Source organism: Salmo trutta, chromosome 8, assembly GCF_901001165.1.
Source record: "Salmo trutta chromosome 8, fSalTru1.1, whole genome shotgun sequence".
NCBI classification, from domain to species: domain Eukaryota; kingdom Metazoa; phylum Chordata; class Actinopteri; order Salmoniformes; family Salmonidae; genus Salmo; species Salmo trutta.
In genome coordinates, this window is record NC_042964.1 from 19537629 (window position 1) to 19823220 (window position 285592).

The following is a 285592-nucleotide window of genomic DNA, read 5'->3' on the forward strand; positions in this document are numbered from 1 at the left end:
TGTTAGTTTGAGAAACATGAACTAGATATTTGTTTTATGTTTGTGAGACCTTGAAATGTACACAATGAGAAGTGATTTAGTAACAACAAATTTTAACCTGTAATTGTATCAAATATTGTATGTTTCAAACATTGTATGTTTGAATTAGCGCTCATTACTGTTTTCATCACTGCCTTGTAAACACATTCTTGTAAGTTGGAGCTATCCTACGTGATTATACGGGGCTGTTGTGCAGATTTGAGCATTTCTGGGTATGTCTCATAATAATAATAATAAAGATTGTGATAATAATAATATTGTTATATTACTTTTTTTAATAATACAAATCTGTCAATCAACCAAATGTATTTCTTAAAACCCCTTTTTGCATCAGCAGTTGTCACAAAGTGTTTTACAGATACCCAGTTTAAAAAATGTAAGACCCATCAATGCATATGCCGAAGCACAGCATCTAGGAAACACTCCCTAGGAGTCATAAACCTAGGATTAAAACTAGAGAGGAACCATGCTCCGAGGGCTGTGCTGAGTGGACATTTAAGAGTACCTGTGCACCTTATTGTTATTCAAGATGTTCCAACGTTCGTAGATGACCATCAGGGTCAGATAATCACCAGGGTGGCTATAGAGTGGGCAAAAGTTCAACACCCAGGAGTCAATGTCATGTCTTTTGTCTTTTTCATTGCCTGAGAGCGAGAGAGAGAGAGAGAGAGAGAGAGAGAGAAGATTTATTACATAAAGTTATCACAGATGCACACTATGTTATATTATATTAACATTATATTAATGATTTCCTAAAAATTGTCTTTCATAACTGTTGCAAAACATTGAAACGTTGCTAAATATTTGTTACGCTAGTATACATTGAGAGAGGTGGTAGAGAGAGAGAGAGAAATATTACCCGATTAAATAATAGATCATCACTCACACACACAGACATGGCTTCATAGTTGTTCATAGTTTGTAATCATAGTTTCTAGTCTGAGAGATTTTGATATAATAAGAGGATCAAATAGAACCTAAGAGAGCAGAAGCTATTGCTTACAAACAGTATGAATAAATACAATGGCTACTGCTCAATGGATACATAGACTTCACTTTAAAAAAAACATACATGTCAATTAAAACAATTAATACATATCATTCTTAAATAATGGATATATATCTATATACAAACATCACATTGAATATTCAACTCACCTTCAAAAAGCTCCATGAAGGAAGGAGCACTGGAGCCCCCCAGGGGTGCGTGCTCAGTCCCCTCCTGTACTCCCTGTTCACCCATGACTGCATGGCCAGCCACGACTCCAACACCATCATTAAGTTTGCAGACGACACAACAGTGGTAGGCCTGATCACCGATTCTGTTTGAATCATCCACCCCAGTTCTAAAAACTTTAGAAACCCTTTAATGGATTCCCTTTCATGCCTAGCCTATGAATATGTTAACTGATGACATTCCATCAAAACCATGTTGTTCTCAAAACAGTGACTTGTATAGAGAAATTACAGTATCCACGATGACAGTTAGACAGGTTCTCATGTTTTTTCATGTTTCATACTTCTAGTCAATTCAAGAATCTTAGTAATAAGAAGTCATCTGCTCAGACTAGCCTAACTTGATATATAATCAAATTGAACTCTGGGTGAGGATTGATCTTCTGGACTTATCACAGAGAAACCGAGATCTGACATCATATTTCATTCATTCGCAATCTATTTCCTTGCTTCAAGGAAATAGGCTCCCGAGTGGCGCAGCGGTCTAAGGCAAGCGGTCTAAGGCAAGCGGTCTCAGTGCAAGAGGTGTCACTACAGTCCCTGGTTTGAATCCAGGCTGTATCTCATCTGGCTGTGATCAAGAGTCCCATAGGGCAGCGCACAATTGGCCCAATGTTGTCCGGGTTTGGCTGGGGTAGGACGTCATTGTAAATAAGAATTTGTTCTTAACTGACCTGCCTAGTTAAATAAATCAAATAAAAATGAAGGAACAAATTTGCATACAGTATTGAAATAAATGAGTTCCCTAATCCCTAGAAACAAATAATATATTTGGTGAAATAGTACATTGTCAAATGCACAGTCTACCTGTGCTCCATGTGTTGGATATTTTCAACAATTACTGAACATGTATCAAATAATTTCCAACAATAAATGTGAGAAACCAATAATGGGTTCCCAGTTTCCATCAGCAGTCCTTCGAATCACATTGGGGAAAGTGCAACTGCAGGTCACTGCGGGCTTGTGTTAGATTGTGTGACTTCTTGCAAACACTAGGTAACTGATTAGATAATTATTTAATGCTGCATTCATAACAATTCTGAAAACTCAGAACCTCCAAGTTAAAATGAATGTGTAAGTTATTTGCGTATAGCTTCCTATTGGTTGATTCTGATACTTTCCAAGTGGGCAACTCAGGCATTATTGCCACATTCAAGACAACTTGGAAACTCGGAACCTCTGAGTTCAAATTTGCCTAAGTTGTTTGCGTAGAGCTTCTAATTGGTTGACTTTGATATTTACTAAGTGGGAAACTTGGATCTCATATTCCTACAACGAGTTTCCAAGTCCGAAATGTTAGAGTATTCGAGTTCCGAGTTGTCTTGAATGCGACACATCTTCCTACAACTAGTTTTCAAGACAGAAATGTTTGAGTTTCCTAATTCCGACACGTCATGAATGCAGCATAACACCAGTGCAACGTTTTAAGGTCTTATCCTCCAGGGTAAAAATATAATAAATATCAAGAGAAGGATATTAATAAGGTTGAATATTACAAAAGGCACGTCAGATCATAATGGCAGAGAAAGTGAAATCTCATGAAAAACAAATCAAGGGAATGATCATAGAAAACCTGAGCTTTGCTAAGCTTTGCTAATTGCTCAGTTCAACTTAATGAATAGTTGATTTCCTGCTGTATTAAATCATCAAAGACTGTGCTATTATGGTCACCTAGTTACCATCAGTATTATTTTGAATCACATAGGGTTGAGTGCAACTGCAGAAACCCGGGGGCCTCAGGAACAGCATGCACCCTGACTCTGGATGAGTGGTACCTCATTGGCCCAGGTTTTTAAATCCAGATCAAAATTACCCTGTGTTGTGTTAAATGTGGTCCCTCATTTTTGGATGTAGTTTTAAGACAAAATGGAAGCAAATCTCTAACATATCACCTCATGTGCTATTTCCTCTCAAATTCTATTTTAGTGGTCAACAATGTGGTTTTTAAAATCTGTATTTTGTATTGTCAATTATTGTATCATTGCAGAGTGACACTTAAATATTGTATACCTTTCTAATGCTATGCTACAAAGTTCATGTTATACAGTATGATCCCCTGACATTTGGTCGGAATATTTTCTGTCTTAGATTGAGGAACAAATGTGAATGGAGAAACATGACTGAGACAACAAGGGATCATTTTGATCTGGATAAAAATGTTGCCCTGTAGGCTACCATCAGGGCAGCCAGGAGACACACAGCAGCAGTGACCCCGAGGACAGCAGTCACAGTCGGTCTGTACTGAGGAGAGAAAGTGGCTCTGAAGTTGAATTTCCCCCTCTGTTAAATCATGTGATTTCTTTGAAACAGTAGATACCTGAATCACAAGCATTTACATCAGTATAAAGGTTTGACACACTCCACAGGGATAAACATGAAGAGCAGACCATAGTAAAGACCAAGTGAAGGATATATAAAATATTACTAAAGACAGGGGAAGGCAGGTGTGCGTAAATGATGGCTCGAGAGGTTTGAGTGAGTGCTTGCAGGGCAGCCTGTGTTGGCTGCTGCATTCTGTAAGGAATGACGCTGGAGAATAGAAGCAGGTACAGGGAGTTGACATTTAATTAGGAACGGACATGCAACAGGACAGGAACAGCGTCAGAACTGGGAAACACAAAGACAGACGACAAACAATGCAGCAGCGGGGGACAGAGCTGGGGAACTGACAAATATAGGGGAGGAAATAAACAGGAGATTGAGTGAGTCCAGGTGAGTCCAATATCGCTGATGCGCGTGACGAGGGAAGGCAGGTGTGCGTAAATGATGGTGGCAGGAGTGCGTAATGCAGGGCAGCCTGGCGCCCTCGAGCGCCAGGGGGGAAGAGCCGGCGCAGGCGTGACATATGTATTGATTTGAATATCTGTTTGACTCATGAAATTACAGGAGTTAATTGTGATATCTGTTTCCATTCTAAATAAATGTGCAAACATTTCTAAAAACATGTTTTCCCTTTGTCATTACGGGTTATTGTGTGTAGTTGTCACAAACGCAGCAGGAATGTGGATGCTCATCTTTATAATTTATTAAATAAAGAGAACCTCAAAAACAACAAAACAAAGACAGACGACAGTTTCACAGGCTAAGAACACTAGCAATGCAAAAGACAACTACCCACAAAATCCCCAGGTGAAAACAAGCATCTAATATATGACTCCCAATCAGGAACAACGACGTACAGCTGTTCCTGATCGGGAGCCACACAAACCACACAGAAATAGACAGACTAGAAAACCATAGAAAACCAACACTAGAACATATACTCAAACCCCAGACTACATAAACCAAACACCCCTTAAATAACACACACAACCCCAAACATACAAAACAAATACCCTTCTGCCACATCCTGACCAAATTATAATACAATACTCCCTCTGCTGGTCAGGACGTGACAGTAGTTGGGTGAGAGATTATATATATTTTTTATACATTTTGAATTTAGGCTGTAACACAACAAACTATGGAATAAGTCAAGCCACTGTAAGTATAAAGCAGACCTTATTAACAACAGGGCCTATTTTCAACAGTCTCTTTGACAGGTGACCTAAATCAAATACATTCTTACCCTGACCATATACACCAGAGTGAGGCAGGGTTGTGCAGTGTTTCTCAACTTGATTTTTCTTCCTTGTGAGACGGCCTACATTAAACTAGCACTGTAGAACTGACTAAATGAGTGTCCATTAACCATCTCAGGGACCAGCTAGCAACATCCTACGAACCAGAGTTTGAGAACCAAAAAATTGGTGTTAAAAACAACACAATTTGGGGTATTTGGTAACCCAGCGCTGGGTAAAAATTAAGGACAAATCACACCCAGTTGAGTTGCGTGGCTAATCCAACAAATTGGGTGTCTTGGATTACCCAAACAAGGGTTAATTTAACCATCAGTTGGGTATTTTTAACTCTCATGCTGGGTTGACAAAGCAACTGTGTCATTTTGAATGTAAGGTTATTTTCAAAAGGTGTTGCTTTTTAGGGGTGTGACATTCAGCTAGATCTTATTGGCCACACTGTGAGAGTGAATGTCATCCCATTTCATCATAATAAGCTTACATACCACAAATTCAAATTGTCCTTTATTTTATTTGCATTTTACGCATTGGATGAATTATTACATATTATAATAAGGTTTACCACCTTATTGTATCCCAACAATGGGACTTACATATGGTTTAAGGGAACTCATACACCAATACACCCATCATCAATAATCCAGCACCCAGCATCAATAATCCAGCACCCAGCATCAATAATCCAGCACCCAGCATCAATAATCCAGCACCCAGCATCAATAATCCAGCACCCAGCATCAATAACCCAGCAGTTTTTTAAAGAAAACAACCCAACCCAACGCCTGCAACCCAGGATCAACCAAACAACCCAGCATTTCTTTGAGTGTAGTGGGATGATGTGACTGGTGAAGACACTCTATTTTCTATATTTATCAAGCACTAGATGAATGAGAGACTTGTCCTGGATTCCATAACAGGAGAGCAAGCGTGAGTCTTCCAGAGTCTTGTATGTGTATTTCATCGTCAGGGTATCTGCATAAAGAGGTGAGAGTTCAGCGTACGGTTGTCGTTAATAAGGTGGTACACACATTACTATAAATGTTATTATGAACTGTTTATCACAGTGTTGGGAGTTCCCTTGTTTCCCTAGTGATAAACCATCAAATTCCATAAATATCATTATGTACATTGCCTAGTATGTTTGTTCTAATTCTGTATTGTAGAGTTCAACCTGCCTACCTATGTCCCAGCCTGGTAGTCTCTGGGAAATTTTCTGTTTCAGCTGCAGCACTGTGGTGTTGTTCATCTCCTCCTCTGAATGGCCCACGTCGATTTCCATTATCTCCCCTCTCAGTCCGTTCACTCTAACGTGGAACGTTGCTGAATGTGATCAAAACAAACGTTATTAATTCACGAATCAAGGTTTAGACTAAATTACATTCAAGGGCATTTATGTATAATTTGCAAGTCAAGGTCACAAACATATTGAATTCGTGTAAAAAAAATTCTTTGAGACTTATCATCAGCAGTCTCTGAGGCCCTGCCTGACTACAATAGTGAAGCATTCCAGATTTGACAACGCCTGGATAGGTTTTTAACATATCAGCTAACCACATCCTCTGATATATCCATCTGATGCCCGACTACACAGTCGATGATGTGGTATGCAACCATTAGTTGATGCAATACAACGTCTGCAATGTAGTCGGACAGGAACTCTGTGTTTGCTTTGACAGAGATTCATTGCTTGAAAGGGGCAATCTTGTTAGACACAGAAAATCAATGACAAAAGACAGAAGTAGTGCTGAGATGTTTTTATGAACATAACATTAGGTCAGGATCGAAATATTTTCTGTTATACCACAACGCTGAGTAGCTAACCCGCCATGTTAAGTCTATGGGAATGCTAACAGGCTTATGTTGACTTTGTAATGTTTATACTACTTGAAAATGCACGTTATTTGTCGCCTTTCATTTTTTCATACATTGATATCTTGATATTGCCCAGTGTATTGTACTCTGCATTCTACAGTTCCACCTGCCTACCTGAACTCCTCAGGTATTTCGCTGTTGTTTTTATATTGCTAAGCAATTCTACGTTTCATTTCTAATTGTAGCTTTAATATAGTCTATCATCATTGATTTCTTGACATTGCCTAGTAAGTATGTGTGTTCAATTCTGCGTATAGTTCTACCTGCTTACCTGACTTCCTTGATGGTCTCTCTGGTACTCGCTCGACAACATTCTGTTTCAGCTGCAGCACTCCGGTATTGTTCGTCTCCTCTGTATGGCCCATGCTGATTGCCATTCGCTCCTGTCTTGGTCCTTCCACTATAAAAATATAAAAATATAAATGCAGGAGCAGACTTAGCAACTTGGGTGCTCGTTTTAAAATGCTGTTTACGTGCCCCCCCTGGCCGCTACCCCCCAAAAGAAACATTTTCTTACAGACATTACCTGCTACGATTATTATTATTATCCCACAATTAAATGTCTTTCATTAAAAAAATATATATTTCAGGAAATAATTATATATATACTGTATATATATGCATGCATACATACAGGCAGGCCATACAAAGCTGTTTCTACACACTTACAATTCTACTGACAATTATAATTTGACACTCACCTACTTCTCATTTATTCATTTGAAATATTTGTAATGAACTGTGACTCTAACTTAGCCCTGGATGCATCTTCTGGTTGAACTTTGCCATTTTAATTTCTGTTTTACGTGTGTAACAGAGAAGTTAGACTCAGAAGGAATATCTCTCACCAAGGATTGTGTTTCCTGATGCACTCCTCCCAGCACAAGTTTTTCCCAGCGGCAATATCCTCATTCTATCTGTTTTAATAGACAAAACACACCATATTTGAGAAAGTAATGCACTTCAAATAACTGCCTTACTCATACAGTGACTACTCCATGTTGTCTGAGACCAAACAGTTTAATACATTGTAATAGTGATGTTTTTCCCGGTGATTCAATGTTTACAGTATATGTGCAGTTCTATTTTTATAGATCTTGATACAGTACATTAGGTTCTGTTCCCTCTATCCAGGGCCGGGCCTAGCCTTTTGGGGGCCCTACGTGAGGCAAAACATTTTTGGCAGGGGAGATAAATGTGCAGTTTTAAAAAAATGTCCTGCAATTCTACACATTTTGCCATGGGGTGGGGAGAAAAATGTGCAGTTTTAAAGCTATTTTCGTGCAATTCCACATGACTTGCGCCGTGGTCATATGAAATCATCTGACTGTGAGTGACTAACAATATCATTGGGTGCCCCGGAAATCAGGGCCCCTAGGTGCATGCCCGGTGTGCCCAGTCGGTATTTCAGCCATGATTACTACAAAGTTTAGACTACCTGAACACTAAATGATTTTACAATTTTAACATCAGAGTACCTGTCACATTTGACGAGTCAGTCAAGCCATATTGTATTGACCTGGTTATCAATATGAGTCATAGGCTACACCTGGCGACACATACCTCGTTAGAGTGATTCAATCATCGGGCTGAATTGTCAGGTTTGCACATGTTGCATTGTTGTGTTAAGTGAAATGCTTCAATACTAAATAGGAATACGAAAAGTATAAATATATCTATATTTTCATATCAGTGCGCATGATTCATGCCAATTCATTTCATGCAATTCTATTCATTTTGCCATGGGGCAGAGAGAAACATTTTCAGTTTTACAGCTAATTTCCTGCAATTCTACACATTTTGCCATAGGGTGGAGGCAAATGTTTGCAGTTTTTAATATGATAACAGATGATCAATGGGCTCCACCTCAGTCAGTAATTCAACCATGCTTATACAAGTTTAGATAGTCTAGCGGCCAGCTAACTTACCAATCTAAAAACAATGTTGCTTATATATATATAAGTTTGGACACACCTACTCATTCAAGTGTTTTTCTTTATTTTTAATAGTGAAGATATCAAAACTATGAAATAACACATATGGAATCATGTAGTAACCAAAAAAGTGTTCAACAAATCAAAATATATTTTATGTTTGAGATTCTTCAAAGTAGCCACCCTTTGCCTTGATGACAGCTGTGAACACTCTTGGCATTCTCTCAGTCAGCTTCATGAGGTAGTCACCTGGAATGCATTTCAATTAATAGGTGTGCCTTGGTAAAAGTTAATTTGTGGAATTTCTTTCCTTCTTAATGTGTTTGAGCCAATCAGTTGTGTTGTGACAAGGTAGGGGTGGTATACAGAAGATAGCCCTATTTGGTTAACGACCAAGTCCATATTATGGCAAGAACAGCTAAAATAAGCAAAGATAAATGACAGTCCATCATTACTTTAAGACATAAAGGTCAGTCAATCCGGAAAATGTCAAGAACTTTGAAAGTTTCATCAAGTGCAGTCGCAAAAACCATCAAGCGCTATGATGAAACTGGTTCTCATGAGGACCGCCACAGGAATGACAAGAGTGTGCAAAGCTGTCATCAAGGCAAATATAAAATATATTTTGATTTGATTAACACTTTTTTGGTTACTACATGATTCTATGTGTGTTATTTCATAGATTTGATGTCTTCACTATTATTCTACAATGTAAAAAAATTGTAAAATAAAGATAAACCCTGAAATGAGTAGGTGTGTCCAAACTTTTGACTGGTCCAGTGTGTGTGTGTGTATATATATATATTTGTCAAATTGGTCCACGGTCCCATGGGCTACCAGTTGCCCATCCCTGATCTACATGGATCATAAAGGAGCTATTGTGTAACGGAGACATAGACGGAAGAGGAAGCGAGACATCCCACTCGTTATTTTATATAAAGTGAATGAACTAAGCAGACCAGACCCAGCTGCTAATGCATTGGTGTCAATGGGAGAGCCAGCCCCATTCTTCACTGGAGTGGGACATATTCATTTATCCACCATCTTTGACGGAGATAACAATGTGCAGTAAACTCACTCCACAGCTAGCTTAAAATGTCATCAATGGTGCTATCGAATTGGCTCCTTTTGTATAGCTCAACTGGTTCGTACATTGTCAAGCAGACCTGAGATAACTATAGTTTTAAATATGCTTTGTGGAAAGTAACTATTTGGGGAAAGTAACAAATAATTACTTTGGAGGTGACCCAGAAATTACTAATTTTAAAACTATTTGAATACAGATCTTAGAAAGTGACTACCTTTTCAAGTATTTGAATTCCAATCCATCTGGCAGTGGATCATATTAGATCTACACAATACATGTATGTTTGAACATTCTGTACATTTCCATTCTCCTAAACAGGACCCAGGTTTCTAAAGTCCTATGCAACAACAACGTTGCTATTGTAGTAATCACAAAGTAATGTTTTAAAGATTAATATCTTAAAGCCCTCCAAACCATGTGCTAATGATCATATATTTAGACTAATTCAACTAATTGTTGTAGTTTTTTGTTCTTCATCAAATACAGCATTTGGCAGCCACCAAATAAATTACTTTTGTTTTCAAATCACTTAAATACCTTAATATTATTTGTTTTTTTCTGAGAGGTATTCAATATACTTTCAAATATTATTTGATTTTCTGAGACCTGTATTTGATTATCAAAGGAAATAATTGCCTTTAGTTGATTCTCTATATTCGACAACTTTGAGTATTTGAAAGGTTGGTATTTTCAAATAAACTACAAAATGCAACTGTTTTCTAACCAGGTCTGGTGTGCATACTGTATGCAGAGAGATAACGGTACCTTATGGCTTAGTGGTAGCTGACAGAGCCGATACAGCTTGTGATACTTACGGATTTCCTGAGCGACCCAAGAATAGTCCTTCACCAGGATGCTGTAGAGTGCCTCCTTCTGGGGTTGAGTGGACATGGCTTCGTATAGCGCCCTCATTTTGTCCTGGCTGGTTCTGGCAGCCAGGATGTTAGAATTAACCTCTGGATGGATCAGTCCCTGTGAGAGCATGACATCTGCAATGGGCTCTACCGGACTGACCCTCTGAATAAGATCTGCCCTGTGATCATCTATAAACTGGGCTCCTGGTAAATATCAGAGGTTGTGTCAATATTGAAGAATGCTAATAAAAAAACGTAATATGTACTTATGTGTGTGTATATATACACACATATCTACAGAAGTGGTTCAAATTGGCATTTGGAATAAAATTCTAATTTGTATCCTATTTTTCCCAACACTTTTAGCACATCTTACAACATACAGGTAGGTAACTTCCAAAATAAACGAAGCACTTGAGTAAATGAGGAATACAAAGTATATTGAAAGCAGGTGCTTCCACAAAGGTGTAGTTCCTGAGTTTTAAGCAATTAACATCCCATCATGTTTAGGGTCATGTATAAAAATGCCCAGTTGCCCATTATTTTGATTACCATGACTTTGAAAGAGAGATCTCAAAGGAGCATACAATAGGTGGTTTAAATTGTGTGTGTGTGTGTGTGTGTGTGTGTGTGTGTGTGTGTGTGTGTGTGTGTGTGTGTGTGTGTTCAGTCACCAGATCTCAACCTAATTGAACACTTATGGGAGATTTTGGATTGGCCCCTGAGACAGTGTTTTCCACCACCATCAACACAACACCAAATTATGGAATTTCTCGTGGAAACATGGTGTTGCATCCAATGTTCCCTATTATTGTTTAGGGCACTGAGCAAATTTTAGGTCTTGTGAGCGGAAATGTCAAAGTTTCCGGCGCGTTTACAGTGAACACTGAGGCTGTACCCTTAATGTTTTAGCCAATAAGCTATTGTGGCTATTTGAGCGTAATGTAGGCCTACCAACAAAACCAATGTGGCAAATCCCATAACATTGGAAATAGCTTTGAATTACTTTGATATTAGCCTACAGTAGCCTATATGGGGTGTTCAATGTAGGCCTACATCGCATGAGACTTTTAAAAAATGAGCTTGACATTAACTAATGATATTTTACTTGGTCTGTAACACCATCGGCCAAATAGGCAGTGGCGACCCGTCATTCAGGGCAGGTGGGGCAGAACGCAACCTGTTTTGTTATTTTGCATGTTATTTTGGCATTAATATGTGTTCACATATCAGTTTGCAAACAATATAAAAATATATATATATCATTGAGTTAATAAAGACGCATACAAACAAGGCAGAGTTCCTCTATCCATTGTCTGTGTTCTTTTTCCCATCTTAATTTTTTATTTTTATTGACCAGTCTGAGATATGGCTTTTTCTTTGCAACTCTGCCTAGAACGCCAGCATCCCGGAGTCGCCTCTTCACTGTTGACGTTGAGACTGGTGTTTTGCGGGTACTATTTAATGAAGCTGCCAGTTGAGGACTTGTGAGGCATCTGTTTCTCAAACTAGACACTCTAATGTACTTGTCCTCTTGCTCAGTTGTGCACCGGGGCCTCCCACTCCTCTTTCTATTCTGGTTAGAACCAATTTGCGCTGTTCTGTGAAGAGAGTAGTACACAGCGTTGTACGAGATCTTCAGTTTCTTGGCAATGGCCATCATTTCTCAGAACAAGAAGAGACTGACGAGTTTCAGAAGAAAGGTCTTTGTTTCTGGCCATTTTGAGCCTGTAATCGAACCCACAAATGCTGATGATCCAGATACTCAACTAGTCAAAAGAAGGCCAGTTTTATTGCTTCTTTAATCAAAACAACAGTTTTCAGCTGTGTTAACATAATTGCAGAAGGGTTTTCTAATGATCAATTAGCCTTTTAAAATGATAAACTTGTATTAGCTAACACAACGTGCCATTGGAGTGATGGTTGCTGATAATGGGCCTCTGTACGCCTATGTAGATATTCAATTAAAAACCAACCGTTTCCATCTACAATAGTCATTTACAACATTAACAATGTCTACACTGTATTTCTGATCAATTTGATGTTATTTTAATGGACAAAAAATGTGCTTTTCTTACAAAAATAAGGACATTTCTAAGTGACCCCAAACTTTTGAACGGTAGTGTATGTTGTGTAGTAAGACGTCAGTAGCCCATGTACCTCCCCCTAATAATTTGGTCTATTTAACCTGTTTGGGATAGGGGGCAGTATTTTCCCGGCCGGATAAAAAACGTACCCGATTTAATCTGGTTACTACTCCTGCCCAGAAACTAGAATATGCATATAATTAGTAGATTTGGATAGAAACACTCTAAAGTTTCTAAAACTGTTTGAATGGTGTCTGTGAGTATAACAGAACTCATATGGCAGGCCAAAACCTGAGAAGATTCCATACAGGAAGTGCCCTGTCTGACAATTTATTGTCTTTCTGTAGCATCTCTATCAAAAATACAGCATCTGTGCTGTAACGTGACATTTTCTAAGGCTTCCATTGGCTCTCAGAAGGCGCCAGAAAGTGGAATGACATGTCTCCTGTCTCTGGGCTAAGAACAGCAGGAGTATTTGTTAGTGGTCAGGCTGGGAACAGTGACACTGGAGATGCGCGTCCACGAGACTTCTCAATTTTTTTCTTTCAGCCTTTGAATGAATACGTCACCCGGTTGGAATATTAGCACTATTTTACGAGAAAAATTGCATAAAAATTGATTTTAAACAGCGTTTGACATGCTTCGAAGTACGGTAATGGAATATTTGGAGAAAAAAATTGTCACGAAATGCGCATCACCCTTCGGATAGTGACCTCAACACACGAACAAAACGGAGCTATTTCAATATAACTATGGATTATTTGGAACCAAAACAACATTTGTTGTTGAAGTAGAAGTCCTGGGAGTGCATTCTGACGAAGAACAGCAAAGGTAATCCAATTTTTCTTATAGTAAATCTGAGTTTGGTGAGGGCCAAACTTGGTGGGTGTCAAATTAGCTAGCCGTGATGGCCGGGCTATGTACTCAGAATATTGCAAAATGTGCTTTCGCCGAAAAGCTATTTTAAAATCTGACACCGCGATTGCATAAAGGAGTTCTGTATCTATAATTCTTAAAACAATTGTTATGTTTTTTGGGAACGTTAATCATGAGTAATTTAGTAAATTCACCGGAAGTTTGCGGTGGGTATGCTAGTTCTGAACATCACATGCTAATGTAAAAAGCTGTTTTTTGATATAAATATGAACTTGATTGAACAAAACATGCATGTATTGTATAACATAATGTCCTAGGAGTGTCATCTGATGAAGATCATCAAAGGTTAGTGCTGCATTTAGCTGTGTTTTTGGTTTTTGTGACATATATGCTTGCTTTGAAAATGGCTGTGTGATTATTTTTGGCAGGGTACTCTCCTGACATAATCTAATGTTTTGCTTTCGCTGTAAAGCCTTTTTGAAATTGGACAATGTGGTTAGATTAACGAGAGTCTTGTCTTTAAAATGGTGTAAAATAGTTGATTGTTTGAGAAAATTGAATTGTGGTATTTTAGTTGGTTTTGTATTTCGCGCCGTGCGATGCCATTGGCTGTTGGCTAGTTTTAGAGAAATGTAATCATTGAATATTGTAAGAGCTTTCATTTTCTGCTTATATGCCTCCTTTATTTATCCTACGGTTCTGACTTGGTGTACAGGGAGAACACTGTAAGAATGGTCCATGTTCTGAATTATGTCGCTGTACATTTCAAAAGTGCTGAATAAATAGTTATATTGACTACGTCCATCCTAGCTCGCTCATTAATGTCTTAATCAAAATTACGGATTGTCTCTTATCCGCTTGTCGTCCCCTTATGCCATAGTTTGTACATCTCAATTGTCATTAGAAACCACATTTGTTTAAGCAAGTCAGCCATATCAGCTGTGTCTTTTCAAAGGCAGTAAATGAAGCTGAATGAACTGTTTCGCTGCCAGACAAGGCTCTGCTGATAACCACGTGTAGCAGTGGTAAGATGTTTGGCCTGCTTTGGGACAACTTTATGTAGGCCCTAACAGTCTGTGGGTACCGTTTGCCACCGTTATAGTGCAATTAATTACCAATTTCATGGTATCCATTTGATAGTTACAGTCTTGTTTTATCGCTGCAACTCCTGTACGGACTCGGGAAAGGCGAACGTCGAGAGCCGTGTGTCCTCCGAAACACAACCCAAACAAGCCGCACTGCTTCTTGACACAATGCCTGCTTAACCTGGAAGGCAGCCGCACCAATGTGTCAGAGGAAACACTGTACACCTGGTGACTGTATCAGCGTGCATGCGCCCGGCCCACTACAGGAGTCGCTAGAGCGGGATGGAACAAGGACATCCCTGCCAGCCAAACCCTCCTCTAACCTGGATAACGCTTGGCCAATTGTGCCCTGCCCCTTGGGTCTCCCGGTCGTGGCTGGCTGCGACAGAGCCTGGACTCAAACCAGGATCTCTAGTGGCACAGCTAGCAAATGCGATGCAGTGACTTAGACCACTCCGCCACTCAGGAGGCCTCAATTCATGTATTGTTTAGTGTTGTGTTGTGTTGTGGCTTTGCTGACATGCATCCCACTTTTTCTTTTTTTGCCCCACCAAGATTTACATGCTAAAATCGCCCCTCCAAATAGGTGACTATAAATAGCATTGTATTGTGTTTTATGATGAAGAAACCACTTTTCAAAATACAATTAATTATTATTACCATACAGAGAATTAGACAATGTAGGCTACCCCTCTGCCTATTGGCTTATTTGCATATTCAAGCCTGTCTCAAAATACAACACTGCCCCTTCAATTAAGATATACGCTTTTGACCTGCCTGGCTTTTCAAAAACAGCTTGAAATGTAGCCTACGTGTTTTGTGCTCTTGTAGGAAGCAATAACTCCTCCTTGCTGACCTATATTTATCAACACTTTATCAACTGATCTGAAAAGTGCATTCATTCGCGGGTGATTGAACGACCGCTCGTGGACTACCCCCGCCAATAGAATTCTACTCCGTTGCGCTCTGGCTTTGCCTACAACAAAATCAAAGACTCAATCTTGCAAAGTTAGATTTCTTTTGGTTTGTTGCATTGAAAAGGGGCTGATATAATGTTGATTCGATCACAGGAAAAAACGTTGATCTAAATAGAGCAAACTAATGGGGCGAACTCAGTGAAGTTCAATCTCTTGCGTCTCTGCGCGGCATGACATTTCTTCTGCGCCGGCAGTCCTGGGGTGAGCTGCACGGCCGCGCACGTGCGCAGTTTATAGGGAACATAGGTCGCATCCCTCCAATTGAGTTCGACACTTGCATAATCTATGCCAAGGCGTATTAAAGCTGTTCTTGCCGCTCCTGGTGGCCCAACGCCCTATTAAAACACTTTGTTCAAGTTTCCATTATTTTGGCAGTTACCTGTATATTTAATTTACTGTATATTCAAGCTACAATCAAATCAATACTGGCAAATCTGCATACAAAATTCCATTACCTATTAAGCAATTCCTATTTTACTTGAAATCATAAACTAAGGTTGAGCAAGAGAGGCTTAGATACATTTGACTAATATCATCGTGTCTAGTGACGAACTTGAGCGTGGTGTCTTTGGGGTCATAGCGCTTCTCACCCTCCTGCTGCTGGGTTGTCATCGTGCTGCTCTCTGTCTCCACTGTTTCTCAGTCGTTGCCTCATACACACAGGGCGGACTGTGAGAAATGAATAAGAGAAGCCGATTTGACCCTCAACTATCCCTTGTAAGTGTTTTTCCAACATAACTAGATTTCACTTTCTTTTTCACCTGCCATTTACAAGAAGTCACATGGTATGAAGAAAATGCATGCTGTTGATGCCCAAGTATTTTACTCCTAGCTAGTGTTTGAAAAGTGTATTGTTATACTTTGTGCTGCTGAACTGATTCCTAGAAGCTAGCACCTTTCCATGTTGTCAAATTTCATGACTGTCCAACATTTGTATTATCTTGATCTCTGAGCATAACCGATCACAGTCACTGCAGATTAACTTCTATCAACTGACATTCTCTGACTCAGGGCCCGTTTTAGCCTTTTGGGGGCCCTAAGCAAGCAAAACATTTTAGTGCGCCAAAACATTTTAGTGACCCCCCTCTTTATGGCAGAGATTAAATGTATGTTTTAAAGTGAATTTCCTGCAACTCTACACACTTTGTCATGGGGCAGATAATTGTCTGTACAATTCTATTACAAATTTCATGAAATTATTTTAAAAAATTGCCATGGGCAAGACACTGTTTTTTCTCAGCTTTACAGCTAATTCCCTGCAATTCTACCCATTTTGTCATGGGGAGAGACATTTTTTTCAGTTTTAAAGCAAATTTCCTGCAATTCTACACATGTGCCATGACTTATGCCATGTTAATGATATCTGACGGAGAGTGACTAACAAAGTCAATGGGGGCCCCTGGGCTTTTGCCCTGCGTGCCTGGTCAGTATTTGTCCATTATTACAAGTTTAGATAGGTGGCTAGACTAACTTACCAATCAAAAATTGCTAGCTGGTTAATTGAGTGAGAAATTTGCTGAAGCACAACCAAATTTTGAACTTTTACATTGTGTATTCTAACTGTCAACAGTTAGTTGAGACCCGGATTGAGTACCCCACCCACGTTGCCTGAAAATAAATATATACACTACCGTTCTTGTCCTTGTTTTTGAAAGAAAAGCACTTTTTTGTCCATTAAAATAACATAAAATTGATCAGAAATACAGTGTAGACATTGTTAATGTTGTAAATGACTATTGTAGCTGGAAACGGCTGATTTCTTTAATGGAATAGCTACATGGGCGCACAGAGGCCCATTATCAGCAACCATCACTTGTGTTCCAATGGCACGTTGTGTTAGCTAATCTAAGTTTGTCATTTTAAAAGGATAATTCATTGTTATTACAAGTTAACATAGTGTTAAATCTAAATCCATGTTGAACAACAAATCCAGGGGACAATTAGAATACCTCAGCATCGCATTGCATTGCTTTAGTGTACTTTTTTCATTTGTACAGTTCAACACTTAATGAATAGTCGATTTCCCCCTCTGATAAATAATGTACAAACACCACCTACTTGATTAAGTAACCATTTATACCAGTGAACAAGACTGTGCCATAATGGACACCCAGTTTCCATCAGCAGTTATTTGACTCACTTTGGGTCGAGTGCAACTGCAGAACACTGGGGGCCTCAGGGGCAGCATGAACCCTGACTCTGGAGGAGCGGTACCTCCAGTAGGCCACCATCAGGGCAGCCAGGAGACAGACAGAAGCACTGACCCCCAGGACTGGAGCCAACGTGGAGTCTGTACTGACCCCTGGTTCTGCACAAGTAGGGGCAGGGTCAAAGGTCAGGCTCGGGTCAGGGATTGTGTTCTGATGTAACAGGGGATCGCTGAGGGAGAGAAGACAAGAAAATAAACACTTTATTTATACTGATAAATAAATGACATATTGCTCTCTGAGAAAGTGAAAGACCACTTAAAACTTGATAAAATAACAAAATGACCCGTTCATATTGTGCCATACCAAAGATACTGAAATACTTCCTACTCAGCCATACTCACTTCTCAGTAGTCACTGTGCCTTTAGTAGAGGCAGCTGGAGAGTGGGGGTCCTGGTTGTCAATGGAGAGACCAATGTCAGGGTAATAACACAACCTCTTGTCAGGACATGCAACTAACCCCTTGTATCCTGTCACCTGGATGAATGAATGAATGAATGTGAAATAATGTCATATCATGGTAGAATCTAATGGCCAAAATGGCAAAATCGGTGAATGCTCAAAAGTTACCTCAATGGTGCTTCCTACTGGGCAGTCCAACCAGTCAGAGCCCGACACCTGTATCTGATACCGGTTCAGCCCAGTACACCTGTGTCTATAACAACGCCCCACCGCGGAGTCACTGACAGACAGGGAGACGTTCTGACAGAAAGAGGAGATGGAGAGAAAATAAAATAAAATGGGTAGGTGTCACTTTCATCCACTTTTTCACAAATATATGTGGTGTGAGTCCACATAAAATACACACACACTGACCTCTCTGCTCAGGTTAGAGAAGAAGCATCGGCTGTCCATGCGGTACAACTCTCCACTCCACTCTGTTTCAGTCTCTCTCTCGTTCTCCTCTTTCCAGCACTCACTCTTAAGAAAACACAGAGAGAGAGAGGAGTAAAGGAAGAGGAGGGAGAGGTTTAAACAGAGCGAGAAGGTGAAGCTTGAGGAAGAGTGTTTGAAACACTGTTTTGTCATGGAGAACAGAGTTCAGGGAAACGGTCAAACTGAAGTGAATAAGAGCAGAAGACCCACCATTAGAGGTTTGTAAATGCGGCACCCGTCCAGGTGAGGGTCAGTCTGGCACTCCCCCTTGTGGCGGTGAAGATAATGACACCCTAAACCACTAATGGTAGAACACAAGTCAAACAGAGAATGAGGTAGAGGAATTGGACAGCTTTAGACAACGTTGGAGAATGGGATTTATTTTTCATTGTATGGTTAAGTTTGGGATATTCAAATAAAATAATAACACTACCTGCCCGTGCAGAAAAATGAGGAGGAGTTGTCATGGCAGGTGGACAGTAATCCAAACATTGCTCCCTCACCTACGAAAGATATACAAACAATAAATCACTATGGCCATTAATCAGGTACACACAGAATCACTCATACCACACGATATCCCTCTCTTACACTCTTTATCAATGACAGATATTCTTTCTAACCCCCTTATCTGTTTGGTTCAGTTATATCCGTCTCAATGGACAGGCCGTCCCTCACCCTTTCCCCACACCAGGCTCTGTGCTCGGCTGTGGTTGACAGAGTACCAGCCCGTGTCCTGTAGGGCGGCCAGGGTGACCGGGTCGACACGCACCACAGCTGGATCCCCCAGGGCTGCAGCCATGATGGATCCCTGTAGCACCCTGGACTCCCAGTGAGAGGACAGACCACTAGAACCTACATCCTGGGAGATGGGGAGAGGAGTGGAGAAAGAGAGAGAGAGAGAGAGAGGGAGGGGCAGAGTGTGTGTTAAAGAGCAGGGGAGAGAAAGAGAGAGATTGAGAGAGATAAGTGTGAGAAAGGAGTTATGGGTAACGAGGTAGAGAGAGAAAGGTAAAGCACAATATAAGACCACACAAACATATTGGGAACGGCTCTGATATGAATAAAGTGTGAGAGTCCGGTATTCCATGAGTGTTACTACAGCGCCTATATTTCTGCACTACTATATAACGTGTGTTAATGGCTCATGGCCCGGTCCGTACCAGGTTCTCCAGTGGTCCTCCCAGCTCAGGGTCAGTGGATAACAGGTGGTCCTGCAGGGCTCTGATCACTGATTGGGTGTAGATCCTGACCTGACCCGTCTCATCTGTGTTAGTCACCTGACCCCGGGGGGAGCAGCCCATCCCAGCTACACAACACAATAAGACAACACAGAATCACATAACCACACAACACAACCGAGTATAACTCAACCACACAACAACCACACAACACAACCGAGTATAACTCAACCACACAACAACCACACAACAACCACACAACACAACCGAGTATAACTCAACCACACAACAACCACACAACACAACCGAGTATAACTCAACCACACAACAACCACACAACAACCACACAACACAACCGAGTATAACTCAACCACACAACAACCACACAACACAACCGAGTGTAACTCAACCACACAACACAACCGAATATAACTCAACCACACAACAGCAAACCCACAGCTAAACAAAACAGATATCTTTACAACAGAGAGAGAAAAATCGAACAGGTTTAGCCATGACCAAAAGATTGGACAAAACACACCATAAAGTAGCACAATAAAATATAGCCTTATAATACAAATGATAACAGAAGCAAGGCTACTGACGTTGTGAGTAGGAGCAGTCTCTCCAGGTGCTGAAGAGTTCTTTGGAGAAACCCAATGCATGGAACAACTCATGGATCACTGTCTGGAGAGAAGAAGGAAAAGAGATGCTAATAATTTCACTCACACTCACACACACACACACACACACACACACACACACACACACACACTATTATTTTACCTGCACAGTGCCTTGGTGGCTGTACCCCTCCCCGGTCAGTCTGTCCCTACAGATGACCACCACTCCAGCCAGAGGTCGACCCTGGGAGTCAGTCTGGCAGTGCACTGCATAGGCCAACACACTGGGCTGGGATACATGAATAGTGAAGAGGAAAGAGTGATACATTGACAGTCAACATATTTTATGACCTGAGTTCATTACTGATCGCATTGCTTTTCATTGGTGAGGGTATGCTGGTGAGGATATCTGCTGATCTTAGATCTGTACCTAAGGACAACCAGAGCTATATTGACAGTCACAAACTAAGTTGATTTACAGTGAACATAACATTGTCTCCGCTGTGACCCCTCACCTCCGCTCGACACTTGTCGGTGCTCTGTGCGTGGAGGTAAAGTAGGAAGTCAGTGTCAGGAAGTCCCGTCCCCTCAGGCCTTATCACAGTCGTGGTTGGTGCATCAGGCTCTGAGTACACGGAACAACCACTCAGGTGATCATCTGGGATCTGCCAATCAATGGTGGTGCATCCTCACTGGCAGGTCATGATTTCCATCAAAGGACTAATAACAATACAGCATCTCCCTGTCTGTGTGATATGAGAGAGGGTTCAGATGCTGCTACTCACAATGACATCCAGACAGGTCTCCGTCCTGTAGTTCTCATTGGCTCGGCCACACCTGCGGAAATGGAAATCTTTGATTGGTTGAAATGATTCACCGACCAATAACAGTAGAAAATCCGAATATACTGTATCAGAAAGTCTCAGACAAGAGAAACATACTGTATAAACAGAGATAGTATTTTACTATGTAAAGAAATGGACAAATACACACATATAGCTAGGTATACAGTTGTAGCACACAGACTTGTTATAGTTGGCAGCGCTGGCGTTCCGCCATATGAACTTGCAGTACTTGTTGATGTCTCTGTTGAGCAGCAGATGACCAGGGACTCTGTTTACTGTCGGGACAGCAGGTATTAAATGATCAGTGAAACACTTAGCTATCCCCACATGATTACAACATTACATTGTTATTACACACAAACGTGACACCAAAGTCACAAACATGCAGTCAAAAACACACACAATAATGTTCCTTCTGACAAACATCCACACACAATAATGTTCCTACTGAGAAACATCCACACACAGTAGATACACTGAACAAAAATATAAACGCAACGTGTAAAGTGTTGGTCCCATGTTTCATGAGCTGAAATAAAATATCCCATATTTCCGTACAGACAAAAAGCTTATTTCTCTCAAATTTTGTGCACAACTTTGTTTACATCCTTGTTAGTGAGCATTTCTCCTTTGCCAAGATAATCCATCCACCTGACAGGTGTGGCGTATCAAGAAGCTGATTAAACAGCATGATCATTACGCAGGTGCAACTTGTACTGGGGACAATAAAAGGCCACTCTAAAATGTGCTGTTTTGTCACACAACCCAATGCCATAGATGTCTCAATGTCTCAAGTTTTGAGGGAGCATGCAATTGTCATGCTGACTGCAAGAATGTCCACCAGAGCTGTTGAATGTTCATTGCTCTACCATAAGCCACCTCCATTGTCGTTTTAGAGAATATGGCAGTACGTCCAACCGGCCTCACAATCGCAGACCACGTATATGGCATCGTGTGGGCAAGTGGTTTGCTGATGTCAACGTTGTGAACAGAATGCCCCATGGTGGCAGTTGGGTTATGGGGCAGGCATGAGCTAAGGACAATGAACACAATTGCATTTTCTCTATGGTAATTTCAATGCACAGAGATACCGTGAAGAAATCCTGAGGCCCATTGTCATTCAATTCATCCCCCTATCATTACCTCATGTTTCAGCATGATAATGCACGCCCCATGTCGCAAGGATCTGTACACAATTCCTGGAAACTTACAATGTCCCAGTTCTTCCATGGCCTGCATACTGACCAGACGTCACCCATTGAGCATATTTGGGATCAACGTGTTCCAGTTCCCGCCAATATCCAGCAACTTCGCAAAGCCATTGAAGACGAGTCGGACAACAATCCACAGGCCACAATCAACAGCCTGATCAATCAATCAAATGTATTTACAAAGCCCTTCTTACATCAGCCGATGTCACAAAGTGCTATACAGAAACCCAGCCTAAAACCCCAAACAGCAAGCAATGCAGATGTAGAAGCACAGTGGCTAGGAAAAACCCCCTAGAAAGGCCAGAACCTAGGAAGAAACCTAGAGAGGATCCAGGCTCTGAGGGGTGGCCAGTCCTTTTCTGGCTGTGCCGGGTGGAGATTATAACAGTACATGGCCAAGATGTTCAAACGTTCATAGATGACCAGCAGGGTCAGATAATAATAATCACAGTGGTTGTAGAGGGTGCAACAGGTCAGCACCTCAGGAGTAAATGTCAGTTGGCTTTTCATAGCCGATCATTTAGAGTTAGAGACAGCAGGTACGGTAGAGAGAGAGTCCAAAACAGCAGGTCTGGGACAGGTAGCACGTCCGGTGAACAGGTCAGGGTTCCATAGTCGCAGACAGAACAGTTGAAACTGGAGCAGCAGCATGACCAGGTGGACTGGGGACAGCAAGGAGTCATCAGGCCAGGTAGTCCTGAGGCATGGTCCTAAGGCTCAGGTCCTCCAAGAGAAAAGAGAGAGAGAGAGAGAGAGAGAGAGAGAGAGAGAGAGAGAGAGAGAGAGAGAGAGAGAGAGAGAGAGAGAGAGGAGAGAGAGAGAGAGAGAGAGAGAGAGAAAGAAAGAAAGAAAGAAAGAAAGAAAGAAAGAAAGAAAGAAAGAAAGAAAGAAAGAATGAAAGAGAATTAGAGGGAGCATACTCAAATTTACACAGGACACCAGATGAGACAGGAGAAATACTCCAGATATAACAGACTGGCCCAAGCCCCCGACACATAAACTATTGCAGCATAAATACTGGAGGCTGAGACAGGAGCGGTCAGGAGGCACTGTGGCCCTGTCCGACGATACCCCCGGACAGGGCCAGACAGGCCCTGTCAACTCTATGTGAAAGAGATGTGTCACGCTGCATGGGGCAAATGGTGGTAACACCAGATACTGAATGGTTTTCTGATCCACGCCCCTACCTTTTTGTTGCTGTTGGTATCTGTGACCAACAGATGCATATCTGTATTCCCAGTCATGTGAAATCCATAGATTAGGGCCTAATTTAATTATTTCAATTGACTGATTTCCTTCTATGATCTATAAATCTTTGAAATTGTTCCATGTTGCGTTTATATTTTTGTTCAGTACAGATCCACTCAAACACACAGAGACAGACTCTCTCCTCTCCTACCTGACAGCAAGTTGGACACGATGCCCACAGCCTCCCTGACTGCTGGCTCCAGTCTCTCGCTTTCCACCTGAAACAGGGCGGGGCTATCCCTCGGAACCCAGGTGTGGATCCTGATTGGCTGTGGATGGTTTGTGGGTGGAGCCAGCTCTCTCACGCGCTTCCTGTGGTGTCTCTGGGATGAAGAAAGTTGAAGCGCAAATGAAGGAATTTGAAAAGAATTAGCTGTGTCCTCTGAAGCAGCAAGCGGAGTCTGTTGCCCAACGTTGCTACTGGCCGTCGTCTTAGGGTGAGGTCCGTCTGGATCAGTGGGTGTGGTGACCACTGTGACCGACTGTTGAACCTCGTCAAAGATACACTTCTCCAGAGCACCAGGGAGCCATATGACCACCACCACCATCCAAACCCACGGCCCGCTGAGGGAGGGGGGTGAAGGCATAATCATAGCCTTTCCACAGGAGCCGCCCCTCCACAGAAGCCTCATCTCGGGGAAGAGATCACAGGGATGGATCTGTTGGACTGACATGACATCAGCAGTAGATCTAACAGCTACTAGCTTCATCCCGCAACTAGCCATTTAAATGACCATTTACAGTGGGGGAAAAAAGTATTTGATCCCCTGCTGATTTTGTACGTTTGCCCACTTACAAAGAAATGATCAGTCTGTAATTTTAATAGTAGGTTTATTTGAACAGTGAGAGACAGAATAACAACAACAAAAATCCAGAAAAACGCATGTCAAAAATGTTATAAAATGATTTGCATTTTAATGAGGGAAATAAGTATTTGACCCCTCTGCAAAACATGACTTAGTACTTGGTGGCAAAACATTTGTTGGCAATCACAGAGGTCAGACGTTTCTTGTAGTTGGCCACCAGGTTTGCACACATCTCAGGAGGAATTTTGTCCCACTCCTCTTTGCAGATCTTCTCCAAGTCATTAAGGTTTCGAGGCTGACATTTGGCAACTCGAACCTTCAGCTCCCTCCACAGATTTTCTATGGGATTAAGGTCTGGAGACTGGCTAGGCCACTCCAGGACCTTAATGTGCTTCTTCTTGAGCCACTCCTTTGTTGCCTTGACCGTGTGTTTTGGGTCATTGTCATGCTGGAATACCCATCCACGACCCATTTTCAATGCCCTGGCTGAGGGAAGGAGGTTCTCACCCAAGATTTGACGGTACATGGCCCCGTCCATCGTCCCTTTGATGCAGTGAAGTTGTCCTGTCCCCTTAGCAGAAAAACACCCCCAAAGCATAATGTTTCCACCTCCATGTTTGACGGTGGAGATGGTGTTCTTGGGGTCATAGGCAGCATTCCTCCTCCTCCAAACACGGTGAGTTGAGTTGATGTCAAAGAGCTCCATTTTGGTCTCATCTTACCACAACACTTTCACCAGTTGTCCTCTGAGTCATTCAGATGTTCATTGGCAAACTTCAGACGGGCATGTATATGTATTCTTGAGCAGGGGGACCTTGCGGGCGCTGCAGGATTTCAGTCCTTCACGGCGTAGTGTGTTACCAATTGTTTTCTAGGTGACTATGGTCCCAGCTGCCTTGAGATCATTGACAAGATCCTCCCGTGTAGTTCTGGGCTGATTCCTCACCGTTCTCATGATCATTGCAACTCCACGAGGTGAGATCTTGCATGGAGCCCCAGGCCGAGGGAGATTGACAGTTCTTTTGTGTTTCTTCCATTTGCGAATAATTGCACCAGGTGTTGTCACCTTCTCACCAAGCTGCTTGGCGATGGTCTTGTAGTCCATTCCAGCCTTGTGTAGGTCTACAATCTTGTCCCTGACATCCTTGGATAGCTCTTTGGTCTTGGCCATGGTGGAGAGTTTGGAATCTGATTGATTGATTGCTTCTGTGGACAGGTGTCTTTTTTACAGATAACAAGCTGCGGTTAGGAGCACTCCCTTTAAGAGTGTGCTACTAATCTCAGCTCGTTACCTGTATAAAAGATACCTGGGAGCCAGAAATCTTTCTGATTGAGAGGGGGTCAAATACTTATTTCCCTCATTAAAATGCAAATCAATTTATAACATTTCTGACATGCGTTTTTCTGGATATTTTTGCTGTTATTCTGTCTCTCACTGTTCAAATAACCCTACCATTAAAATTTTAGACTGATCCTTTCTTTGTCAGTGGGCAAACGTACAAAATCAGCAGGGGGTCGAATACTTTTTTCCCCCCACTGTATATGAAAAAAATTTACTTTGAATGTTACAGATTTCTATTTGTAACAAAAGTACAAGTCTAAATTGTTAATATAAATGGTAATTTAAATGGCTAGTTGCAGGACAAAGCTAACATGCTACCAGATAATCCTAAATTAATTGTTAAAAAGTGTGGGATTAGAGGTGATTTTAGAGGGAAATCCAAATATATCTTAGGAAAACTACTGCATTTCAGCAGTCCACTTGGACACTATTGCGCAATAATGCTGTAGTTGCGTTAGTAACATTTACTGTATTCACTCAAACATGTATAAATGGTGAGCCAATATACAACTGAAGTATCGACTGATGTAGATAATGACACTCGAATTAATCAAGAGTCTGACCTGTTTTTCACTCGAGGAGCCCGTTTCAGACTGCGTAATTAGTCTCCATAACTTTTCTACACAACTTCATGAAAAAGGGTAAGACTAAATCATAGTTTTTCAATTTCCCCTTTGCTATTAGTCAAAAAGTGCTGTATAGTGGACCACTTTAGCCTCTGCTCTAGTCGTCACTATTTTTTAAATCAACATCTAGCCAATTTGAATTCCCCACTGAATCGGTTGTTTCATGAATCGGTTATAATTACCTGGGAACGCAATGTCCAGCCTCACGCCGACGCCATCAAAAATCGAGTGCAGAATTTTCTAAATTAAATGGAATTCCTCAACATACTCGTCAGTATTCTTCTGTAAATTGAAAGGCTTTTCCTCCCGACTCACCTTCACTCTTCTCCTAACGGTGCAAGTTGCAAGCGACCAAACAGCTCTGCACCATTGACACCCAGGTATTTAAATGTACTTTGTCGTCATGGCGCCCTGGAGAGACTGATGTGACATGTCTTTGATACATTCCCAGAAGACAGAGGACAATGGCTTATAGACCACCTCCTTATCTAAAAACTTAGCACTTCTTTACTTTTCCTAACATTGCACTTTCACTTCTTCCACCCACACACCCACACAAAAGAGTTAAGAGTCCAAATAAAAGTGCAAATTGTTTAATCTCTGTGGATTCGTTCATATCTTTGCCTATGTACAGTGAAATAGACCCTATTAATTTTTTTTTTTTTAATCACTCTACAATCTTATTATTAGATTGCAATCATCCAGCCACTCCATGTGTAACTGAATACATTCAGTACAACCAGGTAAACAGAACAATAAGAAAATAAAATTGAAAGTACATTTCTGGAGGACAAAAGCGAAAAAACAAAATAATATGATATACAAAATGGCACACTGAAAAGTCGCTTCATTCGCTATTTGTTCATCGTGTCAAAGTGTGGTAGAGTGGGTTCGATTCACAAAGGGGTGAGACTTCAAGTCAAGGTTGTTGTGCCTGTTGCCCCTGGGGGCCTCGTCGTTCTGCGTGCACTGCACAAGTCTATCCCAACCTCAGGCACTGAGAGAGATTGTCTTGTGAGTCTAGACACAATGTGTACTAGAGAATTACATTATAAACATTCATACATCACATTTAAGTGCATACATTACACACACAAGTTATGCCATATATACACTAACAAGGAGGGTCCCCAAAATTATTGCCAGTTTGCAGAACTGCATGGAATTTATCAATTATAAAAGCAATATAAAACAGTCTGTCTGTGAGAAGGTAGGTGTGCCTTTTTGTGTGTATACACACACACACTACATGACCAAAAGTATGTGGACACCTGATCGTTGAACATCTCATTCCAGAATTATGGACATTAACATGGAGTTGGTCCCCCCCTTTGCTGCTACAACAGCCTCCACTCTTCTGGGACGGCTTTCCACTAGATGTTGCTTCCATTCAGCCACCAGAGCATTAATGAGGTCAGGCACTGATGTTGGACGATTAGGCCTGGCTCTCAGTCTGCGTTCCAATTCATCCCAAAGGTGTACGATGGGGTTGAGGTCAGGACTGTGCAGGCCAGTCAAGTTCTTCCACACCGATCTCAAACAATTTCAGTACGGACCTCCCTTTGTGCACGGAGGCATTGTCATGCTGAAACTGGAAAGGGCCTTCCCCAAACTGTTGCCACAAAGTTGGGAGAACAAAATTGTCTACAATGTCATTGTATGCTGTAGCATTAAGATTTACCTTCACTGGAACTAAGGAGCCAAGCCCGAACCATGAAAAGCTGCCCCAGGCCATTATTCCTCCACCAAACTTTACAGTTCACACTATGCATTGGGGCAGGTAGTGTTCTCCTGGCATCTGCCGTCGGACTACCTGATGGTGAAGCGTGATTCATCACTCCAGAAAACGCGTTTCCACTGCTCCAGAGTCCAATGGTGGCGAGCTTTACATCAGTCCAGCAAACTCGTCTGCTCTGCCATGGAAACCCATTTCATGAAGAACAGTTATTGTGCTGACTGACGTTGCTTCCAGAGGCAGTTTGGAACTCGGTAGTGAGTGTTGCAACCGATTATCAAGCGCTACGCGCTTCAGCACTCGGTATGGCCTACCACTTCGCAGCTGATGCTCCTAAACGTTTCCACTTCACAATAACAGCACTTACAGTTGACCGGGGCAGCTCTAGCAGGGCAGAAATTTGACAAATTGACTTGTTGGAAAGGTGGCATCCTATGACAGTGCCACGTTGAAAGTCACTGAGCTCTTCAGTAAGGCCTTCTACTGGAGACTGCATGGCTGTGTGCTCGATTTTATACACCGGTAAGCAATGGGTGTGGCTGAGTCCACTAATTTGAAGGGGTGTCCACATACTTTTGTATATATACAGCCTATTTGTGACAATATGCATGCAGTAAGTGTGTGTAATCATTCAAATTCATCATATTCAAGAAGCTTCTAAACAAGGCACTTAATATTAGAACATCTTCCATAGCCTTACACTGCCGCCTTATACTCACCCTCATAAATACTAAAACACACATGACGTAGTCACACATACAAGTCACAAAGACAAGCTCTTTCATTTGTTAAAAACAAAATCACTCATTTGACAGTAGCTGATATAATAGAGCATGAGGATTCGGAAGGAAGATTCTCTGTGCAAAGTTCACCACTTTCAGACTACACACATTCATGACTACACGCACGCGGAGGCAGGCACACGTACACACTTTCTCAAGGAGGTCCCACGCTCAATAACATAAAAGCATTGAATACTAGATTTCTACAGTCAGTCAAAACCAACCCAATGTAATTCAAAAGGCACTACATCAGCACAGAGAGGGGGAGAGCCTTGAGGTGCTCCTGTGCGCGAGCACTGTGCACATAATTTAGGGAGGGGGTGGCGGTGGCGGTGGGGTTTGGATAAGGTCAGGGGTCAAGGGTTAGCAGGGGGACGTCATCCTCCGAGGTCATGTCCTCCGAGAGGGGGATAAGCAGCACCTCATCCTCCGAAGAGGAGGAGAAAGAGGGGGATGTGGAGAGGGGCAGGGAGTTGGAGGGGGAGGAGGAGAACGGGGAGGCGCGGAAGCGAGAGATACCGCGCCCCAGAGAGTGGAAGAGCGAGGCTAGGGAGGGGCTACTGGGGGTGGGAGGGGCAGCCACAGGGAAGCTCTGGGGGGTGGCTGGGATAGAGACGAGGGGTGGAGGAAGGGAGGCGGGAGGCGGTGGTGGTGGTGGGTGCTGCACCGTCTGAGGGAGCAAGCCTAGTTTCTGTGGCAATGGCAGATTGACGGCTTCCACAGCCAATGAGGAAGTTGCGGGAGTTGATTGACTGGGCTCTACACCAGTAGAGGTGGGATCTGTCTGCTGGGGGGCGGAACTGGAAGGCTGGGAGGGCCTGGAGGTGGGTCTAGGGATTAAGCCCCACCTCCGCATGCGACGGACAGCCCGGCGGACGAATCGGGGCCGGCGACGGCGACGTGGAGAGTTGGCGGTGTCCTGTCTGAGGAGCTGGAGGATACCTCTCAGAGTAAGAGAGGAAGACTGATGGGGGGTGAGAGAGAGAAACACAGAGACAGAGAGACAGACACAGAACAAGAAAAATATTAAAACCTTGAGATTTAATTTGTTGAATTTGAAAATGTGCTATACAAATACGCTTATTTCTTAACCTCTCTAGAGTATGTGGGACGAAATCGTCCCACCTATTCAACAGCCAGTGGAATCGAGTGGCGCGATATTCAAATACCTTAGAAATGCTATTACTTCAATTTCTCAAACATATGACTATTTTACACCATTTTAAAAGACAAGACTCTCGTTAATCTAACCACATTGTCCGATTTCAAAAAGGCTTTACAACGAAAGCAAAACATTAGATTATGTCAGGAGAGTACCCAGCCAGAAATAATCACACAGCCATTTTTCAAGCTAGCATATAATGTCACAAAAACCAAAACCACAGCTAAATGCAGCACTAACCTTTGATGATCTTCATCAGATGACACTCCTAGGACATTATGTTATACAATACATGCATGTTTTGTTCAATCAAGTTCATATTTATATCAAAAAACAGCTTTTTACATTAGCATGTGACGTTCAGAACTAGCAAACATACCGCAAACTTCCGGTGAATTTACTAAATTACTCACGATAAACGTTCACAAAAAACACAACAATTATTTTAAGAATTATAGATACAGAACTCCTTTATGCAATCGCGGTGTCAGATTTTAAAATAGCTTTTCGGCAAAAGCACATTTTGATATATTCTGAGTAGATAGCTCGCCATCACGGGCTAGCTAATTTGACACCCACCAAGTTTGGCGTTCACTAAACTCAGAATTACTATAAGAAAAATTGGATTACCTTTGCTGTTCTTCGTCAGAATGCACTCCCAGGACTTCTACTTCATCCACAAATGTTGTTTTGGTTCAAAATAATCCATAGTTATGTTCAAATATCCTCTGTTTTCTTCTTGCGTTCAAGACACTATCCGAACGGTGACGCGCGGACGTGTATCGTGACAAAAAAATTCAAAATATTCCATTACCGTACTTCGAAGCATGTCAAACGCTGTTTAAAATCAATTTTTATGCGATTTTTCTCGTAAAAATGCGATAATATTCCGACCGGGAGACGTCTTTTTCGTTCAAAGACTGAAAATGTAAAATGGCCTCTTCACGTGCACGCCCGTCTCATTGTTCTCAGATCGACCACTATCCAAATGCGCTACTGTTTTTCAGCCAGGGACTGCAAAGTCATCATTCAACGTTCTGGCGCCTTCTGAGAGCCTAAGAAAGTGTCACTTTACAGCAGAGATCCTCTGTTTTCAATAAAGAGAGGATAGAAGGCCAAGAAATGGTCAGAGAGGGCACTTCCTGTACAGAATCTTCTCAGGTTTTGGCCTGCCATATGAGTTCTGTTATACTCACAGACACCATTCAAACAGTTTTAGAAACTTTAGGGTGTTTTCTATCCAAATCAAACAATTATATGCATATTCTAGTTTCTGGGCAGTAGTAATAAGCAGATTAAATCGGGTACGTTTTTTATCCGGATGTGAAAATACTGCCCCCTACCCTAGAGAGGTTAACCTGTTTGGGATAGGGGGCAGTATTTTCACGGCCGGATAAAAAACGTACCCGATTTAATCTGGTTACTACTCCTGCCCAGAAACTAGAGTTTTTGTGAGTGGTCAGGCAGGGAACAATGACAGTGGAGTGCGCGTGCACGAGACGACTCCATGTTTTTCTTTCAGTCTATGAATGAATATAACGTCGCCCGGTTGGAATATTATCGCTATTTTACGAGAAATCGCATAAAAATTGATTTTAAACAGCGTTTGACATGCTTCGAAGTATGGTAATGGAATATTTTGACATTTTTTTGTCACGAAATGCGCCCGTGCGTCACCTTTCGGATACTGACATGAACGCACGAACAAAACGGAGCTATTTGGATATAACTATAGATTATTTCGAACCAAAACAACATTTGTTGTTGAAGTAGAAGTCCTGGGAGTGCATTCTGACGAAGAACAGCAAAGGTAATCCAATTTTTCTTATAGTAAATCTGAGTCCCAACTTGGTGGGTGTCAAATTAGCTAGCCTGTGATGGCCGAGCTATCTACTCAGAATATTGCAATGTGCTTTCGCCGAAAAGCTATTTTAAAATCTGACACCGCGATTGCATAAAGGAGTTCTGTATCTATAATTCTTAAAATAATTGTTATGTTTTTTGTAAACGTTTATCGTGAGTAATTTAGTAAATTCACCGGAAGTTTGCGGTGGGTATGCTAGTTCTGAACATCACATGCTAATGTAAAAAGCTGTTTTTTGAACTTGATTGAACAAAACATGCATGTATTGTATAACATAATGTCCGAGGAGTGTCATCTGATGAAGATCATCAAAGGTTAGTGCTGCATTTAGCTGTGGTTTTGGTTTTTGTGACATATATGCTTGCTTTGAAAATGGCTGTGTGATGTATTTTTGGCAGGGTACTCTCCTGACATAATCTAATGTTTTGCTTACGCTGTAAAGCCTTTTTGAACTCGGACAATGTGGTTAGATTAACGAGAGTCTTGTCTTTAAAATGGTGTAAAATAGTCATATGTTTGAGAAATTGAAGTTATAGCATTTTTAAGGTATTTGTATTTCGCGCCACGCTCTACCATTGGATATTGGTGAGGCCCCTAACAGGTTTAACATTATCATTTAAGTTTATGATTTGCGTAAGATCCCCATTAAATTAAGCTACAACACAGTGAAACACAGAGAGCACATTGTTTTAGTTAGTGCTCTTTAGTTAGTGCTCTGTTAACTGATCCTAGACCTGTTACTAGGCTCTCACCTCATTGGGGTTCTCTGTGGGGAAGTCCTCCACTGGAGGGATGATGCCCTGGGCAATCAGCTGACCGTAGGAGGGAGGAGCCTGCTGCTGGATCAGCGCCGCCTCTTGGCGGCTGATTGGAGCAAACATACTGCAGGAGGAAGACAGACAGAAACATATGGGGGTCTGGTCCAATAAGACAATTTGGACACAGATCAAGGGAGGCGTTTGTGGGTGATGAAGTATCAACATGTAGTAAACCTGACGTGTGAGGTGCATGAGGGATACCTGTATTCTCGAGTGCGCAGTGAGTAGAGCTTGCAGGTGCAACCCATAGCGATGACCAGCAACAGCCCGCAGACCAGGCTGCCAACGGTTGCCGCGGTGATGACCTTCCGAGGCAGGGTCACGGTGCAGTTCAGCTCGTCTGTCCCGTCCTTACAGTCCACCTGGCCGTCACAGCGCCAGCTCTCAAACACACACCTGGGGAAGAGACAAAACGGTCAAGATGGCGTATACACTTACACACATCAAAAACACACCACGCACGCTCACACACACTCCTCTACCTGTCACTGTCGCAGTGGAAGGTCCCAGGTTGACATATAGAACAGTCTCTCTCATCGCTCCCATCAGAACAGTACAGCTGGTAATTACACCTCTCCTTGGCAGGGAAACACACCGGACGCCCTAGGAAGCTATGCCCCGCCAGCAGCGCCCTCTGCCCAGCCGCTCCACAGGCAAACTGGTCCCGGGGACATCCCCTGCACCCTGCTTCGTCACGTCCCGTCTCGGGACAGTCCCAGTGCCCGTCACACTTCTGTTCCTGGGTGTAGCAGCCTCCCGCGGCACCCCCACATTTACCTTCCCAGGGGGGGCAGTAGCCCCCGACACGGTAGGTGGCGTTGAAGCCCAGCCCCTCAGAGCCGGGGAGCGTACGATAGGTCAGGGAGAGGAGGCCGGTCCGGGACTCGACCTGGATGGCCTTGTAATTGGACGCATTAGTGATCTGTCACAGAGGGAAAGGGAGGGAGAGGGTAAATTAACTTTCCCAGTGATTTCCGAGGTAGAAAAGTTGGCTTTAACCACAGATCTAGGATCAGACCGCTCTACTCTCTGAAAGAAATTATAAATATCTGACTTCGTTTCAGTTTATTAGGGGCAACGTCTACAAAACTCCATTACACACCCCCCTCCCCCCCACACTCACAGTTTTGATAAGTTCCCCGGTGCCCTGCTGTCTGTCAGTGATGGTGACCGTGTCTCCAGGCCCCAGCTCCAGCAGCCGCAGGTCCAGCTTCAGAGGCCTAGAGTCCTGGGGGTCCAGGGTCCACACACAGAACAGAGGGGGGCCCCTGATGGATGGAGGGGCGAACGTCCCATAGAAGGTCTGGAGGAGGCCCCCGCAGGTGATGACCTTGGGAGGCAGGGTCACAGTGCAGTTCAGCTCGTCTGTCCCGTCCTTACAGTCCAGCTGGCCGTCACAGCGCCAGCTCTCAAAAACACACCTGGGGCAGAGACAAACAGTTCAGGTGACGTATACACACACACACACACACACACACACACCGAAACACACCACACGCATGTCACATCGGAACTACACTAACACACATATCAAAGCTTACTAACAAACATTAAACGCATGCACACACACTAAGTTTTTTTCTGGATCAAAAGGGGGCTTACGTGGTGGGCGTAACAATGGGCGCGGTTACCCCTGTGAATTTGAGATCATTTTTTTGAGACCCCCCCATCTTGGCAGTGTAGACATTTTTAAGCCAACGTCCTGCAATTCTACACATTTATCCATGGAGTTAAGAGAAATTTGCCATGGCCAACACAGTGTTATTTTGCTCAAACCAAAAAATCAATACTGCTAAATTCTTGCTTTTAGAATTTTCAATTCTCTTTCACTGTCCATATTTTATTTTGATGATTGTTAGTTCTCAAAGATAGTATTTTTTGTGTATATATATATATATATATATATATAGAATCATGTAGTAACCAAAAAAAGTGTTTAACAAATCAAAATCTATTTTATATTTGAGATTCTTCAAAGTAGCCACCCTTTCTCCTTGATGACAGCTTTGCACACTCTTGGCATTCTCTCAACCAGCTTCACCTGGAATGCTTTTCCAACAGTCTTGAAGGAGTTCCCACATATGCTGAGCACTTGTTGGCTGCTTTTCCTTCACTCTGCGGTCCAACTCATCCCAAACCATCTCAACTTGGGTGAGGTCAGGTGATTGTGGAGGCCAGGTCATCTGATGCTTTGAAGAATCTCAAATATAAGGATTTCATTGGCAGAAAAATGACCCCCCCCCCCCAAAAAAACACACACACTCCTCTACCTGTCACTGTCGCAGTGGAAGGTCCCAGGTTGACATATAGAACAGTCTCTCTCATCGCTCCCATCAGAACAGTACAGCTGGTAATTACACCTCTCCTTGGCAGGGAAACACACCGGACGCCCTAGGAAGCTATGCCCCGCCAGCAGCGCCCTCTGCCCAGCCACTCCACAGGCAAACTGGTCCCGGGGACATCCCCTGCACCCTGCTTCGTCACGTCCCGTCTCGGGACAGTCCCAGTGCCCGTCACACTTCTGTTCCTGGGTGTAGCAGCCTCCCGCGGCACCCCCACATTTACCTTCCCAGGGGGGGCAGTAGCCCCCGACACGGTAGGTGGCGTTGAAGCCCAGCCCCTCAGAGCCGGGGAGCGTACGATAGGTCAGGGAGAGGAGGCCAGTCAGGGACTCGACCCGGATGGCCTTGTAATTGGACGCGCTGGTGATCTGTCACAAAGGGAAAGGGAAGACGGTGAAATGATTAGAATGAGTAAATTAACTTGGGTGATTGAACTGAACAGTCTTGTGACAAACTCTAGAGGTAGAAGTTGGCTTTCACCACAGATCAACAATAAGACTAGCCTACTTCCAATCCGAGAGTAATTCAATAATATCTGACCCCGTATCAGTTTATAAGGGGCCACTTTACCTAACTCTAAGACACAAACACACCCCAGGCACACTCACAGCTTTGAGGAGTTCCCCGGTGCCCTGCTGTCTGTCAGTGATGGTGACCGTGTCTCCAGGCCCCAGCTCCAGCAGCCGCAGGTCCAGCTTCAGAGGCCTAGAGCCCTGGGGGTCCAGGGTCCACACACAGAACAGAGGGGGGCCCCTGATGGAAGGAGGGGCGAACGTCCCATAGAAGGTCTGGAGCAGGCCCCCGCAGGGCCACTCAATGGGAGCCCGGGTCACACTGGGGTGGGCTCTGTGAGGCTGGTGGCTGGGGAGTCCACGATGCTGGAACTGCCAGAAGTCAAATATAGGATTGGCTGGCTCCTTTTCCTTGGTGTGGTCCCCATCCTCGTCTACTTGCTTCTCTGTCTCCTCCTCCTCTTTCTCCAGCTCACCCGGTGCCTTCCCTACTGTTTCCCAATCCCTCCCTCTGCTGTTACTCCCCCTGTTCTTCTCTCTTCCTGTCTCCCGCGCCCTGTAGGACTCTGGCGTGGCGGTGGCCACCACTGTTTTGCCATGCTCAGGATCCAGGATCTTCATCGCTCCATCACAGTCTTGCTCGTCTATGCCCAGGCCCACCCCTTCACCCAGGCACTCCACCCGGCCGTTACAACGCCACGACAGGGGCAGGCAGCGCCCGCCCAAACACTCAAAGTCCACACCCGTACAGTCACCAGAGTCTAGAGAGAGAGGAGTGGCAGGGAAAGGGGGAGAGAGGGAGAAGAGCTGATATTTCTATTAGCTATATTGAGTTTCCTGGTACTCAAAGAGAGTTATAACGAGTCTACTAGGTCATGATTAACAAGTGATATAGCCTAACATCACAGCACCATACCTCTGACATAGCCCAGGCGGAACGCAGACACAGGCAATAAGTGTGGCAGGAAGTGGTGCGTCACTGTAATGTTTCCCCCCATCAACTCCATGGGTTTTGGCAGGTCGGAACCACAGAGGGTAATGGGCTTGCCAGCCGATGATGTCACCGAGACCCATTCCTTCTTACACCGTGTGGAAAACTGGGAGAAACTGAAAGAGCGACGGGAAAAAGAGATATAACAAAGAAGTAAGCAAACAATCAAAAACGACATTATTTGGCTACGAAGCCATTTTCCTTTACACGATGTGACATTTCTAAAGTCTAGTCCGGACACAACCCCTACACCGTAACCCCCGGGCATTTCATGTAGATCTGGAAGTATTGGATAAGTATATTTAAAGAACATGGCAGTAGCTCTACCTTGTCCACTGACAGGCTGGACAGACTCTTCCTCTATTTGCTTACACCTACATAAATCCTTCAGATGTGCACTAGTGCCAAGAGGGTTAAAGACTAGAAGTTGTTTGGGGACAAACGTTGATGCACCCTGACCCACCAAATAAGGCCCTAAGAGAGCGGTAAAGACAGCGAGTGGGGAGACATTACCTGAGAATAACAGGCTCTCCTACACGTGCCTTGATAATCCAACGACAGTAGAAGGGCCGAGGGCGGTAGGACGAGCTGTGGTGCACAAAGCTTCTGATCTCTCCTCTCGCAGCCTCCAGGACTTGGGGAGATCGTCCACAATGAGCTGGGAGAGAGAAGAAACCTACAGTATATTAGACTGGGAGGGGCGACCTAAGAACACATATATTCGTTTTCCTGTTGCAAAACATTTTGCTACGGTATTCCTGGTCTGATTAAATCAGACCATTGGAACATTGGAGTGCAAAATCATGTAAAAGAACTGGAGGTGCCACCGCTGATTGTCAATTACAGCTGAGACTCCCACGCCTACCCATGTTGATCACAGAACTATGAGTATTGTGTAAAACTGGTGAGGCGCAGATGGGTCCCTTTGATAACATGAATAGAGACATTAGCAAGAGAGAGGGAGGGGGGAGGGGTAGCGCTCTTACCAGTACTGGAGACCAGCTCCAGGCTGCTGTAGGCTGTGAATCAACAGGCAAAACAGAGTTAGAGGCCTGAATCGGGAATTACTAAAGATCTGACTAGTATTTGCACACGGTACATTTGACACTAGATACTGCTTACAAAATACAATGTTTACAATACTTGTTGGCCTAAAGCAGGGCTCGCCACCCCTGTTCCTGGAGAGCTACCCTCCTGTAGGTTTTTGTTTCAACCCCAGATGTAACTAACCTGATTCAGCTTATCAACCAGCAAACTATTACAATCAGGGGTGCTAGATCAGGGTTGGAGCGAAAACTTACAGGACGGTAGCTCTCCAGGAACAGGGTTGGAGAGCCCTGGCCTTAAGTATTGTTCTTTACCACCTGACATATCGACCGACAGACAAACAGGCAGATAGATAGGTCACATTCAAAGTAAAAACCCACCAGTTACAAACAAAATGTTGATGACACAAAGGTTGAAAGAGACAGTCATTCTGATGATGGTGCTCCTCTGAAATGATGGTGCTCCTCTGAAATGCGGGTGCTCCTCTGAAATGCGGGTGCTCCTCTGAAATGCGGGTGCTCCTCTGAAATGCGGGTGCTCATGAAAGAGCAAAAATGGTGAAAAGAAAGGAAACTAGAACGGGAAAAACATCTAGGCAGATCCCCCTCAGTCCGCCTTGCTGAGTGGCCCCATCATCGCTAATGTCTCGTTCAGGAAGACTTCACCTGAGAAAATAAAAAGACCAAACCTAGTCAGCAAAAATTGCTATTTTGACTAGCCTGGTCGCAGATCTGTTTGTGCTGTCTTGCCAAGTCCTATGGCCATTGATACACCAAAAACAATGGCAAGACAGCACAAAAATATCTGGGACCAGGGTATATTTTTAGAGGAACAGGAGGGAATGACAGAAACATTGCTACAGAACTTGCTTAAGCCTTTACTTATGACAGCCAGACATCTGAAGTTGAATGCTTAATCAATTATTTGGTGACATATGAATATATTTAGTATCATTTTATCTAAAGTTTAATGTTTTTATTTTTCTGAAATTCTTTGAGGATGGTCCTGCCCTTGCTCCTCTGAGGAGCCTCCACTGATGTAAACATTGGGTTCTTGATAAAAATAGAAAACCATAACATTGAACATTATTTAAAACACCCTGTTTTGCAATGAAGGTCTACACTAGACTCAGCAGCACTCTGAAGGGTAGCGTCATGGTATTGCTGGAGGACAGCTAGCATCTGTCCTCTGGGTACATGGACTTCAATACAAAACCTAGGAGGCTCATGGTTCTTACCCCCTTCCATAGACTTACACAGTAATTATGACCAACTTATGGAGGACATCCTCCAACCTATCAGAGCTCTTGCAGCAAGAACTAACAGGTTGTCCACCCAAAGGATCAGAGAATGACTATTACTGAAAGCATTAGCTACAACTAGCTAGCACTGCAGTGCATAAAATGTGGTGAGTAGGTGACTCAAAGAGAGAAGACAATACTTGAACAGTTATGAACAAATTATTTTTTTTCAAAATGAAGGAGAAGCAAGAGAGAGGGAGCTAGCTGGAAGTTGGAAGTTTACATAGACTAAGTTGACTGTGCCTTTAAACAGCTTGGAAAATTCCAGAAAATGATGTCATGGCTTTAGAAGCTTCTGATTGACTCAAATGATGTCAATTAGTCTATTGGAGGTGTACCTGTATTTCAAGGCCTACCTTCAAACTCAGTGCCTCTTTGCTTGACATCATGAGAAAATCTAAAGAAATCAGCCAAGACCTCAGAAAAAAATGTGTAGACCTCCACAAGTCTGGTTCATCCTTGGGAGCAATTTCCAAACGCCTGAAGGTACCATGTTCATCTGTACAAACAATAGTACGGAAGTATAAACACCATGGGACCACGCAGCCGTCATACCGCTCAGGAAGGAGACACGTTCTGTCTCCTAGAGATGAACCTACTTTGGTGTGAAAAGTGCAAATCAATCCCAGAACAGCAGCAAAGGACCTTGTGAAGATGCTTGAGGAAACAAATACAAAAGTATCCATTTCCACAGTAAAACGAGTCCTATAGTGACATAACCTGAAAGGCTGCTCAGCAAGGAAGAAGCCACTGCTCCAAAACCGCCATAAAAAAGCCAGACTATGGTTTGCAACTGCACATGGGGACAAAGAAAGTACTATTTGGAGAAATGAAACAAAAATATAACCATTTGGCCATAATGACCATCGTTATGTTTGGAGGAAAAAGGGGGAGGCTTGCAAGCTGAAGAACACCATGCAACCATGAAGCACGGGGGTGGCAGCATCATGTTGTGGGGGTGCTTTGCTGCAGGAGGGACTGGTGCACTTCACAAAATAGATGGCATCATGAGGTAGGAAAATGATGTGCATATACTGAAGCAACATCTCAAGATATCAGTCAGAAAGTTAAAGCTTGGTTGCAAATGGGTCTTCTAAATGGACAATGACCCAAGCATACTTCCAAAGTTGTGGCAAAATGGCTTAAGGACAACAAAGTCAAGGTATTGGAGTGGCCATCATAAAGCCCTGACCTCAATCCTATAGAAAATCTGTGGGCAGAACTGAAAAAGCGTGTGCGAACAAGGAGGCCTACAAACCTGACTCAGTTACACCAGCTCTGTCAGGAGGAATGGGACAAAATTCACCCAACTTATTGTGAGAAGCTTGTGGAAGGCAACCCAAAACGTTTGACCCAAGTTAAACAATTTAAAAGCAATGCTACCAAATACTAATTGAGTGTACGTAAACTTCCGACCCACTGGGAATTTGATGAAAGAAATAAAAGCTGAAATAAATCATTCTCTCTACTATTATTCTGACATTTCACATTCTTAAAATAAAAAGTGGTGATCCTAACTGACCTAAGAGTGGGAATTTTTACTAGGATTAAATGTCAGGAACTGTGAAAAACTGAGTTTAAATGTATTTGGCTAAGGTGTATGTAAACTTCCGACTTCAACTGTACATTTCGTAGTATACATTTTTTTTCACTTTGTTAGCGTTGAATGCAGCTAGCTAGTTTAGCCTACTCAAAACACCCGGCTTAAACAGAGAGGGATGCTATGTTAGCTAGCTGGCTATGTAACACTGGAACTCTTCCAAGGCAAGGTAAGCTTTTATTTGTATTAATTTTTGCCACCGGGGCTCACCGGTGTAACTGCTAAACTGCTTGCTGCTCACTGTACTGCATGATTGTAACAGGTTTACTAACGCATTAGTTCTAGTAGCTATGTTGACTATGACATGACAATGATGTAGGCTGTGTGTAGCGGTTATGATATAGCTTGGATAGGTTTTTTGCCTTGTCACAGACAGCTGATGTGTTGTGCACTGAACTCCACAAGCGAAGTGAAACGGTGAGAGGAGAGTGCATAGATAGATGCGAGAAGAAATTATATATATATATACACACATAATGAGTTGTTTGTAAGTGGCTGCTATGAAAGTGAACTGTGTTTGCATGTGATCAGGGGTGAATTAATTGCACCGATTCTGTTAAAATATGTCTTAAAATAGAACGGTGATAAACATACCTGAAATTGTCCAATAGAAACTCTCATTTGCAACTGTTGGACTAATGATTACACCCTAGATCAGTGGTACACAAACTTTTTATAGTCCCGTAACCCTTCAAACATTCAACCTCCAGCTGTGTACCCCCTCTAGCACCAGGGTCAGGTCACTCAAATGTTGTATTTTTGCCACACACACACACACAATATGTTTAATAAATGTAAGAATTAATGTGAGTTTGTGTCACAACCCAGCTTGTGGGAAGTCACAAAGAGCTCTTATTAGGACCAGGGCACAAATAATATTATATTAATAATCAATAATTTTGCTCTTTATTTAGCCATCTTACATATAAAACCTTATTTGTTTATCAAAAATTGTGAATAAATCACCACAGGTTAATGAGAAGGGTGTGCTTGAAAGGATACACATAACCCTGCAATGTTGGGTTGTATCGGAGAGTCTCAGTCTTAAAATCATTTTCCACACACAGTCTGTGCCTGTATTTAGTTTTCATGCTAGTGAGTGCCGGGAATCCACTCTCACATAGGTACATGGTTGCAAAGAGCATCAGTGTCTTAACAGCACAATTTGCCAAGGCAGGATACTCTGAGCGCAGCCCTATCCAGAAATCTGGCAGTGGATTCTGATTAAATTCAATTTTCACATAAGCGCATGCTGCAATTTCGATGAGGCTCTCTTGTTCAGATTTCAGTAAGTGGACTGGAGGCAGGGCATGAAAAGGATTACGAATCCAGTTGTTTGAGTCATCTGTTTTGGGAAAATACCTGCGTAATTGCGCACCCAGGTCACTCAGCTGCTTCACAATATCACATTTGACAATGTAGGTAAGCTTAAGTTCATTTGTACACAAAAAAAATCATACAATGATGGAAAGACGTGTTGCGGAGAGTCCCTGTAATCCTAGATTCAGATCATTCAGGCGAGAAAAAACATCACCCAGATAGGCCAGTCGTGTGAGAAACTCGTCATCATGCAAGCGGTCAGAGAAGTGAAAATTATGGTCAGTAAAGAAAACTTTAATCTCGTCTCTCAATTTTTTTAAAAATGTGTCAATACTTTGCCACTTGATAACCAGCCTTCTGTACATTGTAAAAGCGTTACATGGTCGCTGCCCATATCATTGCATAATGCAGAAAATACACGAGAGTTCAGGGGCCTTGCTTTAACATAGTTAACCATTTTCACTGTAGTATCCAAAACGTCTTTCAAGCTGTCAGGCACTCCCTTGGCAGCAAGAGCCTCTCGGTGGATGCTGCAGTGTACCCAAGTGGCGTCGGGAGCAACTGTTTGCACGCGCGTTACCACTCCACTATGTCTCCCTGTCATGGCTTTTGCACCATCAGTACAGATACCAACACATCTTGACCACCAAAGTCCATTTGGTGTCACAAAGCTGTCCAGTACTTTAAAAATATCCTCTCCTGTTTTCCAGAAGTCTTCCTTCTATTGACCCCCCATAAACATAACGGACATATACCAGGAGCTGTGCCAATTCACTGGCTTGTATATGAAGCAGTAACTGCTTCAAAACATCTCCTGCCATGTCACTGATGCGTCACGAAACAGTGTTTGATGGAGAAATGGTCTGTATACTTTTTGGGGCCTTTTCCCCCAGCATTGTCCCAGCCATATAAGACGCTTCTAGCGCCTTCTTATAAATGGTATCTGTTGCTGTTGCTTTTATACCCGTCTAACTAGTCGAAAGGCATCGTTTTTCTCGCTCAAAAAACTCCTGTGGCTTATTTTTCAAATGGGCATGTTTCATTTCTAAATGTCTGTGCAAGAGTGAAGGTTTCATTGAGTTGTGAGATTGTTATATGTGCAAAAGTACTCACTGTGGCTGAGGCACTACTCCCAATATAAGTGAACCCCAAATCAATGTAGTTCTCATCATATTTGCGCATATTACTTTACATTTCTTTAACCATTTATAAATTTTCGATCAAACGGAATGACCAGCAGCTACCTTTGGCTACATACGGACCATTAGCGGAATTCCCGCGAGAGAGTAACGGTTAATATGATTGGATGTTGATTATTTGACTAGGCTTCCTGTATTAGGGCTCCCGAGTGGCGCAGCAGTCTAAGGCACTGCATCTCAGCGCAAGAGTCAGTCCCTGGTTCGAAATCAGGCTGAATAACATCCGGCCGTGATTGTAATCTCAGATCGCGGCGCACAATTGGCCCAGCGTCGTCCGGGTTTGGCCGTCATTGTAAATAAGAAATTGTTCGTAACTGACTTGCCTAGTTAAGTAAAGTAAAAAAAAATAAAAAATAAGTAAATAAAAAAATATATATTCAAAAAATCACCCAAATGTATAGCCCCGTTGGAAAATCTAAATGGACTGTTTGAAAATGTGAATCATATTTTTATTTGTAAGTCGCCCTGGATAAGAGCGTCTGCTAAATGACTTAAATGTAAATGTAAATGTATTTGGCGTACCCCAGTTTGGGTATAGCCGCCCTAGATCATCTAGATGCCGGCAAGATTGTGTAAATCGATATTTCATGCGTCATGGTCTGTCACCTTGATTACTCAATTCTCTCGACCTGTTTTAAACTCTCTCTTGATTACTCAATTCTCTCGACTACGTTGTAAACTTTCATTCTTAGGCTAGGTTGTAGCAACCTCATGACGGGAAACAGTACTGGGACATTTTCAGTATCATGTGACTTAGTAGCCTTAACCTATCGACGTTACATTGAGCTGGGTGAACGGAATATGAATGACAGTCATCCAATATTCTGTAATATAAATAACGCAATGTTCATCTTAAACGACACAGATCGTGACTCTTAAATATTATACACAGCCATGTCCTGCCTTGCCAGTAACGTTGGCTAACTAAATGACGCAGCTAGCTAACCTTATGCTGTATGATTTACCAGCAAACTAATCCTAAACATAAAAATGCTTGCGATTTTCAATATCACGTTTTTCTGTGTCAATTTAATTCTAGATTATGTGAAATCATGTACATTCCTTCTAGACCTTCTGAATGCCTGCCCCCGCAAACTTCCTTGAAGAGGAAGGGATTCATCACGCCAATTCTGTTGCAAAACTTTTCGTCTGTTGCAAAACGTTTTGTACAGACACAGTTTACTCTAAAAGGAAACCGTTTTCCAACGAAAACGAGAGATTCTATTTGACAAATTCAGCTAGGTCCCGCCCCGTTTCGTTTGCTCAGTTTGGTTCTTAAACCGTAAACGTTTCACATTATAGAACGTCATGAATACACCCCTGCTTCACTCTCTCGCCTTGTTGTGGCTAATGCTAATGATAGCTCTGACTAACTTCCCTCTTCCTTTCGTTACGTTTTCCTAAACGTGCCACGCGATATAAAAGCATGAGTATATACATACAAACACTCTGATGTACAGATTAATTAAAAACGGCGATACATTCTGTATATAAATGCCTGTAACAACGAAGTTAGCAACCTTACCCTTTCTGTCGTCTTTCTTGTTGATAGGCAGAGTTCTGGGCAACTTCCGTATTGTTTACTTGGAACAGGAGAGGGGGTGGGGCTAGAAGCTCAGACTGAGGCTTCGGCTGTCACAACGCCCCAAACAAACTCCAATGTTACAGAACCAAACCAGTGTACAAATCATTTTCTCAGATCTAACATGAAATGTAACTTGTTCCTCTGTTCACGAATTCGTTTCAATGGTGTTAATATCGACAGTTTTGGATGCATTTTTGTTATCATCTTTCACCACCAGGTGTCAGAATTGATTAGGCTAGTGAGGCGATCCCTCAGATGGGGTATACCACAGTGGAATTGTATTATAGCAGACGGCCTTGCATCCGAGAATACAATGTAACATTCTTTGCATTAGTACGTTTTGTAATCAGCAAGGTAACGTGCATTTGATGCATTTCGTCAATGGACTGAGACAACGTGGGTTGAAATCAAATGACTACTGAATTGTCTGCCTAACTTGTTCTTGTAGTTCTTTTTGATAATTTACACTATCCTGGGGTGTTTTTTGATTTATTGTGATAAATTAATGTTCATATTTATACGGACACAGCGTCTACAGCTGTTTCTTTACCTCTCTGAGATAGGCTTCACACATCTCTAAGATGGAAATGAAGTGGGCTGAGAACAAACCCCTCTTCACATTATTCAAGATATAATTGAAATATTATTTTGAAATTATAAGTAAATGTAAAAACAAAAAAGAAATACACACCATAAAACTTTTTGACAAATTGAAAATGTATCTCGATATGTAATACCCTGTCTGTTAGGTTTATGCACTCTTGTTTGTATATTTCTATTTTTGTATTTTTTTTGGTTCAAAATAAAAAATATAAATAAATAAACATCTGTAAGATTTTTTTTTTAATTGTTTAATTTCACCTTTATTTAACCAGATAGGCCAGTTGAGAACAAGTTCTCATTTACAACTGCGACCTGGCCAAGATAAAGCAAAGCAGTGTGTCCCAAACAACAACACAGAGTTACACATGGAATAAACAAACGTACAGTCAATAACACAATATAAAAAACATCTATATACAGTGTGTGCAAATGAGGTAAGATTAGGGAGGTAAGGCAATAAATAGGCCGTATTGGCGAAGTAATTACAATTTAGCATTTAAACACTGGAGTGATAGATGTGCAGAAGATGAATGTGTAAGTAGAGATACTGTGGTGCAAAGGAGCAAAAAAAGAAATAACAATATGGAGATGAGGTGATGAGGTAGTTGGATGGGCTATTTACAGATGGGCTATGTACAGGTGCAATGATCTGTGAGCTGCTCTGACAGCTGATGCTTAAAGTTAGTGAGGGAGATATGGGTGTCCAGCTTCAGTGATTTTTGCAATTAGTTCCAGTCATTGGCAGCAGAGAACTGGAAGGAAAGGTGGCCAAAGGAGGAATTGGCTTTGGGGGTGACCAGTGAAATATACCTGCTGGAGCGCGTGCTGCTACGGGTGGGTGCTGCTATGGTGACCAGTAAGCTGAGATAAGGCGGGGCTTTACCTAGCAAAGACTAATAGATGACCTGGAGCCAGTGGGTTTGGCGACGAATATGAAGCGAGTGCCAGCCAACGAGAACATACAGGTCACAGTGGTGGGTAATATATGGGACTTTGGAGACAAAACGGATGGCACTGGGATAGACTACATCCAATTTGCTGAGTAGAGTGTTGGAGGCTATTTTGTAAATGACATCTCCAAAGTCAAGGATCGGTAGGATAGTCAGTTTCACAAGGGTATGTTTGGCAGCATGAGTGAAGGATGCTTTGTTGCGAATTAGGAAGCTGATTCTAGATTTAATTTTGGATTGGAGATGCTTAATGTGAGTCTGGAAGGAGAGTTTACAGTCTAACCAGAGACCTAGGTATTTGTATTTGTCCACATATTCTAAGTCAGAACCGTCCAGAGTAGTGATGCTGGACGAGCGGGCAGGTGCGGGCAGCAATCGGTTGAAGAGCATGCATTTAGTTTTACTTGCATTTAAGAGCAGTTGGAGGCCACGGAAGGAGAGTTGTATGGCATTGAAGCCTGTCTGGAGGTTAGTTAACATAGTGTCCAAAGAAGGGCCAGAAATATACAGAATGGTGTTGTCTGCGTAGAGGTGGCTCAGAGAATCACCAGCAGCAAGAGCGACATCATTGATGGAAACAGAGAAAAGAGTTGGCCCGAGAATTGAACCCTGTTACACCCCCATAGAGACTGCCAGAGGTCCGGACAACAGGCCCTCCGATTTGACACACTGAACTCTGTCTGAGAAGTAGTTGTTGAACCAGGCGAGGCAGTCATTTGAGAAACCAAGGCGGTTGAGTCTGCCGATAAGAATGTGGTGATTGACAGACTCGAAAGGCCAGGTCGATGAATACGGCTGCACAGTATTGTCTTTTATCGATGGCGGTTATGATATCGTTTAAGACCCTGAGCGTGGCTGAGGTGCACCCATGACCAGCTCGGAAACCAGACTGCATAGCGGAGAAGGTACGGTGGGATTCAAAATGGTCGGTGATCTGTTTGTTACCTTGGCTTTCGAAGACCTTAGAAAGGCAGTGTAGGATAGATATAGGTCTGTACCAGTTTGGGTCTAGAGTGTCTCCCCCTTTGAAGAGGGGGATGACCGCAGCAGCTTTCCAATCTTTGGGGATCTCAGACGATATGAAAGAGAGGTAGAACAGGCTAGTAATAGGGGTTGCAACAATTGCAGCGGATAATTTTACAAAGAGAGGGTCCAGATTGTCTAGCCCAGCTGATTTGTAGGGGTCCAGATTTTGCAACTCTTTCAGAACATCAGCTATCTGGATTTGGGTGAAGGAGAAATGGAGGAGGCTTGGGAAAGTTGCTGTGGGGGGTGCAGGGCTGTTGACCGGGGTAGGGTTAGCCAGGTGGAAAGCAAGTCCAGCCATAGAATAATGCTTCTTGAAATTCTCAATTATCGTGGATTTATTGGTGGTGACAGTGTTTCCTAGCCTCAGTGCAGTGGGCAGCTGGGAGGAGGTGCTCTTATCCCAGAACGTTTTGGAGTTTGTGCTACAGGATGCACATTTCTGTTTGAAAAAGCTAGCCTTTGCTTAACTAACTGCCTGTGTATATTGGTTTCTAACTTCCCTGAAAAGTTGCATATCGCGGGGGCTATTGGATGCGAATGCAGCACACCACAGGATGTTTTTGTGCTGGTCAAGGGCAGTCAGGTCTGGAGTCAGGTCAAGGGCTATATCTGTTCTTGGTTCTAGATTTTTTGAATGGGGCATGCTTATTTAAGATGGTGAGGAAAGCACTTTTAAAGAATAACCAAGCATCCTCTACTGACGGGATGAGGTCAATATCCTTCCAGGATACCCGGGCCAGGTCGATTAGAAAGGCCTGCTCGCTGAAGTGTTTTAGGGAGTGTTTGACACTGATGAGGGGTGGTCGTTTGACCGCAGACCCATTACGGATGCAGACAATGAGGCAGTGATCACTGAGATCCTGGTTGAAGACAGCAGAAGTGTATTTAGTGGGTAGGTTGGTCAGGATGTGTAACGGTCGTCGTATGGAGTAGACCAAGGTGCAGCGGGTTGAGTGCTCATATTTACTTTTATTGAGACACTTAATTACAAGACAACAACAACACAAGAAAACAAGCAGTCTTGCAGGCTAAACACAGCAGTGCAAAAACAACTTCCCACAAAAGATAGGTGAAAAAAGGGCTACCTAAGTATGACTCCCAATCAGCAACAACGATGTACAGCTGTTCCTGATTGAGAGCCATACCAGGCCAACAAAGAAATACACAACATAGAAAAACCATAGAAATACAAAACATAGAACAATACCCAAAAACCCCAGAACACATAAAACAAACACCCCTCTTACATAAGAACATATCCCAACAAACCCCGAACCACATAAAACAAACACCCCCTGCCACGTCCTGACCAAACTACAATAACAAATAACCCCTTTACTGGTCAGGACGTGACAGGATGATATCTATGAGGGTGCCCGTGTTTACGGATTTGGGGTTGTACCTGGTAGGTTCATTGATAATTTGTGTGAGATTGAGGGCATCTATCTTAGATTGTAGGACGGCCGGGGTGTTAAGCATGTCCCAGTTTAGGTCACCTAACAGTACGAGCTCTGAAGATAGATGGGGGGCAATCAATTCACATATGGTATCCAGGGCACAGCTGGGGGCAGAAGGTGGTCTATAACAAGCAGAAACGGTGAGAGACTTGTTTCTGGAAAGGTGGATTGGATGGATTGGGTGGAGATGGAGGAACTCTCTCTCTCAATTCAATTAAATGGCCTTATTGGCATGGGAAACATATGTTTACATTGCCAAAGCAAGTATCACAACCCTAGAATCACAATCCAGGCTGTATCACAACCAGGGAGGCACACAAATGGCCCAGCGTGTAGGCCGTCATTGTAAATAAGAATTTGTTCTTAACTGACTTGCCTAGTTAAATAAAGGTTAAAAAGAAGAAAAAAAATGAAAAAAAAATGAAATCAAAAATCAAAAATATACAGTAAACATTACACTCACAAAAGTTCCAAAGGAATAGAGATATTTCAAATGTCATGTTATGGCTATATGCAGTGTTGTAACTATGTGCAAATAGCTAAAGTCTCTCTCTCTATATATATATCTATCTATCTTGTCTGTTGAAGGACTCTTGTCGCGTTTCTATAACTTGTTGGAACTAGGAAACTCGTAAATGTCAGATTTGCTAACTGGTTGTAGTTATACACGTGCCACGTTCAACGAATCAGCAAGTCGGACATTCCCGAATTTCCTAGTTCCGACTAGCTAGCACAACCACGTCCACACGTCAGAGAGCGATGTCAAAATAGAGGGAAATAAAGAAAATAATTTGGGGGGACAAAAGAGAGAGGAACTATGAAGCGCTGAGATTGCAGCGATTTTTTTCCACCAACATCTGGATTTGAGTTTTTGAACAGATTTGTAAGATTATATATATATTTGTTACATGTATTTAATGATTTTTGCTACCACAAAGGATTTGTTGTGTAGAATTTGAAGTGTGGCAAGAAAGTATCCATGAGGGCATATTAGTGGCATATTATTTTGGTTTTTAAAGATCATCCCGACGGATTATAATTGATAACGTGGAAAACCAATAGAAGCAATCCCGTTGTGAGGTTCTCTATATCTCCTATTTTTTTGGGTAACTCGCACATATAGAGGAATGTTACCCCGGCTTGAGAAGGTGATCCAGCTCCTGACGCTGACGTGCGGACTGTTCTTTGGAGTTGTTTCAACGGAAAACGAAGTAAAAGCAGAGGTAAATCATTAAGACAACATGCAGAAACTCAAAAACTATTTAAGAACTATTTAAAAGTATAATAAGACAGACATTGCTTAAGGTTTATACTGGAAGGATGGGAGTATATATCAACTACTATGTGTTATTGCCAATAGTGTCTAGTTTCTGTACCAGTCTTCATAATTGGCACTATTTTCTTTCTCTTGGTCTTTCATGATGGGGTGGCATGATCTTTAAATTGAGGGCAATTGAAAGGCAAGGTTAAAACCAGTGAACATTTCGGTAGAATCTGAAAAAGAGATGAAAATGCAAATAATAGCCAGAAAAATAACATGACTGATTTTGTGGTTTAAAAGAGAAAGAAGTGAGAAGGGGTAAAAGCGTTGGGGGAGTACAGAGTTGTGAAAATTCACGTCAGCTGCTTTGTTCTAAGAACCTGGGGGCTGTGGTTGTGTGTGTGTGTGTGTGTGTGTGTGTGTGTGTGTGGGCGGGGGGGGGGGGGGGGGGTAATGGTTTTCATCTGTACTGAGTTATGGTAGAGAGAGACTGGAGACTGTCTTCCCTGTGGCTCAGTTGGTAGAGCATGGTGTTTGCAACGCCAGCGTGGTGTGTGCAACGCCAGGGTTGTGGGTTCGATTCCCACGGGGGGCCAGTACAAAAAAATATATAAAAAAAATATTTAAAAAATGCATGAAATGAAATGTATGCATTCACTACTGTAAGTCGCTCTGGACAAGAGCGTCTGCTGAATGACTAAAATGTAAATGGAGAGGAAGCTGTTCTCTCTTTTAGCAAACTGGACACGAAGACTGTCTGGCGCAACAGAGGCATCATACCCATTGGAACTGGTGGGACACTACTAAAGTATAGCCTACACAAACACTATATTGTGTCAAAGTGTCCCTTCAAAATTATTAGGTGACATGATGCCTCTGAGTTGGGTTAATTCTAGATCTGTTCTTCAAGAATTCCAGATCTCTCTATCTACCCATCCCAGTGTGCTTTTAGATACATCCCAAACCATCAAGAATAACCAACATTAGCCATGACTGCAATAGCCAATGGCCAAGTCAAAGGTATCCAAAGGTGCTCATGCATTTCTCCTAGTCTTTTCAGTGCTGGCCCTCCCTGGTCTACACATAGAGGTTGTTCTTATTAAGAAAGACAGGATGCTTGGAAGAACTCAGGTCCTGACTCAGTGACCACAAACAGCTGGTGTCTGAGCCAGCCAGACATGGTGGACGGCCGAAATGGCACCCTATTCTTTATGCAGTCAGCCAGACATGGTCAACCACTGGTTGCACCGTCAGTCAGAAATGCCCGGGAGACTCTCCATTTATCAGGCCACAGTTTAGTGGACCAATCAATACAACATCTATAACCCTGTGATAATAGTGTAATAACTGCACACACAACACTGAGACAGTAATAAAGCATGCACACTGTCACAATAAGACTGCAGATGTTGATGCTGGGTCCATGACAGATCTAGGCTCAGTTTACCCATTCCAAATCCTACCCATAATGCCACCCGAAGGCCCATCAAATTTGCCCATGCTCCTACAGGAGTAGGCAGATTACCCAACCCCAAATCCCAAGGAATGCCATAAACAAGATGGAAAAATCTGACCCCGGAACAGCAGTTGAGGGAAACTTCTACCTACTCTGCCCAGAGCAGCCAATGATGGAAGATGGGATTATCACTAATTAACGGTTTCTGGTTTACATCACCTGTGTGTAGTACACTGTATGTAACGGCAACCTATGATGAATACGACGTCTGTTGTGTGGGAGGGATAAAAGAACAGAGCACGAGAGTGACGCATAGGCTAAATAATGGATAGGGTTGAGATGAGAGGATGGGATGTTGATTTTATGCTGACAAATTCTGATTTACGGTATGAAAGCACAGAACTAAGTAGGAGTAGAATTTTCGGACATTCCTTTTAGTGATTTAGTATTAAGTCACTGCCCGCGGAGTCCAACTTGATAGGCCAGGGAGGCTAAGCCTACAATTTAACTTAAAGCTGTGATGAGTGAGGAGAATATCTTAGCAAATATTCACAGTCATGGGCTTCTCTTAAGATCGAGCTGCGCTTTTTGAAATGGGATTCTAACAAAAAGAGCTATACATCACAAAATATCTCTTTACTCTATATATGTACATTACATTGTGCACATACTATAAATCCAAGAAAAAAATCTCCTTTTATTTAATTTGATTCACTTTTATTAACAAAAACACCTTGTCTCACTTTTATAAAATTGCTGGTGGGACTTTATCTTAGCCAATGGAAGTGGAAAGGAATGAAAATGAGACGATCCATTTCACAGATCTCCGCAACATATGTCTGAATCTGCAAGTCCTTGAAGTTTTTTTCAAACACGATAACAGCAGACATCTGGAGGCAAGGTGACTAGCATGTCTCGGGATCACAGGGAAGAGATCGTGCCAGGGGTCCATTCCCAAATGGGTTGGGCCCATATAAATATAAATACTAGAACGGGATACATTCTCAGACCACAGTAATTTGGGGCGGAAGGTAGCCTAGTGGTTAGAGTGTTGAGCCAGTAACCGAAAGGTTGCTAGATTGAATCCCCGAGCTGACAAGGTAAAAATTCTGCCCCTGAACAAGGCAGTTAACCCACTGTTCCTAGACAGTCATAGTAAATAAGAATTTGTTCTTAACGGACTTGCCTAGTTAAATAAAGGTTAAATACATTTTTTTTAAATGGACAGTGTGGGTACCATAGAAATAGAATGAATAGTTCTATTTCTATGATCGGTATACTCAATATTGTTGCCAATCCACCCATCACAGAGCATTCACTTGAATGGGAATGTCTGCTCTATTGATTATATTTCTATGGTTAGTCTGGGTTGTTTTTGTATGGTTGAAGCACCCTGTTGGAAAAGTGCTGGCGCATGCTGTTCTACAAGTGCTCACTGTCACTTAAACATTTTCAGGCAGGAAAATATTCAGTTAATCTATCTGCCACAGGGAAAACAAACCAACCAATGGATGTCTATGGAGAGATGGTGTGTTTATCCATTACCCTCAAGTGCTCTCCTGGCAGTTTTCATCCTAGAACCCATTATTTGTATAACAGTAGACATAGAATTTAGCCTTCGTGGCCCAGATGATTAAGGGATTTGCAACTTTCCCTTTCAAGACGATTCGATATGTATCTATATACACGGGCTCCAGTATGATACAGGAACAATATGTTTTAGTTTGAAGCGATTCGGTATGAATCGATGCGATGCGATTCGATGCATAAACACAGTCATTTTCCATTCTAAATTATAATCTGCTGCTGATGGAGCTCATGAGCAGGGCCTCTCTGAGCAGGGCCTCTCTGAGCAGGGCCTCTCTGAGCTGGGCCTCTCTGAGCTGGGCCTCTCTGAGCAGGGCCTCTCTGAGCAGGGCCTCTCTGAGCAGGGCCTCTCTGAGCTGGATCTGTCTGAGCTGACTTGTGTGTGTGTGTGTGTGTGTGTGTGTGTGTGTGTGTGTGTGTGTGTGTGTGTGTGTGTGTGTGTGTGTGTGTGTGTGTGTGTGTGTGTAAATTATGTCTATGTGGTGTATAGGCACCTGAGCTGAGCCATAACGGAAACTGGGAATCCACCCCCCCCCCATCAACCACAAATTAATTTGTGCAGATTAAAAGTGTTAGAGCAATTAATGTATCAATATTTATCTTTAAAAAATAGCTATGACATAGCCAATGAATATATAGCACAACTTTATGTAACCCCGTCTCATAATCAAATGGTATAGACCAGGTACTCCCAAACTACCCCCAGGGTACCTGCAATGCCGTCGGGGGTACGCCAAATAATTTATTTTTATGTTAAAAAAATTATTATTATAAAAAACAAATCTTCACATTTTCAAACAGTCCATTTATATTTTCCAATGGGACTATACATTTGGTTGAGTTTTTTTTCTCGCCCGAGTAGCCTCGTTTCACTGCCAAAAATAAAATGAAACCGTCTAGTGTTCAACAAAATAACAACACAATGCCAAATACAGGTAGCCTAGACAAATAATTAACATCCAATCACATTAACCGTTACTCTCTCGCAGGAATTCCACTAACGGTCCGTATGTAGCCAAACGTAGCTGCTGCTCATTCCATTTGCTCGAAAATGGATAAATGGTTCAGTAAAGTAAGGCCCACGTCCATAGAGACACATACCAGCTCTACTGGAAGTACTGCTACTACCAGCAGTACTACATCTACACCTGTAGACGACAAGTTGTTCTGCTTCCACGAGCACATCCAATGCTAGCATCAGTCATTCTACATTTGCTGTTAGCCCAGCTAGCATGGACACTGACAGTTGTGAATCTCATGCAGCCGAAGAGCTACTGCCCCCTTACTCAGGAAAGCACCGAACGACAGACAGGGACGTTGGACCATCGAAGAGGCGCAAATATGATGAGAACTACATTGATTTGGTGTTTACTTATATTGGGAGTAGTGCCTTTCCTCAGCCACAGTGTGTTATATGTGCAAAATTACTATCTCACAACTCGATGAAACCTTCACTCTTGCGCAGACATTTAGAAACAAAACATGCCAATTTGAAAAATAAGCCACAGGAGTTTTTCATCAAACACTGTTTCATGACGCATCAGTGACATGGCAGGAGATGTTTTGAAGCAGTTACTGCTTCACATACAAGCCAGTGAATTCTATGTGTTACAGCTGGATGAGTCAACAGACGTGGCGGGCCTGGCACAGCTCCTGGTATATGTCTGTTAACGTTTATGTGGGGTCAATTAAGGAAGACATCCTCTTCTGCAATCCACTGGAAAACAGGACAACAGTGGAGGATATTTTTTAAGTATTGGACAGCTTTGTGACACCAAATGGACTTTGGTAGTTAAGATGTGTTGGTATCTGTACTGATGGCGCAAAAGCCATGACAGGGAGACAACGCATGTGCAAGCAGTTGCTCCTGACGCCACTTGGGTACACTGCAGCATCCACCGAGGGGCTCTTGCTGCCAAGGGAATGCCTGACCGCTTGAAAGACGTTTTGGATACTACAGTGAAAATGGTTAACTTTGTTAAAGCAAGGCCCCTGAACTCTCGTGTATTTTCTGCACTATGCAATGATATGGGCAGCGACCATGTAACACTTTTACAACGTACAGAAGGCTGGTTGTCAAGGGGCAAAGTATTGACACGTTTTTTTTTTAAATTGAGAGACGAGCTTTAAGTTTTCTTTACTGACCATAATTTTCACTTGTCTGACTGCTTGCATGATGACGAGTTTCTCACACGACTGGCCTATCTGGGTGATGTTTTTTCTCACCTGAATGATCTGAATCTAGGATTACAGGGACTCTCCACAACTATATTCAATGTGCGGGACAAAATTGAGGCTATGATTAAGAAGTTGGAGCTCTTCTCTGTCTGCATTAACAAGGACAACACACAGGTCTTTCCATCATTGTATTGTTTATGTGTGCAAATTAACTCAAGTTTACAGACAATGTCAAATGTGATATAGCGAAACACCTGAGTGAGTTGGGTGGGCAATTACGCAGGTACTTTCCTGAAACGGATGACACAAACAACTGGATTCGTTATCCCTTTCATGCCCTGCCTCCAGTCCACTTACCGATCTCTGAACAAGAGAGCCTCATCGAAATTGCAGCAAGCGCTTATGTGAAAATTGAATTTAATCAGAATCCACTGCCAGATTTCTGGATTGGGCTGTGCTCAGAGTATCCTGCCTTGGCAAATCGCGCTGTTAAGACACTGATGCCCTTTGCAACCACGTACCTATATGAGAGTGGACTCTCGGCCCTCACTAGCATGAAAACTAAATACAGGCACAGACTGTGTGGGGAAAAAGACTGAGACTCTCTCCAATACAACCCAACATTGCAGAGTTATGTGCATCTTTTCAAGCACACCCTTCTCATTAACCTGTGGTGACTTATTCACAATTTTTGATGAACAGATAAAGTTTTATATGTAAGATGGCTAAATAATTATATTATTTTATTATATTATTATTTGTGCCCTGGGCCAATAAGAGCTCTTTGTCACTTCCCACGAGCCGGGTTGTGACAAAAACTCACACTCATTCTTATGTTTAATAAATGTATTGTATAGTGTGTGTGTGGCAGGCTTACATTGATGGCAAAAAACAACATTTGAGAGTGCGCTGACCCTGGTGCAGTACGCAGCTCGAGGTTGAATGTTTGAAGGGGTACGGGACTATAAAAAGTTTGGGAACCACAGGTTTAGACTGTTTGGAAGTTGATGGACTATCCTGCTTCGACCATGCAGTGCAGGTAGAAACAGTTTGACCATGCAGTGCAGGTAGCATGCAGTGCAGGTAGTAAAAGTTTGACCATGCAGTGCAGGTAGAAAAGGTTTGACCATGCAGTGCAGGTAGAAACAGTTTGACCATGCAGTGCAGGTAGCATGCAGTGCAGGTAGTAAAAGTTTGACCATGCAGTGCAGGTAGAAAAGGTTTGACCATGCAGTGCAGGTAGAAAAGTTCGACCATGCAGTGCAGGTAGAAAAAAGTTTGACCATGCAGTGCAGGTAGAAAATGTTCGACCATGCAGTGCAGGTAGAAAAGTTTGACTATGCAGTGCAGGTAGCACATGTTCGACCATGCAGTGCAGGTAGAAAAGTTTAACCATGCAGTGCAGGTAGAAAAGGTTTGACCATGCAGTGCAGGTAGAAAAGTTCGACCATGCAGTGCAGGTAGAAAAAAGTTTGACCATGCAGTGCAGGTAGAAAATGTTCGACCATGCAGTGCAGGTAGAAAAGTTTGACTATGCAGTGCAGGTAGCGCATGTTCGACCATGCAGTGCAGGTAGAAAAGTTTAACCATGCAGTGCAGGTAGAAAATGTTCGCCCATGCAAGGTAGGTAGAAAAGTTTTACCATGCAGTGCAGGTAGAAGATGTTCGACTATGCAGTGCGGGTAGAAAAAGTTCGACCATGCAGTGCAGGTAGAAAAAGTTTGACCATGCAGTGCAGGTAGAAAAAGTTTGACCATGCAGTGCAGGTAGAAAAGGTTTGACCATGCAGTGCAGGTAGAAAAAGTTCGACCATGCAGTGCAGGTAGAAAAAGTTTGACTATGCAGTGCAGGTAGAAAAAGTTCGACCATGCAGTGCAGGTAGAAAAGGTTTGACCATGCAGTGCAGGTAGAAAAAGTTCGACCATGCAGTGCAGGTAGAAAAAGTTTGACCATGCAGTGCAGGTAGAAGATGTTCGACTATGCAGTGCACCTACTAAAAGGGATTTGCAGTCCTCGTAATGAAATGATCAACTTTACCCTGTATGTCTCAAAATGACCACATATACTGATTGTTTCAAGCAAAACTACCAAAACTATTGCCGATGGTGAACCTGAACAATCAAAATCAAATCTAATGTAAGCCCTGATCAGCATGTAGCAAACTGCGCACATCAAGCAGTTTGACTAGACCACTGATATTGCCTGGGGTCGTTTGGTATGCAAAGTGACTTGTAGATCAATGACTGTCAACATAATTACGTGCTCAGTTCAACCCTGAAGGAGAGGACGCAGTTGTCACAAAAGATGAGAGGTATTTTCGGAAGGTAGAAAGAATTGCAAACCGACGATTTGTAATGTTTGAATGGATTTTCTTACCGATGCATGATCGGTTTGGGGCCCCCCGGACTTATGCACTCATATCTTAAACTATTTCATCAGGGACCGATGTGTATCGGTGAATCGTTACATCCCTATATGAACCCAGGTTAGGAAATTGAGGCTCATAAACTGAACTCATAGGCTTTGAAACAATATGCATAGGACACCTACGGTTTGGTTGGGTGTAATTGTGTAGACTGGAGGCATGTGCAAGCTAGCGTCCAGTGTTGACTCGGCCATCGTGGCCACTTGAGGGATAGGCCTAAGAGTAGCCAAGTGTATAATTATGTTGTAAATGGACGCTCCTTTAGCCTAGAACACAGGTATTCTACATTGTATTACGCGTGTATATACAGTAAAAGTACTTTAGTTAGCATTAGTTAGTTAGCATTAGCGTGTAGCGCTGGTTCAGGTTGAAATGGGTCAGAGATGTGGGGACGCCACACTAGGAGGCCAGGGAGGCTAATGTGTCTCTCAGACTGAGCCGCTTACGACCAAACTCTGGTGTCTGTTTTTTCCGTTGGCACCGTCTGAAGGGGAACAACTGACTCAGTCTACTCCGTCTCCCTCAATATAAAATTCAACTTTAATACTCCTGTCCCCTATTTTCTGACCCTTTTCTTATTTAATTATTCTATTTTTTAAACATCTTCATCCCCCGTTTCTTTCTCACTTTCCTTCATTGTCGTTCCATACGTCAATCCCAATTAACGTTTTATTTTCCTTTTCTCCGTTTTTTTCTTCTCTCTCGCTCTCTCTGTCTCTCTCAGCATCAGTGAACTATTAAAAAAGAGAGTCGGGAAAAGATACCACTAATTCCACTGCCTAAAGAAAACCAGATCCACTATAAAAGACATGTGGACTGAGAGGGCTGACTGAGAGGACTGAAGACAGCTCTTTTCAGTTTGCTTGAAACCCAAATATCTGCAGTATCTTCACGCTTGGCAGAATTGCTTCTTGCTAAATACCTTATGGTATATATTGGTAAGTTAGTCTAGAGGCCAGCTATTTAAACTTGCAGTAAGCATGGTCAAATTACCAACTGGGCTTGGGCCCATTGATCATCAGTTATCATATTAAAAACGGCAAACATTTGCCTCCACCTTATGGAACGTTTTGTAGAATTGCAGAAAATTAGCAGAAAAACTGCAACAACAAAAAATAGAGGGGGGGGGGGGGCACCCCCATCAAAGTTTCACATCCCTGGTAGTATACAGTAGGTACTAGTACATTATCAGGCTACTTCATCCTCAGGGTGACTAATACTTTCATGAGTGTCTGACCAATAGTGGCACCTGATCTGACTTGTCATATCATTTGATGTGATGGCATTATTAGTCACATCTGGAATCACTATCTGCTGGTTTAAATGAATGACAGATGTTACTAATGTTGGAACGGATCTATATTTGTCATCAATCTACTCATGATTTTATTTTGCAGGTTACACAGCCTGTCTTTGTTGAAATGCATTTCCTTAGAATGTATGAATCGCTGCAAATTGCGTAACTTATAGGGGCTTGCGTCTGTTTACTAAAATCGCAGTTACATGACCCTAGGCTATGACCACACACACATGGGTTTGTAGTTACCCCGAAACTGGCAATAAGCGACGTAGAAGTCCTACTAAATAGAACCTTTGACTGGAACTGCTGCTGGGAGTTCCAGAGGAGAGTTGCATGATGGGATAGCTGACGTTGTCAGAGGGGATGTGAGGCTTTGGGAGATAGAAAGAGAGAGCAGAGAGAGGAGAGGGGGCAAGAGCAGAAAGAGGAGAGAGCAGAGGGTGGGGGACAAGTGGGGGAGAGAGGAGACCAAGATAGAGAGCGAGAGAAGGAGAGGTAGACTGAGAGAGAAGGGGAGCGAGGGGAGAGGGAGTCTTCTCGGTGTGGGGGAAACTTTTCATCCTGACTGAGCTGAGAGTGTTTTCACAGAGCCAGACGCATCACCGCAGTGGAGCCGCAGCACACACTAGGAGCAGTCAGATAGAGAGATGGAGAGAGGGGGGGGGGAGAAAGATGGAGAGAGAGAGAGAGGGAGCTTGGAGGGAGGTAGATATACAGACATGGAGAGAGGTTGTTGGAGGTGGGGACCAGATGGATTGATACAGTGTGTAGGTCTTGCTGAAAGAGGGGGCTGGTTGCAGTACTGACGTGAGCGAAGGGAGAGTTTACCTCACTCTGCAGCCTATAATTGAACCTTGTTTTTCACCCTGTCTGCTGTGGCTGTGTGTGGTAATATCTCTGCCCAGGTACAAGCCAGCCATTTCCTCAATCTTACTCTCTTACACTCCTCTCTTTTTCCTCCCTCATTTAAATTCAACTCTTCTCGATATTAAAAAAGGCCTCTCATCTAAAACGACATGAGAGACATTCTAGGAAAAAGGAAGGCTGACTATATTCACCCGACTGACTATAAAATGTATGCTATTACATAGACACACATGGTTGGGGGTTTGAAGAGAAAAGGAGATAGAGAGAGAGATGGAATGAGTTAGAGAGAGGGTTGGGTTTTTTCTGGGATTACAGAAGAATTCTCTGTAATTCCACTGACTGAATTTGTGGAAAAGATTGAGACACTCACTGACTGCCTGTCTGTGCAGCGCGCGCACACACACACACACACACACACACACACACACACACACACACACACACACACACACACACACACACACATAAACAAACTTGTCCATGATGTTTGATAACATGACATCGGACTAGAATGAATCATCTCCATTAGGTTGATGTTTGTCTGAGTATCTCTCTCTCTCTCTCTCTCTCTCTCTCTCTCTCTTCTTTCTCTCTCTCGCTCTCTCTCTCTCTCTCTCTCTCTCCCTCTCTCTCTCTCTCTCTCTCCTCTCTCTCTCTCTCTCTCTCTCTCTCTCCTCTCTCTCTCTCTCTCTCAGCTCCGCATGACTGCTCTTGTATTTGAGAGCGAGACAGGTGAAAGTTTAGCACTTCTTGGTCAGACATTTGACTGAAACGCCATACCCAGCTAGCGCATAACGTTCTGAGAACCATATGTTCCTTACATCTTGGTGAGAGCGTGGTCGTCCTATGGTTATTTTGCATACAACCTTCTTACAACTTCTTATGGTTCTACTGTGATTTATTCGGCTCGATTCTCTTCCCTCATCTCCCCTTACAATCCCACAACAAAGTCACAATTTCCTTTTAAAATGCCCAGCATAAGCTAAGGAGCAAGTTTTTAATGTGTATACATGGAATTACATTGTAGTAACTCTTGCAATAAGAATTGTTTTTGGTATAATTCAGTGTGTGTGTGTGTGTGTGTGTGTGTGTGTGTGTGTGTGTGTGTGTGTGTGTGTGTGTGTGTGTGTGTGTGTGTGTGTGTGTGTGTGTGTGTGTGTGTTCAGTCTGACCAATCTCTGTCTGTTTGCTGTTGTAAGGAAGGGAGTGTGTGTTCCTGGGTACAACACGGTTTTGGTTCAATGTCAGCTTTGCATCGGTTTATTCAAACACTGGATACTGAACTCCCATCCACCCACCCAGATCTCTCTCTCTCGCTCTCCCTCTCTCTCTCTCTCTCTCTCTCTCTCTCTCGTTCTTTCTTTTTCAATCTCCCTCTGTCACCCTCACACACGCACGTTCAGACAAGCACCGTAAGTAGGCAAACAGGCACACCCACCGATATTGACACACATGTACACACAAAACATTCTTTACAATGACATCCTGGGTCGGTTTCTGTGTTGTTTCTGGCTGATGGAAATGGTGGGAAAATCCAGAGAAAGAGAGAGAGGAATGAGGGGAGAGAGAGAGATGTGTGTGTATCTGTGTGTGTGTGTGTGTGTCCTTTCCTACCATTATCTTCAAAGACATTGTATTGTCCAGAGTCTAACTGTCTCTACCCTCCCCTCTCTCCTCTCTCCTCCCCAGGTGTGGCTTCAGCAGTATGGCTACCTGCCCCCAGGGGACATCCGAGCCCAGGCTATCCGCTCCCCCAAGTCCATCAATACGGCCATCACAGCCATGCAGAAGTTCTACGGCCTCGCCGTCACCGGATCTATGGACACCAACACCCTACAGTGAGTCCTGGGTGACCAAGACAAAGTCAAAGAATGCAAATATTATGCGCATAACTTATTGATAAAGATTCATGCTGTTGGCTGTTTTTAAAGTACCCGTGAGAATTGTATACACAACACTTTAAGTGATGTCATTACTAAACCCATTTATAAGCTCTAATGATTTACTCAGATATTTGTTTGTTTGTTTTACCTTTATTTAACTAGGCAAGTCAGTTAAGAACAAATTCTTATTTTCAATGATGGCCAATGAACAGTGGGGCAGAACAACAGATTTGCACCTTGTCAGCTCGGGGATTCAAACTTGCAACCTTTCAGTTACTAGCCCAACGCTCTAACCAGTAGGCTACCCTGCCGCCCCAAAATATAGACATTGTACAGTTTGTAACATGGTAAAGGTAACAAACAGGTGTGTCTTGCTGTTGCCAGGGCGATGAAGCGGCCGCGTTGTGGCGTACCAGACAAGTTTGGATCTGAGCTGAAGAGCAACCTGAGGAGGAAGAGATACGCCGTACAGGGGCTGAAGTGGGACAAACAAGATGTCACTTTCAGGTAAGACTACACAGCTTTACTACTACAACACCGCTAATATATACGCAGTGAGCTTTACGTCCTCTTAAGTCTTTAAAGTTCACTTTTCACATATAAGAATTACACATACAGTATAAATAAAATATTTATCTCAAGTAACTTGTTAGATCTCCTAGAATTCTTAAGGAATATTAATCAGTCAAAACGGAATCATTGCATCGAGCAAAGGTTGCACAAACACAACCAATACACATTTGAGAAGATATTATTAAATATTTTATCTTTAAAACGTCAAATCTGCTATTTCCTTCCTTTCCCTCACCTAGCATACAGAACTACACCCCTAAGATTGGGGAACACGCCACATACGAGGCTATCCGCCGGGCGTTTAAGGTGTGGGAGGCCGCCATCCCTCTCCGTTTCCGTGAGATCCCTTACAGCCACATCAGGGACAAGGTCGACAAGTACGCTGACATCATGCTCTCGTTCTCCGAGGGTTTCCACGGCGACAGCACGCCGTTCGATGGCGAGGGCGGCTTCCTGGCCCACGCGTACTTCCCCGGGAACGGGATAGGGGGCGACACGCACTTTGACAATGCCGAACCCTGGACTACCGGCTACGTCGACCAAGGGGGTAAGAGACAAGGGAAATGGGGAGGAGGGGGGAAGAGGAAAGTGAGGGAGAAGGTGAGCAGGGGAGGCTGGTGGGAGGAGCTATAGGAGGACGGGCTCATGGTAATAGCTGGAACTGAACAGATGGAACGTGTCAAACACGTGAAAACCACATTTGACTGCGTTCCATTTATCCCATTCCAGCCATTACCATGAGCCCGTCCTCCTATAGCTCCTCCCACCAGCCTCCTCTGAAGGTGAGAGATTACCAGAAAGAGGAGTGAGAGCTGGAAGAGGGGCGAGACCAGGGGAGAGAGGAGATGAGAAGCGAAAGGGGGGGAAAGAGAAGAGGTGTAGACTTATACAGGAGGTACAGGGAGTGGGAGCGAGTGAAAATAGACGCCTGAGTGTTTTTCACTGGGTTGTCTGGAAGTCGGAATTCAGTCAGTCTGAATTACACAGTACTGTTAGGGCGCGTCTGTACTTTGTTTGGTAAACGTGCTACATTTACTCTCTTTTCAAACTGTCTTTTCCCTCTTCCCACCTGCTTCTTCCTCCTCTCTCTCTACTCTCTATCTCTCTCTCTCTACCTCTGTAGGTAATGATGTGTTCCTGGTGGCGGTCCATGAGTTGGGTCACGCCCTGGGTCTAGAACACTCCAACGACCCGTCTGCCATCATGGCTCCATTCTATCAGTGGATGGACACAGAGAACTTCCAGCTGCCTGATGACGATCGCCACGGCATCCAGGCAATCTATGGTAAACTCCTACACTCTTACAAAGAGGGTTCCGAAAGGGTTCTTCAGCTGTCCCCATAGGAGAACCCTTTTTTATTCCAGGTAGAATCCTTTTTGGTTCCTAGTATAACTATTTTGGGTTCCATGTAGAACCCTCTGTGGAAAGGGTTCTACATGGAACTCAAAAGGGTTCTACCTGGAACAAAAGGGTTCACCCAGGGGAACAGCCGAAGAACCCTTTTAGGTTCTAGATAGCACCTTCATTTCTAAGAGTGTAGTTTCATGGAATGTGGTAGCAATGTTCTTAGAAAGTTCTAGCAATGTTCTTAGGAAGTTCTAGCAATGTTCCTGGAATGTTACAGCAATATTTAATACAAACTGTCTCTCTGTAATTATTCAGGAATGCTAAAAGGGCGGGAAGTTCTTATCTAGTTCACAGAAAGAAGGACTTCACATTCATTTTGTCAACTCAGTTCTCACTCATTATCTCTCAAGTCCACCTCCGGTTATCGTCTTTCCTCATTTTGTCTTGAATGTGTCCGACCCCAGGGTCGTCCGGAGCTCCCCCCCCTCCCCCCCGCCCCACCAGACCCTCCAAACCAGACCACCCCGGACACGGACCAGATGTCTGTGAGGGACACTTCGACACCATCGCCATCCTCAGGGGGGAGATGTTTGTCTTTAAGGTAAATATGGAACACATAAACTACTACATAGACTAACACATAACCACACTGAAACACATGGCACAGAAATACACACATATTGGCATATAGTGTATTCGGAAAGTATTCAGACCTCTTGAATTTTCCATATTTTGTTACGTTTTTTGTTAGTTTTTTTCCTAATCAATCAAACACAACAGCCGATAATGACAAAGCGAAAACTGAAATATCACATTGACATAAGTATTCAGACCCTTTATTTTGTTGAACCACGTTTGGCAGCGATTACAGCCTCAAGTCTTCTTGGGTATGACGCTACAAGCTTCGCACACCTGTATTTGGGGAGTTTCTCCCATTCTTCTCTGCAGATTCTCTCTGTCAGGTTGGATGGGGAGCATTGCTGCATAGCTATTTTCAGGTCTCTCCAGAGATCTGAAGTCCAGGCTCTGGCTGGGCCACTCAAGGACATTCAGAGACTTGTCCCGAAGCCACTCCTGCGTTGTCTTGGCTGTGTGCTTAGGGTCGTAGTCCTGTTGGAAGGTGAACCTTCGCCCCAGGCTAAGGTCCTGAGCGCTCTAGAGCAGATTTTCATTAACGATCTCTCTGTACTTTGCGCCGTTCATTTTTCCCTCGATCCTGACTAGTCTCCCAGTCCCTGCCGCTGAAAAACATCCCACAGCATGATGCTGCCACCACCATGCTTCACCGTAGGGATGATGCCAGGTTTCCTCCAGACGTGACGCTTGGCATTCAGGCCAAAGAGTTCAATCTTGGTTTCATCAGACCAGAGAATCTTGTTTCTCATGGTCTGAGAGTCTTTAGGTGCCTTATGGCAAACTCCAAGCGGGCTGTCATGTGCCTTTTATTGAGGAGTTGCTTCTGTCTGGCCACTCTACCATAAAGGCCTGATTGGTGGAGTGCTGCAGAGATGGTTGTCCTTCTGGAAGGTTCTCCCATCTCCACAGAGGAACTTTGGAGCTCTGTCAGAGTGACCATTGGGTTCTTGGTCATCTCCCTGACCAAGGACCTTCTCCCCCAATTGCTCAGTTTGGTTGGGCGGCCAGCTCTAGGAAGTGTCTTGGTGGCTCCAAACTTCTTCCATTTAAAAATTATGGAGGCAACTCTGTTCTTATGGACCTTCAATACTGCAGAAATGTTTTGGTACCCTTCACCATTTCTGTGTCTCGACACAATCCTGTCTCGGAGCTCTGCGGACAATTCCTTTGACCTCATGGCTTGGTTTTTGGTCTGACATGCACTGTCAACTGTGGGACCTTATATAGACAGGTGTGTGCCTTTCCAAATCATGTCCAATCAATTTCATTTACCACAGGTGGACTCCAATCAAGTTGTAGAAACATCTCAAGGATGATCAATGGAAACAGGATGCACCTGAGCTCATTTTCGAGTCTCATAGCTAAGGGTCTGAATACTTATGTAAATAAGGTATTTCTGTTTTTATGCTAACATTTCGAATAACCTTTTTTCGCTTTGTCATTATGGGGTATTGTGTGTAGATTGATGGGGCAAAAAAAATTTTCATACATTTTAGAATAAGGCTGTAACGTAACAAAATGTGGGAAAAGTCAAGGGGTCGGAATACTTTCCGAATGCACTGTAAATGCACTTACACCCACTGAGAAGGACTGAATGGCACATCAAGTCACTCAACTACCGAACCTATGTGTGTCTGTGTACTGCACTATGTAAACACTCTGTCTTTCTGGTGAAGGATAAGTGGCTGTGGCGTGTTCGGAACAACAAGGTGCTCCAGGGTTACCCCATGCCCATCGGTCACTTCTGGAAGGGACTGCCACCAAACATCAACGCCGCCTACGAGAGGAACGATGGCAAATTTGTATTTTTCAAGGGTAGGTTCACTTCAATTGGCAATGTCTTTTTCAGTTTTTCGCATGATGGTTTTGCGTTGTCATTGATAAGCCCATTCTAGTTACTGGTAGTCGCTCGTTGTTTTGTTTGTATATCCTTTTCAGATCTGCGTGCTTATAGATTTTCTCTCCCCTCCTCCTTCCCTCCCTCTCCCTCTTCCTCCCTCCAGGTGAAAAGTACTGGGTGTTCACAGAGTCCAGTATGGAGCAGGGTTACCCTAAGACTCTGAAGGAGCTGGGCACAGGGCTGCCCAAAGACAAGCTGGACGCTGCCCTCTTCTACACCCCCACCGGACAGACATACTACTTCAGAGGGACCAAGTGAGTCTTGTCTTTCATCCTTCATTCCTTTCTTAATTTCTTCTTTTCCCCCCCCGTGTACCTTTCTATCCGAAAAAGCAGATTCATCCGCTGTCCGTCCCTCTCGTCTTCTTTCTTCCTCTCTTTTGGTTGTTTTTCTCTCTCCCTTCCCTCTGCGTAACCTGCCTCTCTCTGTCTGTCAGGTATTACCGTTTCAATGAAGAGTCCCAGACTGTGGACAGAGACTACCCCAAACCCATCAACACATGGCAGGGTGTCCCCGACAACATTAAGGCTGCCATCATGAGCGAAGAAGGATGTAAGTGTGTCGAGGCGTGCATGTTAAAGAGGATGCTCTTTAGAGTGCCATTGAGCATTATATAAATTCAAAAGGATAAAAAGGACAGTTATTTTGTGATATTAGAGGAGGCTATCATAGACCACAGCAACACACTGCAATTTCTGAAGGTAATCATAATTAAGCAATAACGGCCCGAGGGGGTGTGGTATATGGCCAATATACCACGGCTAAGGGTTTATCTTATGCACAATGCAACGCGGAGTGTCTGGACACAGCCGTGGTATATTGCCGTGGTATATTGGCCAATAATCACAAGCCCCCGAGGTGCCTTATTGCTATTATAAACTGGTTACCCACGTAATTACAGGAGGGTTTTTTTTCCGTACCCATGGTATACAGTCTGATATGCCACGGCTGTCAGCCAATCAGCATTCAGGGCTCAAACCACCCAGTTTCTAATTAGATTTATATCGGACCTTTCGTCCTCCCTCTCTCTTTTCGAACATTCTCTCCAGCCTACACCTACTTCTACAAAGCCAACAAGTACTGGAAGTTCAACAACCAGCACATGAGGGTGGAGTCGGGCTACCCCAAGTCGGTGCTCAGCGAATGGATGGGCTGCGCGGGGGAGGAGCCGAAGAAGCGGGACGGCGAGGAGGAAGTGATCATCATCGAGGTGGAGGAGGGAGAAGGCGGGGCCACGGCAGCGGCCGTGGCGATCCCTCTCCTCCTATTGGTCTGCGTGGTCCTCACTCTGGGAGCCCTGCTGTTCTTCAGGAAGTACGGGACGCCACGACGTCTCCTCTACTGCCAGAGATCTCTACTGGACAAGGTCTAGAGACGAACTGAACGAATGAAGAAGGCAGAGGGACAGAAAGAGAGAGAGCGACTGAATGAATTGAAAGATTGAAAGAAATAGGGGTTTGGGAGGGTAAGGGTGAGGATGAGGGTGAGTAAAGTAGGTTGAAAGGAGTTGGGTTTTTAAAAGAGAAGGGGTAATGGAAGGGCTGTTGGACATGGGGGTTGGTTGGTTGGTTTGTATACGCCCCAGAAGACGAGAAAGAGGGAGGGGGACAGGGAGGAGGGAGGAGAGAGAGTCAATCAGGAAAGACAAATGTATGTTATCTATTTACATGTACAGCTCTGCGAGTTTGAAATTAGGAACAGACCCCTACACAAAACAGGAAGGAAGGAAATTATTAGATGATGATCGTGATCAACGTTCCGTGTGGTCGACACCCCATCTGCAATAAATCTACTATCACGTCTCCATGTGTCCCTCCCTCCATTCTATCTTTTCTCATTCTTCCTCTCCTAAAATCTCCATCCCATCTACTTGACGACTCCAGCTGAACTGCTGTCTGAATTACATTTGAAACCTTTACACAGCTACTTTGCGCTTTCATTTTTGGGTTCGCTCTAATGATGAAATCCAGGGCCGAACACAAACAAACGAACAGCTCTCTCTTCCTTTTCTCCTACCACGTGAGAGAAGATACTTACCCCAGTCTCTCACTGTGCTCAAGCTAGCACCATGGTCTTATCGTTGTGGTTGTATAGCGAGGAGCATGCTATGGGCACTGCCCTCGCCGCTAATGAGACGATAGAAGGGTAGATGTGAAGGTGTTGCATATTGTACACCCCTCCTGCCTTGAGTCATAGTGAGAAAGGCTAAGGTCTTGTCATAGAGGGTCAAAGACTGTTTGTATCCTACAAAAAAGGAGCTTCCCCACCCAGTTTACAAATGTATCTGAAATCGCACAGGCCCTTGGTACAGAGCCTGGTCTCAGTAAGCAGTCAAAGTTGGATGGAATTAAAGTAGCCATTTTGGCTCAACAATAAAGCCAGTGGCTCAACAATAAAGCCAGTTTCAATATTACTCCATGGAAAGGCAGTGAAGTTTCATTACATGTCACCCATTCCAAATACTAATGTATTATCGTGTTTGTTATGTTTTTGTTACTATCATTGTTATAAATGTTGTTGTTATTATTATGACTATGGTTATTATTATTATTGTTGTTGTTCTCCAGGTGTAGTCGTACAGTAAATGGTGTTTGTTGTTTTTGTACATTGTCATTTCGAGTCCTGCTGGACAGAGACAATAACGTGACAAAGATCATTAAAATGGCTCCCAAATTTCACATTTGAGTGGTGGACTTGAGCGACTTTGAAAGCGTTTCCTTTTTTTGAAACACTACTTTTCCCATTGCTTGGTTGGCATATAAGAACAATCAAACAAAACTATTTATAAGCAATTCTGATGATGCTTAATGTTTTTAAGTATTACACAAATTGAAAAAGGAAGTAGAATTGTTTTAGTAATAACAATGATAACGGTAATGATATTGATAATGATAATGATATCAATAAAAAAGGGAATTAGATTGTTTTGCCTGTTTCACCTTTTTGCATTTCATGAGTTAAAATTAAATAAAAAATATTTTCTAAAATGAGTCATGCCTTACTTTTTGGTAGCGATTTTCTGTTATTGTAACGCACACAAACACACACACCGGGGAAGAGAATGGTCTTCGGACTGACTAACAAATAGCAGCCTGGCCTCACCACTATTCAAACAGGACTAGGAATGCTGAGCAAACAACAGAATGAAGAGCTGCTTCTCTGGTTCTGTGCATTCCAACTTGTTGTTAACCAGCTATTGTTTACAGCTCACCAGGGGTCATGGGTGGAGAGGACAGCCTAGTTGAAGCTGGGAGGTTGTTTTGGACTTGGCCAGGGAGCCATGAGCCCAGGGAAATGAGAAATGGAAAAAGTGATGGAATGATCACGTTTTTCTGAGTGCAGTGTTCCAACTGAGTTCTGTTAACTACATCTGGAATTCTTAAAACATCGGAGCCTCCAGCCCCAACCGAGAGAGAGAGAGAGAGAGAGAAAGAAAGAGTGTGTTAAATTAAGAGTGAGGTGTCCAGTAAAGCTGAAATTATTTTATAGGTTTCAGGAAAAAAATCCTAAGAAACAGCCTTAACTTACTGCCACTCCTCCTCCTTCCCCCTCTATCTCACCCCGATTTCTAATTCACTCCCCCCTCTCTCTCACCCGCTGTTCTATTTATGAGGTTTCTAACAGAAACCACTGCCCCACTCACCACAAGAATCTCTGCTCTGTTTTCCCTCTCGCCACATCCCCTCTCCTTACATCTCCTCTCCTCACATCCCTACCCTTCACATCTCCTCTCGTCACATCCCCTCTCCTTACATCTCCTCTCCTCACATACCTACTCCTCACATCTCCTCTCGCCACATCCCTACTCCTCATATCCCCTACCCCTCACATCTCCTCTCGCCACATCCCCTCTCCTTACATCTCCTCTCCTCACATACCTACTCCTCACATCTCCTCTCGCCACATCCCCTCTCCTTACATCTCCTCTCCTCACATCCCTACCCCTCACATCTCCTCTCGCCACATCCCCTCTCCTTACATCTCCTCTCCTCACATCCCTACCCCTCACATCTCCTCTCGACACATCCCCTCTCCTTACATCTCCTCTCCTCACATACCTACTCCTCACATCCCCTCTCCTCACATCCCTACTCCTCATATCTCTTCTTCTCTTCTTACATCCCTACTCCTCATATCCCGCTCTCCTCACATCTCCTCTCGTCACATCTCTTCTCCTCTCCTCACATCCCTACTCCTCATATCTCTTCTTCTCTCCTCACATCCCTACTCCTCATATCCCCTACCCCTCACATCTCCTCTCGCCACATCCCCTCTCCTTACATCTCCTCTCGTCACATCCCTACCCCTCACATCTCCTCTCGTCACATCCCCTCTCCTTACATCTCCTCTCCTCACATACCTACTCCTCACATCCCTTCTCCTCACATCCCCTCTCCTTACATCTCCTCTTGTCACATCCCTACCCCTCACATCTCCTCTCGCCACATCCCCTCTCCTTACATCTCCTCTCCTCACATCCCTACCCCTCACATCTCCTCTCGCCACATCCCCTCTCCTTACATCTCCTCTCCTCACATCCCTACCCCTCACATCTCCTCTCGTCACATCCCCTCTCCTTACATCTCCTCTCCTCACATACCTACTCCTCACATCCCTTCTCCTCACATCCCCTCTCCTTACATCTCCTCTCGTCACATCCCTACCCCTCACATCTCCTCTCGCCACATCCCCTCTCCTTACATCTCCTCTCCTCACATCCCTACCCCTCACATCTCCTCTCGCCACATCCCCTCTCCTTACATCTCCTCTCCTCACATCCCTACCCCTCACATCTCCTCTCGCCACATCCCCTCTCCTTACATCTCCTCTCCTCACATCCCTACCCCTCACATCTCCTCTCGTCACATCCCCTCTCCTTACATCTCCTCTCCTCACATACCTACTCCTCACATCCCTTCTCCTCACATCCCCTCTCCTCACATCCCTACTCCTCATATCTCTTCTTCTCTCCTCACATCCCTACTCCTCACATCCCTACTCCTCATATCTCTTCTTCTCTCCTCACATCCCTACTCCTCATATCCCCTACCCCTCACATCTCCTCTCGTCACATCTCTTCTCCTCTCCTCACATCCCTACTCCTCACATCCCCTCTTCTCTCTACTCCCATTCCCCATCTCCTCTCCTCCCATTCCCCATCCCGCTCCTCTCCTCCCATTCCCACATTCCCTCTTCTCTCAACCCCCATCCCCTCTCCTCCCATTCCCTCTCCTCCCATTCCCCCATCCCTCTCCTCCCATTCCCTCTCCTCCCATTCACCCATCCCTCTCCTCCCATTCCCCATCCCCTCTCCTCCCATTCCCCATCCCCTCTCCGCTCCTCCCATTCCCCCATCCCTCTCCTCCCATTCCCCTTCATCCCCTCTCCTCCCATTCCCCTTCATCCCCTCTCCTCCCATTCCCCCATCCCCTCTCTTCCCATTCCCCCTTCTCCCATTCACCCATCCCCTCCTCCCATTCCCTCATCCCCTCTTCTCTCATTCCCCCATCCCCTCTCCTCCCATTCCCCCTTCTCCCATTCACCCATCCCCTCCTCCCATTCCCTCATCTCCTCTCCTCCCATTCCCCCATCCCCTCTCCTCCCATTTCCCCCTCCACTCACCTCTCCTCTCATTTCCCCCTCCACTCACCTCTCCTCCCATTTCCCCCTCCACTCACCTCTCCTCTCATTCCCCATCCCCTCACCTCTCCTCTCATTCCCCCATCCCTCTCCTCCAATTCCCCTCTATCCCTTCTCCTCTCATTCCCCAATCCCCTCTCCTCCCATTCCCCCATCCCCTCTACTCCCATTCCCCCATCCCCTCTCCTCCCATTCCCCATCCCCTCCTCCCATTCCCTCATCCCCTCTTCTCTCATTCCCCCATCCCCTCCTCCCATTCCCTCATCCCCTCTTCTCTCATTCCCCCATCCCCTCTCCTCACATCCTTCAACTGTTTATGTTCCATCTGTGTGGATTGGAAGCCATCTTGTGGATTGGAGTCTCCATTAAACACTTGTTCGTAACTTTCTCAAGCTTTAATTTGTGGATCTTCTTTCAGTCTTTCCATTCTGTCTCTCCATCTTCCTCTGTCTCTCTCTCCCTCTTTCGTGCCACATCTGTTCCTTCCCTCACCCACGTTCTCTGTCCCCTCTCCACGTCGCCTGGTATTTCCATTTGTCTCAGGCTCCAAATAATCTCTCCCAGCATGCAGTATTACAACCATTTATCTTCTCGGACTCTTTTCCCTTCCGACACTCCATCTACATCCTTAACATTCACAGAGGATGGATGGATGGGAGAAGGGGGAGAATGTATGATAAACAGATGGACCGTAGACAGATAGAAATAGGGCTAAGAAAGGTGGGAGCCCAATTTGGAATATCTAGAAATGGGAGATCACACACGCATGCGTACACACATACACACACACGCGCGCAGGCACGAAAGCATGCACACATGGTGACATAAACTTGTGTTACAGAGAAATAGAGCGGGCAGCCATGTTAGTGAGCGTGTTTGGGCCCAGTCAGTCTAGATGGCCATCCAGGCTCACAATGTTCAAGGTTCAGCCTCAGCTCTCCTAAACTAGCCAGCCAGCCAGGTAGTGGGCTGGCCAGCAGCTTGAAATTTAACCTGAGCGTGTTTGGGTAACCTACATTGAGGCGTACTCTAAACTATCGGTCTCACTCACCAACTCACACACATTCAGACACAAGTATGGACGCGCACTCATACAGACACAAGTTTGGACGAACACAAGCATACACACACACACACACACAAACACTGCCGTAGAAGTTTGTGTTACAGAAAGAAAGAGCGACAATAAAATTCCTTTGCAATCTGAGTCAAGTACCAGAGTGTATGTTTATTCCATGGAAACCCAACCTTTCCAGTATAACAAACAGCCCTATCAAGTTGGCCTACAAGTACAACACTGAAAGACCGAGATTGCTTGAGGTTTGAACTTATGTTGAGTTACATGAAATCAAACCTAACACAGCAGTTAGACACTGGTTAGGATGTGACACCCTAAGCAGGACTTGCTGAATCAGTTCCTCCACAAAACCCCAACACCCTCCCAAACTCTGCCCAGGCCCAGTCATTACTGCCAGGAAATCTCCCTGCTTCGTCTCGGGCCTGTGGGCCTAGGGCTGCAAGTAACCTTTTGGCTGAATCTAAAACACTACCCCACCACATCAGAGGGATGAGAACCCTTCTGACCTTCTTATCCTTCTTGCTTCTTTGGCTTTATCCATCGTTTTGTCTCTACCTCTGTGTGTGCTGCTGTTTGCTACAGCAGACTGACCTCACCCACTGTCCCCCCTCCACTCCCCCCCCTCGGTGACTTCTGCACAATAAGCAACATCTGGTTCTCATTTCTAAAAACCAAAACAACATGAGGGGGCGGGAGGAAGAGGAGGGGGAGCAAGAGAGAGGAGAGAGATGAGTGGAGAGGAGAGAGAGATCCTGGCTGTTTCACACATAATTCTCAATTTTTCCAAAGGAGACGTTAAATTGGGTGAAATGTGTGGAAAACTGAAATTGGGTGTGAGAAGTAAGACGTTCATTCCAAGCCATTGTTCAAATGCTTTACAATTCTCACTTGGGAGAGAAAAGTGAGAGAAACAGTCTGAGAGACTTTGTATTCACCTTCAAAATACTTTGTTCTTCTTACACATTAGATGTCCTCCGTTAAAAATGCTCATTGTTCATGGCATAGAATTAGAATGGCTTGATTATAATTCTATGGTTCACCCAGTGACACAACAAATAGCCACACCTAACAGTCAACACTCAAGTGGAGCTGAGCAGTCCTTGGTCCAGCACCATGGAAAAGAAAGGAGGGGAAAATAAAGCTTAATCTCCATAGAAAAGAATCTGCAACTCAGCGGCTAGTATGCCTTAATTACAGTGGTACTTTGCTGAGATCGGCAAGAAGACCTGAGAGAGAGAGAGAGAGAGAGATAGGGCAAGGGAGAGAGCGCCTAAGAGAGAGAGAGGGAGAGAAAGAAAGAAAGAAAGGGAAAGAGCGCCTGAGAGAGAGAAAGAGCGGGCAAGAGAGGGCAAGAGAGGGCAAGAGAGGGAGAGCCTGAGCAAGAGAGAAGGCAGGAGAGAGGGAGAGAATGGGAGAGAGGAAAGAATGAGAGAGGAGAGGTAGAGAGAAAGGTTGAGAGACACTGAACACTTGGTAACCTTACCTCACTTTCTAAACACATACTGTTGGTTAGTCAAGGTCGCTCTAAAATTACAGCCGATTTTACAAATACAAAGTATGCTTAAATATAACGTGGGCAGTCTAATACTCTATCCCTTTTGAACACACACACACACACACACACACACACACACACACACGCCCATAAGCAGAAAGAGCAAGAAAACATTTGACCGCGCATCACTGAGCCTAGTTTCTAGTCTCCTGTATAAGAGGGGCATTGGTCGGACATTAAATGGGAAACTTTTGCAACAGAGTGGCTGACACACACACACACACACGGGAGAGTAGCTGACACAGTGAGATGCCTGTGGGATCACTTCAGAGATGGTAAATCTGCCGTTCCTATAGGAACAGTCTCTTAGTTAATCATCTTTCCAGACAACAGGCAGTCAGCAGCGTGGGACACACACTCTGTCCCATAACACACTTTCTCCTGTGTCTACGTGTGTGTGTGTGTGTGTGTGTGTGTGTGTGTGTGTGTGTGTGTGGAACACACAGGAATGCAAAGTTCTTTAATTGCAGCCTTACACAGCACTTCATTAGCAGACTGATTCACACCCACATACACAATGGAACGTTTATATAACACAGTGAAGTCACAAGGGGGCAGTGTAAAGTTACCAGCAGCAGTAATACCACATATACATATAGCTTAAGCACATTGCAACAGATTTGCTTATAAGACAAAGGTGTCCCTAAAACATTGCATCTAGTTAAGCAGAGCTTCTGCTCATAGCCTATATGTGTGCAGATAACACACACACACACACACACACACACACACACACACACACACACACACACACACACACACAATTTAACTTTTCTGTTTGCCAAACCCTCCCACTCTTCACCAGACCACACAGCACTCCTTCTAGCTGTACTGGAGACAAAATGGCGGCGAAACCCGACTATTGACCTAAACTGGTGAAATACTGCATTCTAGTGGAGGAAGGATGACATTGAGGGAGTGAAATACAGTTGAAGTCGGAAGTTTACATTCACTTAGGTTGGAGTCATTAAAACTCGTTTTTCAACCACTCCACAAATTTCATGTTTACAAACTATAGTTTTGGAAAGTCGGTTAGGACATCTACTTTGTGCACGACACAAGTCATTTTTCCAACAATTGTTTACAGACAGATTATTTGACTTATAATTCACTGTATCACAATTCCAGTGGGTCAGAAGTTTACATACACTAAGTTGACTGTGCCTTTAAACAGCTTGGAAAATTCCCCAAAATGATGTCACGGCTTTTGAAACTTCTGAAAGGGTAATTGACATAATTTGAGTCAATTGGAGGTGTACCTGTGGATGTATTTCAAGGCCTACCTTCAAACTCAGTGCCTCTTCGTTTGACATCATGGGAAAATCAAAAGAAATCAGCCAAGACTTCAGAAAATAAAATTGTAGACCTCCACAAGTCTGGAGGTACCACGTTTATCTGTACAAACAATAGTACGCAAGTGTAAACACCATGGGACCCCGCTGCCGTCATACCGCTCAGGAAGGAGACGAATTCTATCTCCTAGAGATGACCGTACTTTGGTGCGAAAAGTGCAAATCAATCCCAGAATAACAGCAAAGGACCTTGTGAAGATGCTGGAGGAAAAAGGTACAAAAGTATCTATATCCACAGTAAAACGAGTCCTATATCGGCATAACCTGAAAGGCCGCTCAGCAAGGAAGAAGCCACTGCTCCAAAACCGCCATAAAATAGCCAGACTATGGTTTGCAACTGCACATGGGGACAAAGATCGTACTTTTTGGAGAAATGTCCTCTGGTCTGATGAAACAAAAATAGAACTGTTTGGCCATAATGACCATCGTTACGTTTGGAGGATAAAGGGGGATGCTTGCAAGCCGAAGAACACCATCCCAACCGTGAAGCACGGGGGTGGCAGCATCATGTTGTGGGGGTGCTTTGTTACAGGACGGACTGGTGCACTTCAGAAAATAGATGGCATCATGAGGGAGGAAAATTATGTGGATATATTGAAGCAACATCTCAAGACATCAGTCAGGAAGTTAAAGCTTGGTCGCAAATGGGTCTTCCAAATGGACAATGACCCCAAGCATACTTCCAAAGTTGTGACAAAATGGCTTAAGGACAACAAAGTCAAGGTATTGGAGTGGCCATCACAAAGCCCTGACCTCAATCCTATAGAAAATATGTGGGTACAACTGAAAAAGTGTGTGTGAGCAAGGAGGCCTACAAACCTGACTCAGTTACACCAGCTCTGTCAGGAGGAATGGGCCAAAATTCACCCAACTTATTCTGGGAAGCTTGTGGAAGGCTACACGAAATGTTTGACCCAAGTTAAACAATTTAAAGGCAATGCTACCAAATACTAATTGAGTGTATGTAAACTTCTGACCCACTGGGAATGTGTTGAAAGAAATAAAATATGAAATAAATTATTCTCTCTACTATTATTCTGACATTTCACATTCTTAAAATAAAGTGGTGATCCTAACTGACCTAAGACAGGGAATGTTTACTAGGATTAAATGTCAGGAATTGTGAAACACTGAGTTTAAATGTATTTGGCTAAGGTGTATGTAAACTTCTGACTTCAACTGTATATTACTCCACTGTTAAAACCTTTACCAACCATGTTCCTAATATCTGTTCATACATAAGTTCAAGAACAAATAGGAAAGTAGATTAACAGTAAGTTGTGGATATACATTAAAGTTTATTTTTGGAAAACATTGAAAAGGGCAAAATAAGTACAACAAACAATAACAGCAAGACAAAGCCATACACCAACTCCACCATTTTGTTAATAAGTAATGTAAGCTAGAATGGAAAATATGATTTCTTATTTATTTTTCTTCAATAAAAGGTTCCCTTTGGGTTTTAGCAGAAGAGATTTATTGCGTTCCGCCATCCTTTTAGCTTCTTCCCGTTTCTCCCTCCACACTTCCATCCCTTTATCCACCTCAGAGCTTAGACTCACTATACGTCTCTGGAGAGAGAAAATAAAACGAAGGGAAGGGATAATAAAAGAAACAGATGGAGGAGTAGAGTTGCATCAAAAGGAGAGGATGTTCAAGAGCATACAATATATTGCTGACACAACTAAACTCAGCAAAAAAAGAAATGTCCCTTTTTCAGGACCCTGTCTTTGAAAGATAATTCGTAAATATCCAAATAATGTCACAGATCTTCATTGTAAAGGGTTTAAACACTGTTTCCCATGTTTGTTCAATGAACCATAAACAATTAATGAACATGCACCTGTGGAACGGTCGTTAAGACACTAACAGCTTACAGACGGTAGGCAATTAAGGTCACAGCTATGAAAACTTAGGACACTAAAGAGGCCTTTCTACTGACTCTGAAAAACACCAAAAGAAAGATGCCTAGGGTCCCTGATTATCTGCATGAATGTGCCTTAGGCGTGCTGCAAGGAGGCATGAGCACTGCAGATGTGGCCAGGGCAATAAATTGCAATATCCGTACTGTGAGACGCCTAAGACAGCGCTACAGGGAGACAGGACGGACAGCTGATCGTCTTCGCAGTGGCAGACCACGTGTAACAACACCTGCACAGGATCGGTACATCCGAACATCACACCTGCGGGACAGGTACAGGATGGCAACAACAACTGCCCGAGTTACACCAGGAACGCACAATCCCTCCATCAGTGCTCAGACTGTCCGCAATAGGCTGAGAGACTGGACTGAGGGCTTGTAGGCCTGTTGTAAGGCAGGTCCTCACCAGACAACCCCGGCAACAACGTCACCTATGGGTACAAACCCACCATCGCTGGACCAGACAGGACTGGGGAAAAGTGCTCTACACTGACGAGTCGCGGTTTTGTCTCACCAGGGGTGATGGTCGGATTCACGTTTATCGTCGAAGGAATGAGCGTTACACCGAGGCCTGTACTCTGGAGCGGGATCGATTTGGAGGTGGAGGGTCCGTCATGGTCTGGGGCGGTGTGTCACAGCATCATCGGACTGAAATTGTTGTCATTGCAGGCAATCTCAACGCTGTGCGTTACAGGGAACACATCCTCCTTCCTCATGTGGTACCCTTCCTGCAGGCTAATCCTGACATGACCCTCCAGCATGACAATGCCACCAGCCATACTGCTCGTTCTGTGCGTGATTTCCTGCAAGACAGGAATGTCAATGTTCTGCCATGGCCAGGGAAGAGCCCGGATCTCAATCCCATTGAGCACGTCTGGGACCTGTTGGATCGGAGGGTGAGGGGCTAGGGTCATTCCCCCCCAGAAATGTCCGGGAACTTGCAGGTGCCTTGGTGTAAGAATGGGGTATCATCTCACAGCAAGAACTGGCAAATCTGGTGCAGTCCATGACGAGGAGATGCACTGCAGTACTTAATGCAGCTGGTGGCCACACCAGATACTGACTGTTACTTTTTACTCCCCTTTGTTCAGGGACACATTACTCAATTTCTGTTATGTTAGTCACATGTCTATAGAACTTGTTCAGTTTATGTCTCAGTTATTGAATCTTATGTTCATACAAATATTTACACATGTTAAGTTTGCTGAAAATAAATGCTGTTGACAGTGAGAGGACGTTTCTTTTTTTGCTGAGTTTACATACAAACTTTTTGGGAGGTAATATGAAGGGGGAAAAAGGGTGAAGGACAACATAATAGAAGGTACTGACTGCTAACGTCTCTCTCTCCTGTTTTCTCCTCAGCTGTCCTTTCAGTGGGGGTGCCGACCGGCCATCTGTGTGTAAAAAACACACACACAAATCATAACCCCAAAAACCACATGAACATAACGTGTACAAACAAAACACACAAACGACACACACAGCATCCACCAGCTCCATTGACCGACCATACATTATGTTCCTGCAATACATTAAAATGAATGCTCCAATCGTGAACTTGCCTGCAAAGGACCAGTCAGGGAAATCTGTCAGGGGGCCATACTCTGTTCCACTGCGGGCAAGACCATTTCTGCGGACAAAGCCAAGTGGAATTGTAAAAAAGTATATTAACAGTCAACACAGCCGTAATATCTACAATTGTGGGTGTTTCATTTTGTCTTAACAGTTTCTGTCTTTTAGAGCTTACTCTGTCCTCCACTTGATTCCAGCCTGTGCCCCACAAGTCGTAGTAAAACAACGACTGGAATGCCTCAAAGCTGAAAACAGACCAGGAATTCAGTTCATTTAGCTAGGCTGTCTACCTTGTGTTTCTGAATCTGACATTGATTGAGCAGCTCACGTACAACAACAAAAAACATAATTTAAGAGAACAATGCATTCGTTAGAAATATCTGATGACAGGGCTATCAAAGACTAACATGTGTTACACAATACAATTTGACAGACATGTAGTTCATTCTGAATCAGTCAGGTCCACTGACCAATAAAGTTGTCTAGCTAGCTTGCCATTTTTAAAAATCTAGGGTAGCCATCTATCTATCTATCTATCTATCTATCTATCTATCTATCTATCTATCTATCTATCTATCTATCTAAAGATCAAACGCAGTCTTGTAAACTGGAAACCGGATACTATTTACATTTCAGAAGGAAATTACCATTAGGTTGAATGAAAATGACAAGTAATTGTAAATAACCTCACCTGTACAACACAATGTCCTAAAGGGCGCCGCCATGTTGAATTTTCATGTGAGGATTGTTTTGACCACTAGTAGTGCTCAAGATAGGGCAAACAGGTGGTGGAGTTGGAAAGAAAGTAGTAACAGGCAGCAACGTGCGATGTTACATGTGTTACATTATAATAACAAAGATCACGCTCTATTAGACAATGATGATGTGGACTTCAGGTGGTGGTGGTGGTGATAATGATCATACACTTACAAAATCAAATGTGAGGTCTGAATTGGTTGTGGTGAAGTCGTATTTTATAATCATAAAATTACACACTTTTATTAGATTTTACTATTATGCCAAAACACCAAATTATAATATTGTATTTACACCTTAATTATACGTCAATATTTAAAAAGTATAATTACACGCACAATTTGTCATCATATAAAATGTTTTGTCCAACCAAAGTTCATGTCATAATTTTGAATCATATTTTCCCGTGCTCCAGCTGCTCTTTACACTGAGTAAGCCATTAAGTATTTTTCTGTGAACTTTACAGACAAGTCCCCACTCGCCGACAGTGATTGCTCTCGTCAACTCAAGCGAGCGGGAACCAGGCACACGCCGCAGCCAGTGCGTTTCAGTTTAAACTACTGCAAAGCCAATGAAAGCGTCTAAGGGAGAAAAGACGGGGCTTCGGGGTAGGCAAAATCAGCCTGCCCAAAGTAGGCCATATTTAAACAAAATTGTTTCACAAAGATACGATTCATGTTATGGGTTAATGTCACCAAAAACGACTCAGATCGCGTTGAAATGTATGACACTTGTTTACTTTGTATCGTCCTTGGAGAACACGTACATGCCGGAAAAAAAATCATAGCGCCGTGTCTCTAGCGAATGTCCTTCCGCACATTCCACAGAATGGGAGCACAATAAAGTAGTACCCAAATTTGGACCATCATGGCCGATTACACATATTCTAGTCACGTAGGCCTATACCAAAGTCATATTTCAACTGTGTCAGGTCTTGACAACAAGCAATATATTCCTTTCTGCCTCAGGCACGACATATTTGTGTGTGGTTGATAAGGCCTGGGGCAAACAACATACCTGAGACAGGTATTTGAGAGGTCATAATTGTGTAATAAGTCATTAACCCACCCATGTGAAAAATCTGAACGCAATGACTTATGATTGTAATTGAGTATAAATTATGCTCTTGAAAGGTTTTATCCACAATTCCACATTCATTCCTATTTAAGCCCCCACTGAATATAAGGCATACCCTCTTATTTGGTTTATACCGAATAACTAGGAAAAACAAGATTATATCTTTTGAATAATTAGGAAAAACAACATTATGTTTTTTGATGTGTCTGTCACCCAAATTTAGTGGACTCTGCAATGGCGTTGTTCACCCACTGGGAAGTTTGCGTATGAACGACGAAATATTTTTGGCACGTTATCCATTCGCGATTGCTGGCAGAAAGGTGTTCCGGCCCGAAGGGAAAAAACAAGCCAGTGGCTGATAAAGGAAAAAGAGGGGGAGGTAAGTTATTTGGGGGAAAGAAAGAAAGAAAGAAACGAAGTAGTTGTAGGCTGTGACACATTTGCGGAATGGATTAACGCTAGTCTACTTTTACGGTACATTTGGTTTGGCAACGGTCAGTAGAGTTTATTAAGGCAGCATGAGTTCCGTTCTCAAATTTATCCGCATATTCTTGTAGTAAAATTATTTGAAAACGGAATGTGAGCAATTAATACATTCTCGAAACATCGAATGCTTTATGTTTTCGTTTGATCCGTTTTTTTTTCTTCCTCTCGCGTTTTTATATGCATTTTCAATATCATGTTTCTGTCAAAGTGAATAGAAGAGTTTGGACACGCAACATTTTATACAGAAACTGACTTATTTTCCTCCTTCCACTGGTCCCCACTAGCCCGACGAGTTATTCTTCCAAAAAGCTTTGCCGTGGAAAATCGTGCGGAAAGGAACTTCACTGGACTACATTTGGCTTTAAAAAAAAACTAGTTCAAAGGGGAATGCTTCTTCATTAAAAGGACCCAAAATAAGAGCATTTAAGTTTATATTGGTGCCAGTTGCGTGGGAAACAACGAATAGCAGAAAAAAACTCATCTTTACGTGACCAGTAGGCAACAAGTCTAACCTAATATAATGGACCGTTTCGTCACACAGAAGACATGCAGGTGTGGGGCTACCTAGTCTCAAACGAGACCGACAACAACAACTTCAGCTTCATGAAAGTGACCTAAAAATACATTTTTTTGATCAGTCTTTATCTCCAACATTGTCAGAACAATAGAAGTAGTCCACTACTAACTCGATGGATTCACGTGCGTTACCTTCTACCTGTCTGCCTGTAGTCTCCACAGCCAAGACACGATGACTCTCAACACTGTTGTCCAAACATGATTATATCGTCATGTGATCCTCCAAAAATGTCTTAATCGTCTTATTTAACGTCTGTTTTTATTTATTGTATATGTACATATAGTCTACATAGGTCTGTCCGTTGGTTGTTCTAATTTGGGGGGTATTTGTTTAGCATATAGATTGCAAGGGTCATTTCAACTACTGTAGTTCAACTGTACTGTAGACATGCTTGAGTATTAATGTATTTCCAACTCACACACTGTATTTATTGAGTACATTAACTTATATAACATAGTGGTTTGTTAACAGCATTTAATTTAATTAGATTATTCAGAGTTTTAGACGACCAGGTTAGGCATTACAATGGACCGACTTGGAAGTAAGTTATTGGAGAAGTTAAAACTGACTGACTCAGGGAGTGTGAAATTCGCCAGTTCTAAAAAGAAAAACGAGTTGGTCAACAACACCAACAATAACAGCAATGGGAACACCAGTAGTGGACTACCACCAACCCTGAGCACTGCAACCTCCTCACCATCAACACCTGGCCAGTTCTCTCTCACCTCTCCAACCTCAACGGAGGCATGCAGACCGGCCAGTGGCAGAGGTGGGAATGGACTGGGAGAGAGAGTCTCCGCTACCCAGCACCTCTCCCCCTCTACAACCTCCATCGCCGCCCAAACTGCTGACTGCGAACATCAACCCTACTCCCTCTCGACTCTCGCCCCCCTCCGGCGGCGGTCGCCCCAGCAGCGTGCCTCCTGCTACCTGGGGGAGGGCGTTGACATCCAGATGAGGCGTGAGTCAGGCCTGGGGGACTGTGACCCAGCTGGGTCCAAGGCCTCGCTGAACCAGCGCCGCTACTCTCTGGAGCTCCAGCAGCTGGTCCGACGCCAGCAGCTCCTCTCCCAGCCTCCTCTGTCCCACTCCTCTGGCCCCCCTCCGGCGTACCCCACCTCCTCCACCTCCTCGGGTTACGGCTCCGCTCCCCGTGGCGGCGCAATGGCCGAGCTGCACTACCTCCCCGAGCCAGAGCGCCACAAACGCCTCTCCCTCCAGGAGGCGCTGTTCTACAAGCGGCTGAGCACCGGAGGGGAACTCTGGGAGAGCACCAGGCCGGCCTCACTCTCTCACCCCCCACACCGGCCCTCTGAGATGAGTGGAGGAGGAGGGGTGGGTGGAGGTTTCCTCTTCCCCCCAGGCCCGGCACTGAGCCCCTGCTCGTCCTTCAGTCTCCAAGAGTCGGTGCTGGTCAGTCCCAGGTCCAGCTTTGCCTCCAGTACCGCCAGCGGTGGAAGCCCCATGGGCAGCCGCTGTAGCAGCAACCGCACCAGCGGAATCAGCCTGGGCTACGACACCCGCTACTCCGCCTCCGCCGCCATGGCACCGCAGCTGCAGTTCTCCTCCCTGCACGCAGGGGGCTCCACCGGTGGACAGGGATACACAGTCTCAGGCAGGGCCGGGGCACAGTCTGGGTCAGGAGGCTGGCAGGACTACCTGGACGGGGTCTCCTCACCTGGAGGAACAGGGGTTCAGGACAGCCGGCATTCGTACCCGCCTGCGGTGGGTAGCCCGGCAGCAGCCTGTTACCGGGCTGGGCCCGAGTGGTGGGATGAGAGGGGAGCAGGAGCAGCCCGAGGGGAGGAGACTGGCGTGGGCGCTGGCGGGGAACGTGCGCGCTACTCGGACCTCCCGGGGACCCGCTACCAAGAGGAACTGACGCGCCTGTTGCTAAGAGATGCAGCACTGGAGGGGGAGGGGCTACACCTGGGTGGGCTGATGCTCAAAGAACATGCCAAGGCCCTCAGCAAGCCGGCGACGCTCGTCAACACAGCTACGGCTGCCGGACCAATCAAAGCCCAGGAGGAGCCAGGAACGGGGAGGGAGGCGTTGTCTGAGAATCGCCAGGAGTTCTTTGGTGAGATCATCAACCACATTTATTTATTTTTTAATGAAAGGATTGGATAGATGAATGGATGGATAGACAGATTGGATAGATGAAAGACAGAAGGATGGATGGTGCCTCGATACCTGCAGGGACTTGCATGTCCTACCTACCTACATACCTCCCACACAAGCAAAGGGAAAGAAACACATTGGTCATCAGTGGGCTAGCTAAGGCAGAGGCCTATTCAGACAAGTAGAGTTGCTAGGCTATCCACATCAGACAGAAAGGAGAAGAGAGGGACGCAGAGATCAATTGATGAGGAGTAATTATCATAGTTGAAATGCAAAAATACACACATCAAAGACTGTCTGTGCAACAGTCACTCAGCCATAATGTAAAGCAGTAAATCACATTGGGAGACTCTAGGTATACCACGGTTTTTAGGTAGAGTTAAGCAAAGACATTGTACCGTACGGCAGGGGTTCTCAAAGTGGGGTCCGCCAGATAAAACAATATATACATTTATTTTTATGAATGTTACTAACAACAAAAGACTAAACTACATTTGGTCAAGGATCCGTTGAATAAGTTTAGTGTAATACAATGTAATATTTTTAACCCTGGGCAACATGAGCCTGGGAGGCTCACAGGGATATTGGTATCCACAGCACTCTACAAATGATCCATACTTCCAATGCACTGTAATTTAAGCTTTAAAACGGAAAAGTTTTCTTTCTGCCCCATTACAAAAATGTGTAAAGTTGCAGGAAATTAGCTTTAAAACTGAAAAATTCTCTTAGATCCCAAGAGGCAGGCCTTTAAAATGCTCCTTGCCAGGCCTGAGACTTGGTACATCCAGCCATACACTGCCAAAGCCATAGTAAAACTCCTTGTGTGCTATTTTAATCTCCCTCGAGTGTTTCTGATTATGAGGACTTCCCTGATGAATTGGCTATCACAAAAGGGGCCCCCAAAACGTTTGAGAACCCCTCCCATAGAGGGCAGAGGAAGTGTAGCTATACATACACACTGAACTGCAAAGCTTAGTTCTGCTGCAATGTTCAGACAAATTACATGGTAGCGATAAACACAGCCGCTGACCATTAGTATGAGTCATAGAGAAGATTACAGCTTTGGACCGGCAGTATGTGTGTCGTGTGGCAGGGTGTGTGTGTTCGGAGTGACTCCAGGCCATTATAATATGCATTGTGTGGGACGCGAGTCGTGCGTGTGCTGGTGTGTTACCCTGGCTTGGCGTGCGCAGCGGAGGTGTGCTATAGCCTGTTTTTCTGCTCTCATATGTGAGCCCTCAGGGGATGTGATCTGTACTGTACTACCACCTCCTCTCACTGTGGCAGCTCAGCTAGGCTCAGAGCTGTTAACACTACAGAGGCCCTAACTGGAGCTCAGAACAAGAGGGTGTTTTAAGAAGGGCCAGGAGTTGTTCCCTAGGCAGGTGACCAGAAAAAAACCGAGTCCTAATTTTGAGCGTTGACTTTTGTGTCTGGCCTGGAAGTATCTTGTTGGTTTCAAGTTTTATTAGTCATATGTACAGGATACAGTATGTTTACTGAGTGTGTGTGTGTAACGAGTGATGTTTGGCTAAGGCCAAGACGTTTTCTTGACGAGGTGACTTCACCAGGAAAGAATGTGGTCCCATGTCTTGATGAGTAATGGTTGTTCATTGTGTTGTGTTGCAGGTACATGTGTGACGTATAGTAAGGGGTATTTATTGTGTTGATTGTGTTGCAGGTACATGTGTGAAGTGTGGGAAAGGTGTGTATGGAGCGGATAATGCTTGCCAGGCTCTGGACAGCCTCTATCACACACGCTGCTTCACCTGTGTGTCCTGTGGTGAGTTGAACACACACACACACCTCTAGTTGACTGGCTGATTGAACAACAGCTGAATGGTTAAACTGATATTTCACGCAAATTACACATTGGTTCCTTATCCTGTAAGCAGTCTATGGAGAAGGCATGACAGCAATTCATGCTTTGGTTTAGTTTCCCGGGCACTGTTTCCACATGCTAACGTTTTAGCTTTTGTGGCACAAATCCAATTCAAGTCATAGGACTGATATTAGCATGTTTCACAAATCATGTCCAGATCATCCAAAAGTATCTCAAATTGATTGAGAAGCACAACAAAGTCACTTAAAGATGAGCGAAAATTGCTAACATCGGTCCCATGACTTGAATGGGAATGGTGCAACAAATGCTCAAATTATAGCATGTGGAAACTAAACCAAAGCATGGATTGCTGTCGTACCTTGTCCATAGACTGCATACAGGGTAAGGAAACCAATGTAATTTTGTAATTTGGGTGAACGTTCCGTTTAACTCATAGCGGATATGAAACATTCCAAGCCAACTGCATCATCAAATGTAATTTGTCAAATGCGCCAAATACAAACAAGTGTAGACCTTACAGTGAACTGCTTACTTACAAGCCCTTAACCAACAATGTCGTTTTCAGAAAAAAAAAAATATATATATATACACAAAATTAAAGAGCAGCATTAAAATAACAGTAGCGAGGCTATATACAGGGGGTACCGGTACAGAGTCAATGTGCGGGGGCACCGGTTAATTGAGGTAATATGTACATGTAGGTAGAGATAGTGACTATGCATAGAAAATAAACAGAGTAGCAGCAGTGTAAAAGAGGGTGGGGGGGACAATGCAAATAGTCTGGGTAGCCATTTGATTAGCTGTTCAGGAGTCTTATGGCTTGGGGGTAGAAGCTGTTTAGAAGCCTCTTGGACCTAGACTTGGCGCTCCGGAACCGCTTGCCGTGCGGGAGCAGAGAGAACAGTCTATGGCTAGGGTGGCTGGAGTCTTTGACCATTTTTAAGGTCTTCCTCTGACACCGCCTGGTATAGACGTCATGGATGGCAGGAAGCTTGGCCCCAGTGATGTACTGGGCCATTCACACTACTCTCTGTAGTGCCTTGCGGTCAGAGGCCAAGCAGTTGGTAGACATTTTTGAGGATGTGAGGACCCATGCCAAATCTTTTCAGTCTCCTGAGGGGGAATAGCCTTTGTCGTGCCATCTTCACGCCTGTCTTGGTGTGTTTGGACCATGAAGCTCTGAACCTGCTTCACTACAGCCCCGTCGATGAGAATGGGGGCATGCTCGGTCCCCCTTTTCCTGTAGTCCACAATCATCTCCTTTGTCTTGATCACGTTGAGGGAGAGGTTGTTGTCCTGGCACCACATGGCCAGGTCTCTGACCTCCCTATAGGCTGTCTCATCGTTGTCGGTGATCAGGTCTACCACTGTTGTGTCGTCGGCAAACTTAATGATGGTGTTGGAGTCGTGTTTGGCCACGCAGTAGTGGGTGAACAGGGAGTACAGGAGGGGACTGAGAACGCACCCCTGAGGGGCCCCTGTGTTGAGGATCAGTGTGGCGGATGTTGTTACCTACCCTTACCACCTGGGGGCGGCCCGTCAGGAAGTCCAGGATCCAGTTGCAGGGGGAGGTGTTTAGTCCCAGGGTCCTTAGTTTAGTGATGAGCTTTGAGGTGGTGTTGAACGCTGAGCTGTAGTCAATGAACAGCATTCTCACATAGGTGTTCCTTTTATCCAGGTGGGAAAGGGCAGTGGAGTGCAATAGAGATTGCATCATCTGTGGATCTGTTGGGGCCGTATGCAAATTAGAGTGGGTCTAGGGTTTGTTGGTGATATGATAAACTCAGTTTGAACAATCATGCCACTCCATGAATGTGTTTGCACTTAATGACACACGGATGTATTTTTATGTGATTGAGTAGCGTTTTAAATACCGGTAATATCACAGGGGACACGGTACATAGAGCAAGGAAAACATCTGGGTAATCCTGGCCTCCCTCTGTTCCTGTGCGGTCATTCATGTTTCCCTCTCTGTTAGGTCGCACCCTGAGAAACAAGGACTTTTACAACGTCAATGGCTCTGTGTACTGTAAAGAGGATTACATGGTAAGAGGGCAAGGCCAAAGATTCTCTCTCTCTTTCAGTTCCATTCCTAGATATCAGTTGATTACATTTCTAAACAATGGCCTCCTAGACATTACAGTAAATTGCGTTAAAGTTTTAAATAGTACTTTTCTGTGGTGTGATATAAAATCATATCTGAAATGTTCTCTCTTCTCTCCATACTTGTCAGTTCTCAGGGTTCCAGGCTGCAGCAGAGAAATGCAGTGTGTGTGGCCACCTTATCCTGGAACAGGTGTGTGTGTGTGTGTGTGTGTGTGTGTCTGTGTGCGTCAGCGACTCCTCAACATTCAAGCCCGTATATTTGTTTTATCATGACCATAAAAAAAGGAAAATGCTTCTGACCATGACCACATTTTCTAACCTTGTTTTCAAAAATCCTTTCTTCACATTCCCCCATCTGTTTCGTCCATCAGATCCTCCAGGCAATGGGGAACCCGTACCACCCCGGCTGTTTCCGCTGTGTGGTGTGTTCCAAAGCCCTGGACGGAGTTCCCTTCACCGTCGACCACCTCAGCAACATCTACTGTGTTTCGGACTACAACAGGTGAGGCTGGGTGTTTTCACTAGGTCAAACCGAGGCATTGATATACAGATGGGGGGGGGGGGGTCGAGATTCATTCAATTGTCAAGTTGTTTAAGGTCAAAGGATAATACTCTGTTTATCACACAGTCTGTTAGGTTTGTACATTAGTAGTACATTACATTACTAGGTCTGCATGTGGTTCTATTCTGCAATTGGAACTCTTGTTGCCCCGCAGAACGTTTGCTCCTAAATGTGCTGCCTGCTTACAACCCATCTTACCTGCTGAGGTGAGTGTCTCTTGTTGTTTCATTCAATGTGTTTTTTTGTTGTTTGTTGCGTATCATGCCACTCAAATGTCCAACTACACTATTTATGCAAAAGTATGTGGACCCCCCCTTAAAATTTGTGGATTCGGCTATTTCAGCCACACCCTTTGCTGACGGGTGTATAAAATCTAGCACACAGTCATGCAATCTCCATAGACAAACATTGGGAGTAGAGCTGCCCCAGTCAACTTTAAGTGCTGTTATTGTGAAGTGGAAACGTCTAGGAGCAACAAAGGCTCAGCCGCAAAGTGGTAGGCCACACGAGGCCGAGCAGCCGCACACAAGCCTAAGATCACCATGCGCAATGCCAAGCGATGGCTGGAGTGGTGTAAAGCTCGCTGCCATTGGACTCTGGACCAGTGGAAACGCGTTCTCTGGAGTGATGAATCACGCTTCACCATCTGGCAGTCCGTTGGATGAATCTGGGTTTGGCGGATGCCAGGAAAACGCTACCTGCCCCAATGCATAGCGCCAACTGTAAAGTTTGGAGGAGGAATAATGGTCTAGGGGCTATTTTTCATGGTTCGGGCTAGGCCCATTAGTTCCAGTGAAAGGAAATCTTAAAGCTACAGCATACAATGACATTGTAGACGATCCTGTGCATCCAACTTTGTGGCAACAGTTTGGGGAAGGCCCTTTCCTGTTTCAGCATGACAATGCCCGCATGCACAAAGCGAGATCCACACAAATGGTTTGTCGAGATCGGTGTGGAAGAACTTGACTGGCCTGCACAGAGCTGACCTCAACACCACCGAACACCTTTGGGATGAATTGAAGCACCGACTACGAGCCAGGCCTAATCGCACAACCTCTCTAATGCTCTGGTGGCTGAATGGAATCAAGTCCCTGCAGCAAAGTTCCAACATCTAGTGGAAAGCCTTCCCAGAAGAGTAGAGGCTGTTATAGCGGCAAAGGGGGGACCAACTCCATATTAATGCCCGGGATTTTGGAATGAGACGTTCAACTAGCACGTGTCCACATACTTTTGGCCATGATTGTGGTGCACTAATCTCACCACTGCTGTTTTGTTACAGGGCAGCGAGGAGATACTCCGGGTGATGTCTATGAACAACGATTATCACTTTGAGTGCTACCACTGTGAGGTTAGTATGGCCTTCATCTAATAATAACAACACCTACTACTACATGTGGTCAGTCTGTACCAGTGTTCATTGAGAGTGAGCAGGCTTTTTTTCCAGCTCAGCAATAACACACCTGATTCAACTAGTCTAGGGAATGATAGTTTAATCAGGTGTGATAACTGTACTGGGACAATACCCAGAACATCCTGCGAGTCACTGGGACTAGGGTTGAAAAACACTGACCATAGTAGTGTACTGTTACTGTATGTACTTTATGAAGAATTATACCTGAACTCAGATCAGAAGTAATGTTCTCTCCATGTCTGTTTCATTCCTCAGGAATGTGGGAAGCAGCTCTCGGATCAGCAGGGCTCCCAGTGCTTCCCTCTGGACTCTCATCTCCTCTGCCATTCATGTCACATGACCCGGGTGTGCGCCTCATAACATTTCCCCTCACAACATAACTGAGGAAGGAACTCTATGCATAAAAAGCATTCCATTTCTTTCCACATTCCCTTTTCTTTCTCACACTCATACAAACTCTTTCTTTCTCTCTACTGCACACCAAGATATGGGTTTGCTCTGATGTTCGAATTTCCTTTTACTCAAGAGACAAGCTCACACATGAAAATGCTGGTATAAGATGTATTTTATTTTCCATTTTGGTCCTGAGTTTGACACGATAGCACCAATGTCTTAGATCCAGGGATGGGTTGGTTACTTTCTAAATGTAATCCATTAGTTATCTGTCAAATTGTAGTTAGTAACATAACTTTTGGATTACCCAAACTCAGTAACGTAATCTGATTAGTTTGTTACTTTTAGATTACTTCCCCTCAAGTGGCACCCTGCCTCCATTTTGGTAAAACGCTGAGGGATGGCCCTGGCCAAATGGAACCACTCTAAGATTAATAGACAGAGCAATGGATGCAAGGACTAACCATTCTCCAATGTTTGTATACAATATATTTTTTTTTAAATACCCATGTTTGAGGCTATAGTGTTTGTAAATAATGTTTACAAACATTGGAGAAAAACAAGTTTACAGTATTTTGGGTTATCATGGGTGTGATAGTTGAACTAACGCATGAGCCATTTAAGTTATATTCTTAAAGAATCAATGGGTATATACAGTATCATTAATTTATTAGTCCAAAAATTGAGGTAGCAACTACAGATTTACCCTTCAAAAGTGCGCAAGTCCGTTAGGCCTATGGATAATTGTTTTATGAACACTAATTAGATTGAGCAATAAAAGCCCTATCCGTGGTCTTAAATTAAACTTGTTTTTGACAGTATTGAGCACAATACCGCGGAGGAGTTTAGAAGGTAAGAACTCCCTCAAACTTGTATTCCATAAACTGGGATCCGCAGTATGCAACAGTTACAAGAGCGCATTTTTCACTGGCTACCCACTGGTCGCAAAAACTGATTGACAGGCAGTTTCAACGTTTTCAGTTCAACCATTATTGTGTTAAAATACACATACATTTGTAAAGCCATCAACAACGACCACAATCCGTACGGCGCAAATAGCTAAATGAGAGAGCTGCAGTGTGATTCACAATAATGTAGATAGATATCAATAAGTAATATTCGTATCGCCCGTAGGCTAAACCACTGCTCTCGTCCTTACCTCCAAGCATTTATTAAAGTTGAATAATCTTTGACTGCTGACAGCAGTCGCAACATTGGACTGTAGCCTACAAAGCCTATTCCTTCTCTTTTCCCGCGATCCATCAAACATTTGTTACGTCGTCATAGTGGCCTCTGATTTGTGGTCAGACTCGTTTAGGCGGATTAAATTTGCGCCTTATTTCAATTATGATTTGAATGTCATTGAGAAAACAAAAGGTGTCAAATATTTTTTGTTGTTGCAAACAGCCTTTCTGAATTTAAAAGACTAGAAGTAATAAGCTTGCTGGTAATTTAACGGATTCGTTTTTGTAATCCGTTACACCCCAACCCGGTTTAGATCAAACCCCTGTATGTATGTATATGACCGGGGGCAAGTTCATTAAGGCACACACGTTTGGCGGAAGATGAAAATAAGTATTTCTTTCTGGACAAGTTGAGCATGTTCTTCAGTTGTGTGCCTACTGAACACCACGAGTCCTGCCGTTCCGCAGACCATCACTGTACCAGACTGGGAGAAGAATATAGCCGGGTCCAAGATCAGTTTATGCGGTCTTGCCAACTGTTATGGTAATTGTCACGGCATTGTTTGACATATCTGGGACCAGGCTAATACTACGGTTTTGTTTTTACCACCCGACCGTGTGCTACAGAAGGGATTTATCGATCTGGTTAACCTGTTTTTGTATTTAACCATCACTAGCAAACAATTTGCACTTAAAATTTGACTTGTTTACCCGTAAGATATTTTGTAAGTGTTTCTTCTTGTAAAAGTAAAATAATGACATTCCTGTATCGGTTGTAATTAATAAATATTTTTCTTTGTGTGTTCAACTTTTGAGGTAGTCTTTATTGCAGTTACAATCTTTTGCCAGAAGGTGGAAATCAAACCTTGTATTCGGGATATCCATGCAGGTGTATATATATATATAAATAATACACACAAGTTCGAGTCCAGGCTCTGCCGCGACCGGGAGACCTATGGGGCAGCGCACAATTGGCCCAGCGTCGTCCAGGTTCGGGGAGGGTTTGGCTGTCAGGGATGTCCTTGTCCCATCGCGCACTAGCGACTCCTGTGGCGGGCCGGGCGCAGTGCACGCTGACACGGTGGCCAGGTGTATGGTGTTTCCTCCGACATATTGGTGCGGCTGGTTTCCGGGTTAAGCGAGCAGTGTGTCAAGAAGCAATGCGGCTTGGTTGGGTTGTGTCTCGACCTTAATCTCTCCCGAGTCCATAACGGAGTTGCAGCGATGAGACAAGATCAACTACCAATTGGATACCACGAAATTTAGAGAAAAAAAACTTAAGTGCTGTTCTTGTGAAACGCCATATTAATGCCCGTGATTTTGGAATGAGGTGGTCGATGAGCAGGTGTCCACGTACTTTTGGCCATGTAATGTATTCATATAATTTACTAATCTCCTGAATAAGCAATTGTTTAATTATCAACAGTCTCCTGGGAACACGAACATTACAAAATATGACTTGAGATACTATATTAAAGAATGCGATGACAACATTTAAACTTTTACATTTATTTTGAATTCTTTGTACATTCAGCACTTACAGGAGAAAAAAAACAAAGAGCCAAATAAGAATCAGTTTCAAACAAATTAAAAACAATATTAAAACAGTAATAATCTAAGTTAAACTCATCCGATGTCTGATTCATTTACAAAAAGAACGGAGGGTTGAGGGTACACTGAGTGAATAAGAAGGAAGAGAGCAAGAAAGGGGATAGTTTCACATGTTGGGACAGTTTCACATCGTGCCACACGGATTCTCTCAGTGCGTTTGGACCCCCCCCACCCAAACAACCTAAAAAGAACAGTATACATGCCAAGTGTGCGTAAATGAAATCAGTCCCCCTCCCCACCCCACACAAAAATGTCCCTACCCCTCTGACAAGGCAAAAAGACAGTTTCCTAATTTTCTTAAACATATGCTGCTTTCAGTGTAATGACACATTACCAACTTTAACCTTAGTGTGTGGAGAGAGGGAGAGCAGAGCACCACCACACCACACACACACTAGAACACACAAAAACCATCCAAGGCTGAGATTTACATGATTCATCATAATAAAACGTCAAAGCAGAAAAAATAACCTTCACATGACCCAACAAAGGGCCTTGGTACCGGTCGTAGAAAAAATAACTTCACTGGATTTTGAAATACTAAAATTGATTCTAGAACACATTTGGGGGTTGGTAAGCTGGGCTGCTATTTTTAAATGGATTATTACAGGGAAGAGTCTTATTACTGTGTGCCCGCAGAGATTGGTGGAACAAGACTCTGTTCCAAGCCTTGAGGCAAACCGCCACCCTTTCTTTCCATTTCTGGTTAAAACGCATGAGAATTTCCAGAGCTCAGAATAGGCCCCTGGACTGCTTCGTATGAGAAGCTTGAGACAGATGAGACAGCTATAGGAGGGAGAGCGAAATGTCACCGTATCTATTCGCTATATAGTACACTACTTTTGACGGGGGCCTTCATATAGGAAATAGGGTGCCATTTTGGAGGCAGACATTTTTTGGTTCACTAAACTATCAAAATGTGACCAAAGTCTATACATGTAGATTTGTATGAATATGAGACAGACGGCATTACTGAGTGAGGATTTGGGGTTTTCTAAATAGGAGTCTCCCTGGCCCAAAGGAAGAGGAACAGCCTGTTAACCTGAAGACTATGGAAGTGGTTTTAATGTAAAGGAAGGGGACCAAAAATCTCTTTCTGCTGTGTTCCAATTGTATGTTGAATGAGGGACTGCATCCATCCTTTTTTCCTCCTCCCCATCTCTCTCACTCCGTCAAACTGAACACTCAACGGCGTTTGTCTCGGGGGTTGCTACGGCTACGGGAGCGTCGGAACCCAGCAGAGGGTTTAGTATCAGGACCTCTGGGTCTGAATCCACCACTGTCCCTCCTCTTCTCCCCCTCTCTCTCCCTCCCTCGCTCCCTCTCTCTATCCCGGTCTCCCTCAGATCCCCGGACACTCACACTTCCAGTGCTTGCCGCAGCTCCTCCCTCCTTCTCTCTGCTTTTAATTCTCTCCTTTCTCTCCTCCTCTCGCTTCTTGTCCTCCTCCTCCTGCTGTTCTTTCCGCCTCCTCTCTCGTTCTTTCTGTCGCTCTTCCCGTTCTTTTCCCCTCTGGTTTGCCTAGGGATACGAACAAAAGTCATTAATGACAATAAAACACTATCAAGTTGTTGCATTATGATGTGTGTGTGTGTGTGTCATACCTGTTCTTCAGTGAGGGGGAGCCAGTATATACAGGGAGCTGCTTTGGTCTTATTGAAAAGGTCGTCTAGTAATTTGGCAGGAGGCTCATCTGTTGGAATGGAGGACAGGGAGAGAAAAAGATAGTGAGTTAACATCGTAATAGCTATAGGTTACGAACAGCTTAGATATTAAAACATGCATAGGGAGGACAAGAGACTCCCAACTCCTCTCACCCTTTTTGTCTGTCTTCTTCTCCTTGCCGTCCCTCTCCTTCCGCCTTCTCTCTCTATCCAGGGAGCGAGATCTCCTCCCTCTCTCCCTCTCCTCTCCTGGTTTGCCTCCGAAGTCTCGAACCTTGTCCCGGTCCCACTCACGTTCCGCTCTGGTCCTCTCCCGGCGTTCCATCTCCCTCTCTCTCTCCGCCCACTGGTCCCGCACCCCTCCGACCACGCCGCGGTCCCCGCGCCCGTCCATCAGAGGGGGCAGCACGCCCGGTCGGACTTTGGGACCTCCAGGACCCACACCAGGCTGGGGGCGGTGCTCCTCTCTGGGATCCACAGTCAGTAGGCCTCTGTGAAAGTCCAGCTAGAGAAGGGAGAGAATGAGGGGAATAAAGAATGAATGACAGGAAAAGAGGGTGAATGATTTTTAGATAGGCAGTGTTTTATCACTTTAAAAACTTGTTCCTTGGATGGATAAGAGAGAAAGGGCTTGGTTCAATTTGTTAAATCATATCATTTACACCATAGATCTATACACCATAGATTGAGCATAGAGCTACACACCAAGCGCCAGCTATTTTCCCCCAAGTTAGTTTATGTAGATGTCCATCAGAGCTAATATTCCTATCTTCCTAGTGTTTACTAGTACTAGTCCAGTTGTTCCCTGTTTAGTGTGAGAGGGTTGGACAGAATTACCTCATTCTGCTCACAGAAGTCCACACTGAGGACTTTAGGGTTGCTTTGGGGCCACTTCACCCCGTGGAGAGCAGCTCGTGTGGCCACAGCCTCCTCTGTGCTGGAGTACTGGGAGGAAAGAGAGAGAGAGCGAGGTCAAAGAACAATGACCGGTTCTTTGAAAAACAACAGTGTGATGTGTGTGGACTTTCAAAGCCATCAGTTTCTCTAGTCCCAATTAAGTAATTTGGGAATTAATTATCTGACAGACTTGACACTTAAAATGATAGTGAGAGACAAACTGGTATGAGAGATAACGAGACAATGACAGTTACTCACAGTGACGTAGCAGTGAGACTTGATCTTGTCGATCCAGAAGCCATCCTCTACCACTGAGCCTGTCCTGTTCAGCAGCTCCTTCAGCTGACCCAGGGTGAAAGGTCGCACCTAATGGACAGGAGATAGGTCATAGGTCAGTTAGGGCCACAGGTCACTCAGTTTATGATGTTGATTCAAGGTAGAAGTTGCCTTTTTGCACAGATCTAGGATCCTTTTATCCTAACCTTAACCATTAGGGAAGAAAATGTTAAAACTGATCAGTGACTAGGAGCAACCTTATCCCAAGATCTACTTTTATATATGCAATACACTCAAATGAGTGTGTTAAAGACAATGCTCTGAACTCACCAGGTTACAGACGTGGACGATGTTGGAGACTTTGCCTCTGGGCGGAGAGGGCTGTTTGGCGGTGCGAACCGGGTCGTCGATGGTGACAGACACACCTGACTTCTGCTGGCTGATGGAGCGACGCACCAGCGTATCACTGGGAGTGACTGAGGGAGAGAGATTGATTTGAAGAGAAAGGGAAAAACAAGGGGAACGGGGCAGGAAGATAAAGTGGTTAGAAAGAAGGGTCATATTAGCCGGAGAGACTTGGGAGACGGTGTTACACTTCAGAACTGTTGTGCGTTACCTTTCTTAGCGTCGGTGTCGTGTGTAGCGGAGGACTGAGACTCCATGGTGTCTTCGGAGTAGCTGTCCTTCCTCTTCTCTTTCTGTGTCCTCTCTCTGTCATGCTCCTGTTTTTTCACCTCCTCCTCCTCTTCCTCCTCCTCATCTCGCTCTCCCTGGCCATTCTCCTGGTTTTCACTTGGGACCACCTATGAATGGAGAAGAGACAACTTAATCACTATATAGCTCAAGCGTGTAAGAATAAATGTTGGTTTGTCGATAAAAAGAAAACTCGGGTCTCCGTCCTCACACGCTGCTCGTTCCGTGGGTAAGCGAATGCTCCTACCACTGTCTCTCCCAAGCATCTTTGACCAGTGTTTAGGCTTACTGCCCAGCATACACCTTGTGTCAACAGCACTGGCTTATGCTAGACAGAAAAAAAAACCAAAGCTCAATGTGGAAGAGGAATACGTATCAAACGCTACTCCATGAACTCGATCAACAAAAATTGTTGTATAAAGATCAACAACAATAAAAAGGAAAGAAAATAAAGTCTGTCCTGCAACTCTTTATGGATTCTACCAACAAAAGGGTTGATGATATGTTTAAGGATGTCATGGAATTTAAACAGTTTGGAGTTTACGCAGTCAGAGGTGGAGGAGCTAAAGAGCGTGAATGTCACAAAACAGACTGCATTCAAAACCATGTCTGAGGATTTAGCAATTTTCCAAACACTTGACAAGCACTCTTCCAAAAGGAGACTACCTCGAAAACCAACAGAGGCGCAATATTATATTTTTTTTAAACTATATATTTTTTAAAAAGATGGAATTGAGGACGTTAAGACAAACTTGGCATGACACCGAAGTCAAGGGCAAGAAACTCCTGGCAGATCAACTCAAACTGGACCCTAAACTCATGGAGATGGAGAGGGCACATAGGAATGGCACTTTCTTCCCTGATGGACGGCCCAGATCTATTGTGGTGAAACTGCTCAGGTTCAAAGACAAGAAGGAGATTCTCAGGAGAGCCAAGGGCCTGAAGGAAACCAACATCTTCATCAATGAAGACTTCTCTGAAAAGGTACGCCTCAAAAGAAAGGAACTGCCGCCAGGACTAATTGAAGAACGAAAAAAAAGGCCAGATTGAAAAAAAACTGCTGGAAATCCTGTGGATTGCATTAAGGAACATTTCCCTTCTCTGCTTCAGTTTGATCCTCCTGATGTAATTGGTAACTTAAAGATATCAACAGCAGCCTCTAATGTATATCTTCACCAAATCTATGCAAACTGGTATTGTTCCTAAAGATTGACAATTTTCTAAAGTTATCGCCCTAATCTGGGGATCCAAGATCTTTTGCAAATTATCCCCCAATCTTTTGCAAATTATCCCCCAACATCTGTACTACTATGTTTTTCTAAAATCCTCAGAATTGGTATATAAGAAAATTTTGAAACATTTAATTAACACTTCTATATGAACAACAATATGGTTTTCGTAAAAACTACTCCAAAGATATGGCTCTTTTGCAACTTGTGGATAAGATCTATACAGCCATTAACAATGAAAATACGCTTTGGCATCTTTTTAGATTTATCCAAAGCGTTGACACGGTTGATCAGGAAATATTACTTTCTAAATTGCATTACTACGGTTTTCATGATTATACATATCATTGGTTATATAGTTATGTTTATGATAGAGAACAATTTGTTTATGCAAACAGCTGTGCATCTACCAGGGCCAAGATACGATAACTGGGCCTTTGTTATTCCTAATCTATATCAATGACCTTGCTGCTTTCTACCATTCTCTTTGCTGATGATACCAATTTGATTTTAATCACACAATCATTTTGATTCACTAATTAATGAAGCCAACTCAGATATGGCCAACTTTTCTGAATGTTTCAGATAGATTTAAAATAAAACATTTCTAAAGATAGTTTAACTATTGTATTCTCCAGAATCCCAATTGGTGGGAATGAACTGGAACAAGTCACATCCACTAGATTCCTCGGAGTCTGATGAAAAGTTACCTTGAAAAGATCATATTCAATTTGTCTGTAACAAAGTGATGATATATTTTGGTATCATCAGAAAGATTAGTGGTTTGGTTCATCAGGCTTACATCCTAACTCTATACTACAGTTTAATTTAAACATATCTAATTTACTGTAATATTGTCTGAGCCAGTACGTATACCTCCTACCTACACAAATGACTCATCATACAAAATACATTTGCAAGACTAGCCACCTCTAATTACCTGGCTTCGCCTTTGTTTAAGAAACTCAACATCTTGTCTATTTACGATATTAATGTACTCCAATTATGTACTTTCATCTACAAATACCTCACAGACAGTTTACCTAAACCCTTCAATGGATTCTTCCAGGTTCATTCGGAAATCCATCTATATAAACACAAGACACTGTGATAACCTTCACCCTCCCCACTGCCACACCTGACATAGTCAATTCTCTATCAGATACAGAGGTACCATACTCTGGAATTCTTACCTTCATATTGCCAAAACCTCCTCATCCCTCAATAACTTCAAGTGAAGACTGGGGGTCAGCCTGACGAACCAAACTACCCAGTAATCCCCTCCGTCTAGCCTAATTCTCACACACATAAAACGTTTTTCTTGTATACTGAGTATATCATGTACAATTATAATTAATATGCTTAGTTTAAATGATTGAACAAACTTTTTTTAAACTTCTATTTGTGGTGTGGTTTTCATATCAGCCCTTTTGGGCTTCTGTCCTCACCTGCACTCTGCTTTCACCAGCTTTTTTATCTGTACCGTTTTGTCTTTCACTTGTATTTGGTGCGAATAAATAAAACCGAAACCTAGTTTTAAATGTACTAATATATATCTCCAGATATGATCAATTTATGGTGGTGCAATTACATTGAATGGCCCGCACAGTAATGTTGTATACACATCTGTGGTACACACATATGATATACACCTATGCGGCAGGTAGCCTAGTGGTTAGAGCGTTGGGCCAGTAACCGAAAGGTTGCTGGATCGAATCCCTGAGCTGACAAGGTAGAAATCTGCCATCATTGTAAATAACAATTTGTTCTTAACAGACTTGCCTAGTTAAATAAAGGCTAAATATTTTTAATTGTACAGTAGCCTATTAAAAAGTTTGTCTGATCCACTCCCCAGGCCCCTTTCCCCACCTGTGTGACAGTGCGTCTGATCTTGAGGCCCTTGTCCAGACCCTGGTCCTCCCTGGTGGTGTCCTCGTCCCCAGACAACTGGATGTCATCAGGGTGGAGATCCACCACAGCATCCTGACTGGGCTTGATGTCTGGGATCAGAGACTGGTAGGAGAGGGGGAGAAAGGAGGACAATGAGTTTGAATGTAACAACTTTGAACATATGTTCTGTCTGAATTGAAACAGGGATTTTTAGGGTGTTCTTTTCTTCTTCAGAATGTGTGCCTGTCTGTTTGTATGTGTGCGTATGTGTGTGTGCTGCCATGTACAGTACCTTGAGTGAGTCTGTGGTGATGCTGATGGATGGTTTCTTGGCGTTGACGGCCGTGCTGGATCCCCATCTCCTCTTCCTCCCAGCGGCGGTCCCGGACTCTGCCTCCCCCCCTGCTGCTGCTCCTCCTCCCTCTGGAGACGACTTACTGCCTGCTGAGAGGATGAATAACACACACACATATACATATATTATATATATATAGTAGGAATCAAACTCATATTTTTCACCTGCGTCGAATACAACAGTTGTCGAGTTTTACAGTGAAATGCTTACTTACGAGCCCTTTCAACAAAGCAGAATTTAAAATGTAAGACAAATTATCTAAAAAAAAAAACTACTTTGAAATAGTAACAATATAAATACAAAAATATATACAAAAGGAGTTCTGGTACCGTTGTACTGTAATTTAGCATGTTCGTAAGGATATTGTCTGCACAACATGAGGGGGAAAATAAGGAAGAATAAAAGTTACAAAAGGGAGCAGGGGGAATACTGAATTACAGACATAAGAATTATGATTGTCTGAGGTAAGAATCTAGTTCCTAATGAATCAGGAAAACTAACATTATTTGACAGAGACTCCATTATGAGAACACACCAGTGTCACCAACATTTATCTGGGCAGAGGAACCATGATTTACTCAAAATTGATTAATCTATGGCTTCTCTTTCGACTGAGCGTGGAATTAAAGGTCTGCGGTAGACTGATTTATTCATCCTGCCCGCAGCTTTTCAAACCGCACCTGCCCACAACCGCTGGCTTTCTGTCCGACTCGCACCCGCTACAAGAACTGGTCTCAAACCCAACTGCAGTCCCACAATGTTATTTTAGGCATATGTGACAACTCACTTGCCAGCCATGGTCCGTAGAATTTGGCACCCTATAGGCAATATCAAAAGGCACAAAATTAACTTTAGAAATATGTTAAATTACCAGTTTTTCACGTGGCCCATTATGGCTATCGGTATTACACACGCAGTTTGAAGAGAGCAGAGGCTAATTACACGCGCACCTGATCGCACATATGGCTACGGAACTTGAAGCAGCAGCAAGAATGACGACAGTGAACACTTGCTCAAGCTAGGTTTTTCATATAGGATACAGCCTACCTTTTAAGAGGAAGATTTGCAGGCAGAGACATAAATGGGTACTCACGATTTATCGAAAATGAAAAGGCGCAACGCTCGCTCACCATGGTGCCTGTGCTCCTTTTCCTTTTCAATCTAATTTGTTTTAATGCACCTCGAGTCACGTTGGTCGGGCTCCCTCCACTTCTTTCTATTATCCTACCAGACGAGCCAAATTACTTACATGCTAACTTCAAGGCAAGCAACACTGAAGCATGCATGAGAGCATCAGCTGTTCCGGACGACTGTGTGATCACGCTCTCCGTAGCCGATGTGACCTTTAAACAGGTCAACATTCACAAGGCCGCAGGACCAGATGGATTACCAGGACGTGTACTCCGAGCATGCTCTGACCAACTGGCAAGTGTCTTCACTGACATTTTCAACCTGTCCCTAATGGAGTCTGTAATACCAACATGTTTCAAGCAGACCACTATAGTCCCTGTGCCCAAGAACATTAAGGTAACCTGCCTAAATGACTACCAACCCGTAGCACTCACGTCTGTAGCCATGAAGTGCTTTGAAAGGCTGGTCATGGCTTACATCAGCATCATTATCCGAGAAACCCTAGACCCACTCCAATTTGCATACTGTCCCAACAAATCCACAGATGATGCAATCTCTATTGCACTCCACACTGCCCTCTCCCACCTGGACAAAAGGAACACCTACATGAGAATGCTATTTATTGACTACAGCTCAGCGTTCAACACCATAGTGCCCTCAAATCTCATCACTAAGTTAAACCTCCACAGGGTCGGTGGGTCCACCGCGGGACGGTTGAGCTAACGTAGGCTAATGTGATTAGAATGAGGTTGTAAGTAACAAGAACATTTCCCAGGACATACATATCAGATATTGGCAGAAAGCTTACATTTTTGCTAATCTAACCGCACTGTCCAAATTACAGTAGCTATTACAATTAAATACCATGCTATTGTTTGAGGAGCGTGCACAGTTATGAACTTGAAAAGTTATTAATAAACCAATTAGGCACATTTGGGCAGTCTTGATACAACATTTTGAACAGAAATACAATGGTTCATTGGATCAGTCTAAAACGTTGCACATACACTGCTGCCATCTAGTGGCCAAAATCTAAATTGCGGCTGGGCTGGAATAATACATTATGCCTTTCTCTTGCATTCCAAAGATTTTTTTTAAATGTATGGTTTTTGCTTTGTATTATCTTTTCCCAGATCTAATGTCTTATATTCTCCTACATTAATTTCACATTTCCACAAACTTCAAAGTGTTTCCTATCAAATGGTATCAAGAACATGCATATCCTTGCTTCAGGTCCTGAGCTACAGGCAGTTAGATTTGAGTACGTCATTTTAGACGAAAATTGAAAAAATAAAAAAAAAGGACCCCTATCCTTAAGAGGCTAAGGACCCTGGGACTAAACACCTCCCTCTGCAACTGGATCCTGGACTTCCTGACGGGCCGCCCCCAGGTGGTAAGGGTAGGTAACAACACATCCGCTACACTGATCCTCAACATGGGGGGCCTCTCTGGGGTGAGTGCTCAGTGCCCTCCTGTACTTCCTGTTCATCATGACTGCATGGCCAGGCACAACTCCAACACCATCAAGTTTGCCGACAACACAACAGTGGCAGGCCTGATCACCGACAACGATGAGACAGCCTATAGGGACGAGCTCAGAGACCTGGCCGTGTGGTGCCAGGTCAACAACCTCTCCCTCAACATGATCAAGACAAAGGAGATGATTGTGGACTACAGGAAAAGGAGGACCGAGCACACCCCCATTCTCATCAACGGGCTGTAGTGGAACAGGTTGAGAGCTTCAAGTTCCTTGGTGTCCACATCACCAACAAACTAACATGGTCCAAGCACACCAAGACAGTCGTGAAGAGGGCACAACAAAGCCTATTCCCCCTCAGGAGACTGAAAAGATTTAGCATGGGTCCTCAGATGCTCAAAATTACATTTACATTTTAGTCATTTAGCAGACGCTCTTATCCAGAGCGACTTACAGTAGTGAATGCATACATTTCTTTTCTTTTTTTTCGTACTGGTCCCCCGTGGGAATCGAACCCACAACCCTGGCGTTGCAAACACCATGCTCTACCAACTGAGCCACACGGGACCAATGTTCTACAGATGCACCATCGAGAGCATTCTGACTGGTAGCATCACTGCCTGGTATGGCAACTGCTCGGCCTCCGACCGCAAGGCTCTATAGAGGGTAGTGCGTACAGCCCAGTGCAACATTGGGGCCAAGCTTCCTACCATCCATGACCTCTGTACCAGGCAGTGTCAGAGGAAGGCCTTAAAAATTGTCAAAGACTCCAGCCACCCAAGTCATACACTGTTCTCTCTGCTACCGCACGACAAATGGTACCGGAGTGCCAAGTCTAGGTCCAAAAGGCTTCTTAACAGCTTCTACCGCTAAGCCATAAGACTCCTGAACAGCTATTCAAATGGATACCCAGACTATTTGCATTTTTTACTTAACATTTTTCTTAAAACTGCACTGTTGGTTAAGGGCTTGTAAGTAAGCATTTCACTAAGGTCTACTACACCTGTTGTATCCGGCGCATGTGACAAATCCAATTTGATTTACAATATTTATTTATAGACACTGTAGTAAACTACAGTTTAATCATATTGAAGTTAATTTCCTTGGAACGATAACTGCCACGTGATTCTCCGCCCCCGCACAGTCACTAGGCAGCTTACTCTATTTCAATGAGGCGCACTAGATCCCGCACAACCAACTAGAAGGAGCGGCAGGCTACTGAACTTCTGTGTGTGTGTGAATAATGCAACAAATATGTGCTTTTAGGTCGATCTAGTTTAAAAACACACGAAGCAGAAAGACGTCCACTTCCAAGAAATGTTTGTCCAAAAGTAGTCTTATGACCGCCCGTAGCATGAAAAATGCTGACGCGCCGCAATGATCTGTCGGGACCCGCGGCCTGGAATGTATCTAGACTGATGTGATTCTTTTCTACGGTCTAGATTAGAGGGGATCCAGTACAGGACAGGTAACAGTAAGCCAAACTGGTAATACTCACTGGTCAAGGAGATCTTGCGTGCAGCGAACGCTTTAGGAGTGGTGCTCTGGAAAGAGAGAGAGGATGTAACAGATACCCCAGGGGCGTGGGGTGAGATGAGACCCAGATACTGTGACAACATACTAAACACAGAGAGAGAGAGGGAGAGAACTGTCTGACAGGCTCCTATTAAACCACATAAGGAGAAGATGGGGGGGGGTGGTCGATACAGAGGGAAACTCCAGACACGTTCGCCTCCACCTTTGTTCAAAGACACTGGAAGATTAAGACGAATGAATATGTTCCTACCGTGTGTAACTTAATCACTAGACATCTAAAGTACACTCCTACTGGTGTGTGTTGGTGTAGGCACAGTGGTAATTCACAGAAAATACTCCTACTGCAGTGTTGCTGTGGTGTGGGTGTAGTACAAACCAAGTGCATAGAATATGCTATATAAAAGGGTCTAATTTAAGGCATCAGCAAGTTTTCCTCTGCTAGACTGTAGAGACCTGGTTGAGTATAAGACAGACTGACATTAACTGTATTAATGCATCTTTATGGAATCTGGGTCGGGGATGTTAACGTTCAGACCAGGAGGATACCCTTGAGCTAATCGTTAATGATGTCTGGCGCTTCCTGTGTGTGGTAAGCAGAGAGACTGACTATACTGTAACTCTATATCTTTTATAAATCATATACGGAACAAAAATAAAACGCAATCATTTCTAAGATTTGGATGATTTACAGTTCATATAAGGAAATCAGTCAATTGAAATAAATAAATTAGGCCCTAAATTATGGATTTCACATGACTAGGCAGGGGCGCAGTCATGGGTGGGTCTGGGAAGGCATAGGCCCTCCCACTTGGGAGCCAGGTCCACCCACTGGGTATCCATGCCCGGCTAATAAGAATGAGTTTATCCTCACAAAAGGGCTTTATTATAGACAGAAATACTCCTCAACACCCCCCAAGCGTGGTTACATGTGGTCTAAGGTTGTGAGGCCGGTTGGACATACTTGAGACATCTGTGGCATTGGGTTGTGACAAAACTGCACATTTTAGAGCGGCCTTTTATTGTCCCCAGCAAAATGTGCATCTGTGTAATGATCATGGTGTTTAAATCAGCTTCTTGATATGCCACACCTGTCAGGTGGGTGGATTATATTGACAAATGATAAAAATGCTCACTAACAGGGATGTTAACAAATTTGTGCGCAACATTTCAGAGAAAAAAATATTTTTGCGCGTATGGAATATTTCTGGGATCTTTTATTTCAGCTCATGAAACATGGGACGAACACTTCACATTTTGCGTTTAAATATTTTGTTCAGTATGTATAGTCTTTGATTCAGAGGGGTTGGGTTAAATGCGGAAGACATTTCAGTTGAAGGCATTCAGTTGTACAACTGTCTAGCTATCCCCCTTTCCCTTTCATTGTGGACCTTACATTTTGTCGCCCTTAAAATGTACAAGGACCTGTGTTGGTGCCTAAACATCTACATACAACGTTGTGAGTCAGTGTTTGGGTTGTGACGGAGTGTTCGATGTCACAGAGGTGGAGGGGTGGGCGCTGGAGACCTCGTCTGTCAGACCAGAGACCCCTGAGCAGGTCTAGGCTGATGCTGCAGATCCAATTCAGCGGATGATTGAAATAAAGAATGGGGTTCTGCCAGGAAATGCATGCAGACACTTAGGCTACATATCAAATTAGGATATTTGATCAACTTGAAACTGCAGTAATCTTGACAGTTTAAAAAGGTTTATATTGAGTTACACATAGCAAAATGAAGTCAATCCTCCTGTCTTGAAATGACCAAACAGATCTGAGAAGAAACTATCTGACATTACTTAAGTTATTTAAAAAAGTAAAATACATCTCAAAGAGAGAGAAAAATGACAAGTCATTTCCTGGTACCATCGACACCTGATTCCTCACTGGCTTGGCTATGGCCCAACCGCACGGCAGTGTGTACTGTATCTAGGCAACAAGGGTCCAATCAGAGAAGGCAGAGGAGTGAGGGCAGGACTCGATTTGAGTGTGCTGAATGGTGATTAGCCGGCAGGCAGGAAGTGATCTTAGCTTTGGACTTGTTTTTTTTTTTTCCTCGAACGGGAGGGGGAAGAGGGCTTTTCTCAACTGACTGGTGCTTTGCTTGATAAAGAGTCATTTTGCCTTTAGCTTGTGAGGCAAAGGATTCCTGAATGGTTGGTTTATTGACAAATATGGTTAGAAGGGGTCAAAACGTTTGAGGTCCCAATATAAACAAATTGGATCCCCTGATGTCATGACAGAATTTGTGTGACGTATAGACTTGCAAAGTTGCAGCTGAAAAGTCTCTGATGGTGTAATAACCAATAGTCCAATGAGACCACGGATTGAAGTTCACGTCCATAATGCCTCGAGTAGTTTTATAAAAAGGTTCAGTGATGGGAAGATGTTCTATAAATAGCTTTGAAAGTCTCTTACAGATGTCTGGACAAACACCCAGTTGTCAATTCAGAATGTAGGCTATAAGCGCACAGCCTGATGACGTATTCTACATGTACACTGTAACCAGATTTGCCCCAATCTTTGATGCAGGTGAAAAGTTCAAATCAGATCCAGCAGTCTGATAAAGGCTGACCAGCCAATCAAGGCCCAGGTTGGATGCTGGCCTGGCAGGTCAAGCCAATAGGAGCATTCGGAACAGGGGAATGAGCCAACAAAAGGGCCCGCAGTAACAAAACAGTTCCATAAGTTCTTGCACCCAGAGGTTAATGTCTGTATGAGAAAAGATGTAGTCCAAAATTATGTTAAGTCCATTTCAATAATCCACTTGAGTGTCTACATTGAAGACACATAGCTAGGAGAGGTGTCAGAAAAAGTCCATTTGGTGTCGTTTCCGATTATCGGTTTGGTCCTTATAAGTGTGTAGGTGGTCCCAGTTCATTCAAGTCAATGAGGCAGAAATCATCTGCCTATTTACAGTCCTCTCAACCAGTAGGGGGCAGACTGGCAGGAAGACATGGGGATAAACAGCAGGAAGTAGCAGGACCTCTGGACTCATCTTGTCTGCAACGAGTCCGTAGTCCACTTTCTTTCGGTGCGGGTGTGGAGAGTAGCTGTAGCTCCTCCACAAAATGGCGGAAAAAAGGGAAGGTGACAACAGGAGACAACGTCCCCCTCCCCCTCTCTCCACCAGGCAGTCCAGTGAGTAGGCTTCCCTCCCCAGGGTTCTTGTGCTGGTTGCGGTTTCGTGGTTTGTTGCGTTTCTGCCGGTTTTGGCTGGCTCAGCTCGGGACATTGGTGGGTCCGGCTCAGGCCCTGTGGTTGGCCTAGGGCTGGAGTTGAGGCTTTGGTCCCGGGGAGGACTTGCAGGCTTAGCCTCTGGTTCAGTGGTTGGCTCAGCACTGGGCTGGGCTGGAGGTTAGGGAAGGCCTTGGTGGTTCAGCTTCTGTCTCAGCGCTGGTCTTGGCTGGAGGCTTAGAGGGGAGGCCTTGCAGGCTCTGGCTCTCTGGTTCTCTCTCTGAGGCTAACTCAGTGCGGTCAGATGTGGTGTAGTAGTAGCTGTCACTCTGGGGCCTAGATCAGGTACAGCCGAGGCGCTTGGGCATAGCGGGGCAGAAGTTGGAGTAGTAGTAGTACGCAGGTACCATTAGGGACAATGGAAGAGGCATGGGCACCTTCGTAACAAAGCAATCAATGGGGTTTTAAAACAGCAGTCACACCAAGAGAGATAAAGAGATCATGGGAATGACAGAGATAAAGATGGACAGAGTCAGGCCAGAGAGAGCGCGAGAGCGAGAGATCATCAGTAGAGTGAGAAACAGAGTGAGAAAGAGTGAGAGCAAGAGTCAGTTGTGGAGAGAGAGAAACAAAGCAGAGTCAGAGAAGGAGGAGAGCGAGAGACAAAAAGGAGGTAAAGAGAGAAAGGAGGGAGAGAGCCTTGATGCTGTCAGGGGCTATTACTCATGCAAACCCTGAGGTCATGGTCCCAAACACACATACACACGGTGAGGGTGAGCCATTTCAAAAGGGTTTATTTAGCTGAATACCAAATCACATTAGTTTATAATCTGCAATATGTAAAAGAGCAGAATATTCTCTGAAGTTATCTCATGGTAGATCAATCAAAATGAGGGTCCTATTAGCCACGGTGCATTGCTGGTTTACAGCAATGCACTCAAGTCGTGAAGGTTTTTGCTAATTCCAAAATGGACAACCAAATACATTTAACTCTGCTTCCCTTTGATGGCTCTAATTATTATTACAAAACTGTGTATGGCCATTATAGGATTAGTGAAAATGTATGTATATTTATCTGAAAGTGAGTCCTACGTTAGCTTGTGATAAGGAGGAATGTGACTGTAGATTAACTTAACTCACCCTCTCACAACCCCACACTGACACAGACACCCACACTGACCAAACATCGTGATGAGGAGCATGCATGCAGTCTGTGTGGAGTTAACATCTAATTTCACACCCCATTAGGGATGAACCGCCTGCAGTCCAGTCGCTTAGGCAACTGCTCTATGAAAATAATGAGTACAGAATAATATGTGTGTGTGTGTGTGTGTGTGTGTGTGTGTGTGGCACCTCTGTGTGGAAGTGTATGTTGCAAAGAATGGCTGTATCGAACTCCGTCAAAGGACGAGGAGAGGTGAGATCATTCAGTCCCATACCTATGGGTATTTTAACTCTAAGCCATAGTTACAAGGGCGTTAGTATGGTCGTTCACGTTACCCTGACACATACAGAAGTATCTCTCTATGGACGTTTAACTGTGTCTGTGTCCCAAATGGCACCCTATTACCTCGAATGCACTACCTTTTACCAGAGCCCTGTGGGCCCTGGTCAAAAGTAGTGCACTATGTAGAGAATAGGGTGCCATTTGGGACCCATCAGGTACCAGACTAAGCCATAAGATGAGGGTGGTTAGTTCCTGAAACATCCACTAACCCCCCCCGCTCCCAGTCCCCAACCCCTCCCTCTCAGCGGCCTTACCTCCTCCATGCAGCCCTCACTGTTCTGTGTGTCCCCGACAGGGGTGGGCTGGGTCTGGACTGGGTCTGGCCTCTCCACCTCCATAGGGCCAGATGGCTCTGACAAGGAAGACTGCTTTACCTCCCTGGGGGAGAAAGAGGGAGGGAGAGAGTGTGGGGCAGAGGAGATTATCATACAAAGATCTGAATAAGGAAAATGTCATCAAATCTAAACATAGATTACATCTGTGGTCTCTTGTCCTACCAACTCTCATTACCCATGAAAACTAAAGAGACAATCAGGTACAAAGTAACTAAAATGTGTCCCTCGTTAAAAAGCAGAGAAGAGAAGATGGATGAGAGGCTACCTCTACCTCGGAGAAGAAAGCCGGAGACACACAGAGGACAGATGGAGGACGAGAGAGAGCGAGAGAAGACACAGGAAACGGAGGGAGAGAGAGAAGGGAAATGTTGGTTAAGGCCAGTGATCTGGGACAGTGTACTATAAATAACTTACTCACACCATCAGGCAGCCAACTGACACCCAGCGCCGGGGTCACAAATACACCTCAAAACACACAGAGGTGATCATTTACAGGGTCGTAACATAACTGACTGCCAACTGATTGGAAATCTTCAATATTGCATCCTCAAGCCTTCCACCTCCTCCACACCAAAACAAAGTAATTGTTATGTGTGTGTGTCTCCTACCCCCTCAAAAAACACACACCTGCAATCTGAGGCCTGTAAGGGGCTAGGGACCAGATGTCTACTAGAACTCCACCCCAGTGGGGCAGCAGTGCAGGAGCAGCTGGTCCCATAAGTGATCATTAAGAGTGTGTGTGTGTGTGTTGGAGTTAGGAACTGCCCCTGTGTTTCACGAAGAGAGGCCCCTATTTTTTCAATTTCCTCTTTTATCCTTAATCATTGCTCTACACATTCAGCATTGATTGTACATGTGGTACCCACATGAGACAGACAGTCTCATCAACAGTAAGCCTTGCCAGTTGGGAGAAGGAAAAGTATGTCACACCATAAGGGTACACAAAAACGACTTGATGGCCAACAGATGTCTTGTGTATTAACGACCTCCCATGGTGACACTTGCTCATTTAACATCTCCACAACTCATCTCGCTTAACAATCTGACACCAGAGCCATATATTTACACATGGCTTTGTCTGATACCATCTATTTCAAGACAAAGGAGCATAAAAAACGACATGTGAAGTGGACAATTAAAATCAGGAATACCCCCTGGATTCATGCATTATATTATCTATAGAGTCATACCAGTGATGTGTGTGATTCTATCATTGAGATATATAAAATGGTCTCTACACATCCATTGGATTCACAGTGAGTGTAGGTGAGCTTTAGTACACACCAGAAAAACATGTTATGACAGTCAAGAGTAACGAGGAAGTCATTCGATGTTTAATTAATAAAATGAAACGCTGCAACTGCATGATTCTCACCAATACGCCTTTAATCAAACCACTACCAGCTATACTACTTATTTATCCGTGTAATACATTATTTGGTCATCAAGATTTAAAACATGAGTGATCACGGAGTTACCCCGGTATCTCCCATCCCCTCCCCCCCAACACGAGGCCATCGGATCCACACCCCCCGTGGACGTGGAGAGCGAGACTCACGTGCACGTCGCATGTAACACACTTCGTATGTAATAATCAAACGACCACGTCAATAGCTGACCATGACAACGCATGGTACGACAGTTTAGCCACAATCCGAATATAAAAGGCACCAGACGGGCAGGTTGAACGAGGATTTGAGACATGACACAAGTGACAAGCTATCAGCGCGTTAGCGATGAAACCAAGGGTAACGTTAGCAGCTAGCAACGTAATGCCTAACCCCTCTCTATCTTACCCGTTTTTGTTGCCTTCTGACAGCATATTGCCGGGCTGGAACCCCCGACAGGCAACGCTCTATCGTAATTGATTATTCCAGTCAAGCGTGGATTAAAATCGAGGAGAAATCCTTATGCGGCTGCGGGGTTTGTGCACTGCGACGGTATCAGAGTAGCAATACACTCACGACGGCCATATTGGATAGCGAGCCGGGAGGGGAAATTAGTGTGAGAGGAGTGAGAGAGCGAGGACCCGTCTCTCTTCTCAGCCAAGGCAGAGAGGAAGAAGCGAGAGGGTTTACTCCACCCAAAACCAGACCACGAAAATATTACTACGAAATTGGAAATGTGTGTATACAGGTCAATGAGTGTAGTGTTTGACAACGTCAAAAAAAACTACTTTATCGGAGTTGTCCCTCTTGTTCACACGCGTATCTGCCCTTATTGGCTAATATGATCCCACCTGATCTCGCCTGCCATCCATCTTTGAGGACAAGCACTTCCATTGTTAGTGGTCACTCGACCATCTTGTCAATAATAGATAATGGGCCAAGGCCACACCGGCTGTGGGACTGCCAATGCGGCAGGCGCCTGACAAGAAATACGACTACCGCTGCCTTGGATGTCCCAACTCTGACTTTACCAATGATGTATATAAACCCTGTAGTCAATTAGAGGCTTTGAAGCCACCGGTCGGCCATATTGGCGCAGTCCTCAATAGGAATTGTACAGTATTTAAATTAAAATGATTCAAGGACAAAATTACATGCATTTGTTGTTGTTGTTGTGGGAACAGTAACAGGACAAAAAGATGCATGGTGTCTAATAGATTGTGGCAAAAACAAATGTAGACAAATTATTTCAAAATATATTTTTTACAACGATGGGGGAGTGCCAAGATGGAGGAGCGGTGGCTTCAAAACAGCGCCCCCTGTCAGCCATCTAGTGTATATAAATAATTTGACGTTAACCAATTGGAAATTGAAATGTGAAATGATAGGGGTTAAGTGAAGAGTTGGGACGTCCCAAAGATGTAGCTCAGCACTGACCGTTGGCCTTTTCTATAATATCTAGTCGTGTGAGTAAGCGTTTTGATTGTTGTACAACGCTGCTGGAGAAGCTAACGCTATATTGTAACAACTTTACAGGTGGGAGTAGAATTGCATTGAATTCTACATTGGTCAGAAATGATCGCTTGAATCAGTCAAGTTTCATTTCACGACCTCAAGCCACAGAACGTTGAATAAAATTATATTTTAACGTGCTTTACCGGTTGTCCATGTAGTCGTTGGTCCTTTTGGCAGTAGGAATGTGAGACTATATCCACAGGAAAGTATAACTACACAAACGAGTTAAAGCGCTGGTAGTGCCTTCAGATTTCTATCACCTGAAGCACTGACACAAGATGAAAAAAAATACATGCACGAGACGTGTATACTTTCCGAGCTCGTGCTCGTGTTTACATGGTTCTGCACATGCTTCAGGTGATAGAAATCTGAACGCACTTTGAAAAATATGTAATTATTCTTGTGCATATATTCTCACATTCCCACCGCCAAAAGGACAGACCGGTGTAGTACATTAAAATATAATTGTATTCAACTTTCTGGCACGTAGAAGTCTTGCAAGGAAACTTTCCTGATTCAAACGCTAATTTCTGTCAGACATGCAATTCAATGTTGGGTTTCCAGGCAAGGAGTAGTAGAATAGTAGCTACAATGTATAAAGCTAAAACATTGGTTGATGTTCTGGTCAACTTACACTATCAGCTCTATATGGAAAAAACCTCACATTTTCTTCCCAATATATCCTTGTCAAATCTCCAAACCAGAAGTCAAGCCAAAACATCTGTCATTCATCAAAACACATTAAAACCCATGAAACATATACTTCACTCATGGTCATTGATAGACATTCAAACCGTCATGATGAGGCAAGACAAGACACATACAGTATACATCTGCGCGCACACACATCCACACATGTTTTCTGATGGTGCTTCCTGCTTTTATTATAAATCATTAAACTCTCAATTGCTACCTTGCGACGTCCATCCACTCCTGGAGTCCAATCCTCCACGGCTCAATGACCAGAATGAGGTGTTCAGCATGTGTTCAAGTCATCCAAAGACACATTCACATTGCAGACAAAAGAAAATGGCGGCATAGACAAGAGACATTGGTAGAGGAATAGATGATATGGACTGTTGCAGGTGGTAATAGTGTGTGTGCGTGCACCTCAATCATGTTTCTTGTGCGTGTAAACCTACAAACTGGCATTCAGGATTGTATTCAGTTCTTGTGGGAAGAAATTCATTAAGTGACAGACAGGTGTGAGATGGAGTATGAATTTGTGAATCTGTGTAGACCTATATCAGCAACACTGAGCACAATGTCACTTGGTTTTGAAAGGTTTGCAGAAGCTTCCCCTTACCAGAGCCTGAATGCATATACAGAAATATCTACAAATCGATAATTGCATGTGAAAGTGCAGGTGGGAAAATGTGAGCACCTCACCAAGGATTGTTTATGTGAAGTGTGTGTTAGTGCGTGCAAAGAACAGCAAGGAGTGTGTGTGCGAGAGCAACTCAAAATGGTACTATGGCTGACCTGGCAGATTGTTTCTTCTCTCCTCCTTTGTACAGTCTTCTCTTTTCATCCCCTCTTCCTTTTCCTGTGCCAGTCTTCTGATAAACAAACAAAAGAGTGAGCAAATCACAGACAATTGGCAATATATAGCAAAATATCAACGTGTTATGTTAGAGACAAAAAGAAGAAGCCACTTTTAGATCAAGTCAATGTGAATCAAGAAAGAAAAGTTAGACAAGAAAGATGGGGATTTGTTAAGGAGCAAGGCGTATGAGGAAAGAGAGGTTATGTTAATTGTTAGTGGAAAATAATATTAAGAAATAAGCATGGCATATGCAGGTCGTGAAGCATCTTTCACTAGTTCTCCTCAGCCCACGCTGAACCAGTCAGTATGAGAAGGTGAGTTTAACTCACTTGCACCCCCACTGACACACTGTCAGTCTGGCGCATCAGTATTAGCATGGCGGGATCATCATCGGAGAGAAGCATAAGCAAGAACTAATGTGTACACTGCTCTAGCACTGGATTGTGATGGTAGCTTGTCATTGCAGAGAGAAAGATTTGATTGACATCCAGATTAGCCAATCACTAACCTTTTTTTTGTCCCGGGAGGAGGTGGAGCCAGAGGAACGTGACGAAGAGGACCCAGAGTCCGAGTCGGAGGATGAAGAGTCGCCACCACTAGAGGGAGATGACCTCCTGTGCCTCGCCCTCTCCCCACGCCTGCCTCGCTCTGCTTCCTTCTTCCTCTCATCTTCCTTCTTCCTCCTCCTCTCATCTTCCTTCCCCTTCCTCTCATCTTCTCTCTTACCTGGGTAAGAAGGGGGTAGAACAGGTCCCATGGGCTCAACCTCAACAGTCTCTTCAGGTCCCCTTCTCCTGGTCTCCCCGGGTTTAGGAGTCCCCTTCTCCGCCTGGCTGGCACGCTCCTTCTCCGCCTGGCTGGCACGCTCCTTCTCCGCCTGGCTGGCACGCTCCTTCTCCGCCTGGCTGGCACGCTCCTTCTCCGCCTGGCTGGCACGCTCCTTCTCCGCCAGGCTGGCGCTCCTTCTCCGCCTGGCTGGCACGCTCCTTCTCCGCCTGGCTGGCACGCTCCTTCTCCGCCAGGCTGGCACGCTCCTTCTCCGCCAGGCTGGCACGCTCCTTCTCCGCCAGGCTGGCACGCTCCTTCTCCGCCTGGCTGGCACGCTCCTTCTCCGCCTGGCTGGCACGCTCCTTCTCCGCCTGGCTGGCACGCTCCTTCTCCGCCTGGCTGGCACGCTCCTTCTCCGCCTGGCTGGCACGCTCCTTCTCCGCCTGGCTGGCACGCTCCTTCTCCGCCTGGCTGGCACGCTCCTTCTCCGCCTGGCTGGCACGCTCCTTCTCCGCCTGGCTGGCACGCTCCTTCTCCGCCTGGCTGGCACGCTCCTTCTCCGCCTGGCTGGCACGCTCCTTCTCCGCCAGGCTGGCACGCTCCTTCTCCGCCAGGCTGGCACGCTCCTTCTCCGCCTGGCTGGCACGCTCCTTCTCCGCCTGGCTGGCACGCTCCTTCTCCGCCAGGCTGGCACGCTCCTTCTCCGCCTGGCTGGCACGCTCCTTCTCCGCCAGGCTGGCACGCTCCTTCTCCGCCTGGCTGGCACGCTCCTTCTCCGCCTGGCTGGCACGCTCCTTCTCCGCCAGGCTGGCACGCTCCTTCTCCGCCTGGCTGGCACGCTCCTTCTCCGCCTGGCTGGCACGCTCCTTCTCCGCCAGGCTGGCACGCCCCTTCATCTTCTCATCGTCTCCTCCAGCTTTCCATCCAGGCTTCTCCACGGACGCCTTGTTCAGTGCGGTGACCTCCATGGTGTCGTCTGTGTGGTGCTGGGCCCCTGAGACAAGGACTACCTGGGGTTCAGGGAGTTCCTCTGGGGTGGTCACCACCACTGACCCCTGCTGCACAGGTTTGGGAGGGGAGGTCATGGAGCCGGAGGAGGTGTCGGAGAACATGCGGGGTTTCTTGGGGGCGATGGCAGGCGGGGAGGTGGTGGTCGTCATGGCTGAGCTGGGAGTGGAGGAGAGGGGTTTGTCCCTGCCGAAGGGTGACTTTTTCGGGGTGTCTCCCTGGTCCATCACAGGCTCCTCTGACCCCCCAGACCCAAACTGTGAAGACGCAGATGGAAGCGTCAAGTCACGTCCACGCTGCCATGGCGGCAGGTGACTCTCCTCCTCCACCTGCTTCATCTTCCTCTCCTCTTCCTCCGCCTGCTTTGTTTCTTTCTCTGTCTTCTTCTGTGCCGTCTCTCCAGATGGACCCTGGGGCTCGGTGGTGAGGTTTATGCTGGGGACAGCTGCCACAGACAGCAGAGGGAGAGGATGGGACTGGGCTCCTGATTCAAACATAACGACTGGTGCAGGGACCTCAGGTACAGTGACGAATCCCGTGTGCCCTGTGCTGCTGCCTCCTGTGTGGGTGATAGCAGCCCCAGGGAACATGACCACCTCAGCCCCCGGTCCTGCTCCAGCTCCTGGGCTGCTGCCAACTCCATCTCCTGGTCTGGAAGCCTCCCCTCGAGGACCTGTCTGGCCGTCCGCCGGCGCACCCTCGCCTCTCTTCCCGTAAGCTCCCTCGGACGCCATCTTGCGGGCCAGCAAGGAGAGGGGTCCGGGTCGGCGCTTGGCTCGGGGCTCTGGGCTGCTGGATCGGGAGCTGGAGTCAGAGTCCTGCCTCTGGAGGCCACCTGGAGGAAGGCGGACGGACACCCCAGCCCCTGCTCCTTCTGGCTCCTCATCCATGTCAGGCGGGCTCTGTTTGGGGGTGTCGGGGAGGGGGAAGGAGAGCTCTGGTGGTGGAGAGGGGGGCGGGGTGGGCTGGCGGAGCTGCATGGGGGGCTGGTGTACTACCTGCTGAGGGGGGATGTGTTGCGGAGGCTGGAGCTTGCGTCTGGATCTCTCTCGGGCCGCTGGGACGCTGGGGGAAGGCTGCTGGGGCTGGGGGGGAGGGGCTAACCCTCTTCCGCCACCTCTCTTCGCCGCAGGTCCCCACTCATCTTCATCCTCCTCACTGCTGTCATCATCATCGTCACAGTCTTCCTGGACACGGTTACTGCCAGCTGCTGCCCGGGCAGAGCGGCTGAGGTGGAGCACAGAGTGGGCGGGTCGGTCGTCATCCGCCGGGGCGGTGCCTTCCTTCTCCTGGGTCTGGGCGCGGGGGGGCATGGACGGGGGCAGGCCCTGGCGCTCAGGGTCCCCTAGGACGCGCACCGACAGTGAGGCCACAGCTCGGGGCGGGGAGGGGGTGGTGGGCTCCTCGTGGTGGAGGCCATGTTGGAGGGAGGGACGCTGCTGCATCCAGGATCCAGGACCTCCAGGGGCATCAGGAGACTCCTGAGGCACAGAGCTTGGGCCAAAGTCTGGTCTGCGAGACATCATCCCTTGGCCCATCATCCCCTGACCTTTCCCCATCATCATTCCTTGGCCCTGGTGCCCCATCATCATTGGCCCTCCTCCACCTCCTCCCTCTTCCTCAGCCCGGGTCAGTGGGGGCTGGGAGGGCATGGGGCGATGCTGGGGTGGGAGAAGAGAGGTTGGAGGAAGGAGAGAGAAACATTTTGACTGTTACCTAGGCTGATATGAACAATATAACTTATAGGAGAATACATATATCTGGAGGACCGTTCAAATGTGGTTGGCTTTTTAGCGTCTTCTGCTACCGTCTATGTGTAGGCTACTGACCTTGTCAGGGTTATAGGAATCGCTGTCGTTGCCATCCTCTGTGTGCTCCTCCTCCTCGGGGCCCGCTGGGCTTTCTGTTTCACAGAGAGGTTAGAGGTCAGGGGTCAGAGAGGTTAGAGGTCAGGGGTCAGAGTTTACCCAAAAAAGGCCATGCAGCACACTATTTGTTTGACAACAAAATAAGCTTTTTGCCCATTTACAAAGGATGAAACTGGGATGTCTCTGGACTCTACAATACAACTCAATTGGGAATGGAGTAAACAAAGACTGCTCACTCACTTACCAAAATAAACTGGTATACAATAATAAACTAACAGACAGAAGTTATTTGTAGCCTTTTGAATAAAATATATTAGAGTAGGAATCGTGGTTAATTCCTAGTAGTTCTCCTCAGCCCACACTGACAGTCAGTATGAGAAGGTGAGTTTAACTCATTTGCACCCAGATTGACCATGTGTCTGTCTGATGCATCAGTATTAGCATGGCGGGATCATCATCGGAGACAATAAGGACTTGGGGGACATAACATGGTGTGAGAGGCCTGAAATGGGCCCACAATCCATATATGCTGATGAGAAGTTCACTCAGGTACATCCATATGCAGATGTATATGGCACTAATCTAACTGCCCTCCATTCAGGTATATACCATTGTTAACAACACTATTGTGCCACTATCTATCCAGACATACATGTGCCAACTGCACGAAGCATTGGGGCCATCGTCCATTGTTCAGGTAGAGAGGAGATGTCCACACTAGCATACCACTTAGAATGTATTCTCAAAACATTGCTTCACACTAAGTAGTATGCTAGTGTGGATATTGGAACAGACGGGGACTTTGTTCCAATGCCCACTCCACACTAGCATTCCATGCTAAGTAGTGTATGCTAGTGTGGATATTAGAGCCTTGTTGCGGATGTCCTACCATCAGCCTCGGCTGCCTCCCTGGCCTCTCTCTCCAGCCTCTGGCGTAGGAGCTCCTGCTGCTGAGCCAGGTACTGCTTTATGAAGCTGTTTTGGCTCATCTCCTCCCCAATCTAAACACACATGGGATATAGGCACAACATTAGAAAACAGGAAGGGAAAGACTATCTGTGTAATTTAATGATACAGGACTCACCCCAATCTAAAAACATAAGATAGACACAACCTTAAATGTAACGATACAGGTACAAATACTGTATGTTCTAATCAATTTGAGGGTAAAAAAAAAATGTAAAATACATTTCTGGTCAAACACACAGATGACTGAAAATTAAAATCAGGTCACTTCCACCTAGTGTTGACTCTCCAATCAGTAAGTAGTGTTTTGCTTGGGCTCTTACCTGGGAGTTGGGCTGGAGGCCAATATGGGGAGTGGAGGTCCTCTGAAGATTCTCCAACATTAGAGCCTAAAACAGAGAGCAAAATACTGGTTGAAACACACATCACAATGCTGTTGTATTTCCACAAAAATGTAGGCGAGTAAGAGCTATTTGTTCATTCTCCTCAGCACACACTGATCCAGTCAGTATGAGAAGGTGAGGCTAACTCACTTGCACCCAGAGAGACACACCGTCAGTCTGGTGCATCAGTATTAGCATGGCGGGATCACCATCGGAGAGTAGCAATACAGTACTAAACATTTAACATTTACATTGTAGCAAAACTAACCAAATTCTTCCAAGCACATACATGAAATCAGTCAACAAATAAGGGAGATACATGTAGCACCACAGACAGGACAACAACCTGTTGTTCCTATGCCAACTCCAGCTGGAGTTGTTTCTGTGCTGCTGCAGCTGCAAGTGATGCCCAACACGTCATCATCGTGGTCGGAAGCAGGGTCTCAAAACACTCGTTCTCTCTGTCCTGTCCTCTGCATGGATATTATCTTCTAATGAACAAACCCGTTTTTATTCCATATAAATAGGGAACGTAGAAGCGAAAGGGATCGGTCGATGTCAGTTACATTGGAGGGGCAAAGCTGCACCGCGATGCGTAAATCCAATTCGACTCGGGTCATTGAATTTATAGTGCCAGCGAACCTTTAGTTCGAAGAATAGCCCATTTTCACACACAGGAAATTGTAATAACACAAGCAAAGGAAACTGCATGGCAGATTAAAAAACCTGTCGTTATATTTGTGTGATTGCTGAGCATTGTGTGCAATTAAGTTATTACGCCACTTATGGGGCAATTATAATGCAATTGGGGATTGGCTCATTCTGATGGTGGGTACATTATTATGCAACACTAGTTTGTAGGAAAGCGATTTGTTTTTCAGCTGTGGTAGTGTTTAGGAAAATTTTATTTGGGCAAATAGTTAATTGAAGAGGAAAAGAAAAGCAATTTCACGTGAATTATCTCCTAAACATGCTTGTCTTCCTAAGCGAACTATGTAACTAGTGAGCTACTATAAACGGCGTATATGGGCAGGCGCGTACCCAAACACCCTGCCCCTCCTCTCACAGAGCGCGGGCCCGAGGACAGCAGCTCAAAAATACAGTAGACGGACTAGTACCGCTAGTTAGCTCGCTAGCATAAACACACACTCCAGTTGGGCCTTCAGTTCGGGCCGTGCAACACATCTCAACTTTGAAGAGTGTTGTACCACACTAGACAGTTTTAAATTTGCTTCGACATCTTTAAACACACTGATGCATAATTCGCTAGACTTGAAATCCTCCGCACGCGTATGAGTGCCAAATATTATGCATTCCCCGAACTACCGACACACGGCCTATAACCCCACTCTATAGCCTCCTGCTGAACTTGACCAGCTTGTTGATAGAAGCAAAAACCTGAGCCAAGCTTACCCCTTTCAGTCGCTTAATGAGTGTATTTTTTGCCCCGCTTTTAGGGAGGCATCGTTGCTCCAAAGCGGCTTTCAAGTCTGCCACACGGAGCGATTGTAGAGGTTTACCATTCAGCGTAACATCTTCATCCGCCATTTTGCTTTCCTGTCACTCGCTCTGTCGACTCGCTCGAGCTCCAACAGGCGTCGCTACGTCCTCCGAATCCCCGCCAACGTCACGGTTCGGCAATCTCCGGAGGGGGTGGAGAGAGATCGCTTTCTTACTGTAGTTATCAGCCAATACTGCACTAGCCTTGTTAACACTATTTTAAATGACTTCCCATTATTTAAACGTAACTTATCCATGTGACGCCCTTTCCAGAACCAGACAGTGCACAATATCATGTGACAGAAAAAAAATGGACAAAAAAAAAACATGTAACAACAAAGTGAACTTAAACACCTTTTTAAAAATACATATAGACATATTTTCACCAGAAATAATCCACAGCAAGACAGAACAATCAATGTAATTGTACAAATGTATTTGTGCATTTTTGAGGGGAACATAGTCAGGCATCATTGTAGTGTTCAACTTTCATGAAGTGTAGACTGGATAGATCCATATGGCTTTTTTAGCCATGGAGTCAATACCAACAAATTCACTTTAGGGTAAAAACTTTCAAAAATATATTCTAGTACAAAAAAAAAGTCTAAAAAAACGATTATAGCACTTGTTCTTTTGAACCATTATTGTAGTAAAATGTAATTCACTGTGTGATGTGAAAACATCCCTGTTAAATACGTGCATATAACAAATAAAGCAACTTAAAGCCAAGCAGATCATAAAGCAAATACAAAATGATCAATAAATACAATTATTATTATGATGATTATTTTCTATTGTCAGGCCATGGATGTGGTGTGCGCTGTGCAGGCAGGTATTCTGTAGAAATACTGCTACCTTCCACTAGGAAGAGCTCAAAGGCAAAACACTAGAGCTTGGCGAAAGTTCTTCATACTTTTTTTGGCACTGGTGCATCTTTGTTCATTTTATCCTCCTATCACCAACATACCACTGCTGCATAGACTTTGAGACAGTATTACTAGTGAGGGTGTGGGTGGTAGCATTGAGTTTGAAGGGGCAATTAGTGCCTTTCAACAACACAAAAGCCTAGAAGCCTGCTCCCCAATCCCCAATCCCAAATGAACCATTATCCCTTACTCCCTTATGCACTTATTAGGATCTGAGAGGACTGGATAGGAGTAGCCCAAGAACGAATATGGCCAAACTAGTACCTAGAGCTGTGTGGGAAAGCCAGCGTGTGTGACGAAAGGTGAAATGCGTGTGGGAAATCAAGAGAAAAGAAGAGGGGGGGGGACAAGCGAGTGAATGGAAAGCGAGACAGGTGGAGACAAGTAAAAGTTTGCAGACTGGTTTTCCACTTGGTGGCCTAACCGTGGGAACGAACATGACCAACTAAGCGCTCTACTGCTCCACCATTATCCCTTTCACCAGAGTAGTACACCCCTCAGGTTCTCTTTCAATCGTGCCATCTATCATATCTCAATCCTGTTTAAACACTCATATTTTCCTCTTTTCACTCCCTGTCTTCCAGACTGCAAGGTAGGAAACTGCAGGGGGTAAAAGAGTGGTCTGGTCCCAGATCTGATTTAGACATCTTTTAAACTCCCATAGTTTACATCCTATAGTACATTTTTTTTAAAGTGTTGTTTTATTACATTTGATTCTCAAATGCAACACCAAGCCCAGGCGGAAACACACAGTAAAGCTGCCACGGCGTTTACATACAGACCCACCACCTGCACCTTCATCAAGTTATCCCTGCTCTTCTCCATAGCACTAACAAACAACAGCAGGATGTGAGGCTCAATTTATATTTTTGGAGAGGGGGATGGAGGGTTACCTACAATAAATAAGGATGCAAAGATAAAAGAAAAGAAGCGGTTATTTCAATGTAAGAGAAAATAATGGCAACCCAACAGAAATAGTCTGACTCCAATAATAAAGTGACACTGAATGTCACGAACAGGGTTCAAACAAGAACAGCGTTCATCAATCATCAGGACACACAAGATGAAAAGTGTGCCTGGCACCAAAAGCACAGAAGTGACTAGGTATTAAAAGAACCAAAAGCCAACCAACACACATACAAGAACACACATAAAATCTAACTGGGTGACAATTTGAGCCACAGATCAGTTCTTCTTCTGGACTGAAATTCAATGTTTCAACCTCACTTCAAACATCAAACTGTTCAATTCGAAAGATAACACATTGTAACAACAACTAAGGCATTTCAAAGTAGAGAGAAAATGTATTGTAAACACGTTATAAGAAGAGACGTTGAAGAAATATTGTCAAGATATTTCCGCGAGGCGCTGCAGCAGGCCGGAGAAGCCTGCGGCATGCTGGGACAGCTCGGCCACGCAGTCCACCATTTCCTGGGTGGCAGCGACTGATGGGTAGTTCTGGGCTGCTCCCTTCGTTGCCACAACGACAGCCTTCAGAGCCTGACACAGATGCCCACCTGAGGTTGTGACCTACGGAGAGAGAAAAACAAAAAGAGATTGATTATGGATTCATCATAGGACAATATGCATTTTCATCTTAACTAAAAGTCCATGATCTTGTCCCGAATGCCTTAAATCTTGATCTAAATCTCATATGAATTATGTTGCAAGCTGTTCTTTATCTTTGTATGTCATATCAAACCCTACATTTGGAATTAAATGCAACGTCGTGTTCATTAGGCACCAAACGGAAGAAAAACTGAATGAAACTGGGAGGGACTACCTTAACTCGTTTTCATTTTCCAGTTTCAAAACATTTTGCTGCAGTGTGCCCTAATGAAAACAACCCTGTCATAAAATGTGTGCTGACCTTTGCCCTGAGGTCAGGAGAGGTCAGGAGGCGGGAGAGCGTGTCCCCGATGAACACCAGCTTGTGTGCCGTCACGATCAAACTCTTCCCCCGGGAAACGAAGACGCGGGGAGGTTGGTTCCCCTGCACGGTGCGGAAGAGCACGTCAATGGAATCGGCCAGACAGGAGAGGTGGGACAGAGACTGGGAAGAATAGAAGGAGAGCAACTCTGAGTCCTCCAGAGAGAGGGAGACGGGCAGAGGAGGGGAGGGGCTCAACTGGATGGAGAGAAAGAGAAAGACAGACAAGAGAGAGTGAGATAGAGCCATCATTGTAAGGGTAAAGAATGAACATTGTCACTCATGGAACTGCCATTTATTGTGTCATGGGCCCCAATTGTCTATTATGTCAAATTCTTAGAATCACAGATGACCTCTTGTTGCATGCCTGTGACACAAGTGGATGCAACCTAAGCCTAGAGATTTAGTGAGAATAAAAACGGCAGGAGGAGAGAAACGGTGAGATTTAGGGAGAGATACTGTTAAGGTAAACAAGTTGAGTTGATCCAGGCAGGTTGAAACTGGATAAAGGGGCAGAGAGAGAGCAGGTTTACTGTCAATGTAACCTACAGTTAGGTAGATCAATGTTGACTCACTGGACTGAAGGACAGTCCAAGCCAACGCTCCCTCTAAGCCGAGCGCATGTGTGGTCGCGCGCACCTCCTCCAGGACTGCCGCGCAGAAGAAATGCGAGGCTGAGCAGAGATTGAACTTCACTGAATCCGCCCCATTAGTTGACATTATATAGATCAATGTTTTTTCTGTGATCGAATCAACATTATTACAGACACTTTTCAATGCAACAAACCAAAACAAATCTAACTTTGCAAAATGTAGTCTGATTTTGTTGAAGGCAGAGCCAGAGCTCAACAGGGTAGAATTCTATTGGCGGGGGTAGCCCAAGAGGAAACATGGCTCACTCGGGATACGTTATCAGAGTCGGTACAGACACCCGATTTCGTCACGCATCGCGCCGACAGAAACAAACATCTCTCTGATAAGAAGAAGGGCGGGGTTGTATGCCTTATGATTAACAAGTCGTGGTGTGATCATAACAACATACAGGAACTCAAGTCCTTTTGTTCACCTGACCTAGAATTCCTTACAATCAAATGCCGACCACAATAACTACCAAGAGAATTCTCTTCGATTATCGTCACAGCCGTATATATCCCCCCCAAGCAAACACTTTGACGGCCCTGAAAGAACTTCATTCGACTCTACGTAATCTGGAAACCACATAACCTGAGGCTGCATTTATTGTAGCTGGGGATTTTAACAAAGCTAATCTGAAAACAAGGATCCTTAAATTTTATTAGCCCTCCCTCTTCCTCCCTTCGGCAAATCTGACCACGACTCCATTTTGTTGCTCCCAGCCCATAGACAGAAACTAAAACAGGAACCGCCTGTGCTCAGGTCTGTTCAACGTTGGTCTGACCAATCTGATTCAACACCTCAAGATTACTTCGATCACGTAGACTGGGGTTTGTTCCGGATAGCCTCAGACAACAACATTGATGTATACGCGGATTCAGTGAGCGAGTTTATTAGCAAATGCATCAGTGACGTTGTACCCACTGTGACTATTAAAACCTTCCCCAAAACAGAAACCGTGGATTGAGGGCAGCATTCGCGCAAAACTGAAAGCGCGAATGCTGCTTTTAATCATGGCAAGGTGACCGTGGCCTACAGGGAGGAGGAGAGGGGCCTCGGAGTGTGGTGTCAGGTAAATAACCTCACACTCAACGTCAACAAAACAAAGGAGATGATCGTGGACTTCAGGAAACAGCTTAGGGAGCACCCCCTATCCACATCGACGGGACAGTAGTGGAGAAGGTGGAAAGTTGTAAGTTCCTCGGCGTACACATCACGGACAAACTGAAATGGTCCACCCACACAGACAGTGAGGTGAAGAAGGCGCAACAGCACCTCTTCAACCTCAGGAGGCTGAAGAAATTTGGCTTGTCACCGAAAACACTCAAAACTTTTACAGATGCACAATCGAGAGCATCCTGTCGGGCTGTGTCCCCGCCTGGTATGGCAACTGCTCCGCACACAACCATAAGGCTCTCCAGAGGGTAGTGCGGTCTGCACAACGCATCACCGGGGGCAAACTACCTGCCCTCCAGGACACCTACACCACCCGATGTCACAGGAAGGCCAAAAAGATCATCAAGGACAACAACTACCCGAGCCACTGCCTGTTCACCCCGCTATCATCCAGAAGGCGAGGTCAGTACAGGTGCATCAAAGCTGGGACTGAGAGACTGAAAAACAGCTTCTATCTCAATGCCATCAGACTGTTAAACAGCCATCACTAACATTGAGTGGCTGCAGCCAACATACTGACTCAAATCTGTAGCCCCTTTAATAATAAAAAAAAGTGGATGTAATAAATGTATCACTAGTCACTTTAAACAATGGCACTTTATATAATGTTTACATACCCTACATGACTCATCTCATATGTATATACACAGTACTCTATACCATCTACTGCATCTTGCCTATGCAGCACGGCCATCACTTATCCATATATTTATATGTACACATTCTTATTCATTACTTTACACTTGTGTGTATAAGGTAGTTGTTGTGAAATTGTTAGAATACTTGTTAGATATTACTGCATGGTCGGAACTAGAAGCACAAGCATTTCGCTACACTCGCATTAACATCTGCTAACCATGTGTATGGGACCAATAAAATTTGATTTGAAGAGCTTTGAATCACCCGCGAGTGAATGTGCTTTTCAGATCAGAGCGTAGTATACACATTTGTTGACATTCTTTGCTAGTTAGCAAGTTATTAGCCTAGTTACAGAGAAGTATAGGTCAGCTTTGTGGAGTTACTGCTTCCTACAAGAGCACAAAACGTATAGGCTACATTTCAAAAAGCCAGTCAGGTAAAAAGCGCATGTTAAAAAAAGGGAGTGTTTTTGCATATTCAAGCCAGGCTTGAATATGCAAATAAGCCAAATTCTCTGTTTGGTAATAATAATTGATTTTATAAAGTGGTTTCTTGCATCATACAACACAATGGAATTCTTACAACGTTCAAGTTTCCGCTCACAAGACCTAGAATTGATCTCAGTGCCCCAAAAAATAAGGGAACATTGGTAGGAGCTCATCAGTAAATACACAAACAGAATCAATGATTCATCTGAGAGCGTAGTGAGCGAACGTGGTGTGAAAATGTGAATGTTGTGTGGTGATTGGTGTTAAAACGGAGTGCGTGTGAGAGAATGAGATTGTGTGAGCGTTTGTGTGACAATTGGACAGTACGTGTGGTGTGAGAACGATTGTGTGTTTTACCCTAGGCTCTGTGGTGTGAAGGGTCTGGTTTGACCTATTCTCTGTCCGGGCATCTGAGGGAGGCTCTGGCTTTCCCTGGGGAGGAAAAGAGATAGATACATCCCTTTTACACATACAGCTATGGGCCCCGACATCAGATACTGTCTATTAAAACAACTGGATAAAACAATCCAGCAAGCGCACTTATTAAATAAAGGTGTCTGCTTAATGAGTAAAACGCAATGGAAAACGCAGACAAGTGCCAGCAAGACTGAAGACTGACCTGCAGTTTCACGTATCCCACACTGTCTCCAAGAGGAAGTGGTGCCGGGGCGGGTGTCAGACCTATTCCTGCGTACTCATTCCCCACCCCCTCCTCTCCGTCGCTCTGCCCCACAGTGATGGACATGGTCACAGTGGAGGGTTGTGCTGGGGGCAGGGGGAACGCCGGCTGGGGGGTGGGGGGTAAGGGTCTCTCCTGGATCCAGCTACCCTTGCGTGGTCCCATACTGCTCCCTACTGGTTTCACCTCGGCTATGGGCAGGGCGGGTAGGGGTCTTCGGGAGAGGGAGTCCTGGGAAGGGAGGCGGGGCCGCCCCTGGGTCTGAAATAGGATGGTGGAGTCCTCCAGCGCTCGTTGGACCATAGAGAGAAGAGTATCCGACGGAGGGCCGTGGCCACCGGCGGACAAAGCAGGAAGTAGGTCTGAGAGGCGGGCCCAAGCCTGTTGGAGAGGGGGAGGGACCTCGTCGGGTTGACTCGACTTCCAGACGGACAGGATCTCAGCCAGTGAGGTTGCCAGGTCCCTCGAGGACGCAGAGGCACCCGAGGCAGAGCTAAGCACCGATTGGACAAGGCCCGAAAGCGAGTTCCTCCATTGGACGTCACCAGACCCATTACTGGATACAGATAACCGACGCGTAGAAGACGAAGACGACGTTGACATCGTCGAAGAGGGCAAGCCGTCAAGGGTGAGAGCCGGCATGTCATAGACGCCACAGTCCGGCTCGGTGGTGGACCCCGGGTCACTGCCCTCGCCTAGCCCAAGCAGAGCCCTCTTCCCTGACCCGGGGACAGAGTAGACCTGGCCGTGCTCCGTCCCCTCTGGGGGGGCGATGGTGGACATGTCCCCCAGGCCCAGGGGTAGGCCAGGAAGGGTTGGGAGGCTGTAAACGTCCTCCTCCGATTCATCAGTAACAACAGACGTTGGGACGTTGACAGTCTGCTGCTGAGGCTCTGACGATGTGCTAAGTATGATGGTGGGAACATCATAGACCTGAGAGACGGAAGGAGAGAGAGAAAAAGCTCTACCATTACTGTCATTGTTCTTGAAGTCATTCGAAATCAGTCATTCTAAGGTCATTAGTACTGTTTGTTATAGATGTATATTCTAGGGAGGAGAAAAGAGGAGGAGATTGTATGGCCTGGCTGACACATTCCCACTGCAGTATAAACAGCTGGGTGTGACAGGGAGAAAATAGCAGTAGCAGTATTCAGACCAGACAGACTGGATTGCAGCAGTCAGCGAAACAGGTGTGACACAGAGAGCGGGCCGTGGGAGGAAGAAACAGGTGGAGGAAAGTTGAGAGCTGAGAGAGAAAGAGGGGGTTCGGGAGAGAGAGGTGGGGGGGAGTGAGGCGGAAAGGGAGAGGCCGAGGCAGGGAAGAACAGGTGAGGGAAAGCTGAGAGCTGAGGGGGGGACAAATAAATAGAGGGGGAGAGAGAAATACAGAGTGAGTGAGAGAGAGAGAGAGAGAGAGAGAGAGAGAGAGAGAGAGAGAGAGAGAGAGAGAGAGGAGACCGATGGTCTCTGTACTGTAGAGGATGGATCGTGACTTACCTCAGACTCTAGGTCAGTGTGTGGGGGAAGGGAGCGGGGGGTGTTGTAGATGCTGTCATCGTCAGACAGCGCTGCTGGGGCTGGCCGCTGCCACCTACTGCTGGGAGGAGTATCATACACCTAGTAGACCAGGCAGACCACAAGACAGCATGTTATAAGACTGTTATACGCTTGCTATAAGCACAAGGTCACAATGTCAGATATATAGTTCACATAAGCTAGGTTTCCATCCAATTGGCGACACATTTTCATGCGAATATTCAAAAAATCTGCATAAAGAAAATATGCGCATTTTCCCACACAAAATGTACTTTCCCGCTTCAGGTTTCATGTACCGCATAAAAATCGAATGTTCAATGTGTTTCCATCGCATTTTCAACTCTACTGATAGTTTTGCGTTACATTAAGTAGCAAATGTGGCTACTCTGGTCTTGGCATGTACACTCTAGCCAACAGCTCACAGATACAGTGCAGGTAGGCTGCGCGGGTTGTCTAGTCTACATGATGAGATTATTATGGATAAGAGAGAGAATATTTTTATTTGTCAAACGGCAGTCAAGCATCGATCATCATGTCAACAGAATAAGACCCTCGATATTTATTGGAAATGAGAATCAAGGTCATCACCGTGCACATTCACCGCCCTGTGAAGTTCATCAATTATTTCATATGTAGCTAAATAAACTGTATGGTTTCCCGAGTCATAGTGGGAGGACCACACACCATATCATCGTGTGACTCCAAGTTCACTTCGATATGATGGTTTTTATATCAATATTTGCACATAAAAAAAAGGAGTTTCCACCGCCATTTCTCACATAATTAATTTTACCGACACAAAAAGATTCCTCCATGTCGAACGAACAAATTATCTGTCTGCATTTATCAAGTTAATACCGAAACGTCCTGTTTCCATCACAGCTGTTTTGATTTTGTTTCTTCTTAAAACGGTACGACTTTCCTCGCACTAAAACTGTGGATGGAAACGTGGTTGGTGGTGAACTAGCATTGGCGTTTTCCCTGACTACATGACTTGACAGGGAGAAACTCCGGGCCTAATCATGACAGATTGTGGAGAGAAAGAGATGGAAGAAGAGGGGCAGGAAAGAGAGCAGGGATATTGAACTTGGAAAGGTCTTCCCTTTCTCTCTTACCTGTTCATCGAGGCTGTCGTCATCAGGATCTGCACACTCTCCGTCCTCGCGTTTCTGCCCATTCTGCTTCTTTTCATCCGACGCCATCCTTCCATCTTTGCTCTCTTGGTGCTGGAGTACAGGAGTCGACTGGGGGGTGGAGAGGGCAGGCTGAGAGGTGGATACAGGGGTTACAGATTGGGGCAAGTCTTTTCTGGTTACCCCCCTCACTGGAGGGGCTGGAGGAGGGGGCTTACGAGCAAAGTTTGGGGATCCAGGCACCCGGCCTTGTCCCTGTCCTGCTCTGGCCAGCAAGGGGGAACCCCTGAGGGGGGCAGCAGGAGCTAGCTTCCCCCTGGTGATGGGAGGGGTGGAGGGCACTCCACCCTGACCACCGGGGGTCCCTGGGGTTTTGGGGGTCGCCCTTTTCAGCTGAGGTTTGGGGGATCCCTGTGCGAGGACGGGTGGAGTCCTGAGAATCCCTGCTCCCACAGGGGTAGGGGTCTGGTACATCATCCGAGGGGTGTCCTGTGCCAGTTTGGATTGAGGGGTGAGGGGCTTAAGGGGGGCTCCCCCACCCCCGTTTATTTGTGAAGGAGTGAGGCTCTGAGCCTCCAGGACCCTAGTAGTGATGGGAGTAACCTGGGTCGACACAGCCCCCCCGACTAACCCTCCTGTGGGGGTCTGGTAGACCTCCTCGCTGGGCAGGACCGTCCCTCTGGGGACCAGGTAACAGCCGTCAGAGTGGCCTACCGCCGCTACAGTCTCCCTGGGGACCAGATAAGTGTTGTCCTCTGGCCCCTCTGGAGCTAGACCCACCGCCCGAGGAATCCCACCGGGGGCCAGGTAGACATTCTCTGGTCCAGGGTCTCCAGCCAGACCCCTGTGGTGCTGGGGCCCGAGAGCTGTGGGGGTGGAGGGGGTCTGGTAGAGGCTCCCAGCAGAGTCTGTACCTCTGGACCGGAGGGAGGGCGAGCGGGGGCGGCCCATCACCCCAACGTCCCAATCGGGACAGGGGCGTGTGCCGGAGCTGGAGCGGGAGCGGGGGCGACCCCCTAGCTCGGCCTGCCTGAGGACCCCTGGTCTCGAGGCGACAGGCACCGCCCCTGGGCTCTGGTACAGGGCCTCCCCCAGGCTAGGTGGGGTGCGGTAGACCCCATCCACATCCTCCGTGGAGACTGCCGTGCGGGCCAGGGGGCCTGGGGAGAGGTACACAGAGTCCTCGCTGGGGGCGCGGCTGGGGGGTCGGGAGTCGGCCCCCGGGGCGGTGTGGAGGAGGCGGAGGCGGTTGGCGGGGGCGATACCCTGGCGCCCGTGGAGGGAGCAGAGCCACCAGCCAGGACCCCCTCCCTGCTCCTGTTCTAGAACCATCAGGATGTCTCCCTTCCGGAAGGCCAGCTCCTCAGGGCTCTCTGCTGCATTGTCAAACAGGGCCTTCGCCAGCACCGTCTGAGGAGAGCGAAAAAGATATAACCAACAACAACAAAAATAATCACTTATTACACAATAATTACTCAGAAATAAAGAGAGATTCACAAACAATCATCACTATCCTAGTTAACACGTGGTCTGGAAAAACTCTGGGCCCTACTCATAGAGGTACATACACACTGAAGATAGAAATGCATGCAGAGACAGAGAAATGCATGCAGAGACAGAGAGATGGCCTGACTTCCCAATGGGTAGCACACATCTACATACTGACTGGACATAGACAAATGCATTGACTTGATGCCAAAGAAAGAGATTGAGAATAGCTATTTGTATAACAGTCTTAGTGAATAGAAGAGAAAGATGGGGTGGGGGGAGCAAAACAAAACAGTGTGGTGCGAGAGAGAGAGACTCATTCAGAGCACAGTCACATAATGAATAAATACATACTGATATAAGTGCGGAATCACTGCATATTCAGTCACCGCACACATTACTTACTTATAGGGGGAGTAGAAAAGAGACAGTGAGAGGAGGGAGGTCAATTATTTAAAAGACAAGAGGAGTAAATGTTAATGAGAAAAGGAAGGGAGGGAGGCAGGCAACATCTGTCTCCAGTTTGGGGTTTAATTGCCTTCCCTTGGCCCTCCTATCATCTTCTCCTTTTCAAAGCCCTAACCCCCTGGGGATTGGCTATAGAGAGACAACCTGAGCCCCGGGCCATGTTCAGTCTCAAGGAAACGTTTTCAAACAAAGTGAAACAGTGTCTGATTGTCCAATTAGATTTTTGTTTTAGGCCGCAAAACACATTGCAACGGTTTGCACACCGCCCAATGATGAGAGCTCTACTCAAACACCAGTGGATGGAAGCCAGGACAATGTTCAATTACTTAAAAACGCATCCTTCATTCATTCCCTCCCTTCCCTGAATGATGTAATCACTGATTTGACAGTATTTGATGGGATAAACGAAGGGTTCACTTCAGCCAAATGTCCTTAAACACACCCGCCCAGTTACGTCATGATGATTCTCCCAAAGAAGAAAGGATCATGCGTTTTTTTTAAAGTATTCAAACAATACCCTGGATTGAAACAGCACCCTGGATTGAAACAGCAGTATAGTGCCATGTCACCAGTTGGGTGCCTTTCCATCTGTGCCCGCTTTATCCACCATCTCTCATACAAAAGCGTGCACACACACACAAACGTCACACATACACGATTTCTACTCACTGAAAGGGACATGTTTGCTCTTCCTCAGACAGTGCTCCTATCAGGATATCGGGTCAAACAGACTCACAAGCAGACATGGTCCTCCATCTATATCCAAGAGGTGAACTGGTGACTGCTGCAGAGTCCAAACACACAATCCAAGTTGTGTTCGAGGGCAACACCACCAGCCTCCTTCAAGGCTGCAAAGGTTGAGAGATGTCCAGCTTTCTTCGCTCGCCAAAGCCCAATGGGTTCTTCTGTGTTGAGGGCATGATTGAACTGCTCCTTCTTGGCTCAGTGTTGTTGACAGTAACTGTCAAGAATATTAGAAAAGTCAGTTGGGCTGGATCGTGATGCAATCTTTAGATCACACTCCTGATAACCACTGAAGAAGGATCCTAGTCAGGGGAATATGATGATCAGTTATTGATGCTCTGTAACTTTGTAAACAATATTTGGTGTCAATGTCTACCACTTTTATCTATAAACAACTCATAACTTCAGTGGTATTCTTACCATATCCAATATTGTGATCACACATTCTAGCTCTAATTTTGATACCTGTCCTATGCTATCGTGGAGTTGAGTAAACTCAATTTACGACATAAAGTAATCTACTCAGAGGTTGTATCAGTGCCAGACATTGGGATCACCCAGTAAAAATCATAGACCATGGCAAAGACATGACTGATGACATCATAATTTCTTAACTAACGTTAACTAGCCCCTTAAAGTTAGAACGCATTTTACACTCTCGCTGATCAAATGAAAATATACCGCAAAAATAATGCATATCCAAGATTTTGCTAGCTAACAATTTGACCAACATTATCCACGTATGTAAAATCGATGGAGGCTAGCTAGGTTGCTACAGTAACGTTAGCTGCTAGCTACAGTAGCTGGCAAAACAAAAGGGGGCATGAAATCCATTCGCAGCGAGCAAACTTCAGTCAGGCTTCAAATTACACCCACTTATTGTTTCGTTAGCTAGCGTACCTACCCTTAAATCTCCAGAAAATAAAGATATCGAGCATTCCCTTATTTCAGCAGAGGGAATTCGTGGCCAACGAGGTTTTTCTTCTCTCTCCTTACTGAGAATGACTACGTAATTGGATACGATCAATAATGTACCCAACACCTTGATTGCAAATGGCCATTGAGAGGCTTTGGAGCAACCAGTCGGCCATATTGTCACTTCCCATTCGGAGCAGTCCTCCGTAGGAATGAATGGAATTCCACAATATTTCAGTGAAATGTTTCAAGAAAAAAACTACATGTATTTCAGTATTTTTGTCGTTGTAGTGGGGACAGTAACATTAGTACTCTCTAAAAAAATACTTTAAATATATTTTTAATTGTTTTATTTGTATGTTTAGCTAACATAATACAATTTAAAAGTATGCATTCAGGTGTCTGTAATAGAATAAACGTGTCATAAACGAATGTAGACATAAATAAGTACATTTATATTTATTTTGTTAAATGGAGGATTACCAAGATGACTGCACGATGGATTCAATACAGCGCCTCCTGTCAGACATCCAGGGTTTATACACATCATTGAATACAACCCTCTTGCGGTAAACGCGCAATGATTTTGAGGATGGAGAAACCGAAGTTTACAGCTCCACCTTTAGCATTTTATTCTGGAGACTCTGGGGGTAATGTACGTAACCCCAGAGTTGAGTCTGTGCCATGTTGGCCAGGCAAAGAGAGATGTGGTAACCAACTGAGTAGTTTGCATGCAAGCAGATTGCAAAGCAAGAAGTTGCTATGCTTTGCTTTGAGCCAGGATGCGTGTACATACATAGTATCTTCATGACAGAGACAGTAGAGAAAGCGAGACACCCCACTCCCTATTTTTTTCGGATTGGGCAGGGTCACTCTGGTCTATCTATTACCCCGCCCCGTAGAGCGGGTGCCCCAGAAGGGAGACATCACTTGCAAAAAATATTTCTGGTTGGGGCGGGTGGGGAGATCATTACATCTGTAATGTCTTTATTCTTTTGGAACTTTTGTGAGTGTAATGTTTACTGTTAATTTGTATTGTTTATTTCACTTTTGTTTAATATCTAGTTCACTTGCTTTGTCAATGTTAACATATGTTCCCTATTCCAATAAAGCCCTTAAATTGAAATTGAATTGAGTGGGGAGGGGACAATAAGTAAACCAGAGCCATTGGTCTCACGAGGGAAAGCATGCTCACGGGAGACAGGGAACACCAACTTACACAGACCATTTCTTCAAACATAGTGGCTGCGGTTCCGGATTTTCTAGAACCAGGCTTACTGTTGCAAAAATACTGAGATTTCTGCGCATGCAGGATCCACTAGCCTACCTCCATTCAGCTGCTGCTCAGTGCTCAGTCACTATGTGACTCTACTGCCACCTGTACACAAAACAGTTAAAACAAACTTAGTTATTTGTCTGTTGTAACAATAGGCTATTGCAAACATAAGCAGGAACGACACAAAAAGGTTGTCTAGCAATTTCATGTTATTTTTTCAGGAGGGGAGTTACATGCAGCCATTTAGGCGAGCTATATGTAGCAATCGCAGCATATAAAAAGCAAGACACAGACAGGCAGTCAATAGCAGGGGCGTCATGTGGGGCACAGGTGCACGTACCCCCTCAGATTTGCCCTGTTTAGCCCAGGTAGGTTCCCAATCTCCCAACCTCATAACTAACTACCAAGATGCCATTTCAGGCTATCAATCAAGTTAGAGCAGCTAGCTTGCCTACCTATCTTAGCTGACATGCCTGCTGGCAAGGTTGGTAGACTGTAGAAAAGCAAGCAACCAAAATATAAACCTATTATAGTTGGAACCTGTTATAGAGCACCAAACCAGTACAAGTTGTATAAATTGTTGGAGGAGACTTGTTCCAACTGTACAGACTTTGGTAAATCAGAGGTTATTGTAACTGGTGATTTTAATACAGGTATGCTCTAAAAGGGCCATGCTACTTTTAAAGCTCTTAAGAATTTTTGTAATCTATTTGCTTTATACCAGCTGATTATTAATGAGCCCACCAGGGTCTGTTCTTCTACCCAAACCATCATTGACCTTGTGTTGGTGTCGGATAGATCAAGGATATCAAACAGTAGGGTTGTAAACTATGGGCTCAGTGGTCATTCCATCATTTTCTGTAGTAGGAAGGTTCAGAAAACTGTTTTTAATTGTCATAACGTAATAAAAATTAGGGCTATGAAGAATTATGGTGAGATATTTTTGTTAATTGTTTGAGCAAATTGGACTGGTCTGCTGTATTGAAAATGCAATGAGGTGGAGAATGCCTGGGGCCAGTTTAAATCATTGTTTTTACATACTGTAGATAAGCAGGCTCCAGTAAAAAAAGGTTAGAATTAAGCAAAGAACTGAACCATGGATAAATTATAACATTTTAAAGGCAATTAAGCGTAGAAATGAACGCTTTCTGGAGTTTAGGAAATCCAGGGCAGATGATATATTTATAGACGATAAGAAATTAAGAAATGAGGTCAAGAGGATGATACAGAAGGCTAAGAAATAATATTTTAATGACAAAATAGTTGAAAATAGGAACAATCCGAGTAAATTATGAAAGTGTCTGAAGCTGTTAGGTTCTAGTAACAGATTAAAGACCAAATGTCACGTTGGTATGAATGATTCGGGAGACAGACGCAGGAATGTGTAATAGTTTTTTTTTATTTCACCCAAATGACGGTGTGCACGGTGGCGAAGACCAATCAAACACGTAACAAAAACACAGGGTTGAAACCCAAACAAAAGAGCGTGGAGTACCTTGAATAAATAACACACGCGCACAATGATTAACACACGGGACAAGACCCGTAATCATCTGCGCAATCCACAAGGGCACGAAAGCACACAGCACCTGTACTCACACGCACCAACGGACATAGTAACAATAATCAACAAGACCATGGAAACCAAAGGGCACATATATCCAAATACTAATCATTGGGAATAGGGGACAGGTGTGCGTGATGAAAGTTCCGGAGGGATTTGTGACAGTACCCCCCGCGCTGCACTAGCAGCGCAATGACACGTGCCTCGAGGACGATCACAGGAACTGAAGGGGTTAAACCAAGGCCTCATACCTTAAAAAGGGTTAATAAATTGTGTTATGATAAACTTTAAGGTCTCCTCTTTAGGAGACCTCTGTGTGTGTTAACACCTGTTTTGAGTGTTTTTCTCTTCAGCCCTTCAAGTCTCTGCTAGGTAAAGCTCCGCCTTATCTTCAAGTCTCTGCTAGGCAAAGCCCTGCCTTATCTCAACTCACTGGTCACCATAGCAGCACCCACCCTTAGCACGCGCTCCAGCAGGTATATCTCACTGGTCACCCCCAAAGCCAATTCTTACTTTGGCCTCCTTTCCTTCCAGTTCTCTGCTGCCAATGACTGGAACGAACTGCAAAAATCACTGAAGCTGGAGACTCATATCTCCCTCACTAGCTTAAAGCACCAGCTGTCAGAGCAGCTCACAGATCACTGCAACTGTACATAGCCCATCTATAAATAGCCCAACCAACTACCTCATCCCCATACTGTATTTATTTATTTATCTTGATCCTTTGCACCCCAGTATCTCTACTTGCACATTCATCTTCTGCACATCTACCATTCCAGTGTTTAATTGCTATATTGTAATTACTTCGCCACCATGGCCTATTTATTGCCTTACCTCCCTTATCCTACCTCATTTGCACACACTGTATATAAACCTTTTCTACTGTATTATTGACTTTATGTTTGTTTATTCCATGTGTAACTCTGTGTTGTTGTATGTGTCGAGCTGCTTTGCTTTTTCTTGGCCAGGTCGCAGTTGTAAATGAGAACTTGTTCTCAAGTAGCCTACCTGGTTAAATAAAGGTGAAATAAATAAAAATACACTATCAGAAGGTGGAAACCGCCTACGTTCAGACTCCTCCTGTCTGGGCCCCACTGTAGCTATCTGAGGTTCCGAGAATACGACTGGTTTTCTGACAACACAAGGCTGCCACAGGCCTGATGAAAACAGCCACCTGTCAGAAGATGCTTGGACTCGTTCACCTTGTTATGACCCTATACTTGTGATGAAAGGTCAAGTTTCGGTCAACCCCACTTCTGAGCTTTTAATTGCTGACAAGACGGTTGCTGCTGTCAGGGGGAAGTTAGATTTATTAAAATGTTGTTGCCAGGGAAAGTCACACAAGGAGGACTGGGGATATACTGTACTATCATATACTGTACACTGTACCAACTTCTGCCTACAAATTGTATTACTAAAGGAGAATTTTAATACTTAAACAAAGAATCTGTGTTCCCTTTCTACTACCAATATATATGTTTGATAATTATATAGACCTGATCATCTGTTGAACAAATTGACCAACAATTTGGCGTACTAGCCAGGAGCGAGTGACCACTTCGCTGGACTGACCATTGATCCACGTTGAAGCACTACAAAATGATAAGGTAATCAGACGCCTGTTTTATGTAAAGTCTGTAATTTGCTATAGCACGTTGTGGTTAATGAGTCATTCTGGCAAGTAAGTGGCGCCTCGCTGTTACATTTATACGAACCTACATTTCTCTGCAATAGTGGAATAATTGAAAGTGTGAAATTGTTGCACAACCCGTGGAAGGAAGCACAGACCACCTAGGTGGAAATAGGTTATAAATCCCTGGGTTAAATGTTTATGATTATGAGACTTGGTGATAGAACTTAGGGCACAAATTCCAAGTATAAATCGCGGATTGTTGAGAGAAGTGAGCTGTTGAAATATTTTCTGATAACTGAATATGTAATTGTTCTGTTTATGATGTTTCCTGTGTGTTATGACTGGATGGTGGAACATTAAATCAGGAGTTAGTTCTAAACAATATAATGCCCGTGTATTTGAATTAACTGAGTGGACATTCGGATCAGATGCTCGAAGAGTTGCCTGTGGGGGTATACACCTTAATGCATACACCACTGTATTAGAAAATTGGTGTATGAATGAACTCGTTTTGAAGTAGTAGTTTCTCCTTTGGAAGGAGAACATTATCACAGGGATACCAGAATCGTAGTGGGAGTTATACCAGAACTTATACCAGTTATAAATCATCTTGAACCTTTCACTGTTCCGCGGTTGCTCCATGGAGGACGTTTATTTTACACCACCCAAACATTACATGGTATTCAATTATCATTTACTTATCACCCTGTTCTCAATACACTTACACGACGTAAGGGATAGATTATACGCACATATAGGGATATTTTGCAGTTAATTTATCTTGACATTACACGCAGGGCCTAATTAAAAAATAATAATAATAATAATAAAATAACATTTTTGAGATATGGCAGACGGGAGGTCAGAGTTGTCTGAGGGGCCGGTCGCAATGAAACCCGCCACCCCTCTACAGTTTGTAATTGGGAAATACCCCACTATGGAAAAAGATGACCTGGGTTTCAAGAAATGGCATGATTGGACAAAAGATGCCTCTGAATATAGATTGCCAACAGATGGGTCATTTAATAAAACCAAGTATCAACATGTACAGAATATCGTGAAAAGAAGACAGGAAAATAAGACCAAGGGGAAAAAAAATCCACCCTGTTTTCTGTGACTGCTTTAGCAATGTTGAAAACTGAAGCTAACCTATTTTGGACTCAACAGAAGGCTACCTGCTTAAAGAAACCGTTAACAAAGATCAAAGACCCTGCCTCCGTCAAGACAGAGAAGTTTCCTCTAGAATGCAGCGCTCCACCATATGCTCCACCACCCCCTCCCTACTGCGGAGATAGGTTTAAAGGAATTTATCCACTACTCCCAAATGAACTAGTAGCTCCAGGTGATAATTCTTCTCCACCACCGCCACCGGGTAGAATGTATCAAGAACTAGGAGATATATGGAATGATGCCAGGGCACACTCAACGCCTCTCTACCCTAGAGTTACCACGGCAAAGGACCTCATGGCAGCTCAAGAAAATAAGGTGCAGAGAGAAATGGATAAAGCTGTTGACAAAATCAGACGACATTGCGATGATGAAGACAGCGACAAAAGGATAAGTGGAAGTAACTTAACAAAGGGAAAGAAAAGAAGAGGAGCTAAGAAGAGAGAGAGAGCGGAAAGTGAAGAAAGAGCAAGAAGTGAACAATACATAAGACAGTGGGAAGAAAAGAAGAGAGAGGAGAGAGAACGTGAACAATTAAAAGAACACGAAAGTGGAACTGAAGATGAAGAAGAAGATGGGTCTTGCGAGAGTCACAAGGACTTCCGAGCGCATGCCGGCGGCCAACAGAACATAAAACAGCAACTGGATCAATCGAGGGAGACATTGAGGCGCCTATCAAACGTGGTGCAAAGTGAGGTAGCACTATTACAGGGTGAATTTAAAAACATACAGCCTCGAACATCACAGAGACTGGAGATGAAACAAACTGAATGGATGAAGACACAGCCAGGTGAAGATGACCGTCCTGTGGGAACTTACCCTCTGGTGATAAAAACCTCTGGTACAGAACAACCGTACTATGATTACAAACCATGGAGTTTTGGGGACTTGAACACAGCAGCGAAACAATTGCCAAGCCTATCTAAAGGAGCAGACAGGTGGATTCACACCTTTGAGACTGTTATAGCCTCACACCATCAGCTGTGCCTGGGTGACCTCAGAGCTCTCATAGCTAAGGTCCTGACCCCTGGACAGTGTGACACCGTTTGGAATCAACTACAACTTACTCAAGGCCATGTCGAACTGCTGTTTACCCATTTCAGACAAGCTCTCTACCGGCAGTTGAGGGAAATGTTTCCCACCACCAGGGACGTTGCCAGACTGGGTTAACCTTATTTCACTGATATGATGATATCCTCGACCGGATGGATAAACTTAAGACAGAGTGGTAAAGGAGAAACCACTGAGAGGTTTGACTCCTCTGATACCACTGAAAACCTCTTCTATGACAGACTCTGCAGGAATCTCCCTGAGTGGGTCAGAGATAAACTGATGAATGTTGTGGAATGGGACAGATTTGAAGGCCCTACTAAAGAGGACCACATTAGACATCACTGCAGAGCCTGGAAAAAGATGAATACTGAAGAAAAAGCAAAGAAGACTGGCCTTGACACACAACTCAAGAGAGCCCAACTGGACAAAGGAAAAACCAACAATCTAATGGTGGCTGCCCTGTAGCAGCAGCCTCCTCCACCGCCTGCTCCACAGTTTACCCAAGCACCTGCTACTCAGTTCCCTCCTCAACCATATGGGAACCCACAACCATACCTACCCACACTGAGACAACCGCTGGTGTGCTGGTACTGCGGTGTGGCAGGCCATATGAGAAACATGTGTCCTCACCAACCGCAGCAGCCACCCTGGCAGCAGAGAGGTCAATGGAGAGGAAATACTGGCAGGGGAAACTTCCAAGGTGGTAGAGGTGGAAGATCAGCCTACACTGGACAGCCTCAGCCTGCCATTTCCCAGACTCAACCAATGAATGGTCGACAATATGGATGGCCCCAACAGCCTCCTGCGACAAACCAGGCGTGGTTCCCACCGCAGAATAATCAACAATAGGGATGCCATGAACCCCTTCTCCAGTGTCACTAGTACATATTTCCGGATGGTACCAAAGAACCAATCCTTACAGCCTCACCTTGCGATTCAACAATGCTCTGTTAACCCAGCACAATTGCAAGTGTCTCTGGAAGATGGAGAACCACACAACTGTCCTGATCTGGTCCAACGTGACTGACCTTTATGATGAACCTCTTGAGCTCCCTGATGTTACTCTCTTTGTTGATGGCTCTACCTTTATTGATAGGGAGACTGGTAGGAAACATGCAGGGTTTGGTATAGTTTCACTATATAGGACATTGTTGATTGAACAGCCCTTGCCTGAACATTGCTCAGCACAACAAGCTGAGCTCCTGGCCCTTACTGAAGCAAATATATTAGGTAGTGGTTTGAAGATTAACATTTATTCTGAGTCTGCATACGCCATTGGTGTTTGCCACTCCTGGGTTGGCGTTTGGAAGGGTAGGGACTTTGTTAACGCATCTGGTACCCCTATTAAACACCGTTTACAGATTGAAGCCCTGCTGGAGGCCATGTTGCTTCCAGCTGAGTTGGCTATTCTTAGGGTCCATGCCCACACAGGTAACACTGACAGCGTTAGTTTGGGTAATGCAGCTGCTGATGCTGCTGTTAAGAATGCTGCTTCCCGCTGCCATACTCATGCTGTTCTGCTTGCCTCCCCGTGTACGTCTGAAATCACTGATCTGGAACAACACCAGGCTGCGGATGCACTTAATCATCCCTTGTGGGAGTCTAGAGGTTGCTCTAGGGGCCCTGATGACCTGTGGAGACAATCCCTCTCTGGCAAACCAGTTCTGCCTCTACCTCTTGTCTCCTCTGTGTGTCGCCTGGCCCACGGGGTGGGTCACGCGCCAAGGGGGGAGATGGTAAGACTAATATCTGACACCTGGTTTTGTCCAAATCTGATTGAAATTTGAAAAAAACACATGTTAAATGTACTACATGTAATGGCTGTTGAAGGTAGTAGACCAAGGCGCAACGTGTTGAGTGCTCATATTTGTATTTATTATACTGACACACTATAAACAAAACAAGAAAACGACAGCCAGCAGTTCTGTCAGGTTAACATGAACTAAACAGAAAATAACCACCCACAAAACCCAAAGGAAAACAGGCTACCTAAGTATGGCTCCCAATCAGCGACAACGATGTACAGCTGTCCCTGATTGAGAGCCATACCAGGCCAAAACAAAGAAATACAAAACATAGAAAAAAGGACATAGAATGCCCACCCTAGTCACACCCTGGCCTAACCAAAATAGAGAATAAAATCCTCTCTATGGCCAGGGTGTGACACTACATGCATGCAATACAACACTGGTAAGGGTACCCCCCTGAAACCAGGGAAATTTCCAGCACCGGCCGGCCCGTTCACCCATTTAGCTATGGATTTCATAGACATGGCTGAACAAAAAGAAAGACAGAAAGAGATACTGCCTGGTAATAACTGACCGCTTTACCAGGTGGGTCGAAGCATTTCCAACCGTGTACTGTGATGCCAAAACAGTAGCAAAAATTCTGGTAAGGGAAATTATCCCTAGATTTGTTATTTCGGAAGTTCTTTCTGCAGACAATGACACCCATTTCACAGGAGATGTGGTTCCACAGGTGGCTGGCCAATTGGGGATAGATCCGAAGTTTATTTGTATCTACCACCCACTGTCACGCTGGAATAAAGTATTTGGAGACAGACGCAGGAATACACAATAGGGTTTTTTAATACACCCCAAAAAAACACGTATACAAAAAACACTGGGCTGTACCCAAACAAAAGAGCGAGAGTAAACCTCGTTGAATGACACAGGACGATACCCGTAATACACAATATATAAAACATGCAGCATAACAGCTGCAACAACGCATACAGTTGAAGTCAGAAGTTTACATACACGTTAGCCAAATACATTTAAACTCAGTTTTTCACAATTCCTGACATTTAATGCAAGTAAAAATTCCCTGTTTTAGGTCAGTTAGGGTCACTTTATTTTAAGAATGTGAAATGTTAGAATAATAGTAGAGAGAATGATTTATTTCAGCTTTTATTTCTTTCATCACATTCCCAGTGGGTCAGACGTTTACATACACTCAATTAGTATTTGGTGGCATTGCTTTCAAATTGTTTAACTTAGGTCAAACGTTTCGGGTAGCCTTCCATAAGCTTCCCACAATAAACTGGGTGAATTTTGGCCCATTCCTCCTGACAGAGCTGGTGTAACTGAGTCAGGTTTGTAGGCCTCCTTGCTCGCACATGCTTTTCCAGTTCTGCCCACAAATTTTCTATAGGACTGAGGTCAGGGCTTTGTGATGACCACTCCAATACCTTGACTTTGTTGTCCTTAAGCCATTTTGCCACAACTTTGGAAGTATGCTTGGGGTTATTGTCCATTTGGAAGACCCATTTGCAACCAAGCTTTAACTTCCTCACAGATGTCTTGAGATGTTGCTTCAATATATCCACATACTTTTCCACCTCATGATGCCATCTATTTTGTGAAGTGCACCAGTCCCTCCTGTAGAAAAGCACCCCCACAACATGATGCTGCCACCGCCGTGCTTCACGGTTGGGATGGTGTTCTTCGGCTTGCAAGCCTCCCCCTTTTCCTCCAAACATAACAATGGTCATTATGGCCAAACAGTTCTATTTTTGTTTCATCAGACCAGAGGACATTTCTCCAAAAAGTACGATTTTTGTCCCCATGTGCAGTTGCAAACCGTAGTCTGGCTTTTATATGGCGGTTTTGGAGCAGTGGCTTCTTCTTTGCTGAGCGGCCTTTCAGGTTATGTCGATATAGGACTCGTTTTACTGTGGATATAGATACTTTTGTACCTGTTTCCTCCAGCATCTTCACAAGGTCCTTTGTTGTTGTTCTGGGATTGATTTGCACTTTTCGCACCAAAGTACATTCATCTCTAGGAGACAGAACGCGTCTCCTTCCTGAGCAGTATGACGACTGCGTGGTCCCATGGTGTTTATACTTGTGTCCTATTGTTTGTACAGATCAATGTGATACCTTCAGGCATTTAGAAATTGCTCCCAAGGATGATCCAGACTTGTGGAGGTCTACAATTCTTTTTCTGAGGTCTTGGCTGATTTCTTTAGATTTTCTCATGATGTAAAGCAAAGAGGCACTGAGTTTGAAGGTAGGCCTTGAAATACATCCACAGGCACACCTCCAATTGACTCGATGTCAATTAGCCTAACACGAGCTTCTAAAGCCATGACATCATTTTCTGGAATTTTCCAAGCTAATAAAGGCATAGTCAACTTAGTTTATGTAAACTTCTGACCCACTGGAATTGTGAAACAGTGAATTATAAGTGAAATAATCTGTCTGTAAACAATTGTTGGAAAAATTACTTGTGTCATGCACACAGTAGATGTCCTAACCGACTTGCCAAAAGCTAAAATTTGTTAACAAGAAATTTGTGGAGTGGTTGAAAAACGATAAGTGTATGTAAACTTCCAACTTCAACTGTATATATACAGTACCAGTCAAAAGTTTGGAATCACCTACTCATTCAAGGGTTTTCTTTATTTTTACTATTTTCTACATTGTAGAATAATAGTGAAGACGTCAAAACTATGAAATAACACATATGGAATCATGTACTAACCCAAAAAGTCTTAAACAAATTAAAATATATTTTATATTTGAGATTCTTCAAAGTAGCCACCCTTTGCCTTGATGACAGCTTTGCACACTCTTGGCATTATCTCAACCAGCTTCATGACGTAGCCACCTGGAATGCATTTAAATGAACAGGCGTGCCTTGTTAAAAGTTACTTTGTGAAATTCATTTTCTTCATAATGCGTTTGAGCCAATCAGTTGTGTTATGACAAGGGAGGGGTGGTAACAAAATATAGCCCTATTTGGTAAAAGATCAAGTCCATATTATGGCAAGAACAGTTCAAATAAGCAAAGAGAAATGACAGTCCATCATTACTTTAAGACATGAATGTTAGTCAATCTGGAAAAATTCAAGAACTTTTAAGGTTTCTTCAAGTGCAGTCACAAAAACCATCAAGCGCTATGATGAAACTGGATCTCATGAGGACTGCCACAGGAAAGGAAGACCCAGAGTTACTTCTGCTGCAGAGGATAAGTTCATTAGAGTTAACTGCACCTCAGATTGTAGCCCAAGTAAATGCTTCATGGAGTTCAAGTAACAGATACATCTCAACATCAACTGTTCAGAGGAGACTGTGTGAATCAGGCCTTCATGGTCGAATTGCTTCAAAGAAACCACTACAAAGAACACCAATAATAAGAAGAGACTTGATTGGGCGAAGAAACAAGAGCAATGCACAATAGACCAGTGGAAATCTGTCCTTTGGTCTGATGAGTCCAAATTTGAGATTTTTGGTTCCAACCGCCGTGTCTTTGTGTATGCAGAGTAGGTGAACGGATGATCTCTGCATGTGTGGTCCCACCGTTAAGCATGGATGTGTGATGGTGTTGGGGTACTTTGCTGCTAACAGTGTCAGTGATTTATTTTTAATTCAAGGCACACTTAACCAGCATGGGTACCACAGCATCGATACGCCATCCCATCTGGTTTACGCTTAGTGGGACTATCATTTGCCGATTGAGATGGTTTGGGATGAGTTGGACCGCAGAGTGAAGGAAAAGCAGCCGTCAAGTCCTCAGCATATGTGGGAACTGCTTCAAGACTGTTGAAAAAGCATTCCAGGTGACGCTGGTTGAGAGAATGCCAAGAGTGTGCAAAGCTGTCATCAAGGCAAAGCATGGCTACTTTGAAGAATCTCAAATATAAAATATATTTTGATTAACACTTTTTTGGTTACTACATGATGTGTTATTTCATAGTTTTGATGTCTTCACTATTATTCTACAATGTAGAAAATAGTACAAATAAAGAAAAACCCTTGAATGAGTAGGTGTGTCCAAACTTTTGACTGGTACTGTATATATATAATTGTTTACATTGAATTAAGAATAATGATTATGGCTTCATACAGCAGGAAAAAGCTGTTTCAGGTGTTAGAAAAATGCAACATTCTCCAACTTCTGGACTGGTGGCCTACCTCCCCTCTGGACCACACCCAGGCATTCCTCACATACTTTATACCCCCTCTGATTTTTGGGGTGCATGATGCCCCTGGTCAATAGCGATTTAATGTTTTTTATTTTTATCATCATTGCAAACATTGGCTAAACAGGAGGAAAACGTCTGGCTATATGACAGCAACTATAAGGATTATATCATCAAACGAAATGCTAATTGTTTTGCCCACCAATGCAATGTGAAGACTGCAAATTGCTTGTGCTACTACGGCAATATCCGTTACAACAGAGAAGGTTGTAGCCTTCATAATATTTTTGGAACGTTCGTTTAAATCGCAGCTGGTCAGAAATATGAGGAAGAGACATAGGATTCATCATCATATCGATCAAATTGGTTGAGGGTTCAGAAGAGGGTAGGTAAAGAGATTTCAGAAAGTTTCCAGAGGGGCGGGGGCGAAAACTCCGTTTTTTTTCATAACGTTAGCGTTTTTCCAATGGTAAACTGCCTGAGTAAGACATCTTCATTTATCCATCATCTTCGGTGTGGCCCATAGGCTGCCGTACAGAGGAAAGTACAGGCGCGAGACCAATTGATGCAGTTAATTCATCTTTGGAACACCCATTGTAGGACTTTTATTTTGGAAAATTGCCGGAAACGCTGTATCCCTCGTCTTTAAACTCGTGTTTTCGTCACTGTACTGAACGGATTTATCAACAGAGGTAGATTACTTTGTATTTTTTTTATATAAACCAACATTATGCCCAAACGTTGATGATTGGCTTTTCGTGTAGATCTTGTTGAAGGGAAGGTCATCTCTCTGCATTTTGAATTCAGCACAAACTATAGGCTACTGTAGTCGCGTGCTTGCACAATTCAACTTTCACCTAATTTCATCTCTTCAAGCTCGTCGACTGCTTGACAACTACAATAAGGAAGCACATAAATACAGTTTAAACATATTTGTTTCCTCCATCATGGATAAAGCAATGCAATGCAATAGCTAAGGTAGCCGATTAAACTCAACTCCAGGATTTACGATGGAGTTGAGCTGTGACTAGTGTTTTTATCAAAAACTCCTGATTTCAGCACTCAAAGAATAGGCTGCAATTACACACGTCACCGCTCAACTCAAATCGTAAATCGTTGAGTTTAGTCTGCTATTACTAAGGGAGCTTGTAAGTAAGACATTCAGTTGTGTTTTTGCATCCTGAATTTGTGAGCCTACTGTATGTGTGTGCATTGAGACATGTTCTCTCTTTCCAGGTAATGCTGCGGTGTCTTGTTAGCAGGTGCCTTTTGACCAATCCCGTCGCAGGTCAGACAAGAAAGATGTCAGGAGGCAGTCTTGCTGGGTCTCGAGGCAGTCTTGCTGGGTCTCAAAGCAGTCTTGCAGGGAAGGTTGCCATAGTCACTGCCTCCACAGATGGGTAAGTAATGGCTGTACCAGCCGTTTTGCTGGGGTTGTATTTCATTTGTTTATAGTGAATTGCTCTCCTGCTCTATGTTCCTAATAGTTAGTTCTTCCTGACCACTTGGCCTGACCTGGAAAAAATCTGGACACTTAGTTAGCCTATATTGTGTAACTAGGATATATCTACAGTATAGGGCCCAGAGTTTTCCCTGATTAGGTCATCCTGGCAGGAAAACTCTGGGCCCTACAGTATATCATGCAAAATATACGTATTTCTCCTACTGACTGGGGACTTGTGGCGTCTCTTCCAGAATCGGTTTGGCTGCAGCCCAGGCTCTGGGGCAGAGAGGGGCTCACGTTGTGGTGAGTAGCAGACGCCAGTCAAACGTCGACAAGGCCGTGGCACTACTGCAGCGTGAGAAGATACAAGTGACCGGGACGACTTGCAACGTTGGGAATAGTGAAGACAGAGCTAGACTTGTTAACATGGTAAAGAAAACATCCATACAGTTTGGTCCCATTCTAACAGTTGCATCCAGAGTAAACATCAATTGATAATTCTGGCTTGGCCTTATACAGGGAGACTTGATACATGATCACAGGCACAGTCATCAGTCATAAGCCTGAACCGAATTTCAGTGTTATTATTTTCTGTTTTGATGTTTAGACAGTGGAACAGTGTGGTGGTGTGGACATCTTCGTTTCGAACGCAGCAGTCAACCCTTTCTTTGGGAACATTATGGACTCGACAGAAGCAGTCTGGGATAAGGTGTGTGTGCCTGGCATCCCTATTATCTAGGTCAGTGTTTTTTAATCTTGTTCCTGGCTCACGTTGCGGTGAGTGGCAGACGCCAGTCAAACGCCGACAAGGCCGTGACACTACTGCAGAGCTGATGATTTGAATCAGGTGTGTAGTGCTAAGGCAAACACAAAAATGTGAACCCCTTTGTGTCCCCCAGGATCAGGATTAAGAAACACTCATTTAAATAACCAAACACAAAATGCATCAAATAATCATACGTTTAGGAAGATATAGTTTCACTTAGTCTGAGAAGGATGATAGCATATGAGAAGTGGTATTTGAGCTATGTCGAAAAGAGTGTTGCGATATCAGCTGATTTTATATTGTGCACTTCACACAGATCCTGGATGTGAATGTAAAGTCGGCCTTTCTTATGACCCAACTGGTGGTGCCTCACTTGGAGAAGAGGGGGTAAGAGAGAGAAAGAGGAATAGAAAGTTAGGAAAGTGTTTTGTGAGCTATAACATATCTGTTTTCCAGGGGTGGGAGTGTTGTGTTTGTGTCCTCTGTCGCTGGGTACCAGCCTATGCAGGTAAGTTCTTCTGATTTGACCTCTAAATTCCTCTTGGTTTGATCGTCAGATCAATTTGCATTGTTGTGGAGAATTCTTACTTTCTTTGACCTCCCCACCTCCAGGCACTGGGCCCTTACAGCGTGAGTAAGACGGCCCTGTTGGGACTAACCAGAGCCCTGGCCCCTGAACTGGCCCAGAGCCACATCCGGGTCAACTGTGTGGCCCCTGGCATCATTAAGACCACCTTCAGCCAAGCAGTAAGGACCCCCTCCCTTTCTATTCTGTCACCTTTACCTGTGTACTCTTTTCACTTCACCTACCCTCCTTAACCTCGCTCCTCTTCCTGTCACACTTTTATCCTTTGTTTCCCTCTGTAATTCATACAGAGAAGGGAGTTTTGACGATTCTGTGTTCTCAGTTGTGGCAGGACGAAGATGTTGTGGACGAGTTGAAGAAGCAGCTTAGCATTAAAAGGTTGCCTTCAACTTCATTCTTGGTTGTATCATTTAGGGTACATTCTTATCCTCAAGTGTTATTGTGACGTGTGGCCACAAGTGCCTCGTTGAGACTGAATTGGTAGAAGTTGTTGACATGGTCTGTGTTTGATTATTGATTTATTTTAGTGGCGTACACCATGAAGAAATCTGACACTATTCATCAAGTACAAAATGAAATGCATAATCGTAGCATGTACAACTACCACCTTGTCACAAAAGGTTATTTCATACAAAAAGAATACAACCATTCTTGTAATATTCTCCCAGGTTTGGCAAGCCAGAGGAGATCGGTGGAGTAATCGCCTTCCTGTGCTCTAAGGATGCGTCTTACATCACTGGAGAGACAATCACTGTGACTGGAGGGATGAGCTGCAGACTGTGAGGCTGATTGACTGACTGGAAAGTGTTAATAGAATCTGGCAACGCCGACTAACACTCAAAGGAAACAATGCTTTTGTAATATAATAATGGACTGTAAGACAGGAAGATTCACTATACATTTCAGTCATTTCTTTCTCTCAAAATCAAATGACTTGAGGACACAAAGCCAGGAAGTGGACAGTCGCCACCACTGATATTCTTTCTGGGTATGTTTTCCAGTGGGCGCTATACAGTGCAGTCAGAGTTAACAAATAAACGGCAGTTTTTTTACTACGCTTTTAAAGATCCGTCACAGCACATTGTAAGCATTTGAGCTCACAAGCAGGGTCCAAACTCAGGCCAGTTTATACCTACATTGCCTTAATAAAAAAGGACTACATTGCTATTCATGTTTTGGATTATTGTTCTTCATTAATAGAGAACTACATGGTAATTAGTGAAACCAAGAGAAGTGTGTATAAAAGACAGCCAAAAGTGTTATACTTTAGTTTACACAGTAATAAAGACATTACTATTTGGCAGATGCTTAATTTACATTTAATTCGTGACAATCTCATGACATAGCTTAAAAACAGTTATTAGAATACAGTTTTATGAAAGGTTAGATGACAAGATTCAAAAGTACACATTAAAACCCCACTAATTTACAGAGAGTACATAAGATAATTGACAAATACTTGATTGCAAAATACATTAGAAAAAACATTTTCTCCGAGTTATCACATCCAGGCATTAGAATCTGAAGATATTCAGCTGAAATAAATCGATTTAACTCTTGACAATTACTTAAATTGTCAACCAATATGAGAAAGCTCTTGCCTCAGTTATCGCAGCCATCGTTGTCTGAAGATATAAGTATGACCCCTAAAAGAAAATGTGTTGGGACATCTGAACTCTTGACATTTATGACAGCACACAGGTTGTAAGTATTGGTGACATATGTTAATCCTCTTGATTTCAAAATAAAAGTCCCACAGGTTTTTAAATAATGCTTATTACAAAGTGATTCAGATACAAAGAATCCTAAAACTGCCAATCATTCACTTTTACAACCATGGTTGTGTTCAGTTGGCCAAACTGTAGCAAAATGTTTTTTTGCGCAGCAAGAAACATGTTCCTATTGGAAAAGTTCAGATGGTACCCCTCCTGTTTCAAAATTCATATTTTGCTCCCCATGGATGGTGAAAGGATTTTGCCATAGGTCTGTGAATTATTGAATGTGTCATCTGTGTCCGTTGCCGGGAGACAGCAGGTCGGGCCAGGCTGGGCTTCCAGAACTCCCTGAGGGTGGGTACATAGGTGTCGTGCTTGGTCCTATAGTAGCGCTTCATAAACAGCTAGAAGAGACGGAGCACATTAGAAAGACAAGGTAGTAGTCCATTTTATTATCCCACAATGGGAAATTTGTTGGTGGCCATTTTAAAAAGACATACCAAACATGATAGCAGCAGTAGGGTCTCAGTAAGGAGGAAACAGAAATAGAACCTTTACTTTTTTTTGGTCTTCAGCTGCAAAATGTTTTGTTACGATGTAACCTACTGAACATGAGGGGGAGCTAAAGGTGCATCTCGATATTCTAAAGTAACTTCAACAGGATCAATTCTTACCCTGCCTTTGAAATTCTTTGTCACTTCATCCTCTGAATCTCCTATGACGTCATCATTGTCACCGGTTACTGGTGAGGTCAGTATTTCTAGATTGAAAAACATAAGGTTTAAATGAACAAATCTGAGTGTTACTAGGTTACCATTGCACTGAAAACTAATTCCAAAACAGTACAATGAGTTCATGCTTACAGAAATGATCAAACATTTATCATCTTTCAGGGGGTGGGGAGATTACCTGTGCTTCTTCTCATTTGAGGCAGAGGAACAATGGAGGGAGAGCTAACTGAAGGAAGCACACAGTTCCTGAAAAATGGGAGGTATAACAATGAGTTAAGTCCTACATTTCTGTTAGTATTGATCATCTTTTTACAATATAAATCGTTATGGCTCTAGTTAAGTATTAGTAGTATTTTACAAGTTTAGTTGCCAGATCTGTTTGTGCTTTAATCAATTCCACAATTGTTTGTCGTCATGCCATGTATGAAATGACAATGAACAACAGCGGAGTTGGCTAAAGAAACCACAGCCATTTCTGGCAACCAGGCTACCATAAAAAAAAGTAGTCTTGGTTGTTTAATTAAACAGCACCCATCTCTCTCTTACTCTTTGTCAGCTGATGCTGGAAGCGCCACATCTAGGGTCAACGAGCTGTCATTCAACTTCCGTTGTCGGGTCGAAGGAAGCCGACGCACCGTTATCGTCAGCCTCTTGTTCTGTCGCCATGGAGATCTCCCTGCTGTTGGCGTCTCGTTGCTGCAGGAAGGACTGGGAGGTTGTGACCTCACATGTGCAGTGATGTCTGTGGAAGTCAGTCGGGGGATGAGCACTCTGGGTTGGTTAACCAGACAGGATGTGATGTAAGAGCAGAGGTGCTGGTCTTCCGGAACCTTGAGGCCTGCAATCTCCAACTGAACCAAACAGTCCCTTAGAAGGTCCCTCTCAGTCTCTTCATCTGTATCACTCGTCAAATCCTTCTCATCACTTTCTACATAGCTAAATAACTTTCCCCCACGCCCTCTCCTGAGCAATCTTTTACTCTGTCCATCTCTCGCACTCCTCCTCCTCTTAATCCCTCTTCTCACGACTATCACCTCCTCGTCCTCTTCAGATTCCACCTCAGTATATTTTGACCTTGCCGTTGACTCGGCTTTCTTCTCCACTTCTCTTGAATCCGATTGGATAGTAACGTCTTCCTTGCAAGTTCTTGCCCTGTTATTGGCTGAAGCCATGACTGGCAGGTCTTCGTTGCAAATCCCACCTATCACAGGCGTGATGGGCGATGACCTGTTTTGTGTCTGTCTGTGATTGGTCAATGGGGTTAAAGACTGAGGGTTTGGGGTGGAAACAAAGGCAGGCTTAGATCCTGATTGTTCGCTTTGCTGAGATCTTCCAGAGGGAGGGAGAGATAGGGATGAGAGGATGGAGTCGCCCATACAGGGAGGAAGAGAAGCTGAAAGGAGATAACAGACTGATGAGGTTAGCTGATACGTTAAACACCTAACCAGGTGTTGTGAGATATGGCTGGTGATGCCAACGCAGTCGGCCTGGAACGCGCCCTACGTAGACCCACCTGCCAAATCCAGGTGTCCCAGGCAGATCTGGTGCTGGAGCAGGGTCCTCAGGAGCTGAGGTTGGGAGGCAGCCTTCGCACACTCCTCTAGGACAGGAGGGGCAGCAGTGAGCCAGGACACCGTCTGAGCCAGGCTAGGCACTGGGAGAAGTTGGTTAAGTCTGAGCAGGAACTCCCACAGCAGTTTCTCCAGTTCCTGGTCAAACTGAGGACCATACTCTGAAGGAAACTCCACCTGAAGGGAAGATGAGAGAAGAGTGAGGTGGAGGGAGAGAGAGAGGGAAAGGAACAAACAGAGAGCGTGAGTGTGAGAGAAAAATAAGGGGAGAGAAAGAGGGAGACAAACAAAGAGAGCGAGAAGGGGGGCGGGGGGCAGTTCCTCATTTAAACATTGATACATTGCATCTGGGAGGAGGCAGTCTCACCATGTAGAACAGTGCTCTCTCTGTGGGGTCTCTCAGGAGGGCTTCCACCAGGCCATGCAAGTTGGTGACTGCGGTCTCAATCTTTACATCCTTCTTCTGCAACATAGGCATGCAAAAACATAACTTACAGCAAACACTGTATTTCTCACAAAATAATTGGGAAAAATTTGTTAAAAAAGGTGATAAAGGCCCATTGAAATACCACAGTCGTGGTACAGAGAATTGCTGACTTAGAGGGGTCAGTATTTGACTGTCACTCACCAGTGCAGAGGAAGGAGTGAGGGCACGGATCCTGTCCAGCTGGGGAAGGATAACCGCTGGATCTGGTGGGTCCAGGCCCTGGCACACTTCTAAGATCAGCTATAAACAACCAGAGCAGTGAAGATTAGGGACTGAACAGAGATAGACAACAGCTCATACAGTGGAAGTACATATTGTATACATACAAGGATGTTTTCATTTGGACACACCATAGCAAAAGAAAACAAAATCGAGTTTCTTATTGGACAAGTTGAGATAGTCCCACCATGTTTCAGTTTGTTTTCTTCCGTTAGGTGCCAAATCAATACAACCCTTTTTCACTACAACATAACTGTGCCAAAAGTCTCACCCACCCGTGCTCTCAGCCCCAGAGCCAGCTTGGCCTGGTGTCTAGATGTGAGCAAGCCAGGGACTGTCTCGCAGGTTGACGTCACAAACTCCTCCAGCGTCCCATAATGCATCACATCTCGTTCCTTTATAACCTTCCACATGGCGGCAGAGACCAGCAGGAGAGGAGGGGCCAGGAGGCGTAAGGAAGATAAGGGGAGGGAGATGTCTGAGGGGGAAAGAGAGGGATGAGTGACTGGCTGTTTAGGTAATTCCTCGATTACTGAGCAGAACTTCCTATTTTAGTTCATGCGTTTGATATGATATCAATGGCTCATTGTTACAATTGTTTATTGGAATTACAATTCTACTCAAAAACAACATATTACTGACAACTTCCTACCACAGTAACCACACAAATATCAATACAAACAATATTGGGCAAAATGATACAAATGTAAGTAGCTGTTGTTAGTAACCATTTACTACAAGCCCTTAGCCAAGTTAACGTTAATGGCTGATGACACCAGAATTTATTGACTGGGTTGTAAAACTGTCTGGCAACTGTCAATGTCACTGATTTTACACTGACTAGCGGTCTTGTTTAACGAGACTAATTGCTACTGGTAAAAGAGATGGTTGAACAAGCTAGTATGGAAACCACCGCAGGGTTTGGATTGTTCTGAACTGATTAAAGTAATTTAGCCCGCCACGGCAGTTAGCTATGCCGTGTCTTTACTGTCAATGGTTGCTAGCTATTGCTACTAGTTCACTAGTGTCAATGCAAAGAGAAAAGTTAGAAACCAAATATAATCAAAGGCAATTACCCATTTCAGATAACTTCTTAGTCCAGTCCCAATTTAGGCAAAGTTAACTCGATTTCTGTAGCTGGGATAGTTAACGTTGTACGCTAACAACGTTAGCTAGCTAACAAAGTGCTTATTCTGAGAATGCTGGATATTGTTAACGACGAGGTTACAACAGTGATTAACTAGCTATACAAACTGAAAATATGCAACTCTTGAAGTTCTGTATCTATTACACTGACTTTGAAAGTTTGGACATTTTAAAAAGGAAAAAACAATCTGTGTTCTTTTATAGCTCATTCACCATGTCCTCTCCCGCCGTCTCCAGAAAACTTTCCTTTCAGGATGTGACGTGATATGATGGCTCTCGCAGTAGTATTGCCGCGTTCAAAACAACTGGGAAATGAATTCAATTTCAATTGAAGGGGATTTATTGGCATGGTAAACATATGTTTACATTGCCAAAACATGTGAAATAGAGAATAAACAAAAGTGAAATAAACAACAAATTAACAGTAAACATTTCACTCACAAAAGTTTCAAAATAATTGGAGGAAAAAAAAACGTTTATATGAACGCTGATTTTCATTGTTGACCAGCAGGTCACTGATCTGCATTGTGTTAATCTCCGAGTAATGAACCGTTTCTCCGCACAGTTTGCGCCACCGTTTCACATTACTAGTTACGTATGCTCTTCATTAGTATTATCGTAACTTCGCTGAAAGGGTAGAAAACTGCTGAAAGGTAAAACGTTTTACAAATGTGAATTGAATGCCATGCCACAGTAAATTATATATGGTCAATGTTATCATCTCTCTCACGCACGCACACAGAGAGACAACTTTGCCCTATGCGTCTGATTCATCGTCATAGGTCACTCACGGCAAAGTCCATCCAAAAGAAATTGGTGAGTCAGACACGCAGAAATCGAGAGGCCACAACACTGACACAACTACAGGAGGAAAAACTAAAAAATTAAAAGTGGGATATGGAGAAGTGGGATACGTCATCGCTAATAAAGTAAGTAGTTACTTGTCCCACATTTTGGGTTGCAACAGCTCATTCTCAAAGTATTTACGATAGAAAATATCTCATTGGATTTTCAGTTGTTAAATCAATTATATTTTGAGATTCTGATTTGGTAAGCACGCTATTGTATAATATAATATCACTCACCGTTGGCTATTTGTTTAGGTGTGGGTTGTTGAAGGACCAGGGTAGGGTTCATCAACTATAATGAACATAAATGTTTTATTTAACCAGGTAAACTAGTTGAGAACAAGTTCTCATTTACAACTGCGACCTGGCTAAGATAAAGCAAATCAGTGCGACACAAACAACAGTTACACATGGAATAAACAAGCGTAGTCAATAACACAATAGAAAAAATAAAGTCTATATATATTTTGTGCAGATGGCGTGCCGCAGTGTTTCGAGATACCGTTCAGATTTACCTTCCATGAACAAAAATATAAACAACATGCAAAAATGTCAAAGATTTTACGGAGTTAAAGTTCATATGAGGAAATCAGTCAATTGAAAAATGTATTTGGCCCTAATCTATGGATTTCACATGACTGGGTCAAAGATACCTTACAAAAAAATAGGCCTCACAATGCGCCTCAGGATGTCGTCACGTTATTTCTGTGTATTCAAATTGTGTTTGTTGTCTGTAGCTTATGCCTGCCCATGCTATAACCCCACCTCCATCATGGGGCACTGTTCACAACGTTGACATCAGCAAACCGCTCACTCACATGACTCCATACATGTAGTCTGCTGTTGTGAGACCAGTTGGAAGTAATGTCAAATTCTCTAAAACAACATTGGAGGCAGCTTATGGTAGAGAACTGAACATTCAATTCTCTGGCAACAGCTCTGGTGGACATTCCTGCAGTCAGCATGCCAATTGCACGCTCCCTCAACTTGAGACATCTGTAGCGTTGTGTGACAAAACTGCACACATTTTAGAGTGGCCTTGCACCTGCGTAATGATCATGCTGTTTAATCAGCTTCTTGATATGCCACACCTGTCAGGTGGATGGATTATCTTGACAAAGGAGAAATGCTCACTAACAGGGACGTAAACAAAGGTGTGCACAAAATTGGAGATAAATACGCTTTTTGTGCATATGGAACATCTCTGGAATATTTTATTTAAGCTCATGCAACATGGGACCAACGCTTTACATGTTGAGCTTATATTTGTGTTCAGTGCAGATTCAGCCGTGGGCAAATTTGTGCTGGTGCAGGTGGTTGGGGGGCTGGGACATAATAAAAAATGTAGACTGCACATTGAGCCTAAGAAGCCTAAAGTTATATATTTGACTAAAACATAATAATTTCAAACCTTGATTACATTTGGGAACATTGTCCCGCGTAGGGTGCTGGCTTTCGGATGGGTTGTTAAAATGGGTGCCCTGACTGTCTGTGGTCATTCAAATCCCCATAGCTCTTTTTAAGGGTAGGGGTGTTCACCCCGTTTTAATGGCTAATTTCCCAACATGTCCAAATTCCATCATGGCCACCTAATCATCCCCCTCCTTCCTAATTGGCATATATCACTCCTCACCTCTCCACCTGATAGCTGAAGTCTGGTGAGCGTTCTGGCGCAAAAATAGTCGCCGTGCATCACTGAGGTTGGTGCTACACATTGATGGGGGATGAGGTGAGTTTACCCCTACTATGTAAATACTTTGAGTACCTCAGTTGATAGAAAAGACCTATATAAATCCAATTAATTATTATTATTTGTATACGATCACATACAGTATGTCTCTCTTATGCAATACTTGGGAACAGATTTCCCAATTTAAAATCACTTGGAGCTGATTTCCTGGTGTTTTACGGTCTTTTATGGCCAACAACGAAAAAAATACAAAATAATTATGTATCGTTTTTTTTTCTTTTTCGGGCCACCAGTTGGGGAACCCTGGCCTAGGGAGTTGGCAAAAAAGCACAGTGACAACAAACCACTGGAACATTTATATAATTGGGGCCTCTAATTGGAGTTGGACTTATTTCCACACTTTGTCTCACAGACACTGTATTGTCTCTAATACCACATTCATAGACGCTAACTGCTGTAGCGACGATAGTGTCTTCTGACCGGGGGAGTTTTGCTAAATGCCCCAACACCTGCTGTAAACATTATCACCCATCACTTGTGGTACTGTTTTGGAAACATAAGGAAGTATCTATCATATCAGCGAGAAATGTTTTTCAAAAAACAAAAGTTTAAATTACTACACACCTTTTTTATAGGGTTAGTGCTCACAGCCATATCTCCATGTTGCAGCGCTTGTGTAGTAGAAGTGTAGTTTATTCAGATGGAGGCACCCATAGCTGTATGGATCTGTGCAAAACTGCTACAGTTACTGCATATTTTATCTATTTGAAGGGTTCTTTCTCGCTGATGAAAGGGCCATATGTTTCGAAACCCGTATCGCAAGCGATGATTATTGACTTTTTCTAAAATTTGAAAACACAGCGTCTGGATTGTAGTTCACACAAGCCAGTCGTGGGCGAAGCTAATCGCTGAAACCTGTAAGGAGAAGGCAGAATGACTCCTAGAGTTTTCGAGAGCTACACTACATGACCAAAAGTATGTGGACACCTGCTTGTCGAACATCTCATTCCGAAATCATGAGCATTAATATGGAGTTGATTCCCCCCTTTGCTGCTATAAGAGCCTCCACTCTTCTGGGAAGGCTTTCCACTAGATGTTGGAAAATTGCTACGGGGACTTCCTTCCATTCAGCTACGAGCATTAGTGAGGTCGGGCCCTGATGTTGGGCGATAAGGCCTGGCTCGTAGTCGGCGTTCCAATTCATCCCAAAGGTGTTTGGTGGGGTTGAGATCAGGGCTTTGTGCACTTCCACGCCGATCTCGACAAACCGTTTTTGTGTGGCCCTTTGTGCCGGGGCATTGTCATGCTGAAATAGGAAAGGGCCTTCCCCAAACTGTTGCCACAAAATTGGAAGCACAGAATCGTCTAGAATTCCATTATATGCGGTAGTGTTAAGATTTCCCTTCATTGGAACTAAGGGGCCTAGCCCGAACCATGAAAAACAGCCCAAGACCATTATTCCTCCTTCACCAAACTTTACAGTTGGCACTATGCATTGAGGCAGGTAGCATCCTCCATGCATTCGCCAAACCCAGATTCGTCTGTCGGACTGCCAGATGGCGACGTGTGATTCATCACTGGAAGAGAATGCGTTTCCACTGCTCCAAAGTACAATGGTGACGAGCTTTACACCACTCCAGCCAACGCTTGGCATTGTGCATGGTGATCTTAGGCTTGTGTGTGTGGCTGCTCAGCCATTCTATCACTCTTACTATCTCTCAGGGAAATATTTGTAGACCAAATCAATCTTCCATAGTGCAGTACAAATACATTTGTATCTATGGACTAGGTAGAAGTTGTCCCTAACCACTGATACAGAGTCAGGTTGTACATCCCCTTCATGGTTCTGGTTAGGATTGGTGTGTGTGGTAATCTGATACAAGAATAGGGCAACTTCAAGCCTTCCCCGACATCTGTTTGCGTGACAATGACCGTAGGCGTTGATAAAACCGCATAAACAGATCTGGGACCAGGCTAGGCAAATTCTACATCAAGCTGACTGTGTCTGGCTTTGTGAACATCTTCTTACTCCTCTTCCTCCACAGATCTGTGACCAGGCGGGTGTGGTCGTCGGCCCCTGCCCATCAGAGACCGTTCAGGGTGTGTTCCCATGACAGGGGCACCAGGAAGGGCATCACAGCAGGAACCCTGGAGGAGCTGAGAGAGAAGGTGAGAGACAGACATGATGAAAATACACAAAGAGAAAAAATAAAGAAAAAAGGGGTTTATTTTTATTATAAGGCCATGAGTGACCATGTGACCTGACCAGGAAAAGCTCTGGACTGTAGTTGTATAAGGACAGGTCTGGGATCTGGAGCACTTGCCAGAGAGAATGTATTTGTGCCTTCAAAATACATACCGTGTCCTCTGAATATATCTACCTTTGTTGCTACCCCAGGTGTGCCAGGCTTTCATGCTGTGTTTGTCCAGTCTGGCTGTGGTGCTGGTTTGTGAGGAGGATGGGACAGTGGTGGACTCTGAAGACTTCCTGATGTCTCTGCCAGACAACACAGTCCTCATGGCCCTGGAACCTGGACAGACATGGAAAACCCCTCCGGTAGGTATGTCCTGATCTACACTACCGGTCAAAAGTTTTAGAACACCTACTCATTCAAGGGATTTTATTTATTTGTACTATTTTCTACATTGTAGAATAACAGTGAAGACATCAAAACTATGAAATAACACATATGGAATTATGTAGTAACCAAAAAAGTGTTAAACAAATCAAAATATATTTTATATTTGAGATTCTTCAAATAGCCACCCTTTTCCTTGATGACAGCTTTGCACACTCTTGGCATTCTCTCAACCAGCTTCACCTGGAATGATTTTCCAACAGTCTTGAAGGAGTTCCCACATATGCTGAGCACTTGTTGGCTGCTTTTCCTACACTATGCAGTCCAACTCATCCCAAACCATCTCAATTTGGTTGAGGTCGAGGGATTGTGGAGGCCAGGTCATCTGATGCAGCACTCCATCACTCACCTTCTTGGTAAAATATCCCTTACACAGCCTGGATGTTTGTTGGGTCCTTGTCCTGTTGAAGAACAAATGATAGTCCCACTAAGCCCAAACCAGACGGGATGGTGTATCTCTGCAGAATCCTGTGGTAGCAATGCTGGTTAAGTGTGCCTTGAATTCTAAATAAATCACAGACAGTGTCACCAGCAAAGCACCCACACACCATCACACCTCCATGTTTTACGGTGGGAAATACACATGTGGAGATCATCTGTTCACCCACACCGCGTCTCACAAAGACACGGCGGTTGGAACCAAAAATCTCAAATTTGGACTCCAGACTAAAGGACAATTTTCCACCTGTCTAATGTCCATTGCTCGTGTTTCTTGGCCCAAGCAAGTCTCTTCTTATTATTGGTGTCCTTTAGTAGTGGTTTCTATGCAGCAATTCGATCATGAAGGCCTGATTCACACAGTCCCCTCTGAACAGTTGATGTTGATGTATCTGTTACTTGAACTCTGAAGCATTTATTTGGGCTGCAATATCTGAGGCTGATAACTCAAATGAACTTATCCTCTGCAGCAGAGGTAACTCTGGGTCTTCCATTCCTGTGGCGGTCCTCATGAGATCAAGTTTCATCGTAGCGCTTGATGGATTTTGTGACTGCACTTGAAGAAACTTTCAAAGTTCTTGACATATTCCGTATTGACTGACCTTCATGTCTTAAAGTAATGATGGACTGTCGTTTCTCTTTGCTTATTTAAGAGCTGTTCTTGCCATAATATGGACTTGGTCTTTTACCAAATATCTTCTGTATACCCCCCTACCTTGTCACAACACAACTGATTGGCTCAAACGCATTAAGAAGGAAAGAAATTCCACAAATGAACTTTTAACAAGGTACACCTGTTAATTTAAATGCATTCCAGGCGACTACCCCATGAAGCTGGTTGAGAGAATGCCATAAGTGTGCAAAGCTGTCATCAAGGCAACGTGTGGCTATTTGAAGAATCTCAAATATAAAATATATTTGGATTTGTTTAACAATTTTTTTTGGTTACTACATGATTCCATATGTGTTATTTCATAGTTTTGATGTCTTCACTATTATTCTACAAAGTAGAACATCGTAAAAATAAAGAAAAACCCTTGAATGAGTAGGTGTTCTAAAACTTTTGACCGGTAGTATAGGTATCTCAACTTGAATGCGTTTTGTTAGCACAATATGTACATGTGTGCACACCCTTGTCAGATGATAAAATATGAGTTATTCTCTCCCACATGACCCGATCAGGAAAATCTTAAAGGCCCAAAGTTTTTCCTGGTTAATAATGTATAATATATGCCATTTAGCAGACACTTTTATCCAAAGCGACTTAGTCATGCGTGCATACATTTTACGTATGGGTGGCCCCAGCGCGAAACAAACACTAGCAGTGCATGGGTAAAATCACTGGGGAAGCCAAGACAGAAAAAAGCCATATTACAAGATACGTGTTGTGATAATTGCATTGTTTGCTCTATAACCTGCTAGTTCATATGCCTTGCGACCGTGATATATATAGGCCTAATGCCGAGACAATAAGAAAAGACAGTGGCAGAATAAATTAATCCACACCTTTGTTTCAACACAGAACCGGAGAGCAACCTCTGTCAGGTGAAGTCCACAAGACATATTGCATGTAACAAACAGTGAGGTGACCTACAGCATGGTCAAGCAAGTTAATGTTTCCAACATTTTCAGACTACTAAATAACTATTTATTTAGAACCATGGAGAGTTACCACAATTCTAGCACCATTTCAACGTCATCAAATCATGCTTAGTCTAATACAGTGACAACTAAAAGATACCAAAAACAATTTAGTCCAATCAGCATAAGCTAAATATGATATGGCTATCCGTGGTTCTGATTTCTGTGTATGTATCTGTGTGTGCGTTCGTGCAAGTAGAAAAAGCATGTTGACTCACGCTACTTGTTGAGAAACGCCAACGCCATCCTCTTTCATGTTGACGAAATGGTCTATGTCAAACAGTACACGCTTGTATTTTTTTTTTTCCTAAGCTACCTAGCTAAAATCCCTGCTGGCTAATCTAGCTTCCTTTCATGGGCAATGTTAGCTATTTAACATTAGCCTTCTACATCTAGCTACATATTGAACTTACATCCTCTCAGGCCAGGGGCCCAATGGATCAGAATCGCCGTTATAATCATTGGCCAGTACGGAGAATTAAGTAAAGCCACAAGTCCAAATCCCTGTCTTCATCCATGGCTAATTTAGGAAAGGGACAATTTTAGCTAGCTAGCCACTGGAGGACAACAACACAACGAGATATAACAATTCAAGTTGTTTTTGTCAGTGACGTATTGCTCTCGACGTGATTGGAGTGAAGCCAAATCCAAACTGGCTTCCCTTTACATCTTTATTTGTGTGCCAGGACCATTCACAGTTGAGTTCACTCGGTTTAGCTCAATGCTGATTGGCTATTATTTTATACTTTTTTTTTTATCAAGGGAGGCCAAACGCTAGCTGGCATCCCTTGCATTCAATGCTACGGGCGGCAACAATCTTCTACTCTTTTTGACCTGACAGCCTCAGACAGATGGCCTACACATATAGAGACAGAGGGGCGCTGTGAGCTCTAAACCAACAATGTTACCGTCTCTCCTGGAGTAGGGTGCTGATCTTGGGTCAGCTTTGCATTTTCCCCACTAACCTGATCTTAGATCTGTACTTAGGGGAAACTTCACCCTGGAGCTTCTCTCCCTCTCACACCATATCCTATGCTAAACCTACAGGGTACAACGCTCTCTAAAGCCCAAGTCCCCAACCAGCCGCGGACAGGAAAGGATATAGCCTGCGTGACCTTTGACCTGTACCGGCAGAACCCCAAGGATGTGTTTGGCTCCCTGAACGTAAAGGGCACCTTCTCAGGCCGGTACTCCGTCAGTGCCGACTTCAAATGTCTGGGGCCCAAGAAAGTCCTCAGGTGAGTAGAGTGGAACGGGATGGGAGGAAGTCTTGTCCCTGGTGGAATGTGTCTGTAACAACGGTAATTTATAATACTCTCTCTTTCCCCCTTCTCTCTCTCTCAGAGAGGCCCTCCGCGTGGCATCCACCTTCCTCCAGGCGGCAGGTCACATGTTGATCACCTCAGCTAATCTGATCAAGCGGCTCATCGAGGGAGCAGAGTTCTGGCAGCCCCAGAGGACGGAGGTTGCAGAGTACTGGAACTGAGACAATTGAGGCTGTAATTAAGTAATTAATTTCAGGCTAGAATTGAGTCTATGTACAGGTCCAATCTTAACATGAGCTCAAGTTAGGACATGGCCCTATAAAGTATTGCTCTAGGATCAATAAAGAATAGAAGAGATCCAATGTTTATTAAAGCTGAACACAACAACCACACTTGTAGTAATACCAATTGCTGCAGCGCAACAATCCTATTTGTCTGTTGAATTTTAAATACTGTACCGTGTGTATGATTGTGTTATGCAAGGTTGTGATGAAGCTATGTGCAGAAAGACAATTACTCAAATGGGTGTGTTGTAAAATAGGATGTATCTATTTCTATAAATCTTGGGAATTTCCCATGAAAGTAAGGAATTTAATTTAAAAAAGGCATACATTTTTTACTTTCTTTGTAGTGTCTAATCACTGTCTCATCTTGTGTTCAATAAATGCTTTCAGTTGTTACATTCAGACGGTCACCTGTCAACAAGGTAGAGGTTCACGATCCAAAATATAAAAGAAAGATACCTAATTGCAGAACAAGAACAGTTATTTTTATTCACAAAAGGGAAGAAACCTGTTCACCACAGAAAGAACCAGCTACGACTCAACATACTAGCTCTGAGATTTTGATACTGCAGGCTATAGCGGAGTTAGTGAAATCAAAATAAATGATCTACTTTCTTACTACCGATAAGGCCACACCTTATGCTATGTCCCAATAATCTCTGTTCTCCCAAAGTGTGCACTTGTTCACTTCCCTTAATGGACTCGGACTCCCCCCTAGCCCATGCCTACATCAATCCAATGATAACTTTATGGGGAGAAATAAATGCGCAAGTGCACACTTCAGGAGGAAGGAGAGATTATTGGAATGGGCCAAAGGATATAGGTTGTCGCAGGTCTGGTAGTTTCCCCAATACTTTACACCCTGAACATATCAAACAAGGAACATCAATGCAATGTCATAGAAACTTCCCAGCACAAACCTGTGATGGAGCTTGAAACATGAATTGACATTTGAATGAATAACTGAACAACAGGAAGTGCCAGTTTCAATAGTGCTGCAACTAAAGTAGACTAGAACTTCATCATAAACAACTTGGAACATACAAACAGAATGCTGCCTCGTGACAATTCCTAATATGTAGCCTAACAGTCCCTTTTCAGCACCCTCCAGGCCTCTCCAGCATTACAGCAGGGGTGTGACTCAATACTCATAGCTTCCTTTTCCATCATCACGGCAGACAGGTGAAAGTTCCAGGTAGATTCCAAGTTTCAACAAACAACATTTCACCTGTTAGGCCATGCTGGATCAGTGCTCCTCGAGGAGAGAGCACAAGGAGAAGAATCCATTTATACTATTGAGTACCCCAAGTCTGTCCCAGCGGTCACTCCAGCTTCACGCCATTCATAGGTCTCAAAGTCCCAGCTCCATCCTCCTCCCTACCAGCCTCCCCATTAGCACTATGAGTCACGGTACGCAAAAGACGGCACGGAGGAGGACCCTGATGGACCGGTTTCCTCAGCCATCAACCAGTCCATCTGCCGTTGCCTCTGCTTCTCCCTAATCTGCGCCAGGACCTTCCGGTGCTCCTCCCCACTCATCCAGCGTTCCATGCCCTTCTTGACGTAGTAGCGGGTGTCTCCGAACCACTGGGTAAGGGCCTTCCGCGAGAGGCCTGTCTGCTGCTGCAGTTGCGTGTAGTCCTCTTTGGTGGGCCACTGGCAGGTGAGGAAGAAGTGTCTCAGGAGCTCCAGCTGGCCTATGGTCTTGTTCTTCGGCCACGGGCCCATTTTGATGACTTGTTCTTCCCCGTCGTCATCGATGAATTTGGTGATCCCCACCGCTTTCTGTTCCTCCTTCAGTTCCTTCTTGACGTTCTTTTTCCATCTCTTAACTCCAGCTCTGGCCGTTTTCTCTTTGTCTGCTGCTCCCGTCTTCTTCTTCTGTACTTCCGCTGGTTCTTTCCCTTTTTCCTTCACCTCCAAGTTTGACCTAATCTGGTGGGTGGTGTTAGCGGGGTTGCCACGGACATGGTTACCATTGTGGCTCCTGCTTAGAAAGTCGACATCATCTACTTGACATCCCCTTTTCTTCGTCGGTGATGGTCTGACCCGGCTGCCAGTTGGCGGTTGCGTCAGACGCTGAATAAGCTGTGTCTGTGACGACAGGAGGTCGTTGGGCTGTGCCTGGCCGTTCTCTTCAGACTCTGGGTCGGCCTTGACGCGGTGGTGGAGCAAGAAACGCCGGTTGCAGAACCACTTGCGGATGTACTTCATGTGGAGCCTGGTGAGGGCCTGCAGACGCTGGAGCTCCTCCTTCGGAGGATTGGTGTTACAGCCGAAGCTCCGCCACAGCTCTGAGTGAAAATCCTGACAGTGCCTCCGGGGTTTGACGTTTTCGTGGGCTTTGTCGGGGGCTTCTAGGGTTTGCCCTGTGGTTGTGGGGGGCGCCGCTAAGCACAGAGGGAGTGGAGGAGAAGGGTGTTGCAGATTGGAGTTATCGGGTGCGACAACAGGGTGGCGTTTACGGCGTTTTCGAGGAACGGGTGAGGAGGACTCGAAGGACAGGCTGCTGAGCTGATTGGAGGTGGAGACAGGTGAATGTTCGCTCCTGTTTCTCCCATCATCCTCCTTACTGAGGGGAGGCAATGCCTTCTCCTCTTTCTCTTTTTTGTCCTTGTCCTTCGCCTGGTTTGGGCCGCAAATCTTGCACCGTGCCATACAGATCTCTTCTGCATCCCAGCTGATCCCATAGCGGAGCCGCTGGACCATGAACCACACTCTGACCTAAGATAAGGACAAGATAAGATTGGTTGTTTTCACAAGAAATGTGCTGCTGACTCCTAATGACTACAGGAAGGGGCTGCAAATGGAAAGAAGCTGAGCAAGGACCATGTGTTGGTAGTTTGCCCATGCTATGTCGAAGTCAACTAGAAGTGGACAAGCATGTATCAGGGCAAGAGGACTGGGGACTGTACAGGGGACTATACCTGGTCCAGATGCAGAGAGCAGCTCTGGGCGAGCGACGTCGTCTCCCCCAGGGTCGGGTACGGGAACACGTTGAAGGCCTCTATGAGATAAGCCACGCCGTCCAGTTCCTGAGTCTGGTCTGAGCACGCCCACAGGAGCTTCAGGTGCTCGGAGACCAGAGGCAGACACACCACGTGGTTCTGGTTGAGGCCGAAGGGAGACGGAGCCAGATTGTAGGGGGACGCTGTGCCTACCCTCCCCTGACTTTTGGGGGACATTATCCCTGTGCCCCCCTTACTGCTGTCAGAGGGGCCTACAGGAGGGAAGGGAGTGGGGTCGGGGATGGAGGCTGGGTACCGTGGTTGTGGTATAGGGGTAGCTGATGTTAGGGCTGGAGCTAACTCACTCTTCTCTGTGAGCTTAGCAGCTGGATCTGGATGCTTGTCCAGCTCTGCTGTCCGCTTTGTTCTGGTCATCACAGCACTCTTATGCTAATAGATATATATCAAATTTAAAAACTCCAACGTTTTTTGTATATTATTTTCATAATGTAAACAACAAAGTTGGCTAGCTAGTTTGCTACTATAGTTAGAACTGCTTTGGACAAATTAGCTAGCTACACTTCCATCCATGTGTTGTTGTGTGTATATGCATTCCGTGCATGTGTGCGTGTCATGCGTCTGCGCGCTAACCACTGGGTGTGTGCAATGCAATGTAAGTAAGCTACAGTACTTGCTACTGTTAACCAACAATGCTAGCTTGCTAGCTAACTGGGATTCATAGTTAGCTAACTAGCGCTACTTATCACAGTTATCATCCCAACAACAAATATTTATCTAACAGTACTTACCATTAGATACCATTAATCGAACTCACAGTATGGCTGTTTGCTGTGCTTCAGTGTTGTTTCTCATACGATGGGCACCGTATCCATGACCACGTAGCTAGCTAACTTTAAGTGTCAACCCTAGCTACATGCCACCGATGATTATTTTTCATTACAGGATGGATGGATTCAGGTTTACATGTAAACTCGCACTTTGTCTCCCCCTGTTGGCTGTGTTGTACACGAGTTCCATTAATTTATGCCCTGGATCCCTTTCTCCCGGTTTCCACTTGATACAGTGGTGGAAAAGGTACCCAATTTTCATACATGAGTAAAAGTAAAGATACTGTACCTTAATAGAAAATGAATCAAGTAAAAGTGAGTCACACAGTAAAATACTACTTGAGTAAAAGTGAAAAAGTATTTGGTTTTAAATGTAATTAAGTATCAAAAGTAAATGTAATTGCTAAAATACTTAAGTTTCAAAAGTAAAGGTATAAATCATCCAACATTTCTTATATTAGGCAAAACAGACGGCACAATTTCCTTGTTATTTTAATTTATGGCTAGGCTGGGGCACACTCCAACACCCAGACATAATTTACAAACGAAGCACTTGTGTTTAGTGAGTCCGCCAGATCACAGGCAGTACGGATGACCAGGGATGTTCTCTTGACAAGTGCTTGAATTGGTGCATTTTCCTGTCCGGCTAAGCATATAAAATGCAACGAGTACTTTTGGGTGTCAGTGAACATTTATGGAGTAAAAAGTACATTATTTTCTTTAGGAATGTTGTGGAATAAAAGTAAAAGTTGTCAAAAATATAAATAGTAAAGTACAGACTTACAGAGTACAAACGACTTAAACAATAACCCTTACCTAACTCTTACTTTAACCATTTAAAATGTCAACTTCAATGGTGTAGGTACGTCTCAACGATTCAGGATGGCACTGACTGATTCCACAGCCACAAAGTCAAAATTTGCTACAAAAAGTTAGAAAAAATGTGTGTTATACATAAGGTTAGCAGTGTGGTTAGGATTAGGTTAAAAATACAATTTTAATAAGATAAATTAGAGAAATGGGCGGGGTTTAGACATAATATTGGCCGTATTTAAGAGGATCAAAACGACTGCAGGCGACTGCTGACTGACTGATCTACAAAGCACCTTTCATCAAAACGACTCATTATTATTTGTAGATCAGTCAGTCACAATTTACCCATGATGCATTGCGGGTTTGAGCCTCTCGAACACGGCCTATGACTTTTGCTTTATTAATGATACATTGGAGCTGAAGATTCGAATCCCGTTCTTTACCACTACTTTACGCACATTTTGGTGGTCAGCCAACCTCGAGTCCCTTCACATTTCCCACTGTCCATCGTGAATGATAATTCTTCAAGTTTTCACTTAGGGCCGGCTTTGACCGCATGTGCTGGTTATGGATGTGGGTACTCAGACCCGCAAGCCACTGAGTGCCCTCATGAAGACTACAGATTTTTTGTGGCCCCCACCCCTATCCAAGTTGGCATCCCTGATTTAGCTCATCTTGAGGCGCTGTTGAGTTTTGGCCACATGAGAGAAGCATGTGACCATGTGCACAACCATCCTAAAACCTCCTAAGAAATTTGGTGTTTTTTTTTGTCTTCCAGTAATGTTATACTATGCTATTACTATATTTGGGTATGTTATGTAGAATACTATCATTATGTGATCTTGCAGCCATTGATTCGGCTTTGACCTAAATTTATTAAAACAAGCACCATTCGCCAGAGTACCATGTTCTCAGGAGGTGACCCAGCCATTGCCAGACAGTATGGAGCGCAGCAGGGGGGATGCCCAAGTGGAGAGGTCTATCAGTTTCACCAGAAGTCTTACCACCACCGAAATCTAATGAGTCTCACCAGGGTCCCATGTGCAAGTGTGAGAGGGTTATCGGTATGCCGTATATAGAGGGTTTCTGTGAGCTTGTCTAGGTGTAACCGATGTGAAATGGCTAGTTAGTTAGCGGTGATTCGCGCTAATAGTGTTTCAATCGGTGACGTCACTCGCTCTGAGACCTGAAGTAGGGTTTCCCCTTGCGTTGCAAGGGCCGTGGCTCTTGTGGCGCGATGGGTAACGATGCTTCGGTGGGTGTCAGTTGTTGATGTGTGCAAGGGTCCCTGGTTCGAGCCCGGGTTGGGGCGAAGAGAGGGACGGAACCTACACTGTTACATAGGCAATATCTTAAATGTATTGAATTCAGTTTGGATCCCGGCTATTGTGCTGCCATGCTATGTTGTTGTCTTAGGTCTCTCTTTATGTAGTGTTGTGGTGTCTCTCTTGTCATGATGTGTGTTTTGTGCTAATATTTTTATTTCATTTTGAATCCCAGCCCCCGTCCCCACAGGAGACTTTTTGCCTTGTGGTAGGCAATCATTGTAAAAAAAGAATGTCTTCTTAACTGACTTGCCTAGTTAAATAAAGGTGAAACAAAATACAAATATTGTGTCTTACACTGGCTAGATTTCGGTTAACATGCAAGGCAGGACTTTGTCTCCCCCTGCTGGTTAAATTACTCACCTATCACAATGTTGTCCCATTGAACTTCATCTTTTCATGTCCCTTAATCACGTTTCATTGACCTCATCATTGTACAATAAAGCATGTAAATATTCAGTTGAGTGAATGTAAATGCTGATGTTTCTGTCCAGATATTTTGAAATGGTTAATTTACAAACAGGTCTGAGGAATACATTGCCATTTTCTTAACAGTACGACATTATATCAAACAGTAGAGTTTATTTATGTACTGTATTTTGTATAATATACTATATTATGTGGATATTTCTGTCATGTTAAGATTTACTCTTAAAATGGACAATAAACAATGTACTAACAATAAACAATGCTCTCTGAGTCAAGATCCCTTTCTGAATCAAAATACAACATGACTTAAAAAAACATAAGCCTACGCAACATTAACCAATTAAACAGTTGTGTAGCAATGAGGTTTGTGCAGTAGGCTACAGGCCCAATACATTATCACTGCATATTGACAATGCTTGCATTGCCCTGCTAATGTTGTTCTTCTCAGACCATTTTGAAATGATACTTAAACATGTTAGGTGTCTGATCACACTGGCAATAGGTCATTTGTTGTATTACTTGTGAAGCACAGCTGCGTGAGCATAATAATGACATGCTTTATTTTTTTACTGGACTGATGGCCTGCATCTGATGGTCAGTCTGAGGGGAGAGAGGGAGGAGCGTCGAGGCTGCCTCTCACCACTCACCGTCCCGCCGCTCCACCTTCCCATCCACTGAGGATAGGGGACAGTTTTCCAGCTGATGTCAAAACGTACTTCTGCCTCATGCACAAATTCATGTTGTTACCCCTATGACCAGAGAAAGTGAAACAGTCCTTCGTATTAGAAAAGACAAGCCGCTAATAATAACAAACGCAAGCTTATCGGGAACACTTTGCCATCTATACTCCTTCGTTGAGCTGCAGTGATGGTTGTAGCGTGAGTGGAAGTAGGGAGAACATGCATTTTATGGCTTAACATGTTGACGGTGCTGAATACACTTAAACATGAACTTGCTCATAAAAACATCAGCTCTTTGCTGTATGTGTTGAGTCTCTCTGTAGTCAGGGTTTTAAAATCTCACAGTACATATTTTGCTGTGCATTCCAGGCTTATGTTTAGTCTCTGGCTCGAGGAAACTGTGCAGGTAGGTGATCTGAGCTAAAGTGTTGTCGTCCTATAGGTGCACTTGATTTGCTCTCTGGGCCTGCAGGCGGAGTTCTATATTCAGACACATGAAATGGTTCAAAATGGGAACACTTTGCCTTCCTTTTGCTTGGACTGCTGAATGAAGTGCACCTACCGCAAACAGTACGAAATAAATACAATTATATAAGGAGCGCAAGGCTTCATCACAAAGTTTCTAAACCCAGAGACGCGACATCGCGACACTTTCGGGAAAGCGTGCGAAGCAGACCAGGCCTGGGTTTGAGAAGTCAATGAGAGAAGTGACAAATTCTTCCTTAGCTGTTCATTTTCTAGATTCGAGACAATGTCTTAAGTAGTTGAACATGTTATTACTCCAACCTCGTCAAAGTAACAAACTGGGACGTTTTAATTTTCATTAAAAAAATACTTTATATCAAAGGAGTGCCTTTGATTTGACAGCTTGCACATCTTGCGCCGTTCGACGCGAGACGACCGTTGGACCCGATGGCGTGTTTCTGCGCTTTATCGTTGTTTTCTTTTACCTAAATGTTTGGTGATCGACTAGGAATGTTTGGTGATCGACTAGGAATGTTTGGTGATCGACTAGGAATGTTTGGTGATCGACTAGGAATGTTCGGTGATCGACTAGGAATGTTCGGTGATCGACTAGGAATGTTCGGTGATCGACTAGGAATGTTCGGTGATCGACTAGGAATGTTCGGTGATCGACTAGGAATGTTCGGTGATCGACTAGGAATGTTCGGTGATCGACTAGGAATGTTCGGTGATCGACTAGGAATGTTCGGTGATCGACTAGGAATGTTCGGTGATCGACTAGGAATGTTTGGTGATCGACTAGGAATGTTCGGTGATCGACTAGGAATGTTCGGTGATCGACTAGGAATGTTCGGTGATCGACTAGGAATGTTCGGTGATCGACTAGGAATGTTCGGTGATCGACTAGGAATGTTCGGTGATCGACTAGGAATGTTCGGTGATCGACTAGGAATGTTCGGTGATCGACTAGGAATGTTCGGTGATCGACTAGGAATGTTCGGTGATCGACTAGGAATGTTCGGTGATCGACTAGGAATGTTCGGTGATCGACTAGGAATGTTCGGTGATCGACTAGGAATGTTCGGTGATCGACTAGGAATGTTCGGTGATCGACTAGGAATGTTCGGTGATCGACTAGGAATGTTCGGTGATCGACTAGGAATGTTCGGTGATCGACTAGGAATGTTTGGTGATCGACTAGGAATGTTTGGTGATCGACTAGGAATGCCTTGGAGATTGACCGGTCGATGGTGACCATTGCTCTAAAACAAACGGTGAAACAAATCATATGGAATGCTCTTTATTGGTCAGAACCTGGGGCACAACTTTCACTGGGGGGGACATGTCATTCTGAATTTAAATGTTTGTCCCCCCCCCCAGTTTTATTATTGGAATGTGATACAAAATGAGGCAACGGTGTGCTTTAGGACCATGCAGACGACCCCGAGCGGTCGGGTAGGCTGTTTGGAGTGTTTATCCGACTGGTCAGAACTGACAAGACTGAAACAACAACAAATATGGCTTAAAAACAGCATGACATGTTTGACTAATACCAAAACATATGAACAGGAATCATCCTGGAAAACACTAGGAAGTAAAGTAAATAGACAGACATAATGAAAACTAGTCAGTTACACACCTTAAAATAATAATGCATAGACAACATTCTAGCAAAGTAACTGAATATCCAGTAAAGTAGTAATGTGAATACTGATTGCGTGGAGATTCTCTTGTCTAATTGACAAAAGTGAGAAATGAACAGTAAGTCGAGGTAACACTCAAAGCGGTCCTGCCTTCCTTACCGTCAAAACATACTGTAGTGAATTCAGGAGGGAGCCCTGACAAGGACTCGAACCATGTCCAGAGACGGTCAAGCCAACACCTTAACCATTACGCTAAGAAGTCCGAACCTCTTGATGAGGTCGCTAGGTGTTGTGTTAAGGTCGCTACAATACTTTGAATTAGGGTTGCAAAATCCCGGTTTCTTTCCCAAAATTCCCAAGTTCTCCAGAAATCCTGGTTGGAGGTTTGCTGGATTTCCTGCTTTTTCTGCCATATTCTGGGAATCTTCCAAGTTCCACTCAGGACTTCTGGAAAACCTGGGAATTTGGGGAAAGTTACAGGGATTTTGCAACCCTACATTTTGTATTCCACAACAGTTTCCCGTCAACATGCTGTGTGTAATTTGAGTGACTGAGTTTCTGCTGTAGCTGTACAGTACACGAAACACCTGTTTGTCAGTATTGTCATTCAGTATCTATTTCCTCCTCGCTTTAATATTTGGTCCGCGTGAGAATAGCAGAAAAACTAACTTGCTATGGGGAAAATGACTGGAATACTACATCATTGCAAATCATTAAGTGCAATATATATATATTTATATTATTTATTTTTTTATATTTAAGTTATTTTGAAAAGGATAAAATAATCTGAAATATTTTAAATCAGCTGTATTGGTCATTATTATGAACATCTGAGTCTCTTCACTGTATGTAGCCCGTCCACTTGACTCAGAATTTGTTGACTATCTAAAATAATAAAAGCAGATGTTTTTAACGCTTGCAATCTCGATATAGTACATATTTCATACAGTGAAATACTGTATATTAATTTATGGCACATGGTTTTCAAACAGCATGGCGATGACATGTCTTGAAAAACAGGGATGTGCATAGAAGTGTTAGGAAAACGGGGGATTGAGAGGTAAAGAGAGAGAGAGCAAGATCACGTGAAATGATAGGACGCGGTAGATAATGTTGGACGTGGTAGATAATGTTGGACATAGAGAGAAGCCTGTACTCACGGCCCCCAGAGCTGAATGGGAATGATTGAGCAAGATGACAAAAGAAAAACCTGGAAATACGTCCTGAAGTGCCCTCAGTTCACTTATTACCAAGAAATGTACATTTATGGCAGTTTAGAATAAGTCAAATATGTTTAAAGTTGAATTATGAACTGGGTGGATTCGAGCCCTGAATGCTGATTGGTATGACAAAATGTTTATTTTTACTGCTCTAATTACGTTGGTAATCAGTTTATAATAGCAATAAGGCACCTCGGGGGTTTGTGGTATATGGCCAATATACCACGGCTAAGGGCTGTATACAGGCACTTCGCGTTGCGTCGTGCATAAGAACAGCCCTTGGCCATGGTATATTGGCCATATACCACACCCCCTAATGCCTTTTACTTAAATATGACTCTTAGATAAGGGATTGTTTGATAGTATTATCTAAAAAGGTTTTGGTTTTGGCAACCAAACATTTATCCTAGGTTTAAGTTTCTCAAATGACTGATTCTTACTATCATCGGTATGGTGTGTGTGTGTGTGTGTGTGTGTGTGTGTGTGTGTGTGTGAACCAGCCTGGGCCTCGCCTAGTTATCGTTCCCAAAGACGGTGTTGAGCTGCTGGGTGACCCTGATGAAGGTGGTCCTGCGGCTGAGCTCCTTGAGCTTCCCTGCGCCCACGTAGGTACAGGTGGAGCGTACCCCACCCAGGACATCCCGTATGGTCACGTCCACGGGACCCTTGTAGACTACCTCTACCGTCTTCCCTTCAGATGCCCTGGGGGAGGAAGAGGGAATGGTTTTACTGATCTCTTATGCTTCCCCAGATTAGAGTCCTGTCAAGGGGGCTGCCTCATGCTACAGAAACAGGAGATCGGTTCCTGGCATGCCCCTGTTCTGACTCAGACAAGGCTTACTTGTCCAATACTGACTTACTACTTATTCTTTCCCTAAATGTGTTAGTCTTATTCTTTCCCTAAATGTGTTAGTCTTATTCTTTCCCTAAATGTGTTAGTCTTATTCTTTCCCTAAATGTGTTAGTCTTATTCTTTCCCTAAATGTGTTAGTCTTATTCTTTCCCTAAAGTGTGCTACAAAGTTTAAAACTGCTCATTTCCTGCTTTGCTGCCAGTAACACCTCTGACCTGTACTCGGCCACACCCCCGGCGTGTCTCTTCATGGCCGTGTCGGAGCTCATGCCGTAGAACAGCTTGTACTTCTTCCCGTTCTTCTCGATGACCTCGCCCCCGCTCTCCGAGTGGCCGGCCAGCATCCCGCCCAACATCACAAAGTCCGCCCCGGCACCTGTGAGTCACACACAACCACACAGCACACAGCCAATGAAAATGCAGAGCAAATCCCGCCGGGGTCAGACACATAGTACTGTTGTAGAGTCTCTGTACATGGTTTAAGGCTGATTAAAGTAAGTACTGTACGCTCTGTGAGCTGACAAATCGAATTTGACCGTTACAAAACTCACCAAAAGCCTTGGAAACGTCACCAGGGCAAGTGCATCCACCATCCTTTATGAGAGAAGAAGAAAAAAGGGTATAATAAGATACTACACATTTGCAGGCAAAGTCTCTGTCTACGAAACAATCTTTGTATGTACAGGGACACACTTTAATTGTAAATAAGAATATAATGTTTTAAACACTTGTACATTAATGTGGACGCTACAGTGATTACGGATAGTCCTGAATGAATTGTGAATAATGATGAGTGATAGCATCCACATTAATTGTAGATGTGTTTAGAAACATATTCTATTCTTATTTACAATAAAAGTGACTCCAAAATGACACAATACATTATTTACCATTCATTTGTATTGGGCACAAAAATAATCGAAAACACAAACAAAACAAACAGCAAATGCATCCAACAAGTTTGTAGAGTCACAAGCTCGATGTAATCATTGTCTGCTTGGAATATGAGACAAAATACTAAACTTTTGACTACACTATAAGTGAAATTGTCCCAATACTTTAGGTCCCCTAAAATGGGGGGACTATGTACAAAAAAATGCTGTAATTTCTACACGGTTCACCAGATATAGATGGAAATACTCTCAAATTAAAGCTGACAGTCTGCACGTTAACCTCATAGTCATTGCATAATTTAGAATCCAAAGTGCTGGAGTACAGAGCCAAAACAACACAAAAAACGTGTCACTGTCCCAATACTTTTGGAGATCACTGTGTATGTACAGTTCATTCAGAAAGAATTCAGACCCCTTGACCTTTTCCACATTTTGTTACATTACAGCCTTATTCTAAAATGGATTAAAACAAATCCTCATCAATCTACACACAATACCCCATAAGCAAAAACATTATTTAAATTTTTTTTTTTTTTAAATGTATACATAAAAAAAAAAAAAAATGAAATATCACCTTTATATAAGTATTCAGACCCTTTACTCAGTACTTTGTTAAAGCACCTTTGGCAGCAATTACAGCCTCGAGTCTTCTTGGGTATGACGCTACAAACTTGGCACACCTGTATTTGGGAAGTTTATTCCATTCTTCTCTGCAGATCCTCTCAAGCTCTGTCAGGTTGGATGGGGAGCGTCGCTGCACAGCTATTTTCAGGTCTCTCCAGAGATGTTTGATCGGGTTCAAGTCCGGCTTCTGGCTGGCCCACTCAAGGACATTCAGAGACTTGTCCCGAAGCCACTCCTGCATTGACAACAACCCTAAGCACACAGCCAAGACCTGTTGGAAGGTGAACCTTCACCCCAGTCTGAGGTCCTGAGCGCTCTGGAGCAGGTTTTCATCAAGGATCTCTCTGTACTTAGCTCTGTTCATCTTTGCCTCGATCCTGACTAGTCTCTCAGTCCCTGCCGCTGAAAAACATCCTAAAAAACATGATTCTGCCACCACCATGCTTCACCATAGGGATGGTGCCAGGTTTCCTCAAAATGTGACGCTTAGCATTCAGGCCAACAAGTTCAATCTTGGTTTCATCAGACCAGAGAATCTTGTTTCTCATAGTCAGAGTCCTTTGGACTCCAAGTGGGCTGTCATGTGCCTTTTACTGAGAAGTGGCTTCTGTCTGGCTTCTTCTGTCTAATTGCTGGAGTGCTGCAGAGATGGTTGTCCTTGTGGAAGGTTCTCCCATCTCCACAGACGAACTCTGGAGCTCTGTCAGAGTCTGCTCAGATTGCTCACAGCGCTCAGATTGCTCAGTTTGGCCAGGCGGCCAGCTCTAGGAAGAGTCTTGGTGGTTCCAAACTTCTTCCATTTAAGAATGATGGAGGCCACTGTGTTCTTGGGGATCTTCAATGCTGCAGACATCTTTTGGTAATCTTCCCCAGATCTGTGCCTCGACACAATCCTGTCTCAGACCTCTACGGACAACTCCTTCGACCTCATTGCTTGGTTTTTGCTCTGACATGCACTGTCAACTGTGGGACCTTATATAGACAGGTGTGTGCCTTTCCAAATCATGTCCAATCAACTTAATTTACCCCAGGTGGACTCCAATGAAATTGTAGAAACCTCTCAAATATGATCAAAGGAAACAGGATGCGCCTAAACTCAATTTCGAGTCTCATAGCAAAAGGTTCTGAATACTTATGAATAAGGTACGAATAAGGTATTTATAGCAAAAATGTCTAAAAACCTGTTTTCGCTTCGTCATTATGGGGTATTGTGTGTAGATTGATGAGATTATATATATTTTTTAAATCTATTTTAGAATAAGGCTGTAATGTAACAAAACATGGAAAAAGTGAAGGGGTCTGAATACTTTCCAAATGCACTGTATGTGTGTATAATGAAGTTCAGGGTGTATAAGCGTTTTATAAAGACTATTGAGCCAAAAGGATGTGAGTGTATAACTATAGGTGTATAATAACAATGGAGGCTTACAGAGATGATGTGTCCGCCCAAACCGTGGGCAGCATCTGCACACTCTATCACAGCGCTCAGCTGGGGATAACCCACCCCTGTTTTCTTACGGGTGGTGCACACAGAGCCTACAGACAGACAGACATACAGACAGACAGAAAGTTAGGCGTTTATCAGTATGATCACACTAAGGCCTCAATTCAATACGACGATCCAGAAAAACAGCAATGTGACAGTCCCCAGCTTATGACATCACCTGGTCCGATGCCCACTTTGATGATGTCAGCGCCAGCGAGGATCAGCTCCTCCACCATCTCCCCGGTAACCACATTACCCGCCTGTGGCAAAGACAACACAATCACTTTCAGTGTCTTAAATGGGGCACTACTTTACAGTGCACCACTTTTGACTAGTCCTATATGGCCTCAATTGACACCTTGAGTGCACTACTTTGACAAGAGCCCTCAGGAATAGTTTGATTTGAGACGTATCAACTATCATCAATATCATCACTGTAAAAACACTCCAAAAGGCCTAACAAGAGTTCGCCCAATAGAAAAGACAGCGTAGAAGAGTCACTGACCATGATGGTGTGTGTCGGGTACTTCTGACGCACGTCTTTCACAAAGTGGACAAAGTGCTCAGAGTAGCCATTGGCCACATCCACACAGATGTACTGGAGCTGAGGCACAGCGGCTATGACCTCACCCAGCTTGTCAAAGTCCCCTTCACCTGTCCCTGTGCTGACTGCCATACTCTAAGAGAGAGGGAGGGAGCGAGAGGAAGAGATAGACAGAGAGACCAAATGAACACATCATTAAAAAACAAGAGGAGTCTTGTCATACAGTTATTACAAGGAGTCATACATTGGATTACAACTGATATTGTTTTAACGTACCGGTACACATTCTGGATTCTTTGTTGCAAACTCCTTCCAGTCATCTACTGAATAGTGCTTGTGAATGGCAGTGAAGAGTGTGAACTGTGGGGGAGAAAGAGAGACAAGAACACTTACTTTAAAAACACCTTTAAAGTTATTAAACCTATGTGTACAGAGACTTCGGAAAGTATTCAGACCCCTTGACTTTTTCCACATTTTGTTACGTTACAGCCTTGTTCTAAAATGGAGGAAATAAAAAGAAATTCTCAGCGATCTACACATAATATCCCATAATGACAAGGTGAAAACAGGTTTTTAGAAATGTTTGCAAATTTATAAAACATAAAGAACAGAAATACCTTATTTACATAAGTATTCAGAGCTATAAAACTCGAAATTGAGCTCAGGTGCATCCTATTTCCATTGATCATACTTGAGATGTTTCTACAACTTGACTGGAGTCCACCTGTGGTAAATGCAGTTGATTGGACATGATTTGGAAAGGCACACACCTGCCTATAGAAGGTCCCACAATTGACAGTGCATGTCAGAGCAAAAACCAAGCCATGTGGTCGAGGGAATTGTCCGTAGAATTCTGAGACAGGATTGTGTCGAGGCACAGATCTGGGGAAGGGTACCAAAACATTTACGCAGCATTGAAGGTCCCCAAGAACACAGTGGCCTCCATCATTCTTAAATGGAAGAAGTTTGGAACCACCAAGACTCTTCCTAGAACTGGCCGCCCGGCCAAACTGAGCTGTCGAGGGAAAAGGACCTTGGTAAGGGAGGTGACCAAGAACCCGATGGTCACTCTGACAGAGCTCTATAGTTCCTCTGTGGAGATGGGAGAACCTTCCAGAAGGACAACCATCTCTGCAGCACCATCAATCAGGCTTTTATGGTAGAGTGGCCAGACGGAAGCCACTCCTCAGTAAAAGGCACATACATGACAGCCCGCTTGGAGTTTGCCAAAAGGCACCTAAAGACTCTCAGACTATGAGAAACAAGATTATCTGGTCTGATGAAACCAAGATTGAACTCTTTGGCCTGAATGCCAAGTGTCACGTCTGGAGGAAACCTGGCAACATCCCTATGGTGAAGCATGGTGGTGGCAGCATCATGCTGCGGTGATGTTTTTCAGTGGCAGGGAGACTAGTCAGGATCGAGGCAAATATAAACTGAGCAAAGTACAGAGAGATCCTTGATGAAAACCTGCTCCAGAGTGCTCAAGACCTCAGACTGGGGTGAAGGTTCACCTTCCAACAGGACAACGATCCTAAGCACACAGCCACGACAATGCAGGAGTGACTTCGGGACAAGTCTCTGAAAGTCCTTGAGTGCCCCAGCCAGAGCCCGGACTTGAACCCAATTGAACATCTCTGGAGACCTGAAAATAGCTGTGCAGCGACGCTCCCTATCCAATCTGACAGAGCTTGAGAGGATCTGCGGGGAAGAATGGGAGAAAATCTCCAAATACAGGTGTGCCAAGCTTGTAGCGTCATACCCAAGAAGACTCAATGGTGTAATCGCTGCCAAAGGTGTTTCAACAAAGTACTGAGTAAAGGGTCTGAACACTTATGTAAAGGTAATTCTTCAGTTTTCACTTTTAATAAATTAGTAAACATTTCTAAAAACATGTTTTTGCTTTGTTATTATGGGGTATTGTGTGTGGATTGATGGGGGGGAAACGATTTAATACATTTTAGAACAAGACTGTAACGTAACAACATGTGGAAAAAGGTGCCTTAATACTTTCCGAAGGCACTGTACTGTATTTGTAGTTTGCTTTCTATGGGAGCCAGGAGGGGATATTTGTGGGAGTAGATGTTGTTTAGTATTTGAAGGTTGGACTGAGGGAGGTTGATGATTGCTTTTACCTATCTATACCCAATGATGTGTATAAACACACTATGTATTTCTCGATGTCTATACCTTGGACAAAGCCAGAGCCATCTCGAAGGTGCCGACAGTGTCCATGTTGGCTGCAACGATGGGGATTCCTCTGTAGCTTCCCTTGGAGTTCCTGAAGGTGTAACTTCTCATCAGGTCCACCTGGAGAAGGACAGACAGGCAGACAGACAGGCAAAAAAGCAGGCAGACAGGCAGAAAAGCAGGCAGGCAAAAAGACAAAGACAGACGTACGGACGGACGGACAGACATGTTATAATTAAAGAAAAAGGCTTAATTATTATGGAAGAGTGATAGGCTGTGTTTGTCTGGTACAAACAGGTATTTGAATACGACAGAACAATACATGAACAGTACAAAATAGGACAAAGGAGTTATGCACCTCACTACGGGACTTGAGTGTGCTTCGTTTCGGACGGAGAAGTACGTCCTTGAAGTCCAACTTGATGTCATTCTCAATGCGAGGCATTTCTACTGCTGGTTATCTGTAGTATGGACACGTTGTATCTTTGTCTGCTCTGTCTGCAATGAGGTCGACAAAACGAACAGCAGAATAGAACAGGCTGTCATACCAACCCACACACAAGGTTGTGTACGTTACTTTCCAAATGTAATCCGTTACAGTTACTAGTTACCTGTCCTAAATTATAATCAGTAACGTATTTTCTGGATTACCCAAATCCGTAATTACTTTGTTACTTTTGGATTACTTTCCCCTTAAAAGGTATTAGTAGAAGACAAAGATAATCCATCAAATACATCTGGCGTGTCATCATAGCAGTCTCTGACTTGTGGTCAGACTCGCTCAGGTGGAACAAACATCCTAAATGAATAAAAAAATTATCCAAGAAGTAATCATCTAGTTTTTCAAAAAAATCTGTAATCTGATTACAATATTTTAGCATGTAATGTAACTGATTAAAATTACAGTTTTTTTTGTAATCAGATTACATCCCAGCTAACATAACATTATGATAACCATATGTTTCTTAGTGCTTGGTGAGCGTACTGTATGGTCGTCATATGGTTATTTTGCATACAAACTTTCTGGGAACAGTGCAGGATAGTTGCTTGGCTTTGGAACATTTAACGAACTTGACAAAAAACTTTATTTTCTTGGTATTTCATTAACAGAACGTTTCCTAAAAGTTAAAACATGGTTACATTTCATTTCAATTTTGGAAATGTTCTAGGAACGTTCTCCAAGTGGTTTGACATTGGGTATGTTCTCAAATAGGCTAGTTTAGAGAATGTTAAGAAAAAATAAGTACTTCAGTACTTCAGCATAATGTTTCCTACAGGTTTCCTCATGGTGTTAGTTAAAGTCATGTTCTCAAATTGTTCTGAGAACGTTAAAACTTTCCATAAAAACCACAAGAAAACTTTAGTGAATTTCAGAGAATGTTCTAAGAATGTTGTTAAAAAACATATACAGTCCGTTCTCAGCGTCAACAAAACACTCTCTATCCTCTATCTTGTTAAGTGTATTCAGGTGTGCTGTCCGCACCCACTAATTGGCCACAACTGATCTTAATGAGTGCTTGTTTCCTTTGAAATGGGGTCTATATGAATCAGCGGCGTCAAACTCATTCCATGGAGAGCCGTGTGTCTGCGGGTTTTTGTTTTTTCCTTTCAATTAAGACCTAGACAACCAGGTGAGGGGAGTTCCCTACTAATTAGTGACCTTAATTCATCAATCAAGTACAAGGCTGAAGCGAAAACCCGCAGACACTCGGCCCTCCATGGAATGAGTTTGACACGTGGTTTGAATAGACAAAAATTAACAGCTTTGTACGCGTAAAAAAAACATGGAATTCAGTAAAATTAAAAAATTAAAATAAAATAGAGATAACCTATAATTTTTGTTTTCAGAGCGTTAATAAAACCTCCCAGGAAAACTTTCAAGGAACCATAGTAAAACGTTCTCAGAACCTCGCTGCAACCTAAAAATAAACGTTCCGAGAACAGGCTACATTTTCACTTCTGTTCTCAGTGCATTTAAATAAATTAGTAAATCAGTTTTACCAGTCAGGAAACATATGGACTTGTTCCCAGAACCAATGTCAAACCAAAAACATACGTTCCCATAACTTACATGTAATCAGTTACTACTCCCCAACCCTCCCCATACACACGCACTCACTCAAACTAAAGCACAAACGCACGCAAAATAATTGTATTAATTCATACACAAATGCACATTTTTGTAATTGTATGATTATACAAATTCCAATCAAACATAAGGAAAAACGTGATAAACAATGTGTGCCTTACAAATAGGTCACAGAAAACAGCAGAGTAAGCACATTTTTGCATCAAATCCCATTGAGGGTCTGTTCATTTTAGTGACAGTGGGGCAAGAAAAAAAATACACCCTTTAAAACGTTTAAAGTTATTTTAAGATCATCACTATCAAATTAACAGAATATCCATAATGGGCCAAGTGAGATATCGCTTGTGACTAACGAATTTCAGTTAATTACTATAGAGCTCCCGCTGTCGCTTGGGTCAATCATTGTAATTTTGAAAATGCCGGCTCGCTATGGCGACCCAAGACACATCAAGTTTCGGCAAAATCGGACCAGTGGTGTCTGAGATATTGCGTGTGTCTAACAGATGGAAACCCGGTGATCCATAGATAGTCCATAAGGCATTCTATTACCAGAAAAAAAACGGGGGACTATCTGGCAATACGATATATACAAAAGCATGTGGACACACCTTCAAATGAGTGGATTTGGCTATTTCAGCCACACCCGTTGCTGACAGGTGTATATAATCGAGCGCACAGCCATGCAATCTCCATAGACAAACATTGGCAGTAGAATAGCCTAACTGAAGAGCTCAGTGACTTTCAAAGTGGCACCGTCATAGGATGCCACCTTTCAAACAAGTCAGTTCCTTAAATTTCTGCCCTGCTAAAGCTGCCCCGGTCAACTGTAAGTGCTGTTATTGTGAAGTGGAAATGTCTAGGAGCAACAACGGCTCGGCCGCAAAGTAGTAGGCCACATAAGCCCACAGAACGGGACTGCCGAGTGCTGAAGCACGTAGAGAGTAAAAATCATCTGTCATTGGTTGCAACACTCACTTCTGAGTTCCAAACTGCCACTGGAAGCAACGTCAGCACAATAACTGTTAGTCGGGAGCTTCATGAAATGGGTTTCCATGGCCGAGCAGCTAGACACAAGCCTAAGATCACCATGCGCAATGCCAAGCATCGGCTGGGGTGGTGTAAAGCGCGCCACCATTGGACTCTGAAGCAGTGGAAAAGCGTTCTCTGGAGTAATGAATCACGCTTCACTATCTGGCAGCCCGATGGACGAATCTGGGGTTTGACGGATGCCAGGAGAACGCCACCTACACCTACAGTGCTAACTGTAAAGTTTGGTGGAGGACGAATAATGGTCTGGGGTTGTTTTTCATTGTTCGAGCTAGGCCCCTTTGTTCCAGTGAAGGGAAATCTTCAAATCAAATCAAACCACACTGCCAGTTCTCTGACCTCCTCCCTATAGGCTGTCTCATCATTGTCGGTGATCAGGTCTACCACTGCTGTGTCGTCAGCAAACTTAATGATGGTGTTGGAGTCGTGTTTGGCCACGCAGTCGTGGGTGAACAGGGAATACAGGAGGGGACTAAGTACACACCCCTGTGGGGCCCCAGTGTTAAGGATCAGCGTGGCATACGTGTTGTTGCCTACTCTTACCACCAGGGGGCGTCCTGTCAGGAAGTCCAGGATCCAGTTGCAGAGGGAGGTGTTTAGTCCCAGAGTCCTTAGCTTAGTAATGAGCTTCGTGGGCACTTTGGTGTTGAACGCTGAGTTGTAGTCAATGAACTGTGGATCTGATGGGGCGGTATGCGAATTGGAGTGGGTCTAGGGTGTCCGGGAGGATGCTGTTGATGTGAGCCATGACCAGCCTTTCAAAGCACTTCATGGCTACCGACGTGAGTGCCACGGGGCAGTAATCATTTAGGCAGGTTACCTTTGCTTCCTTGGGCACAGGGACTATGGTGGTCTGCTTGAAATATGTAGGTATTCCAGACTCGGTCAGGGAAAGGTTGAAAATGTCAGTGAAGACACTTGCCAGTTGGTCCGCGCATGTTTTGAGTACACGTCCTGGTAATCCGTCTGGCCCAGCAGCTTTGTGAATGTTGACCTGTTTAAAGGTTTTGTTCACATCGGCTATCGAGAGCGTTATCACAGTCATCCAGAACAGCTGGTGCTCTAGTGCATGCTTCAGTGTTGCTTGCACCGAAGCAGGCATAAAAGGCCTTTAGCTCTAGCCTTTAGCTTGATGCGGATGTTGCCTGTAATCCATGGCTTCTGGTTGAGATATTTACGTAAAGTCACTGTGGGGACGACGTCATCGATGCACTTATTGATGAAGCCGATGACTGAGGTGGTGTATTCCTCAATGCCATTGGATGAATCCCGGAACATATTCCAGTCTGTGCTAGCAAAACAGTCCTGTAGCGTAGCATCTGCGTCATCTGACCACTTCCGTATTGAGCAAGTCACTTGTACTTCCTGCTTTAGTGTTTGCTTGTAAGCAGGAATCAGGAGGATAGAATTATGGTCAGATTTGCCAAATGGAGGGTGGGGGAGAGCTTTGTATGCATTTCTGTGTGTGGAGTAAAGGTGGTCTAGGATTTTCTTTCTTCCTGATTGCACATGTGACATGCTGGTAAAACTGATTTAAGTTTGCCTGCATTAAAGTCCCCGGCCACTAGGAGCGCCGCTTCTGGGTGAGCATTTTCTTCTTTGCTTATGGCCTTATAGAGTTGGTTGAGAGCGGCCTTAGTGACAGCTTCGCTTTGTGGTGGGAAATACACTGCTACAAATAATACAGATGAGAACTCTCTTGGTAGATAGTGTGGTCGACAGCTTATCATAAGGTACTCTACCTCAGGCGAGCAATACTTTGAGACTTCTTTAATATTAGACATCGCGCACCAGCTGTTATTGACAAAAAGAGACACCCCCACCCCTCGTCTTACCAGACTTAGCATCTCTGTTCTGCCGGTGCATGGAAAATCCCACCAGCTCTATATTGTCCATTTCTTCATTCAGCCACGTCTTGGTGAAACATAAGATGGTACAGTTTTAATGTCCCTTTGGCAGGATAATCTTAATAGTAGGTCATGAATTTTATTTTCCAACTATTGCACGTTAGCAAGGAGAATGGAAGCCATTGGGAGTTTGCTCGCTCGCTTATGGATTCTCAGAAGGATCCCCGATCTGCGTCCTCTTTTCCAGCGTCTTTTCTTCACGCAAAAGGCGTGGATCTGGTCCTGTTCCAGTGAAAGCAGGATATCCTTCTCGTCGGACTCGTTAAAGGAAAAGGTTTCTTCCAGTCCACGGTGAGTAATTGCTTTTCTGATTTCCAGAAGTTATTTTCGGTCATAAGAGACGGTAGCAGCAACATTATGTACACAATAAGTTACAAAATAAATATTAAATTGCACAATTGGTTGGGAAAATGTAAAACGTCAGCCATGTTCTTCGGCGCCATCTAACGCTACAGCTTACAATGACATTCTAGATGATTCTGTACTTCAAACTTTGTGGCAACAGTTTGGGGAAGGACCTTTCCTGTTTCCGCATGACAATGCCCCCATGCACAAAGCGAGGTCATACAGAAATGGTTTGTTGTGATCGGTGTGGAAGAACTTGACTGGCCTGCACAGAGCCCTGACCTCAACTCCATCGAACATCTTTGGGATGAATTGGAATGCCAACTGCAAGCCAGGCCTAATCGCTCAATCTCACTAATGCTCTTGTGGCTGAATGGAAGCATGTCCCTGCAGCAGTGTTCCAACATCTAGTGGTCCCGTGTGGCTCAGTTGGTAGCGCATGGTGTTTGCAACGCCAGGGTTGTGGGTTCGATTCCCACGGGGGACCAGTATGGAAGGAAATAAAACAATGTATGAAATTTATGTATTCACTACTGTAAGTCGTTTTGGATAAGAGCGTCTGCTAAATGACTAAAATGTCAAATGAAAGACTTCCCAGAAGAGTGGAGGCTATAATAGCAGCAAAGTGGGACCAACTCCATATTAATGCCCATGATTCTGGAATGAGATTTTCGACGAGCAGGTGTCGACATACTTTTGGTCATGTAACGTAGCTACTCGAAAGAAATCTACAGTCAATACAGCTATCCTGCTGTCATTTCGATGGTCCTGTCAAAATTCAAGGTTAGCTAATATTGAATCAAAACCGCTAAATGAGGTTAAATTCTCTATATCTGTACGGTTAGATGTAATTATATAAGTAACCATGTTCTTCTCTACGAAATGAGGCATAAACTTCTTACCGTTATGAAATGTATGAGAAAGATATCTTATTTCACCAGCACTGTTTCCTCTACAAATGCGAGGCATGAATGTTTAAGAGGACGGGTCTTTACTGTAAAGCCATTATTGTAGTTCTATTATTCGGCATTCTGTGATATTTTTGGTGCAGTGGAGGTTGAGAAAAGACTACACATAAACACTCATTTACGTAATTCCTAAGACTCATTTACGTAAGTTTTTAAAAAAGTCTACGAAAATGTTTTTTTTTAACAGTAGTAATGGGGCAACCTCTAGGGATTTTTCGCACAGTAACTAAACTATTTAAATAAACATATTTAATCTAACACAACTTTTTGACGGAGAAAACGTAACACCGTAGTTTACTAAGCACATCGCGGAACTCTTTCGTTGTGAGCACGGAGAATAGGGGGACCTATTTCTGAGAAACACAGGAACTTCAATTGAATTCTTTGCGACAAAGATAGATTGATGGAAAATGACTCATGTTGTAGCTAAGCAGGATACCAAATTTATCTGATATTACACAGATACCAAGTCAGTTATAATATAATTGTGTTTAGAAACAAAATAAGTCAAAATGTTGATTAAAGTCAAGGTAAGAGAACGTCAGACACATACAGTATATGAAGCCACACAAGCAATTTGGCTAGTTTAGGTTTTAATTCAACAGCTCAGTGCACACAGTCAGTAGCTAGCTAGCTACATGGGTCCATAAAATAAGAATCGAATAACTTAGATAGATCATAAGTAAGTAACTGACGCGTGCTGGTTATGAAGGCATCCTCTTTAACATGACTAACTATTTTATCAATGTCTGTCTCTCAGACACTCACTGGGAAAGAAATTGAGATTGACATAGAGCCCACAGACAAGGTATGTCTCTAGAATTTTTTTCCTGTATTCCCTTTCCTTATCAGATTGTGTGTGTGTGCGCATGCCACAGCCCTCAGTGAAACCATACAGTGATATTATGTGTTCAGTGTGTGTATTCTCTGGCTCGTCTCTTGTCAGGTGGAGAGGATTAAAGAGCGAGTGGAGGAGAAAGAGGGGATTCCGCCTCAGCAGCAGAGGTTGATCTACAGTGGGAAACAAATGTAAGGCACAGAGGCAACATTGTGGAATTAATCATGTGTAAAAAAAACCTTAGCTTATATATTCTCTGTGTTCAAGTGATTGCCCTGCATTAGTCTTGGAAGTCCCAGACCTAGGGCAACAGCACTGGACCATTGTTAATGTAGGAAACAACCCGTCTTCCTAGGAAGAGTACACGTCCACAGACATTCTCTCTAGTCAGTGGTCAGATAACAACACACACAAAAATAAGTTTGTGCATATGAGAATGAAATTGTCCCTCTCTTCCTAATATCAGTTTCTTTCCCTCAGGAACGATGAGAAGACAGCAGCAGACTACAAGATCCAGGGTGGCTCTGTACTACATCTGGTCCTTGCGCTAAGAGGAGGGGAGGTCCTCCACTGTCCCACGAGCCTCCTGCTTGCCTTGTAACCACCACACCCGCCTTGGCCCCAGTAGATGCTGCCCTTAGGCACAGATCTAGGATCAGCTTAATCATCCTCAAATCCAAACCATAACCATTATGGGCTATAAATGCTGAACTGACCATAGATCAGTGCTTATGGGCAACTTCAGCCGTCTCCCCTTGGGACAGGCCACCCTAGACCTTCTTGGAGACATATTACCCTACAATCACTCACGTGCCATTACTATTAAAATATGAGGGCCCTGCTTTATATCTGTTAAGAGAAGGTTTTGTCCTTTGGGCTTATCACCATGTCAGCACTCGCTCCTGTCCCTCCTTCTTTTGAGTGCATCAAACTGATGATGCAGATGTTACGTTGACAATGCATGAAAGTGAGAAATTATTATTATTTTAAGTAGATTAATGTAATGGTTTAGTTTGTCAATAAAAAAAACATTAGTTATCAGTAACTGGTGTTGTGTTGTCATTAATGATGTGTTTAATGTTATAGACCTGACAGGTACGCTCTGTAGGAAAAATTTAAAAAACGCCACTAAACCAATCTGATAACAATTCATTTACTTCAGTATATATTTATTTATCTCTTGTTACTATATGTACATTCATGCTGAAACACAAAAATAATCCATAAGAGACAGGAGATTGGTAGAAAGTTAAACAGTTATCATGTGGTCAAGAAAATCTCCTGGCTCTGTGTAAGGGAGGTGGTTGGACTTACAGTCCAATCAAAAATCATTTGCAGCAGAAAAGTATAAAACAAAATGCTTAATTTATTTCAATGATCTGTCTATTTGGCTCCCAATGGTGCCAGGAGGATTAAGTATGGGGGTCACAATCATATTGCTTAGAACAAAAACGTAGTGAGGCTTCACATGTATTGCATGGATTTTAGCGCATCCATCTCCATCAACACATAGATAGGCATACCCATAGCCTGGTTAAATTTGTTATTGCGCTCACCATTGGTTCACTTGGTGAGCGCAACGTTCAGTGTGGTTTAACCAGGCTAGCATAGACAAGAAGGTGGGGAATGATTTACTGAGGTGTGTTTTGCAATATATAAAAATAGAATCTACCTATTTTATTTCTATGTTGCAATTCTACGCACACCAAGGCTTCTACTGTATATTCCTGAACCACCATTGAAGGCCTGCAGTCCTCTGTTTGGTCTGTGTCAAGGGAGGCAATTACTTGGTGTTATTAAATAGCTTATCAGTTTACATGAGGCAGTGATTGAGTAGCCTGGTTCTATGTGCTTTAGCCATTCATTGTACGTTACCACAGTGATAGTCAGGGTTGCATATACAGATCTAAGACCAGGCTAATATTGACCAAGCAGAACAGAAGGTCTGATACTACAATGTTGTTACGATTTCTCATTGGTAACGCATAATAGTTAAAAAGATGAATATTCTACTGAAGGAAATATTAAAATGGGGATATTTAAGTGCTATACCTGTGGTATTCTTCGTCAGTAATATACAAATGATACACATTGGGTTTAACATTCTGTTACCATGAATGTATATAAAGCCGTCAACCCTGTGCACATGCATCGCAATGTCCTTCTGTTGTAAGAGTGAAGCCATATTGTTTCTGAGGTGACCGAGCTGATGGTAATGGATTAATAATGCACAGTTATGTCGATAAAGAGGATACATTACCCACTTTAAAAAAAAGAAAACATTTTTTTCCTGTGGTGAGTTTCCATACAGTACGTACAGTAGAATATATAGTTAATGTGACATCTAGTGATATATAGGCACAAAACACATCCATATCACACAAATTTCAAAGACACCCTGTCTGAGCTACAGTATATGTTGAAGTTCCAGGCCGACTACATTGCAAACGCATGCCAGATCTCACAACGCCTGGGTAGGTGTTTAACACATCAGCTAACCACATTATATAATATAGCAATCTGATGCCTGACTGCCCAGTTGATGACGTGACACATAACCATTGATTGATGCAATGCAACATCAGCAATGTAGTCGCCCTGGAACTCGACCTTTGACCCTGAACGAACCCTGTGATTATTAAACCTTCACAAGGACAACAGACACCGGCCCATACCATTACTTTTGACTTGTGCTAGCACTGCAGAGGGCAAACTGTCTCTATACAAACTGGTTGACTTATCATAAACTGCATGTATAGATGTATATTGGTTTCACTTACTTAATACTGTAAAGTATGTGTCTAAGGTCCAAACCTGTATTATTATTGTACATTATTAATACAACTGCATGCATCCATTACATTATTGTTGTATCTGCGTGATCAGTAAATGACCATCGGAAATAACATTAATGTGATTTTAGAGGAATGTGTGTACATTTATGAAAGATTAAGACATCTAGACTAAAGGAATGACATCTTCACTTCACTGGTAAGAGGTCTTAAGACAAAAGTGGTGGATCATTACCATAAAGACAGCCCTCTATGGAAACCGGTAAGCTCTTGAGTGTTCATTGGTTTTTGGCAGTGTGGAGAAGGCAGTGTGAATGTACTGAAAAGGCCTCAAACTGGTTATAAAATCTGAAGAAGAGCAGTGTGTGTACATGTGTGTTTCAAAGGTCAAATAGCAAGGCCATTGTTGGTATACTGGGCCACACCACCATCCATAGTATACACTACCGGTCAAACGTTTTAGAACACCTACTCATTCAAGGGTTTTTCTTTATTTTTACTATTTTCTACATTGTAGAATAATAGTGAAGTCACCAAAACTATGAAACAACACATATGGAATCATGTAGTAACCAAAAAAGTAGCCAATAGCCACCCTTTGCCTTGATGACAGCTTTGCACACTCTTGGCATTCTCTCTTCATGAGGTAGTCACCTGGAATGCATCTCTCTGTCTCTCTCTTTCTCTCTTTTCTCTCTTCTCTCGGAGGACCTGAGCCTGATGACTCCTTGCTGACCCCAGTCCACCTGGTCGTGCTGGTGCTCCAGTTTCAACTGTTCTGCCTGCGGCTATGAAACCCTGACCTGTTCACCGGACGTGCTACCTTGTCCCGGACCTGCTGTTTTCGACTCTCTCTCTACCGCACATTCTGTCTCTAACTCTGAATCATCGGCTATGAAAAGCCAACTGACATTTACTCCTGAGGTGCTGACCTGTTGCACCCTCTACAACCACTGTGATTATTATTATTTGACACTGCTGGTCATCTATGAACGTTTGAACATCTTGGCCATGTACTGTTATAATCTTCCCCCGGCACAGCCAGAAGAGGACTGGCCACCTCTCAGAGCCTGGTTCCTCTCTAGGTTTCTTCCTAAGTTCTGGCCTTTCTAGGGGGGTTTTCCTAGCCACCATGCTTCTACATCTGCATTGCTTGCTGTCTGGGGTTTTAGGCTGGGTTTCTGTATAGCACTTTGTGACATCGGCTGATGTAAAAAGGGCTTTATAAATACATTTGATTGATTGATTAACAGGTGTGCCTTCTTAAAAGTTAATTTGTAGAATTTCTCTCCTTAGTGCGTTTGAGCCAATCAGTTGTGTTGTGACAAGGTAGGGGGGTATACAGAAGATAGCCCTATTTGGTAAAAGACCAAGTCCATATTATGGCAAAAACAGCTCAAATAAGCAAAGAGAAATATCAGTCCATCATTACTTTAAGACATGAAGGTCAGTCAATACGGATTATTTCAAGAACTTTGAAAGTTTCTTCAAGTGCAGTCGCAAAAACCATCAAGCGCTATGATTAAACTGGATCTCATGAGGACCGCCATAGGAATGGAAGACCCAGAGTTACCTCTGCTGCAGAGGACAAGTTCATTAGAGTTATCAGCCTCAGAAATTGCAATCCAAATAAATGCTTCACAGAGTTCCAGTAACAGACACATCTCAACATCAACTGTTCAGGGGATCCAGCGTGAATCAGGCCTTCATGACACCAATAAGAAGAAGAGACTTGCTTGGGCCAAGAAACACGAGCAATGGACATTAGACCGGTAGAAATGTGTCCTTTAGTCTGGAGTCCAAATTTGAGATTTTTGGTTCCAACCGCCGTGTCTTTGTGAGACGCGGTGTGGGTGAATGGATGATCTCCGCATGTGTTGTTCCCACCGTAAAGCATGGAGGAGGAGGTGTTATGGTGTGGGGGTGCTTTGCTGGTGACACTGTCTGTGATTTATTTAGAATTCACACTTAACCAGAATGGCTACTACAGCATTCTGCAGCGATACGCCATGCCATCTGGTTTGGGCTTAGTGGGACTATCATTTGTTTTTCAACAGGACAATGACCCAACACACCTCCAGGCTGTGTAAGGGCTATTTTACCAAGAAGGAAAGTGATGGAGTGCTGCAGCAGATGACCTGGCCTCCACAATCCCCCGACCTCAACCAGATTGAGATGGTTTGGGATGAGTCGGACCGCAGAGTGAAGGAAAAGCAGCCAACAAGTGCTCAGCATATGTGGGAACTCCATCAAGACTGTTGGTAAAGCATTCCAGGCGAAGCTGGTTGAGAAAATGCCAAGCGTGTGCAAAGATGTCATCAAGGCAAACGGTGGCTATTTGAAGAATCTCATTTGTTTAACACTTTTTTGGTTACTACATGATTCCATATGTGTTATTTCATAGTTTTGAAGTCTTCACTATTATTATACAATGTAGAAAATAGTGAAAATAAGAAAAACCCTTGAATGATTAGGTGTTCTAAAACTTTTGACCGGTAGTGTATGTATACTGTACATTACAGAGTCACCTGGCAACAAATAAACAGGACATTTCTCGTTCATATAGGGGGTGTATTTAAATCCCTGACGTCACTTTAACAACAAACGTAACTTTATATTCATGTAATATTATCCAGTTATTCTTTTTTGGATAAAACATGATCAGTTATATTAATTCAAACATCACTAAATAAAGCACTATCAAACTACTTTGAAGAGTAGATGTATAGATGTGTATTAATCTACAAAAATACTGAATTACCTCATTAATGATAGACATTAATAATAGACATTTACATCAACACCAGCACACCACTGGTGTTGATTTACATTGCAGTAAGCTTAGCTACACATACAATTAAACTTCTGACAATTTTCTCCCAGGGCGTGCACATGCGACTGTGTGTTTATGTGCATGTGAGTGTGTGTCCCCGTGTCTCTATAGGTGTAAGAACTGTAGTCGGCTTGTTAGTCTGTGCTTCTAGTCTTTTAAATCATCAGACTGTTCATTTGTAGAGTTGTCTGCCTTTAATGAAATCTTCCTCAGGTATCCAGTAAACACACTGAGTCAACCTGGAATATTCAGAATGGCCATTTCTTTGTTTTTTTCATCAACGTTATTATTATTTTTTGAATCTCTTTAGAAATATCTGGATAAAATAATCTGTCAACATCAATGATAACAATTACATACCAATACCTAAGGCACCGAACCAGATCCCTCATAGGCTCTTAAAAGTATACCTTCGCTGTTGCAAAAAAGAAAAGAAAAAGAAGACCCAAAAGTTATTGATATTGAACAGAAAAAAACATTAAAACTAACATAAAAAAACGAATATAATAACAATGACACGTGATATAACAATTATAAAAAACATTTTGGAATCACAGACAGTATTTAGTGTATTTGAAACAGAACATTCAAAGAATTTATCTGAATTTGATGGTTTTGACAATAAAGGAATACAGCTTTGGTGTGTTTTCAGTAAGACAAGGCAAATTCTATTCAAAAGGTGGCAAAAAAAAATGCTGATGATGAATTTGCCACAGTACAGTACGAGTACTTTAAAATGGCCAGCGCTCTCTCACTCATGGTGTGTGGAGGAAGATGAGGAGGATGAAGAAAAATAGTAGTTATGGAGGTAAATGAAAGGATTAGAGGATAAAAAGATGAGCGTGTATCTGTGAGGATGTCAGGTTGGATATGTCTTCTGCAATAAGCAGCGTTGAAAGGTGGCAGACTGAAATGTAATGACTGGATATAGGTCTATATAGGTCTCCTCCTCTCCTCCTCCTCCTCTATTTGGCACAACATTGGTGATTGAAACAAAGATACAATCAGATGGATGAACACATAAAAACAGTGTGTGTCACTAAGAGTATTTCTGAGTCTATGAGTGTTAACTCCTCTTTGCCATAGTGATATTCCTGAAACTCTGACTCTACCTCAATGAGAGTGTGTTTCTCTGAGTTTGTGTGTGTCTGTGTGTCTGTGTGTCTGTGTGTGTGTGTGTGAGTGTTGAGGAGTTGGTGGGTGGTGGTGGTGTGGGGGGGGGGGGCTAGTAAAGGTGTGTGTTTAGCAGTCTGCAGACTTTTGTGTCTCCCCATCGTCTTGCGAGAGAGGAGCCTGGGACTCCTTCAGCTCCTCGCCCTCCTCCCCGTTCCCTGCTCCCTTCGTCTCCCCTGGATACACCACCACACAGAACTTCTGGCCCAGGTAGGTCATCTTGGCTGAAGAGTGAGAAGAGGAGCAGTTAGGACACTAGTGTAGACTCCAAAACTAGTCAGTGGATCCATAGTAGAAATAGAGGGAAACAAGAGGATGACAGAAGACTGCAAAGGTATAGTGAATGCAAAGTTGATATAGAGAGAAAGGCAAAGAAGTTTCTAAGTATCACATCATAAACACAGTACAATAGAGCCTTGGCACATGTAACATGAAAATACACAGGGTTAGATAGTTAGATTAGTAACTGTGGCCGTGTCTGAATACCCGTACTTGCGTTCTAAATAGTAGGCATTTTGGGTTTGGGAAAATATAACGTTTTATAGTAAGTGGAATTTTGAAAATCTAGTATGCTTTAAATCCCAGGATGTCATACTTGTTTCGGCTTTTCATCTAGTAGAGTTCGCTGCACACTAATGAGGAAGAGAATCGTCTTTCGAGACCTACGTGTGATTACTACACAGTACATACTAAATGATATGCAGTATGATTAGTACACAGTATGTTGTTTTAGTAAGCAGTAGGCAACACATATTTCGGACACGGCCATAGTCTATCATAACAGCCTTAACATTGCTGATTTGGTTGTGGCTACTGAGATTAGTAGTGACACGCTGTGAATCAACAGACGTAAACATAACGTCAAGTGACTGGAGAGACAGTTGAGTTAATAAAAACAACAACGATTTTAAAGGTTGAATAAAGTTGAATTCATCTGAAGGAAGTTCCTGTTCATTGTAAATACGAAGTCATTCTTAATTGACTTGCCTGGTTAAATAGAGGTTAAATAAATAAATAAAGTTGCCGTACCAACAAAGCTGTTGAAGCATTCAGGCTTGTTGTCCCAGTAGACACCCAGGAAGTAGACCGGTACTCCCGTCAGCATGATAGCCATGCCGAGGCCACACACAATGGGCTCAGAGTACAGGGAGAAGATGAGCAGGAAGGCCCAGAACAATAGGTAGATGACCGGCCATACCAGACTGATCTGGAGGGGGAGAGAGAGAGGGAGTGGGTGAGGGTAAGGGAGGGGGAGAGGGAGAGAGAGAGAAAGACAGACAGAGAGAGAGTGAGAGAGAGAGATCGGTGGAGTCATAATGCAAAAACACAATGAGAATAAGCCCTCAAATACCTACGGTCAGATTTACCAAAATCTTTGCGCCAGCTATAACATTGGCACCTATTTTCAAAAGGGAATTAAACATTGAGAAACAAACTAGATGGTACTTTTACATTAAGTAAACTTGTGGGACTTGATTTAGCTCTTTAAAAGTATTCTTGTGGTAGTGGAAGAAGTGTTCTGATTTCAGATTTAAATAGCAGAGAAATAGACAAAGATTTCATATGAGGGTAAGTTTTGTCTAAAGTGCTGGGAAAGTGGTCCAAAGTTAGGTAGTTAAAAAAAAGGTAATAGAACACGTAGTTGATGTCGTTACTAAAACAGCTGTAACGTTTGATCGGTAGAAGGTCATTCTATTCTGATTTCAGATTTGAATAGCAGAGAAGTAGACCAAGATGTCATACCGTGACACCTCTATGCGACGCTCGTCCCTCAACAGATCTGTCTTGTAGGACGTGGAACTCATCTCTAAAAATCAAGATTTTTGCTCATCGATCTAACACTAGTTCCTAAATAAATAAAAAATCGCAGTAGCTATGACGCGCTGGCTACTACGGCAAACCATCATCTGAGCAAACTTGCTCCAGCTAGCAGCCTAGTGCAAGCTTCTTTGAATTGCCGTTAGGTAGCTTGTTTGCCAGCTTGTTGATGAAGTTGAACGGCACCAAAGTTATTGGACTGTTCTCAGAAATCAGCATGTACAGTATCTGACTGACAACTGGCACTGTGCCTCGCTACTTTGCAACATTTGTCCAACAAGATGATAATGGCGCAGAGGACAGTCAGCTGTGCTGTAGAACTGGGCGCACTATTACAGCAGAACAGATATCATGAAAACGTATTTGTGCATTAGCTACAACTTCACTACACTACCTAGCTAGCTAGAATATACAGCATTGAGTGTGTGAACTGGCGTTGTTAGCATCTCTGCCTCTTCTTTCATATGGATTGATTTGAGACTGGTTCAGCAAGCAGACGCACTAATTTTCGTGCACATTTCTAATGTCATGAATACTGATTCTACTACCACAAAACACCTTAGTTTAGAATTAGGAAAGGTAAGACTTGCTCATGCAAAAAATTGCAATAATAGCTACAGGTTTATAGTTTTTGGTAAGATTAACTCCATTGAGGATGAAAGGGGTTGAGTGGTAACATTTTCGAATGTTAGAACAGCCAAAGTTATTTTTAGTTATCCCATGAGTGCGCGTTATCAGACAGATCAGTGCAGACGGTCGTCTAACTCATCTAACGTGAGACAATGGGGAAAGTGGTCAAATTAGCTGATTTGTGTCAAAAATGACATTGTTGACAGTGAATAGAATGTTTGAAGTCATGGGAGTTTATAACAATGGGATGTTTAGAAGGTTGAAGAAATCCCATTCAAGTGGAGGATTTCATTTTTTTAAGGACAAAAAGTGGAATAGGTTAAAAAGTACAAATATTATCAAAAAGTTGTATGCAAGCAACTTAATCCAGACCAGTCTACACATTTTAAAGTTTGAATGTAATTTCTAGCTTAAATGGTGTAAGAGGAGTAGTGTGCTAAAATATCATAATAAGATAGATGTATGACAAATATTTAAAGTGGGACGTCCAATTAAAAAGTAAAATAAAACGTTTGGAGAAAGAATAAGATACAGTATATATAAAGTGTATTCTAAATGAAGATTTGTTGGAAACGTTTAGTAAATTCACCCTGATCGGTCGGTGCATGTCGGGTGCCTTGATGCGCAGCACGATCTGCCCGGCAACAGTGACCCCGTAGAAGAGGTAGTTGATGAACCCCACGTAGTTAATGAGGGTGTACATGTCACTGGTGCACAGCATCAACAGGGTGGACAGACACTGGGGGAGGGAGGGAGAGAGGGAGAGAATGGGTCAATATGGGTGCAGTATATGAAAATATAAGGTACACAACATGACCAAAAGTATGTGGACTCCTGCTTGTCGAACATCTCATTCCAATATCATGGGCATTAATATGGAGTTGGTCCTCCCTTTGCTGCTTAATAGCCTCCACGCTTCCACATACTTTTTCTTCCCACTGTATATACAAAAGTATGTGAACCCTTTAGAATTACCTGGATTTCTACATAAATTGGTCATAACATTTTATCTGATCTAACAATAGACAAACACAGTCTGCTTAAACTAACAACACAAACAACTATATGTTTTCATGTCTTTATTGAATACACTGTGTAAACATTCATAGTGCAGGTTGGAAAAAGTGTGTGAACCCTTGGATGTAATAACAGGTTGACCCTCCTTTGGCAGCAATAACCTCAACCAAACGTTTTCTGTAGTTGCGGATCAGACCTGCACAACGGTCAGGAGGAATTTTGGACCATTCCTCTTTAAAAAACTGTTTCAGTTCCACAAAATTATTGGGATGTCTGGTGTGAACCGCTCTCTTGAGGTCATGCCACAGCATCTCAATCAGGTTGAGGTCAAGACTGACTAGGCCACTCCAGAAGGTGTATTTTCTTCTCTTCAAGCCATTCTGTTGTTGATTTACTTCTGTATTTTGGGTTGTTGTCCTGTTGAATCACCTAACTTCTGTTGAGCTTCAATTGGCGGACAGATAGTCTTACATTCTCCTGCAAAATGTCTTGATAAATTTGGGAATTCATTTTTCCGTCGATGATAGCAAGCTGTCCAGGCCCTGAGTCAGCAAAGCAACCCCAAAACATGATGCTCCCTCCACCATAGTTTAAAGTTGGGATGAGGTTTTGATGTTGGTGTGCTGAGCCTTTTTTCTCTCCACATATAGTGTTGTGTGTTCCTTCCAAACTACACAACTTTAGATTCATCTGTCCACAGAATATTTTACCAGTAGCACTGTGGAACATCCAGGTGCTCTTTTGCGAACTTCAGATGTGCAGCAAAGTTTTTTTGGACAGCAGTGCCTTCTTCCATGGTGTCCTCCCATGAACACCATTCTTGTTTACTGTTTGATGTATTGTAGACTCGTCAACAGAGATGTTAGCATCTTCCAGAGATTTCTGTACGTCTTTAGCTGACACTCTATGACTCTTCTTAACCTCATTGAGCATTCTGCGCTGTGCTCTTGCAGTCATCTTTGCAGGACGGCCACTCCTAGGGAGAGTAGCAACAGTGCTGAAATTTCTCCATTTATAAACAATTTGTCTTACCAAGGACTGACTTTTAGAGATACTTTTGTAACCCTTTCCAGTTTTATGCAAGGCAACAATTCTTAATCTTAGATCTTCTGAGATCTATTTTGTTTAAATTATGTATTCAATATAGACAAGAAAAATACAATAATTTGTGTGTTATTAGTTTAAGCACACTGTGTCTATTGTTGTGACTTAGATGAAAAAAAAAAAAAATGTATGAAATGTATGCATTCACTACTGTAAGTCGCTCTGGATAAGAGTGTCTGCTAAATGACGTAAATGTAAATGAAGATCAGATAAAATTTGATGTAAAACTTATGCAGAAATCCAGGTAATTCCAAAGGGATCACATACTTTTTCTTGCCACTGTATATAAATAGATAGAGAGAAAGAAAGAGAGAGGGGAAGAGCGATGGAGAGAGAGATAGAAAGGATTTAGCACTCACAGTGAAGAGCAGAGCAGGGATGGGGGTACAACGCTTCACGTGGATCATGGCCAGGAGACTGGGGAGGTGGCCCTCTCTGGCTCCAGCAAAGAACAACCTGTTCGAGAGAAAGAGAGAGAGATCGAGAGTGAGTGAGTGAGAGAGAGACAGGTTAACTACTAATACAATCTAACGCAGTACAACAATACGGAGTAATGAAAGGGTGACGTGAAGGGATAAGTACATCGATAAAAAAAGAAGAGAAATTAGTTAGAAAGACAGAGTTCACAGAGAAAGATATACAGTACCAGTCAAAAGCTTGGACACACCTACTCATTCAAGGGTTTTTCTTCATTTTTACTATTTTCTACATTGTAGAATAATAGTGAAGAAATCAAAACTATGAAATAACACACGATGGGGCGGAATCATGTAGTAACCAACAAATCAAAATATATTCATCATCATGTTGAATCATGTTAAACAAATCAAAATATATTTTATATTTGAGATTCTTCAAAGTAGCCACCCTTTGCCTTGATGACATCTTTGCACACTCTTGGCATTCTCTCAACCAGCTTCATGAGGAATGCTTTTCCAATAGTCTTGAAGAAATTCCCACATATGCTGAGCACTTGTTGGCTGCTTTTCCTTCACTCTGCGGTCCAACTCATCCCAAACCATCTCAATTGGGTTGAGGTCGGGTGATTGTGGAGGCCAGGTCATCTGATGTAGCACTCCATCACTCTCCTTCTTGATCAAATAGCCCTTACACAGCCTGTAGTTGTGTTGGGTCATTGTCCTATTGAAAAACAAATGATAGTCCCACTAAGTGGAAACCTGATGGGATTGCGTATTGCTGCAGAATGTTGTGGTAGCCATGTTGGTTAAGTGTGCCTTGAATTCTAAATAAATCGCTGACAGCGTCACCAGCAAAGCACCCCCACACCATCACACCTCCTCCTCCATGCTTCATGGTGGGAACCACACATGCAGAGATCATCCGTTCACCTACTCTGCGTCTCACAAAGACATGGCGGTTGGAACCCAAAATCTCAAATTTGGACTGATCAGACCAAAGGACAGACTTCCACCGGTCTAATGTCCATTGCGTTAGTTTCTTGGCCCAAGCAAGTCTCTTCTTCTTATTGATGTCCTTTAGTAGTGGTTTCTTTGCAGTAATTTGACCATGAAGGCCTGATTCACGCAGTCTCCTCTGAACAGTTGATGTTGAGATGTGTCTGTTAATTGAACTCTGTGAAGCATTTATTTGGGATACAATTTCTGAGGCTGGTAACTCTAATGAACTTGTCCATTCTAGCAGAGGTAACTCTGGGTCTTCCATTCCTATGGCGGTCCTCATGAGATCCAGTTTCATCATAGCGCTTGATGGTTTTTGCGACTGCACTTCAAGAAACTTTAAAAGTTCTTGAAATTGATTGGCTCAAACGCATTAAGGAAAGACATTCTACAAATTAACTTTTAACAATGCACACCTGTTAATTTATATGCATTACAGGTGACTACATCATGAAGCTGGTTAAGAGAATGCCAAAAGTGTGCAAAGCTGTCATCAAGGCAAAGGGTGGCTACTTTGAATAATCTCAAATTCAAAACACATTTTTATTTGTTTAACACTTTTTTAGTTACTACATGATTCCATATGTGTTATTTCATAGTTTTGATTTCTTCACTATTATTCTACAATGTAGAAAATAGTAAAATATAAAGGAAAATGTTGGAATGAGTAGGTGTGTCCAAACTTTTGGCTGGTACTGTATATGGAGATAGATAAAGATAAACAGAGATAGACGAGAGAGATAAATAATGTGGAGGAGAATACCGTGAGGAGGTGAAGAGGGACCCGTTGACCCCTCCGAAGGTGGACAGAGCAACAGAGATGGGCATGATCCATGACATCACGCCTAGCAGCTTCTCACCAAACGTCTGGAGGGAGAAAGGAAGGAAGGAATAGATGGAGGAATATAGGGAGGAAGAAAGGGGACAAGAGAAAATGGTGAAACACACAATTACACATTCAACGAACTGCTACAGAGCTACACCACAAGGTTTGAAACTTATACACTTAAAAGTTAAAATTGTAGCATCAGTTGATTGATAATATGGTACAGATATGCCACTCCACTAAGCAGAATTCAAAGTTGAATCTGAATTTAAGGACCATTAACTCTCTGTGACCGACAAGGGGGCGCCAGAGGCCTTTGTTAATACTGAGGTTGAACGTGAATAAATCCAAAGCTGCTTCCTGCTCCTGGCAGGATGGTGGGTGGAGCTACTCACTACAGCAACAGCGTTGGAGGCCAGCAGCTCCTGAGGACTCATGGCGGTGACGTAAGCGATGTTGGCAAACACGTACACGAACGTCACCAAGGGGATAGAGATGAAGATGGCACGAGGAAGATTCCTAGAGTAGAGAGAGGTATGGAGGGAGGTGGAGAAGGGATGGGGGGGAAGGTATATCATTCATTAACGACATGTAGGTAATAGGTATCAGCCCAATTCAGAATTGTTTATTTACATTTTTTTTAAATCTTTATTTTAACAGGGAAAACAGACTGAGACCTGGATCTCTTTTACGGCTGTGCCCTGTGTAAACATGTTGACATGTACAGTTTTAGGCATACAGACAAGAACATTTCAAACATAGAGAGAGGGATGGGGAAAAGGTAGACCAAAAAGGTAGACCAAAAAGGTAGACCATTCATTAAAGACATGTAGGTCTCATTCAATAGGTATCAGTCCAGTTCTCAAATATAATATCAAAATATATAATTTGGGACACATGAATAGACTAATTGTAGTAGGGCTTTACACATAGGGGTCAACCAGCTCCTCAGTGACGTAGTTGAGGAAGTTCCATCCTCCGTATGCGAAGGAGCCTTGTAGGAAGGCCAGGGCTATCAGCCCCACGTCGTACTCCTGGAAGGGCTCAAAGGCATGGGCTGGCTCCAGCCAATAGTACTCCCCTGGAGGAGTAGAGAGGAATAGAGGGTAAGAAGAGCGAACGAATGGGGTTTAGAATGAGGATTTTATGGTGGTGTAGGCCTAGATTGTGGGGTGGTGTAGGCCTAGATTGTGGGGTGGTGTAGGCCTAGATTGTGGGGTGGTGTAGGCCTAGACTTTGGGGTGGTATAGGCCTAGATTTTAGGGTGGTATAGGCCTAGATTTTAGGGTGGTGTAGGCCTAGATTGTGGGGTGGTGTAGGCCTAGATTGTGGGGTGGTGTAGGCCTAGACTTTGGGGTGGTATAGGCCTAGATTTTAGGGTGGTGTAGGCCTAGATTTTAGGGTGGTGTAGGCCTAGAATTTATGGTGGTGTAGGTCTAGAATTTAGGGTGGTGTAGGCCTAGATTTTAGGGTGGTGTAGGCCTAGATTTTAGGGTGGTGGAGGCCTAGATTGTGGGGTGGTGTAGGCCTAGACTTTGGGGTGGTATAGGCCTAGATTTTAGGGTGGTATAGGCCTAGATTTTAGGGTGGTGTAGGCCTAGATTTTAGGGTGGTGTAGGCCTAGATTTTGGGGTGGTATAGGCCTAGATTTTAGAATGGTGTAGGCCTAGATTTTAGGGTGGTGCAGGCCTAGATTTTAGGGTGGTGTGGGCCTAGATTTTGGGGTGGTATATGCCTAGATTTTAGTGTGGTGTAGGCCTAGATTTTCAGGTGGTGTAGGCCTAGATTTTCGGGTGGTGTAGACCTATATTTTCGGGTGGTGTAGGCCTATATTTTAGAGTGGTGTAGGCCTAGATTTTAGGGTGGTGTAGGCCTAGATTTTAGGGGGGTGTAGGCCTAGATTTTAGGGGGGTGTAGGCCTAGATTTTAAGGTGGTGCAGGCCTAGATTTTAGAGTGGTGTAGACCTAGATATTAGGGTGGTATAGGCCTAGATTTTAGGGTGGTATAGGCCTAGATTTTAGGGTGGTGTAGGCCTAGATTTTGGGGTGGTATAGGCCTAGATTTTAGGGTGGTGTAGGCCTAGATTTTAGGGTGGTGTAGGCCTAGATTTTGGGGTGGTATAGGCCTAGATTTTAGGGTGGTGTAGGCCTAGATTTTAGGGTGGTGTAGGCCTAGATTTTGGGGTGGTATAGGCCTAGATTTTAGGGTGGTGTAGGCCTAGATTTTAGGGTGGTGTAGGCCTAGATTTTAGGGTGGTGTAGGCCTAGATTTTAGGGTGGTGTAGGCCTAGATTTTAGGGTGGTGTAGGCCTAGATTTTAGGGTGGTGTAGGCCTAGATTTTGGGGTGGTATAGGCCTATATTTTAGAGTGGTGTAGGCCTAGATTTTGGGGTGGTATAGGCCTAGATTTTAGGGTGGTGTAGGCCTAGATTTTAGGGTGGTGTAGGCCTAGATTTTGGGGTGGTATAGGCCTAGATTTTAGGGTGGTGTAGGCCTAGATTTTAGGGTGGTGTAGGCCTAGATTTTAGGGTGGTGTAGGCCTAGATTTTAGGGTGGTGTAGGCCTAGATTTTAGGGTGGTGTAGGCCTAGATTTTAGGGTGGTGTAGGCCTAGATTTTAGAGTGGTGTAGGCCTAGATTTTAGAGTGGTGTAGGCCTAGATTTTGTATTTTGTGAAATACGTATTTATAAAAAAAAATTGAATGAGGATTTTTTGGGGATGTGTAGAGATTTTAGCTTTGTGAAATTGGTTCACTACTACTGCCTCTGTTATAGCAATGCAGATTGATAAGGGAGCTGCCAGGTCACACATAGGACATAACAATAAGGACGCAGTGTGTGCATGTGTGTGACAGACAGACAGAGTAACCACTATTGGCTTGCACACCATGTCTACTTCCGACCCCGTCTATCTCTGTCCTTTCCTCCTAGTCTCATCTTTTCGTCGTCATGCCAATATGAACAGGTCATGCATGCATCCTTAATCTCTCTTTCTGCCTCCCTCTTTCTTCCTCTCCTTCTTTCTCTGTCAGTCTGCCTCTATCCCCGCCTCTCTCCCTCGGTTTTTGCTCTTACTCTCTCTTTGTCCCCATCTCTCTCTGGTTGGTGATTCTCCCATACTCTCACCCATTGTATTCTTACACCAACACTCAGAATCCAACACTCTCCTCTCTCTGTGTCTACAGCCCTATTGTCACTGTTGTCTCTGTCTGTCTCTCTCATAACTGACCCTCATTAGTGTTATGCTAACTAACCCACAGACATGACTGGGATGAAAACCACATTAAAACTCTATTAGCTCTGTGAGTTTTATCAGAGGCCCCAGAACTGTGACCTCTATCTCTGTGAATAGGGAAGCTATGTCTGTGTCGCAAACAGCACCCTATTCTGTATATAGTGCACTACTTTCGATCAGGGCCCATAGGGCTGTGGTGAAAAGAAGTGCACTATATATGGATTAGGGTGTCGTTTGGGACACACTCTTTGAGTCCACAGCGACCCAGACTTTGAGTCCACAGCGACCCAGACTTTGAGTCCACAGTGACCCAGACTTTGAGTCCACAGTGACCCAGACTTTGAGTCCACAGTGACCCAGACTTTGAGTCCACAGTGACCCAGTGATGGGATGTCAGTGGGGTTTGGTGTCTTAGTGTCTCTGGACCAAGAGAGAGATGAGAGAGATGGCGAGATGGGCAGACTCTGTGGTATGGAGTGTGATATATACACGCACGCACGCGCGCACACACACACACGGAAACACACACACACACACAAACACACAAACACACAAACACACACACACACACACAGATGGTGCCTAGTCCTACCCTTGCAGATCTGCACAATGCCCATGATAATGATGAGAGCCAGGGCCAGCAGCTTGCCAGCTGTGAATATGTCCTGGACTCTGGTGGCCCATCGCACACTGGAGCAGTTCACCCACGTCAACAAAACTGAAAGAGAGAGAGAGAGAGAGAGAGAGAGAGAGAGAAGAGAGTGTTATAATTGATTAAATGTGTTTTTATCCTTATGAGTTGTCACTGTGGCAATATAAGATAGGGACTTATAATGCCATGAAAGCTTGTTGAATTAAACTGAATTCAATTGTCAATGAAGCTTGAATTATATTCAATTGAAAGATGCAATTGTCAATAAAGCTTGAATTAAATTGAACTACAAGAAATATTACACAACAGAGATCAACACAATACAATTCACGCTGGGCGTTGTGCTCCATTCATTCATGTCCTCCACTGCTCTCTGCTACATTACACTAGCCAGGCCAGAATAACATAGGAACACAATGGCGAATCCCAGTACAATAAACAACATAGTAGACTGGAGGAATTCTCACCATAGAATTCTCATCAACTCAGCATAGATCTGTTGCTAACAATGCACAAAGGGAGAAGTACACGACTACACGATATTTCCCTTCTCTTCTGTTTTTGGAAGGGTTTCCAACAGCGATCAGTGTGAGCGCACGGACACTAGCTAGTGGTCATAGTACTATAAATGGTGACATAAGGAGAGAGGAATAGAGGGAGAGGGAGAGAGAGACTGAGAAACAGAAACAGTAGTAGCGGATGGATAGAGATCGGAAGGAGGGAGAAGAAGGTGTGTGTGTGTGTGTGTGTGTGTGTGTGTGTGTGTGTGTGTGTGTGTGTGTGTGTGTGTGTGTGTGTGTGTGTGTGTGTGTGTGTGTGTGTGTGTGTGTGTGACGAGAGTTACAGGAACACACATTGTGCCACAACTGGTCGTGACGTGTCACAAAAGGTGACGCACGCAGCTACCTTTGCTACCGGCTCAACGCCACGCCGTCGAAATGACGTGCAAACCACGTGGATTCAACCAGTGTGGGCCCAGTGGGTCTGTAATATCACAACGAACTAGGACCCCCCCCCCCCCTCTCCTCGCCTCTCAACTTCTCGGACACAATGACACGTAGCACACGCCAAAGGCTCATGGGTCTGAGTGTATCCACAGACACTGACTGGGGCTCAGTGTGTCTGTCCTGCACTCTGTCCCACCTCCACCTTTCTCGTACTGCAGTGCAGTACATGAAACCATGGCCCCGCAATGGAATAACGTCCTGTCCAGGGGGTGTACTTGTACATCAAGCTGCATTATGCTACAGAAACAGGAGATAGGCTTCTGGTCTATGGGCTGTTCTGGCAGACCTGCTTACATACTGTTGCAAGGATAAGGATACTAACTTACTCGGGTAATGTTAGACGTGATAGTAACGATAGGCGCGGCAGGTAGCCTAGGGGTTAAGAGCATTGGGCCAGTAACTGAAAGGCCGCTAGTTCAAATTCCCCATCCGACAAGGTGAAGAATCTGTTGATGTGCCCATGAGCAAGGCACTTCATCTTAATTGGTGCAGGGTCGCCGTCGGTAGTGGGTGTCTCAGGGGGAGTTGTGCTATGCAGAATAAACATTTCCAATTCACGTGTGTGTGTGTGTGTGTAACACACACCTGTACATGTGTGAAATAGGATGACCATAAGCACCCACCAGTTGATGTATTATTAGTGCAGCTATTGGCTGCAGGCTGGGCTGAATACGGTTTACAGTACCCTGTCAAGACCCTGTTGTTTCACACATGACATAACACACACGTCACACTAGAAATACCGCCGAGCTCATCTGGACAGTCTGCCAAGGAACAGAGACGGGCTGCTCAGCCAGACACAGATGGAGAGGGGGAGAGCAACAGGGAGGGGCTTGTTAGTAGGGGCTTATTAGTAGTTTATTGTTGTGAAAGAGTGTATGATGTTTAGAGGATTGGGGAAAGTTGAGGGGGTAGTGAGAGGAAAGGGGGTAGGGGGCTGTTTGGCCTGATCTGTGGGCATGTTCTCAGCCGGGAACACATAGTTAGTCTGGTCCCAGATCTGTGTGTGCTTTATCCAACTCCTCTGAATATTGTTGTACAATGGAGAGTAAAAAGCGCATAAAGTACAAATCTTGGATCAGGCTAACAAAATAACAGCTGCAACAAACTGTAGACACAACAGTGGTAGTGGTGTGTGGGAGAGCCAGTGTTCGCTATGGGGAGTAAGACTGTGCTGTTTCTGCTCTCTGATTTGATAAACAGGAAATACAGACACCCACATATGAGTTGAGCAGTGTGTGTGTGTGTGTGTGTGTGTGTGTTTGTGTGTGTCTAACCACACATCTAAATATAAACAACAACTATGTGTAACAAAGAACGAACAGTACAGATGTGCTCTCTCACAGGGTGATGCCAAGCGGCAACATACGTAATTGAATACATCGTGGACATTTCGGCAAAATGCCCCTGCCAGTGCAGTCATAACCACTTGGCAGCACGTTTTTTTATTTTTATCTGTGCTGCAGGGCAGGGAGTCTTTTTAATCAGCCCTACTGTAGGCTGTCTCATACTCTCATTTTCAAAACAGCATGAATCCCACTCCTCTCTGCTCTACATGTGGTCAGGCTAAGAGTAACATGTACTGGCTAACACCTGGGAAACAGGGCTCCGTTCTGAGAACCTGAGCCATTCTCAGCTGTTTGTAAGCTGAGTACACACTGGGACATTCGGAGGGACTCCATAACAAGGCACCACGCAACTCCAGGCCACGGAGACAGAGAGAGAGGAGGAGCTGGCTTGCAGCACGTTTCTGAACCACAACACTTTCCTAAAGTATGCCCGTAGCTGCAGCACGAGTCTATCCCCAGTGACCAATGAATGGATAGTGGTTGTGTGTTTACAAAAACAGGAGTGGGGTACGGGAGTGTGTGTGTGTGTGTGGGGGGGCAGTTAATATATATATACTGTATTGTAGTTTTTAGTTTTTGTTGGTGTATAGTCAGAATAAGTGATTGTACAGCACCATTCAGGTACTGGAAACACATACTCCCTCACCAAAAACATCCCCATACCTGCTATAGATTGTATATTGATTTTCTAGGGCCTCTGTGATAGAAAACAGACAGAAAGGACGTCTGGACTCTCACGACTCTCTTAGACACATAAAACCTCTTGTATAACACAACCTACAGAATATCTCTTGACACCCACCCTCCCCAAGACACAGTCAGCCAGTCACAGATCCAGAGTGTACTGTACGTTCAGGGGCAGTAAGAAACCCCCCCAAAAAACAGAGATGGAGGAAGGGCAGAAAAAGGGAGGGAGGGAAGAGGGGGATGAAAAAGGGGAATTGTACCAATTTGTAAGTCGCTCTGGATAAGAGCGTCTGCTAAATGACTTAAATGTAAATGTAATGTAATAAGGGTTCAGCTATCAGAGTGTACTGCTCTACGGGCAACAAGATGGATACAGGTGCATTACAGATAAAGTGGGTACTGTAGACGTGAATGGTGACACTAAAGAACAGTTTCCCAAACTATTAATCAGTTGCTCAAGTAACAATTGATCCAAGTGCAAAGATCTATTGATACGATGTTCTTAGAAAATACTGATTTGAAAATGATAATTAAACAGTTGTTAGGGGTTTTTGGAAAGATTTAACAGACAGAAGACATTATTTGGGAGATTGTTGCTTTTCACAAACTAGCTTCACACTGTTCGTACTCCCTCTCTCTGTTCCCTTTCTCTCTGTGCCTCTCTGTCTCTCTCGCTCTCTCACTCCCCCGCTCTCTCTCTCTCTCTCCCCATCTTTCTGTCTCTCTCTCTCTTTCTCCCCATCTCGCTCTCTCCCTCTCTCTTACTTTTCCCACATAGGATTCACGGTATGTTGCCTATTAAAACAATTGGGCACCTAACAAGCTAACGTTAGCAACAAACCAAATAAATTTCTATAAAGTGGCTTTTAGTTGCCTGGCTTGCTAGATTTAGCTATCCAAAATCAATTTTTAAACTGATGTTTTTATGTGTCCACAAAATAGAGCAGGTAAAGTTGCTATTTGGACCAGACTGCTATTTAAATGAGTTACAAGTTTGAAATTGGAAAAGAACAACAATAGAATGTTCATGGTTTAGTGCATGCCAAAGCCGGTAAGATGAAAGGGGACATTTATACTGAGGGGTTGGCGGGAATTTTAAACATAATAATGCAATGATTACTAGGTCAGTTGGAGGAAATAAAAGTACAGAATTTGTCGCCGGCAACACCTTTCAGATATAAAGAAAAGTCGGCAAAAATTTGGCGGCAAAACGTCTTGTTTAGAAAGGTGTGTCTGTCTCTCACTGACTGTCTGAGCACTGCTTGTGGTATTTGGGCAGCGTGTGTGAAGTTCTTAGAGAGGTCCGGCACTACGACTCTCAGAGTGGAACAAACACAAGTATCCGTTTGTCTTAAAACACTCTCCCACTCTGCTACACTCTTGCTGTTTTTTTTGCTGCCTTCTTTTACCCACTCTCTTCCTTACATGCTCTTTGAACCTGGGTGAAGAGAAAGAAGGGCAGAAGGAGGATGTGTGTGTGAGAGAGAGAGAGAGAGAGAGAGAGAGAGAGAGAGAGAGAGAGAGAGAGAGAAAAGGAGAGACAGAACCTCACAAAGTTGTTCCCTTCTTTTTGCCCTTCACTGTCGTTCACAGATCTGATATGATTGGATAGGTGAAAGCTATAAGGCGCAAACCAGGTGAAGCTACTGCTGGCACCGATCCCATATTCTTAGATTTGTGAAAGAACAGTCTGTTGATGTCTCACTCCTCTTTCTTTCTTATGTCCTTTTCCCGCCCTTTCCACTCTTCTATCTGTCTCTCTTTCACATCCATGTGTGACTTTACCCATGGTCAGAGAGCTCGGATCACGGCCAAAACACCAAGTGGCGCTACTACAACACAAACAAAGAATCCTTGGCATGCAGAGAGTTGACAAAAGTGTGTCTACAGGATAACTCATTTAAAGTTGTCAAAGTTGAAAGAGTTTTTAAGACTTTCAGTAATTGTTGCACAGCTGAAAGTGTCTCCCCCCCCTCTCTGTCGGTCACATTCAATCCATTCAACTCTTCAACATCCCTCCACCCCCCACCATCCCCCCCTCCCTCCAGGATATAGGGTACTCACGTAGGCAGACGGCGGCCAGCAGGCGCAGCCCGTTCTCCGGCGGGAAGCAGGTTGGGAAGAGGGGCTGTAGGACGTAGTTGGAGAAGGTGAGGGCGATGACTGCCTGGTTGGTGGGGTAGATCACCAGCACCGCGATCCACAGACGCAGGAACCTACAGGAGAAGGAGGGAGGGAGAAGATGGAGGCAGAGGGGTTAATGAGGGTTATGAACGGCATTTAGACACTGACGTACGTACACACACACATACACACACACACACACACACTAGCTTCAGGTCAGAGTGTGGTAACACATACAGTAGGTCGACTGGATAACATTGCATCAAATATGGAATCAAGGGGGCAGAGTCTACACTTAGAAGAATACAGGTTATTCACTCAGAATGTGTGTGTGTGTGTTAGGGAGGGGGCAATGGGGAGTTGAGATTTAGCTGACTAGAGAGGAGGCCACATTAGGACATGGTTTTTCCACAAATTCTCCACAAGCTTATGGAGCAAGAATTACACTTCACTGCGTCCACCTTGTTAGCCTGATTGTCCCTCACAAAGATGTGTGTGTGTGTGTGTGTGTGTGTGTTTATGCGTGTGTGTGAGCGAGTGTTGAGCCAATGTATGTCTAAGTGTTTCTATATGTGTGTGTGTGTGTGTGTGTTAAAAAATGTTCACAAAGCAATAAGTCTGTAAGATTAAAGTAAAGCCCCAAAGCTGAGCCATCAGTTAAGGACTTTATTTGCTGACACTGCGGATAGCGTGTCATCACGACTGTATGTCACCACCACCACCACCAAGTCTGGCCCCTGGAATGCTTGGCCCTGCACCGCTGGGGTGAGTGGGCGCTTCCACAAACTCCTATTGAGACCTGTGGAGAGTCTCCGTGGAAGAGTCCACTCCACCCCGGGAACACGGGGGTGTCCTTATCGACACCCTCCTCCTACTCCTATACAGTACACCATCCAAACAAACACTCCCTGATTGTAGCTTGGTATCACAGAGAGAAGGAAACAGGGGAACAGTATGTGACCCGAAAAACTTCAAACCAAAACATCTGAGGCACCTGGAGGAAACAGTTCGAGACCATTTCTAACATACCAAACAAAGCCTTCAAACAGAGAATATCAGTTGGTTCTGGGTAGAAGATCATGTTTCATTGTAAATTTCTCATTGATGTATTGATGTCTATAATGGGACACTAACAATAGTCTGAGGTGCTGTTTTGTCTGGGTGGATTCCTATCTGAAAATACCCATGTATCCATGAGACTGTTACAAGACAAGGTCAAAACTCAATCTGAGTGTGTTTACCGTCTGGGAGAACACTATGAACACACAGACAGTCTTCAATCAATGTGGACAAAGGTTTGATGATATGTTCTGGGTAGAAGTTGTCGGAGAAGATAAGAGGGTGAGTGAGTGACACAGAGAGAGAAAGACAGAGAGAGAGGGACTTCCTCCTCCATGCTTCACGGTAGGAACCACACATGCAGAGATCTTTTATTTATTTATTTTTTTTTCATTTAGCAGACGCTCTTATCCAGAGCGACTTACAGTAGTGAATGCATACATTTCCTACATTTCATTTCATTTCATGCATTCTTTTTATTTTTTTATTTTTTTTGTACTGGCCCCCCGTGGGAATCGAACCCACAACCCTGGCGTTGCACACACCATGCTGGCATTGAAAACACCATGCTCTACCAACTGAGCCACAGGGAAGACGTGCCCACACCGCGTCTCACAAAGACACGGTGGTTGGAACCAAAAATCTCAAATTTGGACTCATCAGACCAAAGGACATTTTTCCACCGGTCTAATGTGCATTGTTCGTGTTTCTTGGCCCAAGCAAGTCTCTTCTTCTTATTGGTGTCCTTTAGTAGTGGTTTCTTTGCAGCAATTCGGCCATGGAGGTCTGATTCACGCAGTCTCCTCTGAACAGTTGATGTTGAGATGTGTCTGTTACTTGAACTCTGTGAAGCATTTATTTGGGCTGCAATTTCTGAGGCTGGTAACTCTAATGAACTTATCCTCTGCAGCAGAGGTAACTCTCTTCCTTTCTTGTGGTGGTCCTCATGAAAGCCAGTTTCATTATAGCACTTGATGGTTTTTGCGACTGCACTTGAAGAAACTTTAAAAGTTCTTGACATTTTCCGGATTGACTGACCTTCATGTCTTAAAGTAATGATGGACTGTCATTTCTCTTTGCTTATTTGAGCTGTTCTTGCCATAATATGGACTTGGTCTTTTACCAAATAGGGCTACCTTCTGTATACCAGCCCTAACTTGTCACAAAACAACTGATTGGCTCAAACACATTAAGAAGGAAAGAAATCCACAAATTAACTTTTAACAAGGCACACCTGTTAATTGAAATGCTTTCCAGGTGACTACCTCATGAAGCTGGTTGAGAAAATGCCAAGAGTGTGCAAAGCTGCCATCAATGCAAAGGGTGGCTACTTTGAAGTATCTAAAATATATTTTTGATGTCTTCACTATTATTCTACAATGTAGGAAATAGTAAAAAAAAAAAAAAAAAACCCTGGAATGAGTAGGTGTGTCCAAACTTTGGACTGGTACTGTATGTTGTGGGTCAAAGGTCACCAAACACCACAGATCTAGTCACTCACCCTGCCAGTCCTCCGAAGATGTCCTTGACGTATGAATAGTCTCCCCCTGACTTGGGGATGGTGACACCCAGTTCGGCGTAGCACAGCGCTCCAATGGCCGTGATGATGCCGGTGACAATCCACACGATCAGTGCCAGACCCACTGAGCTAGCATTCTCCATCACGCCCTTAGGGCTGACAAAGATCCCAGAGCCGATGATATTACCTGGGATAGAGAGAAGAAGAGGGGGATGGTTATTCATGTGACACAAACAGTTATTTGAGACACTGAGGAGAAAGGGGAACGATTATTAGTGTGACACCAGTGTCATTCATAAGCTGGAAGAGCTGAAGGGAGGTTGGAACATTATAAGTGAGAGAACATCTGACTTGCCTAGTTAAATAAGTGTTAAATGAATAAAATAAAAACATCTGTCCCACCACCTAATGATGAGGGGAGAGGGGACTGTTATCGACGGGACACCAGCATCTGTCACAGGGTGCAATCAGGAGCTCAATTGGGGGGAGTGGAACAGAGTGAAAACAATGGAGAGCGATTCTAATCAATATGTGTAACAAAAGCCCAGTTCCACCTCCTACAGAATCCCTATTCCAACCTTGAGTGTAATCTACACTGAGTATACAAAACATTTGGAACGCCTGCTCCTTCCATGACATAGACTGACCAGGTGAATCCAGGTGAAAGCTATGATCCCTTAACGATGTCACTTGATGGCTGACGTTTTACATGCTCCTAACCAACTGTGCTATTTTTTTATATATTTTTTTGCGTTGTTTGTAACTTATTTTCAACTTATTTTGTACATAATGCTGCTGCCACCGTCTCTTATGACCCAAAATATATTCTGGACATAAGAACAGTGATTACTCACCACGAACTGGAAGAAGCTTTTTACTTTATCGAGTCCGAGGCGAAGGGTATACTGCTTTCCCGGGAACAGGCCCAAATCCCTGTCATTTAGGTGAAGAAAAGACGAAGTAAAAAGGGGCGTGTGGTAAGACGAGGGGTGGGGGGTGTGTCTTTTTGTCAATAACAGCTGGTGCGCGATGTCTAATATTAAAGAATTCTCGAGGTATTGCTCGCCTGAGGTAGAGTACCTTATGATAAGCTGTCGACCACACTATCTACCAAGAGAGTTCTCATCTATATTATTCGTAGCTGTCTATTTGCCACCACAGACCGATGCTGGCACTAAGACCGCACTCAACCAACTCTATAAGGCCATAAGCAAAGAAGAAAATGCTCATCCAGAAGCGGCGCTCCTAGTGGCTGGTGACTTTAATGCAGGCAAACTTAAATCTGTTTTACCAAATTTTTACCTGCATGTCACATGTGCAACAAGAGGAAAAAAAACTCTAGACCACCTTTACTCCACACGCAGAGACGCATACAAAGTTTTCCCCCACCCTACATTTGGCAAATATGACCATAATTATATCCTCCTGATTCTTGCTTACAAGCAAAAACTAAAGGAGGAAGTACCAGTGACTTGCTCAATACGGAAGTGGTCAGATGACACGGATGTTTCGGTACAGACTGTTTTGCTAGCACAGACCAATGGCATTCAGAAGTATACCACCTCGGTCATCGGCTTCATCAATAAGTGCATCAACGACGTCGTCCCCACAGTGACTGTACGTACATATCCCAACCAGAAGCCATGGATTACAGGCAACATCCGCATCCAGTTAAAGGCTAGAGCTGCCGCTTTCAAGGTCCGGGACACTAATCCGGACATATATAACAAATCCCGCTATGCCCTCAGACGAACCATCTAACAGGCAAAGCGTCAACACAGGATTAAGATTGAATCCTTCTACACCGGCTCTGACACTCGTTGGATGTGGCAGGGCTTGAATACTATTACGGACTACAAAGGGAAACCCAGACGCGAGCTCCCCAGTGACGTGAGCCTACCAGACGAGCTAAATGTCTTTTATGCTCGCTTCGAGGCAAGCAACACTGAAGCATGCACGAGAGCACCAGCTGTTCTGGATGACGGTGTGATAACGCTTCGGTAGCCGATGTTTTTATTTATTTATTTATTTTATTTATTTCACCTTTATTTAACCAGGTAGGCAAGTTGAGAACAAGTTCTCATTTACAATTGCGACCTGGCCAAGATAAAGCAAAGCAGTTCGACAACATACAAAAACACAGAGTTACACATGGAGTAAAACAACATACAATCAATGATGCAGTAGAAAAAAAATAAGACTATATACAATGTGAGCAAACGATGTGAGATAAGGGAGGTAAAGGAAAAAAAGGCCATGGTGGCAAAGTAAATAAAGTATAGCAAGTAAAACACTGGAATGGTAGATTTGTAGTTTGAAGAAAGTTCAAAGTTAAAATATAAATAATATGGTGCAAAGGAGCAAAATAAATAAATACAGTAGGGGAAGAAGTAGTAGTTTGGGCTAAATTATAGATGGGCTATGTACAGGTGCAGTGATCTGGGAGCTGCTCTGATAGCTGGTGTTTAAAGCTAGTGAGGGAGATAAGTGTTTCCAGTTTCAGAGATTTTTGTAGTTCATTCCAGTCATTGGCAGCAGAGAACTGGAAGGAGAGACGACCAAAGGAGGAGTTGGCTTTAGGGGTGACCAGAGAGATATACCTGCTGGAGCGCGTGCTACAGGTGGGTGCTGCTATGGTGACCAGTGAGCGGAGATAAGGGGGGACTTTACCTAGCAGGGTCTTGTAGATGACCTGGAGCCAATGTGTTTGGCGACGATTATGAAGCGAAGGCCAGCCAACGAGAGCGTACAGGTCGCAGTGGTGGGTAGTATATGGGGCTTTGGTGACAAAACGGATGGCACTGTGATAGACTGCATCCAGCTTGTTGAGTAGGGTATTGGAGGCTATTTTGTAAATTACATTGCCGAAGTCGAGGATTGGTAGGATGGTCAGTTTTACGAGGGTATGTTTGGCAGCATGAGTGAAGGATGCTTTGTTGCGAAATAGGAAGCCAATTCTAGATTTAACTTTGGATTGGAGATGATTGATGTGAGTCTGGAAGGAGAGTTTACAGTCTAACCAGACACCTAGGTATTTGTAGTTGTCCACAAATTCTAAGTTAGAACCGTCTAGAGAAGTGATGCTGGATAGGTGGGCAGGTGCAGGCAGCGATCGGTTGAAGAGCATGCATTTTGTTTTACTTGTGTTCAAGAGCAGTTGGAGACCACGGAAGGAGTGGTGTATGGCGTTGAAGCTCGTTTGGAGGTGTCCAAAGAAGGGCCAGAAGTATACAGAATGGTGTCGTCTGCGTAGAGGTGGATCAGAGATTCACCAGCAGCAAGAGCGACATCATTGATGTATACAGAGAAAAGAGTTGGCCCAAGAATTGAACCCTGTGGGACCCCCATAGAGACTGCCAGAGGTCCGGACAGCAGGCCCTCCGATTTGACACACTGAACTCTGTCAGAGAAGTAGTTGGTGAACCAGGCGACGCAATCGTTTGAGAAACCAAGGCTACTGAGTCTGCCGATGAGGATGTGGTGATTAACAGAGTCAAAAGCTTTGGCTAGGTCAATGAATACGGCAGCACAGTATTGTTTCTTATCGATGGCGGTTACGATGTCGTAACCGCCATCGATATGTGAGCAAGACCTTTAAACAGGTCAACATTCACAAAGCTGCAGGGCCAGACGGATTACCAGGACATGTACTCAAAGCATGTGCGGACCAGCTGGCAAGTGTCTTCACTGCCATTTTCAACCTCTCCCTGACCGAGTCTGTAATACCTACATGTTTGAAGCAGACCACGAAGGTAACCTGTCTAAATGATTACCACCCCATAGCACTCACGTCGGTAGCCATGAAGTGCTTTGAAAGGCTGGTCATGGCTCACATCAACAGCATCCTCCCGGATACCCTAGTACCACTCCAATTCACTTACTGCCCCAGCAGATCCACAGATGACGTAATCTCAATCGTACTCCACACTCCACACTGGACAAAAGGAACACCTATGTGAGAATGCTGTTCATTGACTACAGCTCAGCATTCAACACCATAGTGCCCATGAAGCTCATCACTAAGTTAAGAACCCTGGGACTAAACACCTCCCTCTGCAACTGGATCCTGGACTTCCTGACTGGCCACCCCCAGGTAGTAAGGGTAGGCAACAACACATCGGCCACGCCGAATCCTCAAAAATGGGGCCCCTCAAGGGTGTGTACTTAGTCTTCTCCTGTACTCCCTGTTCACCCATGACTGCGTGGCCAAACATGACTCTAACACCATCATTAAGTTTGCTGACGACACAACAGTGGTAGGCCTGATCACTGGCAATGATGAGACAGCCTATAGGGAGGAGGTCAGAGAACTGGCTGTGTGGTGCCAGGACAACAACCTCCCCCTCAATGTGAGCAAGGCAAAGGAGCTTATTGTGGACAACAGGAAAAGGTGGGCCAAAAAGGACCCCCATTAACATTGACGGGGCTGTAGTAAAGCGGGTCGAGAGTTTTAAGTTCCTTGGTGTCCACATCACCAACAAACTATCATGGTCCAAACACACCAATATAGCTGTGAAGAGGGCAAGACAAAACCTTTTCCCCCCAGGAGACTGAAAAGATTTGGCATGGGTCCCCAGATCCTAAAAATGTTCTACAGCTGCACCATCGAGAGCATCCTGACCGGTCGGATCACCGCCTGGTATGGCAACTGCTTGGCATCTGACCGTAAGACGCTACAGAGGTACGGCCCAATACATCACCGGGGCCAAGCTTCCTGCCATCCAGGACCTATAAAATAGGTGGTGTCAGAGGAAAGCCCATAAAATTGTCAGAGACTCCAGTCACCCAAGTCATAGACTGTTCTCTCTGCTACCGCACGGAAAGCGGTACCAGAGCCACCGGACTATTTACATTTACCCCCACCCCATTTGTTTTGAATACTGCTGCTACTCGCTGTTTATTATCTATGCATAGTAACTTCACCCCTAACTACATATACAAATTACCTCAACTAACCTGTACCCCCGCACACTGACTCGGTACCGTTACCCCCTGTATATAGCCTTATTGTTATGTTATTGTGTTACTTTTGATTATTTTTTACTTTAGTTTATTTGATAAATATTTTCTTAACTCTTCTTGAACTGCACTATTGGTTTCGGGCTTGTAAGTAAGCATTTCACGGTAAGGTCTACACTTGTATTCGGCGCATGTGACAAATACGATTTGATTTGATTTGATAAATCCACTTCAATCAGTGTAGCCGAAGGGGAGGAGACCGGTTAAAGAAGGATTTTTAAGCCTCGAGACAGTTGAGAAATGGATTATGTAGGTGTGCCATTCAGAGGGTGAATGGGCAAGACAAAAGATTTAAGTGCCTTTGAATGGGGTGTGGTGGTAGGTGTCAGGTGCACTGGTTTGTGCCAAGAACTCTGGGGGTGCAATGTGGGCGCAACTAAATATTAGGAAGGTATTCCTAACGTTTTTTTACACTCAGTGTATATCACTGAGAGACCACCCACTGGGCACACACTGGTTGAATCAACATTGTTCACACGTCATTTCAATAAAATGACGTTAAACCAATGTGGAATAGACATTGAATTGACATCTGTGCCCAGTGGGAATACTGTGTTACCAGACCCTTGGGGAAGAGTAAGCTTTGCACCAAAGGCCGTTAAGGCCCCTCATTGCTCCGCCTCTCAGTTCTAATGAGAGTGTGTGGAAAGAGGAGGAGAGAAAAACAGAACAATGGGAGATTAACATTGGTGTAGTGCAAAATGGATGAGAGGGAAAAAGAATGGTGGCAGGGAGAAAATTGGACGAAGGAGACAGAGAGAGAGAGACAGATAGAGAGCGAGAGAGACAGAGAGAGATAAACAGAGAGAAAGAGAGAGAGAGAGAGAGAGAGAGAGAGAGAGAGAGAGAGAAAATGTTGTTTTAAAAGCAATGAGCAGCCCGCCAGCAGACAGTGGGAACGCAATGTGCTGAGTTAGCACTGAGGATGAGGAGTCATGGAGAGAGAGACTGAGGGAGAGAGAGAGAGAGGGAGAGAAAGAGGGGGAGAGGGGTTATAGAGTACAATGAGGAACGAGAGGCTCGTGTGTATTAGCGTGTACTAGGGAGGAGCCAACACTACATCTGAACATCAGAACAATGCCCTGACAGCCTCTATAAGCATCAGACTGTCAGTCAGTTTATAGAGCAAGGAAACATGAAAGAGACTGTGTGTGTGCCTGTATGCGTGTGTATGTGTGTTTCTGGTTCAGACAGGTTCACTACTCGCGTCCCATCAAAGATCTGACAAAGCAGTAGGGATCAGAGGTCAGGGGTTGAGAATCAGAAAGCTGACTGATTGGCTCATAAACGTTGACAGCCAATAGGGCTCCAGGGCCAAAGGTTGTATGTTAGAGCTTGCAGTCGGAGCTGAGTGTGGAGAATTTAAAGTTCAAAGTCAAAGATATTGATACCGATCTGTTTGAGATTTGAATGTGCTAGTGGTGTAGTTTGATAATGGTTTGCGTGTGTCTGTGTGTGTGTGTGTGTGTGTGTGTATACGAGCGTGTTTTAACACACATATGTTCTCTTTCACTTCAACATTTCTCTACACGTGCAGTACCAGTCAGAAGTTTGGACACACCTACTCATTCAAGGGTTTTTCTTTATTTGTACTATTTTCTACATTGTAGAATAATAGTGAATGAATCAAAACTTTGAAATAACACATATGGAATCATGTAGTAACCAAAAAAGTGTTAAACAAATCAAAATGTATTTTATATTTGAGATTCTTCAAAGTAGCCACCCTTTGCCTTGATGACAGCTTTGCACACTCTTGGCATTCTCTCAACCAGCTTCATGAGGTAGTCACCTGGAATGCATTTCAATTGATAGGTGTGCCTTGTTAAAAGTTAATTTGTGGAATTTCTTTCCTTCTTAATGCATTTGAGCCAATCAATTGTGTTGTGACAAGATAGGGGTGGTATACAGAAGACAGCCCTACTTGGTAAAAGACCAAGTCCATATTATGGAAAGAACAGCTCAAATAAGCAAAGAGAAACGATAGTTTATGACATGAAATTCAGTCAATCCGGAAAATGTCAAGAACTTTTAAAGTTTCTTCAAATAGGCTCCCGAGTGGCACAGCGTTCTAAGGCACCGCATCTCAGTGCTAGTGGCGTTACTACAGACCCTGGTTCGATTCCAGGCTGTATCACAATCGGCCGTGATTGGGAGTCCCATAGGGTGGTGCACAATTTGCCCAGCAGCTTTAGGGTTTGGCCGGGGTAGCCCGTCATTGTAAATAGGAATTTCTTCTTAACTGATTTGCCTAGTTAAATAAAGGTTACATTAAAATAAAGGTTAAATTGCAGTCACAAAAAACATCAAGCGCTGTGATGAAACTGGATCTCATGAGGACCGCCACAGGAATGGAAGACCCAGAGTTACCTCTGCTGCAGAGGACAAGTTCATTAGAGTTATCAGCCTCAGAAATTGCAGCCCAAATAAATGCTTCACAGAGTTCCAGTAACAGACACATCTCAACATCAACTGTTCAGAGGAGACAGCGTGAATCAGGCCTTCATGACACCAATAAGAAGAAGAGACTTGCTTGGGCCAAGAAACACGAGCAATGATCATTAGATTGTTGGAAATCTGTCCTTTGGTATGATCAGTCCAAATTTGAGATTTTTGGTTCCAACCGGTATGTCTTTGTGAGATGCAGAGTAGGTGAATAGATGATCTCTGCATGTGTGGTTCCCACCGTGAAGCATGGAGGAGGAGGTGTGATGGTGTAGGGGTGCTTTGCTGGTGACAAAGTCTGTGATTGATTTAGAATTCAAGGCACACTTAACCAGCATGGCTACCACAGCATTTTGCAGCGATACACCATCCCATCTGTTTTGCGTGTTAGTGGAACTATCATTTGTTTTTCAACAGGACAATGACCCAACACACATCCAGGCTGTGTACGGGCTATTTGACCAAGAAGGAGAGTGTTGGAGTATTGCATCAGATGACCTGGCCTCCACAATCACCCGACCTCAACCCAACTGAGAAGGTTTGGGATGAGTTAGACAGCAGTGACAGAAAAGTAGCCAACAATTGCTCAGCATATGTGGGAACTCGTTCAAGACTGTTGGAAAGTATTCCAGGTGAAGCTGGTTAAGAGAATGCCAAAGCTTTCATCAAAGTTTTCATCAAGGCAAATGGTGGCTACTTTGAAGAATCGCAAATATAAAATATATTTAGATTTTTTTAACACTTTTTTGGTTACTACATGATTCCTTGTGTGTTATTTCATGTGTTATTTCATAGAAAATAGTAAAAATGTAGAAAAACCCTTGAATGAGTAGGTGTGTCCAAACTTTTGACCGGTACTGTATGTACATATCACATGTGCAGTGTCTAGCCTAAACCCCTCTCCTGTATTATTCCTTAGGAAGGTTAACTTAGTGGGCGAAAGGTAAAAGCATGATAAATCTCAACCTTGACAAAAACAAGCGACTGCTCCAAGATAGTTGACTCCAGTGGTCTTTGGTACTCTGCTGTGTGAGCAGTGACTGTGTCAGCTTTATAATGCATCAGTTCAGCAACTTTGTGTGTGACACTGATGATAAGACAATGAGGGGACTGGGTTAGGTTATAGTGTCACTGGTGAGCTGGTGAGAGCAATGTAAAAGAGACTGGTTTAGACTGGTTAAACTACGGTACACCTTATCTGTGGGATGAGCTTCTAGTTTCCTTATTCAGATTGTGTGTGTGTCTGTGTGTGTGAGAGTGAAGGGTGCAGAGTGCTGACTGAAGTGGAACACACACGCATGCACGCTTACACACACACACACACACGCACGCACACACACGTTTCCTGTTCTCACTTTCGCCCTGCTTCCCCTTTGTGTGAACTGTACCGGAAAGGAACACCCGTGATGCGCACACAACCATTCACACACACACTCACTCACACACATGCACACACACACACATTTCTTGTTCTCTCTGTCTACCTGCTTCCACTTCCTGCTCCCTGTTCTCACTTTCCCCCTGGTCCCCTTTGTGTGAACTGTACGAGAAAGAAACATCACTGGCACACTCTGACACAATGCTCCAGAACGGGGGGTTTTCCTCTCTACTCTTCCCTCTTTCCCTCCTCTCATCCTCCAGGGTGAGTTCCATTCCTACCTCTGATACCAAGGCTGCGATTCTCCACCCTTCTCCAAAGTGGGCACTTGCACTCTCCCGCGATGGATTTAAAAGTGTAGGATTGGTGGAAACATTGCGTGGAGGTAGTTTCCGCCACTGTTAAATCTATGACGGGGAGTGTGCAACCGCACACTTCTTGAAAAGGGTAGATCGACTCTGGAAGCACCAGAGCATGTAAGTGCCAAACCCAACATGTGTAATCTCCAGGAGAATATAGCCAAAACATCACTGGCCTTAAAACGAAGCTACAGTAGCAGGCCTAAAGCTCAGACAAAGCTTACTTACTCGGACAATGGTTGCATCCCAAATGCACCCTATTCCCTACATAGTGCACTACTTTATTTGGAATAGGTTCCCATTTGGGACGCGGCCATTGTTTACTTCCGCTTTCTGGTCCCCTTTTCACGAACAATGTGCTGTGTGGTGCGCACTAGTCCACTACTCCCTTTGCAGAAGCAGAGTCCTAACCACAGCTTCCAAGCACCAAGCGACGAGGAACAAACAAACCGCCCAAAAAAACAAAGACATGTGGATACTGAGCATAGCTGTAATGTGTACAAGACTATGCAGCCCTCCGACTTAAAACTCGGGCCAACCGTGCGCCTACTCAGGCTTTTTACACATGAAACGTAATGATACATAGAGTGTCAGCAGCAGTGTAGTACTACGGTGAAGTTTCGGGGAGATCGCTGATGATTGGTGTCAAAGTTGGACGTCTATCCATGTCCTGAGGACTTCGGGAAATGCCTTTGAAATCGGCCACTAGGGGCAACAGTGAGCACCATCACCATCAAGTGGGCTTGGGTTTTGCTAGGGTGTTGTGGACGGGCGTCTCGTCATCCCATGACTCTGGATCAGAAGGTTGCGTGTTTGATCCCGGTCGTGGACACTGTTTCCTATTTTTATTTTACCCTATCCAAAACCTTAACCCTTGCTTTAAACATACGGAATGACTGCCTTAACTTTACCCTTAAACTTCTACATTTGATGTTCGGAGAAATAGAACAATACAGAGCAGCAGGAACAACAAAAACGCTTTCAAATTGTACGTTTGGAGAAAGTGGATGAACGTATAATTCTGTAGTGAGAGCTTGTTGGTAGTTTTGCATTTTCCCCATTAATGGTTGAGTTTAGGATTGGGGCCAACTACTGCTTGGACACTGTCCAACCTCTCTGAGGACACACACACACACACACACACACACACACACACACACACACACACACACACACACACACACACACACACACACACACACACACACACACATACACACACACACACACACGCCTCAGACGGCGCTGCCATCAGCACTTCTCATTACAGCAGGGCCCAGCTTTGAGTTTAATGGAATAAGGAGGTGAAAAATGAGGAGGAGGAGGAGGAGGAGGAGTAGGTGAAGAATGCAATCCCCATCATCCATCTGCCTGACTGTGACTCCTGCCACCTGACTCTGAGCTCTCCTGATTGCATTGCTTTGATTAGGCCTCCTCACCCACCTCGCCCACCTCGCCCACCTCACCCTCCTCGCCCTCCTCGCCCTCCTCGCCCACCTCGCCCACCTCGCCCACCTCGCCCTCCTCGCCCTCCTCGCCCATCTCGCCCTCCTCGCCCTCCTCACCCTCCTCACCCACCTGAGTCTTCACCCACCTCACCCACCTCAGTCTTCACCCTCCTCGTCCACCTCACCATCCTCACCCACCTGAGTCTTCAACCTTCTCACCCTCCTCGCCCACCTCACCCACCTTACTCTCCTCAGTCCTCACCCAACTGCTCCTTTCCTTCTCCTTTCATCCCAGTCTCACCCACCTCCCCTTCCTCGTCCACCTCACCATCCTCACCCACCTGAGTCTTCAACCTCCTCACCCTCCTCGCCCACCTCACCCACCTTACTCTCCTCAGTCCTCACCCAACTGCTCCTTTCCTTCTCCTTTCATCCCAGTCCCACCCACCTCCCCCTCCTCGCCCTCCTCACCCTCCTCACCCAACTCAGTCTTCACCCTCCTCACCCACCTGAGTCTTCAACCTCCTCACCCTCCTCACCCAACTCACCCTCCTCGCCCTCCTCACCCACCTCACCCTCCTCGCCCACCTCGCCCTCCTCGCCCACCTCGCCCTCCTCGCCCACCTCGCCCTCCTCGCCCTCCTCACTCTCCTCGCCCTCCTCGCCCTCCTCGCCCACCTCACCCACCTCATCCACCTCACCCTCCTCACCCACCTTGCCCACCTCGCCCTCCTCGCCCACCTCACCCTCCTCACCCACCTGAGTCTTCACCCACCTCACCCACCTCAGTCTTCACCCTTCTCGTCCACCTCACCATCCTCACCCACCTGAGTCTTCAACCTCCTCACCCTCCTCGCCCACCTCACCCACCTTACTCTCCTCAGTCCTCACCCAACTGCTCCTTTCCTTCTCCTTTCATCCCAGTCCCACCCACCTCCCCTTCCTCGTCCACCTCACCATCCTCACCCACCTGAGTCTTCAACCTCCTCACCCTCCTCGCCCACCTCACCCACCTTACTCTCCTCAGTCCTCACCCAACTGCTCCTTTCCTTCTCCTTTCATCCCAGTCCCACCCACCTCCCCTTCCTCGCCCTCCTCACCCTCCTCACCCACCTCAGTCTTCACCCTCCTCACCCACCTGAGTCTTCAACCTCCTCACCCTCCTCGCCCACCTCACCCACCTCACTCTCCTCAGTCCTTACCCACCTGCCCGTTTCCTTCCCCTTTCATCCCAGTCCAAAACACACTAGCAAAGACTTATAGATGACCTGGAGCCAGTGGGTTTGGCGATGGATATGTAGTGAGGGCCAGCCAATGAGAGCATAGAGGTCGCAGTGGTGGGTAGTATATGGGGCTTTGGTGATAAAACGGATGGCACTGTGATAGACTACATCCAGTTTGCTGAGTAGAGTGTTGGGGGCTATTTTGTAAATGACATCGCCGAAGTCAAGGATCGGTAGGATAGTCAGTTTTACGAGGGTATGTTTGGCGGCATGAGTGAAGGAGGCTTTGTTGCGAAATAGGAAGCCAATTCTAGATTAAATTTTGGATTGAAGATGCTTAATGTGAGTCTGGAAGGAGAGTTTACAGTCTAACCAGACACCTAGGTATTTGTAGTTGTCCACATATTCTAGGTCAGAACCGTTTATTTGTCACGTGCGCCGAATACAACAGGTACAGAAAAATAAAAGATGATGACTAGACCGCAATCTGAAGATGCAAAAAATAGGACTGCTTATTATCATTACGTACCACTAGTTTCAGTGAAATGCTTACTTACAGGCTCTAACCAATAGTGCAAAAAAGGTATTAGGTGAACAATAGGTAAGTAAAGAAATAAAACAACAGTAAAAAGACAGGCTATATACAGTAGCGAGGCTATATACAGTAGCGAGGCTATAAAAGTAGCGAGGCTACATACAGACACCGGTTAGTCGGGCTGATTGAGGTAGTATGTACATGTAGATATGGTTAAAGTGACGATGCATATATGATGAACAGAGAGTAGCAGTAGCGTAAAGTAGTGATGCAAGTCGGGCGGGGGGGTGCGGGCAGCAATCGGTTGAAGAGCATGCACTTAGTTTTACTCGCATTTAAAAGCAGTTGGAGGCCACGGAAGGAGTGTTGCATGGCGTTAAAGCTCGTTTGGAGGTTTGTTAGCACAATGTCCAAAGAAGGGCCAGATGTATACAGAATGGTGTCGTCTGCGTAGAGGTGGATCAGAGAATCACCAGCAGCAAGAGTGACGTCATTGATATATACAGAGAAAGGAGTCGGCCCGAGAATTGAACCCTGTGGCACCCGCATAGAGACTGCCAGAGGTCCGGACAACAGGCCCCTCCGATTTGACACACTAAACTCTATCTGAGATGTAGTTGGTGAACCAGGCGAGGCAGTAATCATTTGAGAAACCAAGGCTATTGAGTCTGCCGATAAGAATGCGGTGATTGACAGAGTCGAAAGCCTTGGCCAGGTCGAAGAAGACGGCTGCACAGTACTGTCTTTTATCGATTGTGGTTATGATATCGTTTAGGACCTTGAGCGTGGCTGAGGTGCACCCGTGACCAGCTCGGAAACTAGATTGCATAATGGAGAAGGTACGGTGGGATTCGAAATGGTCGGTGATCTGTTTATTAACTTGGCTTTTGAAGATTTTAGAACGGCAGGGCAGGATGGATATAGGTCTATAACAGTTGATTGGACATAATTTTGAAATGAATGAATACGGCCCAGATGTGTTTGTAAATGAGTGACCGTATCAAGGACACTAGTTTAGGCAAGGTTGGTTGTGGTGATCAACCACCACTATGGCTGAATAAATATGGATGGTCATAAACACTATCCTTTTAAACATTAATGATTGGGGGTTAAACTACGTGGATTTAACTAATAATTATATTTAAATGATGAATAATCTATGGACCGAGAGGGAGCAATTCACTACTCTTGTCTCTTCATCTCTTCTGGAATATAAACAACAAAGGCTGTCCCAAGTCACCCCATTCTCTATACAGTTCACTACTTTTGACCAGGTCCCAAACGGTTCTGGTCAAAAGTAATGCACTATGAAGGGAATAGGGTGCCATATGGGTTTTTGAATGCTTCTGTTCCAACGATGGAGAGTCTACTACTTACAGTGCCTTCGGAAAGTATTCAGACCCCTTGACTTTTTCCAAATTTTGTTACATTACAGCCTTATTCTAAAATTGATGAAATAAAAAAAAATCCTCAGCATAAACAGTATACCCCATAATGACAAAGCAAAAACAAGTTGTTAGAAATGTTTGCCAATTTATAAAAAATATTTTGTATTTATTATTTACATAAGTGTTCAGACTTTGCTATGAGACTTGAAGTTGAGCTCAGGTGCATCCTGTTTCCATTGATCATCCTTGAGATGTTTCTACAACTTGATTGGAGTCCACCTGTGGTAAATTCAATTGATTGGACATGATTTGGAAAGGCACACACCTGTCTATATAGTCCCACAATTGACAGTGCAAAAACCAAGCCATGAGGTCGAAGGGTATCAAAACAATTCTGCAGCATTGAAGGTCCCTAAGAACACAGAATCCTCCATCATTCTTAAATGGAAGAAGTTTGGAACCATAAAGACTCTTCCTGGAGATGACTGCCCCAAACTGAGAAATCGGGGGAGAAGGGCCTTGGTCAGGGAGGTGACCAAGACCCAATGGTCACACTGACAGAGCTCTAGAGTTCCTCTGTGGAGATGGGAGAACCTTCCACAAGGACAATCATCTCTGCAGCACCACCAATCAGGCCTTTATGGTAGACTGGCCAGACGGAAGCCACTCCTCAGTAAAAGGCCCATGACAGCCCGCTTGGAGTTTGCCAAAAGGCACCTAAAGACTCTCAGACCATGAGAAACAAGATGGTCTGGTCTGATGAAACCAAGATTGAACTAAACCAAGATTGAACTCGTTGGCCTGAGTGTCAAGCGTCACGTCTGGAGGAAACCTGGCACCATCCCTACGGTGAAGCATGGTGTGGCAGCATCATGCTGTGGGGATGTTTTTCAGCGGCATGCACTGGGAGACTAGTCAGGATCGATGCTAAGATGAACGGAGCAAAGTACAGAGAAATCTTGATGAAAACCTGCTTCAGTGCGCTCAGGACCTCAGACTGGGATCACCTACCAACAGGACAACGACCCATAGCATACTGTCACGTTTTGACCCTAATAAGATGTCATTTTCTATAGTAGAGTAGGGCAGGGCGTGACAGAGAGCGTTTTGATGGTTCTATGTTTTGTATTTCTATGTTTAAGTTCTAGTTTTTCTATTTCTATGTTGGGATTGTTTGGGGTTGATCTCTAATTGGAGGCAGCTGATCCTGATTGCCTCTGATTAGAGGTCATATTTAAGTAGGGGTTTTTCTCTTCCTGTTTTGTGGGTTATTATCTTTTGAGTAGTGTGTTTTCCTCTCTGCGTCACGGTTTGTTGTTTTTGTGTTTTCAAGTATTTATGTGTATTGCATTCAGTTTCACATCTAATAAATTAGTGGAACTACGAACACGCTGCATTTTGGTCCGCTCCTTCAAACAGCCGTGACACATACAGCCAAGACAACGCAGGAGTGGCTTCGGGACAAGTCTCTGAATGTCCTTGAGTGGTCCAGCCAGAGCCCGGACATGAACCCGATCGAACATTTCTGGAGAGACCTGAAAATAGCTGTGCAGCAATGCTCCCCATCCAACCTGTGTCACGGTTGTCCAAAGGATCGGACCTAAGTGCAGCGGGTTTATAGTTCCACATATTTATTATTATCGTGAAACTTTGCAATACACCAAATACTTGAAACAACAAAACCGTGACGCAGAGAGAATACACACTACTCACAAATTATAATCACCCACAAAACCCAGGAAGAAAAACCCCTACTTAAAAATGATCTCCAATCAGAGGTAACGAGGACCAGCTGCCTACAATTGGAGATCAACCCAAAAAAACAACATAGAAATAGAAAAACTAGAACTTAAACATTGAAATAGAAAAACACAAAACACCCTCTGTCACGCGCTGACCTACTCTACCATAGAAAATCACATCTTACTATGGTCAGGATGTGACAACCTGACAGAGCTTGAGATGATTTGCAGAGAAGAATGGGAGAAACTCCCCAAATACAGGTGTGCCAAGCTTGTAGTGTCATACCCAAAAAGACTCGAGGCTGTAATTGCTGCCAAAGGTGCTTCAACAAAGTACTGAGTAAAGGGTCTGAATGCTTACAGTACCAGTCAAAGGTTTGGACCCACCTACTTATTCAAGGGTTTTTCTTTATTTGTACTATTTTCTACATTGTAGAATGATAGTGAAGACATCAAAACTATTAAATTACACATATGGAATCATGTAGTAACCAAAAAAGTGTTAATTAAACAAATCATTTTTTTATATATATTTGAGATTCTTCAAAGTAGCCATGTAACGGATCTTCTTAGAGAAGTGGAGGAGTCAGGCGCAGGACACAGGGATGAAGGTAAACCAAAACGTGTTTACTAAAATTATTAAATCCATCTTCTCTTAAAAATACATAGTCTGGAGAAAACACCTCCAACTACACTAAACGGACAAACAATCACCGACAAGACAAACAGGAAATGTAGAGGTTTAAATAATGAACATAATTAGGGAAACTCAAAACAGGAGTACACAATAAAGACAAAACCAAACGAACAGTGAAACATCGATCGGTGGCAACTAGTAAGCCGGTGACGTCGACCGCCGAACACCGCCCGAACAAGGAGAGGGGTGGACTTCGGCGGGAGTCGTGACAAGCCACCCTTTCTCCTTGATGACAGCTTTGCACACTCTTGGCATTCTCTCAACCAGCTTCATGAGATAGTCACCTGGAATGCATTTCAATTAACAGGTGTGCCTTGTTATAAGTTAATTTGTGGAATTTCTTTCCTTCTTAATGCGTTTCAGCCAATCAGTTGTGTTGTGACAAGGTAGGGGTGGTATACAGAAGATAGCCCTATTTGGTAAAAGACCAAGTCCATATTATGGCAAGAACAGCTCAAATAAACAAAGAGAAATGACAGTCCATCATTACTTTAAGATATGAAGTTCAGTCAAAATGTCAAGAACTTTGAAAGTTTCTTCAAGTGCAGTCGCAAAAACCATCATGCTCTATGATGAAACGGTCTCTCCTGAGGACAGCCACAGGAAAGGAAGCTCTGCTGCAGAGGATAAATTCATTACAGTTAACAGCCTCAGAAATGGTTGCCCAAGTAAATACTTCACAGAGTTCAAGTAACAGACACATCTCAACATCAACTGTTCAGAGGGGACTGCGTGAAACAGGCCTTCATAGTCGAATTGCTGTAAAGAAACCACTACTAAAGGACACCAATAAGAAGAAGAGACTTGCTTGGGCCAAGAAACACGAGCAATGCACATTAGACAGGTGGAAATCTGTCCTTTGTTCTGATCAGTCCAAATTTGAGATTTTTAGTTCCAACCGGCGTGTCTTTGTGAGATGCAGAGCAGGTGAATGGATGATCTCTGTATTTGTGGTTCCCACTGTGAAGCATGGAGGAGGAGGTGTGATGGTGTAGCAGTGCTATGCTGGTGACACTGTCAGCGATTTATTTAGAATTCAAGGCACACTTAACCAGCATGGCTACCACAGCATTCTGCAGCGATACGACATCCCATCTGGTTTGCACATTTGATTTTCAACAGGACAATGACCCAAAACACATCCTCCAGGCTGTGTAAGGGCTATTTGACCAAGAAAGAGAGTGATGGAGTGCTGCATCAGATGACCTGGCCTCCACAATCACCTGACCTCAACCCAATTGAGATGGTTTGGGATGAGTTGGACCCCAGAGTGAAGGAAATGCAGCCAACAAGTGCTCAGCATATGTGGGAACTCCTTCAAGACTGTTGGAAAAGCATTCCAGGTGAAGCTGGTTGAGAGAATGCCAAGAGTGTGCAAAGCTGTCATCAGGGAGAAAGGGTGGCTACTTTGAAGAATCTAAAATATAAAAAAAAACATTTTGATTTGTTTAACACTTTTTTGGTTACTACATGATTCCATATGTGTTGTTTCATAGTGTTGATGTCTTCACTAGTATTCTACAATGTAGTAAATAGTAAAAATAAAGGAAAACCCTTGAATGAGTAGGTGTGTCCAAACTGTTGCCTGTACTGTATGTAAATGTAATATTTCCGTTTTTTTATTGTATTTTTTTTATAAATTAGCAAACATTTCTAAAAAACGTTGTCATTATGGGGTATTGTGTGTAGATTGATGAGGAAAATATGTTAAATACATTTTAGAATAAGGCTGTAACCTAACAAAATGTGGAAAAAGTCAAGGGGTCTGAATACTTTCCGAAGGCACTGTAGCTCTGGTGATCAGATTTAGTGATCAGATTTAGAAATTATACGTAGCGTAGTTCGCTGGTTAGTTCGGTTTTCCAATTCTACTGGTAACGTGGGTGTAAATAACTTGCATTTACAAAAAAATGTCAGTTCAGTCATCTTAATTTCCAGTAACGATGGGGATAACGTCATGACAGTTTCGGTTTGCGCTGAAGATCAAAGAGATTGTGAAACCACCTCACAGAGAGATAAAGAATGACTGTTAACTGCTGAAGTGATGCAATAGGCATTAATGATAATTAGCCTTCATTAGAAGCTTAAAAACCCACATTGTAAGTTGAAAGTGATCAATAACAAGTAATAGAGTAGGTGACCTTACGCTACTTTGTTCTAGTCTGTGAACTTACTATATAAACCTGACTGCATACCAACTCTCAGCAAACCTGAGCAGCAGTGGTCAGTTACATTTTCTACCAGGCCTATTCATAATTCACACACAATCAAAACCTTTGCAAATATACATCCAAATTTGGACATGATCTATACCCATTACTTTTTTTAACTTACCAACAATAATTCCGCAAGCGCTCACAAGACCGATCTCTTTCTTCAGAGCCACCCCTCCTTCTCCTGACCCTTTCCCGGACTCGGCGACAGCATCCCCGCCAGACGCCGCTGAACATCCTCGTTGCCTTGGTCCGTCCGTCATTTTGCTGATAAGAGTTGTTCAGTCCTCGTTGACACTTGCTGCTGCAGCGGTGCCTGTGGTCGCTCTCAGTTGACAGCCAATGAGCGTTTGGACGCAGGGGCTCAATTTGCGCTTTGGTAAGACAGCACAACACACTTCACCCAAAGTTGTCGAAGATGATCAGATACAACTTATTTTGACTTGTTGCTGTATACAGGTATAGCTATTCAACCCTTAACAAATCGAATGGAGATTTCAGATGTTATGGGCACCGCACTACACAAATGGTTCATTTATATATACAAAAAGTCAGTGAACTTACACTTTATATAAACTTTGTTTTTAGCCCTGTATCATCATCATGTTTCTGTTGTCCAGAATACCAACGTATTTGTTGTAAGGAATTTTGTAAAATAAAAAAACAAATGCCTAGTTTGCGCTGCGGGAAACCACAACAAAACATTAGATGAGATAGCTTTCTATCTCGTTTGACCGGTAATGCGACTAGCACATTTGTGATTTCATTGTGCTATAATATATTTTCACTGTTTGACGTCTTATTGAAAATGTCTAAGCAAACAAGTAACACGTATTCAATAGTACATTTAGTGAACAAGAATTGCGTATTCCAGTGACATACTGCGAAAGAAACCTCCTGTCACAAAACAATAGCTTTCACTGCTTCCTTGTTTCCAGGCAAGAGCTCGAGAGACCCGACTAAAGCATCCTTTTTTTTTACTCACAAACAAAAGTGGTTGAAAAACACACGGCTGTGTCTTCCCACCCCAAAATCGACCCTCAATAAAAATGTCCTTTCTGGTCTTCAGACACGAGCTGTATCCTTGCCGCTTTGGTTTGACTCAGCAGTGAACAAGATATTGGGTAAATATACATATCCCTTCATATGAGTACAGTAGGACCGCCCCTTTACCGCACTAGCCCGCTCCTCTTCTCTACACCAATATTGCCTGAGCTTGTTTTCTTCCTTCAGTTCAGCCTGTTCCATATACCCAAACCCTCCTCCCCCATATTCAAGCGATCAGCTGTTCCTCGACCCACCTCTGCTCCATACAGTAAGTACACCACCATATCCCCCCCAAAACACAAAGCAAACGTAGTGGAGTACTACACTGTCTCTCCCTCCACCTTTCTCTCCCTCTCATTCATAATATTATTCAAGGTGCAACCTGAGTCTAAGTGTAGCATGTTCACTTGCACCTCTTGTGGAGAGTGAATTTCTGACTTCAGGGTGATGAAATTCCACTTTGACCTTGTTGTCATTGCGCACACAGACTACACACACCATGCACACACAGACACACAACACACCTTGCACACTGTGAATGCATGTAACAATCGTCTGACAGAGGGGACCAAGATGCAGCGTGGTAAGTGGTCATAATTTATTATAATGAAACACTTTAAATAAAACAAGAAAACGAAAGCCAACAGTTCTGCCAGGTGGACACATAAGACAGAAAACAACTACCCACAAAACCCCAAAGGAAAACAGGCTGCCGAAGTATGGCTCCCAATAAGCGACAACGATGTACAGCTGTCCCCGATTGAGAACCATACCAGGCCAAAACAAAGAAATACAAAAACATAGAAAAAATGACATAGAATGCCCACCCTAGTCACACCCTGGCCTAACCAAAATAGAGAATAAAACCCTCTCTATGGCCAGGGCGTGACAATGCATTTAATATGTTTCCAGCAGGTCTCTTGGGTGTGGCTGACGTGCTGTTCTTTGTATCCTTGATTAGATGCTGTGTGTGTGTGTGTTCGTGTGTCAGACCTGGGCAGAAAATAGTTGTCTTTTTCAGTTTATTTGAAAATACCAACTTTTCAAATTCTCGAGGTAGTCTGATATAGTTTATATACAGGGCTACCGCACACAGGGCTGTCACAGGCAACCCTGAAGCTACGGCTGATGACAGGAACAAGTATAAGAAGTAGAAATATATATATTTATTTGATGGCTGCCAAATATTTTATGAAGAACCAAAAACTACAACAGTCAGTTGAATTAGTCTAAATATATGATCGTAAGCACATGGTTTTGAGGGCTTTATAAGATGTGAATCTTAATATAGCCTATAGCCTAGAATTGAATACACGAGGGACATGGAATCCCCTCGACATTAGAGTAGGCCATTTACGTAGCTTTAAAATGACTGACATGTATTTTCATAACGAGTGAGACATACGGTAATACAGTAACACTTGACATAAAGTTCTTATACTGTACATGTGTAGTAACTTTGTGATTATTACAATAGCAACATTGTAGTTATAGAGGACTTTATAATTGCTCAATAATGGAGTTATTACATAAGTGGATTAAGGAACTGTCACTATTCCTATTGTGTACAGTAGTAACAAAAACGCCCCGCTCATTGTTATGCAATTAAAATGCAATTTCCAAAGTATCATGTAACAACATGCTAATACAACGTTGGTCCAAAAGTAATTACAGTTTTATTACAGGCACAATAACAGTTTAATGTTTTTTATTTATGAATTTTTTTATTGAACCTTTATTTAACTAGGCAAGTCAGTTGCCTACCAAAAGGCAAAAGGCCTCCTGCGGGGACGGGGACCTGGGATTATTATTATTTATTTTTTTATTGATACTGAGAATGCTAACAGTACCAACATATGGCTATTAAGTGTCAAATAGAAACTAAATATTCCAAAACTGGCTTCTTGAATCAACTACAGCCAAGGTGAAAAATCATGTTAGTTTGCATGGTCGCAGGAAGATGTAGTTACTTTCTGAGATCTGTATTCAAATAGTTAACATTTTTTTAAATAATTTTTGGGGATCTGTATTCAAATAGTTTTAAAAAGTAATCATTTTTGGGGATCTGTATAGTTGTAGTCACCTCCAAAGTAACTATTTGTTCCCCGGGTAAAATAGTTACTTTTCCACAAAGCATAGTTAACCCTATAGTTACCCCAGGTCTGATGTGTGTTCTGTATGTCTAAAATTGAGTAAGAGATAGTGAGAGATTCTGAAAAAACAATTTTTTTTTTAAACGATTCCACATTGTGTTATATTTTTTCTCTCACCCATCTACACACAATACCCCATAATGACAAATGAAAAACATGTTTTTAGATTTTTTCTGCAAATGTTTGGAAAACGAAATACAGAAATATCTAATTTACATAAGTATTCACACCCCTGAGTCAATACTTTGTAGAAGGACCTTTGGCAGGGATTACAGCTGTGAGTCTTTCCGTGTACTGTAAGTCTCTAACAGGCTGACCACACCTCTCGTGTCGCGTGCACGAGAGTTGCAAAATAAATTTAGAAATCTATGTTATTCAATTATTGCACCCACACTGCTCCCGCGTGCCAATGAGCGTCTGCGTTGCCAAGGGCTAAAATAGAAATCAGTTCTATTTCTGATGCTGATCGTACTGCAAGTCCTGCCTCTCCCATCACCTCATTGGTTTATGGAAGCAGGTACCCACGTGCCATCTCCTTGCCAATCGCAATATAAAGTCAAGAGAAGAAAAGCCTGGAAGGAAGACAGATGGCTAGAAACGATTCGGTTGACCGTTTTATGTGTGGATTAACTGGCGGAGTAGAGGACCTTGTGCATTTCAGGTAAAATAACAACTCAATGTTTATATCCCAGGACAAATTAGCTAGCAACAGCAAGCTAGCTAAATAGGACAAATTAGCTAGCAAGTGCAAGCTAACTAGCTAAATTGCCATAAATGTTTAATGCTTTTCGACCTGTCCCCAAATTAATATAATTGGTTTTGATATTTTAACTTGCATGTCGTGATTGCGTTTGGTGTGGGGGGGACAAAATACATTTATGCACGATGGGGTACGATGGCGCACGCGAGCAGCCGGTTTGGGTTCCGTGTAAGAGCTTTCCACACCTGGATTGTGCAACAAACTGCTCATTATTTTTTTTTTTTAATTATTCAAGTTCTGTCAAATTGGTTGTTGATCATTATTAGACAACCATTTTCAGTTCTTGCCATACATTTTCAAGCAGATTTAAGTCAAAACTGCCACTCCCGAACATTCACTTTCTTCTTGGTAAACAACTCCAGTGTAGATTTGGCCTTGTGTTTTAGGTTATTGTCCTGTTGAAAGGTGAATTAATCTCCCAGTGTCTGTTGGAAAGCAAACTGAACCAGGTTTTCCTCTAGGATTTTGCTGTGCTTAGCTCCATTCTGTTTCTTTTTTATCCTGGAAAACAGTTCTTAACGATTACAAGCACACCCAAAACATGATGCAGCCACCACTATGCTTGAAAATATGGAGAGTGGTACTCAGTAATGTGTTGTATTGTATTTGCCCCAAACATAACACTTTGTATTCAGGACAAAAAGTGAATTGCTTTGACAATTTGTTTTGCAGTATACTTTAGTGCCTTGTTGCAAACAGGATGCATTTTTTAAAATATTTTTTATTCTGTACAGGCTTATTACTTTTCACTCAGATTATTAGGTTAGTATTGTGGGGTAACTACAATGTTGTTAATCCATCCTCAGTTTGTTTCTTCTAAATGCCTACAGACAGCTGTCAGCGGGGCTTTCCATGGTACCATTACGCCCTCGTTTTCTCATAAAAATAGTGAATAGCCTTCTCTCTATAAGAATATGGGTACCTTTTTATGTGTTACTCGCCTTGATATTATTTTTTATCATTTTTTTTTCTTTTTATACAGATTCATTTAAATTGACCTACTGAAATCAGTTGCCGTCCCTCAATTGTTCGCGGATGATGTGTCTCCTCCTGGGCAGCTCACACTAAGGGTCTGGTCTGGGCGGGTCCTCGTCCTCTTTTGGTCAGACGGGAATTTCCCTCACGCTTCAACAAATGCGCCACCGGTTTTCCTCACAGACCCCCACTGGAAAGCTCCGTAGGCAGAATCAATCATACTGTTTGTTGACGCCAAATTGTTGTGGAATTCCTGGCCCATCTTGGTGGAGGGGGGGGGCAAGCAGTTTCCCACTGATCAGGCAAATGCTCAAATATATAATAACGACAACAGAGAAATTGCTCAAAAATCATTAAAAAAAATCTTAACCAGGCCCATGGCCCGCCGGCCTTGTCCCTTATTTTTTTGGTAAATGTTTGCACATTTATTTTGTCAATTTTGACCATTCCACCCAACAAAAGGATTGTCCGGCACATCTGCCATTGGCCAATCCACCCATGTATATATGTGTATGTGTGTTCGTGCTTGTGCCACTGGATGTTTGCGTGTGTGCGTGCATGCGTGCCTGTCAGTGTGTATAGTTGTGTGTGTGTGTGTCAGTGTGTCTGTGTGTGTGTGTCTGTGTGTATGCGTGCCTATCAATGTGTACAGCGCCTTCAGAAAGTATTCACACCCCTTGACTTTTTCTACATTTTGTTGTATTACAGCCTGAATTAAAAATTGATTAAAGTGAGATTTTTGCCACTGGCTGACACACAATAACCCATAATGCCAAAGTGGAATTATGTTTTTCGAAATTTTTACAAATTCATTAAAAATGAAAAGCTGAAATGTCTTGAGAGTCAATAAGTATTCCACCCCTTTGTTATGGCAAGCCTAAATAAGTTCAGTAGTAAACATTTGCTTGACTTTTTACTTCAGTGGGCTAAATCAGGGTCACACAGAGTGATTCTTGGTAGTCTTAAGCAAATCTATTTTGAAACAAAAGTATATACATGGTTATGGGCTTAAAAAAAGACACCGGTACCACATCAGATATAGAGTTGACACTTATTCCATTTTGAGTTTGCATCCCAATATTACACTTTATATACATCACAGACGACTGAGATATAACAAAACTGTTTGACATAGAAACACCACATTTTCATCAAGTTTTTATGAATGACATTCCACCCATGAGGCAAAGAGGACGCTTTTGATCGTTGACTGCAGGAAAGGGCTACCAAGTCACATAATAACTTGCATGGACTTACTCTGTGTGCAAAAATAGTGTTGAACATGATTTTTGAATGCTACCTCATCTCTGTACCCCCACACATACAATTATCTGCAAGGTCCCTCAGACGAGCAGTGAATTTCAAACACAGATTCAATCACAAAGACCAGGGAGGTTTTCCAATGCCTTGCAAAGAAGGGCACCTATTGGTAGTTGGGTGAAAAAAAACAGACATTGAATATCCTTTTGAGCGTGGTGAAGTTATGAATTACACTTTGGATGATGTATCAATACACCCAGTCACTACAACGATAAAAGCGTCCTTCCTTACTCAGTTGCCGGAGAGGAAGGAAACCGCTCGGGCATTTCACCATGAGGCCAATGGTGTCTTTAAAATAGTTGCAGAGTTAAATGGCTGTGATAGGAGAAAACTCAGGATGGATGAACAACATTGTAGTTACTCCACAATACTAACCTAAATGATAGAGTGAAAAGAAGGAAGCCTGTACCGAATACAACTATTTTAAAACATGCATCCTGTTTGCAACAAGGCACTAAAGAAGCTCGGCAAAAAAATGTGTCAAAGCAATTCACTTTTTGTCCTGAATACAAATGTTATGTTTGGGGCAAATCCAATACAACACATTACTGAGTACCACTCTCCATATTTTCAAGCATAGTGGTGGCTGCATACTGTTATGGATATGCTTGTAATTGTTAAGGACTGGGGAGTTTTTCCAGGATCAAAAAGAAACTGAATGGAGCTAAGCGACGGCAAAATCCTAGAGGAAAACCTGGTTCAGTCTGCTTTCCACCAGACACTGGGAGATTAATTGACCTTTCAGCAGGACAATAACCTAAAAAAGCAAGGCCACTGGAGTTGCTTACCAAGAAGACAGTGAATGTTCCTGAGTGGCCGAGTTACAGTTGTAACTTACATCTGCTTGAAAATATATGTCAGTGGTTGTCTAGCAATAATCAACAACCAATTTGACAGAGCTTGAAGAATTTAGAAAATAATAATGAGCAAATGTTGCACAATCCAGGTGTGGAAAGCTCGTAGAGACATACCCAGACAGATTCCCTGCTGTAATCGCTGTTAAAGGTGCTGCTACCAAGTATTGACTCAGGGGTGTGAATAATTATGTAAATAAGATATTTCTGTATTTCATTTTCAATAAATGTTTTTTAAAACATGTCTTCACTTTTTCATTATGGGATATTGTGTGTAGATGGGTGAGAAAATAAAAATATATTTAATCCATTTTGAATTCAGGCTGGAACACAACAACATGTGGAATAAGTCAAGGGGTGCGGTCACTGTAAATAAGACCTACTACACTCTAAAAAATGCTGGTTTGTTTGGAAGACCCAACTGCTGAGTTGCAGACATTGGGTCACTTAGTTGGTTTGTTTTCTTAAAATATAGCAAGGTTGAGTTGTTCATCCTGGGTCATTGATGAGTAAATGTCATTCCGGTTCATCTGTTCTGTTGTATTGTCATCACATGTTAAGGTTGAATGAGGCTTTAATGAGGCTTACACAAGTGTATGGATTCCTCAAGAGCCTATGCATATCCCAAATGTAGGGAAAGTTACCACTTTGTTACAATATGTAAATAATATTGTTATGAACTTTATATTAAAACATGTAACGTGCAAAAATATTAATGGAAAATAGAAGATTGCAATGTACAATCTTAACATGAGCAGCAATGACATTAACTCTCACAAGTGGCCAAAAATAACTATCTGAAAGCCACAGTCCTAATAAACCAAGCCTCTTGAAAATAACCTGTGGATTATATTTAAAAATACCCAGCTTCTGGATCAACCCAGTATGAAAGTGAATAAAGGCCCAACTGACGGTTAATAACCCAGCATGTGATGTGTCCAATATTTACCCAGCGCTGGGTTACCAAATAACCCACATTGTTTTTAACTGAACATTTTTTTTAAGTGTAGGTGATACTTCTGTTCCTCATCCCACTCAACAGAGACCAGGCATGCCAAATGGCACCCTATTCCCTATATAGTGCACTACTTTTGACCAGGGCCCATAAGGAATAGGGTGCCATTTGGGACAAAGCCTCGCTGAAGGCTATTTTAAGAAATCATTAGTCCAGGTTATGCAACTTGTTCTTTGTTCTGAGTGCTTAGAGCTCTAGTGATGAAATGATGAAATGTGATTCTGATGTTTCAGTTTGTTCCAACACTGTATGCGAGGGTGAGGAGCTAAACCTGCTTTGCTTGTTTAAATTAGCACGACATGTTTAGTTTATTAGGATCCCCATTAGCTACCGCACTTGCAGCAGATACACTTCCTTGGGGTCCACATAAAATGTACAAATACATGACAAAGTACAGAACATTAATAGACAAGAACTACATAAGATATTACATTACATTCAAAATAAAAATGTTAATAAGGGATATGTAGGAAAGACACCAAGAGACAACAAAAATACTATTTACACACGATTCATATACATCTTCATATTCTTATGTACAGTACAGTTAAGTAGATATTTAGAAAGAGGAGAGGCGTTGGTGATACAATAGTTTTTTCTGTTTTTTAAAGCTTTGTTTTGTTGGCAGAGTAACCTCTGGTGGCAGAGCATTCCATGATGACATGGTTCCACACATAATTGAGCGACTCATTAAATCTGTTTTTGTATTGGTTACCGTGAAGAAACACATAGTGGTATGGCTGGTGGGGTATGTATGTCTGTTTGAAGTGTATGCAAATAGATTAGACAAGTGTTTAGGCATTTTCAACAGACAAATGTTTCTTAAAAAGACTAGAAGAGAAGTAGTCCATTTCTCCTCAACCCTCAACCATGAAAGACTATGATGCATGTTGTTGATGTTAGTTCTGTGTGTGCAGTTAAGGACAAGGCGTGCTGCTTTGTTTTGGTCCAGTTGCAGCTTAGCGAGGTCTGTCTTTTCTGCACCTGAATACATTATTGGACAGGCATCAAGATGGGACAAGATCAAAGACTGAACAACTAGTACAGTTGATCTTTGTGTCAAAAACAAAGAACATCTTGTTTTTATAACAGACATACCTCTCTCCATCTTCACAACAACTTTGTCAGTATGACTGGACCATGATAACTGACCATCCAATGTTCCTCCTAGGACCTCAGCTTCTTCAACTTGCTTTGTCAATAACAAATTATGATCAATAACATCAAAGGCTGCACTGAAATCGAACAATACAGCTCCAACTATAATCTTATTATCCATTTCTTTTAGCCAATCATCAGTCATCTGAGTGAATGCAGTTAAAGTCCCCTTCTGTATATGCATGCTGAAGGTCAGTAGTTAACTTGTTCTTTAAAAAATATAATTGTATTTGTTCAAAGTTAAACACAATTCGCTCCATCAATTTACTAAAAAGCAATTAGCTGTTAGAGCCAGCTTTGCTATTTTTAGGCTGTGGAATTACTTTAGCGTCCTTCCACGCCTGTGGACACACACTCATTTAGGCTTTGGTTAAAGACATGGCAAATACGGGTGGCTATACTGTTTCCCATCTAGGTTGTCTATACCTGGTGGCTTACCATTATTGATGGATAAGAACTGTTTTTCCACCTCTTCCACACAAACTCGACCAAATTCAAAACAGAAATCCTTCTCTTTCATTATTAGATCTTCATTACACACATACGATGTCATTTCACTTCTCAGTTTGCCCACTTTACCGGTGAAATAGTCAATGAAATGATTGCCTATATCAAAAGGTTTCGTTATAAGTGACTCATCAACTTCATTAAACGATGGAGAGGAATTGGGTTTTCATCCCATAATATCATTTAAGGTGCTCCAAAGTTTTTTTTGTATGTTATCTTGTTTTAGTAATGTAATTTCAGTTTAGTCACATTTCTCAATTAATACAAATCAGACCAACATACATTTTTTTACATCTTCAACAAAAGAGTCCTGGTATACTGTCACGTCTACCCCTCTCCGGCGCTCAACGTTGACCATCATTACGCACACCTAGCACCATCGTTACGCGCACCTGCACCTCATCAGACTCACCTGAACTCCATCACTTCACTGATTACCTCCCCTAAGTCTGTCACTATGTTCATTCCCCAGGCAGTATTGGTTATGTGTTTCCTGTCCAAACACTGCTCTTGATTTGTAACGTTCCATGTTTCTTGTATTATTAAAACTCACCCCCTGCACCTGCTTCTTGACTCCCAGCGTCTCCGTTACAGAATACTGCCTCAACAAATGGAAGCAGCAGGGAATCAGGACATCTCCCAGACGGTCAACGAACAGGGATACCTACTTTGTCAGTACCACGACCAGCTGGCGCAACTGGGGACGACTATGGAGGAGGTCCTTCGCATTCTTCGACGTCTCGAACACAGCGAGAGACGTTGCCTTCAACTATCGGAGGATACTCTACCACCATTCGACCCAGCGAGCCAGCACACCAGTCCATTCAGCAGTCCATGTCAGTGATGTCTGTTCGTCCCTCCCGGACAAATATGATGGAACTCCATCTAAATGCCGTAGCTTTCTACTCCAGTGCTCCCTCTATTTTGCGCACCAGATGGGAGCTCCCACCACCGAGAGGTCCAAAGATGCCATGGTTATTTCTCTGCTGACTGGGCGGGCTCTGTTCAGAGGTATTTTCGATCATCCACTGGAGGGCAGAGAGGGCGGTGAGCACCTATTCCAACTACGGCAGGATGACCAGACCGCTGCCGAGCACGCGCTCACCTTCCAGACAGTAGCAGCATCCAGGGGTTGGAATGAGCCGGCTACGCTATACGCTATTCAGAAGAGGACTGTGCGAGGAGGTCCAGACAGAACTGGCATGTCGAGACGATAACCTCTCCTTGGACACACTCATTGCGATGGCCATCCATCTGGATGACCTACTTCGGGAGCGTCGGTACCCTCATCGCTTCTCTCCCTCCCTCAGTGACCACTCTGTATTAGAGCCTGAACCCATGGAGTTAAGGGTCACACGACCCCCATAGCTGGGACTCTGTCCCTATTGTGGTCAAGGGGGGTACCAGCTTCAGCAGTGTCTGGTACGTCCCAACTCGGGATCCACGAGAGCAGAGGGACGGTCACGTCATCTTCCACCTCCTGGGGCAGGTGTGAGTATCCCATCTTCATCATTTTCTGCCAAACCCTTTTCAGTGTCGATCACACTAGCTGGCTGTCCCTTATGTACTGTTTCTACAGTGCTAGTGGATTCCGGTGCCACGGGGAACTTTATTGACCAGACCCTTGCCTCCTCTCTGAACATCACCTCATAACCGTTCTCCTCTCCGTTTACGGTTCAAGCCCTTGGTAATCGGCCACTAGGATCCGGAACCATCACACATCACCACATCACTCACCCTCACCGTGGAGTCCATTCATAAGGAAAACATTCCATTCTTCATCATTAGTGCACCAGCTCACAAGATCATCCTCGGCCTCCCATGGCTCCAACGCCATAACCTGACCGTCTTATGGTCGAGGATGAGAATCACGGACTGGTCACCCCAATGCCAGACGACCTGATTTCCCAACCCCTTTCGAGTCGTAGCCCCTGTGGTCTGGGACGTAGATGTGGACATTCGCCAGGCTCTGGAGAGGGAACCTGCACCAACTACCTGACCTTCTGAGAGCATCTACGTTCCCATGGGGATAAGGGATCGGTTACTAACTTGGGTGCACACAGCTGTCGTCGCTGGACATCCAGGGATCACCCGTACTATTCAATCTCTCTCCGAAAAGTTGTGGCCCACCTTGGCGCAGGACGTTATTCGTAATTACTGTTCTGGTGCACCCAAACTTAACCCCCCACGGCACGCTCCAGCAGGGAAAATCCTTCCCGTGCCTCAGCGTCCCTGGTCTCATCTATCCATTGATTTTGTCACTGATCTCCCCTCTGATGGTTTCACCACCATTTTGGTGGTTGTGGATAGATTTGCCAATTCCTGTTTTTTCCCTCTCTCTGGTCTCGCTACCACTCTCCAGGACTCCGAGGCACCGTTCCAGTAGGTCTTCCGGCTTTATGGCCTTCCGGAGAACATCGTCTCCAACCGCAGCCCCCAAATTCACTTCACGGCCAGAATTTACTACATCACTCCTCCACTGGGCTGACTACCTTCCAGTGTGTTCTGGGTTATCAGCCGGCCCTAGCTACGTGAACCCCGGGCCAGACCGAAGCACCTGCAGTGGATGAGAAGTGTGGAGCGATGTTTCATTTCTAGACACTACTCTTGTTTTGTATCGTTCCACGTTTCTTGTATTAAAACTCACCCCCTTCACCTGCTTCTTGACCCCCAGCGTCTCCGTCTTGACCCCCAGCGTCTCCTTCTTGACCCCCAGCGTCTCCTTCTTGACCCCCAGCGTCTCCTTCTTGACCCACAGCGTCTCCTTCTTGACTCCCAGCGTCTCCTTCTTGACTCCCAGCGTCTCCTTCTTGACCCCCAGCGTCTCCTTCTTGACCCCCAGCGTCTCCTTCTTGACCCCCAGCGTCTCCTTCTTGACCCCCAGCGTCTCCTTCTTGACCCCCAGCGTCTCCTTCTTGACTCCCAGCGTCTCCTTCTTGACCCCCAGCGTCTCCTTCTTGACCCCCAGCGTCTCCTTCTTGACTCACAGCGTCTCCTTCTTGACTCCCAGCGTCTCCTTCTTGACTCCCAGCGTCTCCTTCTTGACTCACAGCGTCTCCTTCTTGACTCACAGCGTCTCCGTTACATATACACTCTAGTTGGTTGAGTGATAACGTTAGTCATGTTACAGGCATTAGTCACAGTAAGAAGCTTCCTCTTGAGAGGACAACCAGATGATAACCAATCAATGTTCAGGTCACCAAGAAAATATATTTCTCTGTTAGCAACAGAGATCTTATCTAACATCACACACATATTCTCCAGATACTGACAGTTTGCACTTGGTGGCCTATGGCATCAGATAAGGCAGGTGAACACAGCACTTCTACTTCATTTGTCATGAGATCCTCTCTGAGCTTTACAGGAATATGGCTCTGAATATATACAGCAACACTTTCCATGTAGACATTCCTGTCTTTTCTATAGATGTTATATCTTTGTATTCTTACTACTGTATCATCGAAGGTGCTATCTAAGTTAGTCTCAGAAATGGCTAATATATTAATATTTTCTAAGATTAGCAAATTACTAATCTCATGAACTTTGTTTTTGAGGCTACATATATTTATGTCAGCCACCTTCAACCCTTTCCTGGGCAGCTTATATAAGACGGAACTCTTAATGATAATAATCTAATGTAGATACATAGAAAGTAGACATGCACACATTAACATGCTACCCGGTTACACCCTGGAGTGCTTAAGATTTTCTTTCTTTTGAGTCAAGAATTTCAACATTCATCAGAAATGACGAGAATCTCTTTTTGTTGCTCCGAAATCAGTTACGATTGTCAGTAATTCATCAATACAGTATATTTCCTTATTTTAATGCACTTACAGTAACGTGCTCTGGGTGAGAGTGTCTGCCAATGATAACATTGTACATTGTTTCTCTTTTGAATAATAGCATCCTCTGATAACACTTGATCAGGTTTAAAAATAAATTGCAATGATGGATTAAATGCATCTGACGGGAACTGTCTTTGCTTTGAGTGGCACATGACTTTTATAAGTGGTTGTCATGGCTGTTCGAAGGAGCGGACCAAGATGCAGCGTTTTCGTAGTTCCACATATTTATTAAAAGTGAAACTGAATACAATACACTAATAACTTGAAAATATGAAAACAACAAACTGTGACGCAGAGAGGACAACACACTACTCAAAAGACAATAACCCACAAACCACAATGAGGAAAAACCCCTACTTAAATATGATCTCTAATCAGAGGCAAATGAGGATCAGCTGCCTCTAATTAGAGATCAACCCCAAACAATCCAACATAGAAATAGAAGGCTTGGATCATCACTGGAGGCTTCATGCCATGGATTATTGCTGGAGACGTTGGACCATTGACCATCATTAGAGGCTTCCTTCGGGGCGCTGGAACTGGTCTCACCGGACTGGGGAGACGTACATAGGACCACGTACTCACATCAGGCACCAGCCTTACCGGGCTATGGTGGCGCACTGGAGGTCTGCTACGTGGGACTGGCATAGGAGGCGCCAGGCTAGTACCACATTCCTTCAGGCTAGTGCAGGGAGAAGGAACAGGACGTACTGGGCTATGGTGGCGCACTGGAGGTAGAGTACGCGGAGCAGGCACAGGGTACACTGGGTCTTGGAGACGCACTGGAGATCTGGAGCGCACAGCCTGCACAACCCGTCCTGGCTGGATGGTCACTGTAGCCCGGCACGGGCGGAGCGCTGGCACAGGGCAAACTGGGCTGTGCTGGGGAATGAGGGCTGCCGTGCGTAGAGCAGGCGCAGGATAAACTGGGCCGAGGAGACGCACTGGCGGCCAGATGCGCTGAGCAGGCACACTCCGTCCTGGCTGAATGCTAATCTTAGCGTGACAACGATGAGGAGCTTGCACCGAGCGCACCGGGCTTTGAATGCGTATGGGCGATACAGTGCGCATTTCCACATAGCTCGGTGCTTTCCTCGTCACCCGCTCCCCACGGTAAGCACGGGGAGTTGGCTCAGATCTCCATCCTGACTTAGCAAAACTCCTTGGGCCCCAATTTTCTTCGGGGCTGCCTCTCGCACTTACTTCGTTGCCTTGCCTGTTGATCTCGTCGCTGCACTTCCCTCGCTGCTTCCACCTGTTCCCATGGGAGGCGATCCATACCGGCCTGGATTTCTTCCCATGTCCAGGATCCCTTCCAATATCTTCTCCCATGTCCATTCCTCTTGCTCCTTCTTACGCTGCTTGGTCCTTTTATGGTGGGTTATTCTGTCACGGCTGTTCGAAGGAGCGGACCAAGATTCAGCATTTTCGTAGTTCCACATATTTATTAAATGTGAAACTGAATGCAATACACTAATAACTTGAAAATATGAAAACAACAAACCGTGACGCAGAGAGGACAACACACTACTCAAAAGACAATAACCCACAAACCACAATGAGAAAAAAAACCCCTACTTAAATATGATCTCTCATCAGAGGCAAATGAGGATCAGCTGCCTCCAATTAGAGATCAACCCCAAACAATCCAACATAGAACTAGAAAACTAGAATTTAAACATAGAACTAGAAAACATAGATCAGCCCAAAAACACCCCCTGTCACGCCCTGCCCTACACTACTATAGAAAATGACATCTTACTAGGGTCAGGACGTGACAGTGGTTGAAATTAATGACAACAAGTGATTAGTGATTTAGAAATGTGATGCTTTGGGAAACGGGTGATTAGCACTTAATTAAAGATCAATCAATTGATGAAAAGTATTTATAAAGGCATTTACACATCAGCAGTTGTCACAAAGTGTTTTTCAATGATCCCATGTTTGGGTTCTGTTTACAAGTTTACAAGTGTACTGTGCTGATCTAATCTAGTAGTCTAAGTATCATATGTTTGTGCACTAATGTACCCTAGTGTAGACTAAAGAGTAGTCAGGGTGTTTTCCTGTTTTGATCATTGAGACAGAGCAGGGAATAGGTTAAGAAGGATCTTTCTGTTTGCACAGTGGCTTGTTGGCTCACATAACAGACCTGAGATAGAGACAGGCTCCTACAGTATGTAAATATATATGTGTGTGTGTGTGTGTGTGTGCGTGTGTGTTGTGTGTGAGTGTGTGCGCACACGTGTGTGTGTGTGTGTTTGTGTGTGTTGTGCATGAGTGTGTGCGCACATGTGTGTGTGTGCATGGCTTGATGGTCTTTCCACTGGATCATTAGGGCAATGAGATAAGGAAAGACAATGCCTGCTAACACACAGGAGATGGAGGTAAGAGAGAGAGGGAGAGACAGAGGGTAGAAATAATTGGCAGATGAGAAATGCATAGAGAGAAGAATGATAGGCGGGAAGGGGGATCCATGCAAAAATGAGAAATGAAAACCACAAAATATCTAAGACAAAAAGATTACAGAGAGGGAGCTAGAGGGGAAGAAAATCAGAAAGGAGTGTAGATAATAAGAAGAAGAAGAATAATAAGAAGAAGAAGCAGAGGAAGCAGAAGAAGTAGAAGAAGAAGAAGCAGAAAGGAGTGTAGAGTAATAATTACAATAAAAAGAAGAAGCAGATGAAGCAGAAAAAGAAGAAGAAGCAGAAGAAGCAGAAAGGAGTGTAGAGTAAGGATAAAGGAGCACTTTAAAACAAATCTAAATATTATATAAATATATAAATATTATTAAGTAACTGGCTCCATGGGCTTTTTATACTCAACTTTTCTGTCAAAGTGTTACCTGAACTTAATGTTTTTAGTGGTCCCAAACTTAGCTCTAACATGAGAAAACATGAGTTCTGTCAACCTAAAATGACGTGTTAGCTCAAATTGTGTCATATGTTAATTCAACTAGAAATTATTATTTGGGCATCTTACCTAAAAAAAAAATTAAGGCTGTGGAACTAATTACACACAGTGCTTTAACATATTTTTTTCCCCGACTTTGTCACGTCCTGACCATAGAAAGATGTTATTTTCTATGGTAGAGTAGGTCATGGCGTGACAGGGGGGTTTTCTAGTTTAGTTTTTCTATGTTGTTATGTTCTAGTTTTGTATTTCTATGTTGGGTTTTGTTTGGGATGATCTCCAATTAGAGGCAGCTGGTCATCGTTGTCTCTAATTGGAGATCATACTTAAGTAGGTGTTTTTCCCACCTGGGTTTGTGGGAGATTGTTTTGAGTTAGTGTATGTTTCACCTCTGTGTCACGGTTTGTTGTTTTTTGTTCTTTAGCTTATGTGTATGTATTGCATAGTTTCACAGTTCAATAAAATATGTGGCACGATAATCACTCTGCATTTTGGTCCGCTTCATCCTACGACAACCGTGACATACTTACATATTTGACAAACTTTGACATACACGTTACATTGTGCATGTTCATTTATACACTCTTAGCTCTTTTTTTCTATCTAGAACCAAAAAGGATTCTTAGGCCGACCCCATAGAAGAAACCTTTGACAAATCCCTTTTGGTTCCAGGTAGAACCCTTCTACCTGGACCCAAAAAGGGTTCTACCTGGAACCAAAAATGGTTATCCTATGGGGACAGCCTCAGAACCCTTTTTTCTAAGAGTGTACAGTAATTATTATTCAACATGTCCTCACCTGGAATTTGAACTCCTCTTGGATCACAGCTTGCCAATCTTTCTGCTTTGCCACCAATAACTGATTTCACCTGTTTTGATACACTTTGCAATTCAAAGTAAATCTCAGCTCTGTTAAAAGTACACTCAAGAAAAACTATTTTATTAATCATAGTGATTAAGGAGTAACATTAAAACAGAGAAATATGCCCCACCAACATTAGACAACTATACAGAAAAACCTAAAATTGGTTAAATAAGTAAATCAAATAAATGAAAGAATAGTCAAATTAACTTATAATTGACACAGACATGGTGGCATAGCAGGAAGATTGGAATTCTGTGAATCAAGCTGTTGTGAGTTCAAGTCCCAGGTGTAGAACATGTTTGAGTAATGAGTCTAAATGAACAAGCAGAAAAAAGTAAGCATGTGTGTCAAATATGTAAGTTGAGAACACTATGTTAAAAGCACTGTGTGTGTGTGTGTGTGTGTGTGTAACTGGTTGCACAGCCTTCTTTAGTTAAGATGCCCAAATAATAATTTAGAATTGAATGAACATATGAAACTGTCGTGTGTGTGTGTGTGTGTGTGTGTGTGTGTGTGTGTGTGTGTGTGTGTGTGTGTGTGTGTGTGTGTGTGTGTGTGTGTGTGTGTGTGTGTGTGTGTGTGTGTGTGTGTGTGTGTGTGTGTGTGTGTGTGTGTGTGTGTGTCAGGGAAGTCAGGCGCAGGAGAATCGAACTTGGTATAAATGGAGTAGTTTAATAACGTAAAACAAAAACTACAAAATCAAAGTACATAATAAAATAAGCGTGGGTACAAGAACCCGTCGTGCACCAATCCATAAATCACGAGCATACCAACAAACAATCTCTGACAAGGACATGAGGGGAAACAGAGGGTTAAACACACAACATGTAATGAATGGGATTGGAATCAGGTGTGTAGGAAGACAAGACAAAACCAATGGAACATGAAAAATGGATCAATGATGGCTAGAAGACCGGTGACGTCGACCGCCGAGCACCGCCCGAACAAGGAGAGGCATCGACTTCGGCAGAAGTCGTGACAGAAACAAGTTGAGCAAACACATCATTTTAAATTGACTGCAAGTTTTCTCAAGTTGGAGCGATGTTTGGGGCCACATTTTTGTTGTTGTTCAGTTAACACTTGGACTGAAAAGTTGAATAAAAATAAGGCTGTGGAACCACTTAATAATTAGTTGAAACATCTACATTTATGTGGCTGTGCTTCTCTTTTTACTGTGAGTGGCAGTGCTGTGCTCTGTGTCTTGAGTGTGAACTCCAATGGCCTGTCCTGACTCAGCGGTTCCTCTGCTTTTATTACAGTGATATCATAAAACAATATGCTTCACACACGCACGCACGCACGCACGCACGCACGCACGCACGCACACACACACACACACACACACACACACACACACACACACACACACACACACACACACACACACACACACACACACACACACACACACACGCCTCTATGGGTGATAAAACACCAGGTAAAAGGCGGGGATATTCTCCAGATATGGAGGGTTAATGTGTAACCGTGGCTTTTCAGTTCGTTTGCTGCTCAGTGGCTGTAAAATTGGAACAATAACATGCAAACACAAAGGTAATGGCTGTGGTGCCACTGAGACCCGAGAGAATGCCAAGTAGTCAACCTCACCTCACCTAACAGGCCATTCGATTAGTTAGTTCTACAACAATCACAACCGTCCCAACCAGACCCAGCCGTAAAGCTCCAATGGCTGTAAATCAGGGTTGTATCTGTGGAAAAAGAGCAAGACGATTTTATCCATATCATCTTATCGCATTTGAAGCCATTCCCTGTTCCTACCTCCAATAAAAAGGAAAGAAGAAAAGAAACCTGTTTATTGTTAAGACAAGTGTGTTTTACTACTTGCAGTAACATCCACCATCCATTATGATTGGAATGTGCATCATCTGGTCAATCTGTGGGCTGATTGAGGTGATAAAATGGATGGGCCCGTTGTAAAAGGGAATGATAGTTGTTCCACTTGTTATTTCCACCTGGAACTGCTATGATGCAATAGGCAGAGTGCTGGGGCTGGGGTGAGGAGGAGGAATGGGTGGGTGGGAGAGTCATACTCACTGTGTATAGCATAAGTAGTGCTGTGGAAGTAATCATCACATGGGCCAGGAGTGTTTCCTCATCATGTGACCTAGCAGGGAAAATCTCCTGGCCCTTGTTATCACACGCAGTTACACTATCTATACAAAAGTATGTGGACACCCCTTCAAATGAGTGGGTTCGGCTATTTCAGCCACAATCGTTGCTGACAGGTGTATAAATTCAAGCACACGGCCATGCAATCTGGATAGGTAAACATTGGCAGTAGAATGTTTCCCCGTCATAGGATGCCACCTTTTAAACATGTCAGTTTGTCAAATTTCTGTCCCAGTCAACTGTAAGTTCTGTTATTGTGAAGTGGAAACGTTTAGGACCAACAACGGCTCAGCCGCGAAGTGGTAGGCCACTCAAGCTCACAGAATGGGACCGCAGAGTCCAAAAATCATCTGTCCTTGGTTGCAACACTCACCACCGAGTTCCAAACTGCCCCTGGAAGCAACGTCAGCACAAGAACTGTTGTCGGGAGCTTCATGAAATGGGTTTCCATTGCTGAGCAGCTACACACAAGCCTAAGATCACCATGCGCAATGCCAAGTGTCGGCTATAGTGGTGTAAAGCCCCAGAGCATTGGACTCTGGGGCAGTGGGAAATCGTTCTCTGGAGTGGTGAATCACACTTTAACATCTGTCAGTCCGACGGACAAATCTGGGTTTGGCGGATGCCAGGAGAACGCTACCTGCCCCAATGCATTGTGCCAACTGTAACGTTTGGTGGAGAAGGAATAATGGTCTGGGACTGTTTTTCATGGTTCAGGCTCCTTAGTTCCAATGAAGATAAATCTTAACACAACAGCATACAATTACATTCTAGACCATTCAGTGCTTCCAACTTTGTGGCAACAGTTTGGGGAAGGCCCTTTCCTGTTTCAGCATGACAACGCCCCCGTGCACAAAGCGAGGGCCATACAGAAATGGTTTATCGAGATCGGTGTGGAAGAACTTGACTGGCCTGCACAGAGCCCTGACCTCAGCCTCATGCCAACTGTGAGCCAGGCCAAATCGTCCAACCTCACTAATGCTCTTGTGGCTGTATGGAAGCAAGTCCCCGCAGCAATGTTCCAATATCTAGTGGAAAGACTTCCCAGAAGAGTGGAGGCTGTTACAGCAGCAAAGGGCGGACCAACTCCATATTAATGCCCATGATTTTGGAATGACATGTTCGTCGAGCAGGTGTCCACATACTTTTGATCATGTAGTGTATGTTCTCAGCATTTTCTGCGATTTGAATGAAAATCAAATCATCAGAGCCCGGGTTCATAAAGTGTCTCAGAGTAAAGGTGCTGATCTTAGATCAGGTCCTTTTCTGCCCATGATATGTTGTTCATTATGATCTGAAGGCAACACTGTGTCTAGAACAGCACTCATACTTTGAGACTCTGTATGAATATAGGCCCTGAAGAATTCAAGCGATGACTCAGCATAAATAAAATACAGCTGCTTCCGTGGAAGGGCGGATGTGTTCTCAGAACCCTGTCTACCTATTTAGACATGGGGGGGGGGGGGGGGGGGGGGGGGGTGTTACGTCACGTGGGCTATCCACAGTATGATTAGTGACAAATAATGATTCATCACCTGGTGGTATAAATATTTGAGTTGCCGAAACACAAGAGGGGTCTACCACGGCCACATGGAGTTCCAATCAAATCAAATCAAACTTTATTTGTCACATGCGCCGAATACAAGTGTAGACATTACCGTGAAATGCTTACTCACAAGCCCTTAACCAACAGTGCAGTTCAAGAAGAGTTAAGAAAATATTGACCAAATAAACTAAAGTAAAAAATAATAAAAAGTAACACAATAACATAACAATAACGAGGCTATATACAGGGGGTACCGGTACCAAGTCAGTGTACAGGTTAGAGGTGATTTGTACATGTAGGTAGGGGTGAAGTGACTATACATAGATAATAAACAGCGAGTAGCAGCAGTGTACAAAAGGGGGGGGGGGGGGTCAATGTAAATAGTAGATAGTCCGGTGGCCATTTGATTAATTATTCAGAAGTCTTATGGCTTGGGGGTAGAAGCTGTTAAGGAGCCTTTTGGTCCTATACATGGCCCTCCGGTACCGCTTGCCGTGCAGTAGCAGAGAGAACAGTCTATGACTTGGGTGACTGGAGTCTCTGACAATTTTATGGGATTTTCTCTGAAACCGCCTATTATAGAGGTCCTGTATTGCAGGATGCTTGGCCCAGTGATGTACTGGGCCATACGCACTATCCTCTGTAGCGCCTTACGGTCAGATGCCGAGCAGTTGCCATACCAGGCGGTGATGCAACCGGTCAGGATGCTCTCGATGGTGCAGCTGTAGAACTTATTGAGGATTTGGGGACCCATGCCAAATCTTTTCAGTCTCCTGCCCTCTTTTCAGTCTCCTGCCCTCTTCATGACTCTCTTGGTGTGTTTGTACCATGATAGATCGTTGGTGATGTGGACACCAAGGAACTTGAAACTCTCGGCCCGATCCACAACAGCCCTGTTGATGTTAATGGGGGCCTGTTTGGCCCTCCTTTTCCTGTAGTCCACGATCAGCTCCTTTGTCTTCCTCACATTGAGGGACAGGTTGTTGTCCTGGCACCACACTGCCAGTTCTCTGACCTCCTCCCTATAAGCTGTCTCATCGTTGTCGGTGATCAGGACTACCACTGTTGTGTCGTCAGAGAGAGAGAGAGAGAGAGAGAGAGAGAGAGAGAGAGAGAGAGAGAGAGACAGAGAGAGAGAGAGAGAAACGAAGAAGCATTGGAGTGGGAGAGAAATTGAGGAGAGAGAAGGAGGGTTGTTCCTGGACCATGTGTTCCTTAGCGGCTTGGTAAACACATGGCTCGAATTACGCTCCTACACTCCACACCTCTTACACTCCCTCTCTCCTTTACAGGCCTCTTACACTCTCTCTCTCCTTCCTCCATGAAGGGGAGAGGGAGTGTAAGAGGCGTGTAGTGGAGGATTGGTGGAGCGTAATTCGAGCCATGTGTTTACCATGCTGCTGGGTAAAGGAACAAGGTCCAGGAACAATATGTTCAAATCCTTCCTCAAACAAACGTATGGATCACATCGTCATCTTCCACTATCTGTTCATCTGCTCTGTTTTCCAACACTCGTTGAAAAAAGGGTTCCAAAAGGGTTCTTCGGCTGTCCCGATAGGAGAACCCTTTTTGGTTCCAGGTAGAACCTTCTGTTTAGGGTTCTACATGGAACTCAAAAGGATTTTACCTGGAACCAAAAAGGGTTCTTCTTTTTATGGGGATCTCCGAATAACCCTTTTAGGTTCTAGATTGCACTTTTTTTGTAAGAGTGTACTGCATCTCAGTTTGTTTTGGTGAGAGGGTGATTAAGTGAGTGAGGGGTGAGGTGTGTGCGCGTGTGCCGTGTGCGTGTGTGTATAGTTAGTATTGTGCCTCTGCACGAAGTGAAAATGTGTTTGTCTGCCAATGCTTTTGTTTGTTTCTATGTCAGGCACCATTAGCACCTGTTTGTGTGTGTGTGTGTGTGTGTGTATGTGCGTGTGTGTGTATTTCTGGTTAGTGGGTGGTACTATTGGCAGTGTTTACACATGTTTATATCTTGCACATGTTTATATCTTGACACAGGGTTATATTAACAGTATTTCCCTTTTCATCTAGCTTAATTTTGGCCAGATAAAAGCCATAACACCGATCAAGCAATGTTGAATCTGCATTTCATACTGGTCAAATTAAGATCCTACACCTGTACAGTACATGGTATCCAACCCACAGCTGTTTTGTTGCGAGCACCATGCCTCCAACCATCTGAGCCAGCTGAACTCTTGAGTATATGACAAAAGGCAGTGTAGGTCTGATGCTTTTTGTCAAGCAGCTAGCTATAGCTGATTAAACTAAACCCACTTGTTTCTCTTTCACCTATGGAGAGGTATAATGTACCTTATACAGTACCAGGCTGAGTGTGTGTGTGTGTGTGTTGCTGTGTGTGTGTGTGTCTCATATTCACCCCAGATGCCCCGCCGCCGCCGGACCTCTCCACCCCCTCCTCCGCATGTACGGGTTGATAGGAGTGTTTTCATGGAGGTCTGGTTCAATCCAGTTCCCACTTCCTTCTGCCAGGGCCCCTTCGTCTCGCCGCCTGCCCCCCTCTCCCACCTCTCTCTCTCTCTCTCTCTCTCTCTCTCTCTCTCTCTCTCTCTCTCTCACTCGCTATTTCTCCTTTGTAACTCCCTCTCTCTTCCTCAACCATCGCTCTCATCCTTCCCCTGTCTCTATCCTCTTTCTCTTCCTTGACTTTTCTCTCTCAATTTCTCTTCCTTCACTTCTCTCTCTCTCTCTCTCTCCCTCCTTCTGACACCATGTGACTTCAGCACTAGTGTGAGGATTTCTTTAGTCAGCAAACTGACAAATTGCTCTACATGAGCGAGAAAGAGCGGAAAATGGAGAGTTAAACTGCAGAATGTGGTGAAGTGTGTGTGTGTGTGTGTGTGTGTGTGTGTGTAGGCTACCTATAATGCAGTGGAAGCTGCTGAGGGGAGGATGGATCATAATAATGGCTGGAATGGAGTAAATGGAATTGATGAAGAGTGTGTGTGATGTATCTGATACCGTTTCACTGATTCCGCTCCAGCCATTACCACGAGCCCATCCTCCCCAATTAAGGTGCCACCAACCTTCTGTGCTATAATGTCAGGTGAATGTGAATGTTTTGATGTTTCACAATGAATAAATGTGTACGTGTGTGTGTGTGTGCATGTGTACGCGCGTGTGTGTACATGTGTGTGTGTGTGTGCGTGTGTACGTGTGTGTGTGTGCGTGTGTCTGTTTGCGTGTGTCTGTGTGCGTGTGTACGCGCGCGCGTGTGTGTGTGTGTACGTGTGTGTGTGTGTGTACATGTGTGTGTGCTCCTGTCTGTGTAGTGGCACTGTAGAGATGTCATTTATCTGTGAAATGTTACACTATGCATTTGTGTGGACGTTTCCCACGATACAGCTCTCCATGCGCTCACCTGTGGGTTATTGAATGAGTGTGTGTGTGTGTTTGCACATGTGCTGCTTGTATGTATGGATGCAAGCAGTCTGGAAACTACATATATAGAAATGACGTCATGTTATAGACAACTTGCTCATGGTGCGGCTGGCCTCATGAAATATGCATTACGTGTGACTCACTGGAGGCTGGTGGGAGGAGCTATAGGAGGAAGGGCTCATTGTAATGGCTTAAATCGAATTAATGTCACGGCGTCAAACGTGTGGTTTCCATATTTCTATTATATTTTATTATTATTATTGTAATTATTATTAGAATCAAAACAAGTTGAGGAAGAAACAAGGAGAACTCCTCAAACTAGTTTTGTAGGCCTGTTTTTGTTATATGCTCTTCACCTTTATTTAACTAGGCAAGTCAGTTAAGAACAAGTTCTTAATTACAATGACGGCCTAGGAACAGTGGGTTAACTGCCTTGTTCAGGAGCAGAACGACAGATTTTTACCTTGCCAGCTCGGGGATTCGATTTTGCAACCTTTCAGTTACTAAGCCAACGCTCTAACCACTAGGCTACCTGCCACCCCATCTTTCATTTTTAAGAATTGCAACTGCATAGCAATCATTACTAAAGTGAAACGGTAAATTCTAATCAAAGCCCCAGTCAGGCGAACAGAACGTGATGTAGTGTGCTTTTCCAGCAGCTGAATAGAGTATGTGTGTGTGTGTGTGTGTGTGTGTGTGTGTGTGTGTGTGTGTGTGTGTGTGTGTGTGTGTGTGTGTGTGTGTGTGTGTGTGTGTGTGTGTGTGTGTGTGTGTGTGTGTGTGTGATTCAGTAAGCAGAGTTAAAGGTGAAATCTCTCTGTGGCATCATTCCCCTCACTGCACCTTACTCTTCTAATCTTACTTCCCTTGACACACACACACACACACACACACACACACACACACACACACACACACACACACACACACACACACACACACACACACACACACACACACACAAACATGGAAATTCCTGTGATTCTTAAGAAACTTTCACTGGCTAGTGGTATGCATTATTATATGGGTCAAGAAGACAGTAGCCTACTGTCCTTCTCTTTTGGAAGAATTTGAAGATTTCTTGAAGCTAGAATCCATAGTTAAAATGTACATTTTTGGACTTGATTGAGATATACCCATTCTTGAAGAATTTGACTGACATTGCTTTCGGAAAGTATTCAGACCCCTTGACTTTTTCCACATTTTGTTACGTTACAGCCTTATTCTAAAATGGATTTGAAAAAAAAGTATCCTTCGCAATCTGCACACAATACCCCATAAGTGAAAACAGGTTTTTAGAATTTTTTGCAAATGTATTACAAATAAAAAACAGAAATACCTTATTTACATTAGTATTCAGACCCTTCGCAATGATACTTGAAATTGAGCTCAGGTGCATCCTGTTTCCATTGATCATCATTGAGATGTTTCTACAACTTGATTGGAGTCCACCTGTGGTAAATTCAGTTGATTAGACATGATTTGGAAAGGCACACAGCTGTCTACATAAGGTCCCACAGTTGGCAGTGCGTGTCAGAGCAAAAACCAAGCCATGAGGTTGAAGGAATTGTCCGTAGAGGTCCGAGGCAGGATTGTGTCGAGGCACAGATCTGGGGAAGGGTGCCAAAACATGTATGCAGCATTGAAGGTCCCCAAGAACACAGTGGCTTCCATCTTTCATAAATGGAAGAAGTTTGTAACCACCAAGACTCTTCCTGGAGCTGGCCGCCCAGCCAAACTGAGCAATCTGGAGAGAAGGGCCTTGGTCAGGGAGGTGACCAAGAACCCGATGGTCACTCTGACAGAGCTCCAGAGTTCCTCTGTGGAGATGACAGAACCTTCCAGAAGGAAGGTTCTGTCTCTGCAGCACTCCACCATCTCTGCAGCACTCCCCCAATCAGGCCTTTATGGTAGAGTGGCCAGACGGAAGCCACTCCTCAGTAAAAGGCACATGACAGCCCGCTTGGAGTTTGCCAAAAGGCACCTAAAGGACAGACCATGAGAAACACGAATCTCTGGTCTGATGAAACCAAGATTGAACTCTTTGGACTGAATGTCAAGCGTCAGGTCTGGAGGAAACCTGGCATGCTGTAGGGTTGTTTTTCAGCAACAGGGACTGGGAACCTAGTCAGGATCGAGGGAAAGATAAACAGAGCAAAGTATATAGAGAAATCCTTGATAAAAACCTGCTCCAGAGCTCTCAGGGCCTCAGACTGGGGCGAAGGTTCACCTTCAGGACAACAACCCTAAGCCCACAGCCAAGACAACACAGGAGTGGCTTCGGGACAAATCTCTGAATGTCCTTGAGCAGCCCAGCCAGAGCCCGGACTTGAACCCGATCAAACATCTCTGGAGAGACCAGAAAATAGTTGTGCAGCGACGCTCCCCATCCAACCTGACAGAGCTTGAGAGGATCTACAGAGAACAATGGTAGAAACTCCCCAAATACAGGTGTACCAAGCTTGTAGCGTCATGCCCAAGAAGACTTGATGCTGTAATCGCTGCCAAAGGTGCTTCAACATAGTACTGAGTAAAGGGTCTGAATACTTATGTAAATGTAATATTTAATTTTTAATTTTGATATCATGGATGTCGCATCCATAGCTCTGTCTATGCACGGCCAGACTACTGCATTTGGGGCCTCTTATTTATCAGCTAACTTACTGCGTTTCAACACATTTTGCCATGGTGCATAGAGAAAAAAATTGCTCTTTTAGATTGCCAGGCTAAGAGAAAATGTTGCAGTTTCATAGCAAATTTCCTGCAATTCTACACATTTTGCAACCCCACTCCCAAAAAGAACATTTATTAGTTATTATGTATTTGTTGGGTGGGGGGGGGTACTCCCATTCGGTAATCCGTCTCTGTGCGTATGAATTTGAGAGTGGTTACATTTCTCCAGGCCCATCACTCAGTTTGTTATGAACAGCTGGACTCTAGCTTTAAGGCAGCTACAATGGGCTTTTCTAAAGGACACTATGTCACCTACTGTATGCTGATCTGTTTGTTACCCATTTGATTTTTTAGACAGTTATTACTACTATGCCACCTAGTGGACAAAGAGTGTGTGAATTCCATGCCCATTCTCTCTTGTGTGTTCAATAGGAATATATGACATGACTACTTTCAGAGGCATACTTCGCCCTTCTAATTCCATTACATAGGTTTCATTGAAAGCTTGGAGTATTTGAAAGGAGTCATTGAAAGACTGTATGGTATATCGAAAGCCTTGTCTGAGTACCCAGACTGAGGACAATGCATGTTTTAGACAAGAAGAATCTACAAAAATAAATATTGAGTAGCATCCATTTAGAGTGCTTTACGTTTGTCCAGTGTTCGCTCGTTGCTGCTTCTCGGGCAGGTCTGCACTCAGTTACTATGCTCTAACAGTGGTTCCCAAACTTTTTATCGTCCCGTACCCCTTAAAACATTCAACCTCCAGCTGCATACCTGTCACGTCCTGACCCTTGTAAGATGTAATTTTCTATAGTAGAGTAGGTCAGGGCGTGACAGGGGGTGCTTTTGGGTGGTTTTCTATGTTTTCTATTTCTATGTTTAATTCTAGGTTTCAATTTCTATGTTTTTTTGGGGGGGTTGATCTCCAATTGGAGGCAGCTGGTCCTCGTTGCCTCTAATTGGAGATCATATTTAAGTAGGGTTTTTTTCCACCTGTGTTTGTGGGCAGTTATTTTCTGTTTAGTCTCTGTACCTGACAGAACTGTATTCTGATCGTTTGCCGTTTGTGATTTTGTCTTTAGTGTTTTTGAGTTAATAAATATCAATATGAGCACTCAACACGCTGCTCTTTGGTCCCCTCTATACAACAGCCGTTACAGAACTGCCCACCACAACTGGATCAAGCAGCGTGCTCGGGAGGAGATGGATACCTGGTCTCTAGAGGAGAGGCTAGAGAGGGTAAACTGGACTTGGGGCCAAGTAATAGACAGATATAGAAGCCTGCCAGGGAGGCACGAGAGGCTACAGAAACCCAAATAATTTATTTTGGGGGGGGGGGCACATGGAGCAGTCGGCGGAGCCGAGGAGTAAACCAGAGACAATCCGGGAGAAGAAAGAAAATTTGGAGAAGGGAGAAATGGGGGAGTTATTAAGTTGGTGGAGTACGCACGTGTTTTTCCCAAAGGAACGTGTCGTCAGTTTGGTGCCACCTGAGTCAGCTCCCCGTACTCATCCTGAGAAGTGTGTGGAAGTTCCGGAACAAGTGATACCGGCTATACACACCAAGTCTCCAGTACGTCTCAACAGCCCGGTACGTCCTGTGCCTCCTCTCCGCACTCGCCCTGAGGTGCGTGTCATCCGTCTGGTGCCACCTGTACCGGTCCCACGCATCAGGCCTCCGGTGCGCCTCCATAGACCAGTACGTCCTGTGCCTGCTCCTCGCACTCTCCCTCCAGTGCGCTTCCACAGCCCAGTACGTCCTGTGCCTCCTCCCCGCACTCGACCTGAGGTGCGTGTTACCAGTCTGGCGCTACCTATGCCAGCCCCACGCATCAGACCTCCAGTGCGCATCTCCAGTCCGGAGCCTCCAGCGACGCTCCCCAGTCCGGAGCCTCCAGCGACGCTCCCCAGTCCGGAGCCTCCAGCGACGCTCCCCAGTCCGGAGCCTCCAGCTACGCTCCCCAGTCCGGAGCCCAGAACCTCCAGCGGCGGCCCACAGCCCAGAACCTCCAGCGATGATCTACAGTCCGGTTCCTCCTCCGACGATCCACGGTCCGGTGGTACTAAAGCAGAAGGATCAGCAGGTGGAGCGGGGATTACGCCCCGAACCGGAGTCGCCTCCTCTGCTGGAGGTTAATGTTAATGTTATGTGGACTGCATTTGAGCCGCCATAAACAGGAGTTGCCCACCCTACCCTACCCTTCCTTTTTTTTTTTTTTTTTAGGAGCATTCGGAGTCTGCACCTTTGGGGGGGGGGGAGGGGTACTGTCACGTCCTGACCATAGTAAGAGGTTATTTTCTATGGTAGAGTAGGTCAGGGCGTGACGGGGGTGTTTTGTGTTTTTCTATGTTTTGTATTTCTATGTTTAAGTTCTAGTTTTTCTATTTCTATGTTGTTGTTTTTTTGGTTGATCTCCAATTGGAGGCAGCTGGTCCTCATTGTCTCTAATTGGAGATCATATTTTAGTAGGGGTTTTAGTAGGGGTTTTTCTTCCTGGGTTTTGTGGGTTATTATATTTTGAATAGTGTTTGTTTCTCTCTGCGTCACGGTTTGTTTTGTCACATTCAGTTATTTATGTATCGCAAAGTTTCACAGATTAAATAAAATGTGGAACTACAACCACGCTGCACTTTGGTCTGCTCCTTTCGACAGCCGTGTCAATACCCCCTCTAGCACCAGGGTCAGCGCACTCTCAAATGTTGTTTTTTTGCCATCATTGTAAGCCTGCCACACGAACACTATACGATACATTTATTACACATAAGAGTGAGTTTTTGTCACAACCAGGCTCGTGGGAAGTGACAAAGAGCTCTTATCGGACCAGGGCACAAATAATAATAATTTTGCTCTTTATTTTACCATCTTACATATAAAACCTTCTCTGTTCATCAAATTGTGAATAACAAACCACAGGTTAATGAGAAGGGTGTGCTTGAAAGGATGCACATAACTCTGCAATGTTGGGTTGTATTGGAGTTTTCATGCTAGTGAGGGCCGAGAATCCACTTTCACATAGGTACGTGGTTGCAAAGACAGCGTGATTTGCCAAGGCAGGATACTCTGAGCATGGACCAATCCAGAAATCTGGCAGTGGCTTCTGATTAAATTCAATTTTCACAGAACTGCTTGCTGCAATTTCGATGAGGCTCTCTTGTTCAGATATCGGTAAGTGGACTGGAGGCAGGGCATGAACGGGATAACGAATCAAGTTTGTGTCATCCGTTTCGGGAAAGTATCTGCGTAACTGCACACCAAACTCACTCATGTGCTTCTCTATATCACATTTGACATTGTCCGTACGCTTGAGTTTATTTGCACACAAAAATCATACAATGATGGAAAGACCTGTGTATTGTCCTTGTTAATGCAGACAGAGCAGAGCTCCAACTTCTTCATCATAGCCTCAATTTTGTCCCGCACATTGAAAATAGTTGCGAAGATTCCCTGTAATCCTAGATTACGCCACGTCTGTTGACTCATCCAGCTGTAACGCATAGAATTCACTGGCTTGTATGCGAAGCAGTAATTGTTTCAAAACATCTCCTGCCATGTCACTGATGCGTCGTGAAACAGTGTTGTTTGATGAAGACATTGTCTTTGTAGTTTTTTGGGGCTTTTTCCCCCAGCATTGTCTCAGCCATATCCGCGGCAGCAGGAAGAATTAAGTCCTCCACAATAGTATGGGGCTTGCCTGTCCTCGCCACTCGGTAGCTCACCATATAAGGCGCTTCTTAGCCCCTTCTTATTAATGGTATCTGTTGCTTTTAAACATGTCTTACTACTCGAAAGTCGTCTTAATTCTCGCTCAAAATATTCTGTGGCTTATTTTTCAAATTGGCATGTTTCATTTCGAAATGTCTGCACAAGAGTGAAGGTTTTATCGAGTTGTGAGTTAGTACTTTTGCACATATAACACACTGTGGCTGAGGAAAGGCACTACTCCCAATATAAGTGAACCCCCCAATCAATGTAGTTCTCATCATATTTGCGCCTCTTCGATGGTCCAACATCCCAGCCAAGGGGTCAACATGTCATCATTTCGAACGCCTTTTTTTTAATCCTTCTGAAATTGTCGGATTTATCCTGCATTCATAACCAAGCGGGAAGGTGGTATTTACCAGTGGTGGAGAACGTACTCAGATCTCATACTTGAGTAAAAGTAAAGATACCTTAATAGAAAATGACTCAAGTAAAAGGGAAAGTCACCCAGTAAAATACTACTTGAGTAAAAGTCTAAAAGTATTTGGTTTTAAATATACTTAAGTATCAAAAGTAAATGGAATTTCTAAAATATACTTAAGTATCAAAAGTAAAAGTAATAATCATTTCAAATTCCTTATATTTAGCAAACCAGACGGCTTAATCATTTAAAATGTATTTACGGATAGCCAGGAGCACACTCCATCACTGACATGAATTAACAAACAAAGCATTTGTGTTTAGTGAGTCCGCCAGATCAGAGGCAACTGAGTTGATAGCCCTTAGCGTTCCAAAGGTAGAGCTAAAACTCTGATGGCACTGCCACCCATATCACCCATATCGCTATCGATGGCCATTTTAGGTTGTACCATTATGTCAGATTAGCTCAATCGCCAATTTCTCAGCCTCTGAGTATCACAGAAACACAAAATCGGCTATGAATGAAATTGATCCAAATAACTTTTCAAAACATACAAAAAACTTATTGGGGCATTTAAACAATTTACTTGTGTTACAAACGGTTAATAAAATAAAACGCTTCACTGCTTGACAGACAGTGTCTCTTTGCAATCATTACCAATTTGAGGTAAAAAAAAGGACCCCTTTTTGCGTTTTTAAGCTAAAAATATGTTGGCGCTTTTAGGGTTAAGATAGATGGCTGTATAGCCTCAGCTTGTAAACAAGGCAATGGTTTTGCCCAGGGAGTAGCAGGAATGGCTCAAGTTATTTTTACCTAAATTTGCCGGTGGTCTGTAATATTTGTTTGTTAGTGTGTCCATGAGGGTAGGGTAGTAGTCTGTGATGTAAGTCTACAGTGCCTGCAGCCTGATTCTAGGTCAGACCCAGTTTGAAGTTCTTATTTATTCATACCATTGCTACCACTATCATTATTTTGAACATACATAGGCTTATCATCATTTTGCACTAAAAAGGCCTACTTTTCTTCCTGCCTGCCTACCTGTCGCGAGACATGTTTTACCCTTCACGGTGTCAAAGCCACAGAACTAGAATGAGATTCTATTTCCATGGTCAAAGCATCTTGGCATCGCTGTGGCTGTGGGCAACTGTAGACACCGGACCAGCGCATAGTGTCATACCACCCAGCACGGATCGGCCCGATCAACCCGATGAGGGTCCAAAGATGAGCCAGGAGCAGCATAACCGCCGTTGAAAGGTGAAAACATAGCGAACTTACACCCTTTGACCTGGAGGTGGCAGTGTAACGTAGGTCTTTATTTTCAAATTCCAATTTCCAATCTTTGTGGGGAGTTGTCGTTTAATCGCTTCTTTGTGACCCAAGTAACTAAAACACAGCTTTATAAAAAGAGGTTGTTGCGTGGTGCGGTAGCATACACACGCTATGTCATTCAGTCCCAGATCTCAGTGTGCGTTCTCATACTTTAAACTGCTATATAAAACTAACATAGCACGAGGCTAATTAAACAATTCAAGTAAAGGCATTTAATGATATTAATAGGAAATGTTAATGGGGTTCAGAGTTTGGGCTCATGCTCCCTCTTGCTCTTCATGGGCGTATTGTTGATTCAAACTGATGCAGTTGAATCCAATGGTTGTTGGTTGTGTGAACTATGAAGTGGCTATTTTAGTTACTTTCTTTTTTTAACACTACTGGTAAAATGTAGTTTAGTACTACTAAACCACATTTACTAGACAAGTAAAAGTGTTTTTCAACCATCTTTACTGTGTGGAACTGAATAATTATCTTGTAACAGAACACAGTGATGTGGTATCTTATGGTATGTTTGGCTTAATAGGCAGAATCGTGTCTATCATGCTGGGTTCAGGTGGAGTATTTTAAAGTACTGAAACTACGACTATTGTCGTGTTTTTTAAAAAACTTTATCTTCCTCCTCCTTTCTCTTCTCTCTTTCTCTGGACAGATATGTGAGGAATTTGTTGTCGCTTACATCAGTCTTCAGTTGCCGTGGGAGCTACGAAAACAAATGTACGCACTCACTACTGTAAGTCGCTCTGGATAAGAGCGTCTGCTAAATGACAACATGTATTTACTTGAAATGTATAAGGACATTAAAGATCTGTGTCAATGTGTGTGTGTGTGTGTGTATGTTTATGTGTGTGTGTATGTTTATGTGTGTGTGTATGTTTATGTGTGTGTGTGTATGTTTATGTGTATCTATATGACCGTGTGTGTGTATATGTGCTAGTATTTGCGTGTGTGTGGCCGAGGACAGCTCTTTGCTCTCTCTGCTCTGTAGTCTGTCTGGGCGTGTTGGACACACCAGACTCTGACAGTGGACAGGCTGTGTTTTTGGTCAAGACCGACTGAGGAGTTTATTTACAGAGTGGAGCAGCAATGCTGTGTGTGTGTGTGTATGTGTGTGTGTGTGTGTGTGTGTGTGTGTGTGTGTGTGTGTGTGTGTGTGTGTGTGTGTGTGTGTGTGTGTGTGTGTGTGGGTGGGTGGGTGGGTGGGTGGGTGTGTGGGTGTGTGTGTGTGTGTGTGCTGCAGAGAGAAGAGGAGTGCCCCAGAGGCCAAGGCATAGCACTAGCACCCACAGAGCTCTAACCACAGGAAGGCCTATTCTCAGGCCCTCAGACAGGCCCTGTGGGATGCAGAGAGAGAGAGAGAGAGAGAGAGAGAGAGAGAGAGAGAGAGAGAGAGAGAGAGAGAGAGAGAGAGAGAGAGAGAGAGAGATGGGGGGGTGGGCGTTTTACTTTGTGTGTGTTTTACTTTGTTTCCACAAAGCAACTGTGAGTATGTGTTTCTGCACACACGCTATGTGCTATGTGTGTGTGTCTCTGTATTTCAGCCTGGGCCTGTTATAATCCAGATCCTCTTTAGTGATTTCACACTGGATTTTCTCTCAGACCACCAACTCTGTGAGGATCTTTACACAACCCTCCAGTTCCCTTCCCCCTCTCCCTACACCCTCTTTACACCCATCCTAACCCCCCCCCCCCCCCCCCCCCCCCCCCCCCCCCCCCCCGACACAGTCCCATGGGACACCAGAGTCTGTGGAAGGGTATGTGTGTGTTGCCAAAGCAGGAAGTTGCAGCTGTTCTGACCAGTATGTTTGTCTACATTCTGACTTTCTGTGTCTCTCTGCTGACTCAATTCAATTCAAGGGGCTTCATTGGCATGGGAAACATATGTTTACATTGCCAAAACAAGTGAAATAAACTATAAAAAAATTCAAGCATTTAATAAAACAACATAAACAAAAACGATTCGAAATGAACGGTTAACACTCCCTTTCTCTGGGAAAATGATGTCTGCCACTCTGATGAGCTCCCAAAACTTTTGGAAGACGCACACATGTCCTGCACCTGATCCAAGTGGGATTCATTGGACGTTCTCCTTTATTGTCTGACTGAGCTTCTCTCTGTTCCTGCTCTGTCCCGGCCACTGAACTGAAGTGAAGCCATCTTACTTATCTGGTGAGTGTGCCTGCGTCTGAAATGGCACCCTATTCCCTTTATAGTGCACTACTTTTGACCAGTGCCCATAGGTAATAAGGTGTCATTTGGGATACACCTTATGACATTGCCTTCTATTCTCGCTTGTCAGACTAGAAGTTTCCAGTGCTGTTAAGACCAATGGGTTTATATGGGCTCCCTCTCCCATCTTGGCTAATGATAGGGCCTCTCTCTCTCTCCTTTTCTCTCTCTCTTTCTTTCTCTGTCTCTCTCTCTGTCTGTCTCTCTCCCCCCTCTCTCTGTGTCTGTGTCTCTCTCTCTCTGTGTCTGTCACTCCCCCCTCTCTCTATGTCTGTCCCTCTCCCCCCTCTCTCTGTATCGGTGTCTGTGTCTCTCTCTCTCTGTGTCTGTCACTCCCCCCTCTCTCTACGTCTGTCTGTCCCCCCCTCTCTCTGTGTCTGTCTCTCTCTCTCTGTGTCTCTGTCACTGTGTTTGTCCTCTCTTTCTCTTTCTCTTTCTCTCCGGTGGGAAAGTTTTGCCTCTGTCACTCCTCTGTTCTACCTTCTAACACAGAACTTCTAAAGTCATTTATTCTCTATGGCCATTCCAGTTCCACGAGATCCAATTTTCCTCCTGATATTATTTGTCCCTGACAAAGACCCTTCTTGAGAAGGGAGGAGAGGGAGAGGAGGAAGTGATAGCTACAACGGGCATGAGGATCTGATGAAGCACCAATTCTAGAGTACACCGTATCTCTGATCTGATGCCCTCATCTATCTCTTCTTATATCTCTCTAACTGATCCACTCTTTATCTTTATCTAGTAAACATTGTCTATGTACATTTTTACCTCTCCCCTCTCTCTCCCTCCCTCCCTCCTTCTCTCTGTCACTCCCTCTCTTTCTCTCTCTCTCTCTTTCAGTATTTCTAATTCAGATGGTTCTGCTGATGTCTGCTGTGCACGATGGTGTGACTGTGTCTGTGTTTGTGTGTGTGAGAGAGAGAGAGTGTGAGTGGCGTCCTCCTGCCAGACATATGGACCTGATCACAGCCGCCTGGTGCTGATGTTTTCTTTGGGAATGTTGACATGCTGACAGGCAAGACGCTCCACTGACATAAAAATCCTAGTTAGAGAGAGAGAGAGAGGAGAGAGGAGAGAGAAAATTAGAGACTGAGAGAGAAGAGAGAGAGAGGAGAGAGTGACATAGAGAGAGGGGAGAGAGAAAGAAAGAGAGAGAGAAAGAGGGAGAGAGGGAGAGCGAGAGTGAGAGCAGAGAAGAAGAGGAGGAGGAGAAGAAAATAAAACATTTACTTCACGGCTGTGACTGCCCCTTTTCCCTCTGCCTCTCTCCCCTTCTCTCTCCGTGTCTTTCTCCCTCTTGCGCTGAACTTTTTTCATTATTTTTTAAAATGATTTTGGGAGAGGGGGGGGAGAGAGCCATTTGAAACCTGATTGGGTGCTGGAGCATCACACAGGAGCCTGAGGGCAAGAAACTGAGAGAGAGAGAGACAGAGAGAGAGAGAGAAGGGATCAGCTGTAGCCTTCTCCTAGCGGGACAGACAGACACTTCACTGTAACTGCTCAGCCACACGCCCTCTCCAGTCAGCTCCCTCCCTCGCTAATAGAAAGACCAGATCAGGACTCCAACAGAGAAGAGGAGAGACAGACAGACAGACAGGGCCACAGGACAACTATTTCATCATCATCACTGGTGCTATTCTCTTTTTGGAAGTGCTTTTGGAGAAATTCTTGTGGAAAAAGTCTGCTTTGCCTGGCGTCCATGTTGCAGTGTGGCTGGAGACAAATGGGAACGTAGGAAAACACCACCATCATCAAATACTTGTCATCGTCACTATTGGACATCCTGTTTCAAAGTGTTTTATAAGAACACTTTTCTCTGCTGACACCTGGAGCTGACAGGACAGGACAGTATGTCTACTGTAAGGAACCCAGTGTCTATGTGGACCTCTATCTTGCTTCTGTGGAGCTTCCTGGTTAGTAGGACTTCATCCTGGCCGGCTTCGGAGCAACAGCTCCACCATCTCAGCTCCCTCCGCTACGGCTCAGGACCCCCAGCCTCTCTGGCCCTCAACCTCACCCTCTCTGAGAGCGCAGAGTCCAAGGTGGAGCGCCTGGGCCAAGCCTTCAAGAAGAACGTGCGCACGCTCCGGGAGAAGAGCGCACGTCTGGACCTGGTGTTCCTGGTGGATGAGTCTTCCAGCGTGGGGGCCAACAACTTCCTGAGCGAGCTGCGCTTCGTACGGAAGCTCCTCTCGGACTTCCCCGTGGCCCCGGAGGACACGAGGGTTGCCCTGGTTACGTTCTCATCCAAGACTCACGTGGTGACCCGGGTGGATCACGTCAAGGCGCCGAAATCACACCAGCACAAATGTTCTCTGTTTAACCAGGAGATCCCTGCTATCACCTACAGAGGAGGAGGGACCTATACCAAAGGAGCCTTCCAACGGGCTGCGGTGAGTGACGATGCGTGTCAGTGTGTGTAACCTGGATTCTTTGTGATTGTGTGTGTGTGTGTGTGTGTGTGTGTGTCTGTGTGTCTATACCAGATTATATTTTTTGCATGTATGTGGGTTGTGGGTGTGTATACATCTCAGATTGAACATCACTGATTGAAGTGGATTTAACAGGTGACATCAAGAAGGGATCATAGCTTTCACCTGGATTCACCTGGTTATGGTTTCCCTATGTTATGGAAAGAGCAGGTGTTTCTAATGTTTTGTTCATTCAGTGTATATTATAGTGAGCTATGTCAAGAATCCAGTATATGCAGCGCATTCGGAAAGTATCCAGACCCCTGGACTTTTTCCACATTTTGTTACGTTACAGCCTTATTCTAAAATTGATTAAATCGTTTTTTCCCTCATCAATCTACACACAATACCCAATAATGAGAAAGCAGAAACAGGTTTTTATAATTTTTTGCAAATTAATTAAAATAAAAACGGAAATATCACATCTACATAAGTAGTAAGACCCTTTACTCAGTACTTTTATAAGCACCTTTAGCAGCGATTACAGCCTCGAGTCTTCTTGGGTATGACACTACAAGCTTAGCACACCTGTATTTGGGTAGTTTCTCCCATTCTTCTCCGCAGATCCTCTCCAGCTCTGTCAGGTTGGATGGGGAGCGTAGCTGCACAGCTATTTTTAGGTCTCTCCAGAGACGTTCGATCGGGTTCAAGTCCCGGCTCTGGCTGGGCCACTCAAGGACATTCAGAGAGTTGATCCTGACTAGTGTCCCTGCCTCTGAAAAACATCCCCACAGCATGATGCTACCACCACCATGCTTCACCGTAGGGATGGTGCCAGGTTTCCTCCAGACGTGACACATGGCATTCAGGCCAAGGAGTTCAATCTTGGTTTCATCAGACCAGCGAACCTTCTTTCTCATGGTCAGAGTCCTTTAGGTGACTTTTGGCAAACTCCAAGAGGGCTGTCATGTGCCTTTTACTGAGGAGTGGCTTCCGTCTGGCCATTCTACCATAAATGCCTGATTGGTGGAGTGCTGCAGAGATGGTTGTCCTTCTGGAAGGTTCTCCCATCTCCACAGAGGAACACTGGAGCACTGTTAGAGTGACCATCGGGTTCTTGGTCACCTCCCTGACCAAGACCCTTCTCCCCCAATTGCTCAGTTTGGCCAGGCGGCCAGCTCCAGGAATAGTCTTGGTGGTACCAAACTTCTTCCATTTCATAATAATGGAGGCCACTGTGTTCTTGGGGACCTTCAATGCTGCAAAAATGTTTTTTTTTCCTGTCTCGGAGCTCTACAGACAATTCCTTTGACCTCATAGTTTGGTTTTTGCTCTGACATGCACTGTCAACTGTGGGACCTTATATAGACAGGTGTGTGCCTTTCCAAATAATGTCCAATCAATTGAATTTACCACAGGTGGATCCAATCAAGTTGTAGAAACATCTCAAGAATGATCAATGGTAACAGGATGCACCTGAGCTCAATTTCGAGTCTCATTGCAAAGGTCTGAATACTTACGTAAATAAGGTAATACATTAGCAAATGTTTTTGCTTTGTCATTATAGTATTGTGTGTAGATTGATGAGGAACATGTTTTTATGTAATCCATTTTAGAATAACGTAACACATTGAGGAAAAAGTGAAGGGGTCTGAATACTTTCCTAATGCACTGTACATATAAAGTGGGTAAAATACTATGTAGTGTACAAACAAATGTACAATCTTCATTTGAGTCAATTTGCTACAGCAGGAAAATAATCCTGCAGCAACAGGAAATGTGAATAATTATGTGATTATAATTAATGGACATTTCTTATGTAGGGGTTGCTACATTTTTAGTATTGGTAAATCTAGTCAGAAATGTTAAAATGGAAAATATAAACTTTAGAAGCCTTTTTAAACCTCGAATACACTACATTTTTGCAATTCCTGCCGTGCAGAAAAATGATCAGCATCAAAAGATCCTACATCTATTGTGTAGCTGCCTCCTAGGTGCAGGGGGGGGTGGTTCGGGTGGCTGGGGTCCTTGATGATCTTCTTGGACATCCTGTGACACCAGGTGCTGTAGATGTCTTGGAGGGCAGGCAGTGTGCTCCCGATATTGCATTGGGCTGATCGCACCACCCTCTAGAGAGCTCTGCGGTTGATACAGCCCGACAGGATGCTCTCAATGGTGCACCTGCAGTTTGTGAGAGTCTTAGGGGCCCAAGCCGAATTTCTTCAGCCTCTTTAGCTGTTGCACTTTGTTCACTACGCTATCTGTAGGAAGGGACCATTTCAGGTCATCAGTGAACTTGAAGCTTTTGACCCTCTCAACTGCTTCTCTGTGGATGGGGGCGTGCTCTCTCTGCTATCTCCTGGAGTCCACGATCAGCTCCGTTTTGTTGAAGTTGATGGAGAGGATATTTTCCTGGCATCGTTCCGCCAAGGCACTCGCCTCCTCCCTGTAGGCTGTCTCGTCGTTGTTGGTAATCAGACCTACCCCTGTTGTGTTGTCTGCAAACTTGATGATTGAGTTGGAGATGTGCATGGCCACGCAGTCATGGGTGAAGAGAGAGTACAGGAGTGGGCTGAGCACACACCCTGTGGGGCCCCCGCGTTGAGGATCAAAGTGGCGGAGATGTTGTTCCCTACCTTCACCAGTTGGGGTCGGCCAGTCCGGAAGTACAGGACCCAGTTGCACAGGCAGAGGTTCAGACCCAGCGCCCTGAGCTAAGTGATGATCTTGGAGGGCACTATGGTGTTGAAGGCTGAGCTGTGGTCAATGAACAACATTATTACATAGCTATTCCTCTTGTCCAGGTGGGATAGAGCAATGTGTCATCTGTGGATCTTTTGGGGCGGTATGCAAACTGTGGTGGGTCTAGGATGTCAGGTAAGATGGAAGTGATATGGTCCTTATCTAGCCTCTCAAAGCACTTCATTATTACAGAAGTGAGTGCTACGGGACGATAGTCATTTAGATCAGTTACCTTCACTTTCTTGGGCACAGGAACGATGGTGGACATCTTAACACGGTCAAATGTCTTACTCACGTCGGCCATGGAGATCGGGAACATACAGTCCTCATGAGCAGTGGGGGCCCACATCGGCGGGTCTGTGTTGTTTTCCTTGAAGCGGGCGAAGATGGTGTTTAACTTGTCCAGAAGCGAAGCGTCGTGGTTGACATTCCCTTTATAATCCGTAATTGTTTGGAGTCCCTGCCACATGTGTCTCATGTCTGAGCCATAGAATTGCGACTCCACTTTGTCTCTGTACTGACGTTTTGTCACTTTGATTGCCTTACGGAGGTCATAGTTGGTCTGTTTGTAGATGTCCATGGTCCCAGTCACCTTGCCGTGGTTAAATGCAGTGGTTTGCACATTTGGAATTGGGAGACAGAGTGTCTCAGAGTGGGTATTATTCTTGTCAATTATAACACTGCAAATTAGTAGGATGGTGTAGCTGTTGCTCCAAATCCGGCCAGGATGAAGTCCCACTAACTCGGAAGCTCCACAGAAGCAAGATATAGGTCCACATAGACACTGGGTTCCTTACAGTTGTTGGGGTAGGTTCCTTGTTCCTTGTCAATCATTGGCTTATTGGTGAAATCAGCAATCATGCAATATATTCTTTAAGTAAATCAATCATCGATCAAACCTTTATTAATGCAATTGCAGACAGAAGTTGACAACGGAAACACAGCACACATGTTTCAGAGTAAGTTCTGCAAAATAAAAAAGGTCAAAGTTGCTTTAATATGCTTGCAGTCAACCCCTAGTGATGTAACTACCTACGTCAACACCTTCTACTCATGAGACCAAGTCCATGCATATACAGTTATACAAACTTGCAGCAGAAAACAATAGTTCAGTGTTTTCTAAGGGCTCAGCAGTAATTTTCCATTCCCGTCTGGCTTATAGTGGTGTGTCTGACTTCTCTCTTGTCTATTTACTCCCCTGCAGGGGTCTGTGTCTATGTATCTCTTTTAGCCTTGAGGCGCTTTCTCACAGACACCCTGTTTTGACTGCAGTAGCTCACTCATCTCTCAGACCATTTCTTATAAGAGGCAGAGACTAGAAAAGAACTGTGGAACAGTATTAAACCTTATAATGCATATATTGCTAATCTGTTGTCCAGGACCCTATAAATGTAGTGGGGGAGGGTCTTATAGCCCTTCCCCTTCTATTAATACAACATAAGCATAATCAATTATTATAATACATCAATCATTTGGTGCAGCCCTTATCATGACCCCAAGGTGACCCCCATCACAGTAGACATACTGTCCTGTCCTGTCAGCTCCAGGTGTCAGCAGAGGAAAGAGTTCTTATAAAATACATTACAGTAAGTGAGTGTGTGTATGCGCGCGTGTGCATGTATGCGCCCATTCGAGTACCAATGTAAATACCTTTTCCATACTGAAGCCCGGGCCCTCATGACCAAAAGGTTTTGAACCGTGCCACTGTCTGTGTAACGGTACTGATGTGCATTTACATGTACATTGTAGTCATTTAGCAGACACTCTTATCCAGAGTGACTTACAGTAGTGTTCATACTTTTGCATACGAGGGTGAGATGAAAAGATTGGTCAAGCAGGCAGGCAGCAGATGTGCGGGGTGTTTTTTTTCTCCATAGGTGGTATACATGCCATAGGTTTTGAACTATCAATGACTAATAGCCGTAACAAGGCATGTAAAGGTGAGATAGACAGAGATCTCAGCAGATGTCTACAGATGTCTACAGGACCAGATTGCACCTTACTAATTCACATTGACGTTTACAGTCTGTCTGAGTATGACTAACCCTTGTCTGAGAGAGGAGGACTGTGTCCCAAATGGCAACCTATTCCCTACATAGTGCACTACTTTTGACCAGAGCCCTATAGGGAATAGGGAGCACTATATAGAGCATAGGGAGCCATTTAGGATGCACTTGAGATGTTGGAAAATAGACCTTCTATGATATATCATCTTTTATCTCTGCTGCTCTTTTATACTGCTACTTCAGCAAGTCCTACTGTCATTGCCAAGACAGCACACACAGATTTGGGACTAGGGTAAATTTAGCTGATCCCTCTTGTTGGAAAAAGTACAGTTGAATAATGTTTTCCATTATTTCTTTCAATTTTTAACACCTTATAGCATTGTTAAATATGCTCTTGCTAACAGTAATCTGCAAGGGCATCAGGTTGTCACGCTATACAGTTAGCCTAGCAAAGCGTTTGGTAAGGCCTGCATGGTGTGTGTGTGTGTGTGTGTGTGTGTGTGTGTGTGTGTGTGTGTGTGTGTGTGTGTGTGTGTGTGTGTGTGTGTGTGTGTGTGTGTGTGTGTGTGTGTGTAATTGATAATAGATGTAATAACAAAGCCATATTTAATTCCATTGGCCGGTCTGGCTGTTTCTAAGTACTGCAGAAAGCAGGGATCCATTACTGAGAGAGAGAGAAGGCTTTTCCTGGTCCAGTGTAGAGAACGACAGGGCTGTTCTTCAGGATATTTCTCTACATTTTAAGATGACTGTCCAGAGGGATGAGATAGAGGGATGATAGTGAGGGATGAGAGATGGATTTTTTCTGGTAGATTTTTCTGTCAAGGCCGACAGGGCTCTTCATTTTACATTTACATTTTATCAGGCTCTCTCAACTGTGCAGAGGGCTGAGAGAGGGATGAGTCGGATAGATATAGAGGGAGTGTGGATGTGCGTATGGAGATGAGCGATTATTATTGACATCATCTCATCTCAATTATGATGGTTCAAGATTCACTATATTTTCAAGTCAGTTTAGTTTATAATAAGTTTAGCTGTTTTCCATTCCGTGTGTGTGTGTGTGTGTGTGTGTGTGTGTGTGTGTGTGTCAGTGGCGGTCGGTGCCGTTTAAGATGAGGGAGTCTCTACTTTTATCTAATGTAAAAAAAACTCTACACACAGCCTACATCGTTGTCACCATAATACTAATTTTCCCAGTCGGAGCTCAGTTGTCTTGAATGCACTGAAGTCGGAAGTTGGAGATTTCCGAGTTCCCAGTACTAAATTCTGAGTTGTTTTTAACACGGCAATAATCCCAACCTATACTAGCAATACAAACTAACTGTCAAAGCTAGCCAACATGCATGAATCTGCAGGTAGCTAAAGCTAACCAACTAGGTTCAATGTTAGCTAGCTAGAGATACAAATAATATTACTACACAGATCATACAAGTAACGTTAGCTAGCGAGCCAGCCAGCTAAAGTTAGCTAGCAAGCTAACAGTACACTTTAACTTGCAATGAAAACAACTGTGGCAGATGGCAGGGAGAGGTGAGGGGAGATATCTTGCAGCCCGCTGGCTCCACCCCCAAGCCTTATATGGACTTCCTGCCCCAACGAGGCAAGGCTGTCGTTCGTTAAGCCAGGGAATGCTTGGGGATAAAGGAGGAAGCAGCCTGCACAAAGGGGCAGAGTAGGAGAGAGCCAAGTGTGTTATGAAGAGTGGGAGAAGAGAGAGCAATATCTGTGAGATTACCCGTTGTGACCTGGACTGTCAGACCACCGCTCTTGTGTACTGGACCGGATTGGCTGAGGACCTGAGTGTGAGGACTACCCCTGGAAAACAGAACGGACAACGAGAACGGCTTGTGGACAGTGAGGTGATTGGTGAATTCCCCCCTCTTCCCCAGTGTACCAAAATCCCTAATAAACTCCCCATTTGCATTCTATTTGTGCTACTGGTGCATGTTTTGTTATTGAACTTGGTGATGTGGAAACCCCACACCCTTGAGCCTGCTACACAACTTTCTGACAAAATTAGAAACTTATAATATCTGAAAATGTAGCTAGCTAGATTCCCTCTCTGTCATTGGTGCCATGGCTGCCCTTAGCTTGAAGATGTAATCCGGTGACAGGTGTTATATACAACAGCCTTCTGTGTTCTCTTTTCAAAGCCCTCTTCATATTTGCAATCAAACGCCAGAATTTCTCCATCTCCTTGGCTATCATACTCTGCTTCCACTAGGCATTCCACTGATTTCAAAACTCAGTCAACTTCTTCCGTGACAAAAACACTGATCGCTGTTTCAGAAGACTCTATAATGCCTGGTTCAATGAATGTTTTTACTTAAATCAGGGATTTCCTCATTGTCTGATTCATTTTCAGAGTCAGAGAGAGTCACCATGGAACGATCATCCTCCAGAAAGTGGAGAGCAGTAGCAACACTTTTGCAGTTCTTAATGATATTTTCAAAAAAGCTGCAGTAGGAAGGATTACCTACACATACAGAACAGCTCATGTTATAGATTGGTCTGCTACATGGCAGACCAATCTGAACTAATCTCTCAAGCAAGTTTATTATTAAGGCACATGAAAGAAGGCCTTTCTGCCAAAAAATGTATTTTGATAAAAAATGCATGTTTACGTTCAAATACCTCTCCTGTGAAGTAGTAATGTACGACATACGCCTTGTTTCCTTAAATGAGTCACATTTTAACTTCATAGTCTACTAGCTACTAGAACTAACACGTTAGTAAACCTGCCACAATCATGCGGTACAGTGTACAGTCAGCAGCAAGCAGTTTAGCAGTTTCACCGGAGTGCCCTGGTGACAATATAATAATAAACCAAAAGCTTACCTTGACTTGGATGAGTTCCAGTGTTGGATAAACATAGCCAGCTGCCTAACCTACCCTCATCCACGTCACATCCTATTGAATGCGAAATGAGGCAGAGCTCAGTTTGTTGTTTTGATAGTCTACTGAAAAATGTCTTAGTAGCAAGCTACCTTTTGAGTTTGGATCCTACGATGCGGTTGGCATCAGTTCCTGGGACTGCGACGATCTGTCCAGTGATCCTGCTGACCAAGGCTGGGTCTGAGGAGCTGTTTGGCGTAGCGACTAGCCTAGCTGCTAGCTAGCTGTCTATCAAGCTAGCAGGGTTTTTGTGAGGAACGCAGCCTGCAATGCGGTTAGCCATTGTGGCTGGGACCGCGGATTGCCCAGGGCTTGTGGCTGTCTAGATCCCTGCTGTTTATTGTTTTCAATCTTCCCTGTGACCTGCCCTGTCTGGAACTGCGAGGAGTAACAGCGTGACCTATGTTGCTATCATGACAAACACCAAAGCCACTGAGAGAAACGTTGAGGACAGTGGTGTCTATCACAGGCGAAGGATATTTTAAACAAAAAAAAAAGTTTGACAAGCAGTTGTTAGAACAACAACAAAAATAACTTCAAGTGTTTCGTCCAAATACTGGTAGAGTCAACTAATAAAAGAATGGACAACCTGACCAGAGATGTCCAGGACCTGAAGAACAGTTTGCAGTTCTCCCAGGCTCAGCTCAATGAGTTTAAACAGGAGAACGGCAAGATGACAGCAATCTGTAAGTCATTGAGAGAGGACATCAGTTCTATATCTGAATCCATGATAACAATGACAGATAAATCAGATTATCTCGAAGTGTAATCAAGGCGGAACAACATGGCTATGAACGGAATTGCAGAATCTCCACATGAAACCTGGACGGTGTCTGAGGACAAAGTGAGGGAAATGTTCTCGGAGAAACTGAAGATGGACCATAGGAAGATTGAGGTGGGGCACGTCCACAGAACTGGAAAACCCACCACCGGAACAGGTGACAGGCCAAGGCCAATTAGTGGTCAAGTTCCTGAGGTTCAAGGACAAGGTAGCTGTTCTGGAAAGAGCCAAAACTTGAGAGGAATGTATATCTTCCTCAACAAGGACTATCCGGAAGCTGTAAGCCAGAAGAGGAAAGAACCTGCAGCCTTGAAAGCTACAAGAGCATGTGGGGACATTGCTTACATCTGCTACATCTGATATGACAGGCTCATTGTCCACCCTCCCTCCTAAAAGACTGGAAGGGATGAGGGATCCAAGCCTATGGCTTTGTAGTTTCAACCCCGCTGCACACACACACTTACACACACCAACTGATTAATGGTCTGGTGAATGTAGATTTTTTTTTCTTGCATTGTTTACTCTTTTCCATATTATGTCTATCTCTGATAAGCTACCCAGGAAAGGGCTGAAAATAGCCCATATTAGTATATGTAGCCTTAGAAATAAGGTTCATGAAATCAATAACTTGCTAACATCAGATACCATTCATACAGTATATTAGCTATTTCTGAGATTCACTTAGATAATTAATTTGATGATACAGCAGTAGCAATACAAGGATATAACATCTATAGAAGAGACAGAAATGCTTATGGGGGAGGTGTTGCTGTATACGTTCAGAGCCATATCTTTGTAATGCTTAGAGAAAATCTTATGTCGTGTTATTGAAGTGTTGTGGTTGCAGGTTCACTTGGCACATCCAAAGCCTTTTCTTTTGGGGTGTTGCTATAGGCCTCCAAGTACTAACAGTCAGTATCTAAATAATATGTGTGAAATGCTTGATAGTGTTTGTGACGTAAACAGAGGTCTACTTTTTTGGGGACCTGAATATTAACTGGTTTTCATCAAGCTGTCTGCTCAAGAGGAAGCTTCTCACTTTAACCAGTGCCTGTAATCTGGTTCAGGTTAATAACCAGCCTACCAGGGTGTTTACAAACACTACAGGAACAAGATCATCCAAATGTATTGATCACATTTTTACTAATACTGTAGAACTTTCTTCTGAAGCTGTATCCGTACCCATTGGATGCAGTGATTACAATATAGTCGCTATATCCAGGAAGCCAAAGTTCTGAAAGCTGGGCCTAAAATAGTGTATAAGAGATCATACAAAATATTTTGCTGTGACTCTTATGTGGATGATGTTAAAAATATTTGTTGGTCTGATGTGATTAATAAGGAGCATCCAGATGCTGCACTTGATGAATTTATGAAATTGAATGTAACGTCCTGACTATTGTAAGATGTTATTTTCTATGGTAGAGTAGGTCAGGGCGTGACAGGGGGTGTTTTGTGTTTTTCTATGTTTTGTATATCTATGTTTAGGTTCTAGTTTTTCTATTTCTATGTTTTGGGGGGGGGGGGGGTGATCTCCAATTAGAGGCAGCTGGTCCTCGTTGTCTCTAATTGGAGATCATACTTAAGTATGGGTATTTTCCACCTGTGTTTGTGGGCAGTTGTCTTCTGTTTAGTCTATGTACCTGACAGAACTGTGTGCTTTCGGTTTTTCTGTTTGTTATTTTTCCTTTAGTGTTTTGAGTTATAATAAACATTCATCATGAGCAATCAACACGCTGCGCTTTGGTCCCCTCTCTACGACAGCCGTTACATTGTTCTTCAATGATAAACACGCACCTGTTAAGAAACTGACTGTTACAGCTGCTAAGGCTCCATGGATTGATGAGGAATTGAAAAACTGTATGGTTGAAAGAGATGGGGCAAAAGGAGTGGATAATAAGTTTGGCTGCACATCTGACTGGCTGACTTACTGCAAATTGAGAAATGATGTGAATAAAGTCAACAAAAAGAAGAAACTCTATTATGAAGCCAAGATCAATGATATAAAGAATGATGGAATAAAACTTTGGAGTACTTTAAATGAAATTATGGGCAGAAAGACAAATTTAACTCCGTCTTTCATCAAATCAGATGGCTTATTCATCACAAAACCATTTGATGTTGCCAATTATTTTAATGATAACTTCATTGGCAAAGTGGGCAAACTTAGGCAGGAAATGCCAACAACGAACAGTGAGCCATTGTACTCATGCATAAAAAAACAAATAATGAAAGAAAAGCATTGCAAGTTAGAATTTTGTTAAGAAGTTAGTGTTGGAGAGGTGGAAAAATTGTTGTTATTGATCAATAATGACAAACCTCCTATCATTGACAACTTAGAAGGAAAGCTACTGAGGATGGTAGCTGACTCTATAGCCACTCCTATCTGTCATATCTTTAATCTGATCCTAGAAGAAAGTCTTTGTCCTCAGGCCTGGAGGGAAATCAAGAGTGATAAAGCGTCCTTTACTGATTCTAACAGCAGACTTATCAGCTTGCTGCCAGCTCTTACCAAATGGTTGGAAAAAATGGTATTTGACCAAATACAATGCTATTTCTCTGTAAACAAATTAACAACAGACTTACAGAGAATGGCACTCAACATGTACTGCACTGACACAAATGTTTGATGATTGGTTGAAAGAAATTGATAATAAGAAGATTGTGGGAGCTGTACTGTATTGTGGGAGCTGCCTTTGGCATTATTGATCATAACCTGTTATTGAGAAAACGTATGTGTTATATGTGTTTCATATGTGGTTCAACCTTCGTATGTGTTTCAACCTCTACCATATTGTGGATTCAGAGCTATCTACTGTATCTAATTGAACTGAGAGGGTTTTCTTTAATGGAAGCTTCTCTATTGTCAAACATGTAAAGTGCGTTGTATGGCAGGGCTCCTCTCTAGGCCCTCTACTATTTTCTATTTTTACCAATGACCTGCCACTGGAATTAAACAAAACATAATCACGTGTGTCTATGTATGCTGATGATTCAACTATATACGCATCAGCAACCACAGCTAATGAAGTCACTGAAACCCTTACCAAAGAGTTGCAGTCTGTTTTGGAATGGGTGGCCAGAAACAAACTGGTCCTCAACATCTATTAAACTAAGAGCATTGTATTTGGTACGAATCATTCCCTAAATTCTAGACCTGAATCTGGTAATGAATGGTGTGGCTGTTGAACAAGTTGAGGAGACTCAATTACTTGGTGTTACTTTAGATTGTAAACTGTCATGGTCAAAACATATAGATTCAAGGGTTGCGAAGATGGGGAGAGGTCTGGCCGTAATAAAGAGATGCTCTGCTTTTTTGACACCACACTCCTCAAAGCAAGTTCTGCAGGCTCTAGTTTTGCCTTATCTTGATTATTGTCCAGTCGTGTGGTCGAGTGCTGCAAGGAAAGACCTGGTTAAGCTGTAGCTGGCCCAGAACAGAGCAGCACGTCTTGCTCTTCATTGTTCTCAGAGGGCTAGTACAAATACTATGTATGCCAGTCTCTCTTGGCTAAGAGTTGAGGAGAGACTGACTGCATCACCTCTTATTTTTATAAGAAACATTAATGTGTTGAAAATTCCAAATTGTTTGCATAGTCAACTTACACACAGCTCTGACATGCACACTTACCTCACCAGACATGTCACTGGGGGTCTTTTCACAATCCCAAATTCAGAATAAAAATCTAGAAAACAATTATTGCATGGAACTCCCATCTCATATTGCTCAAATGAACAGCAAACCTGGTTTCAAAAAACAGATAAAGCAACACCTCACAGCACAACGCCTCTCCCCTATTTGACCTAGAGAGCTTGTGTGTATGTATTGATATGTAGGCTACGTGTGCCATTTTTTTAAACCTTTATTTAACTAGACAGTTAAGAACAAATTGTTATTTACAATGACGGCCTACACCGGCCAAACCCGGACAGCGCTGGGCCAATTGTGCGCCGCCCTGTGGGACTCCCAATCACGGCCGGATGTGACACAGCCTGGATTTTTAAATCGATGTAGTTCTGTCCTTGAGCTGTTCTTGTCTATTAATGTTCTATATTATGTCATGTTTCATGTTTTGTGTGGACCCCAGGATGAGTAGCTGCTGCTTTCGCAACAGCTAATGGGGATCCTAACAAAATACCTATACTAAATACCTAACATAGCATCCCTCTCTGCTCGAGCCGGGTGTTTTGAATAGGCTAAACTAGCTAGCTGCATTCGCTATCTAAATGAAAGTGAAAGAAAATACAATGAAATATATCTCTTTCTTTCCCCTCTCTCTCTCTCTCTCTCTTGCGTCTCCTTTATTTTTGAAGAAACAAATTTGTCTTTCTCTCTCTTTGAGTCAACTACTCACAATATGTTATGCACTTTCAGCACTAGACTCATTCTCTGATCCTTTGAGTGGGTGGATAACATGCCACAGGCGTCGTAGTGAACAGACCAAGGCGCAGCGTGTTGAGTGCTCATCTTTTATTTTGAATGAACGCACTTCACAATGAAAAAACAAACGACAGCCAAACAGTTCTGTCAGGTATACTCACACACTAAACAGAAAGCAACCACCGACAAAACCCAAAGGAAAACAGGCTGCCTAAGTATGGCTTCCAATCAGAGACAACGAAAGACACCTGCCTCTGATTGGAAACCATACTCGGCCAAACATGGAAAACGAAGCATAGAAAATGAAAACAAGAACAAAATCCCCTAGAACCCAAAAAACCCAAAACACCCAAAATAACCCCCTGCCACGCCCTGACCATACTACTATGGCAAATGACCCATTTTACTGGTCAGGAGGTGACACCAGTTCATGCTGCAAGAGTTCTGATAGGTTGGAGGACGTCCTCTGGAAGTTGTCATAATTACTGTGTAAGTCTATGGAAGGGGGTGAGAACAACAAGCTCATAGGTTTTGCATTGAAGTCAATGTATCCAGAGGAGGGCGGAAACTAGCTGTCCTCCGGCTACACCATGGTGCTACTCTACAATGCTGTTGAAGCTTCTGTAGAACTTCATTGCAAAACACTGTGTTTTAATCAATTATTTGGTGACGTGAATATATTTACGGTCATTTTATTTTAAAAGCATAACCTTTTAATGTTTCACTATAAAAACATTTTTTTATATCACTGAGGAGGTGGTCCTCCCCTTCCTCTTCTGAGGAGCCTCCACTGGTGTGCGTGTGTGTGTAGCATGTAGGAATGTGTCGATCAGTCAGTTTATAAGTCATTTTCATAACACACAGAGAGAACAGAAAGTAGGTTCCACAAAGGCAGCTACAATAACAGTAGACTCTGGCTCTAAAACGACCATGCTTTCCTTTCCTCTCCTTAGTTTTTCTGTCTTTGACTTCATCATCCAATGGCCTCAGGGTTTGCCATGTATTGGAACCCGGTTTGCCATGTTGGCAGATGATATCTGTCCTCCTGCTATTACTCTGTCACGGCCAAAACACTGCGCCAAACAGACAGGGGCTGGCAACCTACTGTTAGTCTGCTCTAATGCTGTGCATAATAAGAGGAGTAGATTTCAAAAAAGATATAATAAAAATTGCAGAGAGAAGAAAAAGAGAGGAGATGGAGAGAGAGAGAAGGAGAGAGAGATAGAGAAGAGAGAGGAGAGAGAATTTTGTGGATAGTCCCTCCACTTTTCTTCTCCTAATGTTTTTACCTGACTGTTTTCTTCTTGCTTTGCATGAGCTACTCACATCTGCAGGAGAAAATCAGGTCAAAAAAACAATTCTGACTAATTTAGCCACTGTCTTAAAACCTCTTAAGGATCCGTCCCTTTTGTTTCTATTTTCGCCTAAAATGACATACCCAAATCTTTCTGCCTGTAACTCAGGCCCTGAAGCAAGGATATGCATGTTCTTGGTACCATGTGAAAGGAAACACTTTGAAGTTTGTGGAAATGTAAAAGGAATGTAGGAGAATATAACACAATAGATCTGGTAAAAGATAATACAAAGAAAAAAACAACCGTTTTTTTGTATTTTTTGTACAGTCATCTTTGAAATGCAAGAGAAAGGCCATAATGTATTATTCCAGCCCAGCTGCAATTTAGATTTTGGCCACTAGATGGCAGCGGTGTATGTGCAATGTTTTAGACTGATCCAATGAACCATTGCATTTCTGTTCAAAATGTTGTATCAAGACTGCCATTGGGACCATTCAGGCCCCAAGTGTCCCTCCAAAAAATATATATGTGAAGGTGTTAATGTGTGTGTCTGTGTGTGTGTCCAGCGACTGAAGACTATGTGTGTTAGAGAACCTTTGAAGTATCTCAGCACCTCTCCAGTCCTTAATTTAGTCTTTGCGAAAGTCTCTGTCTCTCTCTCTCTCGGTTATGTGCAAAATCCCCGGAAGAACCCATCATTTATCACATGTTTTTAAAACCAATATCACATATTTTTACTGAACGTGGTTCATAAACTCTGCTAGAGGGCTCGACAGCACTGGGTAGTCAACTCTCTGGAATGCTAATCTCCCATTGGGAGAATGAAGGGGGGGACATTGACAGAAAGAGGTCACTATTACATTTTAGCATCTGTTTTCATACTTTCAAACCTGGCGTTGCAAGTGCCATGCTCTACGAAATGAGCCCCAACTGAGCCACACGGTTATATTAGGAGAGTTGCCCCTATGCTACCCATATACACACACATTAAGAAAGGCTAAAGACAAGCGTCCACATATAATGTGCTCCTGTCTCCTCTACAAGTCATGGCTAGCGTTGGGAGAATGTCATACACCTGCCGTTCGTCCTTAATTTGAATCCTTTTGCCGTCGTCATTTGCTCACTCTTGCAGATTCATTCAAAGACAGTTTTCCCATAAGCTCGCCATGAGTTTCAGTTCAGTCTGGTCCAGCCTTTTGCTCGCCTGGCACGCACAGGAGCCGACCCTGTTCGTCAATTTAGCTGAGAAGCCATTCACTCTTCCCTTTCTGTATATTCAGTCCAGCTGTCTTCTTCCCCTTCTTTGCATGATATACAGTAGCAACCCTCTCCTATTGGATCAGATGGGTGTTGTACCGTGTGGAGGCCAGGTGATTCGCTGTAGCCCTTAAAGGACCGGCTCATCTAAAAAAAAAAAAGCTGCCTGTTTTACACACATATGGTTTCCTCAACATTTATGTCCTGGCTCAGGGCGTCGCTGGAAACTTCTCTGGCTGTCGAAACTGAGATTGACAGGATAGACTCAACAGTAGTGTGTGTGTGTGTGTGTGTCTGTGAGTTAGTGTCTGTCCAGGACAGAAGATCATCGAGGGCATCCATTAGTCTCTGCCACGTAGTCTGATGGTATGAGTAGGCCCTGGAGTTTTTCCTGACCGCATACCCTGTGAGTGACCACGGAAAGACGATAATAAATGGACAGTTTCATGCCTTCATGCCACATTTCACCAATCAGGTAACCCCCCCCCCTTCTTCAGTCTCTCACACACTGAACATCCAGAGATATTCTCTGACCTCCAAGAAACAGTGATGAATAACAGGGTCAGTTGTTGAGAGAGAGAGAGAGAGAGAGAGAGAGGTACAGACAGAGAGAGAGGTACAGACAGAGAGAGACAGAGAGAGAAGTATAGACAGACAGAGAACGATCGAGGTATAGACAGAGAGAGAGAGAAAGAAAGAGAGAGAGAGAGGTACAGACAGAGAGAGAGGTACAGACAGACAGACAGAGAGAAGAGAGAGAGAGAGAGAGAGGTACAGACAGCGAGAGAGAGGTACAGACAGACGGAGAGAGCGAGGGACAGACAGACAGACAGACAGACAGACAGACAGACAGACAGACAGACAGACAGACAGACAGACAGACAGACAGACAGACAGACAGACAGACAGACAGACAGACAGACAGACAGACAGACAGACAGACAGACACAGAGGTACAGACAGATAGAGAGAGACAGAGGTACAGACAGACAGAGAGAGAGAGAGAGAGAGAGAGAGGTACAGACAGAGAGAGAGGTACAGACAGACACAGAGAGAGAGAGAGGTACAGGCAGAGAGAGAGAGAGAGAGGTACAGACAGAGAGAGAGAGGTACAGACAGATAGAGAGAGAGAGAGAGAGGTACAGACAGAGAGAGAGAGAGAGAGAGAGAGAGAGAGGTACAGACAAAGAGAGAGAGAGGTACAGACAGAGAGAGAGGTACAGACAGACAGAGAGAGAGAGAGGTACAGACAGAGAGAGAGAGGTACAGACAGACAGAGAGAGAGGTACAGACAGAGAGAGAGGTACAGACAGACAGAGAGAGAGAGGTACAGACAGACAGAGAGAGAGAGAGAGGTACAGACAGAGAGAGAGGTACAGACAGTGACGTAGAGAGAGAGAGAGGTACAGACAGTGACTTAGAGAGAGAGAGGGGGGTGAGGGGGCTTTGGGACACGTCTGAAGAGCGACTGTCATCACTGATGCTGAGGAAACCAGGGCCTCAGCTCTGACACTGAGGAGATAGCAGAAACCAGGGCCTCAGGTCTGACACTGAGGAGATAGCAGAGACCAGGGCCTCAGGTCTGACACTGAGGAGATAGCAGAGACCAGGGCCTCAGGTCTGACACTGAGGAGATAGCAGAG

The 285592-nt window shown here is 43.9% G+C and overlaps 16 protein-coding genes and 3 non-coding genes across 32 annotated transcripts in view; 6 read left to right on the forward strand and 13 right to left on the reverse strand.

The window, feature by feature from the left end:
• Positions 1–5342: 5342 nt before the first annotated feature.
• On the reverse strand, positions 5343–16942 carry LOC115198394 (uncharacterized). 2 transcript variants are annotated; one of them, XM_029760298.1, is made up of 6 exons: positions 16216–16942; positions 10562–10674; positions 7574–7642; positions 6997–7125; positions 6033–6173; positions 5343–5825 (listed from the first exon to the last, which is right to left on the reverse strand). In XM_029760298.1, exons 1-6 carry the CDS (start codon positions 16359–16361, stop codon positions 5710–5712), a joined length of 714 nt encoding a protein of 237 aa, XP_029616158.1. In that variant the 5' UTR covers positions 16362–16942; the 3' UTR covers positions 5343–5709. The 2 variants fall into 2 exon arrangements, with proteins under 2 accessions (XP_029616158.1, XP_029616157.1); XM_029760297.1 differs by having other exon boundaries at positions 10562–10804.
• A 386-nt stretch (positions 16943–17328) lies between these two features.
• On the reverse strand, positions 17329–24583 carry cirop (ciliated left-right organizer metallopeptidase). Its single transcript, XM_029759597.1, has 14 exons — positions 23969–24583; positions 21540–21633; positions 21299–21350; positions 21029–21178; positions 20677–20802; positions 20496–20577; positions 19873–20018; positions 19388–19571; positions 19143–19212; positions 18920–19010; positions 18650–18754; positions 18404–18535; positions 18177–18310; positions 17329–18004 (listed from the first exon to the last, which is right to left on the reverse strand). The coding sequence occupies exons 1-14, from the start codon at positions 24540–24542 to the stop codon at positions 17746–17748; spliced, it is 2199 nt and encodes a 732-aa protein (XP_029615457.1). The 5' UTR covers positions 24543–24583; the 3' UTR covers positions 17329–17745.
• A 4490-nt stretch (positions 24584–29073) lies between these two features.
• On the reverse strand, positions 29074–44885 carry LOC115198395 (low-density lipoprotein receptor-related protein 10). Of its 2 annotated transcripts, none has more exons than XM_029760300.1 (12): positions 44789–44885; positions 38225–38509; positions 37784–37816; positions 37311–37455; positions 36723–36913; positions 35903–36567; positions 35223–35662; positions 34076–34373; positions 33435–33874; positions 33154–33348; positions 32887–33016; positions 29074–30072 (listed from the first exon to the last, which is right to left on the reverse strand). In XM_029760300.1, the coding sequence occupies exons 2-12, from the start codon at positions 38271–38273 to the stop codon at positions 29458–29460; spliced, it is 3201 nt and encodes a 1066-aa protein (XP_029616160.1). In that variant the 5' UTR covers positions 38274–38509; positions 44789–44885; the 3' UTR covers positions 29074–29457. The 2 variants fall into 2 exon arrangements, with proteins under 2 accessions (XP_029616160.1, XP_029616159.1); XM_029760299.1 differs by having other exon boundaries at positions 37311–37473.
• Positions 44886–49584: 4699 nt separating this feature from the next.
• mmp14a (matrix metallopeptidase 14a (membrane-inserted)) lies at positions 49585–69288 on the forward strand. 2 transcript variants are annotated; one of them, XM_029760301.1, is made up of 11 exons: positions 49585–49770; positions 50011–50110; positions 61651–61799; positions 62229–62351; positions 62657–62964; positions 63541–63702; positions 64230–64366; positions 66078–66216; positions 66405–66555; positions 66738–66853; positions 67351–69288. In XM_029760301.1, exons 2-11 carry the CDS (start codon positions 50015–50017, stop codon positions 67671–67673), a joined length of 1704 nt encoding a protein of 567 aa, XP_029616161.1. In that variant the 5' UTR covers positions 49585–49770; positions 50011–50014; the 3' UTR covers positions 67674–69288. The 2 variants fall into 2 exon arrangements, with proteins under 2 accessions (XP_029616161.1, XP_029616162.1); XM_029760302.1 differs by lacking the exons at positions 49585–49770; positions 50011–50110 and adding an exon at positions 61442–61485.
• A 7916-nt stretch (positions 69289–77204) lies between these two features.
• On the reverse strand, positions 77205–80382 carry LOC115198397 (39S ribosomal protein L52, mitochondrial). Its single transcript, XM_029760303.1, has 5 exons — positions 80111–80382; positions 79595–79664; positions 79410–79477; positions 79177–79241; positions 77205–77497 (listed from the first exon to the last, which is right to left on the reverse strand). Exons 1-5 carry the CDS (start codon positions 80142–80144, stop codon positions 77351–77353), a joined length of 384 nt encoding a protein of 127 aa, XP_029616163.1. The 5' UTR covers positions 80145–80382; the 3' UTR covers positions 77205–77350.
• Positions 80383–81499: 1117 nt separating this feature from the next.
• On the forward strand, positions 81500–92743 carry LOC115198399 (LIM domain-containing protein ajuba-like). Of its 2 annotated transcripts, XM_029760305.1 has the most exons (9): positions 81500–81631; positions 82023–84395; positions 86118–86219; positions 88258–88325; positions 88513–88575; positions 88757–88887; positions 89102–89153; positions 90227–90295; positions 90614–92743. In XM_029760305.1, the coding sequence occupies exons 2-9, from the start codon at positions 82841–82843 to the stop codon at positions 90716–90718; spliced, it is 2145 nt and encodes a 714-aa protein (XP_029616165.1). In that variant the 5' UTR covers positions 81500–81631; positions 82023–82840; the 3' UTR covers positions 90719–92743. The 2 variants fall into 2 exon arrangements, with proteins under 2 accessions (XP_029616165.1, XP_029616164.1); XM_029760304.1 differs by having other exon boundaries at positions 81500–84395.
• Positions 92744–93425: 682 nt separating this feature from the next.
• On the reverse strand, positions 93426–120743 carry LOC115198400 (apoptotic chromatin condensation inducer in the nucleus). Of its 4 annotated transcripts, none has more exons than XM_029760310.1 (18): positions 120564–120743; positions 119091–119156; positions 118691–118802; positions 117763–117836; positions 115201–117594; positions 114666–115082; positions 114094–114170; positions 109628–109751; positions 104657–104702; positions 100488–100639; positions 100175–100318; positions 97000–97186; positions 96714–96859; positions 96366–96473; positions 96048–96155; positions 95364–95715; positions 95151–95239; positions 93426–95067 (listed from the first exon to the last, which is right to left on the reverse strand). In XM_029760310.1, exons 1-18 carry the CDS (start codon positions 120696–120698, stop codon positions 94732–94734), a joined length of 5067 nt encoding a protein of 1688 aa, XP_029616170.1. In that variant the 5' UTR covers positions 120699–120743; the 3' UTR covers positions 93426–94731. The 4 variants fall into 4 exon arrangements, with proteins under 4 accessions (XP_029616170.1, XP_029616169.1, XP_029616168.1 ...); XM_029760309.1 differs by having other exon boundaries at positions 114094–114167; positions 115129–117594; XM_029760308.1 differs by having other exon boundaries at positions 100488–100636; positions 115129–117594.
• Positions 114435–114553, reverse strand: LOC115199274 (small nucleolar RNA U6-53/MBII-28). The gene has a single exon (XR_003879368.1). It is a non-coding gene; the product is annotated as a small nucleolar RNA U6-53/MBII-28 (small nucleolar RNA).
• LOC115199275 (small nucleolar RNA U6-53/MBII-28) lies at positions 118148–118264 on the reverse strand. The gene has a single exon (XR_003879369.1). It is a non-coding gene; the product is annotated as a small nucleolar RNA U6-53/MBII-28 (small nucleolar RNA).
• LOC115199276 (small nucleolar RNA U6-53/MBII-28) lies at positions 119249–119367 on the reverse strand. Its single transcript, XR_003879370.1, has one exon. It is a non-coding gene; the product is annotated as a small nucleolar RNA U6-53/MBII-28 (small nucleolar RNA).
• Positions 120744–121065: 322 nt separating the features above from the next.
• On the reverse strand, positions 121066–133499 carry efs (embryonal Fyn-associated substrate). Of its 3 annotated transcripts, none has more exons than XM_029760313.1 (8): positions 133395–133499; positions 132416–132792; positions 129773–131200; positions 128619–128738; positions 127062–128054; positions 126800–126874; positions 123447–123569; positions 121066–123106 (listed from the first exon to the last, which is right to left on the reverse strand). In XM_029760313.1, the coding sequence occupies exons 2-8, from the start codon at positions 132425–132427 to the stop codon at positions 122924–122926; spliced, it is 2934 nt and encodes a 977-aa protein (XP_029616173.1). In that variant the 5' UTR covers positions 132428–132792; positions 133395–133499; the 3' UTR covers positions 121066–122923. The 3 variants fall into 3 exon arrangements, with proteins under 3 accessions (XP_029616173.1, XP_029616171.1, XP_029616172.1); XM_029760311.1 differs by having other exon boundaries at positions 123447–123704; XM_029760312.1 differs by having other exon boundaries at positions 123447–123704; positions 132416–132707; positions 133395–133498.
• A 13127-nt stretch (positions 133500–146626) lies between these two features.
• On the forward strand, positions 146627–149991 carry LOC115198403 (dehydrogenase/reductase SDR family member 4). The gene is made up of 9 exons (XM_029760315.1): positions 146627–146716; positions 147261–147424; positions 147720–147897; positions 148076–148177; positions 148551–148621; positions 148691–148742; positions 148847–148981; positions 149143–149198; positions 149489–149991. The coding sequence occupies exons 2-9, from the start codon at positions 147264–147266 to the stop codon at positions 149601–149603; spliced, it is 870 nt and encodes a 289-aa protein (XP_029616175.1). The 5' UTR covers positions 146627–146716; positions 147261–147263; the 3' UTR covers positions 149604–149991.
• A 130-nt stretch (positions 149992–150121) lies between these two features.
• tinf2 (TERF1 (TRF1)-interacting nuclear factor 2) lies at positions 150122–154946 on the reverse strand. The gene is made up of 9 exons (XM_029760314.1): positions 154620–154946; positions 153819–154021; positions 153466–153564; positions 153205–153300; positions 152780–153014; positions 151813–152659; positions 151445–151512; positions 151210–151295; positions 150122–150939 (listed from the first exon to the last, which is right to left on the reverse strand). The coding sequence occupies exons 1-9, from the start codon at positions 154621–154623 to the stop codon at positions 150754–150756; spliced, it is 1824 nt and encodes a 607-aa protein (XP_029616174.1). The 5' UTR covers positions 154624–154946; the 3' UTR covers positions 150122–150753.
• A 281-nt stretch (positions 154947–155227) lies between these two features.
• LOC115198406 (cell death activator CIDE-B) lies at positions 155228–163896 on the forward strand. Of its 2 annotated transcripts, XM_029760318.1 has the most exons (6): positions 155229–155342; positions 155472–155618; positions 159273–159396; positions 159626–159784; positions 162993–163183; positions 163290–163896. In XM_029760318.1, exons 2-6 carry the CDS (start codon positions 155587–155589, stop codon positions 163429–163431), a joined length of 648 nt encoding a protein of 215 aa, XP_029616178.1. In that variant the 5' UTR covers positions 155229–155342; positions 155472–155586; the 3' UTR covers positions 163432–163896. The 2 variants fall into 2 exon arrangements, with proteins under 2 accessions (XP_029616177.1, XP_029616178.1); XM_029760317.1 differs by having other exon boundaries at positions 155228–155618.
• Positions 163897–164726: 830 nt separating this feature from the next.
• Positions 164727–167434, reverse strand: LOC115198404 (zinc fingers and homeoboxes protein 2). The gene is made up of 3 exons (XM_029760316.1): positions 167252–167434; positions 166422–166892; positions 164727–166218 (listed from the first exon to the last, which is right to left on the reverse strand). Exons 1-3 carry the CDS (start codon positions 167252–167254, stop codon positions 164893–164895), a joined length of 1800 nt encoding a protein of 599 aa, XP_029616176.1. The 5' UTR covers positions 167255–167434; the 3' UTR covers positions 164727–164892.
• Positions 167435–170394: 2960 nt separating this feature from the next.
• On the reverse strand, positions 170395–186846 carry gmpr2 (guanosine monophosphate reductase 2). 2 transcript variants are annotated; one of them, XM_029760323.1, is made up of 11 exons: positions 186745–186846; positions 180813–180952; positions 180455–180574; positions 178541–178624; positions 178226–178399; positions 177899–177980; positions 177664–177770; positions 175269–175311; positions 174934–175093; positions 174378–174567; positions 170395–170606 (listed from the first exon to the last, which is right to left on the reverse strand). In XM_029760323.1, the coding sequence occupies exons 2-10, from the start codon at positions 180897–180899 to the stop codon at positions 174378–174380; spliced, it is 1047 nt and encodes a 348-aa protein (XP_029616183.1). In that variant the 5' UTR covers positions 180900–180952; positions 186745–186846; the 3' UTR covers positions 170395–170606. The 2 variants fall into 2 exon arrangements, with proteins under 2 accessions (XP_029616183.1, XP_029616182.1); XM_029760322.1 differs by lacking the exon at positions 170395–170606 and adding an exon at positions 172287–172502.
• Positions 186847–187143: 297 nt separating this feature from the next.
• Positions 187144–188693, forward strand: nedd8 (NEDD8 ubiquitin like modifier). Its single transcript, XM_029760325.1, has 4 exons — positions 187144–187340; positions 187571–187618; positions 187757–187839; positions 188129–188693. Exons 1-4 carry the CDS (start codon positions 187323–187325, stop codon positions 188247–188249), a joined length of 270 nt encoding a protein of 89 aa, XP_029616185.1. The 5' UTR covers positions 187144–187322; the 3' UTR covers positions 188250–188693.
• A 4456-nt stretch (positions 188694–193149) lies between these two features.
• On the reverse strand, positions 193150–232502 carry slc7a8a (solute carrier family 7 member 8a). Of its 3 annotated transcripts, none has more exons than XM_029760320.1 (12): positions 231902–232502; positions 231459–231711; positions 212873–213077; positions 210253–210404; positions 205086–205211; positions 202187–202340; positions 201655–201778; positions 201197–201300; positions 199375–199471; positions 197484–197633; positions 195476–195653; positions 193150–194670 (listed from the first exon to the last, which is right to left on the reverse strand). In XM_029760320.1, the coding sequence occupies exons 2-12, from the start codon at positions 231598–231600 to the stop codon at positions 194516–194518; spliced, it is 1587 nt and encodes a 528-aa protein (XP_029616180.1). In that variant the 5' UTR covers positions 231601–231711; positions 231902–232502; the 3' UTR covers positions 193150–194515. The 3 variants fall into 3 exon arrangements, with proteins under 3 accessions (XP_029616180.1, XP_029616181.1, XP_029616179.1); XM_029760321.1 differs by having other exon boundaries at positions 232323–232498; XM_029760319.1 differs by having other exon boundaries at positions 231459–232502.
• A 34971-nt stretch (positions 232503–267473) lies between these two features.
• Positions 267474–285592, forward strand: part of svep1 (sushi, von Willebrand factor type A, EGF and pentraxin domain containing 1) — a 137385-nt gene continuing 119266 nt past the window's right edge. Inside the window, exon 1 of the mRNA XM_029760326.1 lies at positions 267474–268574. Within this exon, the coding sequence (XP_029616186.1) occupies positions 268032–268574 (543 nt within the window). The 5' untranslated portion in view covers positions 267474–268031. The remainder of the gene's footprint in view (positions 268575–285592) is intronic.

Excerpts from the sequence above, each read along its gene's own strand:
- slc7a8a (XM_029760320.1), bottom strand. The coding sequence starts at position 231,600 with ATGACGGACGGACCAAGGCAACGAGGATGTTCAGCGGCGTCTGGCGGG. Across the intron at positions 210,405-212,872 it reads ATCTTCGGAGGACTGGCAGG|GTTCCTGCGTCTGTGGATCG; the intron begins GTGAGTGACTAG and ends CTTCTCCTGTAG. Across the intron at positions 201,301-201,654 it reads CCTCCAACGCTGTTGCTGTA|ACGTTTGGTGAGAAGCTGCT; the intron begins GTGAGTAGCTCC and ends TTCTCCCTCCAG.
- efs (XM_029760311.1), bottom strand. Across the intron at positions 128,055-128,618 it reads ACACTGACCTAGAGTCTGAG|GTCTATGATGTTCCCACCAT; the intron begins GTAAGTCACGAT and ends TCCGTCTCTCAG. Across the intron at positions 126,875-127,061 it reads TGGGATACGTGAAACTGCAG|GGAAAGCCAGAGCCTCCCTC; the intron begins GTCAGTCTTCAG and ends TTTCCTCCCCAG.
- cirop (XM_029759597.1), bottom strand. The coding sequence starts at position 24,542 with ATGGCTAGTTGCGGGATGAAGCTAGTAGCTGTTAGATCTACTGCTGAT. Across the intron at positions 20,803-21,028 it reads CCGACAAGTGTCGAGCGGAG|CCCAGTGTGTTGGCCTATGC; the intron begins GTGAGGGGTCAC and ends CATGTATCCCAG. Across the intron at positions 18,755-18,919 it reads GCATTTACAAACCTCTAATG|AGTGAGTGCTGGAAAGAGGA; the intron begins GTGGGTCTTCTG and ends TGTTTTCTTAAG.
- LOC115198399 (XM_029760304.1), top strand. The coding sequence starts at position 82,841 with ATGGACCGACTTGGAAGTAAGTTATTGGAGAAGTTAAAACTGACTGAC. Across the intron at positions 84,396-86,117 it reads GAATCGCCAGGAGTTCTTTG|GTACATGTGTGAAGTGTGGG; the intron begins GTGAGATCATCA and ends ATTGTGTTGCAG. Across the intron at positions 88,326-88,512 it reads ACTGTAAAGAGGATTACATG|TTCTCAGGGTTCCAGGCTGC; the intron begins GTAAGAGGGCAA and ends CATACTTGTCAG.
- LOC115198394 (XM_029760297.1), bottom strand. The coding sequence starts at position 16,237 with ATGACAACCCAGCAGCAGGAGG. Across the intron at positions 6,174-6,996 it reads GAGACCATCAAGGAAGTCAG|CAACGTTCCACGTTAGAGTG; the intron begins GTAAGCAGGTAG and ends GATCACATTCAG. Across the intron at positions 5,826-6,032 it reads ACTACCAGGCTGGGACATAG|ATACCCTGACGATGAAATAC; the intron begins GTAGGCAGGTTG and ends CTCTTTATGCAG.
- LOC115198404 (XM_029760316.1), bottom strand. Across the intron at positions 166,219-166,421 it reads GCTCTCTGCATCTGGACCAG|GTCAGAGTGTGGTTCATGGT; the intron begins GTATAGTCCCCT and ends TCCTTATCTTAG.
- LOC115198403 (XM_029760315.1), top strand. The coding sequence starts at position 147,264 with ATGCTGCGGTGTCTTGTTAGCAGGTGCCTTTTGACCAATCCCGTCGCA. Across the intron at positions 148,178-148,550 it reads CAGAAGCAGTCTGGGATAAG|ATCCTGGATGTGAATGTAAA; the intron begins GTGTGTGTGCCT and ends CACTTCACACAG. Across the intron at positions 148,982-149,142 it reads AGACCACCTTCAGCCAAGCA|TTGTGGCAGGACGAAGATGT; the intron begins GTAAGGACCCCC and ends CTGTGTTCTCAG.
- LOC115198400 (XM_029760306.1), bottom strand. The coding sequence starts at position 120,698 with ATGGCGGATGAAGATGTTACGCTGAATGGTAAACCTCTACAATCGCTC. Across the intron at positions 109,752-114,093 it reads GAGAAGAAACAATCTGCCAG|GGAGGTAAAGCAGTCTTCCT; the intron begins GTCAGCCATAGT and ends TTTCTCCCCCAG. Across the intron at positions 100,640-104,656 it reads ACGCAAGATCTCCTTGACCA|CAGGCAGTAAGTCGTCTCCA; the intron begins GTGAGTATTACC and ends TCATCCTCTCAG.
- LOC115198397 (XM_029760303.1), bottom strand. The coding sequence starts at position 80,144 with ATGGCGGCGCCCTTTAGGACATTGTGTTGTACAG. Across the intron at positions 79,665-80,110 it reads TAGGACATTGTGTTGTACAG|CTTTGAGGCATTCCAGTCGT; the intron begins GTGAGGTTATTT and ends GTCTGTTTTCAG. Across the intron at positions 77,498-79,176 it reads AGGAGAGAGAGACGTTAGCA|AGACGTATAGTGAGTCTAAG; the intron begins GTCAGTACCTTC and ends TTCTCTCTCCAG.
- LOC115198406 (XM_029760317.1), top strand. The coding sequence starts at position 155,587 with ATGGAGAAGTGGGATACGTCATCGCTAATAAA. Across the intron at positions 159,397-159,625 it reads TGGAGGAGCTGAGAGAGAAG|GTGTGCCAGGCTTTCATGCT; the intron begins GTGAGAGACAGA and ends TTGCTACCCCAG. Across the intron at positions 163,184-163,289 it reads GGGCCCAAGAAAGTCCTCAG|AGAGGCCCTCCGCGTGGCAT; the intron begins GTGAGTAGAGTG and ends TCTCTCTCTCAG.
- LOC115198395 (XM_029760299.1), bottom strand. The coding sequence starts at position 38,273 with ATGACTGTCTCTTTCAACCTTTGTGTCATCAACATTTTGTTTGTAACT. Across the intron at positions 37,474-37,783 it reads GGAGCTGGTCTCCAGTACTG|GTTTCTTCTCTCTCCCAGCT; the intron begins GTAAGAGCGCTA and ends AATATACTGTAG. Across the intron at positions 30,073-32,886 it reads CCACAGAGAACCCCAATGAG|TCTTCCTCTCTTACTCTGAG; the intron begins GTGAGAGCCTAG and ends ACCCCCCATCAG.
- tinf2 (XM_029760314.1), bottom strand. Across the intron at positions 152,660-152,779 it reads GGGACACCTGGATTTGGCAG|CTTCTCTTCCTCCCTGTATG; the intron begins GTGGGTCTACGT and ends ATCTCCTTTCAG. Across the intron at positions 151,513-151,812 it reads CCAGCATCAGCTGACAAAGA|GAACTGTGTGCTTCCTTCAG; the intron begins GTAAGAGAGAGA and ends CCCATTTTTCAG.
- nedd8 (XM_029760325.1), top strand. Across the intron at positions 187,619-187,756 it reads ACATAGAGCCCACAGACAAG|GTGGAGAGGATTAAAGAGCG; the intron begins GTATGTCTCTAG and ends GTCTCTTGTCAG. Across the intron at positions 187,840-188,128 it reads ATCTACAGTGGGAAACAAAT|GAACGATGAGAAGACAGCAG; the intron begins GTAAGGCACAGA and ends TCTTTCCCTCAG.
- mmp14a (XM_029760301.1), top strand. The coding sequence starts at position 50,015 with ATGTTACCCCGGCTTGAGAAGGTGATCCAGCTCCTGACGCTGACGTGC. Across the intron at positions 61,800-62,228 it reads ATGGACACCAACACCCTACA|GGCGATGAAGCGGCCGCGTT; the intron begins GTGAGTCCTGGG and ends TGCTGTTGCCAG. Across the intron at positions 62,965-63,540 it reads CGGCTACGTCGACCAAGGGG|GTAATGATGTGTTCCTGGTG; the intron begins GTAAGAGACAAG and ends CTACCTCTGTAG.
- gmpr2 (XM_029760323.1), bottom strand. The coding sequence starts at position 180,899 with ATGCCTCGCATTGAGAATGACATCAAGTTGGACTTCAAGGACGTACTT. Across the intron at positions 177,981-178,225 it reads ACCCGACACACACCATCATG|GCGGGTAATGTGGTTACCGG; the intron begins GTCAGTGACTCT and ends TCTTTGCCACAG. Across the intron at positions 177,771-177,898 it reads CAAAGTGGGCATCGGACCAG|GCTCTGTGTGCACCACCCGT; the intron begins GTGATGTCATAA and ends GTCTGTCTGTAG.